The 267,472-nt window shown below is 42.6% G+C and overlaps 2 protein-coding genes across 2 annotated transcripts; both read right to left on the bottom strand.

The window, feature by feature from the left end:
- Window positions 1–28,737: 28,737 nt before the first annotated feature.
- On the bottom strand, window positions 28,738–166,747 carry PPM1H (protein phosphatase, Mg2+/Mn2+ dependent 1H). Its single transcript, XM_074168322.1, has 10 exons — window positions 166,512–166,747; window positions 99,610–99,778; window positions 89,400–89,744; window positions 81,627–81,739; window positions 65,896–65,980; window positions 58,533–58,651; window positions 44,641–44,704; window positions 42,814–42,921; window positions 35,034–35,185; window positions 28,738–28,885 (listed from the first exon to the last, which is right to left on the bottom strand). Exons 1-10 carry the CDS (start codon window positions 166,745–166,747, stop codon window positions 28,738–28,740), a joined length of 1,539 nt encoding a protein of 512 aa, XP_074024423.1.
- Window positions 166,748–258,164: 91,417 nt separating this feature from the next.
- On the bottom strand, window positions 258,165–261,723 carry AVPR1A (arginine vasopressin receptor 1A). The gene is made up of 2 exons (XM_074168597.1): window positions 260,694–261,723; window positions 258,165–258,448 (listed from the first exon to the last, which is right to left on the bottom strand). Exons 1-2 carry the CDS (start codon window positions 261,721–261,723, stop codon window positions 258,165–258,167), a joined length of 1,314 nt encoding a protein of 437 aa, XP_074024698.1.
- Between the last annotated feature and the right edge of the window lie 5,749 nt (window positions 261,724–267,472).

The raw sequence follows: 267,472 nt of genomic DNA, 5'->3' as shown, positions 1-267,472 counted from the left end.
ATTTGGATCGTAATTGATACAAAGTTTTTATTTTGAGAAAGTACTCAACCTTCATAGCAGAGCTAGTTGAGTTTTTGTCTGAGTCTTTTAGCCTCTCAGCTACATTAATGTACAGGCTTTATGAATTTCTGTCAAAAACACGTGTCCTGGCACTGAAAGTGTGAAAGGTGAGGAAAGATGAGAAATAAACAGAGAAAGTTAGCTTTACTGGGGATTTAGTGGAACTGCTGAAGTGAAAGGCTTGTATTTAATGGGAAGGGGCTGGAGTGTGCCCTTGGGCACAAACCGTGCTACATTGCAGTGAAAAGAGCTGCTAGGAGGAGAGTCTGAAGACTGGAAGTGAACTTCTGTTTCTTCTCCTTATCCATGACTTCACCTGCAGGAAGGGCTCTCTTACCCTGCCTTCCAGTTTCTCTTCCCAAATTTGCTTATTTCTGCTGTCTTTATGAGTTTTTTTTGTACCTAAAGTTCTCACACTTGCCCTATTAGCTTGTGTACCCTGCTTGCCCCTGCAACCCAGGCAACACTGCCTGTATCGTTGCAGTTAATAGCATTTGAAGTTTGCCTGCATGTTTTAGGCTTCTGGTGACGTTTACGATGGCTGCAACAAAGAATAGTCTTGGTGCAACTGGTGAAGTTTGTCCAGAACTTCGTGATGCCAATGTGTCAGTATACAAATGGAAAAAAAATCCAATCTTGCACCTTCTTTCATAAATGCTGTGAGTCTCTTACTCTAGGCCAGCTAAGAAAATAGCATCTATGATACCTGGTTATCAGATCCCTTCCCGGTCCTTCATCACCTTATTCCTTCTTTTCACCCCCTCCAAAGTAACATTTGAAGTCAAGAACCATCTTCAGCCACTTGAAAGAAGGTTGAAATTTTAAAAGAAAATTACTTTTTTCTAACTTTCATGAAATTACATTTAAACACCTCATTACTAAAGTGGTGTCATAGTTCACAATTCCCCCTTACACCTGAAGACAACTCAGAATATGCCTCATCCCATTCTGAAGGGTGCTTTTTCTGCCCTCTGTTTCATCCTTTGCAAGAAGCAAGGATTTTGCCTTGTGTGTGTCTTAAAAGTCTTGTCCTACAAAAAATGATACGAAGGAATTGGTATGAAAATGCTGGCATTGAATGAGACAAGGTCATACTTATCCCACCTTCTGTGTGAAGATTTGTGAGTATGGGAGGAGAAGAGGGGATAGTTTTGCTGTTGGTTAACTTGAACAGTCCCCCCTAATGTGGTACTTAAAAAGTGACCTAGTGTTACCTGTGGCACATGTTCCTGGAAAGATACGTTACTTTGATGCCAAGAATGCCACCTGCAAAGAAAAAACAGAAGGTGTGGAAGCAAAGAAAAATAAGTACGGTGACAGGCTTCCAGCTGCTTTGAAATCTACCTTTTTTATCTGTTTTCTGGTTTATCTGGTAAGAATCAGTGTGATTTGTGTGTGTGGTTTTTGCTGAGGCCTTGTGTTTTAGACTGAAAGCTTGGTTTTCAGTCTCAAACAGATCTTGTTTGCTCCCAGAGTTTCTACACCGTGCTCTTACAGGGGAAGTTGGTCCAGTTGAGGAGCTTCCAGAAAGAAGCTTCTGGAAGATTAAAATAAACCTAAATATTAGTACATTTTAATTATATTAAAAGCTTTGGTTATGATAGTGAATGACATTTCAGTATTTGAAGTACAAAGTGGTGCCTTTTTTCTTAGGTAGGTGTAAGGGAAAGCTATATCAGTCTTGTCCAATAAAATGGTACTTGAGATGAATTGTGTTTCTGTAGAGTACCATGGGATTCATCAGGTAGTGATGTGTGCAGCTGTTAGAGACACGTTAATCTCTCGTGCGGTGGCAAGTGTGGTGGTATACCTAACATAAATGACAAAGAGAGGCCAAAAGCGAACTCAAAACCTGAGACGTTTCTTTGACAGCCTCTGTGGTGCTTCCATTCCTGGTATTGGAGCGTGGGACCTTCAGAACCTTCTGAAAAATGTATTGCTATGGCAATGACCTCTGTAATAGGTACTAATTCAGATAAGAAAGCCACCACTTGGATCTATTTTTCCATTCCCCCTGTGTCAACAGGACAGATCCCACTATTGCGTGTTTCCTTGAATGGTTCCTAGATGTGCTGTAGCTGAACCCTGAATTATGCCAGGAGGAAGATGAGGCCAAGCAGGTAGATGTTCAATGGCATGTGTTCTTTTTGTTCTCTCTATTCCTAAACTGAATACGTGTATGAGAAGCTGAGGGAGATGTGAGTCGAAAGTACAGCCCTCTGTGAAACGCTGTGTCTCTGCAATAGGTGCACGGGGTAAATGGTGCAGTCTGACTCTTGTTCATGAAGCCCTGGGCTTCTTCCAGATTAACAGGTCACCTCTGGACTGCAAGTCAGCAGCTATGCTTTACGAATGAAACCTATTCCTAAATTTCTCGGCAATGCAGGCTGCTGTAGTGAGGAGACTGTTCATCTATTGCATACCTAAGGGCTACACCAACATGCATAATTTACATAAGGGTCTTATATAAACTACAGCCCTTCAGCATGTCCTGCAAAGTCAATTCACCGCTGTACTGTATCTAGTTCTTGCAGTTCTTGCATCTAGCAAGGACTGCTTCAAGGCCATCTGCATTACAGAGGATGGAGCAGGGACATCTACAATGATCTTGTTGGAGTTTGGATCTTAGATTTTTCTGTCATCCTAACTTTCAAAAACTTTTCTGTGTGGAAAGCTGCCTGCACCTCCTTGCAGGTCTTGGTCAAACTGCAACTTAGCCCTCACTGAGGAGAGGTTTTGGCTTAGGTGAACAAGGGGGAAATTGCCAGTAGATTCAGGACAACTGCATGAGTAGGTCTGTTTTCAGGACTGTGGGTGAAGAGCTGTCATTTTCCCAACTGCATCAGTACACCTCTTGCCAGGATGTCAGCTACCCTCTATGGAGCCTTGCTTCATTCATTTCTGGTCAGCTGGTGAACAATTACTTTAGAATGGGTAAATCTGATGTCTGAATCCATGTTACTGAGTGGTTTGTATCGTGGTAATACAAAAACTATCTATATGATGTCTTCTCTGGAGTTCTCAGGCTAAGCAGAAAATAAATCACTTCCTTACCTCCACTTACCTACCTGCCTTACCTCACTAGGGGCCAGTATCTATGTATACAATGGGCTGTACTCAATATGCAATATCTGTGCTTTCTGAGGCCTTCTTTTTCAAGGTGATAATCGTAACTGTTATCAGGATGTACACATGCATTGTCACCGTCCATATCTATCTTGTGCTGCTCTGTGTCACATCTGATTTACATAGTGATTTCAGTCAGATGCTGGGACTTGGCAGCCTAGAGATCTAGTGTGGCAGTGTAATAGTAACCCTTCGAGCTAGGCTCATTGCTGGTGCCATCAGTATCATGGTGGCCTTTTGTGCTGTGAAACCTGAATATGGACCCAAGAAACATTTCTGTCAGCAAGGATGTAGTAGGTTACTTTTGGATAACCTCATGTAGGCTTGGCTAGAATGCCTAGATGTAAGGTAGGTCTGAAATGGTACATACAGATGTACAGTGTGAGAGCTAGCACTGCTGTACACATTAAATGTTTATAGGTGTGCCAGTCTGCCAGCTACAATGCCATTATATGCCAGATCCCCAAGGTTTCTTCCCTCTCTTGTGACCCAGCTTTTCCACTACTTCCCAGCCTCATGAGCGTCTGTCTTCTTTCCAGCACCTGAAAGATTGCTTTCTAGTCATTTTAGTCCCTGATGTCATACATGGTCTGTCATGCATCCTGTACCCAGCTGCTGTCTGCTACTTCAGTACATGGTTACAGGCTAGAGTAGAAAAGAAAATAGGGAAGGATGGCAGAGGAAGCAAGTGCTTAAGTTTACCAATCCTTCCTTTAATGGCTGAAAAGTAAAAGTAGTCTAATAAAGCAACAAAGTGTAAGGCTTAAAAAAAAGTAGATAAACAGTGATGCTAATCAAAATCCAAATAAAATGATCAGTTGCAAGGTCTAGTGGGAGCAGAGGTCCTTAAATATGGAATATGTTCTCCCCTCCTTTCCACAGCCTTGTACTACCCACAGTCCTGCTGTTGTAACAACACAATGGTGGAGTGCTTAGGGTATCAGGAGGCTCCTGACAGCCCTTGGCAGCCACCACATGAGCTGCAGGTAGCTGAAGTTGAATCTGGAGGCAGCACACAAACAGTTCAGGTGCCATTAGGATCTTCTGCTTCAGGAAGCCCTAATGCAGGTGGCTCAGCTGGTCACAATGATCATGTGGCCAGATGGCTGTGGTCAGCTCATGCCAAGGCTGGACTTGGCATTTGCCCAGAAAATCCTTTATGGTAATTTGGAGGTCTTTGTGGTATCCTCTACAGCCTGCTGTTGACTTGTGTGGCAGGAGGGGTTGCAGGCAGCTGTGGAGCAGCAGGGCCCACCTTCAGAAGAATCAGCAGAGGCAGAGAGCGAACCAATGGAACTGAACTGTGTATGGGGCCATTTCCTAGGGCGCATCTACTCTGGCACGTGCATCCCAAGGCCAAAATTTGCGATTCTGTATATGGATGCTGGTATTGTTCAACCTAGTTATCACTGCTCAAGGCAAAATGCCATCCGTAGTGATAGCTGCAGATGACACAGTGATTGATAAGACAGTACACATGGAGCATTTACTGTTACAAAGCAATCCAAAATGTTTTGTTAGTCACAGTCGAACATATTTAATACTGTCAATCATCAAGTACCATATCTACTAGCAAAAAAGTAGGCTACATCCGCAGGATGTGTTGTATAGAGACCTAAAAGTAGTTTGAGGTAACAGATGGCAACTCTCGGTCTGTTATATAAAATTATTTGTAAACGTCAGGAAAAAATTAAAAATAGAATTAATTCAGTCAAAAATTCCTACTGGTTTAAAGAACATATTGAGATTATATCTGATGGATAATAGAAGTGTTTGATATGAACACAATTGCAGTGGACTCAGTGTTTTGAAAATTAAGCTTAAATGATAGAAGAGGGGGCTTTTCCTTCCCTCATCTGCTTTGGAATTCATTGTTTGAGTAAAAAGATATGCAGCTTTTACCTGCAAAGTCAACACCAGTGTGGGTCACCACACTTGCAGATTTCTGGGTTCAGTCATGAACCCAGATGCATTCAGATGCATTGAAATCCCAAAGTTCTCAGATCAAGCCAAGGCAGCAAGGACTGATGTCACCTTACCATCTTTACTGACTCTGCTCTAGTCCCAACCACTGTCTAAAATACCAAGACTTGGCTACTTCTGGTTGCCCCTTTGTGCTTCAGTTCCTCCCTCTTTCTTTTCTAGTCCTTCTGGTTGTTGCCTTCATGCTAATCAAGTCTTGTTTAAAAAGGTTGTCTTATGCAACCTTGTGAGCAGGTAAAAAGCAGTGTCTTTGATGCGATAATAGTTTTTGGCAGAGCTTGAAGTGACTGAAAGGTGACACTTTTCATTAGTAGTGGCTGGTATGGAAGAACCTAGCAAGACCAAATGACATTTTCTTATTTGTTTAGCATTTAGATTTTTTTTCCTCCCTTCTCACTTGTTATGTTTGTACCTTCCTTTTAGCTTCATAGCATGAATCTCTAGGCTATTTTGATTTTTTTTTTTTTTTCCCCCATCCCTAAAAACACTTAACATTATCATCAACATCTTGGTTTGTCAAGACTGCGAAAATAGGAGTGTTTTTTCTGTTTTGTATTTTGTGTAGCTAAAATAATGGGAAAGAGATAGAATTGAACATTTAGGTTACCCTTCAAGTGATTTAACTGGGTAGGATTTGCTACTGACTCCCCCACATTCTTTTTAAAGGACTTACATGTTTCTAATATGGTTGTCTATGATAGAATTAAGCAGGGTGAGATTGCTGGGCTCATAACCCCGACATTTAATATGGTACAAGACAGCATCATGTTAACCACTTTGTACTGGTTTTGGCAGTATATGTGGGCCAAGGCAATCAACATAGGGACTACATCTCATTAAGCAAAGATTTAGAAAAGGGGCTGGTGTCATTGTAGTCCTCTTGAAGTGGACTTCTGGTACAGTGCTTCAGCATACAGAAAGCAAGCTATTAAGCTGAACAAAGTGATCCTCCCTTCATATATCACTTGATTATTGTCTATTGATGGACTGGTCATCTTAATTCAGAAAGAAAATGGGACTATTGGCGAGAATTCAAAGAATGAAGTGTTTGGGGAAAAAGTCTCGAGACGCAAGCCATATACGTATTCAGCAGATCAAAGAAAAGGATGGAAGGCAACGTAGCACTTGCATATGGCAAAGTAAACTGATTGTGGGGAGCTTTTAATAATACATAGAGGCAGAAAAGATGCAGTTGAATCTTATGCCATTAACTTCTACTGTTTGAGTGCTAGAAGTAATTAAACGTTTGAACCATTGACAGGGAAAACTGATGGAATTGAATCATTCTTTAGGTCTTACAACTGTCTCTTTAAACAACACACACTGATCCATGTTTGATGTTTGACATTTGAAAAAAACTGTATGGCTTTTGTATAGAGCAAGTGATGACAGTGGTACTGCTAGGCCAAAACAGTACCTGGTGTCTTCAGCATCAGACTCCATGTCTACTCAAATGCTAAGCTTTTGCAATGATTTCAAAGCTGGGTCATCAAAACAGTCAGCCCTTTTTACTTGGTGCTGTGGGCCACAGTCCTTTCTTAGGAGTCAGTAACTCTGCAGTCCTTACTGTACTTAAATTCCTTGGTTCTACTGAGTCCAAAAGGGCAATGATCTTGGTAATGGTCCTTCTCCTCTTCCTGTAGTGTGGCTATTAATTGAAAATTCAAAGTCAGCATATTCTTTCCTCTTCTCGTCCTGTCATAAGAAAAATAAAATCATTAACAACACACTGTTGCAGTATTGTACACCACCATTTTCTCAGTGAAATACAGTTACTGCGTGCCTGGCACTAGTGCTTCCTTGGCTTCATGTCCTCCTGCCTTCACCCTTCCTAGAAATCACATGAAGCTTATGTTCCTGGTTCTGGTTCGCAAGGCATGTGTCTGCATCTAGCCTGGACACATTCTTTTGGCCTTTGCAATGAGTTGCTTCTTTCTGCAACCGTAATGAGTCATCTTTAGTGCCACCCTTTGTGCTGGATGTAACTTTTCTGATGGTCATCTTAACATATCTGACAGATACGTTGCTCATGGAATGTTACCAGAGCTGTCCAACCACCAAACCCACTTCTGGATCCTGTCTTCCTTCCCTGCATCTGGGCAGTCTTCTGCTCTCCCACTGGCAACAGCGCGCAGCCATAGCTTTGTCTGCAGAAGCCTGGGTTTCTTTGGTTTCCTTTTTTTCTAGCTGTAGCAACGTCTGCTCATCCTAACCTGTACAGAGATAGATATTTTCTTCCTTGAGCATCTACTGAACTCATTGTCCTCAGCCTGTCGCCAAAAGCCAGGCTTGGTCCATACTAATAGGGTGGTAGTGAGTGAAACCCACTTACCCCCCGTGCTTGACCCATTGCTGCAAACTTACCCAGAAGGTCAGACAACTACTGTAGTGGCCTGGGAAGGATGAGGAGCAGTGGCTGTCGCTGAAGGGCACCCCTCCTGTGCATTTTTACTCAGCCCTGCAGATCTTTCTGCCTTTGTTTTATGTATTGGAGTGTGAACAGACTCGGGAGGTGCTGTGCTGCCACCTTGAAGGAAAAGGGCTACTCAGAAAAACTCTGCAAGTCACAGTTTTTGCACCGCTAATTGGCACTAATTGGACTGTAGGTGGGGTGGGTTTTTGCGGGGTTTGGGTTTTTTTGGTGGTGGTGGTGGTTTTTTTAAAGCAGTTAGTGGCAAATACCTAGTGTAAATACTTCTTGGTGTTATAATTTAAAAATACTTATTTCTCATAAATGGGAAGTTTCTATACTATAAGAAAAACTTGCTTGCCTGACAGTGGGACTATTTTGGCAAGCGGATTATAATCATTTTAGTGTTATGGCATAGCTGTAACAGAACGTTTCCTTTGCTTTCACTGCAGCTTAGCTTCCTCTGCTATCATCATTGGCTTTGGTTGTGAATAGCACATTGCTTCTCTTTGGGTGCTTATTCAAGTACTGTTACTGCAAAGGGTTTTGTTTAATTTTTAAACTTTGGTATGAAAAAAAAACAATAGCAACAACAAAAAAAACCCCAAACCAAACCCAAGATTTCTGTACCGGGAAAGTTATACTTCTCATCACTTTTTTTTTTTTTTTTCCCTCATCTTAATTCTAGCAGGTTTTGTTTTCCAAGTTACTGAAAGCATTAGAAATATTGTTCATTCAACAGTGTGTATTTCACGTAAGTCCTTTTTTGGCTGTAGAAGGCACCTGGAGAATTACTGGTTCCGCTGCTGGGTATGGTCAATATCCCTTTGAAGTAATGTAGATCGTATGCTCCGTTTACAGAAGCATCTGAGCTATTGCTACAGCAAGAAACTATCACTTAACATGGGCCACCAGATCAGTCTGCATTATGGGTTACTTCTCACAAAAAAAACCTGAGAAAAGCTGTGATAAAGGCTAATTTCCTTAGATTCCTCACTCTTTTCTACATGGATGATATATTTGTTTTTAAGCATCTGTGTTTGCGCCAACAGATTTTTCTCTTAAGCTAGTGCTGAGAAATTGCTTTTCCTCTCCAAGGACACTCCTCTGTGGTCTACTGCAGCATAACCAGCTCGACTTAATCTCTGCCTTGTTCAACACTTGAAAGGAGCCATTTACAGAATTCTTCAGGAAGCACAGACTGAGATTTTTCAGCTGCCCCAAGTGAACTTGGGGAATCAGTCAGAGAACTAGGGCTCAGGCAAGATGGTACAGAGATGAGTCTGGGGGGTTGGAAGGAGTAGTCTGAAGCAATGCCAAAAATTACTAACCTTTTCTATGGAACCTGTAAGTACTCATTTGGGGAGTCTGTGGCCACCTGCCACAGTATTGTCACCTAAACGACAGACTGGTGCAATGGCTGTATTGTTAGGCAGTTGCTCTGAAACAATCCTGATATTGAACCTGACCCAGAACAGGTCTCCCCTTTATAGTTCAGATGCATTGGTATGTAATACATATTGTTTAGCTGCCTTTGTGTTCCTAGTAAGTGCTTGTAAAGCTCTACTTGTCTTAAAACCTACAGGAAAAAGATAAAGGAGCAAACAAACTCTCTGTCTCACTGTCATACCTTCTGAGGTTATCAGAAGTGCCTGTGCTTGGTAACTACAAAAACAAAAGAAGCAACTGCTTGAAAAGCAACACGTGGTTATATTTTCTCCCCCTCTCACCTCCCTTTTTTTTTCCCAATATAACCCGAGTTTGGCAGTCTGCAGGATGCCAAATGCAGAAATCATTGCATTTATATTGATATTTGCAAATGATGGAAAGAAATTGGAGTTCTTACACCATTGAACTTGATAGTGAATGAATACTACTTCATGTAAAAACATGCTATTTCATATCAAGAAGTATATAAATAAACCAGTCTTTAATAGTTGCACAAATGTAAGGTTAAAGTATGATTGTTTTCTCCAGCAATAATTCCGCTTCTTTGAGTTTCCCTTCTGGCTGTTTTTTTCTTTTTGTCTTTACAAAGTAACTTCCATTCTCCTTCAAGTGATTTTGCAGTTTGAAAAAAAAAAAAAGGACAGATCTTTACATACATGTGGAAAGTAATTTTCTTAAAATTAATGCATCTGTTCAAGGACTTTTTTCACAAGTTTGCCTGGTGGATCTTATTTTCCATTTTTTAATTATTATTATTTTGACCCTTCCCATGTGTCCATTTTCATTAGGCTTTTCAAAAAATCCACTGTACTAGAGAGAATCTTAGGTCTGTGACTGAAATCAGACCAGTTTCAAACATAAACTAATGACCTCATTTGTCTTGCATAAAATACATGTTTTTTATTTTTGTTGGAACAGTATTACCTTGCTATGTAATGAACGTAAAATATATCTCCTGATTCAATGTTCCTATAACTTAACCCCTTCCTCCTTTTCTGAATTCGTTTACTTCTTCCTGTCAGCACTGTTTTGCATTTCTCATGATGCTTTCGTTTATTTAAGGTGACTTCTTTATTTATCAACATGATATTGAATTTATAGTGCCTAGACTTTTGCTCTTTTTCATTTCAAATAATGCTGGTAAGAATCCTATTTTCTCTACGCCAGCCCACAGTTGTTAATGAATACATAGAGAAGTGTGTTGCAGGAATGGATTCTAGTAGAACACATTTCTAAATCTTTTTCTAGGTAGTATGAACACCAGTTTATTTCTTCTCTCCATTAGGTTTGTTTCCCTATCAAAGAAAGCAAGTTTATGAGTTCTGATGATCAAGTTGACTACTACTTACTTATTGTCCTACTGGTGCTTGAAATTCTGTCAGTAAGCTTAGTATTTAATGAGAAATACTGAACTGTAAGCCCTTATACATGCATTTTGAAATAGTTTATGTACTTGCCATTTCCCAAAGGTTTCTCGCCTCACCTAACCTGATTATGTAGAAATAATGGTGAATGATTCCAGTTAAATATTGCTATATCCTTTACTTCTCTAGAAGCACAGATCTCTTAATCTCTTCTAAGAGAAATTCTGACTACAGTTTGTGACAACAAGCTAAGTTTATATGGATTCTTGAAGGCAACAGTAAGATGGAAGTGAAGGAGGAGAAGATTAGATGGGTGACTTTTTGTAGATATTTACCAAAAGAGAACACTTGGGAAAAAAAAGGCAAGCAAATAGTGGAAGTGACCTTTTGAATAACTGATGCACAATTCAGATTGATAGGACTGGCTAGTGAAGGAAAAATAAAGTTGTGGAACACTTTTCCTTTACTGAAGGAGAGAAAAGATAGAAAGAAGGAAGAAAGCAAGAGTAGCAGATGAGGAGAGAAGGCAGCATCAGCAGAAAAGAGGAAAAAAATTGAGATGATAATGTCTGGGGCTCAAGGAACAGTGAACATGAGAAATGGACTGTGACAGAACAGATGACACAATGGTCTGCAGACAGAAGCAAGAAAATGTGGGGAATCTAAGGAAGATACAGTTAGCATCAGAAAGAGGACAGGTATGTAACTAGTACTCCCTTCTGAAGAAAAATGGGTAGGCTGTCATGAGACTGGATCCAGAAGTATGTTTGCTAAGGTCAAAATTACAGGTTTGGGTCTGAAAACTATAATGATCCAGTGAATAGAAGCGTACAGATTTCCTAGAAATTTTCCCATTGGAAATTTTCCCATTTCCTGAAGATGGAAGAGCAAAGGTGGGATGGTCAACAGATGACTCAAGAGTTGGTGTTAAGATTGATGGATCACTGAGAACAGTACAGAAAGAGAATATTTCTTAATAGACAGGCTAGTATTATGGATATTTAGACACATGCAGGGTGCAATTAAGTTGAGATAGAACTGTATTTACATACAGTCCATGCCTACATGAACAGAAAGAGGGAGGAAGAGCATAGGATATGAAGGCTCACCACAGACCATGGCATGGAGAAAGACAGACAGTGCTGTTACAGCAGTAGTCATCACAGAATTCTGGGATCAGGGGGAAAAAAAAAAGACTAGTTTTAAGAAAGCATTTTGCAAACTCACGAGAAGGCTTATGTGAGACAGTTGCAAAATGAGCAAAGAGTAAAATCTGGGTTCCCAAGAGCCCCTTCCTATTCTGTTTATCTAGATGTTCTCCAGCTGTTTTTGTTGATCCTGTCTTATGATAAGTTCTTTTTGTTAGCCATCATTTTGTAGTGTCATGCCACTGTTACGCACTTAACATTGCAGCCGAGTCGTTGTAAAGCGTTTCAGCCTTCCCCGTGTCTCTTGAAACAGGGAAGGTAAAACAAATCCAGTGTCACATGCTATTTTGTTGTTCTTTGTTTCTCAAGAGCTTGTTCTCCTTTATAAGGTAATTTCACTTGCTTTTTTACTAATTACTTTTCTATGGCTGAACGCTTTTAACCTGACTTTCTAAGAAAACAAGTTTTGTGATTGTGCATCTGCTAATCCGTCCTTATGAACCTTGAATCCATGGGCCTATTTTATCCAGATTTGACCAATAGTAAGAAAAATTAAAAATACTAAGTTTCTGGAAAAATTATGCCAAATTATGCCTTTATCTAGGCAGCTAGATAAAGAAGAAAGCCTGCTAAAGACCGCAGTTACCTTAAAATCCACATGAGAATGCATTATATAGGCACAAATCCAGAGGAAACCAGGCTTTACAGGTTCAGGTCCTCAAATCTTTCAGACTTCCCAGTCCCTGCCATGTAGTGGCACCCAGTGGTGCTACTGGGACTTTAGCCTAGCAGAACTGGTGTTCTCAAGGCATGGTTGAGAACACCTCAGCTGACAGCCAGGTGCCTGACTTAACTATTACTGTAATGCTAGTGTAGATACGGTGTAATGGTGGGACATAGAATGAAAATGTCTAGCATAAATGAAGTCGTTGTGGTTATGCTTTTGGGTGTCTGTTACCTTCTTCGGCTGTTCTGTGGTTTCTATTGCTGTTGTCCCCACCTTCTGTTGGTTTTCATCTCCTGGTTTCAGAAATGTTGTTACTGTAACAGTACTCTTTTTTCATGTTCTTCTATTGCCTGGCAAATCCTAGTTTCACTGTTTTGTAGTTTCCAAACTTAATTGGTCTGATGGCGCAGAAAACGATGAAGACGGAAAAAACAGTGTAAGAAAAACACATAAAACTAATGAGATACATGCATGAATCTTTCTTGGTCCCAGTTTTAAAGGACGACTGCTCACCCCCACCTAAGAAAGTATCTACAGAAAGCATGCTAAAAAACTAGCATAGGATTTCTCAGCAATACTGAATGATGAACGTATATCTAAATGGTCTCTGTTCAAAAATAAGAGTTCTGCTGTTAGAGAACAGACATGGTGAGAACAAGAATATTTCATGGTGGCTCTTTCATGAAGTGCAGGTTTTAAGAACATAGGGCAATTATGTTGAAATTACGACTTTGGGAATTTTATTCTTCTGAGTAATTTCTTGCAAACCTGTGTGTCTACCTTTGTCTGTCAGTGCAGATGATGAAAGGTGGCCTAATGGTAGCCACAAGAAATGACTGTGGATGCAGTGATGGTAGGAATAATAACATTACAGATGAAGCATGTTTCCATTAAAGACTGAAATTTAGGTTAAATAGCTCTGACTATATTTACCACTGATGATAGTGAGCAATTAGTTCATTTCAATAGGAAGGAGACTGAAAGCAGGAAGTACAGTCTTCAGCATTTTTCAGTTATATGAATGTATTCCATGTAAACAACCTAGTTCCTCCTTCCCATATAAAAGACTGCTTTTATATATAATTCACGCACGTGTTCTGCAGCACATTTATACCTGCAGGTAATAGCTGTAATCCAGAGGATGGTGCTTTGCATGTGAGGTGGAGTCAGCACCTTCACCGTCACGATAAACAAGATGGATCATACATCTTTGAACTCACAAACCCTGGCTTTGTTTGCTAATCCCCAGCCAGTTGTGTGTTGCTTTCCATCTGTTGCAACATTGTGCGTTTGCACACTAGCAACTGGTGACTTAATAACCTTCTCTCCAGCAAAACTCCCAGTGACCCCTCCTCTCATATATCTACTGATGGCATCACTCACTATTGAGCAAAATTGTCAATGCCTTTGCCATTTCATGGAAACAAAATTGAGGTTCACAGATGACTTTCCTTACTGTGGTCCTGCAGCTTCAAGACTCTGCTTGGAGGCTTTCTCTTACCTCTGCGTTTATAAGCAATATGCTGTACACCTGACTCATAATTAACAGCTTTTTTTATGAGGACCAAATCAGGCTGGGTACATTATTGGAACTCATCTTTTCTCCAGGAAATCTCAAGTAATGTTGAATCTGCAAAGATAAACAACCAAACAAAAAAAGCCCTATCATAATTCATTCCCATAAGTTTCATTCTAGCGATTTTCTTAGCGTTGAAGTGAATGTGAGCACAGCATTCATTCCAGCTGCCGGAGTGAGCTCTAGAGCTTGGAACACAGAGACCTGCTGTAGATTTGTTGGAGTTTGTGTAGTTTGTGTGGTTTCTCTCCTGCCGGTGGTGGCTGGTCTCCCACAGTGGTATTTGCCTGTGTGGCTGCAGTGTTGGGTGGGCACTTGCCACGGTTCATGTTCCCCCAGCGGTGGATGTCACTGAGCGCACACTCAGCTTCTCGTGGGCACTGACTTCGCTCCAAACACTTCCTCTTGCATGCCATAGTCCTCTCCACCTCCGTGAATGCAGTATTTCCAGCTTGCGGTTTTAACTCGCACATGCGTTTTTATGAATTTTCTGTGGACATCATACTTTGCTGTAAGATGTGTAGCATTTTGACTGGAGGATTGTGGAGAGGCGCTCACAAAGCCTGTTCCAGTTATGCGGTCCGCTCCTAGGGCAGAACTGGGCTTTTCCTGGTCACACCACAGAATCTGAGCCCAGCCACCCCACAAGTACTGTGCTTTCTTAAGCTATGGGAATAATTAAGAGACTTGCAACATCATTTTTTTGTTGTGTTTTGTATGTAAATATCTAAAAGTAGCTTTAATCGCAGCCTTGGGCAGTCGATGGTTTCCTTCTAGTGTTTGTCAAGGGAAGTCTGCTTCTGGTCTTTGTTGTTGGGAGCAGGCACAGCATAAGCAGGAGTGGGAGGGTCATGGGTTGATCCAGAGCTCCGAAGGGCAACACAGCATCAGAGGAAGGGGCTGGCCCTTTCCTCGTTATAATGGTAAACACATTGGCACTTCAAGCATCTTTGCCCGCAGATTGCTTTTGCAGAAATTAAAGACACCTTTTCATACAAATGGTTCTTAGAAGTTCAAAGAAAAGGAGGAGGAGGACCTGTAAAAGATCACCTTGTCAGACTTGTTGGTTATTAGAATTTTCTCGAAGTTTCCATCGTCTCAAATGGTCTCTCTGGCTCTTGCTAAAGCAGGAATATTTTTGCTAACATAGTAACTGAAGCTTTTATTTAAAAAAGAAAAGAAAAAAAAAGCCAAATGTGATTCTGTATATTCTAGTCCTGAACTGCTGGTGCTTCAGCATTAAACAAGTCACATAGTTGGGACCCTGTGATGCCAATTAAACCATCTTTAGGAATTTTAAACAAGAGAACACTGAGATGGAATGTTATTCCAGGACGTTGTGTGGAATGTAGCCCCTAAAAGAGAATGCCTTTTAGATTGTTGTTCCTGTGATGATAAATGAAAAATAGTTGTACTTTTAAACTAACCTGTAAGACTCATTTACACCTATGTATGTAACAGTGTTAAGTGTTAGAAGGCAGCGGTAAATTCAGGGATCAAAAAAGAAGGTGATCTATTTGCTAAAAAGCAGTCATTCCTTTAGAAGTATTCATGATGTCTGTGCTGTTGAGGATGCTTATTTGTAATTTTCCAGAATTAGATCTGAACCCATCCAGAATGGGCTTGAAGTAGGAAGAAAGATCTAGTGTTAGTTTGGGAGGGACAAAGATTTGTTGGTGTGCAGGTCAGTACTCTGAAGAAGCAGCTTTATTTTATTTATTTAGGAGACTCTTGTCATGGGTAAAAACAGTATGTGGAAACGTTTTAGTGTGCTACTCACCTTATTGATTATTTTTTTCCCCATAAATTTGAATTTAAGCAAAGTAATACTGCACATAATTTATCAGATTCTCCTAATGTTTCTATAGTGTGCTATAGGGAACAACCCAAGATTGATGGCAACACAAGATGATGGCAAGATGATGTGCAGGCTGACATACAGCTTTCTGTATTCTTCAGGCCCATAATGTGGGCTTCAGCTTTCTTTTATTTGTATGGGGTTTTGGGGTTGTTTTTATAGTTACCATTGGCCCCCCAAACCTTTTACTGAGATAAACAGCTGTTTATGCATTTATTCCCTAATCTCTTGACAACGTGTATGACATTTTGTGGGGGCTTTTCTACATATTTCATAATTTATGCTATTGTCTTACGTTGTATTTTCACTGTTTAAAATAATTGTTATTATTTCATATTTTGGAGGGCTGAAATACTGTTTTCTGCTATTTTTCCCCTGTTGTATGGAGATTAGGTGGACTACCTTGGTTTCAGGTCAGATAGCATTTCATCAGGATAGTGAAATGACTGTAAGCATTCATCCCCCGTGGATGAAATCCTACCCTGCAGCGTTTCTGTCTCCCACCTTGAAAAGTGGCAAGACAATTACTGAGATCCCTGTAGATGGGCTTTAAAGCTGGGCATAATCCAGGGGTGAATGAAATGCAGAACCATCGAAATCAGTGACATTTAACCCAACCACACGTCAGTCCAGGTGGCAAGATAAATTGGTACTTGACTGTTTCCAGCCTGTTTTCCTGGTTAGTGCTCTAAAATACAAGGAACAGTTTTGGCATCTCCTATGTGATTTTTGTATGTGTGCACATGCTTGTGCAAACACACTTTATTCTGTATTCAAATTATCTGGTATAGGTAAACTTTTGAAGCACCTGTATTTCATTTCACGCTCTTCTTAAAACCGGTTGTTCTTTCTGGAGAGAGAGCACTCACCTTTCCATTTGCCTTTCATCCTTCCTCCTCTTACTTGTGCGAAGAAATTGCATCACTCAGTTGTGACATTTCAGTAGTGGAAGCTACACTCATTTTCACCAAAAGCATATTCTTCTGTAATAAAACCTAGATATATTTACTTGTCAACAGATACACCCTATAACTTCCATAAAGAGGCCTGAATGATAAAAATAGTAAAATACGTGAAGCGTTTAGGTGTTTCTGAAATCTACCCTTAAAAAGAGCAAGAGCCAGCAATCCCTTGTGCCAACCTCTTTTATCTCTTCCAAAGCTATTTCTTATTTACTGTAATGCTTAACAATTCTATGTTACAGTGTGCTTTAGATTCCCAACAACAGCAAAAAATAAAAAGAAATTACGAAATTACTTGCAAATCCAAGACCAGGCGTCCGTCTGTGTGCAGTTCTAAATGAAGCCTTACTGTTTCTTAACTAATGAGGATCTTTTCCATGTGGAATAAATTCTTAGTACTTAGCAGCATTAGTAATGCTTCAAAAAAATAAAAAAGTATTCAAAATGGTTCAGTTGCCAACTGCCTTTGACTGTCTCAGTAAGACATTGAAACAGACCTTCTGCTCTAAATTAATAAGGCCAATCACAGCCGCACAAAGCCCAGAATGACCGATCATTCTTCTGGTGTCCTCGCTATCTTTACTGAGGTCAGATAAATCACTTTCAAGCTGTTAAATCAATGATCATAAATTAGGGCTCTGTTTTTACAGCGCCTTGTGGGAAATTCTCATGGTTAAATTAATCTAACAGCTGCAGTGAAGAGCACCTCCCACAAGATCATGTCAAAAGTTCTCCCCCCCCCACGCCCCGCTTTTTTTTTTTTTATTATTTAAAGGGGGAAAAAGGATTGAATGATTTGTTTTTACCTAGCGCACAAAATGGAATCCCTCCGTCTATCCCTGCTAATTCGTGTTTCAATTGTACCCAGCTGTTTAAATTGCACTGTGCAGAGATTGCCTTGATCCCCAGGTGCTGGTACTCCATCTGTGCTGCTCTGAGAGACTATTTACAGCAGAGGTTAGGCCAGCGATTGCTGGGATGGAAAACTCATTTCTCAGCCTGGCTTTTATTTACACTCTTATTAAAGATCCTTTCACTCATGTTGGAATGGCAGCTAGTGGCTGCAGTGAGCGTTTGGCGTCGAGCCAAGCAGCAAAATTACCATGTCGATGAAAGATAGCCCGCTTCCATTTTAACCTTTCACTGTTCTCCCCTTTCCATCTATATTTGCATGAAGAAGGATGATTATTGAAAGAGATAGGAGGACAAAGGGATGAGAGAATCCTTGTCAGCTGAGCTTTTCAAGGGATAAACCAATGGTTTGTGACCAATTTGGAAAAATCTTTACTGCCTTATTAATTTTCTACTCCTTTCCCCTAATTGCTATTAGAGTTTATTTTCAGATGAAGCAACAGAGCTGCTTGTGCTCTGCTCGCATCCTTCCCCCACCGCTTCCCCATGCCTTGTGAACGCGACCCTGGGATATGTCTGCAATGTTGAGGTTTCTGCTTCATCCCCAATGCAGGTCACACAGAGCCACAGCAACACCCTCAAAGCATTTTTTTTTTCTTTCCCTACAAAGATGCCTCTTAGAAATGAATCACCTTCCTGGGAGTGAGTGGCTCGTTGCACATAATGTCTTGTGTTACTGGGGGAGGGCAAGGGAGAGTATGAACAGTTGCTGGGGGAGGCTGGCACGCAATCATCATGGTATGGCCCTAGATATGTTGAAAGAATAAAAATAATAACTATTTCTCCAGAAACCTCAGCACATTTGGTTTTAGGAGCAACACAGGATTGGTGAAAAGAAACAAAATCCACCTCGGCTGTTGCAAGACAACAACGGACATTGTTGAGTGCCAACTATAGCCCAGCACAACAAGGAAGAGACATGAAAACCTCAAGCCTTGCTACCGAGCTCCATTTATGAGGTCGACCACGACCGTAAGTGCAGTTGTAGTGCAGGTTCTTGACTGCTAGCAAAGCCCTACTTTCCTTTCTCGTTGCTTGCTTCCAGGGCAGAAGGGGAGATGCGTCTATTTATTTTCCATTTTCCTGAGTGGAGGAGCAGTGACTCAACTGAGAGGTTCACAAGAGTTGGTGTTCTTGCTCCTGAGCCTTGTTTTGGGTAGTGTGCAAATGCCAGCGTTCATCCAAAACCACCAGTATCCTGAAGGATTTATCCTTCTACTTACGGGCGGCTTCATGGGACCAAGCCATCTGATGGCCACAGACTGGTGCATTCTTCCCAGGACTTGCAGATATAGGAAGCTTTTTAATACAGAGGTAGCTATTGAATGCTCCAAAGAATGAAAAAACCCGAGTTATTCCCAGTTCAGTTTTTAAAACTCAGTTTTGTTTCCATGGTGGATGAGGCACCTGGAGAAAGGGGATGTCTTGCTATTTCTTTCCCACTAATCCTCCAAAAAGGTGGAGGGTTTGTTAACAAAAGCACAAACGTACTTAGCTGTGTTCTGGGTAACCTACAGCAAAAATAGGTGTATTTACAGACCACTGCTTGCTTTCAGCTCCTGTAACAGGCACAAACACATCAGCTCTTCCAACATCTTAGTTGCAGCTCAAAGTTCCTTGCCAATTTTTTCCTATACACATACATTTATATCGTTATAAAGTTATAAATTCAAGTTCAATACCCTACAAGAGCTTGTTTATAAGAATGCAGTCTGTGCCACAGCGCTAACTTAGGACTTCAGGTTACTTCGGTGTTGTCTTTCCCATTTCCTAATTGACTGAGTACCTGAGTCCCGTGCTACCTGCCTTCCCAGTGAAGCCAGCACCAGGGAAATCTTGCAGGAGCAGAGAAGCACAACTGGGAAATTGCACATAACCATAAATCTTTTTCTTTTTTTTTTTTTTCTTTTCCCTCTCCTTCCTTTTTTTTTTTTTTTTTGGCACTAAACAGACCTTCCCTAAAACACGATTCTTGGAAAACTGTAACCACAGCAAGATTTACTGTCTGAGCATTGCGTTTAATATTTTTCCCATTCATAAAATACTTACTTGTATGTCTGGACATGAGACTTAGTTTGAAGGGTGTGTTTTGATTCTTGTCTGGCTCATTTAAACTGCTTCTATCCTAGGGCTCAAGTAGAGAAGGGGTAAGAATGATGTTCCAGCTCTTCTAACATAGTCTAAATTCCCAGATGTAAAATTCAATTGCATGAGGGCTGGTGAAAAACAAGCACTAAGAGGGGGCGCAAAGACCAGCAAAGTAAATTTATTTTTTTAATTGGGAGCAAAGCGAACTCAATCCCTCAGAAAATGCAGTATAAGAAGTTTGTATTAGGAGCTTGTTTGTGAAGTGCCTTGATCTCAGCTAGATGAGATGCAGTTGACATTTGGCTGACAAAGCTCTAGGGAAAACTGGGGGATGGTAAGAAATAAGACATTTTGGTGCAATTAGCTGCAGTACCAAGCCAGGAAGGAGAGCAAACAGGCGCAACGTGGGGACAGGAGGCTCTTTCAGAATCAAGGTCTAAACTGCTCGAGGAGGTAGCAATTCCCCGCTGTTTGTACATTCTTTGGCAATTCCCTATTTGAGTAATTGGTTTGTCTGCTTCTAGATCCTGGAGAACTGCAACCGGATTTGGCTTTGTGTCTCCCCTTCCCCATCCCGGTACGTGCTGCGATGCTGAACTGTTCCGTGAAACAGCTGCCTCAGCCCACAGCCGCCGAGGCACTCCAGCTGCGAAGGGCTGCAGGATTAAAAATTAAACTAATCCACATTTGAGAGATCTGGACGGGCAGCCTCAGTCTCAATTTTTGAAGAGAGTAAGGTGACGGCAGGTGTATGGGTTGCTTTTACATCCCTGAGCTTTATTGAATATTATACTGGGCAGAGAAAGGGTCTCTGTTTAGGAACAATTTGTGCTCCTTGATGAGGTGACTGTCCAGTCATTTGTCTTCAGTGGTTACTCTCATGGGAAAACAATGAATTTTCTTCTAATTTTACTCATGGATATCTCACAGAATTTCCATATTCTGAAGTCTTATCTTCCTAAAGCAAAAGTAGCAAAAGTCCAGGTTTGTTTGCTTAGCTTAGTTTTATAACCCCCCAAAAGTTATAGCAGAATTATATATATATATATATAATATTATATATACTATACAACAGACTTAACAATGACTATGACATTAGAAGCTAAGTAAGTGCTGCATCTGTGCTTGTGTGATCACCTTTGGGTCTTCCAGCCAGCTCCTCATTTCTGAGGAGGAGTAGTTTCCCTGGAGAATACCTGGGCCAAAGTAGAACCTTCTAAAAATGAACTTGAAGCCATTAAGGTTTCCCCTTTCAAATAGGTGGACTCACATATTACATGCATGTAAGTTTTCATTTTGAGGTCACGAGCAATGTTAGGTTAATGAAGAAATCGTTTGCCTTTCTATGGTGCTTCCCTTTGGCCACCAGGGATTCCTGCATTGCTGGTGGTGCTGCCTCTATCAGCACCCATAAGAAGTGAGTGGTGGTGTTAGGTCTATGGCCAAGGACTCAGTGGCACATTTGAAACAGCAGTTAACTACTCCAAAATGTTTGAAATCAGAGAGGAGTATGGCAACAAGAAGGAAGAAAAAATACCACCCGTAGCATAAATAAACCGGAAAGATGCTCTGTTGGGATAGAGCCTGCTGGGAAGGGCCTTGATTTACCAGAGATAAGGGAAAAAACCCTGCCCAACAGACTGGTAAATACAGGGATGCATTTACCAGGTGAAGCTCAGGGATGATTCTGGACCAGCTGGTTGTAGTGCTGTCTTTACAGAAGAACGCCTTAAGGGATTGCCTTCTATTGCTTAAGGGAATAAATGCTCAGGAGTAAAGATCAGGGACATTTTTGACTCTAAATTTAGAGGCTGAGAAATTATGCACTACGCACCCAAGAAAAAGGTTGCAATTCTAATTTTAGGTGGCCTAAAATTCATGAAGGTTCAGAGATCTCCTCTAACTATGCATCTAAATAATCGGCCTTAAATTAGCTACAGAAAAGATCTGATTTTTTTTTTTCCTACTGCAGCTTCCTCCCTCTCCCTTTTATATTTTGTGTCAGAGTGCCGTAGACTCTTTCTGCAGCTTTAAATTTACGATTAATTGTTCTTAAATTATTTAAAAAAAAAAATAACAAGTCTCCGCATCTTCTGTTCTTTATGTACGTGTAGACACATTTTGTCTACCTTGATGATACTCCTTTTTATTAATCTTGTACTCAAAGCATAATTTCTCTTGAAATCATTTTATGTCCCTAAAAACGTTATGGCAGCCTTTGTTTTGCGAAGTGGAGGATTTTAAAAAAAGCCTTCGTCCTTCCTTCTAACAAGAACAGGATGTGCAATAACTTTGGTTTATATAAGCCTTCCTGGAAAGCACGAGAGAAACTCTGGAATCAATAAAAGCTGCACTGTAATTGTATAAAGAAGTAAGCTTTTTGTGAAGGTACGTTGCTGCACAAGGATACAATAAGAAGATGAAACTTCAGGCCTCAGTTTTACAGTAACTATATAAAATACAATAAATTACTGGGATTGTTCCCTTATGTTGCTTTAGTTAACTGAGGACATTCAGTAGAGTAACATGAATGTATTATTTGGCTAAGCCCTGACTTATTGCCTACAGGAATTTTAGAAACTGATGTCCAAATCTGAAAAGCTGTGCCTAATACCTGAAAAATGAACATAACAAGCCTTATTTGACCTACAATCTTATAGAATTAAGGGCATAAGAGATGCAAAAGCAAAAGCAACAGGATGATGTGCAGCAAGCTCCTTTAGGTTCCCTTGACATGCATCGCTGCATGCTACCAACTCTTACTTATTCAGCTGACACCAGTGAGCCAGGCAAAGCTGTGCCAAAATTTATTTGCACAGCAATTTGAAACTTGACTCAGTGGTCGGACTGCAGTAATAAACGGTAGGACTTAACAGGAGAGGGAGAAGAACTAGAGTGAAAGTCACAAATCGCTTCTCTTTACACCCTCCGTTATGCTCGGTGAACACAACAGGCATAGGTAGCATTTTAAAAACGGGGTTAACACTAGAACAAATGTTTTCACTGCTCTTCTACTGAGCGTGAGGTGAAATAGGAATCAGGAGAACAGCTTGTGCTACAATGCAATATTTCAAAGATATAAACAGTAGATATCTGCCTACTTCGCATTCCCTTGCTGGCAACCCAGATGGGCATTGCCCATGGCTCTGTGCTGGTACAATGCAAAGAGGCCAGTGTTAGTTCCTGCATTTTACTGTGCCCAGCTCTGAAGTCCTCAGCACAAGGACATGGACCTGTTGGAACAGGTCCAGAGGAGGGCCATGAGGATGATCAGAGAGCTGGAGCATCTCTCCTATGAAGACAGGCTGAGAGAGATGGGGTTGTTCAGCCTGGAGAAGAGAAGGCTACGGGGAGACCTTATAATGGCCTTCTAGTACCTGAAGGGGGTCTACGGGAGAGATGGGGAGGGACTCTTTATCAAGGAGTGTAGCAATAGGATGAGGGGTAATGGTTTTAAACTGGAGAAGGGGAGATTTAGATTAGATACTAGGAAAATTTTTTTCACTATGAGGATTGTGAGACACTGGAACAGGTTTCCCAGGGAAGTTGTGGGTGCCCCATCCCTGGAAGTGTTCAAGGCCAGGCTGGATGGGGCTTTGAGCAACCTGCTCTAGTGGGAGGTGTCCCTGCCCATGGCAGGGGGGTTGGAACTCGATGATCTTTAAGGTCCCTTCCAACTCTAACCATTCTATGATTCTATGATCTCTGGTACCTTGAAATACATGCTTGGTTACTAAATAACCATGACAGGTTGCTTTGGTAGAACCTATGAATTCACCTTTGGTTTTACTCTAAACTTACAGCAGAATTGGAGACTGCGATTCCTAAGAAACTGGGGAGGAGGGAAAACTTATTCCAACTGTATTGTCATTTCAAAAATTACACCCAATTTCTCATGCCACAGAGAGTTGACAGCTGATCACTTTGCATAGTCCTTAACTGAGTCAGACCACGGCAACTGGCAGCCTGAGCAATGAATCACAATCCCATGGCAGCACACGGCTCACACAGCTCACGCAGTTATCCTACAGCCAGACTCTTCCAGATCAACCCAGGCCCTAATGCACCTCATAGGGATTTACTTCATTAAATCAAGAGCGAGACCTTTCGTCAGTGAATCATCCAGTCCCTTGTAAAGCAGGGCTTGCTACTCGTCCATATCGCACAGTTAGTAGTACTCACAAAGAGACTTAGATACGCTTCAGGACAAAGGCAGAATAATAATGGTTATAGATATAGATGGATATATATAATTTAAAATTTTATTTTAAAACTTTGCACATACACTTCTTCAGCATCCTCCTCTTTTGTCCATTGCACTGAAAAGTTTCAAAAAACACAAAATATATCCCTTTACTAAACATTTTTTGTTCTTAGGTTACAAAAAGATTAACATTTCACAGTCACAAAGCAGAAGTACATTGGTCCAAAACATCTTCCTCCAGCAGGTCTTCCATTCTCCAGGACATACAAAACCCAGACAGTTGTACAGGTCTCAAAACAAGATGACTTGTCCCATGAAGGAAAGAAAAAGGTGGCAGCTATTAGAAAGAAAATAAATCCCAAACCAAGACACCTATGAAAGAACACCACCAGCAATGGTTTAAAAAAAAACGAAAGAAAAAAGAATGAGAGTGGAGGTGGACAAGGGCATCCTCCTTCAAGTCCCTCACAGGTAGAAATACAGCAGCACAGTTACAGCATCATTTGGTCACTCTCTCAATGGCAGCCACGTCACTACGTCTTCATCTAAGACACATGGAGGAAAAACTATTTACACACCAAAAAGGTCGGGGAGGAACAATTCCATACAGTTTGCAACTCATATTTGATACAAAAGTATTGAAAGGATTTGTACATAAAATGTAAAATAAAAGCGAAACACCGAGGCAGGAAGAAACGCAGCAGATTTGCTTGGAGTGTGTAGTGTTCTATTAAAAACCTAGCAAAAGTTCAAAGCCAAAATCTACCCAAACATCAAGTGCAGTTCCTCAGAAAGATCCTGGAGGCACAGACTCAAACTGTACCTCCCAGATCTCTCTTGTATTTTAACATGGAAGTAACTTTAACATGGAAATCCACTGCTAACAGCAGACTCCGACCACTTCTCCTTCAGCTTGTTAGCCCTGTTGTTTTTTTAGAATTTATGAAAAAAATAATAAATCTCTTTCCAGCAAGAGGCCACTGAACATCAGCCCTCTCAGACAATACATTTTTGTGTTCATGAAGGAAGCGTCATTGTATTAATGTACCAAGAGACAGTTGTGTGCCTCACTTAAGGTGTAAATGAAATTTCTAACTACGTTCTTCATCAAATTAAACTGTAGTGCAAGAGGAAAATGTCTGAAATGGCTGTGCTACCTTCTACAACAGTATTCACAGGAGAATGGTAGAAGCTTCTTGGTTTCGAGTTTCTAGAAACGGGACTGGCCCAGGCACCAGAAGACAGTGTTGCACTGCACCATCGGCTGACCTGAACGGTACGGCGCGGTATTGCCTTTCCTTGCCCAAGGAAGGTCAAGAACTTGCCTGACTTTCTAAGCCCTGTCTAGGTACAGGCGAGGACACAGCACTGCGCAAGAGCAATACGAGTAACAGATGTAACTCGGAACTGAAGTTCCTTGCAACTGAGGCTTAAACAATTTTGGATACTAAGGGAATTTCACCGGCAAAAAACCCCAACCCATGGTGCTGCCGGCATCATGCACTAAGATGACGTGCCAAGGATCTAAAATTTGGAGTTGGTGCCTAACTTGCTCCAGTTTGAGGTGGGAAGCTGCCTGCTCCTAAGGCAGGAGCTTCACTGAGCCCTGGAGCAGCTGCGAGCCTGCATGTGGCAATATCCATCCCCTGCCTACCTGAAAAATGGGTTTGTGCACCATGGATCCTCCCTGCCATCAGTGGTTTCTAATGCTGTGACTCCCAAAACAATTCAACCTATGAAGGAAATTGGAAATGCTTTTAATTATTTTTGCTTCTCACACAATACCTCCCCGAGAAGTGACTCCTGCCTCCTATTTCCATGAGGCTTGGGTGTGTGTACGTATTTATACCATGCCTTGAAGCAGAGCACAGACCGCAGTGCAGGCACGTAGGAAGCTCCTAGTGAAAGCAGATAGAGGTGAAAGCCCAAACACTAACGCAGCGTATCAGAGATGTACCAGAGATGCTCCAGGGAGGCAAGCATGTAATTGTGTAACAGATACTTTGTAAAAAAGCAAACCAAAAAGCATCACAGCATAGTTTCAGTCACATACATCTGAGTCGGAAGCTTTTTATTATCCTTTAAAGTTCTCAGAATTTATTAATTGATGCTAATTGATATTAATTGTTGATACTGTACTTGCACCCTTTCCAGGAGAGGGTGTGATAGCTAATGCGGCTCCACCTGGGCACAGCCACTGCAGAGTAGCAGGGTGACTGGCAGCGGTACCTCAGGTGGCCAACAAACATGTTGGAGGCCAATTCATGAAGCTCAGGAGATTTTGCTATGAGAAGTCACCAGCCAGTTTGCTCCCACCGAGTCGTGCACTCTCCTAACCCATCTCTCCAGGGGTACGTTTGAAAACACCCCTGAATGAGAAGGTGCGTTTTTCATTGCCTTGAAATTACACTTTTAAATTTTGGCAAGTGCTGCACTGGAAATTTATTTCCACCGCACTGTACTCGCTGGTTTTATAATGACTGGTATGTGTGTTGACGCCGCGTTACCAAATAATGAAGATTAACAACACATGGGCACCGAAATATTTGACTCAGGGTTGTAGTTGGTACCAGAAAGCACCAGGTACTTTGCTGTTCAGACGACTCCGCTGGAATCACCAGCGTTAGTTTCTTTGTGAAAGAGGATCTGAATTGCGAGAGGACTACACAACTGCGTTTGTGAAGAGACAACAGGAGTTACACAGAGCATGAAAAGCATGTTTACAAGTTTATTAGGCCAAAAAAAAAAAAAAAAGTGCAAGAGAAGATCTCTTGCTTAAACTTTAAAACATGTGAGGGGCCACGTGAAAAATATTTAGACTCCAAACCTCTCTTTTCACCCAGCTGCATACAGAAAGAGAGGTAAAGGAAAAAAAATAAGGAAAGAATAGATAAAGCATGACAACACATAATCAGATACGTCATTGATTTATGCTGAAGCTCTAGAATATAAAACATCTGTGTTCTGCGCAGCTTTATCACATGCAGGCACCGGGGAATGCACAGAAGAGTTTTCAGGCTAAAGTCATGCAGTTTGCTGCACGTTTGAGCCGTTACACACTCTGCACTGCCCCCTCCCAACCTGAAACTCCTACTGGGTCTAGAGATTTAGAGCTGGGGGGGTTTAAACCCACCGAGACTGTTGCAAACGTACTTCCAGACGCAATCAAATAAAGCATCTGGGCGGCTGTACCCCACAGGTGCCGCGTGGTGTTTACGTAGCACATTATAAATTACAAAACGGGCAAGCTCTTGGCCATGCCTGTTCAGGAGAGAGCCTGCAAAGGGCACGGCATCCTCCTCCTCCTCCTCCTTTGGAAAGGACACAACACTTGTGAGCTGCCTCGCCAGTGCCCTACCATCATGTCAGCCCCCTGACTTTCGGCTAGCCAAGAAGTGCAAGCCAGACCCGCAGCTCCAAAAGAATGTGGCACTGGGGGCAAGTCAGGTTGAATTTGGCTCCCCAGCAAATATCCCTGCCTATACGCTAGAGCCTCCCCATTTGGTTTTTCCTTCAACTTCTGCCAATGAAGTAAGAGAGCTGTCTGCATGAAGAACAGGCGGCCACGTTAAGCTGCTCACTTGTTTCCCTCTTGGACTATCACTTTCACTCTGATAATGCTTTACTCGCATTTTCTTTATTTAAATTGATTCATCACTGCTAAGAAAAAAAAGCTGCTGAAGCTACCCAAAGGCTGGTACCTATCGCAGTGATCTTTTGATCCTTGACTACGGTCCTTGATCCCAAGAGGACAAAGTTACAAGCTGTCACTTTCTGGTCACCAAGTCAAGCTGGCAGAGGTACGCTGAATAGTAAGTGAGGCAGGAAGAAGTGAAACGACTTTTAAATAGATCACTATCCGGGTACCCAAATTGATGACGAGAACAATACCACCGTTTCAAGTAGGAATCCAATTAAAAAATACACTCAGGAGCACAAATATATTTACCTAATCCCAACTGATGCAAAAGCTGTACAGTCAGGGATCCTTTCAACAGGATAAAGCAGGCAGAACCATTCAATGAATGAAAATCTCTGATCCCAAAGAAACCATGGCCTCCAGGTAAACATCACATAAATCCGAGTTTGCGTGCTCTGTATAATCATGGTATACACACAACAGGGAATCCTGACAAATAACTCCTCACACCAGAATAAATCTTGCCATACAGGACTGTGAGCTATTTCTCCTGGACAATTTTGCAGGTGGCTGTTTTAGCTGCAGTAAACAGGCATAGTCACGCTGAAAACAATTTCAGTTTTCCTACTAAAATACAGGAGTTTAGTCTACTGAAGAAGAGACAGGAGAGGAAAATGGGGGCTCAAAGGATTACACAAGTTTGAAGTTGTCCGTAAGTCAGTCATGAATGCAACTTTCTGAAAGAAGAAAACTCTCAAGTCTCATATATGTGTATATATAGGTATTTTTAAATGAGATGTGACCCAAGTCACCTTCTGAATATTTGGGGGTAGATTTCAGGAGCTTCCTTGGCTTCTGATACCTACTTCTACTTTCACAACTGAAATGGCTCTTCCAAGCTACATGGTAAACTGAGAAAAAAAAAAAAAAAGTAATTCCCCACCTGGAGGGACGACAGAATCCATAATATGCTAGCAGCATTTAAATCCCATTCCTGTTAAGCACCAAAACCATTTCTATAGGGAAATTGTAATCTTAAGGGTTATCTTTAATCATATACAGTATATGTGCAGAGCCCTACCTTTCGGGCAGAAGAACACCCCTCCAGCATTAGTTTTGAATAGATTACATCAGTTGGAAGTGTCCTGGTCAGGTCACCAAAAACATATTGTCTCTTACAGGCCCTTCCCCAAAAAGATTCCCATCCTATAACCACTCTTGATGCTACTTTCACGACTGTTTGTTCCCGTGTATTAAAGGGATGACGTAGACAGAGATGTCGTCTCCGGAGCCCAGCCTGTCGTTGGATATTCGCCAGCCCCGGTCCTTCAGCACGCCCCTGGCTCGCATCACCAGGTCCTGCGCCGCCAGCGTGTACCTGTGGAAAAGGCAGAAGACAGCCAGGGAGTGCCCGTCTTCAGGAGGAGGGAAGTGGGTTTCACAGCCTGCCAGATTTACTGTTGTCAGCTTCCAGGACAAGCTTCCCAGCGTTTTCGAAACGCACACCACGGCATAATCACAAAGCAACCCCTTCCGGTTCAATGACAGCTCCTGCAGCAGAATCTGAAGGTACCGGACAGGCACTAATCGATCAAAAAAAGTCACCTACCATTTTGGGTGCCCGGCTTCACAAGTTTTCAGAAAAATATTAAAACACTTGCCTGAACAAATCTGCTTCCCAGAAGTAGTCTGAAAAAACTGAGGACCCCAAATAACACTACTTGTTCTTGAAAACTACACACTTGGGGACTGAAACATCTGAAGGTAAGCATGGGTGGCAATTTCAGAGACAAACCATAACAAAGAAAGTGATTTGAAACTAACAGCACTAAAAATAAAATCCAAATTACACTTTAAACCAAGCAGCCTAACTTGTCTGTTTTTCTTAACTGTAAGAATGATTTTTAAACATCTTTTATTCTGAAGCTGGAAAAGGAAAGCTACAGTTAATACAGATAACAGAGTCCCACAGTCCTTTCACCTTTATGAGTTCAAGGAAAACTGTATGAATGTGAGTTGTCAAGTACTTAATTTAGTGAAAAACCCAAGTTTCACGTTGCTTCCAAACTCCCAGCCTGTGCTGGGCTGAGCGGCATTGGATTTATGGCAGTTATTTTCTGTCCTGAAAAAAAGTAACAGATGATGCTTGGGGGCAGAAAGGTGTCAGAGTCCAAAGGTGGTACATGACAGCTCCGTCATGTGCTCAGACATGTTCTCCCTTATTGTTTTACCTGCTGTTACCAGATCAACACATCTGTGTACTCGCTTCGAAGTTTCCTCTGAAAGAAATCTCATTATGGGTGAACAGCTAGTGTCATGGGTTTTTCTTCATCAGTCCAACATCTGGCTGAGATGTTTTGAATTTGGTTGGGTGGAGGCAAGCTTTTCTATGATTTGATATTTAAAAATTAATCAGACAGTTTAAAGCCTGACAAGAAAAAACAGTTCAATATTGTACCGGCCTGTGTTTTTTTTGAAGCATTAAGTATTAACCTCCAAGATGATGAAGCCAAACACACAGGCCACCAGAAGCAAAGCACACCTCTGTGGTTCCCAGAAACCAGGAAGAACAAGAAGGGCTTCCATTTCAAGACCCCCTTTTCTAGGGAGGATCCTTGGCAAGATCCCATCTGAGGAACGGGAAAGAACAGTATCTCCATTGATCATAAATAGTGGGGGAAAAAAACCAAAGAGTTTATAAGTGAGTAGCCAGGACCATTCTAAACCCAGAAATTTTCAGAGAATGCATAATTAAATGGTAATTTCTATCAGTAGAGACTTTATTCACTCTCCGGGGATAAAAGAAGAAAAAAACCCCAGTTATGTTCTGTTTTTACAATTTTGGCACCTTAAACTCAAATCCTTTGAACCAGGGATAGATTTATTTGCTCTACTAGAAACATTTCTTCAATGCAAATAAACCAACACTTGACTCCCCAAAACGTTTGAGGTGAAATTCAAGTAATACCGTTCAGAAGCAATGCATCCCCTGCACCTAATGGCACTGAGTGATAAAATTTCCAGCCCTCACTGGTTTTGACAGAAGATTTACTTTTAGTGATAAGAGAATGGCCCAAGGCATGAACTCTAACACACACTTGCACACACACATGCGCACTGTCCAGAGGTTCCAGAAAAGCCTGTACCAACGACCTTGGGGTGTAATGGGAGAATGTAACAAGAAGCACTGCCCCTATTGTCCTAATGCAACATGAAATTTGTTTTCTAAGGGGAAAAAAACCCAAACATAGATACTTGCACTCCCAGATCCCAAATCAGATGCAGGGCTAAGGAACAAAAGGACTCCACGTGGCAAGTGAGAAACTGGAATATTTATTCACAGCATGTCTGATGCTGAGTGAATTCTGGCTAGAACATCTTTTCCAAGGATTTCTCAGCTATTGTCAGAATTTAAGAGAAGAAAACACCCATCACTCCGGGGGAAAACTTTTGCCTTCCTCTTTTTTCTAATTAACAAGGGCTCCCCACATCTAAAGATCACAAAGGAATGAGTATTCCTTTCGATTGCGTAAAGCTTTTGCTGCTTAATGTTTGGAGAGGGCAAGATAAAATAAAAGGAATTTTAATAAACCAGAAATTCTCCCATAGACAGACTGTGAAATACACAGGAAACCCAGTGCATCGCAGCAGAGGAAAGGAACAGGTGAAGGCAGCAGCGAGGTAACGTATTCCTCTCCTTGTGCAGAGCTGAACTGAAGCGATGCTGTTCAACTTGGCACTGGAGGAGACAGGGTGAGTCTCTTCTACCTGGAGATGAATAGCAGCAGCAGTCCATTACCGAATGCTTTATTCTCCAGCGCCGTGAACTTGGGATTCAGCTGTCAAGACAGCATTAGAGAACTGCCGAAGTAGTTTTAAAGTATCCACTTCCTCCTAATGAACAGCCTCGCTGGAATACAACTTCTGTGTTTTAAGAATAAATATATATGAGTTTTTTTCCTCTGCTGAAGCTTTCAGTATTGATCAGTGAAAGTAACTGCAGGAGAAACAGTGACAGTGGGGGAAATGTGCTGCTGTCTGAGCAGCTTCTTATCTTCTCACACCCAGCAGAGGTGGAGCAACTCCCCAGCATCCTCATAAATCTTTAGCTAGTGTGAGAGAGAGAGGGAACGAGAAAGGAGAGGAGGGATGATGAGAAATAAGATTCCCAAGGTCAGCGGGTAAACCTGTGTAAGCGCAGCTGAAGGAAACGGCAATAGTCACGCTCCTCTATCTTCATACCTCTTCAGAGAGATGATGTATGGAAAAAGCAGCAGTGTGTCGCTACCACATGTTCTTCACTCAGGGTCCCCTTCATGCTCTTCTCTGACACAATACCCAAAAGAAACAAGCTGGCTAAGAAATCCAGCTCCACCCCAGCTTCTTCACTCCATCGCAGCCCTCACGGAGGAACTGTTCTCTAATCAAGTCTGTGCCCATCACCCACTGCCCAAATCCCCTGAGGCTGTGTCTGCGTGTCTGGGTGAAGACAGACCCGAGGACTTTGCTCCCCCTGCACTTGAAGATGCCCAGGCACATGCTGGGTTTGACAGGATTCAAAGATGTTTTTCTGTGGGTAACAAACACTCGCAGTTCTGACAGTAAATATCAGCAGGAGAGAGTCCCAAGAGCATTGCCGAGAGCTGTAAGCTCTTACCCATCAGGCTATAAAATGACTTCTAATTCAAATGGGAGGGATATTGTTCCCTCAAAGAGCTAATTACGTAAGAGAGCAGCACTCTGCAGCTCTAAAATCTTCCTCCCTATCACTTTTTTTTTTTTTTTTTTTTTTTTAAAATATGCTGCTGTCAGGGAATAAGTAGGCTACTGGGTCAGGCGGATCCAGAGGCTGCTCCACAGGTAGGTTCTCCAGAAGACCACAGCATTACCAAACCCAGGGGGCAAGTCTCTTAACGTTCTGACAAGTTTTCTACATCCCTGGAGATTTCACATTTCCAGCTGATCACCTCACCACAGACTATGTCACTACACCCATCACAGAACCTGACATTCTGCGGGATAACATTTCCTTTAAACATAATGCTGATAATACGGCAAACAAGATTTTCCTGTCACTGACTAGTGAGAGGAATGAACGCAGCTCCACAGTCTGAGCTGCTATGCTATTGTAAATTCATTAGTTATACCTCATTTGGACCACTGTGAAGTAATTACGTAAAACCTCTCACACGGTACTTTAAACCCTTTAAATATTCTTTACAACCAAGCAGCAAGAGCAATTCCACAAAGGTAATTTTCATAAATATCATTGTAAACTATATGAGGGACTGCTCTAATTACCTTTTGCAAGCTGACATGAGAAATGTCTTGCCACCACTATTTGTAAGCATCTAAATGACCTGGCACAAAATTACTTAAAAGAACAAATTAATTTTCAATTCAGAAGTCCATTCATAGACCAGTAGGTCAAACACTAATAAATGTGTTTGTTCTAACTCATAATACAGCAGGCCCAGTTCTGGCATGTGTTGTACTCACTCTGGCACAAACAGGGACAAATCCCCCACAATTACTGGGGCTAGACCAGCACAAACAAATCTAAATGAAACAAAGAAAATCTCCTTTTTTTTCCTTTAGTGTCTCTGATTTCTATGACTGTTTTATAATGGATGAAAAATTACTCACCTAAGAAGTCAGAAGATCAAAGAAAGAGTTCCCATTCCTATTACAACAAACGTGGTGGCCAGCACCAGCTTTGGAAAGACCAAGAGGAGCAAGCCAGACACAATACACCCAGCCTGTATTCACAACAGACGGGACCGGTAAGGACGGCAGGAAGAGTCAGTCTTTCCCAATTACTAGATGAGAACGGAGACACAGCAGGGCAGACGTATTACATTTTTACCAGGTGCCTTTGCAAGAGGAGACTCAGGGGTACAGAAATGAGAGCAAAAGCTACCGAGCACCTCTGCATGGTGCTAAACAGGAAGTAGATTGGGTGGGTCATCTCCTCCTACCCTAAATTAATGGCATATCTGCATAGCACAGTGCCAGATGCCCTGGAAGGACCCCTTGCTAATTCCACTTGATCTCCCAGAGGAGGCCAGAGACACTTCCATGTCTTGCTGAAGTAGAGACAGCCCTGGCTGTCATTTGTACCACATCTCTTCTTCAGCGCAAAGAGGTGGGGAAGGTCAATATATTGCAGTTGCAGCTTCATGCTAACCATTCATTCACCTGAAGACTGCGTGCTTGCAGCAAAACGTTGCTTTGCATTCCATGTTTGTTAAGTGCCAGGACAACTAAATACCACTTGCGAGTTACTTTGGAGCCACTCTCACTTTAAAACCCAAGTGACTGTAATGGTGTCCCAGTTATCTTCATTGTTTGCTGATGGAGAACAGGGCTGACCCTGTGAAGATGACCACTTAGAAACATGAGAAAGACCAAGCATTTTGAGATGGGTTTCCCCATGTCCCCAAGAGTTGTCACTTCTGAACAACTGTAACTTGAGCTCTCACACCGTCCCACACGTTTTCACTTGGATGCCAAGATATCCCAGAGCTACCTCTGAAGCTCCACTTTCCGCAGCCAACTGGGGATGCATAAAAGCTCTTTTCCTCACCCTCAGCCCAGGGCAAGGGCAGAAGACAGTGATGGCCAGGCCTGAGTTCAGGAGCAACACGCACTTCCCTTCCTGAACAGTCCCTAGGGAAGGATAAAGCTTTTTCCACTTTCACAGTCCTCCCTTTTACAAGCAAGAGACTTCGGATCTCTAGCGTAATGTTTTAATTCACGGCGACACTGAACTCAGCAGCAGACTGGTGGACCCACTCAATGCAGTGCTTTAGCTAGTTGTTTGGGAACTTGTTTATCTGCTTGATGGTATGTTTTAAAGAGAGCAACTGATCAACTGATGAAGACAGGAAAATGAAGACAACGAGGTAGGTTAAAATTGTGAAATGAAACAGAATCCAACTGGATGAAACAAGCCAGACTTTCCACCTATTTTGTCATCACACCTGTCCTGAAGCTGGTAGCACTGAGCATCACCTTCTGAAGGTGGGCTTAAAGGTCACAGCATGACCAGGATGAGTGGGAACCACACTGTGCAGTATTTAAATGTACATACATAGAAGTGAGAGGGAGATACGTGCTAATTACATCCTAGTGAGAAACAAACTTGAGTGTTATGGGACTATCCAGAGGAGAGTTGAGTGGAAAACTGCTGGAGACAGAGACTTGTTTCCGTGTTCTTCTAAGACCTCAGCCTCTTACAGTTTCCACAGGAGCTAGTAGAGCAACCAAATGGATCCCATGTCAAGATACTGCGACACCATGACTTTTCCTTTGAAAGTAGGCAATTCCAAGTTACAACAGAGAAAAAACAACAACCAACTAAAACCCCACATTTGCTGTAGAGCCTTCACCCAATTTATAAAAATGTCTTTAAGTGCTGCATCTTTACTAAATGTTACTCACATCATACTTTCTACAAAACTACATTACCAAAAAAGCACTCTTACTTCCACGGAGAAGCCAGAAAGTCAGAGATGAGCACAAACCTGTGGGGATCATCGGGGTCACAGTTTGGTAGAAAGTTAGTGACAGCTTCTGCCACTTCTTCATTTAACAGCACATCCCAGAGTCCATCAGTAGCTAGGATCAGGACATCATCTGGCCCATGCTCGTACTGCAGGAGGTCATAGACTCTTACCTAAAACAAATAAAACCCAAGAGACATTCATGAAGGGGTGGTCAGACCTGTTTGTGAGGCGTTGATGAGTTGGCAGCTTTGGCCAGGGCACTGAAATATCTCTTCCGCAGCACCGTTGGGGTCTGTCTCCAATTTAGCCCTCGAGCCAGCAACTCTTCCCAACCCGGCTCCTTGCGGCTCAAGTGCCGGGATGGAAGCAAGTGTTCCTGAGCAAGGCTGTAAAGCACTGGGCTGCTGCCAGCAGTGCTCGAAGCCTCCCCCACCCAGAAGCCTGGTCTGGGACGTGAGGCTCTTCCCTATCACTTGCAGGACCAGTTATATGGAAGCTAAATAATTTATTTGATGAATTTTTGATATTTTCTAATAAAATATTCACAAATAATTGTTTTCACTGTTTGTCCAGATCCATTTAACTCTGCCAGATAAATTGCACGTGTTTGGAAATGCCTGTGTTGCAGAAGGCGTCGCATTCATTCTGCTAGACCCAAGGCAGCCGATGCGCTCAAGAATTACGCCTGAGCAAGCGAGCAGTTTGAAGAAATGGAGATAAACTATTTACTGGCCAGTTACGTCTATCTGTAAGGAGTCCAGTGGGTAGAGACCAGTTCAAGATCTGCACAGAAGCGAACCCCACAAGCTTATCCATGCTATTAAAACACCCACTGGCTTCACCTCATCAGTCTGCAGCCACAGTCAGGCTGACCACTGCTGCTGGCACTTCCTTAACGTCACCATCCTCTTCCCAACGAGGCTGGGGAAAACCGGGAGCAGAGGGGGCAGACGCCAGGGGTGGGGGGAGGGCAGGCCATCAGGTGAGCCAGAATATGAGCAAATGTCATGGTAAGCGTTTTAAAATGAGCCTTTAGTTGGGTGTAATTCTCCCTCCAGCACAGGCTGCGTTCTAGCTGACAAACCGCCTGCAGTTCCCAGGCTGCGGTGGGGAGCCGTTAGGAAGCACTCCCGGACCACTTTAATTACTACAGCAACAACCGCAGTTTGAAAGAAGTGTGACAACCTTGGCAAGGCAGACAGGAGGAAACGATCATCTGTACTCAAGTTTGGGAACGGTGCACCTCGTCACGCACCCTGCTCCGGCCTCGGGCTCCACTAACAGCAGCCGCAGTCGGGAAATTTGTCGGGACAAGTACTTGGTATAACTAGAAAATACGAGCCGTTTTATTCTCCCTCCTGATGCATTCCCCCTTTAGGAGCCACGGAGTAGGCAATGTACATAAAATGCCTGGACCTTTTAATGTAATTATGATTTTATGGGACTGCAACCAGTACCAGAGGAAAAAAAAAAATTACCTAGACCTGACTGCTAATCCTTACTTGTTCGCCTTTCACTCAAAAGCACAAGAAGGTCATTTGTAAAATGTAACCTTCGCTTCATTATCTAAGGTAGCAGCTGAATAAGGACTTTGGGGAGGATTAAAGTCAAGACACGATACTCTCTTCATTACAGCATATCTCCTTATGCAGACTCAGTGGGAACAGTGTTATAGAAAAGATCCCTGTGTACAGCACAGCTCTCCTCTCAAACCCACTGCACAAAAACCAGTAGTTGTCATAGTCCCCTTTCCCCAAAATTTAGTTCAGCCTGTAACAGCCCACATTTTCAACTCAGAAATGACCGGGGTGTGGGGGGTAAGTTAGCCAACACAGCCATCAACAAGCAGCACATGTTCTGGTCACATCTCTTGGGTACGGGCAAACATCTGAGAAAGCACCAGGGTTAACGCTCAGAGATGCGCCCAGCATCTTGTAGGAATAACCAAGCTTCAAACATCAGCACTAGGAAAAACCACGCCTACCAGGTGAAGTGTTAGGTTGATGGTCGGACTCAATGATCTGAAAGATCCCTTCGAGCCTACACAATTCTGTGATTCTACCACGGCTCTCCCATCCAGGCAAAGTACACCTTACACCACAAGAGCCTTTATTGCAGCGTTGGTGGAGGCAAAGGCAGGAAACCAAGACCAGGCATCATTGATTTGAATCCTCCTGAAATGAACAAACCTGCCTGGCTGGGGAGTGGCACTGGGGCGGAGAGGAAACTTGTTGAAGCTACTTTCAGCCAATCCATAGGTCAAAGGGTCCAAATCCGTGGTGTAGCACTTTGCTAGAGCAATACCAGGAACAGATCATTTTACCAAGAAAATGTTTAGTTTTGGGGGAAAAGAAAAAAAAAAAGGGAAAAAAAGAAAAGCAATCACTGATTTTATATTTTATGGGTAATCTGGGAACAAGGTAGTTACTTCCTAAAAGTAAAACCTTTGTGAATTAAGCACCTCCATAAAGGGGTGCTGTTGAGAAGGAACTAGATGTCACTGAAGAGGTGCAGAGAAGGGCAGTGGGGTGAGCAATAAGGGATGTTAGGCTGGTACCCAGGCTAAAGAAAAGAGAGTGCCAAGGTTACAGGAGGCAAGCTTGGGGCAACTTCAGGTAAGATTCCTATATACCAGGACCAGGTAGAGCAAGCAACAAAACGTTTACTGGAATGCAGCTTTTTCTGCCTTCCTACTGCTGCAGCAGCAACACATCAAGGCAGCCATGTCCACACAATATTTCAGAGAAAATTAAGCTTTTTCTTTCTGTCTTTCCTCAGGTTTCTAAAATACAGCTGCAGGTGCCACACGTGCCTTCAGCTGGACACGGAACAACGCGACAGCAGAGCTCCTGGAGGCTCCACAGGTTGGGAGGCACCACCGAGGCAGGTGTAACAGATGCTCAGACCAGCAGAGCTCACGGAACATTCACTCCACACACCCCAAGTTGTGCAACACCCCATAGCATACTCCATACACACTGCACAGAAGAGGCAAGGGAGTGTGATATGCCAGAATTTCAGAAAGATGAGCAGAGATCCAGGTAGTTACTTAAGTGCCTGCAACACCAAGCAACCCCACGGCCCCGCAAATCAAAAACAGCTCTTTGCCTCCAATTGAAATTACTACTTTTTAAAATTGTTGGGTTTGTGTTTTTTTTTAATTCCAGAGAGCCAACCTACCTAACAACTGCCTCCTCCCCATAGCTGTATTTCGTTAAATGAAACACCAGCGAGGTTTAAGCAATGTTCTGTCCGTGGCCTAAGTTTGCACAAAGCTGTGGGCACTGCAAATCACTATTACACAGCCCTGCTAGTGCAGATGACGGCTGGCCAGACGCCGTCTAGCACCCTTGACAAATTTCTTAGCAAATCCACTTCGAATCTTCAATCTTTCCCTCATGATTTTGCTTCTGCAGCCAGATGTCAACCCTGATAGTGCTCCACAGAATTCGCATCCCCTGCCCCAAACACCTTGGGCTACCTGCGCTCTGTCCTCTGTCTCCCATGCTGTCCAAAGAACCTTGCCACCAACTCTGCCCAGCCTACGAGCCCCTTCTGTGTTGCCCTGGCAAACTCTCTCACTCTTTAACATATCTTTGGAGCATCAGGTCAGCCTTCAAAGCAGCCCAGTTTGGTCACACAGAATCATAGAATGGTTCGGGTTGGAAGCGACCTTAAAGATCATCGAGTTCCAACCCCCCTGCCATGGGCAGGGACACCTCCCACTACAGCAGGTTGCTCAAAGCCCCATCCAGCCTGGCCTTGAACACTTCCAGGGATGGGGCATCCACAAATTCCCTGGGCAACTTGTTCCAGTGTCTCACCACCCTCACAGTAAAGAATTTCTTACTAGTATCTAATCCAAATCTCCCCTCTTTCTGTTTAAACCATTACCCCATACTTTTACCATCCACTGATGTCCTTTCTTGATGTAGAGCAGCTGACCTGTTAATGAGCTAAACCTGACTTTAGTAACCAGAAAACGTAAAAAGCCAACTATAAGGAAAGAGCACCAGAACCCCAGTAGCACAGGCATCCACGACAATAAGCACTGGGTTACACACTATACTTTACCCTGACTGGTACTTGTAGATCTGTGCTGATAGGTAACAGCAGATACACACCGCTAGAGCACACAGTCACACACATGATCTCCTGAACGCGCGTTATGCAGTTTGTCACATAACGCCTTTCTTCAATCCAGATATTGGCTTCTCGTATCGCTCACCTACGCGTAGTCAAGAGCACCGAGAAAAATGTTCTGGGCAAGCAACGAACAAACAGGTGGGCTGCTTTTATATTTACATTTCAAACAGATCTACCCACCGGACAAAACCTGCGTTTGGCTGCCGAAAGGGACCACAGTGGCTCTGCGAAGGTGCTGGGGCTCGTTTGCCAGGTTGGTTTTTAAGAGGCAGCCAACACCAGTTCCTGCAGCTCCAAACCCGCTCACAACAGAGGGAGACGTGGGCCTGCAGCCACCTGAGGTGCTCCTCAGCAACGAGCCCCAGGGGGGATTCAAGCCAAACAACAGCCCACATTCACTCCCCTGCACTATTGATCAACTCGGCTACTTCAATAAATTAAGCCCTTTCTTAATTATATTGTCCCTTTTTATGTGCAGTGTTATCCAGCACAGCTTCGCTGGCAAAGGACGAGATCTTTCAATACCACCCTCCAAGTAATTTATATGTAAATAATAAAAAGCGGGTCCCAACACTGCTCCCTGCAGCATTCACCAATTAATCTCCTTTTAGCTTTTTACTGCCACCCTTTGTTTCCTGCCCTTTAGCCAATTTCCAGTAGACTGTGCCAACTTTCCACTTAGTCTGTAGCTTCATATCTTTTATATTAATAACCTGTGATGCAGAACAGTTTCTCAAACGTTTTCTGAGAAATCAAAGTGCTCATGCAAGAACATCTACTGCATTTATTATTTTATTTTTCTTTTTTAATTCTCTGCTAGACATAACCCTGAAGGACTTCATGCCACTGAAGTGTGATGTTTGCTACTTGAAACCACCTTGACTCCCTTTGATCATACTGTACTTCTCTAAGTCTTTGCCTTCCTTTAAATGGTATAATTCCTACAGATTTCTCCAGAAGGCAGATGTGAATCTAAAACAGTCTCCTTTGACGTATTTGTGGAGTTGTCAGAAGGATTTTACTAATGTAATGGAAGGAGAAAAATTCTCCTTCGTTATCTTCTTATCATTTGCTGTGGTGGCTGGCTTCAGGTTCATCACTGGCAAGGGCCAAACGCTGCCGTGAGATCCACACCTCTCCCACCAAACGGCTGAGCCGCTGTTCAAAAAATTTCAGGATGAAATTCTGCTTTTCAGCTGCAACAAGGCAGATCTTGCTGAGCTTTAAAAAGCAGAATTTCCTGCTGAAAGCTTTCAGATGAACTGTTCCATTAGGAAAAATAAATATTTAATTCCATGCCAGAGAGCCTCAGCCATGGCCTGCCTGCTTTGTGCTACTCCAGTTCGTTATAAAAGGCTCAATTCTCTAGAGCTCACCAACCTGCAGAAGTCCTCCAAATCTGGTCTCGTAACAGCTGAGCCACCGAATCCTGATTACATTTGTCAGTCTTGGCTACATGACTTCTCCTCCCATTGCCTGGCACTCTATCAAAGTATCATTTCACACCACCCTTAAATTACTTTTATATGCCTATTTCTGGATGTAGTCTCAGGGATGCCTACCTTTCCTTCAGGTAAATTTTGGTGGACAAGATATACCAGAGCTTTGTCACGCTGGAGGTAAAATATTCTGAAAACTCACCACATTTCCCCCAACTTGGGAAAGCACGCTGTAATTAGGGCACAGAAACAGAAGCCAGAGGACTTGGATCCCCCCCTCTGTCACGACTCACTGTGCGCCTTAATTTCCTGTGCCTACCCTTTTCCAGGTCTGGAAACCAGACATTGTGCTTCCCTACCTCTATATAAACAATCTGAAATCCAATGCTGCGTGAGGGCCAAATATGACTGCTGCTTGACGCCACTGCCTTTACTCCCAAGTGCCAAACCTCCCAGATGGCAGCATAAAGACATTGTTCTTTAATGCCGGTTTCTGTGCAAGGTGCACCGTCCATGTATGGACAGAACGAGTCGGGGAAAAACACCAGGAGATAAAGCACTGGGGATCTCCCTGGGAAGAGAAGGAAGAGATGATTAAGAGAAGGAGGCGCAATGGAAAGCCAGTTGGAGCATATGTTACTTCCTAATAATATTCAGGGCTCTTTTTGCCAGTATCTCTAAATGGAGGTGGCTAGTGCTCTGTCTTTCCTCCTCCTGCCCTCGTACATTTCTGCTGAATTTAGCTGTGAAGGGAATGTGGAAACAAAGCCAATTTTGCTTCTCTTTTGCGAAGCAGTTAAGAGATCCTGAAACGTGGATAGCATATGAACTGGATGTCATATTCCAGAATTCGAACACGTACAGACACACTCCACACAAATCAGAAAAGCCCATGAGAAGCTTTGGTTTATACACACAGACAAATACTGCAGCAGCAACTGGCAGAGATGATACTGCTGAGATACTGTGCTGCAGCCATTATATACCCCAGAAACGCTGGGTCTCAGCATGCCAGAAAGAAAAATAAATAGGTAGAATTGCATCATTTCGCTGGCACTAAACAAATCCATCACAGTGATGAGGGCAGAGCTGCTGCCTGCCTGGCTGAGAAGAGGAGCAGGTCCCAGGTGAGGGATACCATGCATGCGAAGGGGGGAGAAGGGAGGTACTAGATTGACAGCAAGGAAACATGAAGAAGGGGCTGTCTGTAGATCTCCCCCTTTTCTTCAGGGCCAGAATCTTTCAGCAAATTTTTAAAGTCTCAAAGATGTTCTAGGCAAGGTAAATTTAATAATTTGGTTCCTTCCTAGCAGTATTATGTCATTTCTGTATTTTCATTCTCTCACACTACTATAAAAAGCAATAAATTCAAGGTCAAATACTGGGTATGGTTAAAACTCCAGCAGTGGACGGCTCTTAGCATTTGGGCCATGGAAGCAAAGCCTCCTCTTTTTGTGCTGTCATCAGATCGTTTGCCCTTGCTTAATATTTTATAAAAAAATGTGTCATCTGTTCCTTGACACAGGAACAGGAATGCAGTTACAGAGGGGAAAAAAAAGCAAGGTTTGCATGTTTCTTGTTAACAAATGCATTCAAATCCCTTTGGAAGGCTTGATATCCTTCATTGCAAGGTCTCTGGTGGTCAAAAACGGGAATTGTTTGTGACGAGTCAAGTCAAAATGATGGAGGCATTTAAAACTATCTCTAACACAAATACTGCATAATCCCTTTGTTATGCCATCATTTGGGAATGCACACTGTCATTCCTGCCATTATTGGGTGTTTGCACAAGATCATCACAAAGAATTAAGAACTGGAGGTGAAGGGGCAGACAGATGGAAGCATAAAGCACTCTTCCAATCGCCCTCGGCATTTTCCAGTTTAAGAGCTGACCTGGTATCATCCATGTAACACAAGATACTACACTACCATGGAAGACTTCCAGTGCTCCCTTCTGGAGAACAGAGATTTACACCAGCTTCTGTTAAAACAGCATAGAATCATAGAATGGTTCTTTAACGATGATCGAGTTCCAACCCTCCTGCCATGGGCAGGGACACCTCCCACTAGACCAGGTTGCACCTTTGGGAAGAGCAGCATGTTACCTGGATTGGACCACTATCAGAATGGACAATTTGGGAAGAACGAATAAGCACACTAAGTGTATTTGTTTCTCTCCCACAAATCAGATAGTTGAGCCTTGGCTGTTTTACCTCAGGAGATGAGGACAGGAAAGGTTTGATGTATATATTGGAGTCGTGCACTTTCAGGTCATGGTCTCCCAGTCCTCGTGTCACTCCAATTGTTGCCATAACCCGAGCCTGAAAATAAAGAAAAGCAATAGCACCAAATCTTGTTACATGCACTGTGTCAACAGGGAAAGAGATAAAGTTCCTACTCCGTAACTGCTGCTGTTAGGGATGAATTCCCTTTTCTCCCCCAGAAACTCTAGGTTTTACACAGTTCATCTACTTCAAAGTGTTTCATGTTCATGTCATCTCCATTTCCCTCATTATTCCAAGCTTCATATTCATCCACACCCCAGTCTGCATGCACCCTTCTCAGACTGTGGCCACCTGGGGATGTAAGGGACTGGCATCCCAGTCACCTCACTGTCCCACACCAGTCTACGACAGCATCCCTTCAGCAAATTATACTGTTAGTATAAAACAGGTTTTATAAGAAGAATGAGGAGCCTAATTACTCACCTAAGAAACCTATGGCCTCTTCCTATTGACATACTGTTGTATATTCCCTCCACCAAGGAAAAGCGCCAAAGGCCACCTTAAATTGCTGAACACACAGGTGACAGTGTCACTGACCACCGTGCTCTCCTCTGTGGAGAGCCAGTCTAGGGCAGGTCTGCTGTTATCTCAGGTCTACCACTTCCTTCCCCAAGCACCTTCCCCTGCAACACGAGCTGTTTCCCAAGAGGTGCTGGGCTCTTCTTCATTAACGCTTGTCCAGAGATTGACCAGGTAGAAACGCCTCACGAAGAACCTTGCTCTCTGCATATCATTTCCCCCAAACTCTAGTTTAGCTGCCACAGCTTCCGAACAAGAGAGCTCGCAGCATCAATAACAGCAAGTAACTGACTCAAAATTATTTTTGCCTCACTAACCCCTGGTTCCACAAGGCAATAAGAAAGTGAATTAAAAAGATGTGCATGAAACATTTTGCAAATAATTATAAACCTAACCAAATCCAGAGATAAGCTGCAGGTCTGAACCTTCAAAACTTGGACTAATTTTGAAAAGCGTGTATTTTTGCACTGAGATAAGAACCTAATGCAGCAGGGAAGCACTATTTAGAAACACAGCGAGCATACCAATATCAGCAAACTGACACCACTGCGTCCTTATATTGATCCTATTGCTGCATCCAGCTAAGCTTGCTGGGATCAGCACTAATGATCTCACTGTTCTTAATCACAGAGCTGGAAACAAAGTACACCCAAACAGAATGGTTCGTTTCCCCCCTTCAAGAAAAACTATCAGCATTCACACATCAGAAAAACTCAACAGTGAGTTCACGTACACTAGCTGAAGAAGATACGGTTAAGGGGTGTTATACTTCCCAAATCCTGCCCTGATCTCCCCTCTTCCTAAATTAGGGGTTTGCATCTCAAAGTGCTTTAAAATTTTATTAAATATCTTCCTGCTTTGTTTTCAGCAAACATGAGGTATTTTGCTATCTTCATCCAGCCTAGTTATATTTTACAATGAAACAAGGTACATTTTAAGTCAATTATTTAAGACTGTCTCATTGTAGTCTACTTACAATGAAAGAAAAACAAAAGCAAACTGAACAGCAAATGACTAGGTTTGCTATAAAAATGCTTTTTAGTATGTTGAGCTCCCCCCGCAGCCCCCCGGACACGAGACTGATTTATGACAGAACCAAGATATTCTTTCAAGCTGTCAAAACGATAAAATAAAGAGATACTGAGTGGAAAACACTGGACTGCCACAGGCTAAACTGAGTGGTAAACAGCACAGAATTCCTTCTTCCTTTGGTCTGAGGAAAGCAAACGTGCCCACCTTCTTGCCTTCTCCGTATATAAGGGGAAACTTCAAGTCATCTTCCTCAATGGTTTTGTATGCCCTGTGGGGGAAGGACAAACAACATTTATAAAGCTTGCACTCAATTAGTGACCCAGTGCCCTGAAACAAGCAGCTGTGATTTAAAAAACAAAACAAAAAAACCAACCCCAAAACAAAACAAAAAAATCATTATTTTTCCTAGGCACCAAGATGTAAATTTCTTCCTCTGTGGAAAGATTTTCTCTAAAGAATCATCCATTTCACCAAAAGGAAAAGTGAACACAAGGAAATTTCTAACATGCCAAGCTACTCCTAGTTTTTGCAAGAAAAAGAGGTATACTGGAATAACACCCCAATCAGGTAAGATATCATTGGCTATGGCAGCAGCTATACCCTAATAGTGTCATAAAAAGGAAAAAAAAAAAAACCCCAAAACCCACCCCCAAACCCACTGAGAAGCTAACCAAAGACCAGATTCACACTGTTAACGTGAAACGGTGAGCAACGACAGGACGTGTACACAGTCAAAGTGTGAAACAGCTCCGAGATCCTGTTCTCACCTTTCAGGACTGCTTAAACCAAGACAAGCTTCACGTGCTGAAGGATATTTAGTGCTCATTTGACCTTGACTGCAACAGTCAAGGTTGTCAGAGATTTCACATTTCACAGCAGTTTTCCCATGGCCAAGAGACATGGGAAGTAAACGCTCATGCTCTGATTCTGTTTACCACATGCCCGTGTTACTCTACCTTTTACACATCCAGCTGTTGACACTGATGAGGTGAGAAGGTGAGAAATTTTGCCAATGAGAAATAAAAGAAAAAAATATAAAAAAATAGATGGCTGTCGTTCTCATAAGCTGTAGAGTCCCTTGGTTTGTATAACACATGATCGAGCTGAGGTGCTGAGGAGCCTCTTTGTTAAAGTCCATCACCCCACAGGGACACACTTCCCTTCATACCACAAAATCATCCCTCCCCAGCCCTTCCCTGTATGTTTTCCTTCCCTCCCAGCCCACCCCTGCCCCCAGCCCTTGGGGGGGATACCAAAATCGTCCCCTGAACACACAAGTCAACGCTCCCCACCAAAGCAGCCAGCCCCATGGCTCTCCAGCCGGGCTGGCTGCCTGAGCTCTGGGGAGTTGCATTCGATCAGGTTTAAGCAACATTAAGGCGGTGACACAAGCCAGCAGGAAATTAAAAATAAAGGGTAAAATCCTATATGGTAATCGAGCTACACCCTGCTTCACCAAAATATGGCATAGACCTGGGATCAATAAATGCTGTTGTATTACATAGCTACACATGCTGCATCACCTAGGCAAGCCTCAGACTCAAAGAGAGTAGCAGAGATATTTAAGCCTCACCTTTACATTGGCCAGTAACCACAGGTAAGACCCATATTAGGGTTTGGGGGTGAGGGGAGGGGGAAGAAAAAAGGAAAAGCAACCAAAACGCTAAGAAGAAACAGTAGTGGAGGACTTTTCTCCCATACTACAAAACATTATTATTATGTGTGAAATCCCCGAACAGAACCAGGTGAGGTTTGCAAAACACTGGGTGCTTCACGGGAGACCACGCAGTCAAGAATATCTTGGGTATATAACCATGACACTTGGGCATATCTCCAAGAGATAATATAGAATAGGCATTTAAATGGCATTGTGTACGGGGAAGGGCAAACAGATTAGCTCTTAAACCAAACAAAAAGGCGCACATCACTGCAAGTAGCCCACAGGGTAATACTTCCCTGATGTTTAAATCCTGGAATAGTACTTTGTTGGGAAGGATGAGTCAGTCATGGACTTCGCTCATGTTCCTTCTTTTATTTCCAATGGGGAATAGCTGATGTCTCTGCCTCACCCACCAGCTTGGATACCCTCGTTTGAATGCAGAAGAGGAATTTTACCATCCCTGACTGCTCGTGAACATGTCCCAAAGCTTCCTGCTGGACCCACTGTCCTGGGTTGAGAGATACAGGACTAACTTTTCTTCTAATGTTGGGGAAAATTGTACTTTTAGAAGACTCTAGTGTCTGAATTTGTGAAAATATTTACTTTATAGCCAGCCAGGCTCTGTGGGATTCAAGGTTAGTGTTTTCGAGCCTTGCCAGGGGCAGGGACAAGGAGGAGCGAGGCCTGGGCATTTGACCCAGGCTGGCCAACAGGATTATTTCATACCATGAACGTCACATCCAATATAAATTAGAAAAGTTCGCTGCGTAGCTGGCTCTCTCCCTGATGGCACCGGTCCAGACAACTCCTTGCCCCGGTGCCGGAGCCCTGAGGCCTTCCCTTCCTCCTGAAACCATTGCGCTCGCAGTGTCTGATACTTGCTATCCACTGCTGGGAGTGCACAGCTTCCTACTGATATAGTCGGCTGAGTATAATTCCTGTATATCTTATATCAGTATCGGGATTAATACTGGTTCTTTAGTATTATTGTTAATTACTTAGTCTTAGTCTATTAAATCTATTTATATTTCAACCCTCGTGTTTCTTTGTGTTCCCCGATTCCCCTTTCCAGGTGGGGAGGGGTCATCGGGTGATAGAACAATTGTCTAACGACAATAGATTGTTATGGGTTCTCTCAAACCAGAACACCCACGGTGCAGGAAGCCCTGGTGAACCCTCCACGAGGAGGAGTCTGAACTCCTTCCTATTCCTTGCATAGAGCCAGTTGTGCTCTGACACCAAGGAAAAAAAAAAAAAAAAAGTATCAGCTGAGTCTATGTTGAGCATCAGAGTCAAATGACTAATCAAACCACAAGCCCAACAAGACAACCATTCCTACTGTATTTTCAAGTTGTTGCACATATTTGTTACAAATAGCAAACAAGACTAAGTTGATGTGACTTAACTATTTGCAACCTCCTTTTTAAAGGAAAAAACAAACCCATTCTTTACCCACAAACTATATTATCTGCAAGGTAACTACAAATATTTAAGACCAAAGCTCTCACTTTACATTGTCCTGTAAGTAGCCAAAAACAAGGATCAAGTTTTCCTCCCTCTCTCCTCTCCTTCCTTATATTCTCCTGCACAGCACCTCACACTGACTACGCTTTAGGAAGAAGGAAAAAAAGAAGGGGTAAAAATGCATGATTTAGGCTGGTGTCCCTCAAAAGAACAGTCCTCACTGCCAAGTCCAGCATCTTTTATGGCACCACCATAAGGACGATCATCCCTGGGGCCTTCAACTATAACAAGACGGTGCAAGGATGCTGGAAAAGGCCATGTTGCAAGAGCTGAAGCTAACTTGTTTCATCAGCAGATTAGAAAAGGCAGCTGGCTAGCCTATGACTTCCTGAAGCTATGTGACTAAGTAAGGGAGGACCAGAGGAATACAGTGATTTGTTTTGTGGTTTCTCACAGCGAATCCCCTCTTGGGCTCAGAACTTGGGTGTCAAGACTCATCACAAACATGGTTTTTCTGTTGATGTTGCTATTGCTTGGAAAATTATCAGCGCTTGAAAAAACAATGCCCAGAACTGCAACCGTAGCAGTGGGGCTGGCACAGACTGCAAAGCAACCTGAGACACTCCAGAAAAGTACCTACGTCCTGCATTACCAGTGAAACAGAATGAATAATATATGAGCGTGCAGTTTACTGCAAAGAGAAGGATGAAGGACAGCTTTTCAGCTAGCAGCTCAGCAACTGCACTGGGGAGAAGGAAGGAAGGAAGCTATGAAGTTCATTTGATTTATGCCCTGCGAAACCTCCTGTACTTTGTACGTGTGCTTATTTCACACAGGCTACAACCTTCTGGACTATTTCACTTGATTTTATGTAATAAAGTTGCATTTATACCTTCCTGTGCTGTTTAGAGTGTGCTGTATATAAAGATATAATACGGCAGTAGGTATATCAAACACAGACATATGGAGAACCTGAGGGGGTTGTTTGGCTTTTTTAGTGCCAACTTGGCCTTATTCAGCCCCCTACGTAATTCAACCCAGCTCACCGTTTTAACAAACTCAAACATAGGGTTGCAACCCTGCGCTTCTCCCCATCTTCCTCATCCGCATCCCAGGAGGTCTCAGTGGCCATCAGGGCATGACAAGACAGGTTACAAAGACAAAGTTACGCTATTACTTGCTCCTGTGAATGAGCCTAAATCCTGTCAAGTGCTTCTGCCACGTAAACCTCTATTTTTCCAAATGGAAAAACAGGGGAGAGGAGGGGGGAGTTGAAAAGGCAAGCTTGTGCCCAGCTAGATCTAGCTGCAGTTTTTTTGCAGTTAACTTCATTTCTTCTTTTCATTTCAAAAGAATTATGAAATGCTACTGCTGTCCAAAAATACTGAACTAGGGCTTGACAAATGTACCACCCACAAAGTTACATTTGGACTCAGGACCAACATTTTGGAAAACAGGGCCAAATCGCACTGGGAGCCAAGAGAGATGTCAGAACGAAAGAACTAGAACTGACATGATGTTACTCATATGCTAACTGGAATCTGCTCTAAATACGTGGTGAAAAAAATCACCAGAAGCTGCTAAATGCACAAGACAATCTACGGAAGAAATTTCCTAGAGTGCTGAGGTCATTAGCAGTGCTTTAGGCACTCTTTAAATAAAAGATAATCAAAGTTACCTGCATATTGCTGGGTCAGAACTTGAAAAACTGGTCAGCTCCCAAATACAGATTTCCAAGCCAAAATCCTAGATAATTTCTTACATGTGTTATGCATTCTCCTGCCATATAATTTGTTCTTAAAATTGGCCTTCTGAAAGCACATACAAATTCACATAAGAGTAGAAGTTGTTGATGACCAAAATCCACATTTTCTTTCCTTTTACAGTAAACTGTTTAAGGTTACTGGTCATGAAAAGTATTGCATTGGCATCCCCAGGCACAACAGATGGTGGTGAAAACACAATCTACCCTGACCTGGATGGCTCAGTTGTGTGAACAACAGGAGAATCCAGACTCCATGCTCTGCTTTTCCATAGCACTTGGCTTTAGAACACTTGTCCATATTTCACATCTCTGCTAGTGACACCTGATAGTAACCTGAGAATTAAACCTAAGGAACAGCCAAAAAAAATAATCATCATCAAAGGGCTATAGCTTGAAGCACAGAGCAGAACCCACATGTGGTAAGCAAGGAAGAAAAGGCACTACAGCTTTAGAAATGTCGTAGTTCATACTGAGTACAAGGATGAAGGCTCTCCTTTGAGACAGGTTTGTGGATTCAGTGTATTTCTAGCACTGCTTTGCTCTGTAAAAAAACCCCAACCCAGAACCATCCACAAACACCCTCCATCCCCTCCCGCCAAAAACCAAAACTACCCCAGCTACCCAACCAATCTCCCTTTCCCCAAGCTCAGCTTTCTTTGGTCATACCAATAGAAAACCAGATTTTAATCTTTGAGCAACACAAAACTTGATAGAAACTGTTGGTTTTTTTTTTTTCCCTCCTACACAAGGAATCAGTGGATTGGAGCTCACCCTGTGGATAACAGAGCTTAAATGAATTGTTTGTCTGTACTGTCTGTTGAACTACAGGCATCAAACCAGTATACGTGCGTGCTTACTACCAAGAAGAAAAGATGTGTACTGCAGGTTAGGCACAGAGCCACTGAAAATTATGCAATTTATGTCTCAATCCAGCCGTAATTTTTTTAAAACGTCCTTAGACATATGTGCTTCTGCAGAGTCAGGATCTCTAAAATCCAGACAGCAGTGTCTGATAATAAGTACCCTCTAGGTAGGTTAACTTTAATGTTCCAGTGCCTCAGTATCTTTCCCTTATTACTCATCTGACATACAGTTTAATGAGGCAAAACTAAAGATAATAAAAGCACGCAAACTATAGTAATGTTTGTTAAGAGAAAAGATGATGGCAAATCCAAATCAATTAAAGACGACCGATGCATGTGCACATATGCACAGAACAGTTTTTAGGGAAAGATCTACTCTAAACCAAGATACTCTCATAGGGTTTCTTTCAGGTAAAGAGGAAAACATACAAATTTTAAAACGTATTATTTCTCAGAAAATTCAGAAACCCCTTCTTCCAAACCTTAAACCGTGTAATGCTTCATTATGCAAATTCCAGTTCTGTCTACCCATCTACCAATTAAAAAAAAATTAAAAAGACAAAGTATCTCAGCATGACTTGTACACACATATGATCTCTAGCTTGGTCAAATCAGATTGGTACATGAGTCCAGTGAGGACATGAGGTCCTCTGGACTTCCAGGGAGCCTTCATCATCATGTACAGTCCTAAGACAGTCTTGACTTTGGAGTGGATGTATCCCCCAACACCACATACTCCTGTGGAATTCCTAAGGAAAACGAACTCTATCCCTCTTGGCCAACCCTTTTTAAAGATTCAAGCACCAGCATCTTCTCTCAGGCACTTCCTGGAGTGCAGCTGATTTTTCAGTCCGTTCATCTCTATGGAGCGTTAAAAGAACGTGGTGGAGGAAAAGTCAGGGAGAGGGTGGCCAAGGATCTAGAGAGGTCCTTGCCCCAAAAAAAGGACAAATCAGGAAAAAAAATTAACTGATGGTATTTATAAGCACTCTCCCTTGGCTGGTTTTGTGCTCAGGAGGCTGGGAGGAACAGAGAAAGTGTACTGTGAGCGTCTCCACTCACTGCTTGTGACCAGTTGAGCTTTCACTATCAAGTGACAGAAACTGTGTGCAGATACCGCAGCTGCACGTCAAGTGGATCCATGTTCTGCAACAGTCTCAAAAGGCTAAGTCTTTTTTTTTCCCCAGCAAGTTTGTTGGCTTGAGTGCTTCTTAAATTTTACTTCATCTCTTCTACTTTTAAAAGACAAACGGGAAGATTTGTCAGCAATTTTCTCTGGCGATAGAAGGGTAAGGGAAGTGGGCTGTTAACACCCTATGGGCTTAATGCACTGTGATGGCAGAAAAAACGTTTGTAAATTCACATTTTGCTGAACATCTTGCTAAAAGGATGTGGTGAGGCAGATGGGAGAAAGACTGCATGTTAACCTCACAGTGCCTGCTCCATGCTTGTTAGCTGGGATCCTCTGGAATGAAAGGAGATTGCTGCTAAGGAGGAATCATGGAGCGAACTCTTTTGCAGGAGATGGCTGTAGCGTGGGATGGGGCAGGCAGTGAGACACAGCAAGCAGAGACCTCACCATCTCACAGCAGTGCTGGAAACTCCTCCGAGGAGCAAGGGGCCTCCTCTCAGCCAGGAGCACAGCCAGAAGTCAAATCCTGGGTGGCAACAGAAAGAAAGAGGATTTCCTAGGGACCCAGCCCAGGTTATGTCAAATTTTGTGCAGCTGGGGAAGCCAGAGAAAGCAGGAGCAGGGGAAAAGACTTCATTTTACCAGGAGGAGGAGTTGGTTTTGCTTGGGTTTTCAGATTGAAGATTACCTCATTTCAGCTTAGTTTCTTTCTGATGAAACAGACTGGGAGCCTTTTTGTTAGCGTTTGCACGTGCGGCACCTGATCTCGTGCCAAGGCAAAGCCCAAGCGGAGATGGGCAGCCACGCAGGGACAGCCCTTAGACACACTTCTTCCAGAAGGAAGGACGTAACTCAGACCAACCTCATTCTTGGTGGGCTCACTTGGCCCCAGAGAGGCCCTTTACGAAGAGGTTTACCCCAGACTTAAGTTTTCTCTTTTGTTGCAGCGCTATTGCTTCCTTGCTTCTGCCCTCCTCCTGCCCCGAAGACACTGGCTCAGCTCCTGTGGCATGTGTGTGCTCGGGGAACCCAGAGCCATCCGTCACTGTCAGGAGATGTGCTGTACGCAGCAGGTCAGCTCTCACCTCCCGCTGCTCCTGCAGCGAGGGCTGCAAATCTTGGAAAAAGATGCATAACATGCACATTGCAAACAGCCATCCATCACGGCAAGAGCCGTGCCCCAGGCACCCAGGCACAGCCCACAGCAAGCTGCTCTGGCTGCGCACACCCAAGGGGCACGTCCCGTCCCGCTCCTGGCTACCTCGCAACAAGAAATAACAGTAAAGACACCCCCCACCACCACCACCCCAAAAAAAAGTAAGGCAAGTGGCTGTGGATTACAGTTTCTGCCACAAAAATGATATCCTATCTCTCCCTTCTCCAGAAAGGCCCAGTGCTGCAAAGGTGGCCCATAATCATTAAATTATGAAAATGTAAGTTGCTGGGAGGAAATTAATACCAGGCATGACTGGGGAAAAGGCTGCTTTCTTGTGAAGTAATTATGAAATTAAAATTTGATCTCTCCCTGGTGATTGTACAAAGGATACGGCTGAGGCCTCGAACACAACAATACAGCCAGGATTTCAACAGAAGCAGCACAGAAGGTTTCACTAGACAAAAAAGCTCAATTAAAAAAAGGTGGGGGGAGAAGGGGGGAAGAAGGGATGACTTTTTGTAAATTACATGAATTTGGCTAAAAGGTGCAATCAAGCAGGTTACGGCACAGAGTTTGCAGACTTCCAATTACTTTTTACAAGTTGGAATCAAGCTGCTAGGAAATGCAGCTTATCTGAATAAGACTAATAATGCTAAGCTAATTAGACCCACAGGCATTAGCTGGCAGATAAATTCAGGCCAAAAAGAGGGACACTGTCACTTTAAATACTGCCTTGGGATCGGTGGAAAAGCTAATGAGGAGTGTCAGTTGGGGCTGTTTTATTAGGTGGTTCTCCAGAGAATATAGCCCGAGGTTTCTGTAGCAGGGCTTCTGCGCTTGATTCAATAAATCAATTTATATTAAAGGGGGGGGCGCCTCCTCCATAAAGCATTTCTGTGGCATTTCTCAATCTGCTCAGGCACTCCTCGGGCAGGCTACCTGAACGCGCTGTCAAAGGACATCCAGCCCAGCAATAAAACATGAGAGAGCAGCCGCATTGGCAATATTTGTTCAAATCAGCTTGCCCATTACCAAGCAAAACATGTACATTGGCTCTCACCGGGGTATTCTGGATCCCCAATAAGTGATTAATGAAAGCCTGGTTTTTGTGAGCCGGAGTCTGAACCGCAGACGGCAAGGCGGGCTGCACAATGAAAGCAAAAGGCATCCATCCCAAACAAAATAAAATGGCTTGAAAAGTGAAGTTGCTTTTTTTTAATCAGATGCTTCGAGGCTGAAAGATATTCCCTGTCGGAAAGAAAAGAGCGAGGGCAGAGCAGGCTGGCGGCGTTCCAGGCAATGGACAATATTGACTCTAGGATAAAATGGGGTTTGCTTAGCACTTGCCCCAGGCCACCAGCCTCCCCGCTTTGGAATAACTGGTGTGGATGGGTGGGTGATTCCCCGGCATGGGCTGACCCTTGGGTGGCTCACCATGTGCCACAGCATCCCCTCGACAGGGACAGGGAGCTGGCGGGTGGTGGGTACCACACCAGCTCGGACCCGTTTTTGATGGGATGCAGCCCAACTCTGTGCACACTCCTGGAGGGCAAAGGAAGCCGCCAACAAATCAGGTCAAAAAATGGACTTGTTATCTAGGGCTCTTTTGCCACCCCAAAAAGATAAAGCTCTGATCCAGAAACGAGCATTTGTGAACTCCACTTCAACACGAGCAGCAGAAAGGCCACAGTTTGCACTCCAAGGAGGAGCAAAAAATTAATTTTGAAACCACAAAATCTGATGCCAATTGGTAGCGCCTTCCGGATGCCTTTGGTTAAGTGCAGCCCTGTACGGCCCCTCTGGCCCTGCAGGAGGCCAAGAGGGGAACCCTGGAAAGAGCCCCTCTGCCAGCAAGGGACACAGTAAGCCAGAAAACCAGGTGTTGGGAAGGTGTGTAGGATATAGTCAGGGCAAAGTTCTTCAAAATTGTTCAACACTGGATTTACCCACGAGTAAAGAAAACCTGACCAACCGTGTCTTAACTTTTAAATAAAAAGCAGAGACAGAGAATACTAATTCTGCACATTCCTTTAAAGGAGCAGTTATCATCACGCCTGATTATTTCCCCTCCCCATATATTTCTATCTCTGGCACCCCTTTTTAGCGCTGGTAGCACTTTGCTTACGTGGCCACCGAGTCTTCCCTGATGCTTCTCTTGCCAGGACTTGTCAAAGCCGCCCAAACTACCCTCTCTCTCCGACACAAGTTTAACCTCTGCAAGCCATGGGCCTGACAACCCCAGCCCAGAGACCCAGCTGTGAAAGACTGTCAGTAACACAGATGTCTGCCAGCAAATTACGGCTCGAGACAGCTCGGAGGCTCGTTCAGCAGGAGACACAGCTCTTAAGATGCCTTGTCAGCTACAGGACGCCTTTTGCAATGGTTGCTCAACCACAACGATCGTGGGACGCGGGTGCAGGAGGGGCAGCACACGGGCAGCTCCCACCTAAGGGGGATTTATTTTAGATATGTTTAATACAGTGGATTTCTCATCCCAACTGCCCATGCAGAGAAAGGAGAAAGGGTGGGAGAGCCAGAGGGAGAAGGGAAAGGCTGGTCTCAAAGCAGTTACAGGCAGCCTGGACTAGCGATGCGGTATACATTGCTGGATCGGTGGTTGTCCTAATGCTGTGGGGAAACTTGGCAGCTCTGCTACCACTGCTGAGACAAAGCCAGTGTGGAAACTTCACATAAAAAAAAAAAAAAAAAAAAGAGGCAAAAAAAAGCAAAAGCAAAGAGAATAAAAAAAAAAAAAGGCCAAATGTATTATGACAGACCCAAAGACAATAACCTTTTGTAATCCAAACAAGCTGGGCAAGCCAAGCCATTGTTGGGAATCTGAAAAGCTCCAGAGCACAGGAGAAGGGTAAAAATGAAGAAAAAACAAGATCATACAGCTTCTAATAGAAAACACAAAGTGTCCTGAATTTTAAAATAAAACAGTTCATTTTCATGAGGAAACGTCAGAGCAGAGAGAGTTTTACACCCTCTCACTAAAGGATTCAAGTAATTTAGTGTAAGAGTAGCTGCTTCATCCTAACATCACCTGCACCTTCCTACATGTATGTGCACAAACACCAACACAAGGTGAAGTCACTGATCAAGAAAAGGTTCAGACAATTGATCTTCTGCGTTGTAAGTAATAAAAGCTTGGCAGTGTTTTAGCATATCAAGCTCTGGCTGGCCAAAACCCCATCTGACATTTTCTAGAAAAGGAATATATATGCTAATTTATTCTCCATGATAGATATTGTCCTTAGAAACAAATGCAGAACAGACATGTCCTCGGCCGCTGTGTCCTGATGCATCAGTAAAATCTAGGAAGTAGGAAGGGAAGAAAACAGAAGCAAAACCCTTCAAGTGGGGAACGACCACTGTGAAACACCAGCCACCTCAAACCATCACCTCTGAGGGTGCATCAGGCTGGAAATCTAATGTCTTGTCTGCAATCTCAACCACTAAAATTGACCCAGACTTTTCGATAAATAGAAACAGATTGCTTCTCCTCTGCTTGGGAGATCACTGCACACAATTCGACGGAAAACAAGACTCCCTGGGGCAAACACCCTGCAAAAAGAAATGGATCCTTATTTAAAGGGCTCTGATTTAGATAAATGTATGGCGATAGAGCAATTCCCTCACCATTTTATCATCCTAAGGCAAACAAAGAGGTAACTGATGCGCTAGCTGTGGCATACAGAGCAACTAAAACAGTCTGATTCTTTTATTCAGGCCAAAACCATAGACCCTGTTTTCCACTTCCAGCCAGAAGTCAAAAGGAACAGCAGGGAGAGGTAGCCTCATCACAGTCTCCACATGCTTTTGCTTGGCACAGGCCACCTCCTTCTGGGATAGAACTGAGGTGAATTCAGGCTTGAATTTTCAAGACACAGTTTAAGTATTTATTCCGGAATAACTGCTTACAGCTAGGCATATTTGTGCTAAACTTGTGGTAATTTTTGCATTGACCATATTAGAATCTTTAACTGGATCAACATGTGTCCTACACTTCAGGAAATTCAGAAAAATCAACAGGAAAATCAACTCTCTTCTTCTCTCTGCCATATGCTAGAGTTCACACACCAGTACTGAAAACCAATACATTGAATCAAATCTGCCATCCATTTAGACTTACCCAAGCTCTTCTACCTTACTCATTATTCTATATTTAAAATTTGCATTCTTTCTAATGCCAAACAATATTAGGTATGCAATAACCATTTTGAGGTGAAGCACTATGCACAGATTCACAAATGAGGTACAAACTGATATATAGAATCATCTCTTTAATTTTTAACCATTCCAACCAGTATGAATCCCAACATCACGCTGGTGATTTTGACTGGAAAAACCACAGTGAGCAGAATTTCCACTGAGTTTTTGACACAGCTCTCAAGTTCATTTGGAACCTCTACTGTGCAAAATAATTATTTTTCTCTCTTCATGCTTTACTTGGTATTTATCAACAAATTTGATCACTGTGATGCCCATTCATGTAAATAATTTACTTTTTTGCAGTTCCTCACGGCCCTTCTTGTTTATTTTAGGAAAAGAACCGTGGTGTCACCTGCCAATGCTGCAACTTCAAGCATTCTAACCTCATTTCCTTTCCAGACCACTAACCAACCACAGAAACGCAAAACAACTCCCACGGACCTGGAGAAAACCCTCTTTGCCTTCCAACCATGATGAAAGAATTCTACTCTTACCCTTCTCTCAGGAAGTTCTTGGCCCATGATACTTCTGTAGCTCTCCCCCAAATTAGAAGGTTTTGGTTTTTTGGTTTGGGTATTTTTTTTTTCCCAATAGTATCTCACATCTTGAAAAAGAGCTTTTGGAAGTCTACATGAAATCATTCTTTACTGATGCCTTCAGAGACATTCAGAAGTTTAATCAGAAAACTGCCTTTGCAGAAACTGGAAGAGTGTCTCATGATCTTCCAAATGTTTTGCCATTTAAGTCCTCAGTTGATCCAATGTTCTCATTCTGTTCCTATTCTTTTGCTCATGCCTGTGGCGTTTTTAAAAAGTGAAGTCATCGTTCTTGGGGTGAGACTGCATATTCTACTAGCAGCTGTTCAAGATGATGGACAATGATGGTTATTCCCAGATCAACGTGTTCTGCACAAACACTCCAGATAATACTAAGCTTAGATCATTATTCTGCCATTAAAACATAATTATGTTTATGGTCTACAAAGTACGGGACAAATCAGAAGCATGTGGAGTTGTAGTTGCATCTGAGCATCCAAGTCTCCAAACCTACAAGAGTTCAGGCTTTTTACCCCTCTCCGCTCTTTCACTTCCTAGAAGGACATTTCCTAAGGATGCTAAAACACAAACGACATGGAAGTGAAGACCATTTGCATATATAGGATCTTCACTTTTATAGGTCACGCACAGAGCACACGACAGCAAGGACTGGGGTTTCTCTAAGTGAGTGGGAGTCACTTGGGAAGGAGCCTCTTGAACTGACACAAAACAATGAAGACATTTAACCAGAGACAAAAACCTCATCATTCTTCCTGTCTTCACTTCATTAAGTTAATGCTGTTCATTCAAGCCTTTTCATTTTAGGCTTGCTGTGACTTTTATTCAGATAGGCCCATCTCTAAAATAATGCCTCAAGGGTTACCCAAACCAGGGGTCAGCTGCACTGGAGTATGGGAAGCAGCTCTTCCCTTCTGCAAGCGTTCCTCAGCACACCAAACGCATGACAGCCCACTGATCCAGATTCTATAAAAAGCTACTTCCAAGATAGGAAAGTTGTTTGGCTTTCAGGAGGATCCCCTGGCACGTCTTCCCCTTCACGCGCTTGCTGTTTTGAATGCTCATACGTTAAAATGAACCAAAGTTCTGGCTCTGGAGAGAGGTCAACTTACTTAAAACATTAACTTCTAATAGAAAAATACATCAGAAAGAAGGAAATACCTTTCCCTTTAATACGCAGGTGTACACCTCCATGTTTGATGCAGTTTACACTAAATGAAGATACATACAAAGCAGGCTTTGGTTAGGGAGAAGGCTGACCCCATGCTGAGAAGGACACATTCTTACCAGCCAGTCATGTTGAAGTCACGGTAGAGCATCCTCTTTCCAACTTCCTTGCGCTGCACCCTCCGTGGAAACTCTAAATGCGTGAACTCATTTCCCAGCAAGTGGGGCTGCATGTAAGCCTGTGGGCAGACACCAAGCCACAGATACCACATGAACATCATAGAACAAGACATCATCTATTTTTAATGAGATAGTATTACCATCCCTTCCCGCTCCCTTCCCACACACAGTTTTCTCTCACCTCCCCTCCCCCCTTTTTAAACAAGGAAGACTCCATTTCAGCAAATGATGTGCACGTACACCAATTCTGACACTGCCTGTTGTCTGGCAGCAGCCTTGCAGGGAGAAGTCCTCTTGCCCTCAAAATCATTCACTACTTCTCTCTGCTCCTCAGCATTTGGTATTTCTAAAGTATGCTTCATCCACTGACCCTGAAGGAGCCTGCAGGGCTTTGTGAAACAGAACAAACATCATCAAACTTCTCCTTTTTCAAGTCAACGATCTCAGAGAAGGGAACAATCAAAGCACAAAGCCATGGAGCAAGCAGAGACTTGGAGGGGAGTGTGTGTGGAGTGAAGCTCAAGCTTTTTGACTCCCAGTTTCAGCTATGCCAACAATGCACAAAACCTAATATTACTACCACATTTTAATTTTCACTGTCTTGAGAAAAATGTCCCCTTTCACCTGTGCAGTGGGCTGCACCCCATCACACGAGACACTGCAAATAAACACGAGTTGCAGAGCATTTTGCTTTCTTGTTTTCTAAAAACTACTTCCTTTGCACAGAATTAAGAAAAGCAGCAGCACTTTTGTGTCACAACCGCAACTAATGTTTTTGATGGTGTTAACGTTTGACTGCTGATGCCCTTTCTGGTGTGCTGCTCTGCAGATGCTGGGATGCCTCTTTGCTAGAGCTGTGCCCGAGGCTCATGTGCTCCAGAGCTGACTGCACTCAGAGCATCATGAAGCTCTTTGTCCACCACACAGATTTTGGGTTTGGATTTATACACAGATCACCTGACACAATAGGTTAATCCTTAAAGATTACTATATTTCTTCTTTCTGAAATAAACTTCACTCATTTTTCTTCAAATTTGCATAAATGAGCCTTTCCCTCTCCTTCCCCAAAGCTGCACTGTGAGCGAGCTCCTCTGAAGACACAGTCAAATTGGCTAGGGTACTGAAAAAAGTTGTGTTTCTTAACCTTTCTGCAGATAACTCTTTTTCCTTATCCAGCCAGTTAAGGCAATAAAGTCTGTCTTATCTCCAGCAGCAGCTGCCGTCAGGGCAGACCAAATGAGCTGGCTTTAGTTTGTGGGTCTGTCATAAATCTAGCGCTCATCAAAGGTGAGCAGCAGGAAGCAGTGGAAGCCCTTATTGATCTACCTGGCAGCTATCATGCAGATAGTTCACAATAAAATATTTCCTGCGTTTAAGGGCCGAGCCCGCTCCCACTCAATTTGATAGGTGTTGGATCAGGCTCAGCACATCACAGTGCTAACCTTCCATCAGCTTGTCCCCCTTCCTGTCGCCAGACATCCTTCCAGAAAACACCTCGAGCTCAGCTGAAACGGGGCCGAGGGAGATTGCTGCATGTAGTCGACAAGATTGGATTCTGCTTTCAAGAGGCGGCTTTCAAGCACGCAAGTGTGATCTTGACATTGTGATCCCTTCCTGGAACAGGAGCTCCATCAAATTCTCTCTCCAGGTACAGTTAAGGGAATTACATTTTTTTTTTTCCTGCAGTCTACAGTCAGCCAAGGTCCCTTCCCCCACCCAAATACAGTTTTCAAGGACCCTCTAATTGGATCACTGTTCCTCATTACAGAAATGGTTGAGAAGCACTAGGGACTTTTGAGTATTAGTCCAGATGAGGCTTTCCGTACTTCCAGAACTCTGGATTCCTTATTTAAAAGTACATGTAAACTTTTCATTTTTATTTATTTTCATTCCAGCCACAAAAAAGATGGAGTATCCCTAATGATTTATTTGATGTATTGCTACACACTGACAGCAGAGCGCTGAAACTTTTTTTTTTTTGGTATTTTTAAATTCTTTCTAGTCTATGGTATTGTAAACAATGAAGTCAGTCTGCTCTGAAAGTGCAATTCAGTTCACTTCTAAAAAATGCACAGCCTATCTTGATTAAATCATTAGAAACCACTTCTAGCTAAAGACTACTGTCGCCTGCCTACAAAACAAGAAGCCTTATTTAAAGCAAAAAAACTCATACCTGACATCAAAATGAAGTTATTTAACCTTTAGATTATGAGATTACTTACTAGGCTGGATCACAGGTCCAGAAGAAAAACGTTACAGGCTTTTAGCATTTCTCCCCTCGAAAACAAGAATTTCCTTTATTGAAAAGGTAAAACTATTGGGAGAGACTGTATTTCATAAAGATTTACTCAGATGGAAAGTCTGAGGTCACAAGTGAAATAAGATTAATAAAGCTGGCAGAGTTACCAGTGGACTGCTAATGTTCAAATAAGATTTCTCTTCTGCAGCCAAGCCTCAATGCTTGATTTACAATCCAGGGATCTTAACCTGATTCTAATATTTTTGGCGTCAGTGGAACAGAGGGAAAAGAGCAATTTGGAAGCTTCTGGTGCCTGTGAGCCGAATTCTTATGTGAAGAAATGGGGATTTTTGTTGGGCTTTTTTTTTTTTTTTAATTTTCTCTATTTTTTATCCTTTTTAACAGTTATTTTTGATGCTTCACTGGCAATTCTACAGAGAAAAGAGTGTTCTACTATAAAATTCAGCTGCAACTTCCAGTTGGGTTTGTTGAGAACTGTTCTCCATTTAATACAAAGCAAGGCTCTTCTCCCTCTCCACCCCAACCAAACTGTGCTGGGCAGCAGAACCAGAAAAAAAAAAAAAAAAAAGTAAAAAAGCAATGCTTTAAGAATCTACAGATCTTTCAAGCAGACACCATGGAATATCCTCAAGCAATCAAACAAGAAACAAAACCAGTAAGTGAACTGATTACCAGAATTTCATCTGTGATGAAGCACCACCATATTTTCCATGTTCTCTTTTAAGTTTAATCTCGATTTGCAAGAACTTCAGATCAGAAACACCATTCAGAAAGCTTAAAATTTAATAAAAAGAGTGACTATCAAACACTTTCTATATCCTTACGAGGTATGTTCAGACAGTATTGTTATTCTGTGTTATGGAACTGGAATATTTTCCATCCTTTTTCTTTCAGAAGCAATTTCAGTTTTTTGGCACAAATCTGGCAGAGTCTACATCATGTATTTTTGGTACCCTGACATTTTATGGTGCATTTTGTGGCTGGAGGTATTACACTCGACATTAGTTATTTAAAATGGAGTCTGCTCAAGGAAATATTAGTCACATTTCTTTCAAAAGGCGGTTTACTTCCTGCTGTGTTTCCTGGTGATCAGCAAAGAAAACATGAAATTAAGATAAACCTAGACTTAAACACTAGTGTGCCAGTTGATTAGGTGGCAGGGAACACCGCACGTATCTTATCGTACCTCAATAAGGCCTGCTGATGCCTTTTCTAGGTCCCCCAGCACGTGCTGCTCTGGGACATCACTGGGACTAGTAGTTTCACTGTATCCTGTGTTATTTTCAGACTTGCTGTTTTCCCCTACATAAACTATATCCTGTAACTTTATCCTCTTATCATATTATGCCATTTTCTTAAAGGATATTTTACTACATGGCACTACCATCTACAACAGCACACACAGGACAACGCGTCCAGAAGTTTTGCAGATTATGATAATGCAGCCATTATCATATGGACACATTTAAGCCAAACAGAGATTAAAACTAAAGGAGGTGGTGGTAAAAGGAAAGAGGGAAGCAGGAGCCAATTCCATCCCTGGATTGGTCTCTCCTCTTATGAAAGGCCAGGACCCTTTCCATAAAGCCACACATCTCTTTTACCACAGCATCGTGCAATGAGTCAGATGGCCAAAGCAATCCTACGCTGGGTGGTGCAGGGAGCCTCACGCTGTAAGAGAATTAAGATGCATCTGACTTGTAAATGAAGCACTGAACTGACCTTTAGGAGATCTAGGTTCATTTCCTCTTCAGGCTTGGGTTCCCCAAGCATCCTTCAGCAGCTAAGTTAGTAGAGTTTAATCCTCACTTGAGCAATGAAGTAAGTCCTCTGAACTCAGGCTTGTCTGGGCTCATGAACCTTTGTTTGAAAGGTGCCAAACACAAACAGCGTCCCATGGCTCGCTGCTACTGATGGCCACCCAGCCTCCACTAGTAGTAAAGCCTGGCCTGGTAGCAGCAGTGCACCACCCTTGGTCTGAGCTGTGAACTTTTGGGGCACTGTCTGGCCACACACATAGACACGGTATGCAGAAACACCAAGCTGACCCCACATGACATCTTCCAAGTGCAACTTCGATAACTTAATAGAAATACACCCATCTGCAATACACTCATTCATCATTCATTTTAAACACGTTTTCCAAGGGAGTAAGTAACAAAATCCATGCCATTTACTGTTGCAATTTAGGCTATCATGACTGAAATTAATAGTCTCCTCAGAAGATGAAAGGAAAATTACCCGTGGCAGTCAGTGCCTGCACAACTGCTAATGTACCAGAGCAGTTCCAAGTCAATACTGGATTTTGTTTTCCCTCAAGATATACCGATACTGGAAGCCAGGGCTTTCCTGGAGTAGGTGCTGCGTGCTCTCCCGCCACAGTGCTAAGAAGAGAAGACAGACACAAAAATTCAAAGGAAAAGGAGGTTCGTGAACGCCTGCCAGTGGAAGGGAAGCAATATGGTGCACTGAACCTCTACAGAAGCCAAAGGACCAAGGGAACACTGGTTGGTGCAAGGCTTTCATGGCTTACATCTCAAGGAGTGCTCTCTGACTGAAGGATTGGTTGGATTCTGCAATACTCTCACAAGTCCCCTGACACAGAAGTCTGCCTCTGCCACACGGCCTGCCTGAACTCCGCAGCTGCATGCTGTCCTCCCACTGCAAAAAGAGAGGGTGCAGGTGGAGATGGAGGGATGACCATGCCCAGAGCTGCTCAAAAGTCAGAACAACTGGGTAGTCAACTTGCTCTTCTGAGGTTGCCACATCAGAGGCCTATGCCCAAGGCTATTTTTGGATACACGGCCATAAAACGTGCATTAAAATGGGAGCTGGATAGGGAAAACATTTGTTTCCCCCGCCTCAGCTACTCAACCAGCACTAGGTGAAGCACACTTTCGTCTAAGACTAGGTTGGAAGACCTGAACAATTCATGACCTGAACAACTCATTACCTTGCAGATTTCTCTGCAGATGGAAATTAAGGTCCAGAAAACAGGGCACGAATGCAGAAGATGCCAGTTAACCTAAAGCAAGGTCCTGTGTGGCCAAAGCAATCAAGGCAGAGCAAAGCTCCTTTGCCCTGACTGTGTGAACAGTATCTACTGCACAGGGACTCAACGCTCAGAGCCTGCCTGCTGTAAATCCACACCCTCCCGCTGCCAGTGCCGTAACTCCCCCACGCAGAAAAGCCCTGCGGTGAACAGAACCCCTGCACTTACCACGTAAAATATTAATGCTAAAATGATTAAGTGATTTTCTTCCTATTGTGCAGGAAGAGCAGTGCAATATGTTTGAAACAAAGAAGCTCGGTTTTAACTGCAAATAAGAAAATAAATCCAAAGTAAATAACTTTCAGATAGGAACAGCAGAAGAGAGATGTTTACGGTGCAATAGACTGATAGCAGAAGCTGGGGAGAGCCAAGGTGAGTAAGGAGAATTATTTGGGATCTAATCAGCAAGACAAATGCAATCTTTAGAGTGTAATATTTATGCCAACCTTTTAAGAAATTTGGATTTTTATTTTTTTTAAACACTAGAGTAAAAATGTTACTTACAGAATGTTATGTTTGAAATTATCTCTAACTTTGTTTCACGCTCTTGCTGTCTTGCATGTATTCTCTTTGAACATGATACCCATATCCCTGGCATATTTGTTACTTATAGAAATAAAATAAGCAAAGGTAAAGGAATTTTCCAAAGGAAACAGCAGAAACAGCTTTTCAGATCAGCTGCTGTTTTCAAATACAAGCCAGAAAGGACATCAAAAGAGAAAAAAAATACCTTGTAGGCAATGCTTTATCTCCTATTTCCTACAGAAGTAGCAGACTCCCTAGATATTAAAGATATCTTTTATTTTAAAGGCAAACAAATTATTTTAAATGTAACTGAACTGTAAATATTCATTAGGCCTCTTTCCCATTTGGTTCTCTGAATATGAATACTCCCAAAGTAGTATTTCCTCTGAAGTTTTCAGTTTCAAGCCAGCGAACCTGACTAAAAATTGAATGTGACAATTGCCGAAACATTTACTTTTCTTTAAAGCCTTCCAGCTCTGCCTTCAACCACCAGTATTTTGCCTAGTTTCAAACGACGGTGCTTGGGCCAGGCTGAAGATAAAAGACACCTTAAGACTAGCCTTGGCCTGTCGACCTCACATCAGGCAAAGGTGACAGAGAGCCTGCTTTGGCTTAAGCTTAAATTTCTAAGAGGAAAAAGTGGGAGACCAGAAGAAGCACTAAAGGAATCTCTCGGCCACGTCAGGAATGACATTTTGACAAACAGCCAACCAACTTCAATCAACCAACTTCAATCAACCGATCTGACCCCCAATGAAAAACTTAAAAAATGACAGGATTGTTTGCACGAAAAATAATGCCATGCATTTTGATCAACGTTTCTTAGGCAGCTTATCAGCCAGCACAAACTGGTATATAAAAGATCCCCCATCTACTCAGCTAGTCACCCTATCCCAGCTTTATGGGCGCTGCCACACTAATTACAATTAGTCTTTCTTCACCCATCCTGTCCTGCAGCTACTAACGCTCACTGAGATCACCTCTAAGTTGAATATCTTTTCCCTGATTGAGATACTATTGGCATACTATTAGAGCAAACGAATAAAATCCTGCAATATTGTTCACATGCACAGAAAGAGAGGTCTGTGGTATTTTATACTGACACACGGTAAACCCTGGGATGGATTGAAATACCTCTGTGACTTGTTAGCTCTATGTCTAAGCTCTCATTATCCAACACCAATGAGCTGCTGAAGGTCTGCAGCTGAACAAGGTACACAAGCACAGCCACACTAATCGATGGCCTTCACAGAAGAGATAAGAATCCTTTGGTTGGGATTTGCACCACCAGGCTTTTCTCCACGTTTGCTGATGGCTGAAAGACATACATGGCCAGTCACTGGTGTTCAGCAGAAATGTGGTCCTTCACTGAGCCACAGTAACTTAGCGGCATGTGCCTGAACCTCAGATATTTCCGGGGAATGCTTGTCATCAGCAGTAGCTGATTGGGTCCTCAGGCGTCTTACCAGATACTGAAGTCGCTGGCGTTCGGTCTCTGGAGTGAATTCTGAAGACATAGGAATGACTTCGCCATTTCGGATTATTATAGCCCTGTAATAGTAATAAAATATCATCAGTAGAGAAAAAAAAAACACAACACAAAAAACCAGAAAAAGTAAGAAATACTCAGAAAACCACAGGGTACAGTCACACTCTCACTCTCTTCAGAGTCACAGTAAAATAAAGCCATTTCTTTTCTACTGAAGTTGTCAGCAGAACAGGATAATAATTCCTGCCCTGCATCCTTTAGGGTGGATAACAAAGTATATTTGTATATGCCAAGTTCATTCCATTGCTCACAAAAACATCCAGGCAACAAAGGCAAGAGTTATTTCAGTTGATGTCTACGGTCTACAGGGTATCCTTATTAAGTGAAATGCAGACACCCAGAGGAGATGCTGCAGAATCACTGATTGTAGAACAACTCTTTGCAGGTTTTAATCCCAGTTGTGGCTGACACTGTCTAAACTACTGGCTTCAAATGACTCATGCAAGCACTTTCAAATTATTGATTGGTCATATGTCATGTCAGAACATTTCTACTTCAACAGCAAATGGAAGTGGCATAGCAAATCCTGTTTAACACAAATTTAACTAGTTACCTGCCGAAAAATGACAGGTAATGGAATAACTATAGATCAGCCAGGAGATTTCAAGTACACTTCTGCAAATGGCAAAGAGGAAATTCTCTCAAACACCTGCCTCTTGCCTCTTAACAATCTGCTACACTGCATGCAAAATAGAGTCTGATTCTTCCCTGGTGTAATGCCACTGGCTGAAACACAGTCACAAGCGGGAAGAATTTACCCATTAATCCTAGGGCATTTGCTGGTCATGTACTCACAGAATTGCGTTCTTTTATCTTTCCATTATTTACACAGCTTTGTAAGTATAGTAACGCCTGGCGCTCTCAAAGAGCTTGATGAACTATGTATCATCCCAGAGATTTTAATGCCTGTTTTGGAGCTGTTTCTCAACCATCAGTAGATTAATTCAGTGCTTGGATAGTCGCAGTGTACCAGCTCTCCTCCTGAATTTGGATGGAATTTTGTGTAGATAAAACAAGCAACTGTCACTTGGATTCCAGTTTCTTTATGTTTTAAATGGTCTCCCTTCTGTGATCTTTTTGTTGTGTTGACCAAATTATCAAGAGGAGTAAGCTAGCACACAAATATCACATCAACTTGCTGGCATTGTTTCTATGCCAGGTATTCTGATGGCACTACATTGCAACAAACAAATACAGTAGGAACACGAAGACCGAAAACTTATCTTCCAAATTCAAAACACAGGCATCTTGAGAAAACCAGCCTGGGTACAAACCAGCTTTGTCAAATTAGTGGCACTGGATAACTTTCCAAGCCATCTTTCATATCTTCCTGAGATATGATACTAGACTAAAATTGTCTCCAAACGATTATCTACTGTTGCTAGTATGCAAAAGGAAGGAGCATTATCAAAGATGAAAGGAACCGTTCACATTTCTGAGACTCATGTGGCAAAGAACAGACAGGTACAGGATGACACTACAATGGGAGAGGTGGGAAAAGGCTCTAGTGACAAGGGGAAAACAGCTCTGTTTTGACGGATAACAAATTTACTGCTCCTGAACTTTCAGCACTCCCTTGCAAATAATCCTATGTAAAAGTTAGACGTGGCTAGAGTGCCACATACATACCGAAGGCTCCCACTGGCCCTCCACTGCTACAATTAAAAACAATATTGTGTGCTTGAAATGAGACAGACATGGTGGTTATAACTCATTAAATTCTTAAGAGAAATTTGTGGAGAATTTTTGATGGAATGCTTTCCCCTTTATGGGATCTGAATATATTACAGGCTTACAAAAACGCTGGTCCAATTAAAAGTAATAAAGGTTTGCTGAAAATTTTTCCTTTGGATTTCTGGGACAGGCGTTTAAAAATGAATTAAGAACTCTACCACCTCTTTTCTGCAACAACACCTTTGCTTTTATTTCTGCAATTCCTAAGGTCTTCAGCTTTGAACCAGACTCATTTACTCAAAGACAGTGGACAGTTTTTATAACCTTTTCATATGTAATTTGACTCACTTGAGTAGGCCTCCATTTAAGGGGACTGTGGTTTAGTACAGAGTTAAGTACTCTGGCAACTGTCTAGACCAGACTGATCAAAGGAGCTGATCAGACACTAACCAAATTTTACACACTAGTTTAAGAGAGTCATAAGGGATCTACTGATCCTGTGCTTGTCTGAAAGAGCTAGTAAAAAAAAACCCACACATTGATATAACTGCTAGCATGTCAGGCTAATTTTTTAATTCTCTTTTTCTTCCCCTTTAATCACCACTTAACAGGAAATCCGTATTTTGAAGACCACTCAGACCAGTCTGGGGTTCATCTTTTTCTTTGTGCACACTGACATACTTCCTATATACGCTGATAGCTATCGTTCTCACTTCTATGGGTAGAATTGGGCCCTGAGGGACTCACATCATATAAAAAGCAAGTCAGAGGCGAGTGGGTCAACCTTTCATGGCTCAACTTATTTTCACTAGAAATTGCAGCCACCTGGGATGAAAAGCACAACCCAGCACAAAAAAATAGTGCCTTTGGAGGGGGGAATTAAAGCAATGCTGTTGATACCTGATAAAACAGAGCCTCGGTTTTATGTTTTTCATTAATGTTTTCAGCAGTTGGACTTTATTCAACTTGAAAGTTACAGCTGCTCCTAAGAGTCAAATGATTTGATCCGAGGAATTAGACAGCTCTAGATATGAGTAATGGGAGGGACGCAGACGTACATATACAGGTCACTGGTCTGAATTCAACTCTGGTGGGCTCGTTATCCTCTTACCAGTCTCTTTACCTTTCCGCACCAGCTGCTTAGCCGTTTCATGACAGCAAAGGGTATTTCTGATGGCCCAAGTGACAAAAACGGCTGTCTCAATGGAGAGGCTGGGTGCGAAAACTTGGCCCAGGAGCCACCCAGCTCAGCGGGATTTTTCCCCTGTGATTGAAGAGGTGCCGAATCAGGCCCTAATTGGGTTTGGAGACTGAACTGCCCTTTCCATGACCTCACAGTGACAGAGCTGCCAAGCACCGACTAAAGGCTTTTCCCACCAAACAACCTCCAGAGCCCCGAATTCAATAGCCCAAAGTCAATAACTGCTCACGGGGAGGGAGCCCAGCTGACGCGGCAGCCACAAACCAGCCCAGCAACTGCTTTTAGAAACCACTCTATACGGTCCTGCAGGACAATTAATTTTGACTTTACTCTTCCTAATGGACTAAGGAGCAACGTGGAGTTACGTTGAGCATTACTGCATTTGCCATGCACGAAAGATGCATGTACGCAATGAAATAGCGCTCTGAAAACATTTAGCTCCCCATGCATTGTGGAAATATGAATGTATTATTTTATACCAAATACAGCCGTCCTATTAAACTGTCAGAAATAGCTACATAGGAAGCAAAGAAGAACTCGAAGAGATGCAGTGCTCAGAGAGCATCTGATTCTGCCACGTTTAATAGTGACATTTTCATGTCAGCCACACTGGTGAAACACATTATAGCACGGCCACAGCGTGAGCCTGCCAAAGGCAGGCAGATGATTCATGTTTGCAGGGAACAACTATGTCAACACTAACCAAATATTCTCTGATGACAAGGTTGCTTCAGACCCGTACCAATCATTAATTTATATCACCAATGAAGCAGTAATTAAAAACCAAAGGGTTTTTTTGGCAGGACAGGAAATCAGGAGTCGCAGATCTGCAATCCCCTTGGTGCACTGCCCTCCACGCCCTATGGCTCTGATGCCCTCTCCATGCAGCATCATCCACAGCGAGCAAACCAACAGGAGAAACCGCTCTTAAGTCTTAAGGCCACGGAGGCCATTAAAGTCACTTATTTTGATCCCTTCCAGAAGCAAACTATAGATTTCCCTGAGTTCTCTCCCCTCTTTTGAACCCAGCTACCTAAATCCCCACCCACATGAACTGCAGGACCGTATGTGCCCTCGCATTCCACACATACGCGCTCTGCACGACAGAGAAAGTACATTCACTGATCTGGAGCTGATCAATATTTATAGGAAACAGGAATATTGGGGAAAAACGTCCCCAAAATACAGCTGAATTAGCCTAAAATGAAAGAAACAAGAAACCTGAATTTGTATCTCTCTTCTGGCCACTTAACTGTGTATTTTCTGATCCAAAGAAGCCATGCCCTGGACAACTAGATGTGTAGCAAGAGATGTGCCAGCTCCTTGGTGTGCAAGGCGCCGAGTGAATCCAGCAGTGGGCTGTGTCCACTCAGTCACATGCCAATGAAAAGAAACACCAGGAGCTTAAAAGGCTACACGTAAATCCACAGAAAATACTACGTTTATCTTTTGGATTGACGTAACTGCGTAGTCCATGGTCAGCAGCTAAATTTAAAAAGAACCTTAAGTATATGGTTATTTTCTATACTCATACAGTACTTTAAAACTATATTTAGTGCTTTAGTATATTTCCCCTTTTAAAACATGTGGTGAACAAAGCAACAAAAGGGTAAAAATCTGCCACTGTTGTACTGCTGCTCTCACACTCAGGATGTAGCAACAACACTGGCTTAAGGAAAATATCAATATATCAATTGCTTTTGCATTTTTAATACAAATAAAACAGCCACCTCTCCTTGAATCAAGCAGGGTTTGTTTTTTTTTTTCTTTTGTGGAGAACACAATCAGCTGAGAATTGCACAGCATCCTTTCTCAGTTTCTTATGAAAAGCAAACATAGGGGAACTCATACATTTTAGAGGAAGCTATTGTTGGTTGCTCTCATTTAATCATACAGAGAAAGAAACACTTTAGTGAACAAGGTCAAAAGTGTAATTTCACTGCTGTCATGGGTCTATTGGGATTCTGGTGTTCAAAACAAAGAGGCATCTCCTACTGTTAGGAGTATTCAGGGGACACCCTGATTCCATTACACACTTTTTCAGCCAAAAATTATTTGAAACGCAACATTAAGCTGCACATTTCTACAACAGAGGATAAAAATCTGGTAAAGGTGACAAAGAGAGACTGTTCGGAAAACCCTCTTTGACAGCGTATATCAATTCCAAGCCACAGGGAGGATGTATCCATTTTGTCAAAAGGTGTTAAGCATTGTGGATTCAGTACAGGTGAAGCAAAAGTGTCTGGCCTGTCTGAAGGGGTATTAGAAATGTGTCAATGGAAAAGAAAGAGGGATTAAACTGACAGAAAGAATAAGGCAGGGTTTTATTACATTCAAAGGGGAACCAAGCAGTAGATTTTAATTAGGTGTGTCACAAAATAGCTGAGGAAAAAAATAAAGTAAATCCTAGAACTATTGAATCAGTCTAGATAGGTACTTGTTTACTATGGTAACTAAATGTATATATTTAAAGAAGTCAAAGAAGAGCAATGCTAATGTCTGGTGAGCTTCAAACCAGTTTTGCTTATTCACCTTTTCTTAATTGCTAAGAAGAAAAAGTGATTATAAAAAGATTCAAAAAAATGTTTCTCTCCCCTCCAAATGAAGTACTGGAACTTACAGCCATTACGATTACTGATGACTTTTAATACATTCAGCCCTGGCACCCTGGTTTCACTTACTATGAACTGAATTACTCTCCCTTAGTCCCACTCAGACTCATTTCTCAATGTTTCTTTAGAAACCAGGTGAACAAATACCTCACTGCACTGGCAATAATCATGGAATTATAGTGCAAAGCCTTTAAATTATTTCCTTAATTTTATGAATTAAGGCAGGCTGGGGATAGTGAAACAAACCATTATATAACGTTTAGCTGGCATTAAAACAGGTCCCAGCGATGACATATCCATCACCATAAAACTCAGAGGTGAAAGGAGCAACCCTCAGCAACACCAATGGAAAAAAAAACCCTGGCTGCCTCCCACCCGTAATACCCAAGAGATGTTTCAAAAATGCCCTAAACTCCTACTCGCCATCGCTACCAAGAAGAAAACAAGCAGCAAACTGGGGAGGGGATAGAGCCAGTGAAAATTGCCTCTGTCCTCATTTTCCATCTAGTGCCACTCAACAGTCCTGCCACCCTGGTTTCTTCACATTTTTCAGCACCAACATTAGGCTGTCCACAGAAATATTGTGACAGAATAGAAACATCGGATCATTTTTCTTTCAGCCAAACAAAGCCAACATTGAGGGGGGACGCACTCTCCCTGCTTGTGGCTCTTCCTGTGACAAGGCAGCCCCATTGCACATGCCATGGCTACAGCAGGCTGCTGGGACGCAGCCATCCTTTCATCACTTGGGGGAACTTCAGCTCCCTCAAGCCGATAAAAGGTGTGAGAACTCGTCTCGGTGAAGTATTGCACAAAGGCTGGGTTAAAGTAATTTCCTACAGGAGCGTGCTTTGGCATGTCCTGCAGGAACAATGAAGAACCCTCTCAAAGGCTAAAGGGCTTTTGCAGACTGCCAGACACCCTGCCTGTTCCAAGGGTTAACATCTCAGCAGCACGACCGCCAAGTACAGCCCTGCTCCAGCAGGACACCCACGCAGGGCCTTCCCAGGTATTTCATTCAAGGGCCTTTTTTCATGTCCTCACACCAGCATGGAGGCAAGCGTGCTACACTTCTCCTGTGGCGACACAAGAACCTCCTCCTGCCTCTGAGAAGAACCAGGGAAAGAAATTATGAAATGGCCTCAAGTTACGCCAGGGGAGGTTTAGACTGGATATTAGGAAAAATTTCTTCACCCAAAGTGTTATCAAGCATTGGAATGGGCTGCCCAGGGAAGTGGTGGAATCACCATCCCTGGAGGTATTTAAGAGATGAGTAGACACAGTGCCGAGGGACATGGTTTAGTGGCGATTTTGTCAGTATTAGGCTGATGGTTGGACTCGATGATCTTAAAGGTCCCTTCCAACCTCGACAATTCTATGACTCTAAATCCAGTCCCTGCAAGAAACCCTGAAAGTTGTCTTTCAGAGGCACCCACAAGCACGTGAGCTGTTCCTATGCATACCCATGTAGAGCTTTATGTTGTTTCCAGCTACCCAACTCATTCCTATTTACATTTCTAATGCTTATTTAGTGATTCTTGTGGAGAAGGCCTCTGGGCAAAGTGAGGCTGCTGATATACTTTAAAGCCACTATTCTGGTGGTCTGTTTTTACTAAATGAATTGTATTATTTTTAATAAAGGATCATAAATGGGCAAGTAGAAGCTGTTTCTCAAAGCAGAATAGTATTCATAGATTTCCCCAGAAGGGCTTACTTTTCATCTACACTAGCACCTGGGCCAGTCAGCAACTTCCTTACTGCCACTGAAAATAATAAAAATCTGAATTTTAAGAACTGATCTTGCATTCCATCCCGTGTATTCAACTAACAACTTAGTAAGTAGCAGTTAAAGGGATTTTCTACTCCTGGCAGTCTCCCTCTGCTCTATATATTCCATCCAATGGCAAGAAGCACTTGGCCGTCACCAACACTGTAACTAAATTATTTCAGTTGTTTCTGCATTACTACTCATCCTATAGTTTTAAATTAAATCTAATACTGAGCTTGCAGGCTGCCCACAGAGGAGACAGCTCGGAGAAGACACGTTGCCCAGCCTTTTTTGACCTCAGGAACCGCATGCTTCTAGTTCTCAGTGCCTCTTTGGCAGGCTGCAGCTCCATTCCCATCAGACTCTCCTGTGAACTCCCTGCTCTAGTTTAGGTCCTCAAGTGTATTTCTTGTCTGATGCAATCTAAGTACAGAGTTATTATTAGCAGTTGGCTTATAATTAGTGGTTGGCTTTATCAACAGTGTTTCATTTTAGTGCTAATTACATTTTTCTTGTACTCCCACTCCATTACTAATGGGACAGCACTGGCTATCTGTATGTGATTTTTTTGTTTGTTTAATCAGGAAAGTAACTTTTGCTATTGAACCAGTGGTGACTTCATGTTTACCTATATACTTCTAGTATCGTCTACTCTGATTCCAGTAGCACTGAACCAAAAGCCAATGAACTAAACTAAAATGTTCTGTAATCAATTGTGTGTACTTTCCTGTTGGTTTACACCTGAACCCACTGATCTTTCAGAGAGGACTTCAGCTGGCAGCTAGAAAGCTATTACAAGCCAGTTTATAGTGACACTGCTAGCACATGAAAACTGCTCGCCATTGGTTCCAGCATCCTTAGGTTGGAGATTTAGGGTCCTCAGGAGATTAATTTTGCCCATGATGATTCCAATGCATTCTTCATTTGGACACAGCTAAGTCCAGGGTTGCACTGATGATACACCACCGCACTTCTATATCATGGCTAACAACAGGCCACCAATTATTCAGGCCATGCCAGTGAAATGAACAAAGAAGTGCAGTCACATCTCTGTGGCCAGCTCTGAGCCTCAGGACTGGTATCTATGGAATCAAAGTCTTTTTCCCTGCTGTCCAGGATATCACATTCATCTCCAGGATGAGTTACTATGGCAACTAAACCTGGGCTTAGTGGATGAAGGCACCACTGTGCAAGTCAGTGTTTATGTTGCCAGTAATATGGGTGGGATATGGCTGACCATGTAAAATGGAAGCATGGATTTTTTTTCCCCCTGCTCTTCACAGTCTTACCACCGAGGAAGTCAGAATGACTTTTAGTGCCTAAAGCAGCACATCTACTTTGATCTCAGCTTTTCTGCCTAATTCAGCAGCAGTTGCAGGATATTGGAGCAAGCTGGACCAAGAAGTAAAAGCAGACTGAAAGTCACACTCTGCTCACTCTGCATCAGTGAATTTTTACCCAAGCTCTGCTTCATTCACCCATGCAGAAGTGACAAGGGACGCCCTCGCTAAAAGCCCCGGGAGCACAGCACACGCTGCGTTGCGTAGCTGCTGCCGAGTCTGAAGGGCCTGGGCTGCCTGGCAAGCTCACTGAATTCAGGGGATGAGAAAAGCTTTCCAGCACAGTAAGGACCACAGTAAACCTGAAACATTCACCAAGCAAGCTTGGGGTGCTCTTCCCTTAGTACAGAGGGGAACTAGAGGTCCAAGGCGCCCAGCCTGCTCAGCGTGCCTTAGCCCTGGCCCTACAACACTGGAATGAAGAACCTGAGGGGTCTCTCTGTGGTCAGCTATGAAGGCACAGATTAAGAAGATGGTTTTGAGTTTAATGCACTGCACAGGGAGATCTGGATTCTGGTATATGCGCTTATACCATGATCTGAGTCCATTAGAGGTCAAGGTTCTTTATGCATCACTAAAGTACTAGTAAAAGGGTGATTAAAATTACATCTCAGCACCCTTTGCCGATCTTGCCTCAGACCCTACGAGCTCTACAAGCCACATACACAACATACTTGCAACGATGCTATTACAGTGGGAGTTTTTCCTTGATCAGTGCTTATATTCACCAATAAAAACAGGCAGCAGGGGAATTTTTGCTTGCAATGGCAGTGACCAACTTTTTTTTGTCTGGTTTGATTAGTTTGGTTTTTGTTGGTTTTGGTTTTTACTTCCCTCTGCCCAGCTCCACCCCTTTTTGTAAAGGCTGACAACCTAGGAGAATTAAAGTCAATAGAATTCATCACTCCTGGAAACTAATACCAATGAACTGTGGCTTTCCAGTTTGCTGATAGTACTTTAATACCCAAAATTCTTCTCCTTCCTCATAATCTGGAACATAAGGACTTCATGGGTAGATGATGTCTATGTGATTAGGACCAAAGACTGAATGTACCACTCATCGAAAATGTTTACAATGGCTTCAACACCTGCTGGATTGCCATAGACATTGCTAAGGCATACAGTCTCCCAGGAAAAGCAAGAGTTTGGAGAAGAGGCAAGATATTTGTTTTGTCTTCAAAAGCCTAGGAACACTTACTGCCAAATAAATCATTTCTGCCAAGTCAGTGCTGGATACAACGTGCCAGTACCCTGGAACTTGTCACCCACTGGATCACCAAAAAATGCTCTCCCTCATCACTGCACCTTGAGTGCTATGACATTTCTGTTCCAACACCTTTTCTCCACACCTCAGTTAAAGTGTTTCCTGAAGTGCCTCCAAAAGCTTTACCCAGCACAAAATTCTGCAATAACTGAGGTTGCTGCTATTCCTGTGAATCCTGCGCTCTTACTTCTCCCTGGAAGGAGGCCAGGGACGAGAAGGGGAGCAGAAGTGCTTTCTGCAGGCCTGCAAGTCGGGCTTCCAAGAAAGAGAAGCAGGGGAAACAGAGAGATGGGACTTGGCCGCATCTCCTGAGTGTGACTAAAATGCCACGCTCTTTTCCAACATTTTTGGCTAGGCAGGATCAGACTTCACCTACCAAACTGCAGTCAGTGAAGGAGAATGTATGTGGGAGAGATTCACTTCATCTTGAATTCAATCTCTCCTCACTACACAGGCTCCTGAGCAGACCAGGCTTAGGTTATCTGTTGTCCTGAAACAATTAAGCATTTATTATCTTCAAGTGATTCCGTCAAAGAATTAATAATAACCAAAAGAGGGGATGTGCACATAGCTTGCTCAAAATACAGTCTGCAAGTGTTGCTCTTGCCTCTTGGAAGAGGATTTGGAGGAATTAGAACTTCAAAGGACGAAGAGGAATCACCATGGATTGCGTGGTCCAAGGGTAGTTCAGAGATTTGCAGCTCTTTTTGTCCCATCTTTAGGAGGAGACAGGAAAAAGAACACTACTGCAGAGTGGAGAAGCTCAGTAACTGAGTCAGTCTTCCCTCTAGAGGCCTCTAAGTACGAAGCACAGTTATTGCTGTTTATGCAGGCACAGACATAAGGAGACAGAGGGCTTAGGCAGACCACTCTAGGAAAACAGGGAAAATACACACCATTTAGATTAGAAGATGGGTAGTCAAGAAAATTAGAAAATTAAAGTTTGTTAAAAATACTGTAAACCAAAGATGAAAGCAAACTAGCTCTACAATAGTAATATACTAGAACACTTTTTGGTTTCCATCCTTCCACAGTGTTAAGAGCTTCTGGCAAAAGTCACCCTGCCAGATTGCTTTGAGGAAGAGGTGAGATACCATGGAACCACAAAAATGGGTCAGAATCATCAATTCTGACTTCTCAGAAATTTTATTTAAGCTACAGTGCCAGTCAGCAGATGTGGCTGTTTCCATGCCTCTCTCATTTACTTCATAAAAGCAGACTAATCCCCCAAATTTGACTTCCTGTGATGGGAACTATGCGTGAAGGAGGCAGCTGACAAGCATCATGACACAGAAGAGAAACTATAAGTGTAGTGAGATTCAACACAAGCAGCAAATCTAGAAAGAACTGAAACAGTAAACAAAGTAGAATTCAATTTTCAATTCACTACTTTATTACACTGGGAGAAGTCGGTGTTATAAACACACTCTCCCACATCTGGGCACCTGAAGCACCAATGCAGTTACTTAACCTGCATTCAGATGGAAGCACTACAAAAAAATTCACTGAATGAGCTTCTATCATTTAACAATACCAAATGCCTTGGCATTAATTCTACGCTTGCAAAAAGGAGGAGAAAAAAAAAAAAAATCTATTCTGGACATGAGGATGTATGTTCAAGCAGAGGATGAATATGCCCTGAAAACATAAGCACAGGGGAGCAAAAGCAAGGAAGCAAAAAGATGATAAAAAAAGCTGATGAAACGAAGCAAAAAATCCAGTGACCCTGTAAGTCTGTGAAGCCTCTGAAACATCGGGCTCTTTGCTTTGATCCCATCTTCTGCCAATAAATCAAAAAAGCCCAAGAACCCATTTGCAGATTTAGTGAGTGTTTCAGGGCCTACGGAAAAGTCAAATCAACTTGTGGTGTTCTGCTTCCTGTATAATAACAACAGCACGGCTACCCTACATGGCTCCAAAATGGCACAGCACAAAATGGCAGCGCTTGCAGTCTCCCAGCAGCTCCTTCACCAGACAACATGAAAGCTAGAAGAACACTCGTGCCAAAGTGTTAATATGATCATATTCCATTACAGTCACTGTAGTGATACTGGGCAAACGTTATGTTGCAGAAGGCTATACAGTAATTGGGTAGTAATCAGTAAAAGCATTAAGTCCCTGTTTTACTACTGCTTCATCACTAGCTATAAAACAACATACTAATAAAGAGCATAAACCTAAAAAGAACTGAGATTAAAAAGGCGTGTTATGGCAATTTAGAAGTAAAAGTCACTTTAGCAATATAAAATTGAACAATACTGTTTAAAAGAATGAGTAGATTTACTATTCCTTATTTTTTTTAAAAAAAAGCAGCTATTCAGAGGGCCTGGCCTAGTTACCATACTGTATACATCAAACTGGTAAGCAAAGCACAGTGCATCGATGCTTACCAGAAAAGCACTATATATTGGACAGCTGACTATAGCACTATCAATCCCTAATTAGATAACCTTGCATGGACAATCCTATCCACTGAGAGGAAGAAAGAGAGAGAGAGAAACATTAGAAAAAGCTCTGGACAATATTAAGACATGAATTTTGACTGTACAAATAGGTATATTTATGGCAGAGTCCAAGAATGATCAGACAAGCCATTAGAGAATGAAAGCAGCTCCCTCCAAGTTGTTTTTATCAGGCTCTGAATACATCACCTCATTTTTAGTAGGGTTCTGGTATCATGTGCAGTTAACGTATAATTATTACAGAACTGTGATTGCATCGTTAGCAGAAGTTTAATTATATCATTGACATTAGTGATGCCATAACATCAAGCTCTATAATAGTTCATAACAAAACCTAAAATTAGCACAATTTTTCCTCCCTTTTACACCAACCAAAAGTGTTCAGCTTGGAGAAGCCTAATAGTCCATACAGAAGTGAGCTAGGGCTGAACCTGAAAGGATTGCTGGCTGGTAATTTAGTAATATGGTAATTAAAGTCTTTTCATGATGTAATTACACATCAACTACAAAAGGACAGCTGCTATACAACACTGCCAGGGTACGTGGCATGAAATGATTAGATTTGAGAGGCTTTGGTGGTTAAACTGAATACCACAGACATAAGTCTGAGGTATAGCTGGCACTGCATAGCACATTATTATTCAAGTCTCGCACTTGGCGTTTCCTTAGTCTCATTGTGATAGTAACAGTTTGTTACACGTACCTTGGTCTTGTGACAGCAGAAGGTGTTCCAAACCCACCTTTAAAAGCTTCTCCTGTTTTCAAGTTGCCTGGAATTGAAAGACCTAACCCTCTTCTGGGCAGAGGCAGTACGAATGAGGCTTCCCTGAAGCCAAAATGTTTATTTCCCACCCCTGCAGCACAAAACTTTCTCTCACAGACTCTTTTCTGCAGGAAATGCAGCTTGATTTATTTGTAGGCTTTTTCCAGTGGGGGAGCAGAGATGGGAGAAGGAGAATGATGACAGAGAAGAGGCACAAACAAGTAGGTGAACTCAAAGAAACTAAAGCTCGACTGAAGAACTGAGGGTTTCAGCATCTAGTTCCAAAAGCAACAAGTATTTTTTCCCCTGTTCGGGTGAAAAAATAAACCCCACCCTTCTTCTCAAGACCAGACAAACATTTTTTAAAGTAGTTTCCTTATTTTATTTCTCACCGACCTCATTTGTATCTGTACAAACAGCGAAGTTGACCACGCAAGGCATGAGACAGCAAAAAGGAACATATTTTTCTAACTAACACAAATAAAACTTCTTGGCTACGTGTCTGAGCTCTTAAAAATACAGGAATGCACTGTGCACCCTGGCTTTGCTAGTCCTAAAATGACCTTTTAGTGATGAGGAGCAACGTAGGTGTTTTGCAATAGCATTTTTTCTCCCTTTCTGAAACATAGGAAGTGGGGATTTGGTGGGAGACAGGCCCAGATCAACTGATCTTCTAGGAAAGGGAAAGATTTTGGGAATCCAGCATGAGGAAAGCTTCTGTGAGGTCCATTTGTAAAGTGCCAAACCAAACTATTTTGGATCTGGAAGGACCCTGTTGCCTACAAGATGTGAGGAATGAGTAGAAAAATTTGAGTCCTGGTTCAAACAAGACCCAGCCTCGCTGACGGATTCGTTTCTAATCCTGCTCTTCCTGTTTTTCTGAACAGATGTTTTTGATGGGCTTGATGAACATTCAAAGCCTCTTGAAGACTTTGTGGCTTTAACTACAGTGGACACTTCGGCTAAATCAAGATCACCACCAACGAGTTTCTTCCCCTTGGGTGTGAGAGGCTGCAATGGAGCTGAGGATGCTCGCGGGAACCAGAGGAGGAATCCTGGGGGAACTGGAAGCAGCCAGTCATTTAAGAACAAAGACCTCAAAAGTAGGTCCTACATGGCCAATTTTACACAGCACACTTTTAAGAGACAATAAAGCAATTTAGCCAGTCCAATGGAAGAGACTCAACTGTACTTCAAGTACAATAGCACAGGAAAACGTGATTATTTCTAATTTAATGGCAAAAGAGCTAAAATTTAGTGCAGCTAGTGGTTCTGATAAGTAGATAGGTGGTCTACTCAAACTAGTAGTTTTCAGCTACTCTCGTTGAGGACTCTTTTGATGTGAAAAAGATTCATAGATGTGACTTGTCAAGAGGAACTAGGTGAGCAATTTTCAATAACAACAGCAAATTCAGCATATTAAGAACAATCACCAACATGAAAAGAAAAAGAACTTTATGCATAAAGGATTTATCTGACTTCCTACAAAGTTTAAAGCAGCAAGAGGCAATAAAAATGTTAGGTTTAAACTACAAAACATTTTGCAGTTGACTGCTGCCTTTGTAGATACGTTGTGTGCACACAGTACAAACGTGAACTGTGTGCACCCAAACCTCAAACACAAACGCGTAACGGTAGCAGTCTTCACCTAAAGACAATGTGGTTCAGTACCTTTGCAGACTTTTAATTTCTCAGCAGCTAACTAAATGAACACGACAGCAGTCTGTATCACGCGGGGAACTATTCTGCCTGGCCTGTTTATGCAGAGCGCTGCCAAAAGAAACATGTGAAGGTTTAAAGTCTTGCAAGACCAAGCCTCATTATCTCTCTCTGATGGTGTTACGGGCAGAGAGTGAGACAGAGGAAAGGAATGCCAGTGAGAGATTTCCAGTTTGCTCCTAGCTTTAGCTAAATCAGAAAACAAAGAAAAGGCTTCTCGTCACAAGTCTCCAAGCATCCAACTTCTAAATAAAACAAAGCAACATCTCCTGAACAACGGCATTCAGTTCCGAGAAACAGACAAGTACACGAGCTGGAACAGGACACAGTAAAAATCCTAACCTGTGATAGCCCCTCTCATTCCCCTCCTCCCTGTTGCAGGAAAAGCAGTTATTTGCTTACAGGTGATTACCTTCAATTATATCAAAATCTGAGAGCCAGGTGGCCTTCCAAGACTAAGGCTGAGGACATGAGCCGCAGGACTTCCTGAACCAGTCCAGCCCTACCAGCTGTTCCAGATGCAGTCACCTTGTCAGTGCTCAACGCACAATTCCATTACACAGCCAACATCTCTTCTGTTTCAATGGCTCTTCAGCATCTTTCCACTTCTCTGCAACCATCAAGTCACGCTACAGGGACAGAAGCGTCATCAGCCTCCCCAATTGCATCCACCACTCGACTAGATACTGGAAGCCTATCACTGCCATTTGCATCAAATTTCCATGAGGGCCCATTAAGGAAATGGAATTCTCTTGTGGTACTGTTGGCAACTAAGGAACTTGGTAACACCAGATGTGGGGAGTCTGGGATGGACGAATAGTTGGGGAGACACGACACTTACTCACCTGCTGTCACCAGCGTTTGCCACGTAAAGCTTCCCCAATAAATACACCACCACAAGGGCTGTGCAGCCACCAGAAATATTATACACGGTCCTCTCTCGTTCTATTTGCAAATCCTATGGGAAAAGAGAACAAGATTTATAAAGAGACCACTGCAATTAATGTTTTAGAAAATGAAGATTCCCCTAAAAAAAAAAGAAATAGTCTTTCTTAAACTGCATGTCTCATTGGCTTTCTTTACTGTTGCAGCTACGGCCCCATGGTCAGGGAGAAGAATGGAAAGTGAAGTAGTACATCGTACTTAAGATACAAAGATGCTAAGGAAAAAATCAGGACGAGACTGTAAAACATCAGGCACCAAGGAACAAATGGTAACTTTGAGAGATGCAAGTGAATTTGCTATGGAAAAAGCACAATGAAGGCAAAGATAAATGTAGCTTAATAACAGCTACCTGGTGGTATAATTGGAGAGTGCTTTACATAGACAGCAAATAATTAATGAGACCTAGCTATGACATGATGAACTACCTGGCTCTCCAAAACCGGTGTTAGGAGTGCAGAGCATATGCCTTTACAAACAGTGGCAAGACACACTCATGCCACAAGGCTACCCTTCCGAAACACAGGGGAACGGGTGGATGCTAAACTTATTAAAGGGGTGGGTGGGGGGAAGGCCACTAGAACAGCATTTAATGAAAAATACTAGGTATTCACAGACTTTCAGGATGAACTACAGTATTGAACTCTCAGTCTCATCTCACTGCTTTTAAGACGTCCTGAAAAGACTTAACTTTTATGCATATGCACAGGCCCAAGTTTAAGGAGGTACACACCTACTCAAATAGGTCTTCCTGTGTTTAGTTTCCAACTCATTCTGACCGTAAGAAACATTACATATAAAAAACCAGCCCTCCTGCTTATTAAAAGTGGAGAACACAAGTCACATCTGTCATCAACAATCAATCAAGCCCAGGAATGAAACAACACATAAATATATGCATACATATATATATACACACACACATATATATAGTCCCAGGAAAGGTTGGAGAACATAAAAGACACAAGTAAATGAGCTATTTTCCAATACTCCGTACGTTTTAGACAAAAACTGAAGTACATGCCAATGAATTCATTCTGCTGCCTCTTAGCTTAGTTTGGGGTAATAACACAGCATGTTATAAATTACCCTCCTCTCCTGTGTCCAGAATCAAATCCAATTTCAAACTGGTCTTTCCTTGTAATACTGGATTCAAACTGGGAGCATCATTTAACATTGCTATTGCAAGTACTGGCAGACCTTTTCAGCCAAACCCTGCCTACTTATATGTGTTTTTTATTATGAACACATTTGTTTGCCTCTGTGTGTGTGCATACACACACTGAGCTATACTTCAGCCATTTTCATATTTGCACTGAGGAAGAAACAGCTCAAATTGTCCACGCCTTGGGGTATGGGATTTAGAGCTTTATTTTAGAGCTAAATTTATTTGAGGAAAAGCACCACAACAAATGCAAACCATGACAGCTGCAATTTGATTGAAAATCTGCAGAGTTGGAGGAGACCAGGGACTGCGCTTTGTTTCCTACGAATCTGAGGAGGGAGGTGACCCGGGGCAGCAGTGGGGATGCTCAGCAGCGCTCGGGATGCTCAGCAGCACTCACCCACCGTCCCGAGCAGAGGTGTCTGTGGCAAATAAGGTGACTTCTCGCTGGCCGGTGTACATAGGGCCCGATCCCATTTGTGCCATGAATGCAGCACTGAGGCGGGCGGTGTGGCGGGGGCAGCCAGAACCACCAGCGCTGCCCGACAAGGCCATCCTCTGCCGCACATGGGAACTGCACTCTGCTGCCGGGAGATGGAGGGATTTTACCGATGGCTCTTCTTCACCCTTGCTCTCCTTGACTTGTGGTTTTCCTTTTTCTCCCCCCCCCCGCCTTTTTTTTTTTCTTTTTCTTTTTTTTTAAAGGGGTGAGAACCAGAAGGAACACACCTCCAAGCTAAAAATCAAATCTCACAGAAACCTTTGGTCACAGACGTGGGCCTGTTACAAATGCCACTTTATCTAATCTTGCTGTAGAGAAGCCGATTTTTCTCCCCATGGTTTCTATGTATTTTTAAATTAAACTGAAAAGAACAGTTCAAAGGAAGCAGACGTTTCTAACCATCAAAATAATTTAAACTTACAAATACTACAGTGGATTTTCCAGACACTGCCCAGAATTTTAAAAAACCTTCATCTCCGCAGTTCAGAGTATCCTCTGAGACCTTCAAACAATGTACAATTCCTCAGCTGGTTTCAGCTCCATCATATGTACACTTTGCAAGTGCTAGAATGCCTAAATCAAAATTTATTTATTTCAATCGGCAGAATTCAGAAGCATCTATTATAGGAGAGAAGATGGATAATCCTTAGGGCCCCGTTTTCAGAGTTTCCTTGACTTAAACTAGATCTGTGTACTGGATTTTTTGGAATCATTGCTGTTCATGGGCTCATCTATCTAGCTGTTGTTCAGAACTTGAACTTACTACCATAACTTGCCAGAGTACATTCAGCACCATGTTTAATTTGATATTACATACTTCACTTGACATTTCATTTTTTCAGGGGAGGAAAGAAGGGGTAAGCTTTCCTATAAGTTCAACAAGATTTGAGAGGAAAAATAAACCAAAATAAAATAAAGCCCACCATCGCCACTAAGTTAGTCTGATGTAGAGACACTGTCGTTTAATGAAATACTTTATAACAGTGCTGCTGGGAGAGTACTGCATCACAAACAAAGGCAGAAACACCAGAACACCTCTGAAGTCTTTACAGGTATAAAGGAGCTCACTCTAGACAAAGATTAGATATTGGGTACAAATTTTTCACTACAAGGGTGGTGAGACACTGGAGCAGGTTGCCGAGGGAAGTTGTGGATGAACACCTCCAGGGATGGGGCAAGACCAGGCTGGATGGGGCTGTGAGCAACCTGGTCTAGTGGGAGGTGTCCCTGCCCATGGCACGGGGGTTGGAACTAGGTGATATTTAAGGTCCCTTCCAACCCAAACCACTCTATGATTCTGTGTAGCGGCAGGCACGAGCAGGGTGCCCACAAGGCTTGCCTCACGCCTGGTCATGCTGGTCCCTCTTCCCCAGGTGAGGGAACGCAGGGAGGATGGAGCAAAGTCTGCAGAGGACACCACGAAGCGCCATGGGGTACGTTTCCAGAGCAGGTGACGGAGAGCAGGGGTTGCTTTCTCCACCGATTACAGAAGCTGCCCGAGGACAACACGTCAGCCCTGGGACAGACCATCCCCACCATCCTGACCCCTTAGGTCTCCTCACTGCCCTGCCTCGCTAAGGCTCAGACCTGGCCTTCCCACAGCAAGAGCAGCAGGTTAAATCACGCCAATTAACAATCTTTCCCGAAAAAACAAACAAAAAAACCCCACCAACAACAAAACACAAAAGGAGGATCACGCCGGGAAAGCCATCACCATCCGCTCCGCCGGAGGCTGCCGGGCCCCCGCACGGCGGCTTGCTCCTGCCACCTGGTGGAGAGCCCGCGGAGGGGCGCGGGGGGCTGCGGGGACGCGGATTTGCCTCCCGCCGGTCCGCACCCACGCGTGTCGGGCAGGCGGGGCCGGCGGGCCACCGGCCAGCGGCAGCCGCCCGCCCGCAGCCCGGGCACGGGGAGAGAGCACGGCAAGCGTGGCGGCACAGAAAGCGCCCGGCAGCCACAGCCCGTGCCGAGATTTAGAAACTTAGGACCTTGAAAACCGGAGTGGGTACATTGGTCAAATTGCAGTATCATCATTACAAGTTACCATACTGCAACAACAACTAAAATAACTATTTTTCATCTATATCCGTCCTCTAAGCAGGGGCCTTTCCTCCAGGAGATCTTGCTATGACAGAAGGCAGCTTTACTCCCTACACACAGAATATCAAGTACCTGCTTAAAAAAAAAAAGACAACAACAATTGTGTTTCAGAAAGCATAAAGTCAAAATTAACTCCTTAATCTGCTTTACCTCTGTCAAAATGGAGGTATCTCTGGAGATATTCAAAACCTGCCAGGATGTGTCCCTGTCCAACCTGCTCTAGGTGAACCTGCTCTGGCAGGGGCGTTGGTCTAGATGATCTCCAAAGGCCCTTTCCACCCCTTACCGTTCTGTGAAAAAGACATCAAAATGCCCATACCACTGTTTCAACCCTCCTTCTTTCTATTGGCTATATAATCTGAGGAAGCTTTTCAAAAGGAAAAGCACACAACATATATTGCTTTCTCCAGATAGTCCAAATTAAAAATAGCACCAGTCTTGTAAAAGCAACTGTCTAGATTTCATCTGTGTCAAAAAAGAACTCATAGAAGAAAATCAATGTATACAAACTTATACCTTCCAATAAATCATACAGATAGTTCTGTGCCATTTTTCCCATCCAATATTAAATGGAGTTCAGTGTGGAATAGGTGCTCTCTTCCCTTCACCTGTCTTTAAAATACGTACTACGCCGCATACACATACAGAAGGTTAAATACAGGGAAGGGATTATAGTTTGATGTTCTATCCAGTACAGAAGAGCCCTTGGAAACATCCCACCTGGCTCCTAGAACTGAATCTATAGATGCAAATCTTAATTTTAAGAGATGAAAATTAGAGGATTTGATTTATGATACCTTCAGAACTTGAGTTTATTGATTTCCACTTAGCTGGAATAATTGTGATCACTGACAATTACTGACATTAAGCATTTTTTATTTTTTAAACAGGACAGTCAATTATCTGAGAATATAACACAGAAGCTTGCTAATCCCAGTTCCAACACAATGTGAGAGCACCATCTAGAAGTACTTCAAAAAGGGGACACCTTAATTGTTAATTTTTTAAGTTAGGCAATGACTTGGTCTGTGTCAGCTTTCCACAGTGTTTTACTGGGTGTAGCTCTCAGACAAGCACTGTCCAAAAGAAATCACACCCAATAACGAAAACATAATTTTAAAAAGCCTTTTGAAAGGGGTGAATTGCATTTTATTTGAGACTTGAGGCAAAAACAGGGAGAGCTTAACTAGAATTCAAAAGACAGTTGAGGAAAAAAGTAATGGTATGCAAAATGCTCCCAGGAAATGGGGACAAAACCATCATTAGATAAACCAGTTGGGTTGGACTGTTTAAAAAAAAAAAAAAAAAAACAACACAAAAGTTATCTGTATCTGCTCAGCATTTCACCAGGTTCAAAGGGCTCCTTTGCAGTGCTGGGTGTTTCAGGAAACACCACCAAGAAGTCTGCTGACGTGTCCAGGAAATGTGAGCTTTCACCAAGTGCCAGGAAGAACGATACACTCTGCTGGCACAAACCCTCCTGCATTATGCACATGTCAACTGCACTGACCTAACTCAACATCCATGGCGTTCCAGTACAAAACAGGGCTGAATAAACAATGTGCTGTGGAAGAGGCCCAAAATCTTCACCCAAAGACTACCAGGAGCATAAGCTAGGAGGAAGTTAGACAGAGGTCAAAGGAAGATCAGTCATTGCAAGAACAGATGAGACTCGGGAGTGTTGATCTTATGAACTGCTCCCTGACACAGACAAAAGAAAATACTCTTCTGCCTAAACCAATTATATGCACAAGACTCCCCCAAGAGCTTAAAGCAGATATAATTATCTACAGCTTTTCTTAATCTGACTGGTTTTGTAAGACTTCCTTTTGATGTAAAACTTAATGCTGAAATTATATTGCACTGTGGTAGACAGTCTTTTATATAGCAAAGACAGACAATGAACTTCAGCCCTCTGATAAAGAGCAAAAGTGGGAATTAAGGTATCTGATCTGTAGCATATGAACAAAGACACAGGGAGGAAAATAAAATATTCTCTGGATTTCAGTTCTGAGAAAGGGACGACAGATTACTGTAATGTACATGGAACACCCAGACATTGTATCTGTAGCGAGTTATCCAGGGTTTCTGCAGCTGTCTATCCATAAAAGTCCTCCCATGCAGTCAGGTGCCTGGACACAAGCTGAGATGGTCTCCTGTGTGAACACCTACCAGAGGTGTGAACTCAAAATAAAGCAAGGCAGTAACAGCCCTGCTCACTCAGATGTGTTCAGGGAAGGTAGTGATGGGTAATGCACATGCTGCTCTTGTAAGAAAGGTAGAGCACTTGAAACAGTCCTTCCTTAACTCTCTTACCTTTGCTTTCCAGTCCCATGAAACTCCATTTCTCATCTCTCCTGCACTTGGAACCAATTTCAACAGGAGAGACAGAGAAAGTCATGTCACGCACTCAGAGCCTGGCACTCCTCTGGCCTGAAAATCGCCCCAACTGAAGCATGAAATCAGTGTTCCTCTCTTTAGCATGCTCCAAGCCCACTAGGGTGCAGTGGATGGGCAGTGTCATCTTTTCCCTTCTTTCTTGACAAAGAAGGGAGCAAGCTAGTCCTCTCTGAAATGGGCACGCTAAACTGACAGGAGGTTTTCATGTGTCCTCCTTTTTCTTTTCAGCTAGCAGAAACTGAGCCCACTAGCCACGGTGCATAAAACTGCTCACACACCCTATGCTGAACGATGCCCAGGCCATGGCTGCGGATCCCACACTTGGAACTACCCACCTAAAAGTCCAAATCCAGTTGGTGGGTCTGTTTGCCTGCACTTCCCTGGGGAGAAAGGACAATCCAGCAAGACAATTGCTATTCAGAATTCCAAGTGAAGCACTACTTTGTTAATAAAAACAACTGTAGTCTCTAATTAGGTGCACGTACTAAACAGAATTCACATGTATCAGGAAAAACAATAATTGAATGCTTCTTTTCAGACAACAAATAAAACCTCTGGGAAACACTCATTTGTTCAAAAACCTTCTGCTCAAGTAACAGGCTTTTCTAAAAACAAAACAAAAAATAAAAAAAAAGAACAAGATCAGATCTCCCAAGACCTGATCCACATGTATTCACTGGCAGGCCTGCCTGACAAGAATTATTTTTAATAATATGGAGAAGTGGAGGGGAAAGGTGCGTAGCAGCTCCATCAATTAAAAAAGAGAAAAAACAGCCTTCCACAGGGAAATTGATGGATATTCTGTTTCCATAGGGTCATGATTTCCTCCCAGTTGCTTATGCTGTACACAAGTCAAGTAGGTGACAGGACCATACTTCATGTCCCACTCACCCACACCCAACCTGCCTCAGTCCAGAGCTGCCCACACTCTCTACAGTCACTGCTGTGCTTTATAAGCCACCCCAACACTAACACGAACTACAGGTCATTGGAACAAGGATGCTGCCTCTCATCCATGTCCCTGATGTGACCTTCTATGACCCGTTCATGTAGCTGTGGGCAACACAAACAAGGGTCTGTGGTGCAAGGAATGCTGAGAGCCTTTGTGGCTGCTTTGGTAGGGTGATGAGGTTTTGTAAAGTGCATGTCCATACATACACCCTTATGACAACAGCCAATGCTGAAATCTGCTACTGTGAGGCAATACTAATTTTTATCTTGAAAAAGGAGGGGGGAAAAATAAAAAAGAAAAAGAGCCCAAAGCTTCTAAGAGTCAAGTAACCCACAAATGTGAGTGGTGTTGCCTGGGAGTTAAGATGCAGTTCCTGCCTCACAGGGATGTACCAGGTAAGCTGTTGAGGCTGTTAAATAATTCTGTCCACATTCAGATGGTGTTTAAGTAGGGGAAAGAAAAAAAATTGAAAACTATCTCTAAATGTTCATCTTCTCCAGGCCATGTGATTAATTAATGTATGTAACAAGGACATCAGAGCCCTGAGATATACGTACCATTTCCTTGAATGCACTTTCTATGGCCCCAATAACCAGGCACTCATGTGGGATCTTCTTCTCAGTGAAGAAGCGTGTTGGAGGGGTGCTGGGCGAGCCTGGGGCCCCCACACCACCACGCAGGGAGGCTGCCCGCGTCAGCGTCCTGCTGTTGGTGGCTGGGTTGTCAGGCTCCTCTCCCAGGCAGGTGGGTGGGAGGACGGCCGTGTTCCTCAGGATGTCCACGATCTCCCGCAGCTGCTCCAGGATATGGTGCTGCAGCAGTTTGGAAGCGACCACAGCTGCCCCTGACCCAGCATGTCCATCAAACAAGGACCAGTAGTAGAGGTTGATCCCATCTGCGTCCTGGAGGGGAAGAATTGGAAGGAAAAGAGATGGTCAGTGTTACACAGCCATGAGTGAGGTGATTGAGCAGCTAGTGGCACAGGACAGCAGGTAACTTTCCCAGAGGTAACCTTCTTTCTGAAATGGAGAAATACTCACTGTGTTAGTTCAGCTCTAGCAGGAAGGAGATGCTTATTGTTGCCACACCCCCCCACCATTTTTTTTTCTTTTCGTTAACCTCCTCAAATAAAAAAAAAAAAAAAAAAGCTGAACTTGTCATCTTTCTTACCTTACAGCCATCACAGCATGCACTGACCAAGCACAGCTACCGCTGTGAGACTAAGTTAATTTCCTAATGACTGTGTAGATCAGAGGAAAAGCATTTGAAAATAACGTAATTGGTAAGTGATGGACCTACCACCATGGAGACCAAAATTCTACACAAGAGAGCCCCCAATATTTCCATGACAGTAAGTCATGACAGTGACATTCCATTAGGCATTAGATGAAGTGCCTCAGTTTGACATCTAGTATCAAGACATGATTCCCACCTCCATGACTGGCAGATAAGGTCCATCCATGCTGGCAGATGGGACAGCTCAGGTTTTCCCTGCCTGTGCCAGCCCAGGAACCAGCACAGCGCAAAGGTCCTCAAGGATGGCAGACACAAGGGGGATCAGCTGCACTCCACCCATGCTAGCTTACACATTCACTGCCTAGCTCTTCCCAGTCCTCTGAAAAGTTTCCTGTACAGTACTGGAGTTACATACCCTCTGATCAGAAGAGCCATGCAAATGTCTTAGTACAGCTCTTGACATAATTGTATGCTTTTAGATCTTATATTTTAGCTCAACTCCTAGCATGCTGGTCAGCACAACCACTCTCATATGGGCAGAGTACCCAGAAAAAGTAATTTTGTAGACCTCATTATTAAAATTAAGGTATATGTGGTAACATTTGTTCAGCAGTTATTGATCAACGATATGATTTTCAAGTATTTCTGCTCCACACAGTCTCCTCTGGTTGGTGTAAGTGAGTTCCACTATTGCTCCGATTTGACCAGAAACCATGTTTCTGTGGTGGGGCGGCCTATCACTTAGATAGGGCCTGTTAAACCAGGGCTGGAGGCAGATTAAGTTCTGGGGAGCGCAAGTTCTGATCTGCCTGAAAAATACCAAGGAGCCATACCCTAGATAACCTCAAGTTTTTTTGGAGAAATTCACCTAAAAATCCTCAGGGAAGCATTTAAGGCATAACAATACCTGTCTTTGCATGATAGCATATTTGGCAGCAGCATGTGGAAAGAGTCTTTCCAGTTTCTCCTTTCCCTTCTGTTTTTTCTTAATCCTGCACCTTCTCCCAGCTATGCTGGAACAACTGTTCACCCTGCGAGTCAGATGTGGAAGGACTAATACAGACTTTGAAAGAAATCATTTTGCAAGGGACAGGAGCCAGACAATACTATCGCAGAACACCTCATGCTAAGAAAGCGTAACTTAGATCTCACTGCAATCAAAGAACTTAAGAATTATATCTGCATGTCATGCTGACTGTGGTTTAATTTAGGATGACAGATGTGATTTGCTTCATTCACCTGAGCACTGCTGCTGTACGCAACAGATCAGCATATAGTCTAGGCACCACCTGCATCCCAGCACCTCATGCCCAAAGCACTGCTTATTTCAAATTTATGGACAGGGCTCTGAACTGCAGCTCCTTCTACTATCTTGCTGTTCAGCTGCTCCACAAAGGAACCAACCACTGGCTGCAGGACATGGCAGACAAGTTGGAGTAAGAACACCATGAACTGTCATTTGCAGATCCAAAAGGCATCATTTCACTGCTGCCCTGAGCTACAAAATCCAGAACCTAATGCAAAATGTCTCTTTTAGCAACATGTATATAGACCATCACTACAAGTTCATGCTGTTCAAAGGGCAGAATTAATTGCTGAATGAGCATTATTACTTATAATTTACTTTGTTGAAATGCACATTTAAAAGCCTTGATTAAAAAAATTACATAAAAGTGTTCGGGTTTTTTTTAGCTAATAGCATTGCTGCTGTAGTAAAGTTCAAACATATTCTTAACCAATGTATTAACAATATAGTCATCTACATGGTGGAGAGTTCCTCCAAGAGAAGGAATTCAGCAGTCTATTGTGCACTCTGCATTTCATTACTGAAATTCTGAGAAAAGACAGTATTGTCCTCCAGTACTGGATTACTTACCACAGGAAGGATCATACAGGATACATCCTATAATGGTGGAAAACCCAACAAATGTACACATTTCCAAATGCAGCTCCTTAGTCAGACCCACCCACTTACTCAGTCTGGTAAATTCACCAAAAAACCCATTCTGAAACTTCAGCCCCAAAGGCATGACTGGCAGTTGTGCTAGCTTGCTCTGGGCTCAGAATCCCTCCAAGTTCACACAACAGTTGGCTGTAAAACTCTGCTTAAGCCATTTTTAACAGGTAACAGGATTATTGACTAAAAAACTTTTTTGTAAAAACAGATTACTACTCATGCAAAAGGTAAAGTATTTTGCCAACAGAAACAAGTACCCCAAAGTGACAGTATTTCAGGTGAAAACTGAAACCATTTATTCAAAACGGCAACACTGTGCCTCCTGGGAGTTGTAGATCAAACTACTTCTGCTCCCATTCTTCTCTTAGGGTTTGGCTCCCTGGCCAAAATCTACCTTGTGATGCACCATGGATAATGCTTCCACTGTTTATGTCCTCGTGCCATTTGATAGGTGCTACTCCTTTGGAGATGTGCTGCCTTTGAGGCAAAAAACAAAGACATTACACCTCTGACTGAAATGGAAATATTTTACCTTCCACCTAGAGGAAGAAGGTATTTTGGCATTGCCTTCTCCCTGTCCCCAAACTATAACAGAAACTTCGAATTAAGAACAAGATTAACCAACCCGCCTTCTTAAGTTTTCAAAAGAAACCAACAAAACAATCCCACCAAAGTCTGTATTAGAGCTTTTCAGAGGGCAAAAGGAGAACTGTTGTTAACACAACTCACTCTTATTATTACGAGCATGGCACTGAATACGTCCTACACTGAACAAGCCTCATGTGAACTTGGTAGTCAAATAAGGTGCTATCGGAGACCAGAAAGCTCTAAAACAGACCAGAACAATGGTCCATGACAAAAAGTGAAATTGAAATGTTTCTACTCATTTCCTCTAATCCAATGGACAGCACAAATTAGGACACAGAATCTCACACGGAAGTGTTCAAGGCTAGGTTGGATGGGGCTTTGAACCACCCTGGTCTAGTGGGAGGTGTCCCTGCACATGGCAGGGGGATTGGACCTAAATGATCTTTAAGGTCACTTCCAACCTAAACCATTCTATGATTCTATGACATGGGCCTGAGCTGTATTCTTGGGCTGTCACTGACATGAACACAGCATGGCCACATCAGCTATGGTGGTTCTTCTAGAGTTCACTGATCTTGTCCTTTCTGGACTAGCATTTCTTAAACATGAGGGTGTTCCTACCAGTTCAGCTTAGTTCAGACATCTACACTGCACACCTCCAAGACAGTTCTCTAAATTGCCCTTGTACTCAGCAGAGAGGAAGAAAAACCCTGCACTTTCAGACTACGCTCATCTCATTCCCAAGTAGATTTATTTCTGCCTATCAACTGCAGAAGTACCCTAGATAACCGAGAGGTCTGTATCACAAGAACGTACAGTCAGAGGAGATGACTACCACAACACTGCTCTTATACACACATTCTGCATGAGATGCTCTAGAGCCTTAAATTCATTTGGGATCTGCAGCCATTACTGTAACCTAAATAATAGTCTCCAAAAGCTTCTATGTATTCCTACAAAGCTTCATTTACTTTTGAACTAGCAAAGATAGTATAACCATGAATAACCTATTAGCTGTCTGAAAAAGGAAGAAACAAATTCCTTTCCCCCACTTTGAGAATAAAAACGGCTCCTCCATTTCAAAGAAACGTATTCTCCAAAACCATACCAATTCAGCAAGAATTAAATTTATGGTGCAAAGAAAGCAGTGACTCAGAGAATGAACAAGGGCTGGCAGTTAGGGCACACAGACAAGACAAAATGCACCAATGTCCATGCTTTTCCTCCCACAGCTGAGATGACCTCTGTAGCCACCACGCAATTACCTATTTTGGTGTGCGTATGCATGGCTGTTCTCTGTCTTTTGCATTTGGGAGCTTGAACTTCTTCCCAAAAGTACTTATATTCTTCAAACTCTTAGAGAACAAGACAGGTATTTCTACTAGCACTGGCTGTATTCTGTCAAAACCAGTCTTTCAAATATCAATCTCCATCTGTTTTTTTTAACTGGACAGAGGCCTCAAGTGGGAGTATGATCAGTCAACAAAGTGATTTATTTTAGATTTTCTTTCAAAAGATTCAGATTTAACAACTTTATGAATAGCTACCAGATACACGAAGAGCAAACAAAGCCTTCACTGCACTGGCCTTACAAGTCATTTCCAGAATGTACCAGGAAATTTAATAAGCTTCAGGTTCCTCAATTGCTGACCTAGCTTTCAGGAAGGTTCAGCAGTCTCCTGGGTTTTGTAATTGTAAAATATAATTAACACATGCAAAGTTTCGGGTCAAGCAATGGATAAGAAATCATGACAGAAAACATAAATAAATATACACACACACACATAATTGGAGCTCAGTTATAGAAAAAAAAAAAAGGGCAGCCTTAGCAATATATAGCAATCAATTTGGGACAAATTTTTCAGGGAAGCTAGACAGTGGTCCTACATTGCAAACCTTCAGATTTTTTTTTTATTAAGCTAATTACAAACAGGCAAATGAATCATGTTGCTACTAATGATTTATTCTGAAAACCACAACCCACACTGACTATTATTGTTCCAAATATGAACTATATTCACAAAATGCACTAGAGCGCATCTTTAGTTCTCATAAAATCTGAACTGGGTGGGCAACTGCCACCCCATCCTCAGAGAAAAGCCTCCTCATGTTACTGATAATATGCTCAGCTACCCACGGTAGGCAACCAGCCTTGTGTCACACAAAACAAATTCTCCGTCCCATCTTTGTGGCAAAGAAAACTGCAGAATTAATAATTATGTATCCTCACATTACAATGGCAATTAATAATGCATCACATTAAGTCCTGCAACCTGACTGTCACTATGACAATATCCTGACACAGGATTCTCATTTCACTCACGGATGTCTCCAGTATTTGTCATCAAGGTACCCCACAGTTAAAGGCATTTAAAAATCGTACCAGCGAAAAAGCTGCACAATTTAAAGTGAATACTCCTGAGTAGGGACAGAGGATAAATATGATGAATCAAGCAACAGTGGAGGGAGGGAGGGGGGGAGGGGGAAGGGGACAGAATTTAGGGTTGAATTTGTAGAGTCTTTCCTTTCACTGCTCTGCTCAGTTTATCACCCACCCTTTCAAGAAAAGAACCATATTTATGCTCTTTAACAGATTTCCTTGGATTTTTGTGTGCGTCAGGGCTAAAAATTGTTTACTTCTCCATCTCCCCATTTCTGGCCCACCATCTTCTTCTCACCCCTGAAAGCTCTGTGGAGTCCACCCGCAGAGTAAAGAACATGAGAGCGGCGCCCATCCCGTGTGGGCAACCCGCAGATCTCCAACTCCCTTATGCTGCCTTGCCGAAGCACAGGGCTGCATCGATGGGGTTAGCAATAAACAACAATAATCAACACAACCTCAGGTGCAGCTGCCATTTAAGTTTCACAGACTTCCCAGAAAGCAGGGTAAAAGCAAGATGGCATGTGGCCTTCTCAAGGATTCTGTGGAAAAAAAGAAAAGTCTGAGGACTTTTGAACTTTTGAATGAAACAGACTCTGTTAAATCAAGAGCCCAGCTTAAGTTCCAGATCCTATTTCCCTTGTGCTCCACGCTTAAAAAAAACCTAAACAAGAACAGCAGAAATCTTCCTTTTCATCAGATAAACATCAATCAACTGCTTCCCTCATCCCTTCTTCCTTCAATATATCTACAAGGTGCTTTGCCACTCAGAGACAATTTCAGATCATGTGTTACAGTGGGATTTCCCTATGAGGCATTTACAGTATTCAGCCTCTGGCTCTCTTACTTAATACTTGCCAGGACAATATTATACCATTCACTGGAGTGTCTCAAGCCTGTATTTCTACATTCTATTGATGTAGATTAAGTTGCACCCTCATCACATTTAACACCAAACTCATATGCTCCTTAAAAAATATATTTGCTAACAATGCTATGTGAGGGCAAAACACAGTATTATGCTTCACAGTATAAAAATATGAAAACATAAAAAATATGACACATTACAGAAACGTGTACATCTTTTTTTCCCCCTTTTAGATATATTCAACCAGCAAAAATATCCTATGAATTGCTAGTATAAGACTGCCGTCCAGTAGAAAACTTCTTTCAGAGATATGCTGTCTGTTTTGGGAAAATATATTACAAATTTAAATTCACAAGCTGTGGTGTAATAACGTGGTAGAATAGGTTTTACACAGCTAAATAATGGGTACTATAGCACTCAGTCAAATGTCACTTAGAGAACAGAAGGAAATCTGTAGATAAGAAGAGAACACATAAAGAACACGCTAACAAGTAGCACGAAAATAGTATACTATATTACACAGATCAGCTGGCTCCTCACTTCAGATATTATGCTCACTTCTGGTCAAAATATGTCAGAAATAGAAGAAAGAACAGAAGATCTGAAATAAAAATGCTTCTCTCAAGAAGCTTGAAAGGGAGTGGCTGTTCATTCCAAAAATTGAGATGAAAGATACACAGTCAAAGTAGGAAATACACTAGTGAAGAGAGGAAGAGAAAACAGAAGATTCTGTGAGATACTCTATGTAACACAGGGTAACTGGATATTTAACAAGGCCGAAAATCATTAAGTTTAAAATGGATATAAAAACAGCTTTCAAAAATATGCAGTCTGTTTATAGACCCTACCATTACAATACCGTAACAGTATGATAACCATAATGATGCATACTATCACGGCTAGTGAAGAGAGCTTTCCAATAATGAAATAGTTTTAGATCCCTGTATTTTTAATGCAATCTAAACATATTAACTATGTAACATTTGGAAAAAAGTTCCTTCTGAGGAAGATGATTAACCATGCAATATAGTATATATAACATAGCTTGCCTTTGCTGTTGAGAAGCATTTGATACTAGTCAAAGCTGGAAGCTAACTGGATTTCGTGAAGCAATGCTACAAAGCTTTCTATGCCCCATGCATGCCCCCAAAATATGAAAAAAATAGGCAAATTCACTACAGCCACATTCACCCACATCCCAGATGCAGAGGCCCAGATGTAGGCCTGGCATTTAAACGTGATGTCAGACCAAAGCTAGTACCTCTGCACAGCACCAGGATGTGTCTACCCAGGCTGGTGTCTGCACAGGGGTCTTTACAGTGTCCTGTGTACATGACAGTGATGCCCTTTGTGTCAAACAAACCCATCACCTGGACCAACCACACCATTGCTTATCTTGATGCATTTTATGTACATGAACAAGTACCGTGGCCAAATGCCTGCTTCATTAAAGCTAATTAATGCATATGAAAATTAAATATACTCATTGAACCAAGCATCTGCATGAGCCAACAGCAGACAGTTGCATGGATTTTCTAGGAAAGACTTTTTAAAACATACAGAGATGAGGAGGGACTCTATCAGGGAGTGTAGCGATAGGACAAGGGGTAAACTGAAAGAGGGGAGATCTAGACTAGATATTAGGAAGAAATTCTTTACTGTGAGGGTGGCGAGACACTCGAACAGGTTGCCCAGGGAAGTTGTGGATGCCCCATCCCTGGAGGTGTTCAAGGCCAGGCTGGATGGGGCTTCGAGCAACCTGGTCGAGTGGGAGGTGTCCCTGCCCATGGCAGGGGCGTTGGAACTCAATGATCATTAAGGTCCCTTCCAACCCAAACCATTCTACGATTCTATAGACTATTAAAACAAATTCTGTTTTGCCTTGCATGACTGTACACAGAACTCCTAGTTCCAGCAAAAAAAGGGCACAAGTGTTTATCCAGGAATGTGCAAATATGGACTTAAAAATCATGACTGTCTGCATACAGTGAGGAATATCAGCACACAGGAACTGGGGCAGGAGATTTAAGGAAAGATTTGAAAGAGGAAAGAACAGGGCTATTTGCAAACCTGGAAAATGTGTCAGAGTCTGAAAATGTTGCAGCAATAATGAAACATGAAACTGAACAGGAGGAGCAAGAGGTGGGGAGGGACAGTGCAAGAGGAGCGCTTGTGGCTGAGGACCCCTATGTCATCATTGTCATCAGCCCTGCAGTCATCAGGTGTACCAAGCCATGGCGTTTTGGGAGAGAGATTGAAGCAGACTGCTCATCACAACCTGTTTTAAAACAAAATAATAAAAAAAAACAAAACAAAACAAAAAAGGGTACTTACAGTCCACTGAATGACTAATTCTCACTTAGGAAGAACCTGTGTGCTCCCAGCAGCAGAAAGACAGCGTATCCGTATTGTCAGACTCCAACATTCAGATAGGGCATTTAGTGTTACATGGCTAATGTCTGAATTGAACACACACTATCAATTATTGCTGGGGCCTGAGCTCATGCTTAAAAAGCAGATGAAGTAATTAGCCAGGCAGGAAACAAGACAGATGAAGAATAGCAGATGACTGCCAGTAGACAAGTGCATGATGTATATCAGTCTCCACACAAAGAGAGAAGCCATAGTTCACAAAAAAAAAAAAAAAAAAAAAAATCACTGAGTTCAGTGTGCTGGATGACCTTACCCTACCTGCATAAACCAACCTTGGTACACACAATACTGCTTCAGTGAAAGTTTTGGCTGGGATACAGCTAATTTTCTTACTAGCTGCTGGTATAGTGCTGTGTTTTAGCTTTGGGATGAGAATAATGTGATACCATTAATATTTTAGTTGTTGCTAAGCAGTCAAGGACTTTTCAGATTCTCATACAGGCCTGTCAACAAGGAGGCTGGGGCACCCAAGAAGCTGGGATGGGCCACAGCTGGGGCAGCTGGCCCCCAACTGACCAAAGAGATATCCCATTCCATATGATGCCATGCTCAATATATAAAGCTGGGGCAAGAAGGAGGAAGGGGCGATGTTCGGAGTGATGGCATTTGTCTTCCCAAGTAACCATTACGTGTGATGGAACTCTGCTTTCCTGGAGATGGCTGAACACCTGCCTGCTGATGGGAAGCGGTGAATGAATTCCTCATTTTGCTTTGCTTGTGTGCACGGCTTTTCCTCTACTTATTAAACTGTCTTTATCTCAACCCATGAGTTTTCTCACTTTTACTCTTCTGATTCTCTCCCCCATCCTGCCGTGGGGGGAATAAGTAAGGGGCTGTGTGATGCTTAGTTGCTGGCTGGGGTTAAACCACGACAAACTCAAATGACTATCTAACCCTTAATAAAATTGTATGACTGTATGAACAGTGATACTGCTATGCTTACAGTGACCTGTCACTGGACAAGTCAACCACAAACATTAAACTCACAGTATTCTGCAGCAGTAAATTTCTCAGGATCATATTTTCAGAAATGAAACAAAAAGGAAAGTTCAAGGAGTATTCCCTCTCCCTACCTTTAAACTAAAATGTCTTAGATGCAAGGAGCATTTTTCAGTGCAAGAAATCAAAAAATCGAGTAATAGAGCTAAGAAAACAAAAGTTGTGTTCTGTATTTAAGCAGAGATAATTAATGAGGTAACTGAAAATATATGAAACATTCAGTAAACATCTTTTAGTGTCACATTGCCACATCCTTTTACATTTATTTTGTACCTCTCCACTGATGAGATAAAGAAGTCCACTTACCGAATTCTCTTTCAGCTGGAGACCCTCTCCATTAGGCAGCGATGACCTCCGTTTTGTTGAAGAGTTCTTGTTTGGTGTAGAATTAGCGCCTCCAGCTTTCTTCTTGACAAAGAGGACTTCACAGCTGGCTTGATCTTCATTGTGCGTGCTCTTCCCTGCGTTTATTACCCTAAGAAAAAACAAAACAAAAAAAAAAGAAAATAAAAGAAAAGAAGGGACATGGAGTTAACAAAGCACAGAAGCCTCCATCTGTATCTCATATGTAACTCAAGTTGTACGGAACCATAGCCCAGAAGTATTGCAAATACCAACTGAATTAAAATACTTGACTTTCTTACACACATACATATGCACACATACACACGTGCATACTTGTTATGCCACGGGTAGGGGTATAGAAACAAACGTTTCACAGAACTATGTGAATAAGAACGAATGGTATCATAAGCTTATTTTACCCTTAAGCATACCATACTTTCCTTTAAAGGCGCTACTTGATGGTCAAGGCTGATAACAATTATGCCTCCTAGTTGAAACATGAGATCCCCAGTTGCTTTTCTACCTGCCAGCCTCTCTGCCACAGTGAATAATGAATCTGTTGGCTAAAGGTGTGCATTCCGTCAAGTTCCAAGTCTTGCACAAGCAAAATACCTGCTATAAATCTAAAAAGCTGTTACTGCTAAAGGCACAGAAAACTATGCAACTGCTATTAGTCTGTTTAAAGGGCATATATTAGAAATGCTGTTACAGAAATACAAAAGGAAAAGGAATACAAAGAAATACAAAGGAAAGGCTTTGCCTTATATTCCAACATGCAAGTCAAGTTTGCTTGTACCACAGCAACACAGAGAGATACATACTAAATACATCCCTCTAGCACTGCAGAAGAACATAATCCCTGTCCCAAAACCCTCAAACCCTCACACCTCTATCCTACTCGCAGCGTAGAGAGATTTGCACCTCTGCATGATGCAGGCATGCAGAAATCAGCACTAAGAGCTCAGTACAAGCTTTGGGCAGCCAAGGGTATTCCTAAGACTTGCATCACAGCTGCTCATCTTCCTTCTGTCAGTGACGAAGCTGAAATAACAGCTATTCCATTAAAACCCTAACCAGAACTTGGCATTATCCAGGATACTATGGTCACTATCATCTGTCTCAGAACAGCCACGTTCAAACATGTTTTCCATTTCCTGCATGAGAACCTCATCACAAACTGACTAATTTTGCATCAGTTGACACCATGTTCAATAAGACATGTCCTTTGACAGTCCTGGGCTCACACAGGAAGAACCTGGGACCACGCAAGCTGGGACTATGTCTTGTTCCAATCAAGCACAGACGCTGTCACTTTGATGTAACCATGTCTTCTTCCACAAACAGTATCTAACATCACTTCTTTTTACTACAAGGCGTGAGTCGCCTAAAAAGTTGACTGCTGGTCAGAGACAGCCTCGCCACTACTGGACAAACACCGAGTTTTGCGTCAGGCACACTGATGCCTTTAAAAAACAACTGCTGCCTCCCCAGAAAGTAAAGCAGCTAGAAGGCACATCATAATCCTGCTGGGAAGTTCAAGACATACCTGACTTCTGGATCTCTAACATTTTCATTACAGTAAAATTTTGCATAACAGGAAAGCACTTGCTAAAGGTTGTTGAAAAGAAAACAAAAAAAGAAGGAAGATTTGCAGGGGACTCTGCGCCAGCTTGCCTGCTCTTGCTGAAATGTCAATTCTAGGTCAGCCTTGTTGAAAGGTAATATATTCTTTTGAGCAACATGATACCGTGACATGCAAATAACTATTCCTGCCTCTGATTAGAAAAAAGAGACAATCTTACTCTTAAGAAAATGTGCATCCACTACAATTAACTGCTTCCAGAAACTAAAAGTTTCCTTACAGCACCAAATGTCACACACTGCAGTCTGACACCTGTATGCACAACACCACCAGTTGTTTACAAGTATTTCTTGTAAATAAACACCAACTGTGGATAAAATTATTTTGTGAAACACACAGACAGCAGAGATGAAGGAGCATCTAGTTGCAAGGTACCTGTAAGCAGTTTAACCACTCACCCCATGCAGTGCCTAACCTTTGAGCAACCGGAGATCAAACATTGAGATGCAATAAGCTTCTAGTCTGAAAACTCGACATTTTCTTGACATATTGGGAAAAAAATATATTCAGAAATGGGACAGGGGGGAGGGGGAGTACTAATACCAAAGAATTTAAATCAGCTGACCAACACCTCTTCAGTTTGAAATGCTACATGCGTGATTAAAATATTGCAGCAGCACAGAAGCAATGTGCATTTTATCACATAAAGAGCTAATTAATACTCAGTTCAGCTGATCAGTCTCCTCACTGATGCTGTAGCTGTTTGCAACCCCATTTAGAGCTGAAGACAAACAGAGACAAAATTGACTCCTTACAAAAATCACTACCTTCCTTACCGCTCATCATTCCTTACCGAAAAATCAGTCAACACTCAAGTGTTGGAGCTGCTCTGGTTTCTAAGCTTAGTGATGGACTTCAGGACTTGTATGGCAGGAAATGTTCTGATGTGTAAACAGCGTGTTAAGTTACACACAATACGGTATCATTTTATAAAGCTCTTGCCAAGAAAATTTCTCAAGGCACTGAATACATTAGAAAGGCTACAATAACAAAGTGACCTAACAGACTTCCTTGGCAGTCAGCTACCGTGAAACGCCTGGAGTTGAACCTGGGTACCAAACACCTTGCTAGAAGAGGATATGGGTCAAAAGGAACCTGGCAAGACTGAATACTGAAAAGACGTGGGGGTTAGGGAATCAGTATATGTTCCCTCCCAGAATTTCTCCCCAAAATCACAGTTTTCCTCTCACCAGCAGAGGATTAAGTTTATTTTGGAAGACTTGAACTAATCATAATGTCAAAACAGTGCTCATGGGTGCTACCAGGTAATGCAGGGTACCAAAAGGTACCCCTCTCCGGACACGGGTACTCTTCTACCCTTCAAGCCCATCTCACGGGCAAACTTTGGGAAAGGGCTGCAGTGAAGCCCTATGATTTTTAATCTCAAAGCCTGAGCTATGTGTTGGTGCCTGATGCCCAGCACAAGAGCTGGTAACACCTTCTACACAGCTTCTCTCTGTCTTTGCTGTCTTTTGAAATCCCTTTCTCTGTGCAGCTTCTCAAATCCCTCCTCAAGGCAATTCTTTCAGCCAGCTTTCCAATGCTGATTTTACTGTTGTCTTTCCTCCTTGCTTTCACAGACTGTAACTTATCAGGACAAAACCCACATCTAAGCTGCTTATACAAATAACAAAGCAGAACTAACAAGATGTTCATATCTCCAAAAGGTAACTTCAATTAGATCTCTGAAAATTTTTATGGATAACCTACCATCCTCCTCCTTCCATAGAGTAAGTGCCTCAGTTTTCTAAACTTTTCAATTCCCCTTCATATCTCTTTTTCTGCCTTGAAAAATATATTAACCTCCAGTAAAGTGAACAAAATGAGATAAAGCTCTACCTTCTCATGCTTAAGAGAAAAAAACCCAACCCTCTCCCACCAAAAAAACCCCTCCAATCATATAGTTGTCCTCACTTCTATTTTATCATGGATGTAAGTAATAACAACTACATTTGGAGAAGAAATAAAAAAAAAAAAAAGATCGAGGTCTACATAAATCTCTAGCTTTTCACATGTTTTCAAAGGAATTCTTGCCTTGTTTTCCCACCCCACAATTCCTCAAGGAATTGTCTGATTAGACCTATTGATGATCAACTCCTTTCCATCCCTTCCCTCCTCTCCCCCATTACCCATTTATCTCCTATCCAATCTCTTACTAAGTTCAATCCAAATGAGGTATCTAATTTGGATCAGAAGCTACTCTTTCTACAGTATTATCGGTCTCTATTGTGTCAAACACATTGCTCAGTAATAAATAAATAATCCGAAGATTTAGTTCACAGTATAGTAGTGCTAGTAAAAATACACCCTGCTTCGCAAACAGGAGCTTCCTGAAGCCTGCACAGTGAGGTGGTGGGGTTTGGTCACATTTGAAGGTGTATTCGCATCAATCTTGATTGATACTTCAGTACTTTATAAGACTAATCTCTGGCATGTCCTCAGCTAAAAGCAAATCCTTCAGATAGGAGCCAGCTAGTTTATTTGGCTCACAATTAGCATTCTGCTGGTATCTTGCGAGACCCCAAATCCCATCTGAATGAATGGAAATGTAGGTCACACTGTGCTTCTATCCTTCATTCAACAAGCAGAGCTCCGAAACTCCTGGGTCAAGGTCACTGATTACAAAATCCTGAGTTTATCTTAAAAGAACCAAAACAGGCCAGTTGAACAAATCCAAAACAGGTTTGATAGCAGTTTCCTGACAAAAAAAAAAAAAACAAAACACCAAAAACCAAACAAAAGAAAACCACAAAAAACAACTGACCCAAAAAACAGCTCAAGTCTTTCGAAGCATTTCTATTCATCCCTCTAATTTTTCACACTGATATCAGAAAATATACTCTTTGGCTGTTTTACTCCTCCCCATGCTGGGCTCATTAAGATTACGTTAAGTTGTACTTGCTTCAGTGAAAGTTCCAAGCTGTGATGTAGGAATAGAGTTTTGCCCAGGTCTAGATCTCAAATCCTGAAAAAAATTTTCAGAGAATATTGAGGAAAAAAAACCACCAAAAACTCATCCACGTACTTGTATTTTTTAAACTCAGAAGTCTAGCAAAACTTTTTGTGTAACATACCTAAATAAAAATAACAGGTAAAGGCAGAGTGCTCAGCAGAAATTCTGAATGATGCACAACAGCAGCGTGCACAAAATATGCTTTTTGAAATTTAAGGACTAAGAGAGCTGCAAGAGTTTGAGGAATTATGTCACACCAGGAGAAGCGTGGGAACTGGCCACCCGTACACTCTTGACCTGCTCAAGCCAGGAGATAAAACCTGTAAGCAGGGAGCCTGACCCACCCCTTGGTTTAGTTGAGCTGTGGGGTAACTGACAACCACCTGCAGCCATAGAAGGACAGCCCAAATCCTATCTGCTTCTCCCCCCACCCAAGGCCTGGTTCCTCTCCACAGTAGTGGAGAGCATTCCCAGTTCCACCTCCTCTGTAAGGGCTGTTCCGAGGGTCACAGAATCACAGTAGGGGTTGGAAGGGACCTCGTCTAGTCCAAGCCCCCTGCCAAAGCAGGTCCACCTAGAACAGGCTGCACAGGAACGTGTCCAGGTGGGTTTTGAGTGTCTCCAGAGAAGGAGACTCCACCACCTCTCTGGGCAGCATATTCCAGTGCTCTGCCACCCTCAAAGGAAAGAATTTCCTCCTCATGTTTAGGTGGAACTTCTTATATTCAAGTTTGTGCCCATTTCCTGTCAAGACATTCTACACAAGCACTTCCAGAGCAAAGGTCCGGGCATGCTGTGCTTGCACCATGGAGGTTAAGGCTGAGGATGTGTGGATTATCTGTGTAACCCAGAGGATCCGACACTGGAACATCAAAATACCTACAAATGTTTCTAAAAAGAAAAGGGGAGATACAGCAACTTGCATTTGTCGGTGGGGAAGCAGCTGTGCCCAGCAGGAAGCCAGCCTGATAGGAAAGGTCAGCTTAAAGTGGAAGAGGGTGAAAGAAAGAACATGAATTAAAGAACATGAAACCAACTTGCAAGGGCCCAAACGCCTCTCATAAAGCAACAAAAAGTGAAGCCTTAAGCAAGAGACCAGTTGATGATCCCAAGTTGCTGCTTTCTTAGATTTTTTACAAAAAGACGCTGTCAGATGCTTTTCTCCGCAAAGACCCCAACTCTGCTCAAACAAAAGCTAAAAGCCCTATAAGATATTTTTTAAAAATATATATAAAGAAAAGTCATGAAAACAAGCTATCTGCTTAAAAATAATCCACGCTTTTCAAAAAATAAAATAATAATAATAAAAAAAATCTTTCAATCACTAAAGCAAAATTTTTCTTCTGTATCTTTATCTTTCTTCCCCAAGGAAATTTTTTAGCTCCATTATTTATCTAATTAGCAGACATACAATCTTAAGCATTTATTAAACTGTACAACTTGGCACACGCTCCTTTTTTCTCCATTATCAGTTTTAAGATTACTAACAATATCAAAGAGTAATACCACTCATTGGGGAAGTAAACAATTCTTTTTCTAGGAAATACTGACTATATTCAATAAACACAAAAATTAGCAACGTCAACCAAGAGCTGCTTCTGAGATTCTTTATTTACTGTGGATAGAAGTGACTTTCTGCGATTCTGGCACACACAAAGTTTCTGAAATAAAAGTATTATCAACCTTCCTGCTGTTCAAAAGGTGAAAAAAGAATAATGGCAAAATGTCATGCCCTAACCACACGCCTCCCCACACCAAACCAACAAAACCCCCCACCCCGATGCAGTTGCCTTACATGCTTGGAGCAAAAATTTAGCCACAGCAGAAAATTAATCCAGAGCCCATTAGCTGACGTGAAAGAGTTGCTTGCACGATGTCCTGCAGGATGTCTTTACTTGTGGAAACCACTCTCACTTGATCTATAAACCCTTCAGCTTGTAAACCCCAAGCAAACACAAAAGCTCTTCATCTCCTCCTTAAGGCTTAGGAAAAAGGAGGTAGACAAAAGCAGATATATCCATAAGCAATTTGTGGTTTATTGCAATTTTCCATTTAAGGCTAGGGGTTCAGAGTAGCAATGGGCACCCGTGCTTGTTTTGACATTGAATAAATCAATTCATCAGGCAGCACAGAGCCCTTCTCCCTGCCTCCCCGCCCCAGCTGCTCAGAGGACCTCCAGCCAGCTCCCTCCTCATTCCAGCTGTGGGACACACACGCTACCCACAGCTGTGAGTATGATGCCAGCTTGCATCCAACCCAACAAATAGCACAGAAGTAACCCAGCTGAATGAACACCATACCTATAAACAACAGACAGTACGTTCCTACAGTTTTGCGTTACAATTTCAACAGTCTTAGAATCATGATTAAAGACACTGTGAAAAAACCCTTTCATACAAGTATTGCTGGCTTTTCTTCCCCCTCCCATCCTTTTCTGTTCCCTTAATGGATTAGGATGTGAGTGGATGCCACTGCCTTTTCTGTGACATCTCATTTATAGTCTTAGATTTCCAGGTAGGTGGCTGTTTCCCCCTGTTCACCCACACAAGATTTATTTCTGCGCTGGGAATCGACTTAAAAGAGATTTCCTCCTGGCTGTTCACCTCCTCCCGCAGATGAATGGTGAGGAGCAGCTTTTCAAGCAGCCTAAACAGTTTCATTCATTCACTACCGTAACTGTCGTATCGCTCACATCAAAACCAGAACACCCACTAGTATTGTCCACTGCGGGCAGAAACTGAAGCCATCCCTGAATTGCTTCTTTAAATCCATGGGGTTGAATAAAACCCTCGTTTTATTAACTGAGGAGGAACTGAATGTTTAGCCATAAAGATGAGTCTTGCAGTGATCCAGTGTGAATATATGGTTTCTCATACCAGCAATCACACTGGTATACTGGGCCAAGTTCACTTTAGGACCCAGCTAGAAGCTACTACACCTGCCAAGCTGATAAGGACTAAATACGGGATTCAAATAGGCAAGACCCAAAAATGGAATACCATTTATGCTGAAAATTTAAAATACATTAAAGAAGTCAAAAACAATGCGAGAAAGAGTTCTAAAAAAATTCTGCCACAAATTCAGAGCAAATGAACATAAACTGGTTACACAACTTGTCTTTGGACTGAAGTCGATCACATCTTGGAAAGGAGAGTCCACTCCGACATTATTTGTGTGCACTTCCCAAAATGCTATAGCATGGCATAGCATCCAGCTACACTTTCCAAAAAAGATGAAATACTACGCGGCTACAAGGAACAAGACAGCTGTAGATCACAGTAATGGAGCAAGCTCTATGATCACTACACAGGGATGAGCAGCTCTTTTTGACAATTAGCATGCAGGTATTACATGAGAAAAGCAATGGATAGTGAGCCCAGAGCAGATGCTGAGCCAGACTGGTGGGACACAAATGTGGTTAACCATGATCTCACCTCAGGGCTGAGCAACCTCAGCCACAGCTCGCGTTACCAATTGTCAAGTTTTCCTTCCTCACTCCTGTAGTAGCTATCAGCACTGGGTGAGAAGAGGCTGCAAAAGCAAAGATGAACTTGACACTATAAGAGAGAACCACCACTTCCTTCCCAAAAGCAATTGCAAAGAGAGACTGGTCACACTGCTCATAGTCCTACCTAAAGCAACTGCCCATCTGACTAAAGCTTGCTGAAAAAACTAAGCAACAGACCTGGAGAATAATGGGGACAAATAACTTCATGTTGACCAGTATCCTTCTAGTCCAAATTCCACTGACACATTGTCTTGCACCTTTTTCTTCTTCTCCTTAATAGGTGAATTTTCAAATAAGTAATGTCCTGCTGATCTGAGAAAAATAGGTCTGAACTTATTTCTATGATATACAGGAAGAAGTTGCCTTGAAAGTTCTTCAGAGTGATGCTTCTTACATGAACAGGGCATATTCAGTCTGGTGAAGTCAGCCTTCAGATGGGTGTATCTGCACAAAAATCTTAAAGTTTTTATGCATCATTAGATGTTTCTAGATTTTTGTTGTTTATAAGGCAAAGAATGTTTATTAGCTTTGGCTGGTACGACAAGTTTAGAGCTTCAAATTGAAGCAGAAAACATTAAACATCAAAACAGGTGTGAAAAGAAAAGGAACCTTTCTATAGGAATATACTTCATCACTGTTCATTAACCTGTGAATAGTCCTTTGACTTCACTTACACATTAGGACTGAGAAGTCTTGAAACTGAAGCACGTGACTGAATCTTAAGAGAACGCACTATGCACATCATGATAGTGACTTTTCTTTATTTTGTTCCCAGCTGTTTTATGACATGCGTGACTTCGCTGCTTTGGCCTTGAAGAGTGATCTTGAAAGTTTATTTACTGAGCAATACTTAGCTTTTCACTGCATACTGAGAAACACATCTATGCATAGTGGTTTTGAGCTGGTTTAGGATGAGAAACATCTGGGGACCCATCCTTGAGCTCACATTCAAGACAAGAACCCAAGTTCTGCCATTCCCTTCCCTCTAATGCAGGGAAACAGTAGCCTCTGCCATGCCTGTTCCCATCAGCTGTACAGCTCCTTGTGCATGTGAGGCTGAGAACAGTCTTGACCACAAGCATCCCTCATAAGGACGACACAGTAAAGTCACAAGTCTGATAGAATAAGGAATGTTTCATATGAGGTCCAGTTGTCCCCACACAGTTACGTGACAGAAATCCACAAATCACACTAGTTAAAGTGATGAAAGGGACAGTAGCCTGCCCCTAATCTCTAGAGCAAGAGGCATCTCCGAGCCTCGGAAATACTTTGCCTACAAGCTCAACACTACTATTACAACTACACCAACTATTACTACTGCACAAAAAACCAACCCAATGCTCAATTTGAATAAAAATATTTTAGCTTATTGTAGACTCATAAATGAGTGTTTGCACATGGCAAGGATGCATGAAGAAAACAAAATGCCTGCTTTTTTCCCACCTCCGATTTCCTTCCCAAAGTTCTACTTTTAAAAGCACATCCAAAACAAACCCTTTCTTCCGTAGAACAATGCCGATTATATGCAAATAAAAGATCTCCTTATGATCACAATGAAGCAAGTTACATGTTTAAAGTACTTCAGTGAATCCCACACCATTAGACGACGATGCTGCAGACTGCAGTTTCAGCTCTCTCAGGGTTAAGAGAAATCAAGATAAGTGGCTTATGCAAAACTGGTCCAAGCTTTAAAAAAAAAAAAAAATTATCTCTTGTATTTAGCATGTGTGAAAGTTAACCGCAGGAGTTTGTGGTGACGGTACTAATCCCTTTTATACAGCTGTCAACTTAAATTAGCCCCAAGCTAATCTTTGCAAGTGTGACAGAGTGTACACATTTCCACAGATAAGTACTAATGCCTTATTCACAATATCCCTCTACTGCAGGAGGTATTGTGAAGCTCCTATAACCTGAAAGTAGACAACCTGCTAATTTACTTCTAAAAAGTCATTATAGCAAACTGTATATGTATGAAAGCACAAATATGCAAGGCAAGGAAAAAAGAAAAAAGAAAACATTACATACAGCTTTATTACCAAGAATCCACAAGTAGAAAATTAATTAAATGCCACTCATAGATTGGTAATTTTTAAGAACAGCTTAAAAAAAACCGCTACACCCAGCTGCTGGAGTTTTACATCCATCACTTTTCCTCTGGGAGAACATTAAATGGCAAATCTGCAGGAAGGGACCACATGCAAAAAACACTACAATAACTTTGCCATAGAAACGTGTCTCAAAACCCAGTCTTTTACTCCTGTTATTAAAATTACTTTCATAGACCTCATCTTTGAAGCTGTTAAAATAAAAGCTAAACGCAAGCCAATGAGATACCAGCAATCCACAGTCTACAATAAAAAAGGTTGCAGAAAAATATTAGCTATCTTACTCTTGACAGATCTTGGATGATCCATCAAACAATTTGTATAGTGTTCATTCATTCTGCTTGGGAGTAACAAATCACCACTAAAATTAGCTTTCCTAAATTTAAGGTAAAAAAACCAGCCACAGTATTTAATGCAAACCAGGATTAAGAAAATATCGCTATACCTTTACATATATTTTATATACACATACACACACACTTCTGTACAAAAACCTATTGCATTTCTCAGGCAAACTATTCACAGTTCAGTTAAATGTTAAAACATCTATTTTTCATGTAATATAGGTCAAAGTGCTTAATATCTTTGCTCAGTTGTTCAGGCATCACATATGCAAAATGTCAAGTGCAGTGATGATGTGTAGAGAGTCAACATAGGGACCCTGGTAAAATCAGTACCAGCGAAAATAAGACTCATGGCCAAATGCAGAATTTCTACCTGAGAGCAGGCATACAGCAGTGAACAAATGAGTGTCTGCCCATGCCTGTGCATAGGACTTGAAGACAAGGGTGTCCTTTCCAGCCCTATCCACCACCTTTATCCAGAGGAAAGGTACTTGAGCTCTGGGGTTTGCACACCACTTATTTCCATGCTATGCCACAACACGTCTTAGGAGTGTGCTGCAGCCGGTGCCACTGCGCCTCAGACAGCATAGACACAAGCATGGGGTAAGCACCAGGGCTGAACCTCAGGGCAAACTGTCCCCACAGACTCTTCCTGTCCTCGCAGGGGGGTTGGGATGAAGAGTTGTGCCCCCTCCCAAGAGCAGAGGAGGCACAGCAAGGTTAAGGAGCAGTTTTGGAAGGTGCAACTCCAGAGAATCACAGAACAGTTGGAGTTTGGAAGGAACATCTGGAGGTCATCTCAAGGAGGGTCACCTAGAGCAGGCTGTCCAAGACCACGTCCATATGGGAACACGGAGAGAGCAATGCACAAAGCAACAGAGGCCTGCCTTACCCGGTGTGTGCGCGGGACCCGGCACAGAGCAGGACATGCTCATTGCCAGCTTGTGAAGCCTGAAACAGGAAACGGGGCTCTGTGCCGGGACCCAGCTCTGGTCTGAACGGGAGCAGGAGCAGCTGCACAGCTACCACCAGCTCATACTCCTCCAGCGCTACTGTTTCATCTACCTGTGCTCCTCCATTAGGAATCTTACCCCTTCCAAAGTCAATAGCAAACACACCACTGGCTCCTATGAAACCTCAATCCAAGCCTTCACTTGCAAACACATCTCCACACACCAAAAAACCTACAGGCCAGCAAATACTTAGCACAAACACAGTAAGCAAGGCCAACATGAAATATTTTAAGAGCAGCTATAACTAAGGAGACCCAATTGTGTCTGAAGAGGCCCACAGGAGATGGGGTAGCCCAGCACAAATAGACATAAGCAGCACTGATGGGATGGATCCTGCATGGCACGATCAAAGGCACTCGCCATCCCAGAGAGGTCTCAACAAGAACAAAGTCAACACCAGAACCAATTTACTACTGTAACTTGTACATAACCCTCCCCATTCCTCTCAGACCACTGGGAAACTAAAATCATGTCAAGATCTGTAAAAATATGTATCAGGAAATAATAAAGTATTAGTGTGTCCCTGCATCCTGCTACACCAAAGAACAACTTGTTTTCAGAAATTATAATTACCGTTGCACAAATGCAAAATATGCACTAAGGCAGTGACTGAAACTGGAAGTTCAAAAGGAATTTATTAACCCTTTGACAAGACCATAAATAAACATTAAACAAAGCTGTACGTGGACTGAAAAGAAAACCCTGCAGGGTTCAACAATTCAGAAAATTAGCAAGAAAGCCAACTTCTCAGGCAAAGGATGAGAGGTGAACTTTCACAAGTATCCCTTTTCCCAGTGTAAGCAACCTTCACATGCCACTGTGATGCCCCACAGGGACACCTGTGCAGTGAAATTATTATTTTTAAACCCACATCAACATATTGCCACAGCAAGACTAAAGAGACAATATGGAGGCAGAAATAGTAGATGACAGGGAGGAGAGCTCCTGCTTAAACTAACATTTCTGGGAAAAAAAAAAAAGTTATGAAGTTGTGTCTTACAAGTCTAGGAAGCTAGCAATGAAAAAGAGATGGTGCACCACAGTTCAGCACTATGTAACTGCGGTCATCAAGTACTGATCTGTTTCTTCCTTAGGAAAATTCATTCAGGTTTGCCTGGGCTTGACTTCTGAAAGCCGAAGAGCACCTTCACCTTGGCACTTGCAGTGTCTCTGCATCAAGAAGCCAAGTACTTTTAATCTTCTTAGGTGTCTACATGTGTCTACAGTCACTTACATGTGACTGCTGCTAGAAATATGGTCCCCAGAGGTGAGATCTAGTCAGATGTCTACACTGCAGACAGCTAAGTCTGGCTAATCACCCAGTCTTTATTTATAAGCAAAGAGAAAGAGGACATTTGGGGGCATGATTCATCTGACCTATTTTAGTTGTTTACATTAGCATGAAATGTGTGTTCCTCTTGGTGGACAATAAAGCTGAGCCTAGACACTTACGCAGCAGGTTGGGATGATCACATGATTCTCATCTTATGTGCCTGAGCTTAGGGGGGGTGGAGGTAGGAAAAAAACCAACAACAAAAAAACCCCACCAACTTCTCTTTCAATAGGTTTTCTTGCTATTTGAAATGCACTGAAATGCATTTTCCTCAAAATGCATCTGTGATATAGAAGTCTCTTGGTATGACTAATAATGCCAGAGAACTAAGGTTGAAGGGGAAGTAGGGGAAGTAGGAGAAACAGAATTAAATGCAGCAAAAATTATTTTTAAAATAAAGGCCATGGACATATTACCACGTGCCTGAAATTTGGCATTATAGCTCCTGATGTGATGTATATTTAGCTTGGTGCAGCAATTTAAATGCATCTAAAACAGCTGATGGGATTCTCAGACACAAAAGGAGGTAATTGTCAACCTTATTCACAGCAATTAAATCTGTATAGGCTAAAATAGGATCTATTGTTCCCCCAAAATACTGGGATTGGAGCCAGAAGTAACTTCAGTGGAGCAGAAAGTTGGCAGTTTGGAAAGGGGCTGAAAACTGTGCAATAACAGGGAAAAAACCCAACCCACACCCAGAGAGCAAAGACAAGTTCAGAGATTTTTACAGAAAAAGAATTTCTCTTCTTCCGAAAGTACCAGGGAGATGCCAGAAATTAGTATTGAAACAGATGTCAACATAGGCTTATCTCAGTGTGTACTCCACACAAACGGAAGTGTATCCAGTAATTTCTTCTGCTGACTGAAAAGAAGAAAGCTAGAGATTATTATTGCTATATTTAGACACTTGCACACTACCCAGATATGTTCCTTTGGAGTCATCTGAGCACATGATATTTAGACAGGCAGAAGAGAGCTGGATAACCGTGATTAAGAGGCCAACACTGCCACTAAAGAAACAATCGTTAATCCATATTCAATTCAAAATGATCAACAAGTGGTGGCAAAGGATTTGCAACTCATTTGCCAAGGACAAAATACCTCGGGAGCAGCATCAAGAGATGGCTGTTAGACCATAAAGAGGTGGTGCCAGGATCTTCAAAGCGGTGCACAGGCTGCCCCGCATTCATCAGTATGTTCCAAGGAGACCAGTGTTCATGCTAGCTGGCGTGAGGGCAGTAAAGGTAGCACACGAGAAATCTGTTTCCAAGACGGGAAAAAAAAATTAAAAATATATCCCTCTAACCCACCTGAGAACATGCCTTTCTCCTGACAGAAAAACCTGCAAAACCCAGACCAGGGGTGGCTTAGAATGCGGGGGTGCAACCAAAAGTCTTCTGTTTGGTAAGTTTGCGTGCAGCTTCCATCTGCTCCTTTACAGAAAGTATATTGAAAAGAATATTTTTAAAGTTAAGCCTTGACTTTAAAGAATAAAAAACTGTTTAGGACTCTTGACAGAATGGCCTGATAGAAGACATGCAAAGTTCCCCTAACTGTAGGCTGGAAGGTGTACCAAAGTTCCCTTCTCCAACATTTAACAGCCATCCCTATGACTAGACCACGCTGCAAAAGGCTTCAAGGGCAGCTTATCAACACTTTTGGTCACATCCTTTGCCTCAAGGTTTTGCCCTCTCCCTGCATCAGATCCATCACTGACTTTTTGCTTGTTCACCCACCGGATAACCACCCCCAAACAGAATTCATTTTTTGTCAGATCCATTTGCTGATGGTTTCACAAGTTCAGTCAGCCTGGCAAAAAGCTGGAGACCTTGAACCCGGTGAAGGGGAAGCACCACAGCTGCCCTGGCCAGGCAGCAGCAAACTCCGCACCTACTCACTGTGCAAGCCTGCTCCTGGGTTACACCTGTACTACTACATACAACTGGCCCTTCTCCAGCCCAAGGGCCAAGGAGCATGGGCTACTCTCTTCGTTTCTCTCCCAGAACTGAGTGTCTGCATCCAAACTGCCCAGAGCTGCCCAGGCTGCTCCCGGGTACCATCTGGAAAACCACCAGATACACAGGCCACAGCTGTGCTGGAGACACGCTAAGCAACAATATGCAGGACAAGCACTGAAGCCAACATTGCTTCAAGTAGTATTTCCTAGCACGAATGCTGTCCTGGGGGCCAGAACAAGACCTGCAATGAAGGGTAGCTTATGCCAACCTGCAGACTCAAGAATTCCTGCACAGTCCTGTAAGGTCTCCAGTGCTGGACACTGTCAGATGGGATGTTTGACCATGGCTTTCTAGTTGAGAAGATCTCAGGAACCTCACAGAACCAAAAACTAATTCCTTTTTCCTACGTGCTTCCTCTTGAAACAAAAAAGAAAACCCCCTCTTATTTCACCATATGATTCACCTGAAATACAATGAAATATGAGTACAGATAGCTGCTGTTGTGCACCACAAACACCATAATTAAAAGTCATTCATCTTCAAAAGATCTTTCTCCAACGCTTCAAACGTGTTGTATTATTAAAGTCTGCTACTTCACTTGGGGAAAAATAAAGTTAACTATTCTTCTGCAGCAAGAGTATTTACTAATACAATGACCGCTTTGTAGTGCGGAAAAGCCCACAGTAGTTTTTGAACTAGCTAACTGGGATGTTGGCAATGACAAGTTCCAGCAACTTGAGAAGGACAGGGAATTGGCAAGTCCGAACTCTGTGTGGAGACAACAGCACAGCATCACCACCACAGTGTCACGGCTATGGCAGGGTGTTGTGGTTTGGGCTGGGCTGGCCACTAAGACGAATGACTGATGCTCTCTTTAACCTCTCTCCCTTCAGAGACATTAGACTAAGGTATAAACATTAGACCTTCAGAGAAGGAAGAGAGAGAGAATGAGAGAGAGAGAGACTTATGAGTTGAAAAAGAAACTAAACTATTTTAATGAAATATTAATAATATAGTAAAAAATAAGATAATAATATTAAATAAGAAAATAATGAAATACAATATATACAAAACCATATCAAGCTCCCAGGATAACGATCATGTCACTGGCAGGCACTGGGAAAGTCCCAGACTGGACTCAGTGACGGATGGGAACTGGATTCAGGAAAGCATGGATTGGGATCAAAAGCAGAAAAACAGAGAGAGTCCTCCTTGGATGCTGGCCACTAAACAAAGAGGCTGAGGCCTTCGATCCCTCAGCTTCTATACTGAGCATGATGCAGATAGGATGGAATACCCTGTTGGTCACTTTTGTGTCACCTGTCCTGTACGCTCCTCCCCACAGGTGTGACCCCTCTACGCTCTTCCACTTCCGACCCTCCAATGTGGCACACAACAAATTTAGCTGACTTTCGTTATTATAGTAATAAGTATAAGCAAGAGCCTCTCTGCATACCATTCCTCCATATTAACTACAAACATTAGACTTTATCACTCTAGAAGCAGCTACTGTCTGAAGAATATGCCGTTAATTTCAGAGAGTCAGAAGAAGCTTAACCGAAAAGTAAAATTACTAGAAAGAAAATTAGTTCTGTTTTACCACAAACAAGGACACAGGCTGAGAGCCATTCCTTTCTGACCACCACCCTCTTGGATGGCAAAGACACTGGCAGAGATGCTTGAAGCACACCTTTTCATCTTGGGCAGCTCTAAGCCCTGGTTGATGCCTGCCCAGTGCAGGTGTTCTCCTGGCTCTGCATGATTGTGCTCCCAGTGCTGCGCCTGAGCTCCCTCCTCAGGGACATGCAGCACTAAGGTGTCCACGTAATTAGGGATCTAGCCTAATGGATTCTCCAAGTCTATTAGCTAACCCAAACCAGATAAAGCCGAAGCCTGCCTCACATTCTCCAGATCCCTGGCAAGTTCTTCAGGGTTCAAGCGGAGTCATCCTGAGCTCTCCTCACTGTTAATATAGCTGCAATATTATGCTCAATGTTGTTGTTTTGTCAATTTGTTGTTTTGTTTGTTTGTTTTCATCTTTTTTTCTTTAAACTCGCTCCGTCTCAGCTTCCTCTGCTCCTTCCAGGCCCCTTGGTTAAAGGGGAAAGACTGTAGTGAGGCCACGTACCTTCCCCCAGTCCTCAGGACGGCATCAAGCTTTCTGACCCAATTCTTCAACCTTCTCTAGATGGTTCTCGTCCCACCACCACCAAACTTGTTTCTCTTTTCTCATTACTAGGAACTTTCTATTTCTGCATCACTCTCCTTGAAGGGAAGCTGAAGGAGATATTTCCTACTTGCAGCCAACACTGTCCAAAAATACTGCCACTAAAAGAAAGAAATAAAACTCCCAGTCATGTAGTTTATTAACCAGCAGTAAACAGAAACTTCATTGCAAACCAATATAGTCATTACTCTTCAACTGATTCTCAAAATTATCCTCCAGCTCCACAAGACTGTCTCCTAATATAAGATGATATAGCAGCTTAACACACATTACTTCTTGCCTCTACATTTTTTAAGGTGTTGTACAAGACAGTAGAATAATATAACATCCAATGGGTTTTACATATAAGGCAAACAAAACTTGGAAGCACCTATATAGTAAGAGAACAAAAACACAGAAAAGAATATTTTAAGCACAAGGGACAATTGCTTAATAAAAAAAAAATATTCTCTTTAAATAATACTGCATTCTTTATATAATCAATGAGTTATAGTGTATTTATATACAAATATACAAACACGCACAAATATATCTTCAAAACAACTAGTGAAGCAGCCAGAACCTTCCATCTTTGCACTGGATTTCTCACTTCTGACTGGCGAAATCATGGCACTAATATAATTTTCCTTCTCTTTACCCATCGATCAGCTCAGAATGCGCACCTTTTCCCATTGGAGTGTGTGTGTTAGGGATTAGGGAAATATTTCAATTGAGAAAAAGGAGATCCTTTACTCCACAGACTCAAATAGCCACAAAATACGATCATACCACCTACTGTACGAATTTAAATGGGGTTTTTGAGACCAGTTAAGTCACCATACTTCCTTTACCTCCGTCTTCTTTGGAGATATATATACACACACACCCCTTGTATATTTTAACCAGGGATAAACTTACCTGGTTAGGACAGATTTTATTTACCACACTAAGATTAAGAAATCCAATGTCTGCAGTTCTCAGAGTGTTGAAATAAAATGCCCCACAGAATACAGGAGTAATCAGCACAGCAATTAGAAAAGACAGATTTAAAACACAGAGTCCTCCTCTTCTACCAAAAAGAAAAAAAGAAAATTAAAAAAAAAAGCAAGCAAAAAATTTCCCATTCCTCTGAAATACTGATTATATCAGTAAGTACAAAATTCAATCTTAAAAAGAAAAGATTTTGAGTAATGCATTTCTGAACAGAAGAAATAAGTCCTTCCATGGCTGGTGAATGGATGGTGGTTGCAGCAGGGTCAAAGGAGTCTCTTGCTGCATTACCTGCCCTTACACACCTCCCTCCTGTAATGCATAAACTAAAAATTGTGTGGCTCCATGGTGTCAACCAAAGAAAAGAATGCACCTGAGAGGAGGTGGGTTAACTGACTTCCTCCCGAGCAGCATTACACACTCAGAGGTGAGAAGGCTGCCCATTTGGATCTGCAGAGAAACAAGCTGGCAGCAGACAACAGTGGTGACCATGTCTTTCTGCTCCTCTACCCACTGGGGGATGGTGGTGCCAATGGGAAAGGAAAGATGCCGACCTTCAATCTGACAGCCCCATGGTCCTTACAATCTGCTTCCATATATAAACTGGAAAAAAAAATAAAAAAAAAAATCTCAATTTCTGGAGCATCTTCAGAACTGCCTCAGCACAGCTCTCCTGTCCCCAATGCCTCAGGACCCTGAGGTAACATTTTGGAGTAGAAAACAGGGAGCAGGTAGAGTAAATACACACTTTACTAATAGCAGAACATTTTATAAAGGAACATTATCTTCCCACTGTAGGCCTGGGACCAGATACTTCCAAGTAAATGGCAAAAGAATTGCCCACTACCTGCTAAATGGTCTTCTAGTGTACATGACAGATGCTCCAATCTCAGTTAATCACATTTTATCACTTGAGCTTAAATAAATACAGCTCCCAAATATGTGACTCCTTCCCTTCTTGGGAAAGTTATTTTGGCTGGAACTTTTTGCCTTTTATGAAGAGAGGCTTTTCCAGGAGGTTGGATGCTGAAGGGAAATTGCCTGTCTTTTTTGGTTTTGCAAGCAGTATTTCTGCTTAAGAAGGCATGGTTTTTCAATTACAGAAAAAAAAAGTACTATAATTGTTTAATCCTCTTATTTCCACATGCATGAGACTTTGCACAGTCTTCTGGATTTACTGTACTTTTTAGACCATAACTACCCATTGAATATAAATTGAATTTCTGCCATAAAGACAGCAATGAGAGGCCAGAGGATTAAGCAACAAGCATTCTATCTTTCCCATTTATATACACATGCAAAAACTTCACTGCACTCCATTTTCTTACCTCTATGACAACAGTTCTATTTTCCCCACCCCTGATTCATCTCCTGCCTACCAGCACAAACTGAACTACATGGGAGAAAAAAAAATATTAATCTAAATGCCTAATTAAAACCATCAAACATTCCAGTCAGTAGTTGGCATCATTGTATATCATATTTTTTTTTGCATTTCCTTCATCAGATAACAGATCTTTGGTATAATGTGCTGTGAAGCATAGCAGCTAATATCCTTTTGGGATCTGGCATATTTTGAACGTGACCCAAACATTTAGTAGACATTTTCTCTAGAGATGAAACTTAGTGTCCAATTAACATTTTGAATAGCCTCAATAACTACTGCAAAGAACACTAAAATGATAATTGTATCCATCAGATTTCTGTGCTTCAAGCATCTTTTATCTGCCTATGACTCCGCAGTGGCCTTCAACTGGGCTTTAAATATCACGATAAAAAAAAAATAAACAAGCACACTGTTACAGTTAATTCTCAATAGTACACAAACTTTCAAAAATATCTTTGATTAAGTTAAGACTGACGATTTTTACTCTGTATTAACACAGACATCCATTGTTTGGACATAGGAACAATACTCCCCAAATTGTTTAATCATCTCAGGCTTTATCCTTTACAAATTGTCTTCAAAACACGAAGAAGGTTATCTTCTGTAACAAAGTCAGTATCACTTTATTAACAGCAGAAAGAGACAAGGATCACACTCAGCTTATGTGCTTTAAGAATACTTCCTGCATCATCACGTCTCTGTAGGCATTTATGAGACTCAATGGATTATAATACAGTCAAATATATATTTAAAAATATATATATATTCAGTTTTTCAAGTTGTTTTGCATAACATATATAGGTACAGGTCACAAGCTGAACATTCCTCAACCCAATCTGTTTTGGGTCTCCAAAACCACTGAGACTCTATTAAGATTATCTACCTGAAGTCTTGCTCTTCAAAAAATAAGGAGACCACCTTTGCTGTTTAAGCAAAGAGAGGACTAGTTTTGTCACCACCTGAGGAAAGAGACTCTCCTGCTTGTCTAGACAAGTGAAGGGGTGGGCATGCTTTCAGGCACCATCACTTTGGTCAGCAGTTAATGGAAACAAGCAACAGCTGAAAGATATGTACAGAGCTTGAGTCATCTCTGCGTCGAGCTTATTCCTCAGCAGTCCAGTACTCACAGCTCTTCATATCTTTAAAAGCAAGTAAAAAACTGTACAGAAGCCTGAAACGGCCTAATGGGACAAAAAGCTTTTCTTTCCAGCCTGGGCAGATTATAAGAGTAATGAAGTTTCCAAGCTTTTGGGAGCTAAATAAAAATAATAATTTCAAATAAAAAAAAACCCACAAAGTGGCATGGGCAATTACATAAATTAAAAAATGCAAAAAACCCTATATATAAAAAAAGGGAAATAAAATGTTTCCCTTCTTCTACAGTAGCTTATTGTATAGTATCCCAGCTATGCAGACCTATAGTCTACAAAACATTTCACAGCGCTTTAACCAATGCAGGCTGCAATGACACAGGTAGGACTGCTGCTCATTAGAATATAGCACATTTTCTTCTGATTGCAGACTGTACCCCAACTATACTATACAATCAGACCACAGCTTCATTTATGTTTACAGCTGAGAGAAGGTGGTGAAGAACAGAGGACACAGCTTGCAAGCAGAGCCAACACCAAGGCTATCCATCGTGGTGAGGTTCCTGCGGGAGCTGACACCACAGCTCAGGGACAGTCCCCCATCAGCTTTGCTCATGCACAACAGACGAGCTTTACTGATGGCACACGCATCTACAAGGGTTTCTACTGGGAAGCAATGGTTCAGTGGTAACACGCACGGTAACAAAAACTTCCCAGTCAGCTAAAATGCAGCAGAACACATGCGAGTCCATTTTGCTACAGTAAAATCAGCTTCTAAATAGAGCTTTCTTCCTTAAAGCTAGCACAGTAAGGAGGACAAACAGCATGAGGAATTCCAGCTTGGGGAGAGGAAGGTGGCAGATGAATGGATCTGACGCTGCATTAAGTAGACTAGAAGAAGGGAAAGTTTAAAAGATTTTTTCCAGGTTTTACAAGTCTCGAAGTGAAAAGTAAGTTTTAGACTGGTGCCATCTATCAGCATCCCCAACAATTAAGTAGTACAGTCTTTCAAAGTATTTAGTCACAGTTTTTGATTTAGAGTACATCTCTAAACAAATATCTCAGGAACTAGTATAGGCAGCAATTTTGCATTTAACAATGGGTATCTTTTTGTTACTTTTGAAATACATAGTAGTAATCAGAAAATAATCCCTTTCTCACATCTCTCAGGTGAGAGAGAACTGTACAAACACAAGTTTCTTTCAGACTAATAAACAGCATTCTTCACCTACAGCTTAGGTGAAGAGTCAGAAAAATACTTCCCTAGGCTAAATCCCATCACCTCACCTCTCCTCCCGCCCCACACAACTAGTGAGGGTGCTTTACACTACCTGGAGTTTCCCCTTATCTGTGGTGAGACCTCCAGACAGGCAGTTTAACCAAATATACTCTTTCAGGAACATATCTTTTGATGCTGAAGATCTCCACTTGCTGCTCCTATGCCTCGAGAGGCAAAGCCAAATTGGGAAAGGGCAACTAGGCTTTTGCTCCTCAGCAGCTTAGGCACCTGCTTGACACCAGCCACAGCCTTTGCTGCCACATTTTGACATTGTCATGAAGCAAGGACACACAGGGGCCAGTGACATGGTGCAGATGCTCAGCCCACAGCAGTTTCCCAAATACCAAAACCAGGGTTTGCTGCTTTCAAGACTGGGAAAACCAGTTCCGCAGGTCAGCGTTAAAGCACGATTCTGCAGATGAAGCTGCCGAGTACTGTGGAGTAAACCTCCAACAGCCTCAATGTTGCAGCAATGATAAAGCCAAGAAGAGGGGGACATGGCATACTTGTATTTTAAGTTTAGGCCTTTTTCCTACATATACCCAAGAACAACCTTTTGTGTTTCTTTGTATACAGCTGCTTATCCATTTACAAAAAAAAATATTTCCTTTCTCCCAGGGATCACTAAAATATTTAAGTACAGCAGTAAATATAGATTTTGTAGGAACAGTGCATCACCTCAAAAAGCACCACCTCTAGGCAAAGGACTGACAGAATGAACCTCTGACTTCTAGATGGTCCCTAGTACCCTAGTACCCAAATTGGACTTATTTCTGCAAGAAAATGGAAGATCAACTTAGAGTAAACCCAGAAAAACAAGTGCTTTTCCTGGGTGCCGCTCCACATGCCCAAGACATGAACTGGGTCAACTGCTTCCCCTCATCCCTCCAAACAGGGAGTTCATACCCCGCTCCATGGGAAGGACATGTGGGTGGTTTACATAGCGCTTCTGCTCACCCTTCTCACGTCTGGCCTTCAGCTGTAGTAGTTAAGCCAAGGTAAGAAAGGATTACAGCAAACTTTTTCAATATCCAGCTCTATCCGCATACCCAGGATAAATTCCAATGCAGCAAAAACCAATATTAGCACTATTTTTTAAAAAAAGAAAAAGCTGGCTCCCACTCAGCATCTCATTTATTAGGAGATCACAGATGTTCTTAACATACATTGGCAAAGCAGGATAAAAATCAGCAAAATGCATATGTATTTGCAACCAGCACTGCACTTAAAAAGGCAACACGATTTTTTTATGTCATATCAGTCAAGTCCACAGAGGTTTACCAATCACACCCTGCAATCACACTGAACATATTGGTTGCCTTAGGCAACTGCCTTTTTTGCCTCAGCAAAAGAGATAACCCAGGTATCGGATCAGATAAACTGTAAGTTTTTTGTCAATAAAAGCCTGTATGTCAGGCTTTTATCCTTCCATCAAATAAAGAGATAAGTATGCTGAACCAAAGGCTCAGGGTTCAGCTCAAGCAATAAGCCCTCACAAACCTGACTCATCAGCCAAGCAAACAGGCAGCTGAGCCTTGACCACCCTCCAGGTGTCTTTACCATCTTCTCTGCCAGGGTTTACTGCTCCTGCTGACACTCAACCTGCCTCTAGCCCACTCCCAGCCGAGCTTGCCTCCTCCATGGACCAACGCTGAGCCACAGATACCACACTATCCTGATGATGCAGGTTACGAAGAGGTAGTTATTCTGGTGGACAGTGCAGGCAGGCAGCTCAGAGTAGGCTATCTTAAAACTACACTAGCTAGATATGCTGGTTTTCCTGTGGGAGATGCTTGAAGGCTTTTGCCTCACTCAGCAAAGCAGGAAGCAGCGCAGCGCGAGCGCAATGCTGGGTCGAGTTCAGAGACCTGTTCCCGTCCCCGAGTCCCTCATCCATTGGCTGTGAGGTTTTGAGAAAGCTGCTTCCACCTAGGACAAATTTCCAATTTATAATCTTAACAGAAATGGGCAAAAACTGTATCAGTAGGATAAGCCAGCCACAAGATAAGTCTCACTTCCAGTGAGGACTCTTAACACCTTTAAGTAAAAGTGTCAGCAGATCAAATGCAAAAGTTTCCTTCCACCCACGCACCTAGAAATCCACACGAGGATAACAGTTTGCCATTTTATTGTCTTCGTATTTTTGGACAGCAGTGCTTGTAGGTACCACAGGAAGAGGGAATTAAGGAAGGAGTGGTTTAAAACAGTTGTTCCTTCTTGAAGTTCTGCCATAACATGGTTTCAGGTGACACTACAGCTTCCATGTATTGTCTCAACAGTTATTTCTCTACAGCTGCACTCAGTAGCAGAAAGCACCTGTGTCATTCTGGCAAGATCTCAGGATGTGAGAAGGTGAACTAGGCTATTAGCAATGTTAACCCAGCATCTGATCAAAGACTTCAAGCACACAGAGGCATGAGGAAAGAGAAACTGAAGATGATACAAAAGAAAAGGATGCTCCAGATTTGGGTTGGGTTATTTTATAGGTTGGGGGGAGGGAGTGTTGGTTTTTTGTGTTTTTTTTGTGTTTTGGTGGTTTGTTTTGGTTTTTTTAAGCTGAAACATAAGGCCTAGGTTTGTTGCACCTTTGTCCCGCACGTTATCCCATCCTCCACTTTACAGTCCACAAAAAATGGAGTGCCTGCTAAGTACCTCAGCTGCTCTGGTTCAAACCCAGCTCAGTGTAGATGGCTCACGAAGGTAAATTTATGCTAAGATGTTTAAGTATAAATCAAAGCAGCTAAGGCACAGGAGCCCTTTCCAGTTTGCCAGCAGCACTTTGGGGGTTTGCTCAAGCCAACAGCCTTCTCCCAGCTTTGCAGGCAGGTTTTACAGCTTGCTCTAAGCTGCAGGCTGCCCTGACCGCAAAGCGTTTACCTGGTTAGCTTTCTGCCAGCCGCACGCTGCGTATGATCTATGTCTACCTTGATGTGGTTTCTCCACTCAGCAAAACACAGGTTGGAGGCTTGAATGCTGCAGCAGCGCAGACACCAGATACAGTTGTAAAGAGTTGTAAGGTTGTCTTGTACAGTACGCGATTTCTTGTGTGCACCTTTGATACTAATCAACTCTCAAGATATTTCAAGAGAAAACTCTTCAATACCCAAAGGGGAAAAAAACTTTGACAGAGAAAATACTGAAGTGGTTAGAGTCTTTTTAGCTTCCTGGTCCTCAATTTAGGCAGCAGCTTCTTTCACAGACTACTGTTCAAATTTTAGAAGAGGTGACCGAGGAGAGGCGACATGGAAAGTGACTTTGCCATTTTGCAAGCTAAGGAATTTGAACAATTCCTCAGAGTAACCTCAATCTGTTTTCTGGGCTCTTTCATCAGCAGAGCCCAAGCAATAGTCTCTCCCCAAAAGGCCATACTGATGTTTAAAAAAAAACCCCAAAACAAACATGCAAGTGTTATGGAAAGCACAAAGTTGAAAGACCCGACACCTCCAGCATCTGATACCCTGAGTATTAGGCAAATAACCACTCCCTACCCAGTCAATATTACTACAAAACGGGTAGTAACTGTCAAACTTCGTTTGAAACCCATTGGTTATTTTCAACCAATTACAGAGATGTACACAGACCATTCACAAATGTGTTTCCATAGAAAGCTTAGTAAATAATTGATCAGGGCAATGACAAATATAAATAAAAAAAGAATAGCTAGTGCAGACCAGACTATAGAGTTCAATAGGAATAGCAAATTGGTTTCTTTGTGGTGGGTTTGGGTTTTTTGTTTGTTTGTTTTCAAGAACTAGGGGAAACAATGTGGTTTTACCCAGTAGATAACCACAGAATGAAGAATCATACAAAGCTGCACTGTAACTCCAGCGCAGCATAATAGAGATAATGCCCAAAACACCAGATTTCAATGCTTTGCTTTAAGCTTCCTTTGAAATTTAAGAAGGTTTTAATTAGAAATCTGATGTCCACACACAGCTAGACACAGCTAGCACTACAACAGATTCAGCATGATGCAATTTCTCTAAACTCCTGGTACTCATTTGCACACCTTGTTGAAGGCATACTCCTAAACAAGTATAGAATCTCAATTAAATAAAGTAGAAATATCGCCCAACCAAAAATAGATTTGTATAACTCATTAAAGAAAAACCACCTGAGAGTTGAACACTTTTTTTTCACTCTATCAACCTTTAAAAAAAATATTCTTTAACAGTATCCTAGAAGGTCCTCCTCCTCTTTTCAAAACTAACACTGCACATGGCAGGAAGAAGGGGTTACTTAATACAAACACTGTTTATATTCAGCTCTGCATTAACAAGATTGTTTTTTATATGATGCTACAAAGAAAACAGCTACAGGCATATTAAACTGAATTTATATACTCAATCTCTCTCTACATCTACTATACTGTTTTACATTCTATACTGTTAAAACATAACACGCGATGACAAACTTTAAATGCACAACGTGCCTTGTACGCATCTGAGGTCCAGAATGGGAGACATGCCAGGTGAGATACTCAATGGAAACGTCAACCAAAAGACCCTAAGGATGTGGAGGGAAAAGACTTCATCTCCCACATCATGAGATAACAGACCAGTATCTAGTGAAAGAAATAAGGCTAGGAAAGTCAGGACATTCCTCGCGTTTTAGGCAGGGAGGGGGAAATAACTCAGAGCAGCCATTCTGACCAGCTCTAGCAAGTGCCTTCAAAAGGACATATTACCTTGAATAGGATACAGGATACAGAAGGAAGATGTAGCTTTAAGGACTTTCTGGGACACATCAGCCCAGCTGCAGGGCTCATTAGCCACCATCATAAGCTAGTTAAGATGCTAAGAAAGAATCTCACAGTAAGAAAAACCAAAACAACAGAACCACACCAACAAAAAAACAGCTTATGTCTAAGTATAACTCTAAAAATATATTTTGATGTGTCATCTTTTTACAACTTTGAAAACAAACTTTTCCTGTAGTGGATCAAATAAACACATCTTTAACCCTAAACCCTTACTTAGAACCAGTCTGACCTCAGTACATCTGGTACACAAGAAGACATCCCACTGCCAAGGACATGAATAATTCTTGTGATGTTCAAGTCCCAGTTGAGTTCAAGGTTTCTCGGAGGATAACAGCATGCTCCTTTACTAAACTGTATGGGTCACGCAGGGACTGCATGGGTCATTGCAGGGATCTGGGTGGAGAAGTGGATTATGTGGCAAGCCTTGTGCAGGTCACCTCCTTGGTACTCATCAGCTCACTGTAAGCATGTCTAAACCTTGAGCGTCCTCAAGGAATTCTGCAATGAACATGAAGCTGGCACATGAGTCATCAAAACACAGGGCAGGAGTTAAACTTTTAAATTCAGCTACAGCCTGATTTGAACGGACAGAGATGCCATTTTACTTACATGACCATAGCAAGTTGTGCTGTATTTTTGACCAATATCTACATCAGTTTTACCTTGAATAGCTTTATGTTTCCAACAAGGCACTGCCATAGTCCAGAAATAATGGTCAGTTTAGAAAAAAATTAAGGGAAAAGGGAAAATTTTTGTTTTGAGATAACATTTGGATTGTAGCAAAAAATCATCCCAGGGCCTACTCAGAAACATGAATGTACATCAACGTACACTGATGAGACAGATGCAAATGTGTCTTTCTTTAGTCATATTTAATCATGTTTAAAATTGCTCACTGAGGGGAATGGCACAGCGATCACAACAGCAGGAAAACTCGAGGGAGGATTTCCCACCCCCTCCAAGAAGAGTTTTTACTGATGATTTGGATCAAGGTTTGTCTTGAGCATCAAGTTCCTTTAAGGGCTACAGAAAACAAGCACATACGTTTTCCCCTCTCCATAACAGCTAAAACTTTTTTTATAGGAACTTAACAGGTGTTGGCATCAAGTGTTCAAGTACTTTGTGGAGACTGGTTGAACAGAGTGTACTGTTTAATCTGGCAGAAGAGGAAAATATCCAAATTCTTCTGTTCTTGGGGTGCTTGACAAAGAGCAAGCATGTTGCCACTCACTGCACATGACAGCAGAGTCACATCCCAGCTGGTGAGGACATACCTCCTCTCCCCAAGAAGATTCCCTCACTGCTAGACAAAACCCTCCTTTGATGCTTGTACCTTGATGTGGTGGAAGGCTTGTCCCAATGACCTTGAAAGCTATTTTCATATGGAGTTATAAAACCTGGAGTAAGGGCAATACATGTTGGATAAAGGACAAAGATCAAAAAAGAATAAATTAATTGGTCATCAAAATAGGAGGGTGAAAGTTGGCCATGTACCATTCCTTAAAAACACCACAACAAAACCAAACAAAAGCAGTTGAGTCATCATTAAAGCAAGCCCCAGGACAAAGATAAAAGCAGTTTTCAAGATTTTTGCAGTATGTAACAGTGTGGGAAGAACCTAGTCTAATATCCAGTGCCAAGTAAAATCACTGAGACAACCAAAGTTCCTGACTGCCAAAAATTCCCATGGAGGTACCACCATAAAGATGTGATTTAGTTCTTGTCAAAGGCCTGGTCTACAGAGCCCCATGAGCAATATCAGGGAACCTGAGAAAGGGCTGTTCATACCCCATTAATTGGACACAAACGAGGAAGATACTCATCAGAGAGGGCACAAGAAACCAAAAAAAGAATGGATACAAACACAGGTTTTAAACCCAGATTAGAATCTTATTTTAATTCCCCTACATTAGTGATTTTCTTAAGTTCTGAATGACAAATCTTTTATGCAAGTAGGCATACAATTCTGCTTTCAGTCTTCCCTATTTCTTGGCTTCATTGCTGCATTCAACAGTATTACTAATAAACAAATTATGTATAGTAACATACATAAACTCTTTGCAGAAGTATCATTTAAAACTGGGGAGTAATCAAAAAGCAAGGTGTTATTCAGACAGTAACAGAACTTGCCATAGTGCTTCAGCCACCTATAGCTGAAATCTGTCCTATAAAAATAGGATGCTTCAAATTATTAAGACACTGCATATTGCCGAATATAAACTAGAATTATTTTCACTCACCAGTTAAGAAATGTTTGCTATTTATACTGCACTGTAATTCTGATACATATTCTCCACCTTAAAACCACTTCTAAACCACTAAATGTATTTGGCACTGGAATAAAAGGAAAAAAAAACTTTCAGCATTCAAACTCATCTAATAATACCGATGAGATCACAATAAAACAAACAACCCCCTGCCAGACAGATAAGGGAAACTATTAGCACCGTTAGATCAAGTCATAATGGATTCATTTGATGAGAAGCTAAAAACCCCAGGACTTTCAAAGGCAATATATAACCATCCACCCGCCAAACATTCAGAACAGCATCCTCCCAGGCAAGAATTCACAGCATCAAACTGACAGCGTTGAAACACGCAGTTATCCTGGACACTATGTTTGCTTTTTCCTCATCCACAGTAAAGAAAACAAGAGGCAAAACTATCATCATGATCCAAACATGAGAAAGGCTTACTTCAAACACAACCCTTTCCTACCATGATCTCTTGGGAACTCATTGAAACTATGCCCAGATCCAGAAGGGGGCCCATTTAATTTACTAACATTCCTCCACCTTTGTCCTTCGCCTTGTGAAATCAAATGAAGCAAACACAGCTGGGGCTGGAGAGAACCATCAAGTTTCACAAAACTACCTGACCGATAGCACTGATTACAGCAGCTGTCTTTCACCATGTCCCACCTCAGACCCAGCCTGGTGGGACTGGCAGCAGATGCCTGCGGAGGAGCATGAGGAACAGCATGGATGAACACACCCTCCCGAATGTCTAATTTTTTAATTAAGTCCAAATTTTAGGATTTTGGACCTCATCACCTCTTGCCTCTGTTCTCCATTAGAAATTGTTTTAAAATAAATATACTAAATTTGGGAGCTGCAGTGTTACATGGCAGAGTCAGGCCAATAGATGGCTAATCCTGTCCATAGCAGAATGACCCACTCTCTGAAGAAACCTGGAAAAGCCATCTCCACTTCCAAGATGACAAAACAGCCATTCACAGAGGGCACGGCTGAGATTGTACCTGAGAAGATTTATCATGAGTCTCAACACAACTTTGGCACTTCAAAAAGTACAATTTAGCTCCAAAACATATAAGATGGGTAAAACAGAGAATAAATCAAGTGACTGTGAATTTAAAGTTAAGTGGTAGTATTGGGTGACACTGTTGAAAGTAGTACACTTCTGCTTAAAAGCAGTAAGCAAATTGTATCAATACTCGTTCCCAGAAAGCAGGATCTACTCCTACAACACATAGCAAAAACAATTTGACAAGCTTATGTGAAATCCAGTGTAAGACAACATACAAGGCTTATGCTGCCAGCAAAAAGGCTTTTTCACTGTAAAACTATTAAAGAGAGACAAGCAAATAGAGCCCCACTGACACTCCACTCTGTCCTGAAGATGCCAAATACGCATTACCTGAGGGCATGCAAGAAAACCTTAAGTCTTGGGGTAAAAAGGGAAATCCATTCCCCAATTTTTAATTTCTTAATTTTTTTTTTCAGGGGGAAGCATGTTTAAAGCCCAGTGCTTTAAGACACAAGGAAGGAGAGGAGAGCAATAAGCTCTGCAAAATCATCTCAGAAGGCTTGGCTATGAAGCAAGAAGATTGAGTTCAAGAAATGGGGGAGGAGGGTGGGTGGGTGGGGGTGTGTGTGTGTAATTTACCTATTGTTTTTTTGTCATAGCAGATGAGGGAAATAAAGAAATATTCTCTTTCTCTTGGAGGTTACTTTTAATATCTTTAGATTGAGTTTCTGTTTTTTAACATTCAGCCCAAATCTGTGCTGAATTGAGAAGACAAATGCAAGCTTTCCACACCTGGAACAGTAAGAAGCCTCCACGCCTGTTTACAACACTTCAGCAAGCAGAGGAACCTGATCTAATCATCTTCTCTTTGAATAATGCTTTTTTTTTTTTTTTTTTTAAAAATAATCCAGCTAGCATCATTTACTGATCGCGAGTTGTCAAAATCCTATGACAGATTAATTTCTTTGAACCAAACAGATTGATATTATGGAGGAGAAAACAAAAATCAAGTAGCATGCGTACTTTGCATGTATTTAACTTGAATAGTGACGTCCCTGCATAATAACCCTGTATTTTATTCCAAAACAAACTTCTAACCCAGGGACTGCAGGTAACAAGTGAACTCAAGTTTTGCTACAAAACCTCCCAATGTTTCTGAAGTAAATGACTCATCTCTAGTCACGCTTTCATGATGCAGCACTTCCTAAGCAATGCTCTTTTATTTTTTAAACCTGAGGAGTATACAACTTTGAAGTGAGAATTCACTTGGTCAACAGCCAGTTGAATATGAGCCAGCAGTGTGCCAAGGTGGCCAAAAAGGCAAACAGCAACTTGGCTTGTCTCAGAAATAGTGTGGCCAGCAGGACTAGGGATGTGATTGTCCCCCTGTACTTGGCACTGGTGAGACCCCACCTCAAATACTGTGTTCAGTTTTGGGTCCCTCACTACAGGGTGAGGAGGTAACTGGGGTTGTTTAGCCTGGGGAAAAGGAGGCTGAGGGGAGACCTTATCGCTCTGATGTCTATCTTTCTTAACCTAAAAGGAGGTTGTAGTGAGGTGGGGATCAGTCTCATCTCCCAAGAAAAAAGCAACAGTATGAGAGGAAACAGCCTCAAGTTGCAGCAGGGGAGGTTTAAATTGGGTATTAGAAAAAATTTCTCTACTAAAAGGGTTATCAAGGATTGGAACAGGCTGCCCAGGGAAGTGGTTGAGTCCCTATCCCTACAGGTATTTAAAGGACATGTAGATGTGGTGCTGAGGGACATGGTTTAGGGGTGGTTTTTGTCAATGTTAGGTTAATGGTTAGACTTGATCTGAAAGGTCTTCTCCAAACTCAATGACACCATGATTTTATAAGGCCAGCAATGATGGAGACGTACATGCCCACTCAGACTGCACAGGCAGAAAATTATAGTGGGCTTTACAACTCTGTAGGATTACAGGCCTAAGAATGGAAGAGTCATTTAAACCTCAAGCTTTTTACAGGAGTCACCTCTGATGGCTTTTGAAAAGTTGTGAACTACTTTATGAGCATACAGAGTGATTCAATGGCTTGTCATTTTTGCTTTGTCTAAAGTGCAGAGAGTTGTCTGATTATATCAGTTTCATTAAAAAAATTCTAAGTTATTGAAGCAAACATTTAAGAGGTTATCAATCTGTGCTGCTTTTCATCACCCAACTAAATTCATGTTATGAGAGATGGGGTAATTTCTCCTCTCTTTACAATCAAGGAGTAAAGCAAATTCAAGACTTCTGTTGAAATCATAATGAGAAAAATCCTAACAATTACAGAAATTTTACACAGAGAAGGTGAGAAGCTTCATCTAAAGCTATAGAGAAGCAGAGAATTCAAACCATTCCTTGCTGGTTCTGAGTAACCACGTAAGACATTCGGAAGGAATATAATTCCAGTAGAATTGAATATTGGATTATGCAACATATGTTACTGCTTGATGAATAGCTTAAGGATATCACTGAATATAAAACATTCAGTAGAGAATGACATATCCTGGCAGTTCATCTCCAGTGCTCATGTCCAAGAGATACAGCATCATTATCCTTGCAGCTGGCTCCCCTTCTTCTCACTGTCCCACACTATGGGGAATTTGGGTTTCATAGTCCCAGGGTCGCTTCTGGACAAACATTAGAGGACTAGAAAACAACATGAGGTTATACCACCAAAGCCTCGCCAAATAGGACAGCTATTTCGCACAGCCATCAAGCTAAACAGCCTAGTCAAAAACCAAAAGCATTTTTTTCCTGAAAAATTATAGCTTTACAGAACTTTAAACTCCAGTCACCTCTTTTTATCACTATTGCATTGTATCTAGTACAATATAAAGCATTTTCCAATCTGCAAACATGTACCTGATGATGAAGGTGTCCCAGGTTTATGCAGTGTGAGAGTGAAAACCACACTTCCTAACACCAATTTTTAAGTCTTCAAACATCAGGAAATGTGTTCCTCTGCAAAGTCCCAAAAGATACTGCAGCTGCTTAAACCTGACAAATTCTTCCCATATGAATTTATTGCTTTATGATTTGCCTTAAAAATCAAAAGCCTGGAAGGCATTTAAGCTGTTAAAAATTAATGAACAAAGGCCTTTTAGCTCTTACTTTATACTCAAATATCAAGAGGTCCTCCATGAAGGATTTCATTAACTTGAGCAGAATTGATGGAAGCTGCCCACACAGCCTCTCCTTGCCAATTATAAGTGCACCATAGTAATTGTACGAACACCCGCTCCCTTCCATATGATGCAGAAGTAATGCTTTCACCTGTGACTTTCTGAGCTCAGAGAAGCACCCAGATCTCTGTACTTCCTTGCAGGTATATCCTCGTTATTGAAGAAAAAAAAAAGCCTTTTCTCCCCTAACCCCCAACACACATACACGCTCTGCAGCCTCACATGTAAATGCTTCGGTAATAAGCTATGAATAAGGACTTGAAGAGGGAACTTCATTAATTACTTGAATAATACAAAAGATAGAGTTAGGCAAGATGTTTCAAGAAATAAATTATATACAATAAGCACAAATACCCAAGAGACACATCCACAGGCTAAAAGCAGATCAGTGTAGACATACTGTACAAGCCGGGGGTGGGGTGGAGGCGGGCAGAAAGAAAAGAATCAATGTACACAAACACCCCTCTATCTGTCCCCCAAACCAGCCAACCAATACACAACTAGCTTAATCAAAAAAACGTTTGTGGATCATCTCTCCCCCTCCATGTTTGGAGGATCCATGTGGATCATCTCTACCCCCCCCATCTGTCCCTCTCAGAAACACCCACACAGTAACTACATATAGCAAAGCAAAAAAAAAAAAAAAATTTCAGGACTGTTTCCACCTGGAAGGAGAGCAGGCGAAAACAGAGGTAAGAATAAAACAAAAAATAAGCGAATCAAATTTGTTTAGAGCAGCATTCCTTCTTTCTTTCCACACCATGAACTTCAGTGCTGGGTTTTAGGGCCCCTTTTATACCCATCTGCTGGGGAAGAAGAAAGTAGCTGTGAGCTCCCTGGGCCAGTCCACGAGCTGTGCCTGGGAACACATCCCACCGCCACAGCACTGCCCCTCCATCCCATGCATGGGCCTGGGCGCAACGCACGCAGAGGGCTGCCAGAAGCTTCCTTTACTATGATTACTTCTTCCTGCTGGAATGCATTCCCCACTCTGAACGTGTAAAATTGGTTGAAAAATGCCCGTTGCAAATACCCCAACTGCAGTATAACAATCCTTGCGTGGGACGCGGGAGCGCACTGGAGCAGCCCAGCAGCTGACACTCCAGCACTTCATCACCATCAGCATTCCCGCAAAGAGGCACACAACAAGAGCTGAATCCTACCGTAAAACCACCAAATCTTACAGATTCTCAGCTGCAGGTGGGCATGACCAGTGATGCAGCTGATGGCACCAACCATGTAAAAATGGATACAGAGAACTTACTCTTTCAAGTTTAGGCTACACAGAGTTTATCCATCTCTCCTCTCCATGCCCAGCCAAACAGCTGAATCAACTTTTTTTATTCATTCACTGGAGATGCCCAGTCACAAGATGTTAGTTCTGCCAACTGGGCTCTTAAATAGAGAATCAGGAAGACATGTCTCAAGGGCTGACATGATCTGGATCTGTCACTAAGCCTCCTAATTCCCTTTGAATTTCACCCCAGCTCAGGAAGCCTGCAGCTGGCTATAAGCTGGAGCTCATGCCAAACAGAGGAGGCATCCTCCATACCCCACATGAGACAGCTTCTACACTGGGGAAGAGCTGTCCTGGAGGGCATCTGCAAATTTCCAAATGAAAATGAATGTTGGGGGAAGAATGTTCTTGTTTTCTCTCTCCACTTTTTTTTTTTTAAAGCTGTGTTCCAAAAAACAATGGTATTAGGCTGGAAAAAGTAGTGCTCAGTTTCAAAGCTAAATTAGTATCCTTGCTAGTAATCAACACAAAGCAGACAGCAACAATGAAGACTACTAGATGCCTGTTAGTCAAGAAAAGCACTAACAATCAAACAAGCAGGAGCAGCAAAATTCAGATTCCTGTAGAAATGCAGGCCAATGACACCAGGTAAGGGTGGTCCATATTTCAACCCTGCTAGTCCCAGCTCAGCATATTGTATCAGCCAGAGAATCTTTGAACCAGGCTTTCTGGTTCCTCTGATGGGTCCTTCACCATGCAGTTAAACAGGTTCAAGACAGTTAAAGATAAGGAAAGAACTCATTCATATTAAGAACAATACTGAACTGCCAGTGCCAGCCCATAAAAACGCTACCGTTGATAGTTGTGCAAATTAAAATAAATCTCTACCATTGCCCCATTTTTTTTGGCCTGGTACCCACCTATTAACACCAGAGTGGTGTGGTACTACAAGACAGCCGCGTCCAGGGTAAATCCTACAGAATAACTTTGGCAAGGTCAGTGACAGTCACAACTGGAACTTATAGCCAATTTTTTCCCGAGATCAGTTATTTAGACTTCACAACAAATGGGAGAAGAGGAATGTCATTAGTGAAATCAGTAGGGCAGGGATGCAACTTTATAGAATTAAAGAAAACAAAATATTCATTAATCAGGTCAAACATATAAACGCTGGGTTACACGGTATGTACTCACTCAGCCAGCTATGAAAAAAAAAAAGTTCACCAGATAAATATATAAAGTTTCTTTTCATCTTTTCTTTTTTAAAAAATGGCCTTTAAAAGAGGTGTTTAAAAAGTACTGACATACGTTAGCTTGTACCACTTCTTTTGTTTTCTTAATGAACCCACGGATCTCATTTAGGATAACAGGTTCCTCCCTAGGAAATGTTATGATTTCTGAAATAACCATACATAGTGCAGTATTCCCTTGAAAGCATAGGAAAGATCTACAGCCAGAAAAGAAAGATCCTACTTCCCAGTACTAACGCCTGCTAGCACATGAATTCCAGATAAAAAGTCATCTTTCTAATCATTTTGGAAACCCCAGATTAAGATTTCTATAATCAGCGTCAAACACTAATTGAGTGGGGAGGTCAACAGTCTCAAACACTGCTATTAAGCTTGCTCTCTAGCATAAGGGAAAAAGTAATACATAGTCCAGAGACCTGAAGAAGCAGCGTAATTAATCATTATTATCAAGTCCTAGCCAAAAGAGATCAAACATTACACTACTAAGAAGGATATAATCTGAGCCTCCTGAATATCACAAATGCAACTCAGGATAGCGCAGCATAACTCACTGGCTGTGAGTCCGCACACGCAAGGATGGAGTGCAGGAACTGCACTCCAAATTGCAACCACCGGTGCCTGTGGCTGCAGGGCAAGGAGGGATGGAGCAGCATAAAAGGAAAAAAGTGTGCATTAGATAAAGTATGCGCATATCCACAGAAAGGGCTATGAAAATGGATGTTTCCTACACCTTTAAAAAAAAAGTTCAGAAGTACACTTTGCACCTGCTTTGAAGTAAAATCCTTTTCTGCGATGCGCTCAAATTCTCTGCACAAGAGCTAGATCAGAAACCGTTAACTCTAAAGGTGCCAAGTTTATAAAGGAAATATCTTTACAAAAACAAAAAGCAAGAGCTAGGACTTTTTGTTGTGAAAAATAAGCAAGTTTCCAGTTGTAACAGGATTGCCACCTGTGATCAGGATGCTCACAACATTGCCTCCAATCACAGACAGGAGCTTTAGAAGAGAAAGGCCTATGTGGCTCATTGGCTTGCTTTTCAAAAGGGAGATGGGCAAGTCAAACAACACGATTAATCCTCATGCTCCCTCCCTCCGCGTTCTTGACCACACGAAGGTCTGAGCTGGAGTGAATACACAGGAAGAACAGTAGCCCCTGATATGATGATAGCCTTCACTGGCACAACAGAAAAGGGATCAGGACAATTCATCGTTGACAGAGAAACAGCATTTTACTTTTTTTGTTAGCCCAATAACATGCCAACGCATAACAAAGCTTTGCCAAGTTCTTGGTTTGGAACATAAATATGTGTAGGTGATAGCCACCTGAAGCAGTCGAGATGCTCTGTCCACCCAAAGGAGACTAAAGGCAATGGCTGTACAGAGGGGGATGCACATCCTCAGAGCAAGAAGAGACCTTGTAAGGTCCAGTAAATAAGAAGGTTAAAATAGTTTTAAAATTTAAAAAAAAAATTAATTATTATTTAAGTCACCTCCACTGGCATCCACATTTCGGTTTCTTTGAGGTTTTATTTATAATTCAGAGTGACAGGGCAAGACATTCTCCTCATTCCAGAAGCTCAGCAGCACGCACCACGGTGCCCGAGGAAGCACCCACTCCCCTTCCCGCGTGGGCTTTCCAGTTATTGTGACCAACACTGAAATGCTTTTGACCAAGGGCAATTCTCTATATGCTAGAACTGATGCTGAAGCCCACCCATGCTACTGAGCCACTCTATGTGATGAGCCCCAAATAAGGGAAATCAAACTGAAAAAAAAGCTAACCAACTTCTATTAAAGTCTTCCTCTGAATTCAACTTCTGTTGCTAATGATAAACCTCTAACTCAGAACTTGTCTTTTATAAGAAGAACAAGATGGGAGATACTGCTATAACTACAGCAGCTGCTCTGTCAGCTGACTACCAAGCTGAGGGACAACATGCAAACTCCCCACAGGCAGAAAAAGCCTTTGACAGGACTTCATTTATTTTAATTTCTGTGTATTTATTTGAGGCTATATATTATTGTCCAGAACAGGGGCCTCCACCCTGATTGTGCATCCCATCAGTAGAAAAAAAATTTGGACCACACACCCACAATATTTATATATATATTTATAAGTTATATATGCATATTACTAAAGTTCTAGTATTCTCTTGAATACTAGAGATCCCCTAAGGGATCATTTTGCACACCCAGTTTTGGGGACCATTGGTCTAGTAGCAGGAGCTTTACAAAGAGCCATTTATTCAAGAGATTTCCAAAAGACACCACATACTAAGATGAAAATGTATCTAACAAGGCACACATTTTCTTGGGGCATATCAGTTTTTCCACAGCATCCACAGAGAAACACTGACCCTACAAAGATTTTTCCCAGGACTCACCAACAGGCAAAGATGATGTCCCCAAAATCACCAAACATTCCTACCTCTCCTCTGCAATACCGCCTAAGCATCTGGATAACCGAGTTCCTACAGGACCTATACCCGGGCTTCACCCAAAGCATAGGTTCCTGGGGTTTGACTCACAGCAACGCTACACTCAAACTGAAATATTGGACCAAAGATTTTCCAGCAAAGGGACAGTGCCCATAAGCTGGACACTGCACTCTTGCTCTCTAGCAAAAAAACTCCAAGAAAGAAAAACACATTGCATACACAGAGTCCATGTTTGAAGTGCTGTGTCATTGTATTTGTGGTTTTAAGGAAAAACAGAATCCTCACATCGCTCTTGTTTCTCTGGGTTTACAGATGATTATTCCGTTTTCAAATTGCACATTCCTTTCACATAGGATTTCACTAGCTACAGCTGTACTACACAATTTCTCACTGAACCATATAATTAGGTTACATTTTTAGCTGACTCCATAAATTGACCTTCAGATGTAACAACTGCATGTGCAGGCTGACATTCTGGACATGCACAACTCGTCTTGGCCATATTCTGCTTCCATTGAAGCAAATGGCAAAGCTTCCTTTTACTCAACAACTGAAAAACTCTTTTTATAGAAGCAAGCACAGAAACCATCGCAAAAGAACAACAGACTAACAATGCTAGTTAAATACATTTAAGGAAACAGAAGTCAATTCAGTGAAAACTGCTAGTGAACAGCAATTGATGACCCTGGGACAAGTGCCTGACTATTGCAGAGAACTGTGTATGGTTAATGCAAAGAGGATAGACCTCTAAGTTCCTCTAAGGCTTTTATGTCTGTATCAGTGTTTACAATTTCTGTTCATAACTAGTTTGATTCATGAGAATAAAAGGTTGTTATAATTGTCTCAGACTTATTCCTACTTGAAAGTAACAGTGTTTCAAAGACAGAATGATACCTTTCAAATTCTTCAGTTGGGGAACAGACAAAAATGACCCTTTTGGAGGAACTGAACTCCCAGCTACAGATTTAGTCTCAACTATGAGACTGTTCAAGTTCAAACAAGGATTTTTTTCTTTTAAATATTTGTTACAGATATTTTCAAGTCAAGTCATCTAACAGGAGCCTTTCCATAATTAACAGTTCCCACTCAAGGATTTACCATCTATGGCATACTGTAAGTCTATTCCTGCTGCCACTGACCAGCTGATCTTCTGACTTCTAGTAACAGCCAGAAAAGTGCTCAGGTCATTTCACTGAAGTATTTATTAGACTTACACAAGAAACAATTCATTCAGTTTGATGAATGTTTCTCTGCAGCCTGTATTATTCTTAACAAGAGTTTGGAAAGGTTATTCTCAGTATCTTGAATGCGTAAAGACATCTGTTCTTAAACACTCTAAAACCATACTGAGATCAAGAGACTGTAAGTACCACATAAATCTGAAATTCCCGTCCCAAGTCCCTGCAATCTCGAAGTGACAAATCCTACTGGGTTCTGGACTTCTAAGGTATGAAAGATATTTCTTTCCCGTCCTCCTTCCTTAGAGACCAACATAGATTTTTGAGTCCCTCCACTCCGTCAACTTATGTGCCACTGCTACCCCAGTCATCCAGGCATGGTATCGCAGCAGTTGTTCTGTCCTCAAAGGTCGTGGGGTTTATTGGGATTTCAAGGCAAGAACAAGGCCCGAGCAGGATACGGTCTTTCTCAACTAAACCCAGAAAAGGGCAAATCTCAAAGCATGGCAGGCTCAGCAGCACTGGTAGTGGTGTGTAGCCATCTTCTTCTCGTAACAGCCTTGAAGAGACTTGGAGAATGATCCCTAGATCTCCCTCTGACCAATGTTGTCATCTTATGCTTGCTCCCCCAACATCTTGCTGATCGTTACCACGAAGCTAGCATGCTTGACATTGAGACACTCCCTTGTACTCTAGCAGGTCCTTTTGGTTGGTTGGGTTTGGTTTTTTTGTTTGTTTGGGGATTTTTGAGGTTGTTGTGGTGTTTTGGGGTTTTGTTATTAAAAGGTCCCCTTTGACTCTTGCGGCTGTACAGCAAGTTGAATACTACTTTTTTCACTTCGTACCTAGGTTGTGGTTGAGTATTCCGTTTTCTCCCTTCACGGGCTGTAGATCAGGCCTTTTCTCTCTAGCCCATTTTCCGATTGTTCTGCCTTTCCCTCCTCTTCAGTTTTTCTACAATTCTTGCCTCTTGAGTCAATATGATGATGCAGGGCCTCTCCTCTGAAACAGCATAGCTCACAACTGTACATCTAAACCTTCCCTCCACCTCCCCCACCTGCCCACCTCACCTCAGGACAGCCTTATCCATAGGGCCTACTGGGAACAACCCCTAGTCCGTGCACAGCCCGAAATTGCACCAAGGTGTTGCCTAGGAGCACCAGATGGCACGGCCCCAACCTCTCAGCCCAAAAAACCATGGCATTGGGCTTGGAGCCCATGCCAGGGCACCGCTCCACTCAGCCGCACAAACCACTGACAGCAAGAGCCTTGTGCCTGCAAGGCGTCGCTGCTGACTCTGGTTGTGCCTGTCACCAGGCTGCCTCCCCATTTGTGTGCATCACCTGCAAGTTATTTTAACACACACCACATGGCCGCTCATTCTTTCCCTGATCTGCATCCACTTACTTCCTCCTCCTCTTCTCTCCCTTTCTCTTCAGTAACAGCAAACCCAGTCTTCTCCTCCTCCATCCAGCCTGCCTTGCAGGCTTGCAATAGCACTAACAGACTTCAGTTTTTAGCAGCTCACCTCAGTCAGATCATTTCTAATTTTGCTCATATAGCTCTGCATCATGCTGCTCCTCTGTGTCTTCTTGCTTTTGCCATCTCATCACACATCTGTTGCCAGGCGAACTGCGTAACTTGTGCACTGCAATTTGAAGGACAACCCCTCCACCCTTCAAAAGCAAGGTGGGATAAATAGATGCAACTTCTTTGCAGCAAGCCCAACCTCTCTTTTCAGCTGGTGCAGCACCTGTGAGGTACTACAGAGGAAGCCTTAAGGGACGAACCAGTTCATTTGCTGTTAAAATAACAGATTGCAAGGCTCTGAAACATACTTTTCCAGCACAGACTGAACAAAAACAGTGATTAGCAAATCAATCCAGCAATCAGCAGCCATCAACCCAGCTTGTGGATCACCCCCACATAACAGCTGCTTGCTATGACTTCCATCAGCCACCACCACTGCTCATGGCCATCACGTTCCTTCCCACAGCCACCACCCAAGCCTCACATGCTATCGACCCTTCCATGAGGCGCTCCATTTACCTCCTCCTCCATCTGCAGCTGCCCAGCTTTCTCTTCTTTTTATTACTTACATCTACATATATTACTAGTTATTATTAACTATTTGCCTTCATTCTATATGAGGAGAAACATGGCGCATTTCTTCCAGGAAACTTTTTTTTGCCCCTCTTCCTGTTGACCTGCACATTGCATGCCACAGCCCTGGTCAGAGCTCTTAACTTCAGCTGAATGGGCGACGGAAACCACATTTTGGGCTGGGTATGGCTCACCCCTGGATTCTGAAGCATCATTTCAAAACACGTCTCCGCTCTGACCCAAAATACCAGGTTAGCCAGACGTGCAGCAGAAAGAAAGGAGAATACTTCCCAGCATGAGTTCATTTTTAAAATCTAGCCTCCTACCCTAAAGTCTACCAGATGATTACTACAGTACTTGGCACTGGCTCCCAGGGCTAATGCAGCCTCCAGGCATGTGGGGGGACCATGCAGACACCCCAGCCATCCCAGGGAGCCCAAAGGGGTTCTCAGCCCCTTCAGGCCACACTTTTCATCATCTCCTTCCACTCACATCAGGCCTGCTATGTTCCCTGCTACAACCACAGCGCTAGTCTCACCTATGAACCCTTCCTGGTCTCTGGCACAAACCATTGAGATTTCAGGCATGTTTTACTGTTTTGCCTCCGACGAGAAGCTTTTTCCTCTTGCCAGTTCTCTGATTGAGCATGACCAGGGCACAAAACTTGGGCTGGCCAGGGCCTTCCACCTTCTCCATCCCCCAGGAGAAACCCTCACATTCACATCAAGGTAGCGTTTAATTCAGCATTAAGGACAAAGCATTGAGAAGGACACCCCCACAGCCGACACGCAGGCTTACTTCAGCTGGAGGGTTTCCAGCCCCCCGATGGCCACGAGTCAGTCTTCAGCCACCAACAGCTACGAGGGTACCAGCTGTCATCTAAGTCCTCCCAAACACCACTTTCTTTACACCACCCTTTCTAAGGGCGTTGTGGCTCTTCCGGTCACAACTCCAGAGACTCTTTCTACCACTTCTACTAAAAGGACAGAGATCCTTTTAGTAAAAGGGGTAGATAAAACAAAAAGGGTGGACTTCCAACTTTCTAAAGAGAACCATGATTAGCCCTCCAGCAACATAACACACACCATGTTCACACGTCAAATGGCAGGCTGTGCTACCATACTGCAATTTAGAGTGCACAACAGACTGGTTTCAAGCCCACGGTGGAAGATACAGCACCCCAACAACAGGGAAGGTCCCTAAAGAACAAGAGCAGCCTCTCATGAGCCAGGTCGGTGACACCAGGCAGAGCATCCCTTACACTACAATTAACATTACATTCCTGTATAGCTTTGAGATTTTAATATTAGGCTACACACATACTTTTCCAAATTAAAGATTAAACACTCATTTTATAATAGCAATCCATTAGGGAAAAAAAAAAAGAAACACCAAGGATTATTGTACAGTGACTAGAACAGATGCTACCACATGTGCAAAACAATTTTTCCTGCACTGATTTTTCAGGTAATATAGGTATAAAATATTTATTACCACATTTCTCTATCTTAATAAAATTTTAACTTGCATGGATCAAAGTGATAAATATATACCTAGAGAATTATTTTCTCCTATTTGAAAGTCAAACCACCTTTATGCCAGACTAATGATATACACATAGGAGAAATTAATTATTTCAGAACCTCTGCCTCAATTTATATATATTCCCAAAGACTCACTTGCTCGAACCGCTTAATCCAAAGGGATGGCACTTACTGACTTCAACAGAAGTAGAATTAAACCCTAAGGTAACAACTCATATGAACAATCAATATTTCATCTGGATTGCAAGCTGAGATACCTCAGTAGTTTATCACAAAAGAAGGCTAGTCCCTCAACCCCCAAAAAGTCATATCCCAGGTCTTTTATGTGGACACAAAGAATAGCAAGATAATGTAGAAAAGCACATGAACATCCTTGCCTTGGATTGTACACCAACTCAATTTCACTGGTGTTAAGTGAGTTTTTAAAGAGGCAATGTTAGACTTGCAGCTTTTCTGAAATTTAGAGATGCCATGAATGTCAAATCCCACTGCAGGAGATCAGATTTAACCTAACATCCCTGATGTCCAGATTTTGACGGAAGTCTGGCAGCATTAAACTTTCAAATCCCTACTACTATGTTGTATGAGAGGATGCACGTCACCACCTTTGGTAAATTTTGATAAAGACAAGTACAGACAGTATGAATTTTTATTGCATATTTTGTTAGCTTGTTTTTAAAATCTAAAGGTGCTAGGTGCTGCATGAGAATTGTTTTTGGGACCAACTGAAACACTAGCATTCAAAATCATCTACACGTGGTGCACAAGAAATAAGTACTACAACTAAAAATAAAAAACACCCTTAGCAAAACTGTTTAGGCTTGTAGTTAGCCAATGTCCGAGTTCAAAAATAAATGCTACAGACATTTGGAACAAAGTATTTTAACAGAAGTAATTATAAGCAATTATCACTAACTTTTTACTTCTGTGGTGTCCCCCTCCCACCCCTTTTTATAACTTCATTTCTAAGTGTTTTATCAGGAAGAGAAGGGAGACAGCAATCTCTGCATTTTCTTAACATCATAAAACAAACTGGGACACAAGATGGGTACTCTTTCCTCCTTATCTTGTAGCATATAAAGCATCTTTTCACTTAGAACCACTAAAGTCCTATAATCAATATTTTTAAATGCACAGCCTAGCAAATTTTAAAAAGAATTCCATTAAGAATAGATTATGCTTCAACATAATGCTAAAAAAGCTTACTTCCGATACATTTTATTTCTGTTCTGTGATATTAACTGACCCTTGCTTTAACACATCAATAATTAGGAACCAAGGCATTGATGCTCCCATGAAGGTCAATAAATGGCTTGTCTTCTCTACATTTCAGAAGACTGGAATGATAGCAGCAGAACTAATAAAACTTGGTTTCTCACATCCTTATGCTTCTTGAAGCATAGTAATGCCATGCCTGTCTCTGTCCCAGTTATCACCACAGCCCCTGTGTTCTCTCTTTCTCTTACGAAACAGCACTTGATCTTCCGAGATTATTTGCAGCTCCTTCTGCACATCCTTCCTTGCAGGGGAAGAGGCAGCTTGTGTTATGTCCAATTTCCAGCTAAGCCTGTGCTGATTCACCAGCCAATATGCCCCAGCCTGACTGACAATCGGGCCAGACCAAAGAGAACAGACAAATCAAGGTATTTTCAAGAAGTATATGAGTATTCAACTCAAGAGCTCTTCTCCTTGGAGAAGTCTGGATGAAATTTTGCTCTACAAAACTTCAAGCCGTGGATCAGCCCTTGAGAGACAGGGTAAACAAACGTGCATCTCTCCTGCAAATCATCAGGCTTCATCTTGCCCATAAAGTTACATAGAGGGTTTTTTTGTTTGTTTTGTAGAATCAGTTTCATTTTAATACAGATTTTGAAACAGGCAAAGGATACTACACTTAGATCTTTCCACCCCATTTATGGTATTTCCAACCCCAGTTATCTAGACTAAGATAACGGGAAGAAAGACTAGTGATGAAAACACTAGTCTTTACAATGACAGCACACAGGCAAGACTAAGCAGAACAGGCAAGTTAAAACGTTAGCCCTGCAAGCCCAACGTTCTCAAAGGTTTCTCTCTGCCCTCAGCACATGTGAGGTCTCCAAACAGCTGATTCGCGGTCTGTCATACTTCAATAGAAACTTTTTCTAAAACATGTGTGTATCTCTATGTATAAATATACATGTACAGATATTCACACACAGTGATATATTTTACATATCTATATCTAGACTTTATATATATATATATTTAGAGAGAGGGAGACACAAAGACACAGAGATCCCTACACATTGTTTCTCACAGGGGATCATTGCTTTCTTTATATGTGAAAATTTGGCAGACTTCTCTTTTCACTGCTCATTACCAAATGACATATACACATTAAACTAAAATAAGGAACAAGAAATTCTATTAATACAGTCACCTCACAATTAAGTATTTATGTAGATACTGCAGAAAGCTGGTAGATACATTATAACTCCTTGGGGGCTGAATAAAATGAAATCAAAAGGAGAAGAAATGTGGTGACGCAAATGCTCGCCTTTAGTTAGTCAGAATTAATCAAAATACAAGTCAGTGCTCTTCTAGCAGTCAAAGCAGCACCAGGGTAAATGTGAAGATACAGTAAACAACCTAGCAGAAATACAGATGCTCCAAGCACTGGCACTGCCTAATCAAAAATTTTTTTTTTTTTTCAAGACTGTAAACTGCCACAGATATGCTTTTCCAGAATATTTTCGGGTATTCTGCAGACCAGTTGTGAGAAACTAACTTCAAGAACTACATTTACATCTCAGCCTTGATAGTCTGAAAACGTGGGCTGCTGCTCCTCTGAAGTGGGAAAGCTGCCACTTTGCAAGTGCCACCACATCACTCCCCAGCTGCTTCTCCAGGGCTATTCTACAACTCAGGCTTTTACAACCCTGCCACAAGTACTACCTAGAATACCTATTTTGTACACATCCCCACAGCATTTGGTAGTTCAGCCACTCCTCAACTAATTGGCTACCTGCTTAATTACAAACCCATCTGAGATAATCTTTTCTAAATGGGTGAAAGTGCAGAGCATCTCCACAGCTACTAATAAGGCTGATACACTCTCTAATCAGAACAGCGGCAAGCAACACTGAGTAGTTGTATGTGAAAGACTTTAGCCAAATGCTATAACCAATACAGCCAATTGCTATGTTACACTTTTATTTATTAATATGTATTCTAAAAAGTATATTTGCAAAAAGTTCTGAAGCCAGAAGAGAGAAGTCAATTATCTAGTCAGACCTCTAATCTACCACAGAACTTTATATATGACTGAAATATCTCAGGATCAACACCAGTCCCGTAATCTAGTGTTTGTAGAAACATTTGGTGCTTCTGGAGTATTCACTTAAGTTAGGACTGCAAGACAGGAGCTTCACCCATTTCCCTGACAGCACCCTGTATTACCTACCACCCTGCAGAAATTTGTGCTTCATTCCTCATTTGAATTAACAGCTTTCGCTTCCAGGCCTCAGTTCTTTTTCTGCTTTTCCTCACTGGATAAAAGAGTCCCTTCATAACGTGTTTTTCCCATAAATACTTTCATAACTCTAATCAGCTTATTTCTCAACCTTTTTTTGGTCAAGTAGTTAGATTACAGCCAAGTCCCCTGCTGTTAACAGGCACTTTCTCCATCTTTGGAATAACTTCCACATCCCTCCTCTTCACCCTGCAGCTCTTCCAACATCCTTTAAAGGATGCAGACACCAGAACACTGCCCAGTGCCCCCACAATGTGATATGCGGAGGCAAAAATCTTACCCACCCTACAGTCCTGGGGCATCTTACAGATGCCTGTAAAGCACAGAGTGTCTTTTCATAGACATCTCAACCCTAAAAGTAGGGCCCAAGCTATCAAAACCCCAAAGCCTTCAGCTCTGCCCACTTATGCCAGGCAGTGATTCATCTCTAAAACCTTTTGTGTTGTCTCCTCTTTTGCTCTCTCCTCTTTTGGAGCACACCAGCTTGACATCCCCATGTTTCTGCTGAACCCCCCGACAGTTCTGCCTACGGAGGAGAGCTGAGAAGTCTCCACTGGAAGTGACTTGATCTATCCTGCATCCACCACCCTGGAGCTTTCCCTTCTCATGTCAGGAAGCATGATGGCCACCTCGATTTTTGTCAAGGTGATAAAGAGTGGCTTGTGAGTTCAAAACACAGTATTAAGTAGTACTCTGCAACCTGGAAATTTCAAATTGTGAAAGAAACCCTCTAAACCAAGTCTGTGTTATTTTAATAGACTTCCCTTGCTAGCTGCAGTCTCTGCAGATTTATAAACCAATTTGGCAGCAACTCCAGTGACAGCATTGCTACACAGTAATTACCAAAGCAGGAAATGCTCAATAATACGGAAATAATTCACTGTTGTTACAGATGCATATCTTTCATGTGAAGATAGAGATGTTTCTTTTTACCCTTTTCTTAAAATACCAAACAGTAAAACAAGAAACCTTCCCTGCAAGAAGAACTGCATGAAACCCTCCGCACAGTTCTCCCCACTGCTGGGCAAACACCACTGTGGAGCCAGGGCCCCCAAAGCACCCTCTGGGAGCTGCTATCAGACTTGCCCAGCCATTTAATCCTGGAATAAAGGGCAATTCTGCAAAGTAGATACCTTGCCTATAGGGACCAAAGAGATAGAAGGGCTAAATTCAGCCCTGTAACAAAGCAGCAGCAATGCTCTTGCGTTAGCGACAGCGATGCTCTCAACACCACAGGGGTTTATATTTGTTTTTTAAACAGAGCACTCGGTCTATTGCAACCTTCATATAAAGTAATCACTCAACCACTCAATTACCACAACCACTTAAGGGAATTCTATCATTTATACAGCATTTTTAATTACTTAGTATAAGGCAGGCCCAAATTTGATCTAAGAAGTGACAGATCTCCTAAGAAACAAGACTTCTCAGGCAATGGATCTTTATCACAGCAAGAACTGTGCAGAAGTGAAAATACATAATAAGGAGTTTTACCAGGCCCAAACCGCGGAGGCCGTGGAAGATGATACAGTGTTTGTCTGTAGCAGGAAAATCATAATGTATCTCTATTTAGAATATGCATGTGTGCCTATTTGCTCTAGATGCATGTATAATCAGCCCCAGTATAAATTAGAAAACATATGAAGGATTAAACATCAATTGCCTGTCCTCCTACACTTCCCATCCCTCTGCCAGGCCCTGAGTAAAACAGAAGGCATGGTAGCAATGGTTGGAAACAGACTCTGAAATTGGAGTAAGAGAGGAGAATACCCATTTTCTTTTTGTAGCAGAAGGAGAACCTGTAAGAACCACACTAGCGTTTCACTCTCAACAAATACCACCATATTATGAAATTAGGAAATTCTGATGGTTTTTACAGGATCCTAAAGATGCAGCATAAATAAGGATCACTAAAATTTGGAGCTGTGACAATTACATTTGACAATGGATGTTACAGTATTATGCAAAGAATTGTTTTAATATTACTCAGGCATCCCACATACTATAACTATTTCTGGGCGACTAGGAGAATTTCACAAAATCTCTAGGTGTAATCTTTTGCTAGCTTCACCATCTGGGAGTGCACAGACAGCACTTAATCCTACTGGCTTTTTTCCAAGAGACTTACGGTAAGTCTGTGGCATGCCTTTCTTTTAACAATCAAATGAAGGGTTTATTTTGTTTTTGATTGTGGCTTGAAATAGCCCACTATCAAAATAATATTAGGGAGATCAAGCCTCTAGAGAGCAATAGCATCTTTTACAAGGCTAGTTGATAGAGCTGAAACTTTGCCCAATGTTTTCACCCAGGTTATCTGCAAACTTCTTCAGAAATGAACAAATTCAGAAAACTTTAACCTAAATGTAGATAAATCATAAAGAAATAAGCTGCTGGTATAAGGTGGGGCATGTTGTAAGACAAGAAGGGCACTAGCTGGTAAGACAATGGGAGAAAAGGCACACTAGGAATGAGAGGCGTTAAGCAGGAGAGCGGGGCATAATTACAAGCCAAGCCATTAAGCATATCTAGGGATATCCCTACCATTATGCATATGTGTATCTCTACCATTACCCATTATGTATAATCCAAAAGAGCTAAAAGTAGCTTGATTTCCCAGGTTCATCTTCATAAAGCTTTTTGTTTATTTGTTTTGTTCTAGATTTTCCAGGGTTTTGTTTTAAAATAACTTGGAAGGATCAAGGCCAGGAAGATGATGGGCAGATACAAAAAGATGTTTCCTGCTAAAAACAGAGTGTTCCAGCCCTTCATCAACCCTCTGCAGGAAAGCATCTGGGTGTAGAGTCACCCACATAATTCCCATGATGGCACTACTGCCCTGGACAGAGTCTACTATATTGAAGGCATACATAGGTTTCAGAAATTCCTACAGCTCTGTCCTCCAAAGCATTTATTATAAACACATGCTATTCTGGAACAGCTTGGTTTCAGTCGGGTTTGTTGGGGTTTTTTTAACCCATTGGAAGTTTTTTCCTTGGGAAGACTTTGGTAAGGCTGATGGTTATTCTGAAGGCTCAAGAAGTGAGGGCAGAAAAGGAATGTGGGTTGAAGATAATGAAAACATTTCTTTCAAGGTTTGGTCTTCCAGTTGTGGCTGTAAAATATGCCCTGATCTACCATGATCAGAGAATCGGATGGTAAATAAACAATTAATGAGAATTTTTGTTCCAAATGTTTGAGGAGACGTGGGCACAGCTTGTCCAGAGAAACAACAAAGAGTGCTCTTTAGATGAAACGGGCTCTCCCTAGAGTGCTACGCTGGCACCCGAGTTGCCTCCAACACTTTGCTGGTGTGTATCAGACGCCTGCTGGTTTGGGGGATGAGGGTTTCTTGGTCTGTGGGCTGGACCTCAGAAGTCTGGCAATTGACATCACAGACTACAAGATGGTAGAGGAAAATAATATTGGCTCTCTTCAGACATAAGTCTTCCATTTCATGCTGATTTGCCACACAATTAATTAGAAGGATCAATGATCACAAAGAAACATAATTCACAAAACATATCTGTCACACTGCAAGATTAGTCCATCTAAAAATTAGAGCAACATGGCTTTTTTTATCTCAAACAGTACTTAAGTAAAGAGTGGCAGCACTCTTAGATAAGAATATAATTAGAAGTTTTCCATTTCATTCAACTGTTGCAAACAAACAGCAGGGGATTGCAAGAGAGCAATTTGATGGGAAAGGCCAAGGGAAAGTAATAGGCAAGAGAAAACAAAACACTTTCAAGAACACAACTGCCTCCCAGTATGGCAGCCTGCTGGGCACGCACTGAATAAGGAAAAGCTCTGTTTCAGAGAAAGGCCACGTTTTCTTTAAAAACCTGTCTAAAATGGCTTTCCTCAAAACATCTAATAGGTCACTGCCAACACATACAGATGAAACCTGTACTCTCAGCTGTGGTACACGTTCCCCAGCTGCTAACACCAGGTAAGGCAGCTGCTCACACATGAAGCCTCTATTTGTAATGGGGTAACGCTACCCATAGTTCTAGACTTCAATGAATTGTCAAATTCTTATTTTCAGATTTCTAGATCAAATTCCTATTCAGAGCTGATCAAGTGGAAACATATTTTCTTAAGTACCTTGTCAGACTGGTGGCCACGTTTCACTCTTCTGGAATAGGAATTGCACCCATGAAACATGGAGGACAAGATGGATAGAAGTCAGCTTTGTAGTCACATCACCCCTTCACACTGGAAGATCTGAAAACATTCTACACATTGCACGGAGAGACTGTGAGAAGCCAATGCTTTCCATAGTGAATCCTTCTTCCCATCAGCTGCTGACCACCACAGACAGGTCTAGTCCCCCACTCCATGGCCATGCTACCACTGGCTCCCTTGTCCACAAAAATTAACACTGCTGCTGCAAAATGAAAGATTTTGTAGTTCTGTATCTCCCATTGCTGCAGGGTAGCAGAGCACCAGATGAACACACAGAGAAAATCGGGAGGACCTTTCCTGAAACCGATCCAAATCTGATCAAGTCCTGTACTTGATCAAGGTATGCAAGGTATACAAGGGTATGCACAGCTCACACAGCTACCTGGAAGTGCATTACAATCAGAGAACCATAGAATCATTTAGGTTGGAAAAGACCTTTAAAATCATTGAGTCCAACCATTAACCTAACACTTCCAAGTCCACCACTAAACCACGTCCCTAAGCACCACATCTACACATCTTTTAAATGCCTCCAGGGATGGGGACTCAACCACTTCCCTGCGCAACCTGTTCCAATGGTTTGACAACCCACTCAGTGGAGAATTTTTTTCCTAACATCCAATTTAAATCTCCCCTGGTGCAACTTGAGGCTGTTTCCTCTCGTCCTATCGCTTGTTACCTGGGAGAAGAGACTGATCCCCGCCTCGCTACAACCTCCTTTCAGGTAGTTGTAGAGAGCGATAAGGTCCCCTCTCAACCTCCTATTCTCCAGGCTGAACAACCCCAGCTCCCTCAGCTGCTCCTCATAAGACTTGGGCTCTAGACCCTTCACCAGCTTCATTGCCCTTCTCTGGACACGCTCCAGCACCTCAACGTCTTTCCTGCAGTCTGTAGTCCTGTAGGGGCCCAAAATTGAACACGGTATTTGAAGTGCAGCCTCAGCAGTGCTGAGTACAGTACTATCACTTCCCTAGTCCTGCTGCCCACTCTATTCCTGATACAAGCCAGGATGCTATTATTTCTTAAATCTTAGGTATTTTTTCAGATTTCACACTCTTTCCTAAAATAACAAGTTGGAATTCTTCCACCTTTGCTTTTGAGTCTCGAATTACGCTTCCTTCCATATCCCCATAGATTTACTTTTTACACAGCTAAACTCACACAGCTTACCAGGTTTACTTTCTATTTGTTGCACAGCTGAGTTTGCTGAAGAATATTGCATAAGCTCTTATCTGCAGATATGCATAATGCCTGTTTCACTGTTTCAGACACAGGAGAGTAATAGCTCATGGAGATGTTCTCGTAGCAGTGCTCCCAAACAAGCTTACTTCATGCCTCCTATATGAAAACCTCCATCTCTGTCTACACGTTCTCAAACATCCTTTAAATTTTGGTTAAGGTAAGCTCTCTAGCAAAATGCTATGTTAGCTCTGTATATGACTTACACCCCTCACTATGCTGCATGACACACTATTGCGAGCACCAGGTGCTTTTGTAGTGCAAGTGCCTTTTTAAATTTCTATTGTACTCTCCACAACAAAATGTGGGAGAAGGCCCTGCTATTTCCTCTGTGTACTGGTTTTGGCTGGGATAGAGTTACATTTCTTCATAATAGCTAGTATGGGGCTATGTTTTGGATTTGTGCTGAAAACAGTGTTGATAACACAGGCATGTTTTAGTTACTGCTGAGTACACAGAGTCAAGGCCTTTTCTGCTTCTCACACCACCCCGCCAGCAAGCAGACTGGGGGTGCACAAGAAGCTGGGAGAAGACACAGCTGGGACAGCTGGCCCCCAACTGACCAAAGGGCTATTCCATACCATGTGACATCACGCTCAGTATATAAAGCTGGGGGAAGAAGGAGGAAGAGGGGGACTTTTGGGGTGATGGCATTTGCCTTCCTGAGTAACCATTAGGCATGATGAAGCCCTGCTTTCCTGGAGATGGCTGAGCACCTGCCTGCCCATGGGAAACAGTGAATGAATTCCTTGTTTTGCTTTGTGTGCACAGCTTTTGATTTACCTATTAAACTGTCTTTATCTCAGCCCATGAGTTCTCGCTTTTACCCTTCCAATTCTCTCCCCCATCCCACGGGGAGGGGAGCAAGCAGTTGTGTGATGCTTAGTTGCCAGCTGGGGTTAAGCCACACCACTCTGGATCGACTATCATTCCAAACAACAACAAAAAACCAACCACATTTGAAAGAATCTTCTTCTCAGCAGCTCAGTTTGTGCCCCACTAATTGCACTGCTTTCTGCTCCAGGGGCAAGTCCAAGTATTCCAGGTGGAAGTGTGAGAAATACCAGGTTAATTCAAGAATGAACCCAACCGTAGCAGAGCAATCCCCTTAATACCCGGTGGAGTACTCTGTCATGCAGCAAAGCATCAGTGGTTGTATCTTCTCTATTTTAAAGAAAAAAAAAAAACAAAAAAAAAAGTCCAGGTTTTCATGACTCTAACAATTTCAAATACATTTAGATCCAAGTTATCAGAGCATCCTGAAACAGAAGACCCTGACCTCCTAAAGAAGCCTTTCACAACCGTATGCCCTCAAGGAATTAAATCTGCCCATATACTTTAAGTTACACGAGGAAGCACTACCTTTTATCACTGTTTACAGCCTTTCATTTTCTGTCATAGAGGTTTCTATTCCTGTTAAACTTTTCCTCCAATACTGCAATATTTAGCTTGCCTTCAGCATGCTCTCTCCTGGTTTTGTAGGCTTCATTTTTGTTCCCTCTCTTCCAGCTCCGCTATGTTTCCCACTTGTTTTTTCCCCTAGTCATTTTTCTTCCTCTTTAGCTTTGCCCATAATTAAGGCTGAACACAGTCTTCTCAATAGTGTTTTAAACGTAGACTTTTACAGAGGCATCCATTTTCCACTATCACATCACACTTCCCTTGTACACTAACACTTTCTTTGGTTTATTGACTATGCACCAAGCAGCCATTTCAGTGTGCTCTCTATAAGGATACTAGAGGAGTTAACAGTAATTTCAAAACACGTACCTATGTAACACTAGTTCAAATTATCCGTGCCAAGCACCACCACAATTCTCCAAGATTAAATCCATCTACTTACTCATCCAGTGTCTCAAAGTTCTCCAGGGAGCACAATACAATTTCAAAGAGGAAAGAAGAATAAAAATTTCCCCTTCAATTATTTGATAGCGGGGGGAGGTTCAAGGGTTTTGTTGTTGTTTTAAAGGCACTCAGTTATTAATTTGATAGCCTAAAGAAGTTTTCTGGCACTAGAGAAAGCTGTGAGGGAGCACAGCAGTTATACCACATACCAAAACTTGTCAGGCTTGTAAACAAGTGCAAGAGAGGCAGCGTGCCTTACACCGTAATTAAACTAAGTGGTAGTTTTTATTTGTAAACAAGGCAGTCCTACACAACCTTTCAAAACACCAGCTTGACTAAGCTTTTAAGTTTATAGGATTAGTATTGCAGCATTTTATCACTACAGCATCGTCTCTCCCACCCCTCCCACCTTTCCCAAGCATTTGAACTACTGGGACAGGACCGATACCCTAGGCCAACCTGACACAGGAGACAAAAAATGAATGATACTCCTTTTCAGTGAATTTGCTCCCGCCTTGCAGTGCTTTGGGAAGCTGAACCACAAAGTTATGTCACATTTTAGGCCAGGTGGCCCTCCCAGCATCTCCCTCCAGTCCCCAGGGCTCTGGGGGCAGCTGTCACAGCAACCTCCCTGCCCAGGGTCCCAATGCCACCACTACTGCAAGAAAGGGCATGAGAGGAGGGAGAATCTGATGGGAAGACAAGGGAAAGCCTTGATTCACACAGTTTCTCTAAATTGCAGGATCTCAAATTTGCTGCTCCAACAAAAAAAAGCAACAAGTTCAGTCCTCGGACCTCATCCCTACGCAGGGCTGTTCACAGGCCTCAGGCAGCATTTGACCGTAAGCCTGCCACATTTACTTCCAATTTCTCCAGCAAACAAACAAGGTACTAACAAGGTATTTTTCTGCCTTCTCCCTCCTTTCCCCTGGAAACAGAAAACAGGCCGAGCCCGTGAGGGCGGCGCTTCCCCCTCCCCAAAGAGGGGCCGCACCGACCCTTTGAACGCAACTGCTGTGCTCTTCACAAAGGATGGCATTGAAAGACCTTGATCTCAGGTTGCACTTTGCCTTTCACACAAGACGACGACCTCTGTCCCCAAAGCAGTGTGGCGTCCGTGTGTGTGCACACACGGGGACAGGCAGTAGCGTGCTCCATTCCCGTCACGGAGGCTCCTGCCTCTGCCCTCCTCCGGCAGCCTACAGGGCTTCCAACACTGCACACCAGCCCTTCCAATGACGTTAGCATTTTTGTTCCCTTAACACTAAAAGGAAAAGCAAGTGCCTCAATGTGGGGGGAAAAATTCCCCACGTCATTCACTTCAGGTAGGAGCTGGGGCTTTTCCTGGGGACAGGTCTGTCCCTGGCCCGCCTTAAGCTGAGCACCTCACCAGCTGCAGCAGCAAATAACGAGATCCAAACGTAAACCTTTGGGCCTACAAAGCCCTAAAGAGCAATTTGCAGTGTACACGTAAATTGCTTCTTGCCTGTGTTTACACATACACCTAGATACCTGACAGGATTATGCTCATTTTGTGTTTCCATTTACATGCTCTTTCAGATTTCTAAATTACCCTGAGTAACAACAACTAGAAACTCACTGACAGCTACCAGAGTTTCTTTCTCTCTTGCTTCCAGAGTTTTTTCCAAAGACAAAGGAGCTGAGTACCAATATAATTCCAGGTCTTGTCCACAAAAGCACTTCACAGAACTAGGTTGCAATTTAGGAATCAGACACTTTTCTAAAACCAAGCAAGAATGGGATTACAGCTAATCACATTAGCCTATAACTTTTTTCCCCTCTAAAAGAAGGATTAAAGGCAGAGATGGGGAACTTCCCACATTCCCACACACCAGCTGCATTCTTCCAGACTCGGCTAATAGAATTACCATCCACAGACCTGGGATTTTCAGGGATTACTCTGGAGAGGTTGCCGAAGGAACTCGCTGGGCTGTAATTCCCAGCTTTGCACTACCAGGGAGGGACAGAGAGACCTTAAAATGACATTGAGAAGTATGCCGGAGGGAGTCCCAGCCTGAACAAGGTGTCATCTACGTTTCGCAAGGGCTGTGGAGACACTGATCTTAATTAAAGTTTATTGAGAATAATAAAGAAATGAACCGAAAGCACAGGACTGGAGATGTGATTAACGAGGGAGGAGACAAGGTAAGGGAGAGGAAATCACCCTCTGATGCTGATATACCTTTAATTTTTAAAAAGATCCGTGTAAGTTTTAATGCCTTACCAATTCCCGTATTACGGTCGAGAGCACGTGTGACTGAAATAAGTTCTCAACTTCAAATGACACAAGAAAATAGCTGAAAAACAATTATTTGTTGTGCGATGAGCAGGAGGAAAACAGAAGAGAAAAAATTCTATTTACATTCTGCAAAATGGAAATCACTCATTTCGGACCAGCTACCCACAAAACTTTATGATCTATGTGGCAATATAAGCAACAATATTCACTGAGGTTAACTTTATGATAAGTATTTTTCATTTCTAAATGCCTAACTAAATACCTGAATCTAAAGGCATACTCCATCCCCAGAAGCACCACACATACAGTGCAGGTTTCACTGTACGGCTCTTAAAATTTCTAAAGGATAAACATTGCAAGTTTGAACTTAGATCAAGTCCTTGGAAAGAAATGGGAAAAACCCCACCTTTTAATTTCCTTTTTCAGTCAAGACACCTACAAATAAGTTCAGCGAAGAGAAACAAAAACTAGTTCAAACTGGATTTTACATTTAATTTCTACTCCAAAATTTAGCATTCACTCATGAAACAAAGACCCTTAATGCATATTCAGAAGAAAGAGCACTTTGTCCCAAATGCTGTTTTAAAAGCACTTATAACCAGCAATTTAAGGAACCTGGTTTTACTGCACAGGCTTCTGCAAAGCATCACATTCTGCTGAACAAATAAACAAAAAAACAACAACCCAAGACCCACACTCAGCCTGCCAAGGCACTCGCACAGACATGGAGCCAGTGGAATTAACATCAAGGGAACAGGACAGGACAAGGGAAAAGGCACCAAGCTCCCCGCACGGCCACCAAAAACAAGAGAAGGGTAACACTTTGCACCCTGGGATACAAGCAGGGCTGCTCAGCTGCTTCTTGAGCCCCATCAGCAAGGGAGGGATGTGGTGGCTCTTACTTTTGAAACAGATCATCATAGTTGCTATCGCCTATGGTATTTTCTTAGCCTTCACAGAGCTGCATCTTTAAACATCACACCTGAACAAAAGGACAAACCCCTTGCTCCCATAGCTTACTATGGAAAGGATCCTGTTTCACCCCAGGGAATGGGTATCAAGTGTTTCATTGATGAGAACCCACAGTGTGTCTGTCTACATGGCAACCTGCTACATCTGAAAAACACAGAGATCTCTGAAGAACAATAAGGTAACTTTTTTTTTTCCTTTGCAAGACTTCTCCACAGAACAGACCACTGTTTAAGTTGTAAGAGCTGGGGACCCATCCTCAGTCCCACCTCCAACATTAGACTCCACCAAGGACCAGATTGTTAGTGCTAGCTGACAAGTATTTTACAGCATTACAAACACACACTACACATCATCTGTTTCTGAGGTCTCTAACACATACCTAAAGGTAGACAAATCATACTTGGCCTGAATGAATCAATGTTGGCCAAAAAAAATTAAAAGATCTGCTGCAGAGCTTGGCTGGAGCTGGATCTCTTTTTTCCTCTCTGCAGGGAGTTTGGAGAGTAGAAATTATCGTAACAGGCCATAAAGGACAGAGGAACAAATCAGGAAAATTCAGAAGGACTCGTGGCTGGGGGAGCAGAGGGGAGGAAGGATTCCGCCTCCATTGGTACCTTTAAGCAATGGGGCAGATAGGCAGATAGGACAGTACAAAGGGCACTTAGCTATGGGACCAGTATGGGAAGACTTTGGAAGCAGAGCTATGCCTATGAAGGGATCCCTAGACAACCTCAGAGACCTCTAACGCCAGTCCAAGGACTCTTTGCCGCAGGATTTCTGAAGTAGTGGTATGCAGGACACCAGAGTGTGGTCTACAAAATCACTGTAAGCTAACACCCAAACAGTACGTGTTCTTCTTCCACTCCAGCTCACACATACGCTGTTGTTTCATGTCCCCCTTAAGAACCCCAATTGTTTACAGGGCAAAATAAAAGTAGCAAAGATGCAATCAAAGCTGTTTCTTCTCTTGTTGTAGCAGATCACCACCACAGAAAGCATACACATGACAGTATGTGGTTTCCCATTCTTTTCCCCACCCTCTCTCCCTAAGTCAGACGAAGCTCACCACCTCAAGACATGGTACCAGTGCACAGACAGATCTCCCCACACCAGAGCAGACAGAGGCCGACATAATGCTGCTCTCTTTCCTCTTGGGGACCAGATCCATTTGACTCCTGCCCCTCATGGGGATGGGGACTATTTAGGAGAAGCATCGCCATGGCCATCAAGATAAGTGACACATAAGATTCAGGTGTTCATGCAACCCTTGGTATCAAAGAAAAGAAAGAATGAAATGAATTGGAGCTAAACACAGATGATAATAATTTCAGTGAATGTGACTGACAGCCTACCATTATAATTTTTTCCTTTTTAAAAAAATATATACATTTTCAGTTCTGTCAAGCCAGAGGGCCTCTGAAGACAGAGCACTGCTCGTACCCCTGTACCTCAGCAGCCCTGGACTCCCCCAGCATTATATTGAATACAGATCCCAAACAAGGAGCAAAGCTCCAGATTCGCCACCTTGCTTTATGCCACCACAGCACACTGATAAGCTCTTCTTATTGAAGGTTTTTGGGTTTTGGTGGTTTTTTTAATCAGCATGAGTGCTGAGTCATGTACAAGGTCCATATTTTGCTGTTCCCCAACTATGTATTGCCCACACTCCCTCCTGCTCAGAGCCTTCCTCCAACCATCCCACTTAGCAATGTTGGCTGCCTCAGCTTAGGGTTAGTTTTCTCCTTTCCCCTCTCAGACTCCAGCAATTAAACCATTCTGTGATCAAGAAACAGAGATGTCCCTTAGATTGGCTTTACTCCAGCACGGCTTGCCCTTGAGGAAATACTGGGTGCGGTATTTATTCAGAGAATGCTAAACCCTGCAGACAAACATTTGCCTTATGTACAGGATTGGGAGGAGGAATCCTACCCGTTTCCAGCCATTTTACGAGCTTCATCTGTTGAACAGCTCATGCAGCATCTACCATTTAGCACCCTGCCACTTAACAGCCACAAGTACAGTCGGCACTAGATGGCAAGCAAGCCGCTGGATTGTCAAGTTGGACAAGAGGGACTAGCTGTGAAGCTGGCCAAAAGGCTGCAATTGACCTCCTGGCCACCTCCTACGTGCTTGAACCTCTGTAATTACCATGCAATAAAAATCCCACCCCATCTCTGTTGGATTTGGGGGGTGAAGGGGCTCGACACCAGCTGGGATTTCTCTCACCAGCTGTGCTAAATGTTTTGCATTCTGAGCACTTGAAAGCATGACCCCTTCTACTCTACCCAACCTATGAGCAGGGAAACCACTCTGGGTAATACCTTGTATCGTAGCCAGCCATCCCAAACATATACCCAAATGGGAATAGAGTCTTACAAGTCACCTTCCTCCTTCTGTTTAACAAGGAGGGGGAAAAATAAGTTCCAGACAGTTAAGAGACAACAAGATGCACAATTAATACCAAGCTGCTGCAGCCGAGTAGGACGTCTCGCATTTTAGAGCGGCGAGTTCAATCAGAACAGAAATCCAAAAGGGAGGGGATAAAGATCCAGGGTAGGAATGATCCAGGAGCCTCTATCTCCCCCGCAAACGCTACTCCAGCACACACGCAGCACCTACTGCTACCCGAGCCCCATGCCACAGCAAAGGTACTGTGTCCACTCTGCCCAAATCTACCCAAAGACATCTCCCTCCGCTCATTAACAGCGCTCCCCTACTCCAAGTCTTTCTTGGGATGCAGCTCAACACAGAGCTGACCTAACCTGTCCTTAAGCCCACAAACCATATTTCTTCCTCACGTGATACGCAGATCCCATGGCAGGAACGACCCGTGCTTTGCAGCACTGCTTCCTTTCAAGGTCGAGCTGAGCACGTTTCATTTGATCACATTCACAGGCTCAAAGCGGTTCACCCTGAGGGGCACAGCCCTGTCAGATTACTTTATAGCATGATGATAACTCAGCCAAGCTGTTCCCACATACACCTTTCCCAAGCAATGCAGCTGCATCTAAGACAAATGAAGAAAGCTGGAGTGTTTGCAGGTAACATCTGATAACTGCCACCAATGCCAAGGCCGAAGGAGCCAAAGAAAAGCTGCCTGGGAGGACACAGTCACCCCCTGATTTCAGAAGCCAGGACCACGCTCAAGTGAGCTTTTCAGAAACACGTGAGACAGCACTAGCTTTAAGCCTCTGGGGGACTAGCGATACAAGACAGCTTAGAGGGATAAATTTCATACTTGCCTCGTTAGGAATCATGTATGTGCAACTTAGACTACATTAAGAATACCAGAGCACATGATTTACCCTTTTTCCCCCCCCCTCCCCTTTTTCTCATTTTATCCCCATTCCTTCTAAGAAGGAATCAGGGATCACGTAGGAACAGCCAAGCACACAGCGGCAGGAAAAACAACTGTGTTGTCCGATCACAGAACCTTAAACTCTGGATTCGTTCTCCACATTCATATCAAGCCTCTTGCCAAAGCTTATCCTCACTGCCTTGGTTTCTTCACCTGAGAAACCAGAACATTTACACGTGTACATTTTTATCCAAGGTTATTCTGAAATCATTATTTGCAAGACACTTGGCAGATTAGAGGCATTACATAAATATTAGATGCTATAGTGTAAGCTCTTACACAAGAAAAGGAATTTCTGAAGCTCTTAAAAGTATCATGAGGTTTTTCTAGGCTGTTTTATATGAGCTCAGGCTTAAACAAGAGTCTGGCAATGTATATTAAAGTTAACATTATATTATGCATAGAAGAATAATTCATACACAGGAAGAATGTTTAGTTGTCTTTGGGTACACATATGGGATTTGAATTTTTAGCTCATTCATCAGGTCCTACTCAGTCTTGCGTTCTAAACTACAGATGGAATAAAAGAACATAATTTTATCCAGACAAAGAGAAGTGTAAACAAATTTTTTAAAAGTTTAAAAAGGAAAGTAATTTATTATTTCTGTGTACTTAACCTGAGAAGACAGCCAAACAGAACAAGATAAAAAAAGGTATTCCTTTTCCCTGGCGTAGCATCCTCCTGAAATTTGTACCAAACAGAATACACACATGAAACGTGTTTACCAATGGGGTATGAGTCATGCTCCCAGCTGACGGTTGGAAAGACTAGCTCCTAGAAATGAGAATGTAGCTTTCAATTCACAGGAGCACGGTGGTGGTGTTATCTCCTGTTAATAGGAGGCAATGGGGATTAGAATAAGCGGTCAGCAGTTGCAAGCCCTACGCCATCCTCTGACAACACCACGGTGTCCAACTCAGGACACGCAAGTGTTTCGGTTTACCCCATCTCACAGAAGTGGTAGGATTTCACCTGCTTTGGATTGTTAATTACAACGCTTAACATTTGTGTAAGTAGTTTGGTCTAGACAGAACATAGGGCTGAGGCTCTTAGTCATATGGTTTAGTTTTAGGTAGTCCTGCGAGGAGCAGGGAGTTGGACTCAATGATCCTTACGGGTCCCTTCCAACTTGAGATATTCTAGGATTCTATGAAAGGTGCTTCAGGTGGAAAAATAATTGTGTTACCTTAACTCACAAAAATCAACAAATTTTATGTTGATTGTGCCAACCTAAAATTTATGATTGCTGAGAAAGGCTGGAAATTATTTTAATAAAAACCTCCAGTCAGTTCTCACGTACATTCATTTCCTACAAGCTAAGTAACACAGCATGAGAAAATATGATGCAACATCAGCCTTACAAAGCAACGAGTACTTACAGTAGAAAAAAAAAAATCCATAAGCTTCCCCCGCCCTTCCCATTTTGAACTTAAGTTATTGCTGTAACAACGTGCCCCTGTAATAATGCTGCAGAAGGACACAGTCATCATACTTCACCTACAACTCTGCATCCATTATGGGTCAGTAGTCACCACACCACAGAGAAAATGTAATTGCTACTGCAGGCCTGCAGAGCAGAGAAACCGCAGCATCTCCGAAATGTAACATTATGGAAAAAGAGCCCGGACTTTGTGTCTCATCAAAGAGAAGGCATCGCTGGGATAATAAATTGACATTATAAGCCAAGAAACACACACACCACAAAAGTCAAGCTTCTACCTACCTATTATAACTTGGAACTGCCAAGGTATCTAAAGGGTCATTTAGAATTTTTTTTTAAAATTAATAAAAAAGGGAGACAAAACTGTCCTTTGCATAAGGTCACAGACAACATATGATTATGACTTTCCCCATTTCCCTTAAGCATATTTAATAGTACCTTTTGATATTTTCCAAAGAGACTGCAGAAAGGTAACAGTAAAGAGAGGAAAGCATGTGATACAGAAGCAGCTAGCTGTGGTCCCATCCACAGGATTCATACAATTTAGAAAAGCGATTACAGTACTGAAATCTGGATTACCAGGAGTACACATTCAAAATAGGTGGAAAATGACTAGTCTTGTTTTTCTACCACAAAATGCTACTCAGTTGCAGCTTCCCTGCAACTCCACCAGCATGAGCAGCAGGCTCGTCCTTTGTCATTTGCAAATTTAGCATCTATTTTGTCATGCCGTATATAGTGCTGGGAACTCAATCAGGAGAGGAAGGCTCTGCTCCACCCTGTTCATCCTCTACCTTCATGGGGCGGGGAGGAGGGCAACCAGATAAAGCAAAAGAGAAAAAGGTGAAATATAAATGTTCTGGGCAGAGTTTGGATGCAGGTGAATACTATCTGAGTCATTTCATGTTACAGACTCCATCTATGCTACTGCCTCCACTTTGCCAGAGACTTTCAGACTTTAAGGAAGGACTGAGGGCAGCTTCGCAGCAGCTCTGGAGGGAAGAGGTCATAACACACTGAAAACAGCATAGAAAGGGACCAGAGAAGAAATCTCCCTTCTGGTAACAGGGCAATCCAAGCAGAAGCTCAGAAACCAGCTCACAGCTCAGGCAGGGAAAGGTCTGGAAGAGCCCTGTGGCCTTGGGAGCTGCCCGTGGAGGGGAGGGAGGGCAACGAGTAAATAAAGTGTCAGGCAGGATTCCCACCACCACCACTCCCTTACTCAAATAAATCACTTAACTTTTCAGAGAGCAGCAAATCTCCTTACCCCTCTGGATTAAAGGCAGACTTACAGGAATGTTTGTTAACAGGCTACCCTCTCCCTGGGTCATTCCTGATACACAGCAGCTAGCCACATGCAGTAAAACCATGTTAAGGATGTCCGTGATTAAAAAGGAAAAGTTTATTTCTAAATTAAATGATACCTTTAAAGACAATTAAAAAGCTTACTGGATGTGGGATACAATTTTCATTTTGCTTCTATGGAGTTTGACGACCATTAGAAAAGCATCTGTGGTATAAGAGCTAACTCTCTGAAACATCTACCAGTCCTTTGCCATCCTGTAGCATGAGATGAAATGAAATTCAAGGTCTTAGGTCTCCCACACAAGGAAGAGACAGCAGGAGAGTCATTACAAAGACAATTTTCAGGCTGCTCACTGACTAAGGAAAGCTGAGCCCCTATGGGGGCTATTTCCCACTGAAATTTCAGGAAGCAACGATGTTTTATCCCAGCATCAAGTATGTTTTTGAAGATTTCATTTGCCTGCCTACATGCTTTGCATAATGATCACACTATTAAAAGAGGGAAGCTAATAATAAAAAATAAAGGCTAATTTACATTTCACTGCATGATACCAGAGATAAGTAGGTAATTTTAAAAATAAGATAAAATATATGACATGGATGAGCAATATTGCAAAAATACCTATTTTCAAAAAATTTCGGTACAACAGAAGCAAGGAAAAGGTGAGAAGTCCTTGTTCCACGGGAACAAGTCAGATGAACAAGCATATACCACAGATGCTAAGGAGGAGAACCAGTCAATAGGGTGGGCTTCTTTATCACTACTTAAGTTAGTAAGAAATCTCTATCCTCAAAAATCAAAGGAACAAGAGGAAATCCATGAAAAAAAGTACATATTCCGTGGACTCGGACCGCATTAGTCCTGCATGGGAACCAGGTCTAACTCCAAAATGCCTTATCCAGCTTGGATGAAACACCAACATGATGACATCAAGGAGCTCCAGTATCATCTGTAAACTGACATGTTTTACAACTAAAGAACATAAACATTACGAATACTTTCCTGAGCCAAAGCCTCCAGGAGATCCGTTCCCAGAGCCAAAATTTCCTCCTAAAGACAGTGAGACAGATGCTGGTGCTGGGTGTGGAGCATAAATCCACCGACTCAAACCCCACTGTGCCCATGACATCAGGGCAGAGACGATAAAGGTGGCACATGCTCTCTCCTTACACCTTCTGGGCCAAGTCCCCACCTTCTAAATCTACAGCAAACCTCTCCTTAACTTCAAGAAGTAAAAATCTCTGTGCCCAAATTCAAGAAGTAAAAATCTCTGTGCCCAAAGGCAACAAGACACTGGAATCACTTTTGCTCATTTGCTGCAACATGGAAACACAGGAAAAGAAGTAGCTCAGGGAAGCTGGCCCTCGCAGCATTGTGGACACAACACATATATTCTGATTCCCTCATACCCAAGCAAACCAGTAACATGTGAATTAAATGACTGACCTTAGTATTATGTCACAAGCTCCTTGTGAGGACACCAAACATTCTTGCGAGCGCTCGTACTGTAGCAAAAGGCAAACACTGCTGTGATAGTTTCCTTAATATAGACACTAACACAATACTAAATAATAGCATAGAAGTACTTCATCCCCCGCTTCCTCCAAGCAAACAAACTTCAGAGTATGTATAATAGTAATTTGACCTTCCTGGTATTTTTCCATTTCTTTTTTCTATATAACTCAAATGCATTCCAAAAGGAAAACAGGTATTTTGAAGGCATACCTTCAAGCAAGTTCTCGCAATTATTTTCAGAAAGCCTGGTAATAGCTCAGTAGGAGTGGGGGGGAAAAAAAAAAAAAAAAAAAAAGTAGTCATCTTATTTGGCAAAACCCAAGTTTGTTTGCAAAACCTTATTTCCTTTTTTTTTCTTTATTCATTAATGGCAGTTGCACTGCTTTGCCTTGGGAGAATAATGCCATTTTGGTAGCACTGCCTTCCTCTTAACTTCTGCACAGCACACATTTTAACATCTTCCAGTTACAACCAAACCCCGTTCTGGAAGATCATACAGATGTGTCTGGGAAGAGCCTGGTAACACGTTCACTAGTTCTCTCTCTCTAAGGAGGAGTACCTTTCACTGAGCTCTGCTCCACCAGCACTGGAACCAGTAACTGCACTGGAAGGGGATGAGAGAAAAGGAAAAAACCAGAGATAAAGCAAAAGCTCAACCACTGTTCACATAGATAGCAATAGGAACTGAGAAAGACAGTGACTTTTTTACGCCTCCCAATTAACCGAACTGCTCAAAGCTCAGAAGAATAACAAGTACATGAAAACGATCCTGGCACGTTCTTCTCTTTTCATGACCACCAGAGCCATTCACTGTATCTCTGAACACTCCCTCACAGAAGGTTTCACCTACAGGGTCTACCTGGGCTTTCACTTTCTGGCATCCACATTTTTCTTCCCCAACAGTCTCGGGCAGAGCTTGCAGGCAGCAGTGGATGCCCGTACCTGGGAGCCAGAGATCCTCCCTTCTACCTTGTCACCAACTTGCAATTACAGTTACTTGCTGAAAGCCACAGCACTTCACGTAAGCTAAAAATAGCAGCACTTACTTGCTTTGGTAAAGCACTGCTTTTTAAGAGACTATTATAGTAGCAGAACAATTAGAGCTTACTTTTAAACATTTAAATTTATAGTTCCCAGGGAATTTGCTCAGTAGTCTATTCAATTCTTTAATAATCTGAAGAGAACAATCCAATTTAAAATTCTTTAAATCTCTCTTCGCATTTCAGCGTCCCCAATGATGTAACAACCTTTTAAATAAAGCTAGTGATTGCTCATTAATGACGTGAAGCTTTCGCTGTAGTTTTTGCAGTAGCTTTGTTGGGAATTCATGGATGCTTGAAGAGACAAGTGCTCTACAGTGAAACAGTGTGTAGCTCAGAAGAGCTCCTTTCATTTAACTTCTGTAATCTGTGAGTTGGTAACAACATGGATGGACAGAAATGTTCAAGGCTTTGAGACAGCAGCAGAGAGAAACCAAATACTGAGTCGCGCTCCCAGTATCACCCAAGAAAACAACGTGTGCACTGATAGAGGAATCAAGAGCAAGGACATACCTTGCCTCCGCAGCTACTCCCACTGCCAGCGGGATGAGGATCTGCATCCAAACGAAGGCTGCCCTTTGCCTGGCTGGTGCTGCCTGCAATCACTTAGTTTGATTGTGCTCAAGGCTACAACCAGGTCCCGACCAGATACCCTCTAAAGTAAATACCATGACACGAGTGAGTCAAGGCAACAAACTGCTGGGAAAGCCCACTTTTGGGGTTGGCCGATGGATTTTTTTTTCTTTCGGTTGGGAGCTCATGTTCCTCAAGCATCCCCCCCCCCCAGACTAGAAAGCACTTGGGGAATTAAGTGACCAGGCGCCATCAGCGGCCAGGTCCACAGGAAGGTGCCCCAAACCCCACACGTTTCACCACTTCTGGACAGCGGGAAGCAGTTACACAGGCACAAACCGACCCGTGTTTCCCATCAATAGCCCTTTTCATTCCTGCCTCAAGAATGGAGACAGTTGTTCACCGGCGGGGACTCCATCCTCGCCCCCGGAGCCCTCACTGCGGGCAGAGGAGCCCCGCTGCCCCCCGTTTGCCATCCTTCGGCTACCGGCCGCCTCCGCGGGCACTTCCAAGGGAACTTGACCGTTTGCACCCTCGGCCTCCCAGAAAAGGACCTACCCAGGTGGAAAGCTACGGCCGGGCCGGGCACACGGCGCCGCGGATGCCGTGCCCGTCCCTCCCCCCCATCCCTCCCCCGGCTCCCGCTGCCCGCGGCGCCGCGCAGGCCCGGGACGGCGCCTCCGGCAACGCCGGCACCCGCCGCGGGGGGGGGGTGGGGGGTGTCACCCGGTACCGCCGCCTCTGGCCCAGGAGCGGGGTCAGAGGGGCACGGGCGGCCAGCGGCGGCGGTACCGGCCGCCCTCCACCTGCCGGCCGCAGCCGGGGTCCGTACTCACTCCGCGTAGCCCGTGGTCCAGGGCAGGCGGCGGGTCTCCTTGCTGAGGATGAGGATGGGGCGGGCGATGTGGTCGGCGGAGCACTCCACCTCGTCCGGCGACAGTCCCAGGAACTCGGGTCTCCCGTAAGGGAACCGGAGGGGCAAGTCCGCGCCGCTGCCGTGGTCGGCCCCCGCGCTGCCAGCCATGATGCCGCCCATGAAATTGGCCACGGCGGACTTCACCCGCGTGAGCATAGTACCCCCGCCGGCGGCAGCGGCGGCGGCAGCGCCGGAGCCGCCGCACAGGGCGGGGAGCGGGGGGCGCCGGCGGGCAGCGCTGCTGCGGCGGCGGCCCCGGCGGCCCCCGCAGCGCTTCCGCAATGGGGGAGCCGGGAGGAGGCGGGGGGGGGGGAACGGCGGGCTCAGGGGCAGCCGCGGGGCCGCGGGCTCATCGCAACAGCGGCGGCGGCAGGTTTCCCCCCTCCCGGCGCGGCGCTGGGTGAACTCAGCCCGGCGGCGGCGGCGGCTGCCGCTGCTGAGTCATGTGATAGCGAGGCTGGATGTGCCCGGGCGCTTCCTGCTCCTCCTGCGGCACCGGCGGGCTCCTGGCACACGCCGGGCACGGGCGGCCGCCGCCCCCGCCCGCCTCCTGCGCCGGGGCGGGGTGGGGGGTGGGGGGGAACGGGACGGCCCGCGGCAGGTGCGCGGCGGGCGGGGCCTGGCGGGGACGCCCCCGGCTGCGCCTGCGGCGGTGCGGCGGGGGCCGGAGCGGCGGGCGGTCCTGCTCCCGGCCGGCCGCCGGGAAGAGTTGCGCGGGAGACGTTCCAGGCGGGAGGTCCCGGGGCGCTGGGGGCTCCGTTAGCGGCGGGCGCCCCGTCCCTGCCGCCCCTGGGGCTGAGCCAGCCCAGCCCAAGCGGGAGGCTCCGTCCCGGCCCCTGGCAGAGCCCGCTGATGCTGCGGGACGCAGCTGCCGCTTGAAGGGTTTTCCATCCTTCACCCCCCCTAAACACCTCAAAGGTATTTTTCTTTTAAAATCATCTGCTATAAAAAAGAATTATAGGTACCCGAGCCGTGAGGGGGGGACGGTGCCACTGGCCTAGAACGAGTCCGGTGGCCAGCCGGCTGTGGGCTCCCCCTTGCTCGTCTGGGGAAGCCGGGGGTCCCGGCTGCCGGTCATCCAGCAGAGATGGTGGGGCAGCCCCCCGGGTGCCGCCGCGCACAGCTAGGCGTTTAGGATGCTGTCGTGGAGCAAGGGTGAAAGGAACAAGCCTGAGTATCTTCAGATTTGAGGGCGTAGATGTTTTAACCTCTCCTTCCCTGGCAGTGCCATATCGACCATGTCATACTCTTGCACAAAAAAAACCCCAATTTGGCGGGTCTGATTCCCAAATCAGGGAAAGGTTGTAGGTTTGGGTGTGCCGAGCTTCAGGAAAACAGGGCTGAGGGGAAGGTAGCAGGAGTATGTAGGAAGTCTGTTCTCTAGGGCAAGGCTGCGTCCGTGCCCTGTGATACTGCAGTACTCCTGGGAGCCGTAAGTCTCACCCAAAGGCAGTGACCTGCGAAATGGAGCAGGTAGGTACAGCAAGCTGTGAGAGTAGCACAGTACTGGGACTTAGGAGGGAAAAGCTGGTTAGTCATCATGCATGGGCTAGTGGGGATGATCGGCTGTCATCTCGCTGGCTCACACTAGGAACCAGCTGGCATACCACTGAACAGGCAGTTACAGTTTTGGAGACTAAGCCCTGTGAGCACCTTCAATTTCTCATTATTCAACCACATCCTGATAGCTGAGTTCCAGGAATGCCTGTGTTTGCTCCGGGTTCCTTGTGTACATATGTGAGAAATGTAAAGATGATGTGGCACTTACTAGTTTTTATGATAAAGCCATCTATTAATAGCGTCTGCAGAGCCAAAAGTAGATGAGTGAACAGGGATGCTAACAGTGTGTTAAGTGCTTCTTGAACTAGAGTTCGAAAAATATCCACCCCAAATTAAACATTATAGATATACCTCTTTTGGGGGGACGTGGTTATTTTTCCTATCTCTTGTTTAGTCATTTCCAGGGCTGATATTGTAGATATTTTAAGGAACAGTAAAGCTCTCTTAGGTCAAAAAATACTTGACATTAATAACTCACCATTTGATTACAATATAATGGAAACCTTGTAGTTCTTCCTTTCATGCATTTCTATTTGCTTTGTTTCCTGGTTATGCTGCAGAGGTTGTTACTTCAAAGAGAAATGCCAAGAAATAAAAAGAAACAAAAGACTCTTGAAAATTCAGGGTTTTTTCACAGGCCCTGTGTCTGGGTGCCGTAACAGGCAGCCATTCATCCACATTCACATGTCACAGGGGAATGCAAGCCTGAGGTGGTGGGATTCCCAAAACCACTTGGACCCACTCTATTTCGTGGCTTGAACCATATTTAATTTTTCTGGCCACAGCCTCTTCCACCCAAGGACAATCTCTTTATATTATTTTTTGTCTGCTTGATGGCCAGTGTTTTTCATCAGACTGGCACTCCAGCACTCCTTTCCCTCACTACTGCTTTAATGGACGTGCCACCTGTAGAAGACAGGAGTGAGAAGACAGGCATGAGTAGAACTTGAAGTATCCTGGAGAGGCTCATATTTTCTGCATAATAGTACAGCCCCTCACAGGTTATTAAATATACTTCTGGAGAAGCTGTGGCAGCAGACAAAACTTTGCATTTTGTTTGACATTGTGTTAATAGACATTTTGTTCAGACATTTGTGTTAATAGACATTTTTGTTTGACTTTGAAAAATACCATCGACTGAAACGCAGAGAGGATGCAGTGTTTGTCATCCTGCCCCACGTTCGGTCACCATTTGGCACAAAACATGAAGGAGAAATGTAAGGGAGTTAGAGTTGTTAGAGTTTAAATGATTAACTCTGCAAGATGACAAGGAAAAGCTGAGATCAGACATATGGGGAGACAGCTTAAAGGCTCAACACTCAAAACAAATCTGTGCGCTGTTTGAAATTCTGTGGATGCTTGCCTCTGGCACAAGAATGCTGTAAGGAGACAACAGGTACGATATGGCCTCTTCGTACTGAAAAGTACAGAGATGCTTTGATTTCAGTTCTCTTTGGGAAAGAGGATCATGTTGTTGACTTTTGAGTCAAAGGTGAAGCCCTAACTGCTCAAAGGAAGTAATGGTCAGGCCTGGCAGATCTCAGCAAGTTCCTCAAAACTCCTAGCCTTCAGTCCATCTGGTACAAGCCAGACATTTTTCTTTGCTGGTGGGTAGGCCTCCAAAGGTTTGGATATTGACTTCAAATAAAATTTTGAGGCTGAATTCTCTATGCAAATGCTTGAGAATTGACTCTGTATCCTTCTGTAATGCCATGACTAATGCAAAGGAAAGATGACAAGTTGCATTTTTTAAAAATGTAAACTTATTATGATATTGGGATAAATATACTTTTCTCTCTGAATGGCTAACCATGCCATGGAGCTAGCGAAGCTGCGTGTGGGCCAGAAACACATTCATATGAGCTCTTTGAAGCATCTGAATTATGTTATGCCACCTTGCCATGCATCACATTCAGCATTCAAGAAATTCAAGTGCATTTTAATCATCATGGAAACAGACTTACACAGAGAATGAACTTATATACAATGATAGAATAATTCTGATTGGCAATAACTTCTGAACATCCTGTGTTCCAACTTCGTTGTCAAAGCAGGGGCAACTTAAAAGTTGTGTTACGTTGTCCAGAATCTTGTCCAGTCGAGTTTTCAGTATTTCCAAGGATGGAGATACCACAGCCCCTCTGGACACCAGTTCCAATCCTCAACCAACCACCTATGAAAACTTTTTTCCTGATAGATATTTGGGATTTCTGTTGTTGCAGTTTGTGTCTGTTGCCTCTCATCACCATTCACCTCCAAGAAGAGTAAGACTCTTTCCTCTCTCTACCCTTTTATTAGATAGTTGAAGATAGAAGTAAGGTTCCTCACCTTTAGCCTTGCCTTTTAAAGCCTGAACGAATCCATTTCTCTCAGCATCTTCTTGTGAAAATCTTGATTTTCCACTGCTGGAATCACTCCAGTAGGTAAGCTGAGGAGGCCCAAACTGGACACCATACTCTCACAAGTGCCACTTAGTGGGGTATGATCACTTCCCTTGACTATTGCTAATATGCCCCAATATGTGGTTAGCCTTCGTTACTGTCAAGGCACACTGGTGGCTCATATTCCCTTTACTGTCTACCAGGTCCCTCAGGCCCTTTCCTGCAAAGATGCTTTCTTGACCGTCGGCTCTTACCGTAGGTTTACTCCATCCCAGTTACAGGAGTCTGCATATGTTCTTGGTGAACTTCAGGAGGTTCCTGTCAGCCCATTGCTCCAGCCCACTGACATTCCTCTGAGTGGCAGCCCTGCCCTCCAGCTATCAACTTGTCCCCCACAACCTGGGGGAAGGAGATAAATACCTACAGTCAATGAAAAACTCACAGCTATCAGAGGCTTGCTCTCTCTACAAAAAATAAATATATAAATATACTATTTAATATAAACATATAAATATACTATTTATATATTTCTGCCTTTCCAGACACTTTTTAAAGAACTGTAACAAAATTCACTCTGGAAAAAAAGGAAAGGCTTGCAAGACGAAGTATCTACTTGGCTGTGAGGACTCTGGTTCTGGCTCTCGAGTGTACAGAGTACTTGAGCAGAGGGTATATTACATGGAGTGGTTGGAAGTATCTCCAATGAAAGTGCATTGACTCAATGTGTTTACACGTTTTCTGATAATGAAAGTTAATTCTGGTGTAGGCCCTTTTTGTTTCTTTTACAGAACATGGAAATACTTGGGGTTCTGCCTCATAGACATATGGATTTTATTTCAGCAGTGTGAACTCTGACTTACTTGTACCTTGTTTATACCTTATGTTGCTTGCTTGCTTGCTTTCCTGTGCTTTTCATGCTCTGAATAAAAGCAATGGGAAAACTCCCAAAGACATCGGTGAGAGAAGAAGTAGGTCTAATGTGAGATGAATGTACCATTTCTGCTGGCATGAATTTCTGTGTCATATTATCACAGAAGTGCAGAATATCCACAGGTGTGAACTCTTCAGCTGAATTAATTCAGAGAGTATGTCAGAAAAGGTGTCTGACATTATGGTGATGAGACTGTAGCTGCGGGAGGGGGCGGGGAAACAGTTTTGAAGGAAGAATTGGTAGTTTTTCTCTGTTAATCCCCCAAACAAAAAACACTTAGAGCCTTGTTTTTGCACATGATTCTGCTTAGGAAGATCACCATGTCATGTGGTGATCAATGAAGTTATTCTTACCTTTTCAAAAGTACTGTGCGACCTTTTATAAGTATGAGGAAGCTCTTTATCTCTGGAGAAAGGCCCTTCAGAAGCACAGTGCCTGAGGCATCATAGTGATGTGGAGGAGAAAATGCCACTTATTAAGACATCAATCCTACTTCCTGCAATACTAGATCTCCTGTCCGCGCCTGCAGCAACCCCCAGCATTTCTAGGCTTATCAGAGCTGACAAGATCAAAGCCATTGGTGCCCTTGCCAGTTTGCAAGCAAGAGCACCAAGAAAATTTAAAAATAAATAAATACTAGCAGTACTTGGAGTGATATGTTTCCTCCGCAATACCTGATTCCTACTGCACCACCCTCTAGTCAATATTCATTCCACACAGGATTTCCTTTTGAGAGACGTCTGTGACTAAAGTTCAGAGAGAACATCTCCAGCAGATCATGGTTACTGTGGTGGTCCTAAGGCTTTGGGGCCAAATCCAGGCCTCCACAGAGCATAAGTTGGACAGTCCCACCAAGTCCACAAAATGATAGCAGGGCCAACCCCCATATATTCATTCTCAAGCACAAAATTTAGGGCAAACTGTTCTTTATCCATTGCTGTCCTAACCACAAGGTGACCAAACCCCATCAGTATTTTTGCTTTGACAGGCTGCAGGGGTCTATGATTAGATTCACCTTTCATGGCGCGTGCCTTTCATCAATGGGTCCTCCTCTGAGCATTGCCTCTGTCAGAGGCCTGCTGGAACAGAGAATGGGTTGGGGGCATGGGAGCAGCAAGCAAACATCCAAGCTTGCTTTTAGACTCGGGTGAAACTAGGGATAAAACTGTTGTAAGAATGGGTTTTATGCTGATGCACAACATGGGTGTGCCAGGACCCCTGGGGTGGCAGGTAGGAATTGGAGCCAGAAGCTGTCTACTCCCCCCTTATTTGTTCTTGGTCATGCTGAATGGCTAAAACCCTATGAATCCTGTAAACCCCTCTGAAAGCGAGAGATTCCTCTTACCAGCAGGACTTAATCTAGAAGGTATTCTTGAAGCACAACTATTGTACTGAATCAGGATGGGCTTTAGTAAAGCAGGGCCTGGAACCCAGGTGTCTCATTCCCCAGCAGAGTCTCTCCATCTTGTTTTTACAGACTCATTCTTCCAACCCCTTCCCAGAAATATTTAGGAGGCAATGCAAAGCGGAGCCCTGTCCCAGCCCTGTCCTTACTCAAAAATACACTATATGGCTGAGTGGTAAAAGCATTCATGCCAGAAAAGTGGGTTCATAATCACTCGAATGATGAAGGAATAATAAATGCAACATCCTGAGCTGCGAGACACAGCCCTGGTTTAGGTACCGAGGCAGAAAAAAGGCCCCTTAATTGACTGGCAATCACAGTAAAAGTTGTAGCTGCTTGCAATCTGTATAAATATAAATAAATACTTCAATGTAAGCTGCCCATAAGCCTGTAAGAATTTAATGTTTGCCAAAAATTAGAGAATTATTTTCTACAAGTATCTATCTGCAAGTATCCTGAAAATAAGCATGTAATTTCACAATAAACATCATCATCATCATCATCACAATTTTGCTTCTACCGCCTCTTCTTACTTTCCATTATCGGCTCCTTTTTAATGCCTGTAGCTAAATCTGCTAATAATGGGATGGAACAGGGATTAGCTTGTTTATGTGCTCCCGTTGGCGGCTTTTCATAGGGGAGGTGGAGCAAAATGATTATATCCTCTCTGGGGCTCCTTTGCCCTGGCTCCTGCAAAAGAACATCTTGCCCTGATGTTGTTGTGAGATGCTTCAAAATGTCAGTGATGGCAACACTTCTGCTGCAGTCTCAGCAAAAAAACCCTGAATGTAATCGAGTAGGTTGCAACGCAGAGACAACAGGAAAATGAGCTGGTGAAAGGACGTGTGGGTATTTGTAGGTGGTTGGAGTTATGGGGCAGCACATATGGTTTAACTGCCTCAACACTTCAGGTGGAGTTGGAGCGTGTTTCAGAGTGTAAGATGGTCTTGACTCGTGCCTGAGTTAAGTATGGCTTAAACACACAGGGCAGTGTTTTGTGTATACCAAGTGGTGGGGAATTTTTGAGTAACCTTCTAGCTGCCTTGGCTGCAGACGCTCTGTAAATGGGGCTGTTTCAAGAGTAAGCAGGATAAGTGGGTGAGGGGCTTCTTGTCTGCTGACAGCAGCTCAGGAGCGGATGGTGGACACTAATAAGGATCCTCTCCCTAAATTTGGAATTTGGGCTGTAGCTTTGGCTGTACAAGCTTTTCTGCACTCCAGGCCAGCCAGACACCAGCTTTTAACTGTGTGTCGGCCGGGGTCTTGTCTGGAGCATGGTTGAGCCTTAACCATCATGCCTTTCTCAAAGTTTGACAGTACTTTTTTTTCCCCCTTCTTCTTATTTTTTCTTTTTTTTTTTTTTTTTTTATTTTGAACAGATTGGGTTTTGGTTTTTTTCAAATATTATTATTTATAATAATATTTATTATTATTTAATATTTATTAATTTATATTTATTATTTGCTAATTAATATTAATATAATATATTTAATTTATAATTTAATAAATAATTAATTAATCTCAAATATAATTAATATAAATATTAATTTATTATTATATAATATTTATTTATATAATAAAATATTTCATTAATTAAATGAACAGTTCTGGCAAAACTTAAGGGTTTGAAAGTCAGCCTGGGCATAGGAAATCCCAGGTGCCTTACGTGGCACTCGTTCTCAGCCAGCTTTGCCAAGGAAGGAAATGGGATTTTTGGAGCAAGTTGTCAAAACCCCAGGCTCCTAGACTTCAGGCTGAGTTTACCAGATGTTTATGCTGTCAGAAATCACAGTCCTGGCTATACTGAATGACGGCAGAGAAAGTTAAAGAAATTATGCTACTTTTGTATTTAACACTTGGATTTCTGCACATCTTCTGTAAGCAGGAATATGGAAACTGTTTTTCCCATTAATTTTTTTCTTTCTAGCACTGCTCGTGGGGTGCCTGTGGCCCTGCATAGTCAGCCTGGCTATCTGCTTTCCCAAATATGTGACATTCGGCTATTAACATGCTGTCATTCAGAATGCAATGAATAATATGCAGAATCTTGTCAATAGCCAAAGAAACAAGAAAAAACAGGATAAAAGCAAGTATTTAGAATTTATTAACACTTTCAAAAGTCTTACAACGAGGTAAAAGTGTGCATATAAATATTTATTATGTTGTGTTAGAATAAAAAAAAGAGCTCTCCTGGTTTAGTTGTGTAATAAGACACTATAAATTTTGTCCTTTCTTCTACAGCATCCTTCAAAGGTCTCTTGTTATAGTATCTGCAGCTTTTTCTGCAAAGACCTGTGTCAGTAGTGTGGGACCTAAACCATTTTTAGCTTGGACAAGCACATTGCTTTTCTTCTACCCCACACTTGTTTTACAACTTGACCACTCTCTTTTATTAATGCTCATGACAGTTTTATTTAAATGGATTCTTCCTTGCCTTGTTGTATTTACTGAGGGTTTTTTTGGCTTGATTTGTCTTTTTTATTTTACTTCCTTATTTAAGGGCTAGAAGCTATGGCTTTTGACAGTCTTCTGCAGAGTGGATTTAATAATAATAACAACAATTATTATTATTATTGTTAATAATAATAGAAAAGGAATAATAATTTTCATGCTTCTTCCTAAAATAGCTTGACCAAGGCGTAAAATTGTGACAGTTATATCTGCTTCATTTTTCCTGATTTGAACTGAATCAGTGACTAAAACCCAGGACTTCAGTACTCCAGTGCTGCCAGCCAAGGAACAGACACATAAGAGAGCATTAGCAATACACCAGTTATGGCCATCCTGCATAGAGGGACACGGAGGAGTTTCAGTGGTCGGGAACTGGGCCCATTTCAGTTAAAGGCCCTTCTGAGATTGCAGATGTTCTCAAAAAAAAACTCCAAAAAACCACCAAAACAACAACAGCAACAAAAAACAAAAACAAACAAACAAACAAAAAAAACCAAACAACCCCGAAACCTGGAGGCCTAAACTCCAACTGAAAAGGTTGCATCAGGGAGAAGTCAGTTCAGCTCTGGAGCGGGCTGACGGTGAAAAAGTGCAAACAGGATTGTCCAAACATCTCTGCTTCCGCAGCGGAGGCAGCCGTGGGAAATGCCCTAAGCAAACACATTGCTACAACAATAGGCAATCTGCACGACCTTCTGCTTGCTCCAGCTGATGTATCTGAAAATCAAATTAACCTCTGACTTTTATGGGTCATGGCCTTTCAACTATTGTGTGTAACAACCTAAGAAACCGGATAGAGAAGATGCTTTTTAACAGATTTAAAGCAATAAAGCAAGCATCATAATCTTCCACCAAATAACTGGCATAGAATAAATATGCTGACCTTCTGCAAATATAATTATTTGTGACTGAACATCTATGTTTACAATTTTTTTTAATATAAAGTGTTTTTTTAAAAAAAATTTCAATGATTTCTATGGAGTTGTAGCCCCTTTTCAGAGTGATACATGTTCCTCAAATATGTGTAAGTAAGGAGAGTAAATAATTAGTATGCCATAACCTAATGCTGGTTATTGCCAATTGTTTCTCAGCTTAGCCACCAAAAACAATTCTCACTGTGGTGCAGGGGAAGTTCCCTTTGCCCCGTGTTTTCAGACCCCTTCCCCTCCAGTAGAGCCCTTGCCCGAAGCCCTGCCTGAAGTGGGGAGGTGCCGAGGGCTCCTTGCCCATGGCCAGCACAACAGCCCTGCACGAACCCCACGGCCTCCGAGCCTGTGGTGCAGTTGTGGTACCCCATGATTGGTCCAAAACATGTCACCAGCCTAGGTAAAACCCACTTTGGTCTCCCTGAAGATGAGAGTAAAATAAGGCTGCTGCTGCTGCTCGCTGCCTTCCCCCACCGGCCACAGCGTGGGGCTGACAGTGAAAGTGGTGGGGCAGTTCTGGGGGCTGCTCAGCCCAGTCTTGGTGCCTCCAGCCCTCAGACAACTGTTTACCTGTGCCAAAACCCAGGAACCATGGTCACAGCTATACCCACTTCTCCTTTGCCCTTTGTGCTTGCAGTTTGCAATCCCAAACAAAAAAGTGGTTGCTTCCGTGGATTTCTTATCTCCATTTGCACCTTTATAACAGGATTTACTGACCTACAGCCCCATTAAAAGACCTGTGGTTAATAAAAATCTGGAAACATATCATCTGTATTTATGCATTATTTGATAATAAAGGATTTAGGTGGGTGGGGAGGAGTGTAAAATATTCCTCTCGAAACAACCCGGCTCTGGGCAGACCCCCATTTCAGCAGCAGTTAGTGGGAGATGCAGGTCTGGAAGTCAGGTTTTGTGGTGTGTCAAAAAGTTTTGTGGTGTGATAGCAGGGAGAGAGTCTGCAGCTCAAGAGGAGACTGAAGAAAAGTGTTGACACCACAAAGACAGCTACGGTGCTCCATTAAATCTGATGAAGCCTGAAATTCAAAGCTGGTAGGAAAGGCTGGTACAAACTGCATAGGAAGCATTTTAAAATGCTGATAAGCAGGTATCTTTCTGACCCTGTTGGCAGCTACATCGATGTAGCGGGTTTTCAAGGATGAAGTTCTTTGAGAGAAGTTTCTCAGGAAGGTTTGGCCTGTCAGTGCTTCCAGTCAAAACCAGCCACTCCCCGAAGTTTAAGCAAACATGTTTAAGGAAAACAGTGCAAGCACTGTGCCGCTCCGTTCCCCGGGTTATTTTCATGTGCTCCTCACGGGGGATTTTGTGACATGGGGTTACAGCTCACATGTACAATTATCATTTTATTCTAGATGCCCTAAAGCCATTCAGTGTGTGTCTACATTCAGGGTTTGCTTTTTTTTAATGAGGGACTGAAACTGGTCTTCGGCGGTGCAGTACGCTGAGCTGGCTGCCCCTCTCTGGGAGCACGCAGGGGTCTCACTCAAGCGGAACAGTGACCATGCCCCAGGATTTTCATGTGGTACCTCTGCCTGGAGGGGTTTGTCATAGAACCATAGAATGGTTTGGGTTGGAAGGGACCTTAAAGATCATCAAGTTCCAACACCCCTGCCATGGGCAGGGACACCTCCACTAGAGCAGGTTTCTCAAAGCCCCATCCAGCCTGGTTGTGAAGACTTCCAGGGATGGGGCATCCACAACTTCTCTGACAACGTGTTCCAGTGTCTCACCACCCTCACAGTTAAGAATTTCTTCCTAATATCTAATCTAAACCTCCCCTCTTTCAGTTTAAAACCACTACCCCTTGTCCTATCACTCCACTCCCTGATAAAGAGTCGCTCCCATCTCTCCTGTAGGACCCCTTTAGGTACTGGAAGGCCACTACAAGGTCTCCCCGGAGCCTTCTCTTCTCTAGGCCGAACAACCCAAACTGCCTCAGCCTGACCTCATAGCATAGGTGCTCCAGCCCTCTGATCATCTTCGTGGCCCTTGTCCCAAGGGGAAGTCTCTTCCCTGAGCATAAACTTGCAAGTGATTAGAAATCCTCCTAAGGATGGAAACACGGAACTGTGCCTCTATGGGGCCACAAGTCCCTACCCCTCCTGGGAAAGGAATGAGATGTTCCAGAGATGGTGAGAAGTGGTTTGTGGGGGTACCAGCTACCCCATAAGGAAAAATGCTTGAGATGGGACAGTGGAGGGTTGAAGCATGGCAGGAATCAGAGATGTGTCTGGGCAAAGTGGGAAAAGACATCCAGGAGTCATAAAGATATTAAGTAATATGGATTATGATAGTTTTGGACTATTATCATAATAATACCATTATTAGTTCCACAATAATGTTTCAGCAAAGACTTGGTGAAAATCAAGTTTGGAAACTATTGATTTAATCAATATAGGGTAATTTGGTAGGTCATAGTAAATGCTATTGATGTAAACAACATTGTCTGTAATTTTGTAGCCATATATTAAACATTGTCATGGAGACCTTGCTGCAGGAAATTCATAGCCATTTAAGCCACCTTGATATTGTTATTCTCCACAACACAGCCAAGAGAGCTTCACAGAAACTTCAGGGATATAACTCGTTTCCAACTGCTCCTGATGCTGCCAAGGAAAGCAAACCTGATTTTTAGAAAGTTCTTCCACTTGGCTTCTGTTGCAGCCACCTTTTAGCTTCAGCAAAATTTGTGTGTGCTTAGCAGCTCTGAGAAACTGTGTGTTTTCCATCAGGCGCCCAAAGCTGTTTTCAGGATCTGGAGTTGACCACTTGGCTTTGACATTCTGACTAAATAGTCATTATAAAAATAGTCATTTATAAAAAGTCCTGGTGATTGTAATTCATCAAAATAGGGGCTCATATTGCTGCCTTCAGCACTCACCTTTTCCTGTTGTTTTCTAACCCGTGCATCATTAATTCTATCTTGAACGTTGATTTGGAAAAATAAACTTACTGTATCAATAGTAATATTGCAAGAATGCATAAACCCAACTACACTTTCATATGGCAGTTTGCCAGAATTGCTCACCCATATAAAATTAGTGAGGTGCCAACATTGGAGGGTTAGGACATAATCATATTTTCGGTTCTTTTTTTTTTGCAATAATCGTTTTACCAAAGATAGCAGTTAAGGAGAGTTGCAGTGCATGTAGTTTTAGTTTTGATAGCTTGGGTAACAGCAATGGTCACAGTGAAATGAAATAATGCAGGTGTCAGCATGACAGAGGTGCCGGAGGAAATATCCAACATTATTCCTGATAATTTCCCCACAACCTGGGGAATTGGTTGGAATTTGGGGAATTGGAACCCAGGGCCATTGCTTCTCCCCATTTAAACTGAATCGCTCTCAGCAAGGGCTGCCCTGATGAAATCATGCTGCCCGGATGCAGAGCCAGCACGGGCTCTCTGTGACAGAGAACATGAGATCCCAACAGCTTGTGCTCCTCAGGCCTGTGGACAGTTACCTTTTGTGGAAATACAATGCTCAATACATTTTTGTATGAGTCATATGTGTTCTTCCTCTTCAGTCCCTTCCAAACAAGTTCTCAGTATTTCTGCGTATCACTTCTAGCCTGCCATGTACAGAGTAGTTCCACATCTTGTAGAATGAAAAGTGCATATGAGCTCAGAATTCTCTTATTAAAATATAAATTCATTCCATAACAACAACAACAACAAAATCCATGTGGAAAACTGTTGAGAGAAACTTTACATGAGCGTCTCCTTCAGGGTGATGCTATGATCTTTTGATATTTTTTCATGTAAATCTCTTCAGACTGTTTCTTCTTTTACTTTAGCAGAAATAAAATAAAAATCTCAAAATAGCCAGAAGGCAAATTATTACCACATTTTAAATTTGAACAAGTTCTTCTGGTTTCTTTCATAAATGCCATCAATGCCAAAAGGGACTTCTGCACTTACATACTGAAGCGTCAATGTGATCATATGATTCACACTAAAATTCAATCTGAATAGCAATGTTTTAATGTGGTATAAGAAAAAAAAAAAAAAAAAAAAGCTGCCCCAAGGCTGGCAGCTTCTTCTTATCCAGTACAGGGAAAGAAAGGAAAGTTAAAATAGCTGTATTATGTACAAGCATTTGTGCGCCTGCATACGCAGTTCGTATAAAACACCTTAAGCTTTTGTAGATGGTACATGACACTATAACATACGTAGATTCAAGTGGAAGAAGGAGGTTTCCAGTCTGGGCGGTATGACTGAATCTCTACTGGTCTGAAAGAGTCCGAAAGCTGCCTCTTGCCAGGCAGCACGGAGGTGCCCGTTCAGGGTATAAGTGACTGGACCAGTCCAGGTACTGTTCTGGTGTACACGTTGTCTTGCAGTGAGCATGCTCTTGAACAAGTGGTGGCCCAATTCTCCTCTAACTGTTTTACATCCAGCAATGCATATGGACTGATGCGTGGGTGCACAAGTGTAGAGCAGTGGGGTGGGGGTGGTTAATGAGGATGTACTGGATAGTGTGGGACCTGAGCATGATGTAAATGGTATGGAATAAGGGGTGCAGAATGTCGTGGTTTCAGCTGGGATGGAGTTAGTATTTTTTTTTGGTAGCAGCTGGTGTAACGCTATGTTTCATATTTGGGATGGGAATAGTGCTGACAGCACACTGCTGGTTTTGGTTGTTGCTCAGCAGTCAAAGCCTTTTCTGCTCCTTATACTGCCCTTCCAGTGAGTAGGTTGGGGGTGCACAAGAAGTTGGGAGGAGACACAGCTGGGACAGCTGACCCCAACTGACCAAAGGGCTATCCCATCCCATACGACGTGGTGCTCAGTATATAAAGCTAGGGGAAGAAGAAGGAAGCAGGGGGACATTCAAATGTGATAGCATTTTTCTTCCCAAGTAACCGTTACGTGTGATGGAGCCCTGCTTTCCTGGAGGTGGCTGGACTCCTGCCTGCCAATGGGAAGTGGTGAATGAATTCCTTGTTTTGCTTTGCTTACGTGCACCCATTTTGCTCTACCTATTAAACTGTCTTTATCTCAACCCATGATTTTTTCCTCACTTTACTCTTCTAATTCTCTCCCCGCTCCCAGCTGGGGGAACTGAGTGAGCGGCTGCGTGGGTCTAGCTGCCAGCTGGGGTTAAACCACAACAGCAGGTCAGAATCAGGCACGGTGTTTTGATTTCCCCTGGTGTTGTTGCCAGCGAAGCAGTATGATTTGTAGGGGAAGTTACCAAGAGTGTGGGCTGTCACGAGAATCACAGCTGTTGCGTTGTGGAAAAGATTGGGTTCACTCCCAGCTCCTTGTAGCCCCTATCCATCTTCTTCCTTTGTGATTCAGAGTTGCAGGTACAGCATCCCCCAGAGTGGAAAGGAGATGACTCAGCTGTAATTACAAAGGAGACTTTTGAGATCAAAAGATGTCAACAGTTTCTTGTAACTGTGTTTAGCCCTCGAATTCCTCTACCAACTGAATGCTAAACCATGCCCTGCTGGGATGCAAATAACTTGGGAGGTGAAAAGCGGAGGTCAGAGTACTGCCTCCTTGAGTGCTGGCCAAAATATCGGTGCACAGAGTGAGCGGTATCATCTCATGATGTTACACAAGGCTCAGCGCAACCATCGCTCACGTAGCTGGCCAGATGCAGGAGCACCCATCACACCAGCCTTGAGGATGAATCCTGATGCCCACCATTTTACTGGGAGCAGCCCATGCAGAAGGGAGGACCTCTGCCAGGGGCAGGGCAAAAGGAGCTGCTGTTTCCCACCCCACAAACCTGAGCTGCGGCCCCATCCCCTGCAGGGCCCACTGAAGGTGCTCCCATGTGTGAGGACACTCCCAATTTCACAAGATGCTCATGTTGATATTCCCTCTCAGGCTTAACTATCTTGCAAATGTGCATCTCAGCCCTCAGCTGGGGTTTTAAAGAGCATTGTTAACTCCATATGTGTCTTTTGGCTCCCTGCTTTTTATTTCCATGTTTTATCTGCTGGCACCCTTGGAGTGTTAAAAGTTGTGTTTAACCTTGTCAAAGGAGAACTGTTTCTATTTTAAATTGAAGCATTTTGTGCACAAGTCGTATCTTGCTTGCAACATTTCCTTATGGCTAAATATTTGTGTTGTAATTCCTAAATGATAATACAAAAACAGTCGAATGAGCTGAGGAAGAGCAACTTCTGTTCTGGAAGGGAGTTTAATGATATCCTCAATATCTTGTAAGAGAAACTATTTTATAGCCAAGGCAATAGAAGGAATAGCAGCAATATGCATTTTGTAACAGATTTAGCCTTTCTTTTTTCCACAAAATTATTATGGGCATACAATGATTTCCTCAAATTCGTTTGGTGAAATCTCTTGCATTGTTTTATTGTGCAAATTGCTTTATCCCATAGAGTGAATGGCAACAGTTCTCAGGATGAAACATCAGCTTCTCTCTCAGCTGAGTAGCTGCCATTGCTGAGGCGAGTCATGCACTACTCATTGCCTGGACAAGTGTGTACTTAACCTGCTTGAGTTAATTTAAAACTTAATTTTCCTTGAAGATGTTAGTGTGCAGCTCTAGGATCCACTTTCTTCTCAACCTGATTAGGCATTTTCCCAGAAAAATGGCGTTTTAACCATTAATTAAGTCCTGTGAAATGGCAAATTTTCACAAGAAAATGTTACATTTGCAAACCTGTTGCACTGAGAAAACTGAAATAAAATAGATTGTTTTGGGTTTGCTTAAACCGAACTACAAACTCAGTGCTTCAGGTCCTTGGGATAAATGTCCTTGTTATCATGCACCAGGGCATCCCTTCTGCATCCCATCACAAATCCTGGCTATTATGTGACTGCACCCCTCCGCATTTCTCGGCTGAAATTCTTCATGTGCTTTCTTCCCATAAAAATTGGCTTCAATCTGATTTGGGACAAAATATGAAAATATCTGAATCACCCCAGAATGAAAATGCTGTTTGCTCAACTCTCCTTCCTGCAAATATCTGCACCATTAAACTGTAAATAAAATTAGTGCAAAGCAGCAGAACAAGCATGACTTAGCAGATTGAAGTGTCTATTTACAATATTTTTATTTACAATATTATTACATCAGTGTCTATTTACAATATTTTCCAACATTTGTCCCTAAATCTGTTTGAACTTCTGTTGGAAACTGCCATATTCATACAAAATGACTATAAAAAGTGGCCTGAAGTGATCTTTGCCCTACAAACTTCACGTTGAATTGAAAGCGGCCTGGTAAAATCTGGCCATCACCTTTCAGTGACTATTAGGAAATAAACTACATTTTATTGAAGTGCTTCAAATATACACTTGTTGGTCATCAGGGTATATTAGTTAATGCTACTGGCAAATGAACATTGCAAACCAAAATAGAAGCTTTTGCAATGTTAAGTATAAAAGCTACTATAAGCTATTGTCTCTGCCTAAATAGAGTGGTAACAAAGGATACTAGAATGCGAAGGAAACTTTGATTCAAACTCATCTTTATCCCTTCAAAATAAACAACTATTTAATGGGATAGCTGCCTGTTTATATATCTCTCTTTTGAATAGAGATACTGAATGCACCCCCATTATCTGCTCTTTCAATACTTATCCTGAGAGGGAAAATACATGACAGGTGGGTATAATAAATGAGAGACAGATATTACTGCATGGTTGAAATCCAGTACACCAAGGTCCTTACTTCAGCTGGGACTTGACTTGATAATGGAGATACAATAAATGATAAAGAAAAGAACAGTCCTTTTTCTTGAATATCTCTGTGAAAAAAAATACCGTATATTGCCACAGAGATAACAAAATAGCTGCATTATTTTTTTTTCTGCAGAAAAAAACATCTGGGTAAACAGCAGCCATTAATAAAACAGACCATTTTCCCCTAGACTGAAAAAGATATTATGAAGCCAAGATTGTTCAACTGATGAACCTGCTTCTGTAATCTGTTTCAGATAACAATGTTATAACACTGCTGAGCCTATGCCTATACGAAAGATACTAATGATTTCTTCTGAAGCAAAATATGAAGCAAAAGAACAGCTGTCTAAAAAGAGTGCAATTGATCTTGTGTTACACAGGAATTAAAGGCAGCGATGGAGGTGTTACAAACATTTTGTTACATTAAAATGAAAACTGATTATTACCTGAACAGGATTGAATTTTGTACTGAAAACATCATGCATTTATCTGCTTAATTAAACTATACTTTTCAGATGCCTTTATTAGGATTGTCATGCCTTTCATATTACCTCCTGTTTCACTTGCTTTCCTTTGAAAAATTTCAACTGATTCAGCCATACTTTCTATCTGATCTCTACCTCACACTGAATTTTAATGTCAAATGTGATTTCAAAAAATTCAGATGTAATGGAAAGGAATATTAGGAACAGGAGGCAAATTTCATCACACCTAATATTTTTTCCACTATAAAGTACTTGTAGCACCCCTCCAATTTGGAGGAGGAATATGAGATTTGGCAAGGGGCTTGGTCCTAGATTCACTTAGCTTCTGTTATTTCTTCTGGGAAAAGCTACCTGTATTACAAACCCCAGCGAATCTCAAGCTTTACAGGTTTTTCTGCACTTGTTCAATGCAGGTGAAAATTACAGCAGCCTTAAAGTTACTTTGCATTTACACCGAGAGGCTGGATGTGCTTGCAGACATCCAGCAAGCAAGAAAGCGTGAGGCTGAGCACAGTTGTATCACATACCAACGACCCCGTGTGGCATTCCCAGCGCTCCCTGTTCCACATCATGCATTTAGGTACATTTTTCATAGCTCTTGTACGTATTGCTCCATCACTCGCCTATCAAGGACTGCAAGCCAAATTGGCTATTTGGCTGTTACGGCGATGGAGGTCATTCGCTTGCTTTTATATTATTTGGCAGTGATAAATCTTTCACTCCGTATGCAAGTAAACTGCACTTGCTGCCAGAAGAATAAGAGCACATTAAAAAAAAACAACTTGATAAGCATATTGATTAATGAATACTTGGAATAGTGCAGTTAAAGACTCGACTCAAATTTGTTATAATTCTGATTGCTATGCAGTGTGAACATGCTATCATAATCACATGACTGCAACCCAACTATTAGAAACACTGAGAATTAGCACAATGAAGCAGCAAATGGGTGTCTGGATCACACTGACAGCACATCATACCATGGTCATAATTTTTCTTTCCCTAATAACACTAAAATAATGATAATTGTAGGATCAAATGGGTCAAAATGATGAAGCAACATGGTTTTGAAAGAATCTGCATTTCTTATGTCACACCAAATGGCAGACTTTTAGAGTCTTCTATTTAACCAGCTGGTCTCTCTTACCAGGTGTTAATCAGTTTCTAAATAGTTCTGCAAAAGTTTAATGTAGTGTGGCAGTGGGATCAAGCCCTGCTCTCAGAGCCTGGGTGTTGGCAGCCCCAGTGAGACATGAGCTGCAGGCTACCCTGCTCTGATGCTGTTTCAGCCACACGTCAGACTGCGTCCTGCTCAGAGGACCAACCCCCAGATGCTGAAAAGATGCCACCAGTTGCTTACAGTCAGCCACCTGCTGAACCCAGCACATGGGTCAAAGATGACATGGTTCTCCACATCACTCTGTTAATTCCCTGGAGATTTACAAAGCTTCATGAAACAATGCCATGTTTTCACAATGGCCATCAGTTATAAGCACAAAAGACTGCTTGTCCTGGTGACCAGCAGGTCAGCTGCTGAGTGCCTTCACCTTCAGCCTGCCCCTTCAGAGGTGAGAGCAATCACTACTCAGAGTTAAGAAGCAGAGGTTCCTCACAGATCACATCCAGATGTTCATTGCAGGCAAGGAAATACAGAACACATGCTGGTGGCTATTCCAACTATCACACTTGACCAGACCTTGCTCAAGTGTTGTATGAGATGTCTGAATGGGAAGCAGCAGCCACAACCTCTCCCAGCTCGCTGCGTGGGAGCTTTTCAGGAGATGTGACACAGGCACATCCATCCATGGGCGGAAGGGCTCAGTCAGAGCTCTGAGCCGCCATTGTGGCTGCTGTTGCCTCACACACACATTGCTTTGAAGCCTGTATTTGTGCTTCTGGTTCAGGATGCCAGATGTGGGTCAGCCCAGGATGAGGAGGGTAGGATGGCTTGAGGACTTGCAGCTTGTCTCGCGTCGATGAGAAGGGGCGGCATCCTGGTTGGTGGAAACACAGGTAAAGGAGGAGGAATGAAAGAATATAGAGTTCAGATGGGGGCATTCAGGTGCAAGAGATGGGAAAGACTCGGGGAAATAGATAGAGGTGTGGGACTGGGTTCAGACAAGATGAAATAGATTGCCATGTGAACAGTCAGGGAAGCTGACATTCACAGATTTAGTTTGGGAAGCTTTTGTAGGCACTTGCAACAGAAGAAAGCCTTGCAGGGTGATGAGCATACTTGGAAGATACGTTGCAGAAAACTCAGGCTACTTAACTGTCCTGTCAGTAATGTACCTGAGCAAATGTGCACATGGCAACATAAGGTAGACAGGAAGTCTTGTACATCCCTTTTAAATCGGGTGATAACCAGAGGTCAAGTTTCTTTGGCAACAGAAAGATTTTAATGAGCAGACAAAAACTTGCTGCCAAAGGAGTTCACATAAAGAATGCAGAGCAGAGGAAAATGGAAAGATCCAGTATTCCTTCTCCTCCCATGTTGGCCTGATGAATGCTTCAGATGTGACCAGCTCTCAAGGATCAGTGTGACACTTTCAAGAAAATACCTAAGCTCTGGAAGTTGGGATACCTCTTTTGAAACCAGGATGATCTGCTCTTACATCTTGGGCTTGAGAAGCAAGCACCTGTCCAGCAGACTTCCCAGCCCCCTCTGTTCTCCTGGCCTTGTAAACAGAACATGACCTTCCTGCGATGACATGAGTACATTTTATTTCTTGCAGGAGGGAAAGCTATGGAGAAGGGACAGTCTGTTTATTCCTACAGTCTCTGGCATCCTGGATCACTGGCATCTTGTTGCAATTATAACACAGATGATGAGAATAACTTCAGGTGCTGATGCTTTCTTCAGTTAACCTGGAGTTCTTCTGGAATACCTAGTTTACCTGCTGGAAACTTACATCTGAGCACTATAGAAGTAGCGAGTAGCATGCCATTCAATGTTACTCAGATAGCTGTGGTGTTCCCATCTGGGTAGTCTCATGTTAATGATAAAAGGAAATTAGAAAAGACTCTGGTGGACCTTTGTAGTTGCTGTTATTCCCAAGAGATAGGACTTCATCTGTACAAGCACCACGTGGGTGAGACTGCAAAGAGAGGGTATTTTACTGCAGTGGAAATCCTCCTGTAAGTTATTCTTTCAACAATTATTAGGGAACTCTTTTCCTAGTATTTTGTCTGAGTCTTCTGTATCCATGGGAAAGGTTTTGCCAAGCATCAAATGATTTTTTGTAAGGCTCTGAAGATCTGCTACATTTGGAATAACCTAAGAATCGCTTCACCTCATTCTTTCTGTGCCCTAAGGCCTTGAAGCTGCTGGAGGCATGATGTTAAATGCCTCGCCAGGAGCACGTACATACTGGGGAGTCATGGAAGGAGATGAGGCTCCCAGTGGCATTGTGAGGAAAAGCATATGTGCCTTGGCGTTTCAGTGACATCTATTGGAAGGCGCTGTTGGACTGGTTCCCAGCATTAATTTGCAATAATCACAATAATTTACATTCAGGCCTTAAATAATGAAGATGTGGATATTTATGGGATGGGGGATCTTGAAAGGATAGGGTGTACTTTCTGGTCTATTTCTGCCCCTTTTCATTCCAGTGAAACTCTGCTCATGACTCACTACTCATTACCGTCTCCTGGCAATGTGTGAAGAGAGAGATGTACAGCAGAACAAAACGTTTCTTACCCTGATTATTTGCTTCTTTTCAACAGCCCAAAACCTCCTTTACCACAGCCTGGCAAATGGCTTCCTTATAATTTAAAATCCTCAAAAATGTTTATGTAAGGAAACACTTGAACATATGACTACCTCAAGGTTCTTGTATATCAGTTTATCATCTCAGCACTGATGGTTGGAACAGGGGAGAGTGGAAAACCCCTTTCTGTGAGATGTGCAGACAGGAAGGGTTCAGGTTTGGAGCCTCCAGCAACACCCCTGGGCTGTCTCTGGGCCATGGAGGCACCCAGCTGATGGTGACAGGTGCTGAGGGAAGTTGCTAACAGAAACAATGCTATAAGGTAAAGAGGTTTCCTTTTTATATATGGTAAGGTATTTAACTTACCAGTACCCATGTTAAAGCATCGCTGTGTTTGTAGTGTGTTCAGGTGCTGTCTGCTCCTTCTTACTGCCCAACCTGGTTGCTGGAGCTCTTTGAAATCTATGATTTGGTAACTTCTGAAGTACACTTTAATCTCTGTTCACTATTTTCTATGGCTGCTGCTTCCAGATGTAGGACAGATACATTGGCTGCATCCCTCCTGCTGTATGAGGTGTTCTTCAGGGCAGTGCTGAGGTGCACGTATGGATGACATCTGGCCTGTGTGGTGGCAATGTACAACATCTGGCCTGTAGGGTGGCATCCTGAGTTGGTGTGCACTATCCCCTCTGTGCCCAGTAGCTGCTTTTTTGAAAGAAATCTGATTACTCCAGCAAGGAGATAGGTGTGATGGATGGCAGTAGATCCTCTGGTCCATACAGTGCAGACATGGCTATTTGGAAAGAAGATCATTGAGTTGTGACTTCAATTTCCCTTCACTTGGAGGCATAACCCTCACAGAACTCTCTCCCTTTGGAAGACTCAACCATTTATCTTACAGTCATGCAAAATCTTATAAAAGAATTTACTACTGATATTTGATGAGCAAGAAGCCAGGGAGCTTGCTTTCTTGGTTTTAATGCATTTGATGCTGTTCTGGAGATATTACTTTAGGTGAAATCTTATTAATCAGGAGTAAAGTCCACGGCAAAAATGATGTCTTATGCTTTGGGAATGAAAAGTAGATGTTAACCTACTTTTTTCAAAGATTCATGGGCAGAAGTGGAGCCCTAAAGACCTCTTTCAACTCTGTTCTGTGGTCCAGTCAAACATCACAGAGCACTGGAGGCTCCTCAGCAGGCACAACGGAGTGGTGATCTGAGCCTGGGCCAGGGCAGTTCCCAGGGGAGAAGGATGGACGAGCCTATGGATAAACCTCATGTGGAAGGTGAATAGGGTTAGGGGGAAGAGCCTTTGGGAGATGGGTTTGCTGCCACTGAAGAGATGGAAAGAGTGGGGGCAGCAGCTACACCAACACCTCTCCACCTCGTCCACCCCTCTCTCAGCAGCAGAAGCCAGATGAGCTTTCCAGAGCTGTAGCTTCACCAGCCAGTGAAGAGAGGACAAGGCTCTTTGGCCACCCCCTAACAAACTGATGCCCTCTGAAAATTCCTACTTTTCTGATGCATAAAGCCAGTGCGGGGAGGTAGCTGGGTATGTCTGGAATCTGGTCTGAATAATAGAAACACACTGAAATTATCCCAGGGAAAAAGTACCTTGAATTACCCATTTACAGCCTGCAAACATTTCATATCTGACAGTAGGACAAAGCACTGTAAAAATACCCTTAAGAATGTGAATCTCTGCTCTGATTTGCACTTAAAAGGCAACATCTGATTAGTGTCTGTGTTTTATTAACAGAGGACTGGGAAGATGAAAGGTTCTCAGATATTACCTTTATTGTACCAGATATTTTCGATAGTATATTGTGGAAGAAAATGCCACATTTCATTAAAGTCTATCATTCATATACCACAAAGGATCTGGCAGCAGTTTATAAACCTGGTGCTAATTTTCAACATTGCCCATTTTTCAGTCTCTGAAGATTCTTTAAAAAAGATGCTTCTGATGACCTCTTGAATCAACTGGTGTTCACTGGTCTGTGTGGGGATGTGCGCTGTTGTACACCAGCTGTGGGACGGCCTTCAGTATAAGCAGCCCAGTTGCTGTGTCAGCAGTTATCACAGTGTTTAATTTTAATAGACTTGGTTACACAACACATTCTCAGACCTTCCAGCTGTGCCTAATGAAAATGCATACTGCATCATGAAAATGCATCATCCCCCTTGCTCTGGTGTTACCTTATTATTTTTTTATTATTCTACTTATAAGGAATCTCAGCGCTCCAGATATACGAAATGCCATATATGTTGAGGATAATCTCCCGTCACTGCAAGATTTCTCCTCCGCTAGTTCTCTCTGCGTGCTTCATTTCATCTGTTTGCCACCCATTAGAAAGGGTAGTGAAACATTTGGTTCTTAAAGGGTTGAGTGCTTCATTTTATGTGATGTAACTGCATCAGCAGAGCAGTAATTTACAATGAATAACTTGTTTGGCAGTCTTAGGCTTTTTTTCATGGATTGTCTTTGAACAGATTGTAATTTTCTTGAATTTATTAATTATTCAAAATGTTAATGACTTTGGGGGATTGATTATGAGCAATTTTATGTGAGCATTTGGTATGCAGTACTCCACTTCTAGGGCCATTACTTTGTTGTGTAGGTAGATAAAGGCGCATCGTGTTTTCTCTATTCTGTTGACAGAAGATGCTGAAAAATGTCACGATGATTTTGCTCAGAGGGTAAGAGTTTAGGGAGAGACCAAAAAAGAAAGAGCAGAACATTTTCCCCTAAAATCCTGTGCAGATAAAAGAATTTTTCTAAGAATAATTTCTGAAATAAAGAAGACTATTGTCAGATTTCTTTTATTTACTTATTAAATTTTAATGTCTTATAGTAACTTACACACAAGGTAATTGGGTGTGTGCATGTAGTCCCAGTGGGGGCGTCCTACAGCTTAGATCATGATTGCCTCGAGCTTCGGTGAAAAGTATGTTTCTCCATACAAAATGTTCTGAAAGTATGCTTGTGACCAGTTTGCAAATTTCTGTCAAGGTTTTTGTGAAGGTGAAGGTGACTGTAGGCAGTTTCCAGTCCCGAAGAGTGCTATCAGAGACTAGTGAGGTGTGCTGGTCACCTCACACTTGCTTTTTATTTCTATTAAAGCATTAAATGTTTTAATTCACTTCAAATGAGCATTTTGTGGGATAAAAACCTGATTTCTTGAACAGCAAGTGGCTTAAAATAGGTGTTCATCAAGTTAACCTTAAAGACATTTGAATACTTGATTAGGAAATATTTTGTAATGCTTCCTTCAATCTGCTCCTGGCTACTTTTGCTTTAAGAGGGAGAGGAGAGAGGAAAGGCAGTTGCGGTGAGGTAGAGGTACATATTGCTCACATCACTTATTTAAATCCAAATTGTATCTGAATTATCTGAATAAGTATCACAAATTGAAAATTCACATTTTAATTACAATACTCTTGCCATTTTGGCAAATCTGAGAAATGGTTGTGTGACTGGCTGCTGCTGGCTGAAGCTTCCCCCCGCGTACCTGACTTGAATCTCTATAGGCGCTCTACCTCCACAATGTACCTTTTTCATGGCTTTGACAAGCAGGTCTATTTATGGAGTTCTTTAAAGAGCTCACTGCTACCCAGACCTCAGAGTAACATGCTGCATGCTGAGGCCCTCTGTAGCTGTTCAGGTGAACAAAGAGCACTTTCCTCCTATGGCCCTGCACATGTTCAGCCATAAGCAACGGAGGTCCCAGGCACTGCAGAGGACTGTCAGCTCAACACAGGAATGGGTCGCATTGCAGCCTGCATGAGCATGTGAGAGCTCCCGTCCGCAGTTCTTTCCCAGTCACTTTCAGGAATTTTTTCCAGTAAAGGTTCAGTTTTTGCTTTACTTCTTTCCCCACAACCGTCTATCACCTGGCTTGTGTTTAAAAGACACAGCTTAGTTCAACACGCTGGATTTCAGCAATGCAGGCTGCAACTAGCTTCTCCTCACTGGTAGCACGTTATGTGTCAGCTCACAGAGAAAGATAAGGGTTAGTTGGGTAGAAAATGAACAGAGGAGCAAAAGCTATACACCTTAAGGTTCCCACAAGCAACAGAAATTAATCCATTTTAAACTCCTTACATCATTTAAGCTACTTGGGGCAGGGATTTGTCTCTAAGTCCCTGTAAAATATCATGTCTTATCCATTCTACTCTATAAAATGAGTAAAAACCATTATCCACAAAGCTCAGCAGTCACGCCAGAAATCTGTGTGGCACCTACATTTGGTCTGCATTGAAACCTCAGTAAACCCAACCTAGTTCTGCACAGCAGGCACTGAAATGAAAACTCATCATTAGTTTACAGCATTCTGGCATTTCCCTGGCTATACTTCAGAAACAGGCTGAACTGGGTGTGGTTTATGGTAACAAAACATGGAATTCATCTAATTCTGTTCAAACTTATGACTTCCAAATTTAAGCATCTGCATGTGAGCTAAGGGCATGCAGTTGTTTGACTGCATGTTTCTGGAGCAACCAGAGTTGGTCGTCTGCTGAGCTGTGGTTATCTGAGCCACCCACCCATGTGGGCTTGGCATCTGTGACCCATGGGATTCCCATGTCCTTCTGGGGTGAAGGGGAAGCCGAGTGGGATAATCTAGTGTCTCTCACATGAGTTGCATTTGATGCCTCTATTTAAGCAACTGAATCAACCTGTAGGTAAGTACGATCCCATTGAAGTCAGTGGACATTTATTCAGTGCAGAGGGGAGAAGGCCGAAAGTGGACACCCAGGTGCTTGGATCATTTTTTCTCATCTCATCATCAACCTCTTTAAAAGCCGGCCAGAACCTCTCCCTCAAATGTCAGAGCTGGGCTGCATCTGGCCAGAGGGTAATGAGTGGGTCCAGGAGGTGCAGAGCACATCTCCCAGCTCCCTCAGGTCTGCTGCCTCCACCAAGTCCGTCTAGCTCACAGCTTTATAGGTACATGCCATCTAGTAACCATCTAGAGGTTACTAGATCACAGATTTTACTCTTTCACACATTGCTGTTGCAACACACAGTTATTGTGTGTGTCGTTCCCTTTCCACACAAAGAATAAGCGAGCAAGAATGTGAAGTATACAAGTATAAGCATGTACATGTGATTGTGGCATACAAAGACTGTATGTCTGTTGTCATTAAAGCTGTCTAATAATTTCCATTTCCTGTCTACAAATACCTCTAGAACTGAAGTTTATATGAGTTAAATCTTTGTTTGCTAATTCTGAAACAGACTCTCCATTGATTTGACTTTCTGCACTGTAAAACCCTGCTGCTTCTGTGCACATACGTCTGGGCCACCTGGAGGTCAGCAGATATTTCCTAAGAAAGAACTGGATAGCTTTTCTTTTCTTCACTTGAAATACATGGCGAAGTTCCCTCTCTGAACCTTACAGAAAAGTGCAGTGACGGGAAAGCTACAGGGAAAATAGGCCCATAAATTTAAAGATAAAAGTCAGGAATAATCTCTCTCTGTTTCTGGTGCAGGGTACACACAACTGGCCAGCAGAGTGAGTTTCTGGAATGCATTGAAGTATCAGCAGAGGCTTATTCTTTGTCTCCCACTTTTAACTTGACAAGATCCTCAAATGTATTTTTATAGTTTCCTTCCTGGTATGCTCCCAGAGATAAGTACTTTCTTAAAGTAAATGTCAGGCCAGAACTAGCTGGAAGAAAGCCTCTACTGACATTGTATGAAGAAGCTATAGAATTTGTTCCCAATTCCTTTGTTGAGCCACCACAGCTCATAAAAAAGCAAAAGGATAAAACATTTCTGTCTGATGCAGTCCTCGTTACCTTGCAAATGGTACAAAGACATTTAAAAGCTCATATACAGAGTAACACTCAGTCATGCTCTTAATTGTGGACTTTAGTAAAGAGAGGAGGATTATAAACTGTGAGAGAACTCTTCTTTGTTTCACATGAGAAAATATTTTGTTTCATTTATTATTCTGAGTTTTCCTGCATGAATACTCCTAATACAGACTGCTGTGTTCCTGAGTTCTCATTCATATTCACATCAATAAAAGTGCAGATTTTTGGATCCCAACCCTTCTGATACATTTTAAAAAAATATTCTTGCAACAGCAATACTCAGTGGAATTACTTTTTAAAGTAGTTCGCTGTTTTATTTATCTTTGGGATCAGGGAATACTGCATAACAAGTAGTGTTTGAGAAATAGCAGCAAACAGTAGATCCTGCAAGCTCACCATAGCTCTACAGCTGCATTCAGTGCTCATACACCCTGTGGTGCAGTTCTGCTTCTCCTTCCACCACACACTCACCATACAGTGCGTGAAGAACATCAAAGGTCAATAACCGAATTTGCAACTTCGATGGGGAAATGTCTATCAGTAATGTAAGTTCTGGGGGAGGGAGCGGTGGGGAGGGTCTGTTCCTCTGTCGTGGGGCAGACAGACTCCAACAGCCTGGTGGGATGCTGCTTCTGGATCACCCGGGCTCTCTAGGTCTTTGACACTGTAATAAGCAAAAACTAAGGATGACTCACTGACACAGACTCACTGATTTCATGGGTATTTAAGCACTAAATTACTTGAGTCTTTAGCTAAAGGGGACAAAGACCACTGGCATCGATGGGAAGACTCACTAATTTTAGCAGGCTTTGGATAAGACTCCAAAAGAAGAGGGATGTTGGATCACTGATCATTAATGGAAGACAAGAGAGAAACTGCTTTAAAAGCAAACCTTATTTTGTCGCTTACATCTCTACTGAAGAAAGTCAGTTTTACCAAAAGCTGAGAGTTAGCACGTAGACTATTTCCTATAGAGTCACACAGTAATATTTGCTTAGGAAAATAAGAGATAGGCTGGAAAAAATAATCCACCTGGAATTAGAGGAAGGTAAATGGAGCAAGTCCCTGCAAATGAGAAAGTTTAGAACATCCTGCTTACACTGAAAGTGAAAACCAACCAACTTCCCACTTCTCAGGAGAGGCACTACATACACATATGGAAACATCCCCATAGCACTATCTCCCTCATTAAAAACAGTTAAACTGCTACAATCTTCCTGAATCAATACAGAACTATTTTACCTTTTCTAGTGTCACCTTCAATATCCCCTAATAGAGCATAATTAAATGCAAATGAAATTGTTGTTAGGGAGAACACCCTGTTGTTTCTGGTAATGATCAGGTAGAGGGTGTGCTTGCTTGGAGAAGCCAGAAGGTTGTTAATTACATCTCTGTATGAATGAAATGCACCTTCATTGCATTTAAGTTAAGGGAGTTAAGGGAGCCCAAAGATGAGCAGATTCCTGCTGTTTGCCTTGTCAAGACAGCAGCTGTGGAATATATAACCATGGGGAAAGTCATCAGAGATCAATTTGCAAAAATGCTAACAAGGCATTAAGAACCTCCTGAAATCTGTAGAAGTGCTTTAAAAAAAGAGATCTGAAAAACTTTTATAGGAGATGTTTAACAGTTTCAGCATAGGAAGTGAGTATCTGTATGTATAAGGACACCTACAGTCCTGGAGTTTAGGAACTGAGAAGAACTGGCTTCTATTTTCAGACCTTCCTTGTACTTTGCAATGACCTTAAAAGCCCCCATTTAGTAGGCTGATCCTAAATTAATTAGTGAAAGTCAAAAAGCCAGGTCAGGACCATTGCATGTCTGAAGTGCTCCTTGGCTGTTATTTAGAAAGCATGAGTGAAAATTAAGCAGTACATAGACCTTACATTACACTCTTGCACAGAATGAATTTTGCCCTCAAATCCATGAAATACTTTGCTATTGCCAGGCAGAAATCTCTACAAGAAGGATCATCATTTAATTGCAACTCATTCATGCTTGTTTATTAGCCAGGGGAGCCCATTCATTATATGATTTAGGTTATAATTCAAAGTACCAGAAAAGTCAGTGAGGTGTGTTTCTGTGCATGTGGCACGACAATGAGGAAACTGAAGCATTTGGAAAGGCTCTGGATTGAGGGAGTTCCCACCCAGCCCCTCATGGAGCCTCTCCGAAGAGAAGTTCCCACAGAAATAACCTGCTGCTGTGACAGTATCACAGGTTACATCTCCACGTGGTCATGTGCTCAGAGACATTAGTAGTCAGGGCTGTGAAGAAGTCCTTTAAATAGGATCTGAGCCTTGTCACTGTAGGATTTTGACCACCACACAGACTTTATCAAGTCAATCCAGCCAGGGAAAATCAAGGAGTCTGAATTAGCTGTATGTCCTCTTCTGAGCAAAGGCTTATCATGGCTTATTTCAGCAACTGCGTGTGATGACTGTCTAAACCAACCATGTCTGTAGAGGGATGTCATTATAGCGGGAAGAGATGAAATCCAGCTCCCCTGACTTCAGTCATCTAAAAGCTAGGCACCAGGTATAAAGGAGTTAGGCATTCTCTACAATCAAAGCACAGAGATGTAAGCCCTCCCATGAGTGAGTGATTCATCCTGGTCTAAAGGAGGCATCTGAGACAAATCAAACGAGTTGCCCCCTGAAGAGGTCTCTGTCTCTCCACTGATAATAGAGGGAACCTGGACAACAAGCACAGACAAGATGCTAAACTCTGTAAGGCTAAAATTAAGTGACAGAAATCCTACCTTTCATGAACAAAGATTGTGTTTCAGTGGAAATCATTTAAGACATAACATAGACAAATGAAATATAAAATATAAATGAGGAGAAATCAAGGACCTTTCCCCAGAGAAACAAGTATTAAGAAGTAATGAACTTAAAAATCTGTTAAAGCAAACTTTGAGCATACAAGTCATTAAATAAATAAAGAGTAAAGCATGCAAATAAGGAGTAAACAGTACATATACTTACACTGCTCATCTACACTGGTTTTTAGTATGATAAAAAAAAATCTTACTTCCCGTGGATTCTGCTTTCATAGTTTGCTCAGTTGCTGGCTGGAAGCTGCCCATGCTGGGCATCATTGTGGAGGAGGCCATGGTGCTTCTGCTGTGCAGCACCTCTCCCTGCTCCCAGTGCTCACACCTCTGGGGGAGCATCTCAGCCAGGGTCCTCTGTCAACTCTGCCACCGCTCCAGCCCATACACCATCAGCAGTTTACCTGGAGTGTTAATTTGTGATCAGGCTACTTCTAGCCAGGCTTTGTGGAGGAAAGTCTCTTCATACCTGTCATCTCTGACATTAATTACCACTTAAAGTTTCCCTTTACTCAGGTTCCTATTTGCCTGACTTATATCAGTCTAGGCTGTTACATCACATAGCCTTAATGTAACCATCTGTATGGAGACCTATATAGTTCAATGTGATCTATAGGCTATTCACAGATTAAATAAATGTTTACTATATTTATATCACCTATGTATAACTATCTTAAATCATTAATTTTAAAAAAATATGTAAAATTGCAAATAAAGCTACAGGTACTGCATTAGCATTTTATTAGAATTCTTTTTCTCTCCTGAGTGGACAAACTGATTACATAAAAGGGGTGAAACATTCACATGCTCATTCAGAGGAAAATTTTCAGATGGTACATAGGTGATTAGCTGTTGAATACTTGTTATTGTTAATGTGAATGGCTGCTTTAATTTCCTTGCTATCACTCTACAAAATTACCCTTGACATGATCTTCTGTAATGTGCTGAGCATTATTTTATAGACTGTATTTCTAATGAATTTTATCTGATGAGACAGACAGTGGGAAAAAAAAAAAGCCAGCACCTCTTTCCCATGCATGATTCCTTCTGCGTTTTCTTCTTGAGGTAATGTCTGGATTGTGATTTCTTTGTTGCTAGTTCAGTACATTTAAAATCAGCTAATGTAGCATTAACTAAACACTAATAGGCCATTAAAGACGAACTTTCATGCTGGAGAAAACAAAAATGTTTCAAATGTAAATATAAGTCAATTTTATATGCATGAATTTTTGCTATCTGATGCCATTTGTATCAATAATTAATACATGTGTTTCATTGGGATATTATCAGCCTCGGTAGATATCCAGACTTTCTTGGCTTAGTATTACTTCTTTTCCTTGCAGATGATGTAAGGGGCCAAGGTAACACTGGCTGTTGCTTTGTCCTCCCCTACTGATCACCTGGCAAGAGGACGGACCCAATCAAGCAATGATCCTGGCAACATCACAAGTGACCCAGAAGCAAACAATCAACAAGTGTCCTGCTGTCCTAAACCCTTAGAATTTGCATGACAGTCAGGAAATGTTTTCTCATATTTAAGGGCACAGAGTAATAGTCCCCTTGCATTTATTCGAAGTGCAGATATATCTACAGCCAGCCTGGGAAGTTGATAACCTTGTTAAGTGCACAAACACATAACCCTTTGCAACTGCAAAGTTAATGTCCTTTGTCGATCTGGTTCAAACAACCTTTCTTGCTCTGGTATTCATCACAAAATGACAGAAATGTAGGCTGGAAGGGCCCCGGGTGTCACACAGCCACCCCCCACCTTGAGGTGGGACTCCCATGCCAAGGTGACCAGTTCAGCTGTGGCTCTGCTGAGGGCCTCCTGGGACAGAGGGTCTCAGCCCCTGAGCAGCCAGCCCCATGTAACACTGACCAGCCTGTGCCCCCTCATCTCTGCTGCCTTCCCAAGAGGCTGCCAGTGTCTCCTCCATGTCTGAGAAATGAAGGTTGTTCTGTGAAGTTGCCCCTAGCCTGGCGTCAAGATGCGAGTCTGTGTTTTATAAGGACATCTGTGTTTTTTTGGAGTTTGAGAGTGGTTTGCTGGGAATAATTTCCCAACCAGAGCTTTAGAAAAAAAACAATCAGTCTCCTCTTAGTAGGGGACTCTTGTTAGGTTACTCACATGTGTACATTATAAATAACGTGCATGGCTACAGCTAGTGCTTCCTGGCCCTTTGCTAGCCTTTGATCATCTGTTTTCCCAGGGAATATACATGACAATAAAAGGCTAACTTGTTGTTTATGACCTTTGATAAACCTTTTGGGAAGAAAAGGCCTTATTCTCCTTTCCAGTAAGGATGAGAACCACTGTGAGGCTCTAATCGTACGAGGAGTTGTGTTACACTTATCCTTATACACTAGACAGTGTTCTGAAATCAGTGGGAATACTTGCTGTGCCTAAACTTACAAATGCACTGTGCTTTTATCAGATCTGGACTTGTAGCAGATATAGTTTAAGAGATTATCTTTGAAGTTATCCATCTACAGAGCTGACAAGAGGAAAAGAGAATGAGAATAAATGGTGAAGATGATGGCTTTCATCTCCTAAAACAACTCTCCAGATAATTTCCTAATGAGGAATTCTGTTTGAGTTGTTGCAACTACACAAGCTATTGCATTTTGCTTTGGTATAGATAATCATGATAATAATATTTGCCTGAAGCAAAATGCCATAGTAACGGAGGGACATGATTTCCATCTGTCTTTCTCAGCTTGTTTTTACAAAAAACAAAATAAAAATACTGTCTTTCAGATAGAAGCTGCTCACACAAGATTGAAGTCCAAGACATGTTTTCAGCTTTAGTCTACTGATTTTGATCATTCAGTCACTTGCCTTCCCTACACTTGCGTGGATCTTTATTACAGAGAGTTATCAAAATATTTTGTGTAAGCATTTAAGTGCCACTATGTGCATATATACCACATAACCAGAAAGAGACAGAGGGGATTTTTTTTTTTTTTTTTTCACATAGAGAGTAAACAGGACATCAGAACAAATTTCTTGCTCCAGACAATTTTAACTGTGAGACTCAAATATAATTTTGATCAAAATCAAAGCACAAATCCAACTAGCTCATATCTAGTATGTGCCCATCACCATCACCTCTGGTCCTAAACAGGAGGCAGGCCTGGCTCAGTGCTCAGTAGCAGTACTGTTTTGAGGTGGGTTTGATGCAGCAGAATCAGGATCCCCACTTTTAGATCCCCACGAATCTAAAAGCATTGTTGAACATTTGTTGAACAACGCTTCGATTATTGTCTTTTCTAATTATTGCCTATATTTAATTGGCATGAACCGTGGTGAGCCAGTACTTTCATTTTAAAATGATGTTCCGATAAATGTTTTCTCGTCTTCGAAATATCAGTGTAGCACACATATTGTTTGTGTCTGAAATAGGCCATTTTTTACACATGTCACATTTGGAAAATAAATCTGCTCCTATGCCCCCTTAAGGCTGCATCAGATGATGTTAAGTGCTCTCATTTTTCTGCTCCTTAAGATATTTTTAACTGGATGAGTCATTAGGTATTCTGGTCACTCCTCTTACAGATGCAGTTACGATTTTAACAGGGAAAATGTCAATTTTGGGAAATCTTTCTGTGACAACCATTCTCATTGCAGGGAATGTTTAAGTCGCTGCAGAAATATGGAAAACAGCCCTGTCAGGGTATTTGAGAGCATCTGTAGTCCACCCCTTGCCCAAGGCAGGCTCAGGTCTGCCATGACTCGCAGCTTCCCTGGCAGACAGACAGCTCTGGTGCTAAGTTATTTAAAACCTGTGTTGTTTAACCTAAATACTCTGTGTGGCACCTTTTAAGACTGTTTTTTTCTCATCCTGTGATCCATGGTATGCAGAACAATTTTACGATTGTTGAAGCTGTTATCATATTTCTCCTCAACTTTCTCTTGTCTAAACAGCCCCAGTGCTCCCGGTCTTGCCTCCGAGATCATGGTCTCTCAGCCTGTAATCTTGTAGCTTCTGCCCTGGTTTCTCTCAGACTGACCCCGTCGTTCTTAAATTAAAGCTGAGATGTTACCAGTGACAAACAAGGCAGAATGTATCTTCCACACAGCTCCTTTGTTTATGCATCCTGCTCTGAAGCTGTATTTTCACAGCAGCCTAACGTTACTGACTCAGGTCATGTGCATCCCCGTGCTCTTGTGCACCCCACAGCCTTTACCTAAAAAGCAGTTGCTTAGTCCACAATTTCCTATCTTGTATTCATTCACACTGTGATTTTTTTATTATTTATTTCAGACAGCTTCAATTTTTCAAAATAATGTTTAATTCCAGTCTAGTCCTCCAGCTTGTGTCTAGTGTCCAAACCATTAAATATTGAATAATACCACACCCAAGAGAAATCCTAGCACAGACTTATTTGTCCTTTTCTCTAGAAGTGTGGTTTTCCAGCCAGTTGTACAACAATTTCACAGTGGTTTCAATAAAACTGTTTCCTTAACTTGCTTATGAGAGTCCCCTGGGAAGTAAAGTCAAAAGCAGTGCTACAGCCGATATAAAGAAACCTGCTGCTTCTTCCCTCATTTCCTATCTATATACCGTATTAACCTTTTTTTGCGCTTAGCAGTGAACCACTTTTTTCCTTGCCTTCATGTTCTAGCAAATGTTCTTTCAAAATATTTTTTCTTTTTTCTTGTTACCTCCTGTGTTAATTCTATTTTATTCTATGTCTTGGCCTTTCTGATTTCATCCTTATAAGTTTGTGCTAGTCTTACATGTATCTTCCTGGTAACTTGACCTACTTTCCACGCTGAATAATTTTCAGGTCACCAAAAAGCTCCTGAGTTAGCAAAAGTGGTTTCTTACTATACTTCCTCTATCTCCTCCATATGAAATAATCTGTGCTTGTCTTATTGAGGCTGCCTTTTTAAGAACTCCTTTTAAACTCCCTTTTTCCTCCTGCCTTGCTTCTCTCACAATTCTCCAAGTTGAGTTATGCTCCTTTATTAAATCCTTTATTTTTATTTTACTGATCTCCTTTCTTCCCTTGCTAGATGTCAGGAATACCATTCTTTATGATCCCTGTCACAGGGTTTACCTTCTCCTTTCGTCCTCTGGACCAACTCCCCTTTGCTTGGCAGAAACAAGATCCAAAGGAGCTTTTCCCTCTCTGAGAACCAGATAATAATCTCCATTGCAGCAGGGCTGCTTTCTCTCCTCTTTTATGCTCAAAGACTTTCAGCAGCTCTGTTGCCTCCAACTGCTGGCCTTCACAGCAGGCGTATGCAACCACCATGCACACCTTGGAAACACGCCTCTTCCCCCTGCCCAGAATAAAGCATAAATGTATCATGTCCATTAACCTATCAAATAAGTTAGGTAATAATTCTGATTGTATATTAAATACTTCCAACTTGATTTTCATGTTTCTTATATTAGCACGCAGACTTCCAAGGTAGCCATCCCACTATTTTCTTTCTTGTCCCTTTTCATTCCCAGGGAGGCTTTAGTGCCCTGCTTTCAGGATGTGCATCATCCACCTCTTTACTAGTTCGCTCAGTCTGTGCCCGATAAAATTCTCACTTCTCTGCGTGAGACGGACTCTCTCTTTCTTCAGATATTATTGCCTCCTCACTGAGAAACTGCAGTCGTTGCCGAGTCCTGTCTCCTGGCCACTCCATCCTCTCCAGATGCTGGTCCCTGCCCCAGCCTTCACCTTCAGCTGAGGGGCTAGGGAGGGCCATCATCACACCTCCTCCCTGAGTTCCGCACTGAAGTGCTCACTCTCAGCTTTCCCAGGTGCTCATTAAATGGGAGAAGTTTTCCAATAGCTCCGATCCAGGCTTTCAACAGGCACAGTACCTTCTGGGATGTTGGGTTGGTTAGATCTGCAAACGGACGTCTCTGTCACCTTCAGCCTCTTTCCTCGGCAGACTGCTGGTTTTGCACATCTTAGACTAACGATGTATGACTGTCCTCAAACCTTACTAGTGACCATTCCTCCCTCGGTACCAAGGCAGGGCCTGGATAACTATGTACATTGTGCAGAACAATCTTATTAAAATACAATAAAGCAAGAACACCATAACCACATGGTACTCTCCCAGCTTTCATCAACACAAGAGTGGTTTCTTGCCAAAGGTCATGTCACTTTAGTATTTTTATAACAGAGAACATTTCTATGTCCCTGATTCAGCAGGATGTCTAACTCTAAACACAAATCATCCCATCTGAGCTACCAAAGCTGAAAATGAATGCCTAAATGATGAACTTATGCCTGCTGTTCATCTGTGTCTAGACAAATAGTAATGTGTAGAATTACATTTATAAAAAAATAATCTGTGCTACTAAATACCCTGAAAGCCATAGGTGAGAACAAAACTGTTCTTATTACCAATTCTGAATTTCATTCCAACTTGCACAGTATTTGTCATGGGTTCAGCTGGGATGGAGTTGACTTTCTTACTAGAAGCTGGTATAGTGGTGTTTGGGGTTTGGCATGGGAATAGTGTTGATAATGCTGTAATGTTTCTGGTTGTTGCTCAGCAGTCAAGGCCTTTGCTGCTCCTCACACAGCCCCACCTGTGAGTAGGCTCAGGGGATACAAGAAGTTGGGAAGAGATATAGCTGGGACATCTGACTCCAACTGACCAAAGGGCTATTCCATACCATATGACATCATGCTCAGTATATAAAGCTGGGGGAAGAATAAGGAAGAGGGGGACATTTGGAGTGATAGTGTTTTGTCTTCCCAAGTAAACACTACCCATGATGGAGCCCTGCTTTCCTGGAGATGGCTGAACACCTGCCTCACGATGGGAAGTAAGGAATGAATTCCTTGTTTTGTTTCACTTACATGCGTGTTTTCTGCTTTACTTATTAAACTGTCTTTATCTCAACCCATGAGTTTTTCCTCACTTCTACTCTTCCAATTCTCTCCCCCATCCCAAGTGGGGAGAGCGAGCAAGTCGCTGCTTGGTCCTAGTCGCTGGCTGGGGTTAAACCTCAACAGTGTTGAACAGTTTTTCTCTTTGACTCTGCTTCTGAAAATCTCACATTATATGAGAATCCAAAATTGAATTAAAAGCTGAGCAATTCCTTATGATTGCAGAGAGAAACATGGAAATGTGCATCTTCATAGTTCAGCAGCAAAACAGCAAATTGAAAGAGCTATGATTTGTCTTTTTTTGTTTCGGTTTGTGGTTTTTTTAATCCTTTTAATTTGAAAGTGAATTCTGTGACTAATGATTTTGAGCTGTTTGGACTTGCCACAGTGCCAAGTACGTGTGGCAAATGTTTGCAGGATAGAGACCATTGGCTGCAGTGTTCCAGTCTGTCTTATTTTCTTACCTGCCTGCCTGAGACAAATAGAGAAATAAAATAAGAGCAATGAATAATGTAGCCAAATATCAGCATTGTGAAGTCAAATTCATCTTGGTGGCCACTTAGTGGACAGCTGGCTGTGAAAGCAGAATCCCTCAGCGGGGGTTTAATGCAATGTTATGAGCAGAAGTAATTCATATTAGTCATGGCATTGAATTGGGGCCATCGTTAAACTGTATATGCTGCAGAAAAGCATTTCTCATCATTACGCATCATCATCCTCATTCTCACTTGGAAAGTATTAAGCTACTCTATTAAGTTATTTAGATTGTTAGCCAAATAAAAAAGAGGCATTTTTATTGCTGTCTTGGTCACTGCTTTTTTATCAGCCAGTCTTCTCATACCTTAATCAAACCAAAGGCCATGCTCAGGGGAAATTCACTATATTGAAGTGAAAGAAAATAACCCTACAATGTTCTTAAATTTCCCCAAGTCCAAGAAATCTCCAAAGGGATGGACTATTACACCAAAATATTACTCCAGTATTTCAAAATGAGGATAATCTAACTACCATTTAAAAACTAATTTTAATTATTTTTTATTTTGTTCTTTACTTCACTATAATAAAATAACTACTGGAGATGTTCATTTGCTTTTCCCTCTGTGTGAGGAGAGCTTTTTTGGGCAATGTGGAGGTGTACAGTACTTTAAATTAGGTTTCATTTTCTGAGCAGAGGCATCAGTTAGTAGGCAAAGGGGCTTCCTTTTCAGTTCAGTGATAACAGACACGAACCTCACAAGCAAATAGGCAACCCATGGACTCGATATGAAGCTCTAAGGCCTGGGTGCCTGCAAGATAAATACTACCACCACCTATTAATTGCAGGGGAGGACTGTGGATGGAGAAGAAGACACTACTTGTTCATGTTTTCATGAGTTGCCTCTTGTTCCCAGTGGAAAAGAGCACAACAAAGAAAGAGGAACTGGCCGGTCTTTTCCATCTCTGCCCTGCTTGGCTGGAAGAAGAAGGCCATGTAGCATGAGAAGCAGCCCAGTCCCTCCTAATGAGCAGAGCAGAGCAGGTCACAAAGAGCAACCCTGGGAGAAATTGCTTGTTCCAAGTGGATGGAGCTGAGGGCTCCCTTGGCTGTCCCAGCACATGGCAGTGCTGCTCAGAGCTGGGCACAGCCATCATATAAAAATACAGAAACCTCTGCAGCAATTATTTACATGGGATAATAATAGTAGAAAGTACTCACAATAAAGTTGTAGCTTTTACTGTGACTTAGCAGCTCAATACAAGGAGAAGCACCAGCTTGGTGTGATAACCAGCTTTCCCAAGAACAACTGCTCTGTATTGTACAAATTGTATTTGGAGTAACAGGCCAGATTTCTTATGGCCTTATAAGAAATTTCTTATTTCTTATTCCTCTCATGAGCAAAGGGTCCTAATTCTTACCTTTTGACTGGTTTTACACTGGTCTGTCACCACTGACTGGAATTGTTTCTTACAGATTTTGACACGAATATCCAGGTTTGGGTACAGCATCTGCTCTGGCAGCAGCCAAATCTCACTACTACTGGCACAAACAAGAAGGTTACAAAACTGCCTTCTGCTACTGGGTGATTCTCGTTTGGGCCAAAGCAAACTGTGACCGAGGGACAGGCTGCAACAACTCAGGATATTCACCAAAAATTGAGATTTGTCATATAACCTGCCTCTTTGTCATCTGCCATGCTTTTTTAAATTATTTATATGGGGAAGGCAGTTTGCAGGCCTGTTTAAGGCACTGAGCTGACAGCCCCTTGTGTCTGTGCTAAGTAGCGGGAAACATTGGGGGTACCAAAACCAGATGTTAAGATTGCCAAGTATATACATGCAGGAGAGGACAGTGCTAGCTTCTTATTTTTGCAAAGATACAGAGGCAAAACGCTGGAAGTCAAAACTGCTACCACGTGACAAGCTGAACTCAAGCCTCTGAATAGCTTTACTGTGAAATAGTTAATATCAACTCAGGTTTTGATTCATGTTTCAAAAGACTGTTCGCATACAACATTCAGAAGCACTGGCTCATTTAGTGTGGTGACTAGCAAATTCCCACTGGGTTAGAGTTTGGTATTTAACCTTCTAAACAGTTGCACTAAGTACAGAAAAGCAGCTGGAGAGATTTTCTTACACAGGGGAAGATGTTTTTTCCATATATTAATGAGAAAATAGGATTCTCACTACGGTATTGCCGTTGCCTCAACATGCGGTAGTTGAACTCTCGTGCCCAAGGCTGCAAGAATTAAGTGGTTTCTTCGGTCCACTTCAAGCTGAAGCTGAAACAGGAACACCTTTCTCCATCCTCATTTGCAGTGACAGCAGGGATATCGGCGTGGCCACGGCAGGGAGCGGATGGTCGCGCACCCCCCTGCTGCGGGCACAGCTGATGCAGACGAGAGGGACACGGATGCTGTCATTTAGCGCAGCTGACCCCCTTGCTTTCCCTCCCCCAGCAGCACCTGCAGAGGCAGAGAAGTAAAGCTGCTGCATCCAGGCACAAACAGGCACAAAAGTCTGTGGAGAAGACGACAAATCCCTTCTGGATCTTAAATTTAGTGTTTCTAAATAAAATGGATTTATACTGTGTGTGGCCTTTTTTTCTTCTCTAAGATGTAGCTCCTAACAGATGGTGATGAGCAGTTTGGAATTAAACTGTATCCTGCTGCATTTCTAGATGCCTTTTTACAGCGCTATGCTCAGGGCCGCATCCTCACCGTTCACAATTACCAGGAGAGAATTTTTAGCTGCTCAACTCGTTATTGCCAAAATGTGATTTCAGCTATTGACGCTGTTTCTTCCAAACTGTCAGGTGTCCACATTTCCACAAGACTGCCCATTGGCAAGGAGTGAGTGACTAGAGCTTAGAAGTGTCACACCAGGTTCAAGTTTGCGACTTACCTATGGAGAACGAAAACGTGTTTCAAGAGTGGCACATCTGGAAAGCATTTCATTAGCAGAATGAATAAAACACTGGAAAAGTCATTGAGGTGAGTAAAATGCCAATGAGAGGCTAACTCCTCCTCAAGCTGCCCACGGTGAGCCCATGTGGTGAGCAAGGAGGCCAAAACTTGCCTTTTCCATGAGCAGCTGTTGTCACCAGAAGGACTCAGACTTCCTCTTCCTGAGGAATCATTTATGAGCATCTTCCATTTGCTCTCTTGTGCCCTGCCTGATGAAGTGGAAGAGTTCATACACCGATACAATTATTCTTGTTGAAATAATGCCTCTGCTGTCTTATTATTTTAAGTAAGCAGGTCATAAGGTTCTTCCTTTTGATTGTGAAGAAAACAGAAATATTGCTTGGTTACCCTTTGAATGGCGCCCTGTGTTCTGCTGGCAAGTTAAATTAGAGCTCCTGCTCAGGGGCAAGGATGCTTTCACTTTACCTTTAGGATAACATGACTTTTCTAGCCACTCAGTGGCTCCCAACAGATTACTGTAGTATTTTAGGTAGCCAGTTTGTCACGGGCACCTGCTTGCAGGTGTCTGAGCTGAGTGGTGTCACGCAGGGTGGAAACATCCCCTTGTTCAGGCTGTGGGGGCATGTGCTTTGGGAGGCAGAGCATGCATGCTCCTCCTTACTGTCACTGTAATCCGTGTGACAACCAGTTTGCTCCCTGGGACTGGGATTTTTTCATTACATAGATAGCTTTCAAATAGGTCTCATTGGCCATAATGCCCCTAAATGATCGAAGATTTGCCAGGAGACCAGCTATGAGCTGGCTACAGAGCGTTTGTTGACCCACGGCAAGGGGAGTCCAAGGGCTGCGTCACAGCCGTGTCTGCCCAAGCTGCAGCTCCCACGAGGCCAAGCCTGACCTGCTTCTCACTCGCACGATTTGTATGCAACCACGTGCTGGAGGCCACGCTGCAGCTGAGCTCGGGGACATTGTCCACGGGGACAACAGATGAGTGCTTGGCACTGCTGGGCAGATCACAGTCACAGGATCAGAGTCACAGAATGATATGGGGTTGGAAGGGACCTCTGGAGATCATCTAGTCCAACCCCCCTGCCAAAGCAGGTCCACCTAGAGCAGGTTGCACAGGAACTTGTCCATGTGGTTTGAACGTCTCCAGAGATAGAGACTCCACCACCTCTCTGGGCAGCCTGTTCCAGTGCTCTGCCACCCTCAAAGTAAAGAAGTTCCTCCTCATGTTTAGATGGAACTTCTTATGTACAAGTTTTTGCCCATTTCTTCTTGTCTTGTCACTGGGCACCACTGAAAATAGACTGGCCCCTTCTTCTTGACATCCGCCCTTTAAGTATTTGTAGGTGTTGATCAGATCCCCCCACTTCCACAGCCACCAGGCAGTCTGAAGCCAGCTCTCCTGGAGCACAGACGTGAGGCTGTGACCCCAGCCTTCAGCTGTAGCACTGGATGTTGCAACAGTCACATAAGGGGCTTTGATGCACGTGGCCTTGCTTTCAAACCTGCTCTTAATGTTGCAGATGAGTTTTATTCCCTGATCTGGCCTGTTCCCAGAGAGTGCAACTAGGTCCTCACCCTGCCTTGGGCACGCTGAAAAGCTCAAACTTCATCTTTAATACTCTACACTGAAATGAGCTATGTTTCTATGATAGTCCTCTAAAAACGGAGGAGAAAGGACTCAGGCATTTCTTCTGCCCAAACTAGCAGAAACTGCTTGAGGTAATTGATAGATTTTGCTTAACAGCCAAAGGAGAAATGCTAATGATTCTGTATGTCAAGTTAAGTGGAACAAATCAGAGAGTTTTCGGCCAGCCGGTAATTCTTCTCAGGAAAGAAGCAGCAACCAAAAGTACCCAATTTAGGGAAGAAAAGAGACTGAATACAGGAAAGCAAATTCACTCTCTCTCCTTCATAACAAAGCCCTGGGGATAGAAAAGGGATTTCTGCCAGATATGTATAACAGGATCTGTGCAACACTGTAATTTGCAGGTTCTTTACACAAAATATTTCCCTCGTGTCTTTAGTTATAACTAGACTCAGACACATCAAATGACACTAAAGATTTAGTGAGTTTTCTTTTCTTTTCTTTTCTTTTCTTTTCTTTTCTTTTCTTTTCTTTTCTTTTCTTTTCTTTTCTTTTCTTTTCTTTTCTTTTCTTTTCTTTTCTTTTCTTTTCTTTTCTTTTCTTTTCTTTTCTTTTCTTTTCTTTTCTTTTTTCTTTCTTTTCTTTTTTTCTTTTTTCTTTTCTCTTCTCTTCTCTTCTCTTCTCTTCTCTTCTTTTTTTGCTTTGCTTGATGACAGTGATTGATGGATAATGAGGAAGCTCATTGTGGGCCAAGAATTAAACAAATACAAGTAAGTTGTATTTTCAAGAGAAAAGAAGATGGTAAGAGGTAAATCAACTGGAGCACCTAAGGAAAAAAAAAAAAGAGCAAGTGAGTGATAACCCCGATTAACTGCTGCCAGAGATGCATCCGGGAAAACCTAGAGATCAAAAGAAATACCATTTATAAGGAAAATATGTATCTTATCAGGATGGATCAGCAGCTTCAAATTTGAAATTTCAGATTATGAAATGTTGACAATTAAAGCTATATTTTCCCTGCCAGGATGTCAAATGCTGCTCCTCGGAGGCCTGACTCATGAGATAATTATTTGAGCCAGTCAGTTTCAGTGAAATTGCGAGCATGAAATAAGCTTGGAGCTCAGCAGGGACATTAGCTGTTATTGGAGTATGACTTTTTGTTTGATTTCTCAGTAACTCGCTGAATGCAATCAGAAATTGGTGGCCTCCTTCTTTGCAGCTTTTATTATGCTCCCACTTGGCGCTAAGTAATAAGTGATTATGAATATGCCTTCTGATCTCTTCAAACTCCTGTTACTGATTATAAACATGCTGTGAGCCTGTCTGTGGGCAACCCAAACCAACAGCAAGGAAGTCAAGCAGCGACAGGCTACCAGCTCTAATGTGCTTCCACTGCTAATGGTATTTTCAGGTTGTTATAATTTGGTTGTACGGAATAAAAATAATGTGTATACTAAGGGGGCTACAAAAAGGAAGACATTTTATATGACAAAAGGACGAACAGTTGTCCATCTAAACTGTCTTGCCAGCTCTTATTTTGCCAGTGCTGGTTTATTAGTTACCTTCTACACCAGGCCAAGAATTCTTCTGCTTCAGCAGCCAGCTTGGACTTGCTGCTGACATTGCAGCATCACAGGGGACCCACAGTCTACAAAGGTGCAGAAACAGCCTAGAAAATCTCCAGCAAATACTCCAAATCCACCATTCAAAAGAGATAGGCTTCAGTACTTCAGACATTTCTACAAAAGCAGGTTCCTTAGTTTCTGAATGTTTATGCCTTGTAGATGTATGTTTAGGGATGGGTGGTGTGGGCTAACCAGGGTAAGAATTTAGCCCAGCTATCTCCTGATCTTTGGGGTTCTGAGCCTGCAAATGCTGAATCACAGACACAACTTCTATTTGAGCAGTTTAGGTACCTGCAAATACAATAACTATAGAAACAAAGACTATAAACTGCTTGGTTACCAGTTCCAGGCCATCTGTAGAAATAACTTGCAAAAGTCTCAGCCATGTAGGTAGCATATGATGCTATCATAAAACTGGGGGGTGCAAACTGTGCTGCCTAATGGCTCAGTTCACAGATCCCCCCCGTCCCTCCTGGAAGGTGTGCTGGCTGCATCTGTCTGCACCCTCGTCTTCTTCCGGCTCCACTCAATATATGTGGATGGGCAAAATATGCCTCCCTCCCCCAAATGAATAACCTCTGAAATGCCTGGATTGCCTGCACCTTTGAGAAAACACAGCAGACACTCTTTCTTTTCTACCCGGCCTGCAGGAATGTACCGAACTGTTCTGAAAACAAGACCTAGCTATGGATGTTTATTCTGCTCCCTCTTCCCTCCCTTTCTGGAAAGCACACTGAAAGAAAGACATTCAAAAATAAGAGTTGAAGGAAGTTAAAAAAAAGTTGCACTGAATTAAACAGCTCTATGTGATATTTAAGAAACTGGAAACAGCAAAACACAATGGTTAGCCACACACAGACACAAGCACACACAGAGACACGTATATATACACATATAGGAATTATTTTAAAATTCAGTAAGACCCTTCCCCAGAGTTATCCTACAGTATGTTGAAAACAGCGTGATGTTATCGCTGCTTAGAAGCTGGAGAGCAGGCAGATTGTCTTCCTCTTAGTGCCAGTTGCACCAGCTGTGCGAGTGGGCTTTCTGTAATCCCACATCAAGATAATGCACTTCTAATCTTATCCTTTAAAACGTGACTCCTGAAAAAGGACACTGCATCCCACCTCTGTCATAGCATTTTCTGCAAACAAACGCATTCTTCCTTTCACTTCAAAATCACTGTGCTGTCCTGAAAGAGCCTTGCGTTCAGATGATCCTAATTTTCTAATAGAAATTATCATTATTTTATAGCTGCAGTCGAACACACAATTGTTTCACATGTACAATAGACTTATCCGAACACAAAAATATCCCTCCAAACTGAAAATTAATTATAATTTCTTCTTCCACGTGCTTGAAACACTGTCCCTTGTGGCCTGATACTAGGATCATTTTACTCCCGTTAAACTGGGATTTTCTCAGAAGAGAATAAATCCCAAACCTGGTCTGCAATCCGTAATCACAGGATTAGTCACACTGATTTCATGAATTTCTTACCTGTGCAATGACAGCAAGATCAAGCTGCTGATTTGTTTTTTATTCTGAAGGGACAGAAGCAATATCTTGGGTACTCCGAAATCCCTTTTACCTTCATATCTATGCATCTGTGTATCTGAATCTGTGTTTCTGTGGATGTGTGTATTGGAGACTCCCTCGCCTTCACTGAACTGCAGGCACAGGGAAAAGTTGCAGTCAAGATCAACGGCTACGGCTGATGGCCTTGGCAGCATTATGAGCCCTGAATCTCCTGGGTTTCTCCTATCCAGCTTAATCCCTATTAATAACAAGAGTCACCCCAACATCTTGGATGGTCTGAGCCTCCAAGCAACACATAAGTGGGCAAGAGGACTGAAGAACAGTAAAGCATTTTCAGTCTCAAAAGCCCTTTGAAGAACCTCCTAATCCCTTGTGGGGTGGGCACCCAAACAACATTATTTCAGTTCTAAAAATGAAAATGTGAAAAGGGATTTTTACTGAAATTACAGAAGCCCAGTCAGGTTTGGAAACAAAAGTTCCTCATTCCACTCTTGTGATGGATTGTGTCTAAAATACTATTTTCTTTTGCCAAAAATTGAAGTTCAGTGAACTTAAGACAAAGTGCGTGATATGAAAGTATAGGGTGTAGAACTCCAGAACTGAACACTGCACCAACCAAACAGACTCAGGTTTATGTTTCCTCAACATTTTCTATTGTCAAAATCAGCGGACAAGGCAGCTGTTTCTACAGCCTGGGATACTAGGTCCAGTAAACTGGCACCATCGCTGTGTTCACCTGTTTTCCCATGTTGGGGATTCCCCAAAGCACATTTTAAAATACAAGGTAATATTGATTCTGGAGACCAACAGCACAATAAGAGCCCAGGCAACCGGGCCACCAACAGTGGTGCCAGCAGAAAATGTAATTAAAAGCCTATCATATAAACTTTTGTCTAGAGAGGCTGAAAATCACAGAATCACAGAATGACAGAATCACAAAATGACATGGGGTTGGAAGGGACCTCTGGAGATCATCTAGTCCAACCCCCCAACTCCCAGTCTTTTTTAAGGCTGAAAATTCCTTACATACAATCACGTACAAAAGGATCCCAAATGCAACAAGGTACAGATGTTTCCTGGTTAATGTGTACGAATGATGGAAGCCACTGGTCCTGTGGACAGTTTATCCTGGGCAGCAGAGAGCTTCGCCCAGACCAGGGGCTGCAGCAAGGGCAGCTGATCACTGCCATGCCAAGGGTTCAGCAGGAAGAAGCTGCAGTTACTCAGAAAACCCAGTTAATTCCTTGAACCGATTTATTTACACAACCTCCAGATGAGTACACATAACATTGCCTTTGGAAATGATCCAGCTCCTCACTCGGAGCTGAAGGAGAAACGCAAGGCTCCTTCTGGAGGCCACTGCCACCAGTTAATTTGCTGCCAGGTCTGCAGGGTACAATGGCTTCATCAGGGCACAGGACCTGCCCTGCACAGTCTGCTGTGCCGACCCAGTGTTCCATGATGTCCACTCAGTCCTGAAGTCTTCAGTGCCTCGAGTCTCCTGCGGACTCAGGTGCTGGTGCCTGAGCCGGCCCTGCAGAGGAGCCCTCCGTGTTTTCTGTGCGGTTTGTGTGTCTACCAGGGAGTGAATGGGCCATTCAGTAAGTGCTATTCTTCCCCCTGAGCTGGTGAGGAAACACGGAGGAATGCCGGAGGAGATTCCAGCGAGCACCAGCCGGATACGCAGGAGCCAGAGGCCCCTTCAGGGTTGCAGGAAAATGGAAATGTAGCAATAAAAGGGATGCGGGAGCCTGCACGAGGAGCCAGGGCTGCTGCTGGGTAGCGATGGACACGTGTGCCCACACAGACACGCAGGCACACTGCTCCTCCAGTCCCCAGGTTTTCCTCAGAGGGATCCCTCATCCAGCCGGAGCAACCAGAACAAGTGTGGCCAGTGAGCCCACTGCCTGGGCTGGCCTGGCCGAAGGCCAGCAATAATAAACAGACATCAGCGGGGTCCCCTCTGAGCCGATCTGGTACACTGGTCCTTTTTGCAGGCTCTTCACCAGGGACGTAACTACAGTCACTGTCCTCCCAGGCCTTGAGTAAATTCACAAATGCAGGGGCAGCCAAAGGGATTAAAAGTGCTGGCAATGGGAGAACTTCTCTGGGTGCTTGTGGGGGAAAGAAAGTGTTCATGGAGAGAGCAGGGAGAGAAGAGATGTGCAGGGTCTGAGGCAGACCGAACAGAGACACGTCATCTGAGCAAGGGTGCAGAGGTAAAACATTGTAAGGGGGACATAAAGAAGGGCTATGAAGCCTTAGAGAAAGGGGATAACGAGGAAGAGGAGGGAAGCGCAGGAAGCTCCAAGCAAAGCGATCTCTGCCTCTTTCCCTATAAGGCTGTTCTACAGTGCAGGGAGTCCAGGGCCATCTGTAAAGTCTTAAAAGAGGGGCAGGGGAGGAAAATGCATTCCTCCTTCTTCACACAGAAGAGAAAAGCTGTACTGGCAGAATAAACCATCTTGATAAAGGATTTTGAAAGTTGCCTGAGGGATTTGTGTTTGCAAGTCTTTCATCATGCAAAAATTGCAGGAGGGAAAAAGGGAAGGAATTCAATAAATATGGGGCCACAACATAAGGGCAAATATTTTAAAGTTAGCACATTATGTTACTTAAATATATAAGGGAGGGTCATTCCTGAACCTTGCTGCATTTCCAAGGCAGAATGGGACAGAGCAGCCGCAGTTCTGGAGGAGCAGGAACATTTATGAGTCAGCTGTAACACTTACATGTCAGGAGAAAAGGCATCATTTTTTCCGTCCCAGTATGAGAAGACGAAATGTCTTATGCCTTGGTGTCTAGGAAAAAAAATCAAGGGATCAATGGATGATGAGGACTTGCAATATGTGGGCCAGATTTTAGGTATGAGGGCCTCGTGTGAGACACCTCATAAATAAGCGTGATGGACCTCAGGGCTCAGACGCTTTGCCTTTTTCAGTCAGTCATACCAGTGGACTCCTTTAGGTCCCCTGGATGGGATTTTCAACATCCTAAAAGCAAAAACATAAGAAAATGCTTATTGACACTGTTCCTTCAGAAAACAAAAGCATGGTCTGCAAGCAAGGCATTCTCCATGTGTTGGCTCTCCTCTGCCATGAGGATTAGGTCCATCACAGCAGCCTCCTCTCAGAGACCGGGCACAGACTGCCACTTCCACAAAAGCATAGCGGGGTTGGTCTATCAGTTGCCCCTCAGGGGACCTCGGGGGCCAGTGGCCTACGACAGTGGCTGCAAAATCACTATCACTGCAGGAAAAATCACACTGTGTTGGTAGAAGTTATGAAATGAACACGTAGGTTCTTGTGCTGACTGTTGGATTAACTGTGGTCATGGCAAGTGCCACGTCCAGAGGGACATATCTACCTGCTACCTCTCCATGTTCTTCATAGGCTGAAGAGTTTCTGAGGTATTGAAGGAGTACCCATGTCTCTTAGAATATTCCCCTCGCTGTTCAGCTGCCTTTTGCAAAATCTGGTCTAGAAATATCATTTAGGTGGACTACAATAGGGCAGAGACCATGAAGAAGGAGAAATTTATCACTGTGAGTGAGTTAAGTAGGGAAGGAGTAGAGGGAGGCCATCATAGACAAAGCAAAAGGAGGAAAAGTGTTTTGAGTGGGTAACAAACAGCACACTGGCAAGCGAAGGGGTGTCTAAATACCTGGACTATCTGCTTCGGGTTTCCATTTGGTGTAGGTTTCTAGATCATAATGCTTCTCTGGATTATGCAGCGGCTACTTTGGTCAAGAGGCTTTCCAGTGCTAGGATGGACAACACATGGGTTTGTGAGGTTGGAAAGTTTCTTGAATGCAGGCAGTTTCTTCAGCAAAGTGGAGAGAGAGAGAGAGAGCACCAGCCACTGCTAGGAAACTTGTTCTGATAAAAATTGGTGTTCCAGTGAACACCAGTGTTTCCAGATTGCTAAATTTCTCTTTGTGGAAATAAAATTTTACAATGGAAAGGTGGAGAATATTTTTTAGGCACAGATGAGATACATGCCTGTCAGCAGTTATTTAACAGAGCTAGTTTTGCTTTGGGCTGGTCTTGCTAGAAGACAAAGAAGGTATCTACCTTCCTAAATGCAAAGTATCACATCGCACACTTCATTTTCACTTAATGTCAATAATTACATTTCTTTTTTTCCGCCAACACTTCAAATAGAGTACGAGAACTTTGTGATTACAGATTAATTTCTTTTTTAATCAGCAGTGGTAGGACTGCAATTAATCTGTGAGAATAGCTAGTGTTTTCCTTGCATCAGCCACAAACTCCTTATCTCCTCTCATTTCATACTTAGCAAAACCCCAGGCATTCTAATGAAAAGAGTTTACTATGGGCTTCTCAAATGTATCCAGAGAGTAAATAACTCCTAAGTGATTCTGTGATTATTTCTCTGCTATTCTGCTACTGTCAAGGCCTTTTCTTCTGTTCTCTTTCACAATCTGTGTTATGGAGATAAAAATCAGCATCTCAGTTTCAGCAGCTGGAAAAAAGGTGCTGGAGCACCACATGACCATTATCTTTCTATGTATCACCCAAGACACTGATTCTACAGAATTTTCCATCACGCTGTTTGAGAACCGATGTTTTTTAAAAACAAATGGGAAAGCTCAATCAGTATGTATTCTTCATATTTCAGTACTGGTTAGATGATGAACTTCACAGCTGAGAAAGCTGTGAAGACTTTCATTACTGACTGGACATACTCATAGCACTTTAAATCTTAATGGCACCCAACACACCAAGTATATGAAAGAAAGCAAAAACGGGGCAACATGAGAATGTGGCTTCATGATGTCAGCATATAGACCTGTACCTATGAAAAGCAATGGAAAGAAAGCAAATCAGATCATGCTTAACTTGTACCATCTGCAAGCTCTGGCAGAGGATGTGTGCTACAGAAAACCACAAATTCTTAAGATTCAGGACAGGTTATTTAACGTGTGTGAGGCAAGAGACTGATCTTCATGATCCAACTGAGGACAAAATAAACACAAAGAGGAGATTTGCCTGTACTCATAGACGTGCTAATGCCTGTTATACTCCTATTACGGAGGGTCTGTCAGCACGACCATTTAAGCCTCTAAGGTATATAACTAGCATGACACAAGTGATACTCAGCAGTTATATTATCTTTACAGCTCCGGAGAATATCAGAGCATGCCCTGAGCTGGGTCCTATCACTGCAGTATTACACATAAGGGAGAGTGGGAGCTACTAAATGGCTGACCAAAAGTTATGTACTAAACCAGAAGATATTCAGAATTAATTTTTATTGCCTGCATAACCTTAGTCCACTGATTCACTCAAGCCTCTTCACAGCTGTAGAGTTTTAGGAATCATACGCTGCAAATTGCTTCTCAAGACTTTCCCTCCTAGACCAAAGACTTGTTATTGCTTAGAGCAAAACGTTTACTGTTGCCCTTTTCACTCTGCAGGCAGTAAGGGATGGACAAACTGATGGCCAGTTCCAGTCCAGATGTAGCCCACTCAGGTTAAAATATGCCCAGAACTGACCTCGGTGCAACTTGGATGTGCCTGTTTGAGAAGGTTGCTGTGATTACAACCAGTCCTTGGGCTGCCTCTTTAGTCATCCCTCTCTCAGTGTGTCCAGGCTGTTGCTATCTCCTCCACCGCTACCTTCAGGCAGTCCTAATACATGGCGCAAGCCAGAGAGTCCAGAGATGGGGAAGCCTCTCAGCTCATGACTCTCTTCTAGCACTCTGGAAAAGGGCTAGTCCATCCTTGGGGAACTGAAGCCAAGCTGGGCACAGGGCTGTCCTCTCCTCAGCCCTTCACAAGTTGGGAGCTGGATTTGGGAGACCATGCCAAGAGCTGTCTTGTATGGCAGGGCAATGTACTTCAGGACCATCTAGAAAGCTTGCCAAACTTAGACATGTGCCAAATCTTTCTAAAAGACACCAAGGAATGCTATGGCCATAGCATTCCAAATAACTCCAATAACTCCAAAACAGGAGGACACAGAAGACTTGGTTAAAGACTCAGGACTGTAAGCACCTTATGAAAGTAGAGGGCAAGTCTCACAGCGCACTCATCTGGGACTGACAGGAGCTTTCAGAAGCCTCTGGCCATGACTTTGTAATCCCTTTCTCAGATGAGCAGGGCTTACTCAAGCAAATAATTGCTTTTAAATCAATAGGAAGGCTGGTATGAATAGTAGCTTTCAGCTCTTGCTGCAAAGGTCTGCTCACATCGCTTTACACTGTAATGTGGGACTTCTTATGCCCCAGCACAGTGAGAGCTGGGCATAAGCCATGCCTGGAGAATCATGTCTGCTGCTCACCCCCAGCAGAAAGTGTCTTTCTGCAGGGCCTCCAGCCCACCTCATGTCATAGCGCTGGGAGAAAGGCTGGGCAGTTTGTGGAGAAACGTCAGCAGTGGTTTGTGTTGTGCCCATATGTACAATCTCAGTGCGCGAGAGCGTGCTGCGGGGACCAAATTGTTATTCTGCGTCTACAGTCTCTCTCTTACATAGGCTAAGATCAATATGCATTGTTTCAAATATGACCTTCACGGTGGATACTGCAGCATGAAGAGCACATGATAGCTCTTACATCAATCAAAAAAATGTTTAAATAGCAGCTTTTAGCTGTAGACATCGGTTTATATCATGGGGTTTTTCCTGAGGCTGTTTGTGTTGTTATCTCATCCAATCTTCCTTATTACCCACATAGCAACTTCCTACTTAGTTGATGAAGTTTCTTAAAATATCTACTCTAAGTGATGAAAACAGAGCTGATGATGTGTTTATCTTCTAGCCTTTTAATGTGATGTGGTATGTTCTAAACCAAAACAGACGAAGTTTTTGCTTCTGTCTCTGGTTATTTTTCTGTCTTTTTCAACCTAGTCTCTACTCTTCGTTTTTTTTATCCACAGTTTGACCCAGATAGCACATAGCTCAAAAGTCGCTTCTGACTTGGGTTCTGAACTTGTATTATTCAAGTGACTTTGCTGTTCCCATTAAGTAAAGTGATTTAGTTTCAAAGCTCTTGATTAGAGAAAATGAAAGATCAAATAATTTGTCATTGAGTTAGGATGATGATAAGAGCCATGATACTTAAGGAGGAGAATTATTAAAATGTCACATACACCAAGCTGTTTATTATTTTGACAGTCTTGTAGCATTCTTCTCTATTAACACAGAATGATATATTATTTACCAAAAAAACCCACCAAAAACCACCACCACTAAAATTAAAGAAAGTTATTGAATGCTCAAGACTTGCATAAATCACACTGCTCCTGAACCTGGTCAGAAGAACATGAAGTTCAGCTTCTACTTTGGAAGAACAAAACCTGTTAGCTTGTTGTCCTTGAGCAACAGGGGCTGCGCGAGCCCCCTTGTTGTAACTCTCTGAGATCACAACCCCATTCTCTAATCTTTGCACAACCTGCCATTGCAGGGCTGTGGAAGCCCCTACCCTCCCTTTGACTTCCCCTGAGGTGATGCCAAAGTCTTTCCTTATCAAACCAATACCACAATCACCGACACAGTGGGGTGGCCCAGCCTCTCCTCAGAAGGAAGAACCCCTTGCTGACACACATTTTGTTTCGAAGCAGAAGACTATTTCTGGATGCCACAAAGCTGACTCACCAGCCTGAGTTCAAATCCCCAACCACAGGATTCAGTTCCTTTTACTTTACTGCTTCAGTTTTATTTCTTCAGAATAAAAGAAGAAGCTTCTGAGCACATGCTGAACATATCCTCAATGTCTTTCCCTTCTCTGCTGAGCACAGGTTCAGCAGAAACCTTGGTCTGGAGTTTAGAGAAGACTGATGCTTTTTTTTCCCCCCTTCATTCCAGGACCACAGTTTTCAAGGCAAATGTCCGAGAGTCGTAAATAAAGGTGGTTCTTCACCCATCCAAAATCCATATTCCTTGTTGACATAAAGCTTGCATGATCTACAAGCTGACACCTCATATTGTCTCGCATGCAGGCCTTGGCAATCACCTGTTAGTCACTGGCTGGAAGCCTTAATTTCATCAGTGCGAGGGATTTCCATGAAATGCTATGTTAGCACACATGGCAGAACTGGACCCCATGGAGCTATTCCTTGAAGACCTATTTGTAAAGCACTTTTAAAAGGGTCTGGCTGGCTAATGATCCTACAGGCCAGCTGGATCACCGATTCCAGTCCCCTGCTGTCATGGGCAATCATGACTTGTCATTTCTTTAATTAAGAAAGATCTACATTTAAATTAATTATTTGTTGCCCACGAGAAATGGAGGCGTTTGAGAGACCTGGAAATCTTTTCCTGAGTTCCGCCCTAAATTTTATTTACAGGCCATTTGTACCCATCTGTTTTTGTGCCAAGTATATCCTTCATCCTGAATGGCTTGTCTCCCTCTTCTACACTCACCCCTCGGTGCATTAATAGTCAACTGTCATAACTATCCCGGCCTTTATTTTGCCAGGCTAGACAAGCTGTGCTCTTTTAGCTTCTTTTCTTTTCTATTGATCATCACTGTGGCTCTGTCTATATCCATTCGTCTTTTGGGTTGTCTTCCTTGCCTTCAAGTCAGACTGTCTGACATGGGGCTGCAGGCAACTCTAGAGAAAGTTTCACCTTGGCCTTATACCATACTATAACCGCTTTTTCACTAAGAATATCGCATTCAGGTTGGCTTTTGTCTTTTTGACCGGGACATCACATTGACAGCCTAATAGTCTTCCTGTAACTCATTAAGAGACCTGTATCTGTCTCCTCTCCTGGCATGTTCCCATGAGAGCGAGTGCGCACATCAGCGCTTCACTATACTGGTGTTTGCATTCCCTCTGTTTCAAATATTTGGGAAGTTAGACATCAAGGTTAAGGTTCATACCAGATATCATGGCTGCCTGGCACAGCAAGACGTAAGGTTGAGAGGCATGAGCTTGCGTGGAGCTGGGAGATGCCTCCAGGCTGCAGCTTGGCACCTGGGCACCCAGGAACAGTAAAATATGAAGAGCTGTTTAGAAATTTTGAGCAATCATTAGAGGCAGCATACATCAATTTAGCTTCAGACAAGCTAACAGAAAACTAGACAGCAGAAAAACATTGGTGGGAGAAGGTTGAGGAGAAAAATGAGCCCGTTTTTCTCTGGCAGGGATCAGAAAGCAAACAGTTTTAGCTGGTCAACAGATGCATTATTTAAGTTGCACTGATTAGGATCAGACATTATTAAATCCTGTGCAGTTACCTTATTTAGATAGAGACAATTTCCTGCGAGTGGTGGTCGTATAAAAGGAGTAATATAACTTTCTTGTCCCCCAGTACGTGGTGGAAACCACCTTTCTGACTGCAGCTGGGCTGCTGTGGAGCAAGAGAGACGAATCCCTGGGCCGAGAGGGCAGCAGTACACAAGAACTTAACTTTGCAGCGTAAGGTAGTGGTTACGCACCCACGTATGAGAAAAGCATTCTCTAGTCGCAGCCCCCTTGATTCTGCATCTCCTATCGGGCAGTCATCTGTACAAATTTCTGTTTAAGTGATTGAAATAAGGCTTACAAAGACAACACCAACAAATTCTGAGGGATGTGGACTAATTTTCAGCTGTGCTCATTTTCAGCTGAAAACTACAATTTTACTCTTAAAATTTCTATTCCAGGACTCTATTTCACCCAGCATCTAACCCTAAAGCTTCAGAAATGCCATAATAATTTTTGTCTTTCCCTTGTTTCTAATTTCTTTCACTAATTGAATTCAACAAACCCATGAATAACCTGGGATTTACTGACCTCTAATGGCTAAACTAAATCTTCCACCTTTTGTTTAAATGTGCGACTAACATGAAAAAATACACTCAGGTTCATCTGCTTTTTTTGAGCCAAGACACTCCAAAAACATGTCTCCTGCTTCTGGTGGAGAAAGAATCACTTATTCTTTCAACTGGGCTGAATAATATTTTTTGGATGATGTGAATAAATTATCAGTCACTTTCCCATTCCTTGCAATTAGCATGATAAAGGGCAGACAAAAAGCTGGAGTGCCTGGCTTTGTGGTTTTTAATCAGTTTTGCATGGCCTGCTAATGGGAAAGAAGCAGTTCCCCTCAGCAATTTTAAATTGCTTACCTATGGACAGGTTAGGTTTACTGTATAAGCACGTTACCTGAGCAGTTTCACAAAATATTCATATGGGAAATCTGGACTGGAAGAGGTGAGTTTTGCATCATGAGCAGGATATATGAAGGCTCTGGCTTATTCTGACCTCTGATGACCAAAACTGCAAAATTAAATCCCAGACAACTCAGTGCTGTGCCTTGTCAGCCCCTCAATCCTACCAACCCCTGGCTGCAGGCAAAGGAGGAGGCTAGTGGGAGACTGGAGCCATTTTAACCACCTGCTTGGATTAAAATAGATTAAAAATAAGGTTTGATATCATTATAGGATCTAGCTGCTGTGAGTATTTTGAGTGCATGCTGCGTTTTCCCCATCAAGGGCAGGCAAAGGACAGGTCAGCCCCTGTCTACCATTTCCACCTCTGCTAAAAACTATCCACCAACGGGACCGCCATTCATCTGCTGTCTAATGCCCCTTAGCCCAAAGAATCAGAAGTTATAATTTGTGCTTATAGTGATGGCTCATAAGGTATTATCCTGTTGCCAGGGAAGCAGGCAGAAAAGGTGACAAAATAGGTGGATAAATATTATTGAAAACAGGATAACAAATTATGCACCATAGCTGGATGCCTTGTAATATGAACCACCTTTTTTCAAGAAAAGATTGTGTTTCCTCTTGAAGATTTGACTGCGCAGTCAGAACAAGCCAATCAATCACAGGTTGCCCTCAACTATGGATGCACTTTTACTGTTTTTATGACAAAGCCTTCCAAAGAATTAACAATTTTTTTTCCATTTTTTGTATGTAATATAGGTGTGCCTCATTATATCAGTATATTAACGAGTTAGAGAGGCAAAAACATATCATATGATAAAGTAGTTTAGCATAGGGATTAACATCCCCTGCTTTTATCAAAATATCACTCCTCGTCTATCCAAGTTATCAGTTATTTTATTTCAGGCTGCTTTCTAGAGTCAGCAATATGCTGGTAACTTAGTTCTGGAGATCCTGTGAAATCCTCAAGGAAAGAAGGGGAACAAAAGATCACGTTTTGAATTTTACCCTTCTCTGAGCATCAGGTTGTCACAGATGGGTGGTTTCACACATCAGCAGATGGGTTTCTGCTTACCCACGTCAGATCCCACAGGTAAACTAAGATGCATCTTCAGTCAAAATACAACAGCTCTTCTTTTCCCAGACATGTACCATTAGTCCTGTTGGTTTTTCACTGGTTTACCATCAAATTACATACTGATTTCACAGTCACATTCAAGGTTCTGAGCCAGGGCTGCAGAGCAGTTTCCTGTTCATCCACTCTTTGGTTGTGTTTCTGAGGGCAGTACATTAAGGACCGAAGCAGCAGGATGCCGTGTTTGCTTTGCCTCAGTTATTAACTCAGGTCAGTTGGAGACAGGGGCATGTGGCAACTCTACGCTCTGAATTAAGTTATGAAATTCACTGCTCAGTCTGTGTCTTGGCACTTAAAAGAAGACTAAGGAAATACTGGTTCCCTGCAGAGTAAGTGCTGATAATTTTATTTTGCAGTTATTGGTTCAGCACTCTGAGACCCGGCCGTGAAGGATACTACGTAAATGTAAACAGCTGGAGTACCTTCCTTCAAGCAATGTCTGGTCTTGTTTAAAATATCTTAAATTATAAAATTTACACTGCTTCCTTTGGGGAGCTGTATCACAGTATAATAAATCTCTGCGCCAGGCAGTTCCTGAGATAGCCAGGCACATTTTCATGTGTGCACTTTGCACACATGCACAAATTGCACTCCTGCAATTTGTCACTCACCTTGATGTTTATGGCCTACCAATATTATACACTTCAGAGATGCAGCAAAGTAAACAAAACAACAACAAAAAGAAAATCTAATGGGAGGATCACCTACAGGTTACAGAATATGGTGAGAGAAGTGGTTTCCCTGGCTGACTACAGTGGTGGTGGTTATGTAAAGCACTTCCACCCAGGACGAAATCATCTGTCTATGAAGTGCAATGCTTTAAAAATAGTTCTTTGTAAATGAATCCCTGCAGCCCCTTAATCCCTGTTGCTCTTTCCAGTACTTTCAGGGTACTTACATCTTTCTTCTACTTAAGTGGTTAGGACTATAAGCAGCTTTTAAGGGCAATCTCAAGAGGAAGAGCAGAAGGAGTCTATTCCCTACCGACTGACACAATTATTCCAGACTGCAGTCTTAGATTCCGTTTGCTCTTCTTTAAGCAGCAAAAAAAATTTGGCATGTGGATTGGCTGTGTAAGAAAGAAAGGGGAATTTACAAACAAAAAATCAAGTAATTTTATTCCAAATGTTAATTCAATCAGGATCACTTAGTTAACCAGTAATTATGGGGAGAGTCTGTTTCTACCTTTTGTCAAGTCAGGTGTGTGTCCTCCAATATTTAATCATGGGGTCCTTACTATGCCAGGACCTTGACAAAATTACAATGTGAGAACAATACTTGCTCTTATTGGCTATTACTGTTTCATGATCTAAAAAAAACCCAAAAAACTGAGTAAAAAGGAATACAATCAAGCAGTAAAGAACTACTATTTCAGCCAGTTTCTTTTTGGGACCACTCTTTTCTGATCTCCCATATCAGTTGTGAGTCTTATCTCAGTGTGTGTTGCAGAAAAATAAAGCAATTTACAGATTAACAAAGAAATATCACCTAAAACTTCATTGATTTTGTGTGTATTTATATAAATATTTTACACAGAGACAGAAATAAAATATTATTACTAAGTCATATGAAACAAATGACGGTATTTAATTGGAAAGAAGCAATTCAGTAAGTAGTCTGGAGACAGGCGAACTGTACTTCTTTAAATCCCACTATTTCTTTCTGCTTGTCATAGTTTGCATATAATGCTTCTCTGTTACCCCCTTCAAAATGTTTTTAACATTTTGCTTCAGCAATAACAATTTTTTGGACAGTTTGGAAGTGGAACAAGAACATGAAGATGAATCACTGTATGTTTTCCCTGTACTTCGCCGTAACCAACAGACTCCTTTGGGAGCGGGATTTTGGTGGAGCAGCTTTCTATCAATATCATTGTAATGAGCTTTAATATTTAAATCCTGTTACAAGGGCTATAAATGAACAATTACGAGATGAGAGCTTCTCCTCATTATGTTATGAGGCCTTTTCCTCGTTCTTCTTCCTCCTCGTTTTCTTCCTGCTTCTGTTTGTTTATTAGTCCGTGGGAGTGTTGCCTGGCAGGGGCAGCAAGCTGAAATGAGCCAGGTGCATTGAATGAACATAACCACATTAGCAAGGGTAAGCTAGAAGATAAATCATTATAATAAGACCAAGTGAAGAGGCCTATGAGCTACAGGTTGGGGGGGAAGATGTGGGATTGCATTGGGAAGAGACCACTACATGTTTGCCTGCTCTTCTGACTTATCCCTAGTCACCTACCATTGCTGTTGCCCAGAACAGGCTGCTGGAGGAGATGGGACCTGAGTATGTCCAGTTTTATGCTCCTGTGACATGAGTAAGCATGGGAGCACTCAGGAGAAGAGCAAGTTTTACTTGGTCTTGTTTCACCTACTTTCTAAACCCACTTATTTCCACGGAGTTAGCTTTCATTTTTAAAGCAGCCTAGATGCTTTCAGTCACCATGTAAAAAAAAAATAACCTTCAGCTGTTGAAGAAATCTCTGTGAATCATTCAAATTTGCAAAGACAGCCTCTAAATGTGAGGAATCATCAAGAAAGGAAAAAGCAGCATCCTAGGAAATTTCTCCCTGTTTTTCTTCTGAACTTGCTCGGCAATTGCTCAAATATCAAGAACTCATTCCTCAGTTTATGCTTCATAAATTAATAAAATAATTAGCTATTTGGCAATGCTCACACATTTATCAATGTACCTTGAGATGTCCTTTTATGCTAGTTGTACTTCCATCTCCCCACCTGTAAAACGCAGAGATATCAGACTGATTGGTGAATCAGATGTTACTGACCTGGGGGGCATTGTTGTACTTACAGTGCATCATTTAAATCAATATTTGGAAAATATCAAGAGTAAATGGGAACTATGGGAAATAAGGTATCAGATATATAGAACATATATCAATCAATAAAATATCTACTCCACCAGAAAGCAGTACAGCATATATGAACATTAAGTGTTTGACATACCTGCAGTTTCACAGAAAGGCCCCTGCAGCATGTGGCAAGATCAGTCACTGGAAAACAATGTTTATGAAAGCCCCTGTGAATCACAGTCAGTTACAATATGTGATCTGAAACAGACAGTTACCATTTTTCTAAATTACCAGCAGCCAGCCAGTGTTTAATTACAATAGACTGATATTTCTTAAACTGTCAAGAGATTTCAGCAATGAGTAACTCATTTTAATAAAATTTAGTGAAATAAGAAATGACTTTGATCTTGAAAGATCAGGCTTTGACATTATGGAGCCTGTCACTCTCTCTTCTAGAGATAGTGTCAATAACAGAAATCTAAGGAAGACAAGCCTTAGACAGAAAGGAAATTCATAAACAGCTTATGCTTGATAGATTTCTTGTTTGGTGGAAGTGTGCAGGATGTCATCTATATGCTATTTACACGTGCTATTTGTGAGACACATAAAAGACCACAGGGAGTGGACAGTTATTATATAGACAACCAAAGTCATGGTCCAGTGCATGGCTGAATATGGCAGTGAGTGAGCATGTGCCATATGACAGAATAATTGGGGATCACTGTGAAAATGCAAGGGCTGGTGAGCAGCTCTGTTTGTTGGGAAAATCTTAATTTGGAAAGCCAGCTGCCTTCAGGCCTTACAAATAATACTCCTGGAAACTTCTGGCTCTGGGTTTTGCTCCTTTCCTCCTCTCCTGCAGTAGCTGCTGAGCCAGTTCTTATATCCCAGCCCCACAGAGACAGCTGGGAAGGTTGGCCCTCCACTGCCCTGGGAGCTCTTTTCTGGGGAGAGGGGGAACGAATGGAGACCCATCGGCTGTAAACGCCTCCTGGGAGGAAGGCAAATAAAAATCCAGCTGCTAGTGCACGCTCAGACCTCCCTTCCCACAGCATACCACACAAAATAAGTAAAGGATTGAAGAACCAAGGCCTACCAGCACCTACCTCCATTTTGTTGCTAGAAAGGGATCATGTATACTCACCCAGGAAAGCAAAATATTCAAACCTGCAAAATGGCTAACAGCCTGCATATGTCCCAAACAGGTCTTGATGGCAAATATTTGCCCAGTCAAAAATGGGAGTGTGCTCTGCAACAGCAACTTTCAGTTTCAAGATACAACTTCTTAATGCATTTTAACATCTGAAGGTCAGGGAAGTTACACCATAGAACAATATATCCAGCTGAATTTAGTTATTTACTGTCCTGCCCTAAAACCTGTATTTATACTGGAAAAGGTAAGGAAGACCTTTGCAGGTACACTTCCAGAAGTCCCTCTGTTCTGCCACAGTCGGGATGAAGAGGTGAACTTGTGTTGGCCTGGGTGTTAACTGGTACAAAGCGCAGGGGCTTTCACCAGTGGGGGTTACTGGTGTGTGCTGGCACAGAAGAGGTGAGAGAAGGTAACATGGGGCACCAGCAGCCCAGCCCGGCCTGGTGTGGGATGGCTGCCACTGACGCCACCGAGGCCCAGGGTTGTAGTGCGAGGCCCTGTTCCTAGGAGGGTGCTGGCCCAAGCTCCTCCACTGGGGAGAGAAGGAAGCGCTTAATTTTTCCTGGAGCTCAGTCTCCCCCTTCACAGCTCACCTCCCTCTCGGCTGACTCTGAGGGGACAATGGGCGCTGACAAGCTGCCACCAGCCTCCCGCCCCCTCCCAGGCCTGGCACCTAAAATGTCGCTTAACCGCTGCCTGACACAGGCAGGTCAGGTAGCTGCAGGCTGAGATTTCTGAACCCCGGGGTTACTTTATCCCACAGGATAAATATGATTTTTAAACATGTTTTACCCTTGAGGATAAAATATGTCACAGAAGCACGAGCACTTTTGCAGTGCTAGGAAACGTCCACAGTGTGGTGCCAGTGTAACGGCGATCCTTGCCTCCTCGCAGTAACGGTGACAGCTGCTGAGGGGAGCCAGTGCCCGATTTTTTTTATAACACTGAGGCAAACACGGTCTTCCTCTTCAGGATGACCAAATACTGACACAGCTCATGGTGCTGCTCTTCCAGTCCCAGTTGTCTCTGCTCTCCCAGCATTACATGGTCCTAAGCCGGTGTGGCTCAACCACCTCGGCTGGGTACCTGTCCCTTAGCAGGGTCATCACACATGGAAAGGTTGAGTCCAAGACCCATAAATGATGAAGGACACATGGGCCTCTGCCAGCACCGCTACAATCCATTGGGATACCTACTCCCACCAGTGACTGCAGGAGAACTGGAGGAAAGTGAGTTTTCAGACTCTTTCTGGTGGCAAAATAAGTTTCTAAATACTTTCACCCCAAGTTTCAGCTTTCTGTGGAAAACCACAAGTTTGTCTGAAAAGAAAGTCTGTTTGTTTTCATTGATGTTGACCCCAGGAGGTGGACAGGGTGGCTTGAGGAGCATCCTGCCAGTGACAGACTTTTTGCCTAAGGGCACTTTGGCCTAGGGTCTAAAGAGGAAAACAGGTGGTGACATGCCTGGGAGCTACACAACCTCTTCATTTTTTGCTAAAGGAAAGTTGTTCTTAATAGTGCAGAAAACCCTCTGGAGAGGCAAAGCCCTGATGATGGAGCCTGGATGGACCGACACAACCTGCTGGAGTGTCCTGCAAGGCACAGGCAGCTGCATCGAGGACTAGAACAAACTGCAAGTAAATGACTCACTGGTATTTCTTGTTCAAGATCTCTTCAGATCTGAATGAGCTTTTCTGGAGGCTCCCTGACAGTGAGCTAAACAGATAAAGTGAGTTAAACCCTTGACAGTGATTTTAACAGACATAGAGGAAAGAGGCCCAGCTTGGTTTTCCTGAGCTAATATAATGCTCTGCAGGCAGTATCTTAAGCAACGCTAATGAATGCTATTCGTCTTTAGGAGCTTGTTGCCTGTGTAACTAGCAAAGGCTGACCCTCACCTCTGTCTCCCAGACTTTCACTTTACAGAGTTAATCATTGCCTACAAGAAAGACTGTAAGAGTTGTACAGGGGTGGTACACTACTCCAGGATTATGTAGTTTTGGGCCACCACCAGTGTGAACCATAATGTTCCCCACCTCACTCACTGATGCATATTTGGAAAGTTCATTTGTCATTACTACAGTTGTTGGTTACACTATACACTCTGCCCCCAAAATATCTAGTGCATGGCATTTCTCTATTAGATATAATGTAAGAGTCTGCAAAAACCTCATGATTTTTAGTGGGTGTAACCCAGAAGACTGATAATCCCTCAGTAGAGGGTGAAGAATGAATGCTTAGTGACATAGACTGCAACACATTTCTAAACTAAAGAGCTGTTTATGAAAATAAAAATAAAAATTGGAAGGTGATGAGGAATTCATGCAAGCTGTAACATAGTAAAAAGCGTCCACAGTAATACATCATCACTTGAAAACATCTACTCTGTGGCTATTTATATTTTTGTTACTGGTGTAGCTGCATGAAGGTTTTCTGTAGGAACAGTAAGCGTCCGAGCATTTAAAGTCTGACAGAAATGAGTTTGTTTCATGCACAACTCAGGTCTGATAATATATTTTAGATCAAGGCCCTTAAATATGTGAAAAACATAGGTAGAATATGTGATGTTGTGTAAACTAAGAAGGCACGTGTGGCAAACACCGAAATCTGCATGCAGCCCTAATAAAAGGTGTGGGTGGATGTTGGCTGCAGGAAAAGGTAGAGAGGAATTTTTTAACAATAAAACAGTGTGCATAACATGAAGGAATTTAGCAGTGCAGAAAGGGCTTTGCAGAAGTAAGAACATGTTTGTAGAAGAACTCTGATAGAAATTAGAATTCTATGTTTAGGAATAAACAACTGAAAGCAGACAGCTTATGAGACGCAGGGTAATGAGACTCAAAGTAATGCTTTTGGCAATGTAAAAAGATCTCATCAATCACCTACCTAAATCGTTACTTTTTTTGTCTGACAAGACCTTGAATCTTGTTCCAGGGCTGGTGGGGAACTGTCTTGCATCTGTAATGGAAGCCAAACAGGGATCTTCTCTAGTGTGTCTTCTGCTGACTGGAAAAGTAAAACCAGTTGTCACAGCCAGGGTGTATTAGGATGCTCACGGCATCTTTGTGGTGTAATACCAGAGCACAAAGCAATCCCCTCCCAGGTAACTAGCAGGGGTGATTAGGGAGCAGCTGCAGGGCTGCCAGCTGCCACCACTTCACCTCTAACATTTTGACATGTTGTTGACATCAGTGGCTGTTTTCCTTTGCCAGAGGTTTAGGACACCTGTGACTTCAAGCACCTCAATCTTCCTTTCTAAAAGAAAGATTCAAGCTCTTATGATGATAGTGAAAATCCAGTCTCACAACAGCTGAACAAAACATAAGGCTCATTTCCAAAACCTGTATTTTCATGTTTGCTTTTAGAGGTTACAAGAAAGGAAACTTGTGGTTTGAAAGGAAAAGGAGAAAATTTTCAGTTGTACACTGGTGTAAGAGTGTTATTGGAGGAATGTTCATTTCATTGTCATGTTGCAAAATTGTTCTTTTTCATGTTGCATATGGTGGGAGGTATGATATGATCTATAAAGTTTAATTCAATTGCAACAAAATAAAAACATAAACCCACCATAATTTAAACTTTTTTTTTCATCTAAAAAGCCTGTGGACAGAGTGGCAGCTACAGACATGAAGTATATATAGATTATTTTATAACTGTAAATGAGCATGCCCACATTTTCTGTTTCAGCCATATGCTTTTTAATAACTAGGGTCTGTGTCTTGCTTACAGAATTGTCTGTGTAATGATGAAAGCCAGTGATCTTTTGTAAATCATCTGGGATAGATACATTTCCTCATAGCAGACTTTGCAAGATATACTGCTTTTGCAATTAAGTTTTTAAACTCTCAAGCATTTTGATGCTACTTGAAAAATTACAGTAAATTAAGCTGATATGGGTAACATTTCATCCATTTATTAAAAAAAAGAAGAAGAAGAGAAGGAACACTGGAAGGAAGGTAAGAGGTAAAATGCATGAAATGTGCACGTGTTCTTCAATGGAGGGGAAAAGAAGACAATTACATGCATTTCTGTGAAATGCTGATGGTACATTTTGTCCAAATGTTTTTACATTCCCATTTCTGTTGAGGACTGGGTGATGAAGAACGTGAGAGATAGTAAATGTTTTCTTTCTAGTTGGAAAGTTCATAATACTCTATTCTATATGTTTTATTATTTGTGATCTACTTATACATAGTAAGATAGTCACTGCAGTTCTGGCAACACTGGAGTCCGTTGAGCTTTACTATGGTCATGTTTTATGTGTATACATGCACACACCCATACCCTACATTCACACAGCACACACACATGCACAAGAACAGATCACAGAAGGAAAAATGCAACTGAAACCCTTAATTCTGCTGCTGCAAAACATCTGGAAGTTCTGCTGGAAACCTTTGCAGAAACTCCTGTCCATAGGTGCACTGATAGGCATTGGGATTAGGAAAGCAGCAGCTGGCCATGAGAGCATCCACAGCTTGATTTCAGAGGCTGTGAATAAGAAACAGTCATGATAACTCATAGGATGTAGGAAAGGATGCCACGTGCCACATGCTAGAAGGTGCAGAGATGCCTTGCTATTATTTTTGCAAAACATGGAAACTGTCATCCAGAGTTGCCAAATGCAGTCAGCACTTCTGCACCCCACAAAAGAGTTTTTTTATGCTGGTCAAAATAAACGTGCATGAAATTGGAAAAGATTTGTCTTCTCCAGGGGAAAAAAAAACCTTAAGCAGACTTGCTTACTTGACAAGTGGGATGCCTAAATAGTTCCAGGTTTGAGAGAGGATAACTTTTGCCAAGGAAATGAGAAATTTTCCAAAAATTCTGAGTGAAACCTGCTGACTGAGAGCCTTGGAAAGCAAATGGTTTATAGGCTAAAAAGGCAAAAGCACAGAATTGCCTACTGGTGGTAATGACGGTCCTGTGTGATGGGAGAATATCTACAGTTCCCCAGTGAGAGTACTCAACCCGGCTGTATCCTGATGGTTCCTTGGGGAAATGCACATCACCCTTTCTCAGACCCTCCCATTTCCTTTAGAAATTGAGGAATAAGAAAATCTGGTTGCATAAGAAATTGGGATGATCAGACCTAAATAAGATCCAGTCATTTTGCTGTTTCAGTGCCTACAGTTTAGTGCTCAGGTAGTTCTGAACACATCATCTTCCTGTAGCCCAAACCCTTTTAATTCTCGGCAGAGTGAACATTTTTCTGGAGTTCTGGATCTGAAAAAGTGGCTTGGAGAGAGTTTTGAATTTATCCAGACACGATACAGTCACAGTCTGTTTGCAGATTCAAGTACCATTTCTGTTTGAGTGCAAGTGGACTAGCTTGAACTGCTGTGGAAATGTCCTACTTGTAGACTGTACTGTGGATCCACAGGTATAGAAGTGCAGCTCAGGCAGCTGATGAACTTGAGTTAAAAAAATTCTTACATGGTCAAAAATCACAAATATCAAAGAAAATGCTGTAAATAATATTAAGCTTTTTCTCTCTGTACCACCACCTTTGTTTTATGTTCCAAGTTAAAGATCCTGAAGTGTAAAAGTATGATACCATTATGGGAAGCAAAAAGAACATATTTGTCTTATTTGTTTTGCTATGAGCCTAAAACACAACAAAATCAGAAGCAGGAAAAATCTTGGGAACTGAAGGGCAAAGAGTATCGGTTCAGTTTTGTTAAGATATTTAGGGAAAGAATTCTGGAGTAAAGCTCTCACAGTGTACAATATTGCTATTCTGTGTTGGCCATCTCTTAATGGGAAAAAGCAGGTGTAGAATTCGGAATTTGTTAGGAAGATTAAAAACATAAAAGTGATGATTTTTTTTCATCTTTGCAATGAAATTTCGTTAGTGCTATATTTGCCTTGTATTAAAAACTTAAACGTGGTGAAGAAACTGTTATTATGATTTTGCACAGCCATATGTTTTTTAAAGAAAAACTAGGAGTACAATATTGGAAGTTAGAAATTTGCTTCCCTCCCAGTTAACTCTGGGACTGTCTGAGCAAAAACATGCTCTTAATGGGGGTCCTTTTTTCACATTATTGGCATTTTGAATGGAAACCTATTTTCCCACTTCACCACAGCATGGGAAAACAAGGCAGAAGGAGACGCCACAGAAAAGCAGTCTGGGAACCTGGATTAGCACAGTTTATAGTGAAAAGGACTTAGATTGTTTAAAATCTACAACCACTGGCATTTTGAAGCAAAAATATAAAAATATGCATTTCAGAGAACAAAAGATTACATCTCTACCAGATGCATGAAGCTTGAAGACATTTGTTTTGTTTCCCAAAGAAAAAGAAAGAGAGCATTAGGACCTTTTGTCAGGAAGAAAGTACATTCCCACAGCTGTGAGAGCAGGCTAAATCCACAAAGTGTTGAATTGCTATAATACTTTCAAATTCTTTGTGAGGTAAGTTCGACCAAAGTGCGAGCTTTATTAATACGAATACTGAGAGGAACCTTCAGCAACTCTTTCAAGACTCGTTTTCCCCAGGTTGTGAGGTTTCAGTGTGGAACTTTACTGATGGCAACAGCCTGCGTGTCTTGGCAGCCTGCCAACGACTATTATATATACTCAGGCATTACAAAAATTTTAATAGTCTGTTTCACCATTGCTAAGGCTCGCTTGGCGATACACAGACTGCTGCACAGGTCGTGAGGTGCTTGCCTGGACCATGCCACTGTTTTACATCCCAGGGTTTGTGTCAGCAGGTCTGAAAACAGAAGGATACATGCTGTCAGGAGGAATGGCCTCCACAAATTCAAGGGGAATATCCTGAAAATGGCCAATTGTTGGGAAAAAAATCCCCACCCAGTTTCTACTCTATTGTATAGGCCCTATAGGTGGTAAGTTGTTACGGTTTGAAGAACCCACAACACTTCATTGTCATTGAGACAATTATTCTATCACCCAGTGACCCCTCCCCACCCGGGAAGGATAATGGGGAAAAAACAAGGAAACCTGAGGGTTGAATATAAACAGATTTAATAGAATAAGACTGAATAATTAACATTAATAATACTAAAGAACCAATATTGATCCCGATACCAATATAAAATATAAGAGGATTATACTCAGCCCATTCTATCAGCAGAAAGCTGTGCACTCCCAGCAGCGGACAGTAAATGTCAGACACTGCGAGCGCTACGGCTTCAGGAGGAAGGGAAGGGCTCTGGGATCTGGCACCAGGACAAGAAGTTCTCAGGATCACAGCCATCATAGAATAGGAAAACTCAGCAAACTTTCTAATTTTTATTGAATGTGATGTTCATGGTATGAAATAATCCTGTTGGCCAGCTTGGGTCAAGTGTCTGGCTCTCAGTCTCTTCATCCCTGCAACCTGGCAAGGCTTGAAAACACCAAGACCTTGAACCCTGCATGCCATAGCTGGCTATGAAGTAAATATTTTCACAAATCCTAAAAATGCAGTTTTCCCTAGCAGCAGAAGAGACCTTACTGAAAAGTAAAATTACTGAAATTGAAATGAATGCTGTGTTGCTCAAACCAGGACATATGTCCATACTAATAATTCAGTTTGCCAAGCATTGAGGCCAAGGAGTATGAAAAGACTTGGCTTCTACAGCTGCAGAAAAAAACGGGGGTTGGGAGGGGCTCCTGAAGACCGTCTTGTCCAAGATCCTGCTCAACGTTGGGCCGTCTTCAAAGCTGCAGCAATGCTGACAATCTGCCCATACCAGCAAAGAGGGCAGCTGCCTGTGGCTGGGCACGGCACCTGCCAAAGCATGTCTGAAATCTGTGTGAGGCCGTGTTAGCTGCAACAGGGCACGGGCAGACCCAGGAACCTTCCCACCTTTTTCCAGCATAGAGCACCAGATCCCACTGCATGGCAACGCAGCCAGGCAAGCCTGAGCTTGTACCTTCAAGGTACAAGGAGAAGGAGTAATCCTGCAGTCACATGTATGGCTTCCTTCATTGTTAGGGACAACATTGACTGTTTTCCCAGGATTTTTGTTTATACAACAAGAGAGTGTCACATGGAAGCGTTCAATCATTGCCCTGCAAACTTTGCAAAATCAATAGAGGTAGGAACTGCACTTTTCTCTAATTCTCACAGCAGCAGCAACAGCAATAGAAGCAACCTTATTTTGAAAAGAAAACTGAAAGGAATATTTTGTTCTACTAAACAACTGAAACCATGATCAATGTGCAATGATGCAGTTGTTGTCAACCTCTGCATAAAGAATTTCCTGGTAAATCCCAGTTTTGTGGAAGGTTTACTTATTGCTCATACTGATGGAGAATTGATTTTAAGCAATAGAATAAATTGTGCTGTTACAGCTTAGTTGATGGACTCTGCTTTTGAAAAGAATTATGTTGAGAAAGCCTTTGCTAAGTCCATATACCATAAGGGCAGGAATATCACGTGTAACCCATTAGGAGGAAATGGCCATTAAGTGAAACTCAGAGCCTATTGTTCTGCTTAAAAACACTTGGAATACAGTGTAGTCTGCAAACTTAATAAGATAGATATATACGGGTAGCATCTTGCTTTCTTTGCGGGTCCTACCATGATGTATTATAGATCTCAGTGTAGGACTGAAATGGCTCCATAGCCATTGCTTTTTGATTAACCACAGGGCTTTTTTGTCTCCACATTGGGCTGCAGTACATACTCAGGAAAAAAACAAATTACAATTGTAGAGAGGATGTAGCAGCAGACCCTTTTTAAAGACTTTAAAGAAAACATGAGCAGCTAAAGTGAAGAGGAAAATGACCTCTTAAAGTGCCCTGTCCAGTGCTCCCTGCAATGAAGAAAGCTGTGCTGTGTTCTGCTTCACATGATTTAGCAGCAGCCACTTCAAAAATAGTCGCGATACCTTAAAAGGAAATATCCTTTAGACTAATCACAAATTGGGGTCCTGAAAAAGTGGCATAACTCATAAAAAGCCTGAGTAGAACATGGATGCTTTTAAAAGAGGGAATCAGCTAGTAAAAGGGTCTGAGGAGAATTACTGGACCAGTTAGCTATTACTCTGGTCATTGGGTTTTGGCTAAGTAGTAATTGAATTTGGATTTGAAAAAAACAAAAAGAGTACTGGTTCTGAACCATCAAATGGAGCATAATAAGCCCTTCTCCAGAGGAGGAAAATGTTAGATCAACAGAGATTTCCCTGTTTGCTGCCGAGGCGTAGGATGCTCTGCATGAGCCAAATAAAAGAAGCTCAACAGCTACATTTTATTCCCCAGACCTCAAAGTTATCTGACAGGATGATAAAGGAAAATTAACTCTCTTTCATTCTAAAGAAGCAGACTTGTGGCTGTCATAACGTCAGCTTCCCAAGGTCTATAGCTTTGCTTTGCTATTTGGAAATCCTGAGTGATAACATTCAATAAGATGGGTCAGCATAGACGTCTGTCTTCTCATGATGACAGTAGGAATCTCCCTTTAAAAAGGATTGGTTATTAATATTCCTAGTGATGCAGGACTTCATCTGAGGGACCCTTCGGAGCCAGCGCTCTTATCTTCTAGAAATTATGTGTCTCCTGCTCAGAACTGCTACTTGGGGTTGGTTTCATGAAACGGATACAAAAATGAGTGGTGACCTACTCAGTAAATTTGCCATTTTGTACTTGTATAGTTCTAAGTATACCTGTAAATAGGAATTTCTCTGTCCTGTGAAAAAAATCTCCTTTGGTGTCATGCAACTAACTGAAAATGGAGTCCAGCAGATAATTTGTCAGCTTCACTATCTATCTATGTATCTATGGATCTGTCTGTCTATCTATCTGTTTTTCTAATCTTGCAACAAACATGCAGTGACATGCAATTAAGATCCAGATAGTCTGTGCCATTCCCATTGCACAAAAATCCTGAGAGGTTTGTCTCATGCCAATAGTGAAGGGAATTTTTCATAAGTCAATTTTTCTCAAGGCCAGACTGGGCCAGCATAATTCAAAACAGATCTAAATGAGATTTTATGTCTCCTCTTTGATGAAAAACTGCATGTTGATTAAAGTACGTCCCTTTTATTAGCAGGAAAACATTCTGTCTTTCTTCCTGACTCCTTTTGAACTTTCACTTATAGAAAATTCAATGTCTCATGACCTTTTTTCTGTGTCTGCAATATTATATGTTTATAGCCAGTCTTTGAAAAGTACCTACAGAGGTCTCATCCAGTAGTAGAAAGATTTGAGAGAGGTGACATTAAGTCTGGATATCACTGACATATGCCTAACTCCTATTAATATACATTCCTCAGTACGGACCAAAACTTTCCACCATGTGAGAGATTTTTTATCTGCACCTGGCTGTGCAGCTTGTAGCTCAAAATGTGCAGCAGTGTCTCCAGATGCTCAGAATCACCTCTACTTTAATGGACCATACTCTGTCTTGGTGTTCAAACCCATCCCCATGAACTGAACATCTGAACTTGCAAACTTGCTTATACCTACGAGCCTCTATAATTTACTTCTATCATCTCCAAACACAGGTTGGGCAGAAGCTGTGATCCACAACATGTCCCCAAGCAGCACATTTGCAAACACAACATTTTCTCTGCAGGATATCCTAGAAAGTGAACCAAACACCCAGGCTCTTGTAACACCCCTCCTGGGTGGGAAATGCTATGCTGGGCTTGGGGTGGACTGCATCCCTGGTAACAGCCAGTTCAGTGCAGGGGGCACGAGGGATTACACACAACAAATCACATCCTGTCACTTCCACTGAATTTTACAGGGTGGTCCCAGGACAAAGACCGGGATCACAATGCAGCCTTTCAGGTGGAAGTGTTGGAGTCATGGCAGGACGTATGGATCAGAGAATTGGGTTAAGCACTTTAGGTTACTATACAGATGATCATGAGTGTGTGATGATTCACAGCCTTCCATGGAGTATTCTTTCTACATTGAGCTAATCTCTGCTGAAACAGAATTACAAATCTAACAAAATCTTTTTTTCTGTAGCCTTTTCTATGAATTAAACAAAAAATTGTTTAGGATTATGCTTTACTGTTGAGAGGACAGCATAGTAGTGGGCCTAAAGCATCGACAGGTTTCTCTGTCTGAGAAAATCAGCTCATCTAGCTCAGCAGACTCAATATTATATCAAATACTACATCATTATTATAACAGCATGATCATCTTATGCTGAGTTGAGGGCTTAGCATTACTGTTCAGGGGAATATCTATGATCCTGAAAAACATTGTAGTCAGTGAGGGGGGGTGGAAATATGTCTGAGAGGATGCACCTCACATGCCAGCACCTCTGAGCCTTCCTAGAAACTGTGGGGTGCCTGTAGCCTTGATAGCCAAATGGCTGGTGGAGTGCCGAGGACGACTTGATGGGGATTATCTGACGCACCTCACCTACAAAGGGCTCCACTGAATACCAGTTCATAGTCCTTGGGCAGGTGGCAGTATGTGAGGGGGAATTCCAAGTCCCAGGTCAGAAAAGGATTTACAAGTCCTTGTAGTTAGGGAGGGCTTCAGGGCAGGAGATTTTGTTTGTGGTAGTCATTGATAAAATAATTATTCTACTGGCTTTCATACAGTAGGACTAAGTCCTGGCATTTATTTATGTGAAAAATACCACTCACGCATTTTTCCTTGCTCCTTTCTAACATTCCCACTGACAAGAATAGATAAAAATGTAGCCCTTAGATAAGCTGTAACTCTCCTGGATTCTCAAGCAACAAATTTAACTGTTTCATTCTCCTTCATGGGAAAAAGAAAAAGTGCATGGCTTTTCATTGAAGTAGCTGATGATTTGCAGAGTTGTCATCAAGAGGCCATAGAAGTAAAAAAAAAATAGTCCAGAGGCCAAGTGTTGGCTGTTTGCTTCTCCTTTGGCTTGGGACATTGATTTCATAGATTGTGCATTTATTTGTTGTTGTTTTTTTTTTCCCAAGGGAATTGAAATCTGTTTATAGAACAGATTAGTGTCTGCTGAGAACCATACTCGTAAGTCAGAGATGAATTGTCCCTAGGGTGAAGAGCAGAGGGAGAGCTCATGGTGAGAGTTTACAAAGTTCATGTTTGTGCTGTAGTCTTCTTCCCATTACCAGTCATGACCCAAGAAATTAGGGAGACTCAGTTAATTTAATATTTACATTAAAAGGCAAACCCAAATGAAAAGAAAAAACAATAAATACAGCAGTGACCTAAAAAAAGCAGGGCTTTTAGGTTTGCTTAGATCTCCCACTTCAAAAGTAGATTAATTCCTCTTGAAATCTCACACTGATTTGGATGGGCTTATTCCCTCAAGGCTCTTCATTCATGTAAGTGAAAAAGAATATCAGCTCATAGCCCAAAGGCTGCTTCTGACAACCAGGGGCCACGTAAGCGTCACTTACCTCTGTGGTGAGCCAGCAGCCACACATCCTGCTGTTGCAAAGCACTGGCATGTGGGATTTCCCTCCTTTTACACCTGTACATATCTCCAGCTCTTACCCTTTTGGCGCACCCACAGCTGGTGTGCCAGTAGTACACAGAGCAGGTAATTCTCAGAAAATCATCACTGCTTCCCAGTGATGTGCTCCGTGACACCTGTATCTCGAGCCATTTGCTGGTGAACGTCATCCCTTGCCTGGCAGAGGAGACCCAGTTTTACTGAGGAAAACCCAAAGAGGACATAACTATCTTCCACTAGCCGCTGCCTCAAGTCTTTTGGTACTGCACCAGGATCCAGAATCATAGGAAGCAATAGGAGGCAGAAGCTAGTGGAGAAATGAAGTCTCCGACTAAGGCTAGGGCTGGCAGAGGCATCCCCAGAGCCTGAGATCCTCCAGAGGCAGCAGATCAGTCCCCACCCACCCTAGTTGCAGCAGCAGGCTGTATCCTATGTTGCACAGTATTATCCACCAGGTAGTCCTCAGCTCAGTGCTCTACAGCACCAAGAAATTGGACTGATTTCTGTAACATGCCCTTAAAACACATGTAACAGACTCTACTCATTTCCAAGTACGGTGTAAAAGCATGCACTGTCATGCTGACTCCGTGCTGCCCTCAACTGGGTACAAGCTCAGTTCACCCCAATATTTGACACACCTCGTGCAGGGGGAATCAGTGTCCTTTCAAGGCTGCATCCTTCTACTGCTGCCCTTCCCTTCGCCTCTACTGCTGCCGTAACAAATGTCCCTCCTTCCCTTCCTTCTGCTTTCCATCTCCACGTCACTAGCTGCGGAAGACAGAAGGAGGCGACCTGACCACTAAGCTTTTCTTTCCTCCTGCACTACCTGTCTTACAGTAAAGGGCCGACCTCTGAATAGAGCGCTTAGCTGTTAAATATTTTAATCTTTGTAAGTCTAAAGATTTTACACTAAGTTTAGCAATTTTCCCATGTACACGAATGTCTACCTCTGAACCTTCCCAGGGTGTCTAAAACTTGTTGGATATTGCAAGACACATGAGTCCCTGGTTCCTATTGCCACTAGGCACTATGAACAACACAGGCAGTATCTATCTATCCTTGTTAACAAAAACAGTGTGAGAGCATAGATGTCACCAAATTCAATGTTTTACAGTGTTTTCTATACCAGCAGTTAATTGACTTGCAGCCCATTTCCCACTTGCATCCCTCCCAGGCAGATATCTGTAGGCCATAAATTTCCACACCCCCTCCGTAACTGACTTATTTTAACTAAAAGATATTAATTCATAATAGCAAAACTCCCTAAAAGTTCACACACATTCCTTTCCTGGTTTTTGACAAGTGTGATAAGAGCACTTGCCTCCTTCTTTATTTTGTCTTACCTTGGACAAGTCATGAAGTGGACAGAGCGTTCTTTTAAAAAATGGAAAAAAACCTGAGGTAATCTAAAAATTTCTACTGACTTTCACTTTTTGAGCACTTGTTTATCTTTTGCTATTTATATCTTCTTTTTGTGTATGCATTTTTTATTTTTAGCTATAAATATCCTTACGGCAGGGAGGAGAGGGGAGTTCTCTAGTGCATTATGACTTGCTTTCATGGCATTTGCAAATTTGTCAAACCATGCTGGTTCAACTGGGACTACTGGGTTGCTATTTCTAAAGAGAGCTCACTTTTTAAAAATGTAAGGGAAAGAAAAAATCTGTGCTTTATTTCTGATTTATGCACAGAAAAACTTGATTAAATTCAGCAATTTCTACCCTTAAGGTGTAAGTTTTTACACCTTAAACCAAAGAGAAAAATGGAGGGAAAGAGACCACTGACTTCATTGATATTGCAAAGATCTGGTGCAACTGGGAGTCATAATTTGGCCCAGAGGTAGGAGGACTGAGAGGTTTTATGAAAACAGTATTCCAAATAGTCTTCACTCTCTAACTTATCCCCACTGAAAAGGGTATTGTTATAAAGGAGCCACAGCCAGAGGAAAACAGCCCCTATGCCTTCCACTGGCAGATCTTTTTAATACTCCACGAGTATTAAGAGTCACACACCTCATCACAGGGACTGAAAAACTCATGATGTTTATTGCACTCCACGCTAAAAATAAAAAAATTAAATTAATTAAAATTAATAAAATTAATAAAAAAATTAAATAGTATATATTCTGAAAGGTTTATAGGTCTCTTCTACAGTCTTCAAAGAAAGAAACATGTTATTTGAATCTTTGTTGTTCTGAAATGTGCAGATATGCAAATCTCAGTCTCTTCACCTAAGGAGTAGTGCAATGAACTGCATGCAATGAGCTGGACTCTGACAAAGTCATGCAGCACTCCAGCTCTGCCATCAATTTAAAAGAGACAATGACCTCTTGATGGAAAAATACTCGAGAGTAAGGGTTTGATTGTTTCCAGCATCTTTTTAACAGAAGAATTGTGTTTAGTGCATTCATGAGAGGGAATTTTCAGAGCAACCAAGAAGATTTAGGAAGTAGGCATCTCCAAATCCACCCTCCCAGGACTTCCCAAGAGCCCCAACATTAAATGTCATCAATTTGAAAAGAGAAGCACATAATAATAATAATAACAACAACAATATCACAAAAATATTACAATGGCAAAAAAATCCTTTAAAAGTCATATCATATGCATTAGAAAGAACCTTATGATTCCTCTGACTTGGTCCATGCACAAGGGTTTTTGAGACAGAGGGTGCAGGACTGCATTCACAGCAAAGTTGCTGCAGCTTTGTCAAGCTATCACTGTCTCTTATCACTTTCCCAGAGATTAGCAGCATCCCCAGGGTAACCCACTACTGGGAGAAGACAAGAATGGCCTGTCAGAGTCCAGTAGTCTCTGACCAGGTTCTTTTAGATATTCCACATGTGGAGCATGCTATGTTTAACATCAAATTTACTTATTAAAGATAGTTGATGTTATGTGGGATCTCTGATTTAGCAGAGTGACACGAGATACATTGAAATCACAATACCAATGTAAGTTACGCTTAGCAAATTATACATAGCAATTGCAATAAACAGTTTAATAACAATACCAATGTGATTCCCAGTATCAGTCTCCATGATATGCTCACTGTCATGACCTTGGGCATCCCCCAGTCACGAGGAAGGAACACATGGGTTGTAGCCAGCTCAAGCCCATTGCTCTCTTCGAAATACTTTTGCCAATTGCCTGGCTTTTATACTCTATGTTGGGCTGTGCCATGTATTTGCTCCCCCCAAGCTGGTCTAACTAACTCAGGGAGACATTCACACTCTTTTCATTAGCTCAGGGAGAAACATTTACACTACCAGTTTATCCACTCAACTGTTCATCGCTGTTTATCTAAAACAAAGGCCATCCAACTTTGCAAAGGGGTCCTGTTGCAAAGAAGTCAGCTTCTTTGAGACGGCTCTGGTCAATCACATCCTACATTATTCCCTGACCTTCATGGGTACATTATCCTTGACCGTCTCCTCCGAGCCTTCTTCTATTGTAGGAGTTTATTGGTCAGTCACATGGCCCAAAACCTTCTTGCTCCGTCTCTTTCTTGTCCTCAGATTCTTCCCTTTTCAGTAACTTTAATTCTGCAATTGACGTCATTTAAAAGGCGATCTACTAATTCTGGTTGGATTATAAATTAATAGAAGCCTAAAATTTGGAGCTGAGGGACCAAAATCATTCCAAGTTTCAGGAAATTAGAACATATATAGCCAAAATCAGAATTTGGTCTGTGCCTGAGTCAGCTTGAATTAAATTTGACACAGAACAGTTGCAGGTTACTGGAAAGGCTGATGACAACGCGTCTTTGTTATTTCTTAAGTCTAAAATGGTTTCATTCCTGGGTTTTGAGGAAGATTGGGTATGGTGCATCTCTTCCTGCTTTGACAGTAGTGTGCTTTCACTACCCTTAATATTCAGTGAGCCAGCACAAAATTCAGATATTGTCCAAAAGTCTTTTAAACCTTATTTCAAATATTTGAGCTCACAGGACCCAAATGCAGCGGGATATAGTATCCAGACCCATGAAGTGACGCCTGTTGACTTGCTACACCTTCGCCTGTGACGTGGGCCCAGAGAGAGATCCTTCTGAAAGCAGAATTACTGCGTCATTGAATGCTTTGCTGTGCTTCTTTCCTCCTGCATCTCAGTAGGGTCAATTTGCAGGAAATTACTATAACACTAATTCACTTAACAGATCTTACGGGAGGGAAAGGTGATTTTCATTTACAAAATTCCCAAGTTGTTTTTTATCCATTCGCATAATCACACCCGTGTCTCAGAAGCACTAGACATGTCCATCCAGAGCTAGCAATGAGGAACTGATGTGGGTTTGCTTTCATGCCCTTTAGAAGTGGATACTATTTGGGATCTTTTGCCTCAGTATGTCAACTATGGCCTCATAAGTCTTCCTTTCCTTATCTGGTTATTTTATAGCTTCAGTCCTGTTCTTCATCTTCTTGTCACTTTATCTTAAGGTCAGTTTGTTCCTCCTCTTCCTTTGAATGAAATCACACACATAAAGCTATTAATCTTACCTCTCCTTCTAAACTCTGTGCTACCATTTCATCCGCAGCTTTCACACAAACATTTCAATTCACAATTAACTCATATCAATCTTAACATTTCTGTTACACATGTCTACAAAATCTGCTTGGTTGCAGTATTGCACTAATGCTGCTACGTCCCATCCAGGATTGCAGCCAGCTGTCACCCCATCGCCTCGTGCCAATGTGACCTGATGGCCCCTGGCTGGTGAAGTGACCATGAAATACAGCTCTGCATGGCCATGGATTTCACTCCAGAAAAGACATCCTCCTCAGCAAACTTCCAGATGCTCATCAGTGGGAAGTGAGGAGCATTTCCGTCATCCTCAAATGTCTCATATTATCTCTTTTCTCTAATCCCCAATTGATTTAACGTAGCAAACTGTGTGAGACTGATTTGCCGTTTCTGGAGCATCCTTCAGGAAGAGGCCTGTGTACAGGATACAGGCCTGACATACAGGATTTAGGTAGGGAAATGACCCCATTAAATGCAAGGTAAACAAAGGGTCATACAAAACCACACCTGGATGCAGAGGGTTGAGAAAAACACTGAAATTCAGTGATTAATTCACAGCTGCAGCTGAGAGAAGACTCATAAAAATGCACCATGTTGGAACCAGTAAGTGAAATGCTGCGTTTGGCCATATACTCTTATTCAGTTCTTAAGTCAAGCCTGGTTAAAAGAATAAGTACAATAAAAAGTAACATACCAAAGAGCATTCTTTAAAAGATAGTGCCGAGGCTACAAACCAGGACAGGCCATCAAACTGGAAATGGAGAAGTCCCTAACAGGAAGGCTGTGCTGTGTACCACTGCCCTGGCTTTATCACCAGTGTCAGGGATCAGTGGGTAAGCATGAATTTTCATGCTGTCTTCACTGTAGGTACACAACAGACTGGAAAGCCCTTTGGCCTGCTAGTTATATATTTACCTACTGCATCACTTCAAATGACACTCACTTGAGAACAGCTCTGAGAAGAAATAAAAACAACGCAGTTATTGCATCCCTTTAATTCTTTGTCAGGTTGTCAAAACTGAACTTTTACTTACCCCTGAGAGTGCACACCCCAGTAGAAAGATAATTTTGTCCTCAAAGCGCCAGCATTTTATCAAAATTAAAATTCCCAGTCTCTGGGGAAGGACATCAAGAATCCCCTTCAGTGCTTATTTGTAGCTTCTCAGACGTTTTCTTTCCTGACAGTAGGTCAGCTCTCTGGAGAGGAGGTTGTCTGATGGTTTAAAGCACTGTACTGGGAATCAGATGCTTTGGTTTGATTTCCAGCACAGCCACAGACTCCCTGCACATCTCTGGCAAGGACTTACATTCCCTCCCAGCGCTGCAGCACTCTTTTACATGACCCAGCTATTCACGTTTAGCCCCCCTTAGCAGGGCGGGGGCACGGGGGGAGTTTGTGCTGAGAAATGACTCTGGGCTGAGCACTGACTTGGTGTTACCCATCTCCTTCCCACTTGCTGGTACCCACATGCACTCCCGTGCCCACACATCGCTACCAGCACCTCTGGGCACCCCCAGCCCGGTGGGAGCCCAGCACGGGTTGTTCCTGGAGGCTAGAGCTCAGCTCATCCTCCTGGGCACATCCCTATCAGCCATGTGGTTTGAAGTACCATATGCTTGCTTTGTGGCCACAGACAAAATTTTTCAGAGGCTGCCCAGCACAAAACAGCTTTGCTCTTCTCACAGAAGCCACAGATGTGGAGCAGGTCCACCCAAACACCCCATGGAGAGCATAGGGTGCCTGTGCTGGGGTATCCCAACAGCTCCCCCGTACACTATGCCTGAAGGTGGAGAGACTGGCAGGTATGGAGGTCCCATCCCAGTGTCAGTGCTGTGGCACAGCCCAGCTGTGTCCAAGGAGGATAGGAGGCAAGCAAGTCTGCAGAGAGACCCCATTTGCCCTCACCAGCTGTCCTGAGTCAGTACACTAGCATGGATACACCATTACCTGTGCCAGGAAGTTGGTGGCATGGATCTTGACATAGCTGTAGTCTGTGGCAACCCAAATAAGAACTCAAGGGTCAGTAAGAGTCAGGGACCAGATGCACACTGGATTTTTGGAGGGAAAGCTGATTTACATGTATGAACTTCACCATGTGTGAGGGCTTAAGGCTGGAGAGAGATACCTGGCTTGCTGGTTATTTTTTACTGACCCAGAGGAAGCCAGAGAAGCAGATCACCTGCTTGTAAAATCTTTGGTCTTTTGTAGTAGCAGCAGCAACTTTATTACTTATACTATGACTTGCAAATGTTGAAGGTACCAAGTAGAAACAGAGATGAGCAGCAGCAATTTCATGGTCAAAATCTGTACAAGTCGACCTTCCCCACACTCCTTGTCCCATCACTCCAAGCTGTAGCATGGCCATGCATGCTGCTGTGAGGGAGAGCAGCCCTTTACCCTTCCCTCTGCCTCTGAGCAGAACAGGTGACAATGCTGTAGGAGAGCATGGATGTCCCAATACAGGGGACAGCACAGAGGTGGGATGAGGAAGCCCTGCTTCAGCCCTGTCGTCCCCCTGTTGGGTTGTTCTCCAATGTGACTGTGGAGCAGACTGTGGAGCTCTCCTTGGTGGGAGAGCAGCGTTGATGGGGACACCTTCAGCTGTGGCTGTGGGCCATGTGGCTGTGCTCCAGCCTCTGGGAAATGCCATCGCAGCTACCTAAACCTGCTGGGGAAGGGGGCTGCCATGAGCCAGGCAGCCCGCTGACAGAAGGCAAGTTCAAGAGAGAGAGGTGCAGGATGCTGTCTGGGGTGGTCAACCCTGCCAAAAGGACCTCTGCGTGCAGGGGATGCCTGGGCCAATACAAGCCAGGAGTGCACTCTGACTGGGAACAAGCAGAAATTGGGAACTGGGCTAGATTAGGAAGAGTGGTCTGCAGATCAAGCTCTGCTTGTTGCAGGTAGGGCCACAGCTGGAATGTTGTCCCATTTTGGGCCCTCCTGCTCAAGAAGGACGTGGAAGAACTGGAGAGGGCGTGGTGTGAGGCTGCCAAGGTACTCAGTGGTGTGAGGAGAAGCTGAAGGAGTGGGTTTGTTTCTTCTGGCAAAGAGGAGCCACAGGGTGGTCCAGTAGCAGCCTGCTGTCCTTGAAAGGGACTTTGCAGAGAGGTTGAAGCCCAGCTCATCTCAGGATTGCCACACTCCCAGCAGAGGAGCAACAGCCACGAACTGTACTTGGACAGACTGCCAAAGATGTGGCAGATGCCCACCCTGGGAGCCTAGGGCACTACTATGTAAAGCCATGGCTTTAGTGGAATAGTACCGCTCTCCGGAGGTATGTAAGCTGCCTGAAATCAAAATAGCACAGACTGAGAAACCAGGAGCACTAGGGCTGGCTCCTTGGACGCAGCCTAGTGCAAGGAGAAGCTGTGTGCTGGCCTTCTCTAGCTTTTGCTTTCCTGCAGAATTGTCAGACCTGGTGTTATTTCTGTCTCACGTGTTTCTTCTCCCACTATTAAAGCAACAGAATTGCAGCCATTTCTTTTTGTGACAGAGCGTTTGTGATTTCTCATCCTTTCACTGCTGTTGCCTCATTGCACATAACATTGAGACAGGCAGCGAAGGCAGACAAGGCTGCCTACGAGAAATGGCAGAGCTGGGTCTGTCTTGGGAGCGAGCTTCCTTCTTTGTGCAAATGCTTTCACTGAAAAGCACTGAAATGAAGAGACGAATCCTTTCTGATGACAAACAGTTACACAAAAGATCAAAGGTAAACTAATTGAAGGCGTGCTTGCATGGCTTAATACTTATAATTGGTATCCCTAATATGCACAGGATTCTGTAATTTACAGGACAGATAAGCATAAAGATCATTATATTATGCTTGGAAAATATTTTTGTAATATGATGGAAGTATTCTGTCGTGCTTAGTGCACAATTGCAAGGCAGAAAAGAACTTCAAGTTAAGAAGATTAGTAAAAAGACAAAGAATGAACAGTTTCAAATGCTCTTCATTTCAGATTAATTCAATTTTGAAAAATGAGTACTCTCTGTCGTGTAATGCCTATAAATCAGAGTCGGAAGAAATCACATTTTAAAATATTTATGTTTTATAACTGATTAATGCAAATGTTTGGCATATGTTATCACAGCGTTTCTGCTAATTAGCAATATGTTGGTTTGCTCTGACTTTATCACTGAAATGAAAGCAGGCATCTAAGCTTGAGGATTTGTACCAGCTAAAACACCAGCTATGTTATCTTGCAGTTTTGTTAGAGGAACATTTCCAAACCTGCTGGACACTATACTGCCAGATCAAGTTGGAGAGATCTACATAAAGGAAAAAGCAACCAGACCACTACGATGTGGTCATAAAACACTAACATTAAAGTAGAATATTAATAAATAAATAATATTCTTAACAAATTATTCTACGATAAACCTCTGTCATCAGAAAATGATGCTTTAAAATGTTACATTGAAAGTGTCATGATTAGACTCGGTAAAAATAAAAAGGTTAAAGTCAAAATATGTGTAGGTAATATTGACTCAATATAAGTATTGACTCATTTTCAGTCAGCTCTTAATGTGAGAAATTGGTGGTTGTATCATAGTGCCAGGTCAAGCACAGAGCTCAGTAAGACTGAGATGTGTTAGTGCTATTTTTTGAACCAGAAAAATTGTTATTCTTCCATAAAATACCAGACATCAAGAGAGAGGCCTGCTGCAGCTGTGTTTCCCCACTCCTGCTAACAAGCTCACTGAAAGGAGGCTCAGCTACCACACGCGCTTTAAGAAAAATGGAAAGAAACTCCTATTAATTCTCATCTCATCTCCAAGACATTTTTCTGCTTGATACACCTATGCCTTTAACGGCTTCTCATTGCTGAAGAAGGTCAGCCCCCATTTTTGGAAATGCTCCTATCCCAGCTAGCATAGTGTGGAAAGGGATTTTAACCATTTGTCTCCCAAAAGAGAACCAGATTCCCTCCAGGCCCACACAGGGGCACTGGAGGATGGGTACCTACATTGGTGGTCTGAAAGACCTTGCTTGAAGGTCCTGTATTGTACTCCCAGGGTGGGGAGACAACATGCCTGGTTGGTTACCCAGAGTCTGCCAACCTGGAGCTGGAGGAGTGTGGGAAAGCACTGTCAGTCGAGCAGTGGTGCGGGTAATCCCTGCTCACACCCTCCCCCTGGATCCATGGGGAAGGATGCCAAGTACTGTACAAGCGTCCCAGTGAGTCTCTGCGCTGCCTTGTATCCTTGCCTTCAGGAAAATTTAAAAATTGTAATGGAAAGATATACTCAGCAACTCAATTGTGTTGATACAGGCATAATTAATACTGTCAAACGAGAGTATCTTCCCAGCAGGAGCTGAGGGGGCTCCTGGAGCAGCTCATTCATGCTGCCCGTTTTTCCCTACACTGGGGAAATGCACCCGGGAAACCAGAGACACCCCCAGCCTCCCCACAGGGTACACGGACTTGGAGGCACAGGGAGTTTGTTTCTCTATTTCACACGAACCTGACATCTTCTGTGGAAAAAGGACACTTTCGATCAGGAGGTCAAATCTGTTTTTTTCCATTAAACTACTACATTGCTTTCACTTTTCATCTAAACGCTTGTGAGGGAGGGTTGTTGACCAGAACTGTTGCTTCCTTTTTTTTTACAGTGCTTCTGCTCATGTTGAAAACAGTCATTGATGGCACCAGTTGCACATCCTTTTACGCTGGTTATATTCTCAAAATTTTTATAATTGCTGTTTCTTAGGAAAGCAGGACCACACGTGCTGTATGTGGCAGAGATACCTAACATGCCACTCTCGCTTTCCTTATTATTGCTATTTTCTCCACACAATATTACGAAGAATGTTAGGTATTATCATTGCGTTTTTTCTCCAGTCCTAATTCTCTGTGTAATAGGATATATCTTTCTATGTTGTACATTGACCCTTAGGATTGTATTATCTGAGTATCTCGAGAGTTCTGCCTAATTAAGGATTTTCTCGCAAATCCACCTTTAAGCACAAAGGAGATGAAACCTGAAAAGGTTCAGCATGCACAGATGGGACACATGGAGAGATTAGATGTGGAGGTCATTCCCTCTTTGTAAGACAAGAGATGTCATCTGGGTGTGAGGAGGTAAATTGATCTCTAGGCTCATTTTGGTTTTGGTCTTTCTTGTGACATGACTAACAAAGGCTCCCAGCTGGCAGAACCTTTGCAGTATGAGCCACCTTTTGTTAGCTATTGGGATAGCATCATCAGCTCCATTCAAATTAATATGGTGCTATTAGATGGTAACATTTTGTAGTTCCTCCGAAATAAAGTAAAATCCTGAACTAGTCACGTGGAGGTCTCTACTGATATCTGACAACAAAACCACTAGCACCTGTGGACAGCTATCTGCAGCACAAGTGTACCAATTTGAGCTAGTTGTCTATCTGCCATTACAATCAATGACTAGTCTTCTGGCCCATATATCAATGGAGCTAAGGGCAGTGTTCTTCCGATCAGATGCTGACAGCCTCCATATGATGACTCCCTGAACTCCAAAAACCTAGCTCTGCCTTGGCTGCAAAAATAATCACTCTTGCTCAGATGGACACACTGGCACTGTAGGTATATTCACACAGATGCATTCCACCTTTGTGTCCTCCAACTTTGAGTGCCTATATCGAGGCACTTGGGTCAAAAATTTGGGAAGAAATGAGAATCCGTTGTTTAATTACACTGTGCCTCATACTGTGATCTCTGTGAGACAGTGGAGCAAGTGTTAATGATCAATCTTATGTTGAAAGAGCAAGTCAAGCTGGAATTCTTCGTGGTGCTTTGGATCATCTCATCTCCAGAACAGCGTATTTAAAGTATAGCTTTTCCATAATAGATGCAAAAAAAAAAAAAAAAAAAAAAAAAAGCACAACTAAAAAAAAGAGAACAAAGGCAGACCTCTTTCCTCATTTTCCCTGCTTCTATTTAATTTCAGAACACGTTGCTAAATGATAAGCTTCAAACCTATGAATTTAATAAAGAACATCTATAATCATATATCAGAACTTAAGGTTCTTAAGCCTCTGAACATCAGTTTCATGGTGAACTAGGTTATCAGAGATAAATAACTTAATCCCTGCTCATTTCTTTTGAAAAAGACAAGCACAATTTGGTTTGGGAAATGAGATTATGTATAGAAACACAAATGTATCTTTTCCTTTTGTTTATTAATTACTGTATATAATTCTTTATTGCCCTCACTGCCCCCACAGTGTTTGAGGAACTGGAGATAAAGGAACTCCAGATGGACTGAAATCCACACGAATGCTCAAGTGTTTTACTGAACTCAATCCTTAGCTCTAGTGTCTCGTATAATACTTGGAAGCCCTCCTTTGCTCCCATGGAAACATTGAAATGTGTCGCATTTAGAAAATATTATGGTGGCTATTTAATAATGTTTCGTCCTTCTCTGGAAGAGAATTATTTAGATTAAGCTTGTGGCAAATTAGTCTGAAGATTTAATCTTGTTTTTCTGATCTCAGCCAACAATAGAGTGAATCGTTATCAGTGATTTCCTCTGAGGTGACCAGCACCTGCAGTATTTCAGAGGATGCGGTTGTCTGTGGCTAGCCTAGTGCATAACTCTGCCTGTTTTACAGTGAACCAGGAGAGAGCACTTGCTATCCAACTTTTTATTACTTTTGACACTATTTTGTACAGTTAGCATTCTTAGAAAAACATCTGAGCAGTGCCTAAGTAAGTTTCTTCTTTTGATATTCAGGTTCTTCATCCACTGCTCCTCACTTCCACATCTTCAACCAAAAGCTTGCTAAAACACTAGGAATACCGTCGCCTTTTAACTTGAAGATTTAGGCATCTACTATGACATTTAGCCTGACTTTATCACCTCTTTCCAAAAAGGGGATTGGAATTTAGGCTTCTTCCTTTCTCCTCCCTGAAAGCTCTGTGGCTGCCTACATTTCCCACAGGACATGTCTGTATTGTGGGGGCCAAGACCCTACAAGTCACATGTTGAATGCTTAACTTTAGAGATTGTTGCCCTTTTTTAGACATAGCCTTGTATCTATCTCAGCAGAGATCTTTACTAGATTTGTAAGGAGCTTCCTGTAGTTACAGTTCCAGAAGACAAGGGGGTCCTTTTCTAAATATATAAAACATACCTTACAACTGCAAAATGCAAAGCATCTTGATACTTTCAAATCATCTTTGGTCTAAGACATGTTTTATTTGCTGAGTTATCAGCTCATGTCTCTCCCAATATTCACTGCGGGTTTTTTATTTGATAGGATCCACGTTCCTCCCTCCAAAAGGAGTTTAAGATGAATGTGTTTTAATGACAACCCTCTATGCTGCTGCTTCTGTGGTCCCTGTCCCCATTCTTGCCGCAGTTATCATTACCAGGGACCAGAGAGACCATGGCAGGAGCAATCACAGCAGAAGCGGTGGAAGAGGCCAGGGCAGTCGCTGTGCCGGGCTCTGGTTACCTATTCCTTACCTTCCAGAATGGGCTTCGTGCCCTGGAGAGCCAAGTGGTTTGTAACGCCAGATTTGTCATGTTTTGCCTCAAAGGTGTAAAAGCTGATGGGCCACCTACAGCCTGAATTGCCAGTGCTTTGCTTGAAAAGAAATATTAAACTCCTACATAGCACTTCTTATACATGTTTCCTATAAGAGGAACATAAACATCATTACCCTGAACTACAGATGGATAACTCGGGTACCATCAAATCAATTTGACCAGTACTGGATAATTTGGCCACTGTCACTTGGAGGTACAATCCAGTCCTCCCAGTGTCCTGCCAGTGCCTGAACATTTGTAAGAGAGAATAGACAATGGTGAACATGGGTCAGCAGTGGGTCCCTACCTGCGCCTACCAGCTGGGATGGAGAGGAATGAGACAGGTGAGCACAAAGAGGAACAGCAATGGCAGGAAGTCTTCTGCAGTAAACTTCTGTCCATATGATGTCATTACCCAGGATATTCTTGGCCTCCAGGAATAATCTTTCCTAGCCAGGTTCCGAGGCTCAGCGATTGCATGGTTTTTTTCTGAGTTACACTGAAAACTCCTTGGTTCAAGGGTCACAGCCTGGTGTGATTGATGTCAAATGGGACAGCATAGAAGAAACATATCCTAACAAGTCATTCATAAGTCAAAATGGGACCCAAATCATGGGGGTTCTTTTTCTTTAGTTCTGGTAAGGCTGTATTTTTTGACCAGTGGCAGAAGTAAAGCTCATAAATCTGGTTAAGCCAGTCTCACAGGCCTACCACACTCGAGCAGGAGAAATAAAATGTTACAGTCCTAAGTATGTAAAATACTGCCATTGAAGGAGGACTGTGGTTTCAATAGCACTTTGTCCTGTTGCAGACTAGGAGCACAATCAATTTAACAATAGACAGTCATGAAACAGTAGTCCTTATTTCTGCAATCGGAGGCCATTAAAATCTTAATTCTTGCTTATGCAATTATTAATAGTGTTAGTGCCTTACAGAAACCCATAATGAACCACAGCAGTTCAAAACTGTTCTTGGGAATTGCTTCAGCACGGAGTGGAAGGGAAGGCACTCTTGCATTTACTTCATCAGTATAAGGAAAAAAAACTAAGCTAATGAAGAGGTAGGAAATTTGTATATGACCTTTCACTGATCCTGAAAATGTTTTATGAAAACCAGCCTTTGCTTGCACAGCACTGAGAAAGTGCAACGTTGCTAATCCTCCCCTCCTACCCACTCCCTGGGAAAAAAAATACTGGAAATGGGAAAAATATTGGAAATGTGGAAAAGATTCTTCTAATCTTCTCTGATCAGAAGAAACCCGACAACATCTTGGTCTACCTGGAACTAGAGCGACTTGCCGGCCTCCTCACCATACCGCTGGGAAGAGAGCTTTGCCCTCCCGATGCTGCCTCACAGCCTAGCTTTTCAGAAAGGGAGTAACCCAATGGACTGTGTCAGGAATTCAGCTAAAAACGTCCTTATGAAGACCTAAGGCTAATTTGCATGTAAACTGTTACTCTAAGCAAGTTTATACTAAGACATGGCAAATTACTGAGCAGTTCTACCAAAACAGCGATACAGTATTAATCCATTAATACAGTACCCATGCAGGACTCTCTGCAGGACCAGTCCCGGAGAGGCAGACCCACGCTGGCTGGCTCTAACGAAGCTCAGCGGGGACTAGTCGTGATTGTTGTTTGCTTGCTTTTTACACACCTGCACAAACCATGCTGCGTGACTTACATTACCTGCGACAGTTCCCTGCCTTTTTCAAGACTAGTTGGACTAACTCTAGTGTGAGGGACTTGTTACCTGAACCAGCCAGGACTGCTCCCTCTGGAGCTGCTGTGGTCTGTTCCTGCACCTTGGAACCTGTTCATTTATACACCCTGTAATTCCCTTACCCAAGTAGTGAGTGCTACACTTTCCAGTAAAGCCTACTCCTAAAGAAAACCACAGAAAACTATCTTATAACAATAACTAAAGCTCCAAACTAGTGTTCAAGCACATTAATTCCTTTCTGCCTTCCCACTCTTCCATTATCGTATACAGAAGGGACTGTACAACTGAAACTCACGCAGACACTTTTTAGAAGAGGACATTGTATTTAATTAGTCCTTTCTGTAGGTGGGGAACTCAGCCTAAGACAACTCTGTTAGAGCTTTCCTTACACAGCAAGTAACTCTGTATTCCAGCAATAGCTCTACTGTAAGATCTAGGTTCACTTCCCAAAGCTGGTCACCAGTGCCTGACCTGGGATGACATCCAGCTCTGCAGCTCCTTTCCTTCTGCCCTGGTTTCCATTTGCACGAATTGGAAAGGAGCACACGTGCTTTAATAAGGTCCTTCAATCTGGACAATTTGGAACTGGCCATAAGATTTGCTACAGACAAAACCTTTCTTTTTGCAGGACTGGGCACACAGGAACTTGTGTCTTCTTGTAGACTTTGGTCTTCATGGGGTAATACAGAAAAAAATCAACCCTTCTTCTTTTCTGAGCTGACAAAATGTTTACCTACAAATTTAAAAATAAATGCATGAAAAAAAAAGATTTTTGGGAACTTTTGTTTCTTATTTAAAAGAATATAATTCTTTCCATCCTCTATACCATCACATGTGCTTCACTTATGCCATCTAATTGTCTTTAAAATGCTGCAATTCTAGTAACACCAGCACAAACAGCAGAGTGCTGGCTCATCTATTCAATCGTGTTTTACATTAGATGCTAAACATTTGGTTCCTCCAAATTAAAGCAAAAAATCAAAATAACCCCTCTATAATGTGAATAAGTGCTATATTACATGTTTTAACAATACTAGCAGCAAATAGTGGAAAACCAACTGCACGTTCTGTCTTTGCATATGTCCTTCATGCACTATGTGTACCAGAAAAACATATTAGTTTTGTTCACTCCTTAAAGCTTTTCATGGAATCAACTCATTAAAATTAATGAAGAAATTTTACATTTTGCAAAATATATGGAGTGTCACCAAATCTGTTTCTGGTCCTGCAAAATCTAGTCAAGCAAAAGAAACAAAATGCTTCTCATCAAACAAACGTATAGGTTTATTAGAGCAAGTTTCCATGTTTTAAATGTGCAATGGTTTCACAATTTCTTGTTTCCTTCTGTTTTCATTATTGTGCCCTCATGATAACCCAAAGCAGCTGTTAAAAAAGACCTGCATCTCCGCAGATGAACAATTAATAAATATAGGCTGTATCTTCCAATGTTACAATTACGTGAAAAAGCAAAACTCAGTATTTACAAAAAATGCCTGGAATCCAAATACTGCTAAATAGTGTTACCAATTTAATTACAGAAGCTGTAGAACACTCACAGAGTACATTTACACTGACAAGCCCCAAGTGTAAGCCTAGATTTTGTAACATATTTGGAAGAAACTAAAAATTGTAATTTTGAGTCTGTTTGCTTTTTTTATATATATATTGGTCATTACCCAGCTTAGTTTTATAATGAACGTTATTCAACATCTGTTTTTTCTTTATTTTCTCTGTTTGAATATAAAGTGTAATAGAAAAATAATTCAATTCCGCAAACATGAAAATTCTGTTAGTACAGCTACTTGCTTTTTAATATATATTTTATGTACAAAGAAAGTAGTAACACAAATAGAAAACTAGGCAAAGGACAGTGTACTCAACTTCAAACATTTGTAATTTCAGTAATTGTGAATTACCTGCGTGCGAAATATATGCAGTACATATAATGTGCACAAATACACACACACACACAGAGCCATGGCATGCATTTTTTTGGACTAAAATATAACTTCAGGTTCACAAAACTTTCACCCATAACTGGTGAGAGCTCTAGTCACCTCCATGTACTAAAGGTGGTCAAAAATATAGTCTGTTAAATATAAGCCATTCCACCATGTTGTCTTTTGGGTCCTAGTGTTTTGGACAACAACAACAACAAAACATTAGATCAGATTGCTCTCCTGAGGAGCAGAAGATGATAAAACAGAAGGTAAAGAGAAGACCTAAGATTTTCTTTAGCAACAACAAAAACTGAATATTTTGTTTTGGAGCTATATTCTTTATTCTTTGCCTGGAATAGACAGTGATACATGTGGAGGCTCCCAGAGTGGACACCAGGTTGACTATGGTCTCATCTGGCATCAAGCTCTATGAATTTCTACTACCATTATTGCGAGAGGCATGAAGCCCACACCATCCTCAATGAAAGCCACAGTTGTGACCCCATTTATTATTTTTTTCTTCTCAAGCAATTAGGAAAGCAATCGTCTTGTTCAGATGGTTTTGGTGGGAAAAAGAGAAACCTGCTGCTGAGACCCCTCCTTGCAAACATAAGGATGCACGTTATGCAGCCATGCACATGTCCCACAACTCCAGGGAGCCAGTTGGGGCTGCTGGGGTCGGGAGTCCTGCACAGTGCCAGGAAAACACCTGGATTTCAGGACCCAGAGAACTCAGGAGCAGACAGGTAGCTGGACTTCTCAAAGAGATCCTCAGGACTTTAAAACCTCAGCAAAACTTATTCAAGGAGCTTCAAAATCCAATCTCCAGGTCAAAGACAGACTCCATAGAAAGACATAACGGGATTTTTTACAAACTGTAGGAACTACATTTGACTTGGCATCCTTTGTAGTGAAAACAAGCACATCTCAAATGCTTTATAATGAGTAAATGTGTTGTGATTGACATTTTATTGCAATTTACTGCCAATTTCAAAGTCTCTATTGTCATATCTACCCCCAAAGATAAAAAAACAACAGCACTGACAATTTTTATGTTCCCAGAAGACTTATAAGTTTGATTCTCAGATCTGTGTCCTGGAATATACTGATTTTTCAGCTCTTACCATACAGCCACTTTCTCCTGAATTTATGAGGCTTTTTTCTTGTCAACCAAATGTGACTTAATCCCAGCTGTCTTAGTGAAGAAAAAAAAGAAGATGCAATCGTTACCCGTAAAGCAAGTGGTTCTGGTAGTCACAATGGGTTTTCTTGATGTACCTGTTTGTAACAGTGCTGAGCTAGTCATAGCTTATCCTATTTATTTATCAATATATCTTTAAAAATTAGTTTAAAAAAATCAAGATAGGTGCAACAACACACACACAAAAAATATGCTGTGTAACTTCCACCAACATGAAGGGAAGAGGAAATGTCACCCCAAAAATGACGCCCCACAACACACACGCAGACATTGACAGCACTGAAGGCTTTGCCTTCACAAGTGCTATTAAATTTCATTAACTGAAAATTGTTAGACCTTTACAAGATAAAACAGCATGATCAATTACATTTCCAATAGCACAGAGCCTGTCTAACTACATTCCTTATCTGGACAGTCAGGACGTTCCCCCAACTCTTCTCTTTTTGTATTTAAGACTAATTTGTGATCTTGCTCTTATCATCATCTTTCCCTGCGACTTCATTGAACAACCATGAGAAGTTTTAGGCGTTAACACTAGAGAGTGGAGTTACTCCTACACACGCTAACTCCACTATTGTCACTGCTCTGAACAAGCAAACAATGCACTTAATATTTTAGAAGCAAACAAACAAAAATAATAAATTCTATTTAGAAAAATAATTGCTTTATTGTTGTCACACCTTCCTGAACAGTTGCCCAAGTCCTAAATACCTCTCATAAAATAATTTACAGGCTGCAGAATAGTTTATCGAGCGATGCGGTGCGTTTTGTCTTATGGCCATCTTAGTCATTCCTTGTGGCCACGACTGATGCCTGTGACCAGCATAGAGTGCTATGCCATAGCTTCCCTGTTACTGGGCTGCAAGCCCAGGGAGCCCGGGGCCAGTCTCAGGTCGGGATGGGGATGAAGCTGGTCGACTTGGAGTGGGGCGACTCTCTCCAGGTGTTCAAGCTGTGGGTCGGGCTCCTGTTGTTGGTAAAAGAAGTCTGTCGCCTGCTGTTGCTGTTTGAATCTTCTTTACTCAGTGTTTGCTTTATTTTTTGGCAGCAAGGGAAGCTCTGTATGCAGTCCTGCAGGAGGTGCCCACTGAAGAACATGTAGATCCAGGGGTTACAGCAACTATTCAGGCTGGCCAACAGAGCCGTGACGGTAGTGGCAGTGTTTTCAGAATCTGAGGAGGGGGGAAGAAAGTGGCTTAATCATCAAAAGAACATTTGCACTGTTCAGTCAATTGCTGCATTAGCTGTTGGATTTATATTTTTTCTCAGTTACTGAATAATTCTAGTTTTTAAAGTTGAGCAGCAGTGTTTGAAAGGAACAATGAGGCCATAATCAGGAAAGTTCTTATGTGTGCAAGGCTGCCATTGAAGTCAATGGGAATTTGTCTGAACAGACTTCAAAAAGCTGTGACAGAAGAAGTTATTGGGCAACCCATCCAAAATAATTCTTTAGTCCCATTTCCACTGGTGTCTATCCATGTGTTGTTTTTATTCAGGCTTTTATTTTGAAAATTGGTTACCCTGGGAGGCAACGACAAAATTCCCACTGCTTTCCCACTGCTTCCAATAATACTGAATTTTTCTGTATACATTTGCATGCTGAAAAGTGTTGAATGCTCAAGTAACTACTGGCTTGTGAATCAAATCTGGATTTCAGAGGTTGAATAAATTTTACTTAAGAAAAAATGGAAGTTAGCACTATGCCATGAAACAGTTACGGTCTTCTACCGTCAATAAGTAGTTACATTTAAATATATAGTTAGTCTAATAAATTATTAGTGAGCTTTCTTTGTAAATATTTCATGTCCAAAGAAGTATAATTGCTGTGTCACACGGTTTCATAAGATTTAAAGACTCTCTTCAAACAAACCTACCAAATAGCCATTTGTTCAATTAGGTTTGCATTTCTTTTGAAGTAAAAAAAATAATGTATTTGTCCACTGCAAGCCTTCATTCTTCTGTAGGGACCTGCATTTTAGGTTTGACTTTAGTCCCATACTAGGTGCAATCAGTGCTCTCACTACAATAAGTGATAATTTGGGGCTGTTCTGAAAAATCAAGAAACTATGAATTCCAACATTGTGACTTGCTGCTCCCTCATTGCTAGGAAACAAGGTATATGTTACTACGTTGCCTGTCATTCCCTATGTAACAACTTTTATTTTCAGCAATTATTTTCAGCCAGATTTAACAGAGGAATGGGTATCTCCAAAAGACTAAATTGCCGCTATTTCATGAGAACTGGTGGCTCACTAAAGGGGCTGCTCAGAGGTGTCTGCCCCGTTGGGAGGAAGGGTTCAGGCTGTGCTCAGCCCCATTATTAGAGAGCAGGGAATGCACAGGCAAGGCAGTTACAGGAAAAAAGGCTTAGCAAGTTCCCTGCTCGTATCATTACTTGTGACACGTATGTGTGTATGCTCGGTAATAACACAAAAGGTTTCTAAGGTCTTAATAACCAGCGGCTTCCAATGGAAGAAAATGTTGATGGTGAGGGGTCTGGAGCACAAGTCTTATGAGAAGCATCTGAGGGAGCTGGGGTTGTTCAGCCTGGAGAAAAGGAGGCTGAGGGGGGACCTTATCGCTCTCTACAACTACCTGAAAGAAGGTTGTAGCAAGGTGGGAGTTGGTCTCTTCTCCCAAGTAACAGGAGATAGGATGAGAGGAAACGGCTTCAAGTTGCACCAGGGGAGGTTTAGATTGGATATTAGGAAAAATTTCTTCACCGAAAGGGTTGTCAAGCGTTGGAACAGGCTTCCCAGGGAAGTGGTTGAATCACTATCCCTGGAGGTATTTAAAAGACAGGGAGATGTGGTGCTTAGGGACATGGTTTAGTGGTGGTTTTGGCAGTGCTAGGTTAATGGTTGCACTCGATGATCTTAAAGGTCCTTTCCAACCCACACAATCCTATGACTCTATGGTTCAAATTATCGCAGCAAATACTTAAGTTCCCATCCGCTAATTTTGCTCTGCGTGAGAACGCAGCGGCTGCTTCTCCTTTCCGGAGACCCGGCTCCGGCTGCTGCCGGGTCGGGTCGAGCCTAGCGCCGCTGCCTCCGCGCCGCAGCCCCCCGGCCCGGGGCCGCCCCGTCGGGGAATGCCAGCTTAGCCCCAGGGTTTGCTCACCTCCCCGCATAACGGCGCCTGCGGGGCGGGGGGCTTCTTTTTTAAGCCGCTATTTCTTCACCCCCGAGAGAGAGAGGGGCTCGTTCGACGAGACGGCGCGGAGAGGGCGAGCCCCGGTCCCGCTCTCGGTTTCCGCGCCCCGTCTCCCCCAGGCTCGGCTCAGCGCTGCGCACCGCCCCGGGAAAGCCGGCTGCGTCCCCGGAGGACCCCAAGGAATGCCGGTACGGCCCGGCGGGAAAGCGGCGACGTGGCCCCCCGCTGCCCGCCGGGCTCCCCCCGTCCCCCGTCACCTACCGACCCAGGGGAAGCGCTGGTCCCAGACGGACCACATCTGGATGGTGAAGAAGGGTGCCCAGCAGACGACGTACGCCGTGACGATGACGAAGGTCATCTTGACGGTGCGGATCTTGGCGCGGGAGATGGTCTTGACGCTGCTGACACAAGGGGCGAGCAGCAGCCCCCGCCGCCCGCCGCTGCCGCCCGCCCGCAGCCCGCTGCCCGTCGCTGCCGCCGCCGCCACCGCCGCCTCGCCGGGGCGCGTCTTGCCCCGGACGTTGCGCCAGATGTGGTAGCAGATGAAGCCGTAGCAGGTGACGAGGATGAGGACGGGGGCGACGAAGATGCCGCCGGTGATCCAGGTGATGTAGGCGCGGGGGCCCCAGGGCATGATGAAGTGCGCCCAGCAGTCGTAGACCTGCGAGCCGCGCTCCACCTCGCTGAGGGAGAAGATGAAGTACTGCGGGGTGCTGAGCAGCAGGCTGAGCGCCCAGGCCGCCGCGATCATCCCGTAGGAGCGCTTGGTGGGCTGCTGCAGCGTCTTCAGAGGGTGGCAGACGGCGATGTAGCGGTCGGCGGTCATGGCCACCAGCATGTACGCCGAGGCGAACATGCCGAAGACCTGCAGGTGCTTGACGACGCGGCAGAGCCCGTCGGGGCCGTGGAAGCGGTGGGTCACCTCCCAGCAGAGCTGGGGCAGCACCTGGAAGAAGGCCACCACCAGGTCGGCCAGGCTGAGGTGGCGGATGAAGAGGTGCATGCGGGACGCCTTGCGGGGCGTGCGCCGCAGGGCCAGCAGCACGCTGCCGTTGCCCACCACCGCCACGGCGAAGGTGACGGCCAGCACGGCGATCTCCAGCTTCGCCAGCTCCTCGTCCCGCCCGAAGGGGTCCCAGCCGCCCAGGCTGCCGTTGGGCGACCCCGACCACGCCTCGGGGCTGGGGCTGCTGTCGCCGCCGCCGCCACCGGGCTCCGCCGCCCGCCACCGGCTGCCGTTCCCGGGCGAGGGCGCTGCCCGGGAGGAGCCGGCCCCGCCGGCGAGGCGCATGGAGGGGGCTGCGCGGCGGGGACCGGCCCGGCCCCGGTCCCTGCTCTCCCGGTTCGACCGCCGCCGCCCGTCGCCTCCCCGCTCCGGCGGCGCGGAGCAGCCGGGGCCAGGTGCCTTTATCCCCCGCCGCGGGAGGCGAGGCGAGGCGAGGGGGGAGCTCCGTGCCAGTGGCTGCCCAGCGTCTGAACGCCAGCCCCCTCCTTTCCCGGCTGCTGCCGCCGCCCCGTCCGCGCCCCGCGACCGCCCCCCTTCTTCTCCCGCCGCCGCGGCCCCGGAGGGGAGCGCCCCGCCGAGGGACCGGGGCCGCCCCGTCCGAAAAGTGCTGCTTCGAGGGGGAACCGGGAGGCCTTCCCCGCCTCCGCGGAGCCCGGAGGGTCGGGGGAGCGACACGGGGCTGCTGGAACAGCTGTTCTGGCCGAAGCGTTGCGCCCGCCGAGCTCCCTCACGGCCACTTAAAGCAGCTCTTAAAAGTTTAATTGAGAATAAAGTATGTTGCTGGAACCGTGCAGAGCAGATGCAGGTCTGTCAGTATCGGTCTACACGGCCCCCAGCCCGCTTCCACCCACGGCAAAGGGGCTGGGGGGTAAGAAGAGAAGCTTGGCTCTAAGAGGACTCCCATCTGGGCATCAGATAAACCCCAGCAAAGTCAATTATTATTAGAAGAATTGCACGGACTTTGAAAGCAACCCACTAAACCTATTGTCATTAAAGGTTTCAGGATTTCATCTGAGATCATAAATATCATCCAGACATTGGCATAGAGGTCTAAAAATCATGTTTCTGCAAGTACAATCCAAGTTTCTTCACTTCCTAGAGAGTCCCTGGCAGTGGGTCAATTAAATCTCTGTTTTAAACATGTTTGAGCTGCAGAGTTTTCCTCCTCTTGGTAAGACTGGACTTGGTGAAAATTCTGGTCCCATTGCCAGGAGTGTGGATTTACACCCTGATCAGAACCTGAATTTGACCCTGTGTTTAGAAACTGTTGCCTTCAGTCACATAAAAATGCATAAGATTACAACGAAGAAATATTACATTTGATGCCAATCCTACTTTGTTTTTAATAAAACTCTCTGGGTCTGCTTATATGTGATTGCAGTTAAATTTAGTTGCAAAAAAGATGTGGTGGTTTTTTTTTCCTACTGGCTTTACAGGGAGAAGTAAAAAGGGTGAAGAATTAAAGATTAATTCATACTTCTTTGATTAAAAAGATGTTTCCAAAAGTTTTGACTCCAGAAGATTCTTCCAGCTTAAAATACAAGAAGATGGTATGCTTCTGAACATTCTAGAATTGTGCAAAGCTTTATTCCAGTTTTTTTTGCCTTTTTGGGGGCTTGTGAGAGGCTGTGTGCACCTATGCCTGCCTGCCACTACCCTTCCTTTTCTGGGGAGTCAGTGGCAGTAGTCTAGGAGGACACCTGCTCCAACGGTGCGAACAATTGGCATGAGCTTTTCTGTAAAAAACTGCAAAAAAACCTCACTCCAAAACCTGGAATACAGACAGAAAAATGTGGCTGTGCTAAGTTTCCAGTAAACTTCTTTCTTTAAACTTGCATTTGTTCCAAAGCCTAATTTTTATGAACAGTTCAGTGCGTTATTCACAGCTTAGTGCCTATTCCATTTTATGTTGCAAACATTATTGAAGGGATTGGTGAGGAATTAAAACTTTGCGGAGTCAAAAACTTTGTAATTCAAACTCACATTCACACACACACACACAGTGTCCCAACTTTTCAACAACAGATCCATAATGTTGCCTTACCTATACACTGTGTTAGAGCTGGGAAACCCTATGAACCGCACAACGCATCAGTGAGTGTGACTGTAGGTTTCAGGTCAAATACAGAGGGAAACTAAAGCCACGTATCACAAAGCTCATGCTACCGCACAGCTACCAAGGCTTTTTTCACATCTGAAGCATCATTCCCAGCCACGAGAAGATTTCCTTGCCTGTCTCTCTGACATGCTTTACAGGAGCTGAACGCTGCATAAATGAATGGTGTTACTCAGGAAGCTCTGCTAGCAGATTCTCTGCTGCGCAAACCACGTGAGGATCATAAAGCTCTATTCACTACTGGGTATGTCATCCATTAATAGAAGAGGTGAAACTTCAGGTGTGACAAAGACATATTTATAACAGCCAGACAGGAAGATAAGGGTGATTGTGTTCAGAGTGCTGAGACTCTGTCAAGCCCACATCATCTCAGGTATAACCTTCACAACCCATACTTGGTTTCTCTGAACTGTGTTTGTAAGAACGTTTCCAGAGCAAAGGGCTGGAAACTCGCCTCAGCATCATTGCACAAGGCTGCACCTAGTGATTACATGCAATGTCAAGCACGAAATTGATACTGATCTTTGCTGCATTGTTCTCTGTCAGACAGAAGTTACCTAGGGCTAGTTTTTATGCCTTTTTTTTTTTCCCATCCCCAAATTATTCTATATTTATGTTTTTATAGATAATGTATCTAACCAGACTGTTACAAATTTGTTTATTTCAATAGATCTAGGGAATTCACTGGAGAATTGTATTTATATGTAATTTATTTAGTACTTCAAAAATGTCCTCCTGCTCTAGATATTAAGTAAACTTAGGGCTCTTGAGGTTTCTATACTATTTAATTGGAATCTAGTCTGGTCTTCTTTACTCCATTCTAACAGTATCAGTATGTAGACAGGGCAAACCTTAGATAAAATGCTGTTGCTCGAATTAATCAGTATAGTTTTCAGTTTTCCAAGTAAGTGTCCTTTATCAAGCCGAACAAGTAACGCTGTCCTATCTGACCAGATATGGAGAGGGTTCCTCTGCCCACAGAAAGCTGTAACACGGGGAGCAGCTTGGAGAAAAAGCAGTTAACAGAAAACTTGTAGAATGCCCTTCTCAAGAGAGAAAATGTTGCTGGGAAGGCTGCTAGAGAAAATGAACATCTTTGCTCTGTGATTCACCCGGAGCTCAGCTTGGAGCTGAAGTCTCAGTAAAGAAAATTGAGGTTGCTGCTACAAGAAGCCTTTATTTGTTCTCTCCAAGCATGCAGCTTCCTGTAAAAATGTCTAAGGATGGCCAGAGTTTCTGGCGTATTCTTTGCTGGCATATGGCTTTCTGTAAAAGTGGTTAAAGGTTGCCAGGTATCTTTCTGTAGGTTGAATTCATTGATGACTGAATGGCTTCTGTAAAATACTCAAAAAACCTAATTGGAACATGATCTGGTTTGCTGCCAAATGCAGCTGTTTTCCATTCATCCCTTGCTGTTGTGGCAGTGACTTTTGCTGCCTCTAGATGGTCTAAGCCTCTTCTTCCATGGCTAAAGAAATGCTTTGAGCAAACCAAAGGCTCAGGATTTTAACCCTGGGAAATTGATGATGATTTGTATTCTGCAACATAACTTCTCACCAAAAAGTAGGGGACTTTCAGCATAATCTTCTTCAGGAAAACTGATAGTATTGAATTGTAGCTACTCATAGTCAAAACATGATTGTCTGACCTTTTTTTTTAAGAGTTGCTCTAGTCGTTAGAGTTGCAAACAAAACCAATATAAGCAGAAAAAAAAGATCAAGCTTATTTATCAAATAAATTCCTCATGCAGGATCAGAGTTAAAGCACTGCTAAAAAAGGAGGCCTGTTTATTTGTGGAGGATCCATCTGTCTTGTTAAATAGCACATAAACCATCTAGATAGATACGAACAGTTGTCTCCTGTGATCTGTCTCCAAGTTCAAAGTATCTGCACTGCTCCCTTCCACAGACACTGTTTAGGAAGTAAGGCTGAGTTTGATAGCCCTTCCCAGAGAGCCACAAGACTTAGCACAGATCCCAACCTTTAAAATCATGGGAACCAAGTATGGGAGAAAGACCATGAGGGACTGCTGGAAGCTGGGGACACCAGGGAGGCAAGCAACCACCCCAACCGTTTCCTGTCCCCAGGAAGGAAATGTCACCTGAAGGCAGGCAGGAGGACATCTGGAACTCAGCGCAGCCTCCTGAAAAAATGCCTTTTTTACAAGCTGTATTGGTCTAGCTTTTTGGCTACCGGAGCAAAACTAAGAGGAGAATTGCTCCCAGACCACACTCCAAACAGACTATAAGTCTGAATTCAGGGTTCTGAAAAGGCCGTGGTACAAGACCAAGAAATGAGCAAGACTGAGGCCAAACTCCCACTCTGGAAAACATGGAATTAAGAAACCCACCGCAAGAGACAGGCCTTCAGGATTAGCTCCCAGGATTCAATTTGCAAAAGCCCAGTTCATTGTCTGGAAACGTCTAAAAGTGGCCAGGAAACACAAGAGCCTTAAGGTTATGCTCCAAGTTTTCCTTTGCTTGTTAACTGAACCCACATCCAAATCCCCCTTCTAGTATTTTTGCATGTAGGAAATTGTATCTGACCATCCCTGTCTTACTGCGTTTCTCTCTTTCCATACGGGAGCTTGAGTGTGATATTTACAGCAGTACCACAGAGCAGCCTATACGGCTAAATGTCACCAGAAGCAGCAGCACGTTGCCCTTCTTCTCCTTCATCGCAGCCTTGCTGACCTGGCTGATAGCGATCAGGGCCTTTGGGAGTCAGAGAGTTCAACCATTCTCTTGCAGAAATGTTAACACAGCAGCTTCCCAGCCTGTCCAGATTTCAAGGTAGCAAAGAAAACGGGCATTTAGAGGCACCTTTGCACGTTTATAACCTTGTGGAAGGAAAGTACCAAAATCCACAGTGAAAGCTCCTGCCTTTCCCTGTTGCATCGCATTGTTCAGACTTTTAGCATATCCAAGGCACAATGAAACCTGTCTGAGACAGTTTAACTAGAGCCTCAGCCAGCAATCTCTCATTTTATCTGAAGGACTAAATTCATCGGAGCATAAATCCATGGATTGTTTCAATGCTGACGTTGGCAGAAAATGAAAAATTTAGAACTGAGTTTCCTCATGTTGCATCTATCTTGTGAAATAACCTCAGACTTCCCAGACCTGAAAGAGCCTTAATACACATTTTGCACTTCTACAGATACGACATCAGTGTTTTTGCTTGAAGCACATAATCAGTAGTTGTATCTCTCGGCTCTCTTATTTCAGAGAACTTAAAAGCTCTTGTTGATAAACCTTGAGCCAGTTTTTAGATTACTCCTATCTGAGTTTCATTCCGTCTGTAACCTACCGTTTACATCACTATGTTAACACCTACCTTATGCTTCCTTTTGCCTTTTACAAGTTTTGATTCCTCTAGAGGCAATTTAATAATGATTTTTGTGTGCTCTCCCAGTTAACATACACTAAGCCAAACCAAAGGAAAATTTGTGGGAAGCTTGGTGGCAAGAGTAATCAGTGAAAATGAAGTGAAATGAACACTTATGATTATTCATGTGATTTCTTCTTAGAAAACACTTGACATAGTGAGATATGACTCTCTTACAAAAATATTTCATTCTAGTAAAAATTCTCTTCAGGCATTGAAAGCAGTCAGGAGGAACACAGACAATCTATGCATGACAATTTTTCTGAGGGTTTTAACTGCAACTGACAATGACACTATCAACTGATTCTAGGAAGTGGTCCAAAATATTTGTGTAAAAGCTAGTCATTGTACACAACTGCCATACTTACCCCGGATCTATGCCAAGAACTGAAAGCATACTGTATTTGAGAATATGCTGCTTCATAATTCTAATTGAAAGACAGAGCCACTTAGCATTTACAGAATAAAGGGAATAATGCTTCTGATTATGACAAAATTTATTTCACTAGCTATCCTTAAGAAACACACTCT

Source organism: Numenius arquata, chromosome 2 (genome assembly GCF_964106895.1).
Source record: "Numenius arquata chromosome 2, bNumArq3.hap1.1, whole genome shotgun sequence".
Lineage (NCBI taxonomy): Eukaryota > Metazoa > Chordata > Aves > Charadriiformes > Scolopacidae > Numenius > Numenius arquata.
Note: the sequence above shows the minus strand (reverse complement) of the source record. Positions and strands in the feature narration are given on the sequence as shown.

Coding starts and splice junctions, on each gene's coding strand:
- AVPR1A (XM_074168597.1), bottom strand. CDS start 261,723: ATGCGCCTCGCCGGCGGGGCCGGCTCCTCCCGGGCAGCGCCCTCGCCC. Junction 258,449..260,693: donor CCAGCGCTTCCCCTGGGTCG/GTAGGTGACGGG, acceptor CCCCCTCCTCAG/ATTCTGAAAACACTGCCACT.
- PPM1H (XM_074168322.1), bottom strand. CDS start 166,747: ATGCTCACGCGGGTGAAGTCCGCCGTGGCCAATTTCATGGGCGGCATC. Junction 44,705..58,532: donor GACTTCAACATGACTGGCTG/GTAAGAATGTGT, acceptor CTTCCCCCACAG/GGCATACAAAACCATTGAGG. Junction 42,922..44,640: donor TATACGGAGAAGGCAAGAAG/GTGGGCACGTTT, acceptor CTTTATTTTCAG/GCTCGGGTTATGGCAACAAT.